We start from the raw sequence: 288,358 nt of genomic DNA on the forward strand, positions 1-288,358 counted from the left end.
AATTATTTTGATTTTGTTGTCAGTGTCCTGGGCTTGGGTCCCTGATTCCTTAGAGGGGAGCTTTCATTCTTGTTTACTGTTAGGAGTGTTTAGATGGAAAGTATGTCTCCTCTCATTTCTTATTTCGTAATTATTCACTCTACTTTTTAAAAATTAGGTCAGCTAGTGTTTTATATATTTTATGCATTTTGTTTATATATATTTTCAAGTCTTTTATCACAGCAGTGTTTCCTTGAATTATAGTTAAAAAAATTTTTTTTAATCCTCACCCCAGGTTATATTTATTGATTTGAGAGAGAGAGAGAGGGAGGGAGGGAGAGATGCAAGAGAGAAACATCGATTGGCTGCCTCCCATTTGTGCCCCAAATGGGGATCAAACTAGTAACCCAGGCATGTGCCCTGACTGGGGATTCAATCCACAGCCTTTTGGTGCATGAGATGATGTTCTAGCCAACTGAGCCACCTGGCAAAATCTCCTTGAATTATAGTTTTAAATATTTGTTCATTGCTTTGGTTTTCTTTTCTGGGGACTCCAATAAAATGTGTATATTTCCTTATCTGGCTTCTTTATCATTTTTTCTAGAATCCTTTTACTTCCTTTAATTTTCCTATGTCATTTTTCTTTTACCTCTTTTTACACTTTAATTCTTTTCTGTGATTTTATTGTGCTTATTTTCATTTGTGTTTGTGTTTGTTTTTGTATTTCTTATTTTGTCATTCTCTCTGAAACATCATTTTTATCTAGTACTTTTTAAAATTTCAGTAAGCATTCTTTCACATCTTTCTATTCCCACGCCCCATAACTCTTTGAGGTGTTAGATCACATCTTTCTTCTTTCCTCCTCCTTTTTTTTTAATTTGAGGTATAATTGACATAAAACATTATATTAGATTCAGATGTACAACATAATGATTTCACATCTTTTTTCTCTTGCATGTGTAGGTGGGATGGGTTTTTCTGGGCTGCCCTGGGGGGTTCCTATGGCACTTCCATATAGCACTATGGAAGGGTAATAGGTCAGGGTGTTTCACAACTTCTTATCTTGAGGATTCCCACTTCTATTGCTGCGTTGAAAGACTCAAAACATGGCTTTCTCTGTGGCCATATCACTGTCTCTCAGAGTTAAATTTGATTAAAAAGCTCGATCTGCCTCAGCCTGCACTCCTTGCCTCTAAGGTGCAGATCTTACACATTCTATGTGGCTTGGGGACTTTCGGGGACCTGTGTCCTGGGTCTGTACCCTTAGCATGCAGCCCCTCTGCCCTTTACCTCCCATGTTTTCTATCCTGTTCGACTTGGTTACTGTTCCCAGTAATCTTTCCTTAGGGTGAGATCTTGTCCCTCTGAAAGGCAGCATTTTATGTATGTGCATATTTTTTATTTTCTTAAGGGCTCAGCGCAGCAAAACCTTTTATTCCATGTTCATGAACAGAATACTTTGCACTCAGTTGAAGCCTCTGAGAATTTTTCCCAATTTCTCTACACTCTCAGATCCTTCCACAGGCCTCTGCTCAAAGAATGTTCTTCATTTGGGTTTTTTTTTGGTTGTGTCTCTGCCTCTTGTTGGTTATGTTGGTTGTGCCTTTTCGCTTTCTGCTGCTTCTGCCACTCCAGTCTCCGTTCTGTACAGTGCCTGCTGCTGCTGGGGCAGTTGGCAGCCTCAGTCACCCGGCGGTGCTCATGACTCCCCATCACCGGGCGGTGTGGATGGTATTGATAGAGTTAGAAAAAACTACCTTGCTAGTCCCATTAGGATTTTAGGAAGAGTTCTAGTGAGATCAAAAAAGAAATCTTATTTGTGACAATGGTACCAGAAATTCTAATCTAGAATTAGAATAATACAATCAGCATTGATTTCAAAAAGCATCATGTAAAGTTGTTTCTATGGAGATAACAAAACAAAGTCGGTTCTTTATTTCAATTAATTTCATGTGATTTATCTGTTCATAGTAAAATATAAATTCACTAACTGTTTAAATCTGCCTATCTACATAAGCATCTAATTTTAAATCTGGAATTTGTGTTTGGTAGGACATTTTTCTGGGTGTGCATGCATTATGAATAGTCACCAAAAATTCTACACCCTGAGTCTAGAGTTATATTATTCCCCATATTCCCCACCCCACTGCACTCAATGAGAAGTAGGATTCTGTGTTGTATACTTAGAGCAGCTGGTACCTTTCATTTCTGACACTTATCATAAATTTTAATTATATAGTAATTGGTATGCTATATTAGTTTCCTAAGGCTTCCATAACAAATTATCCCAATCTTGGTGGTCTAAAACAAGAGAAAATTTATTCTCACATAGTTCTGGAGGCCAGAGGCCAGAAAACAAGGCGGTGGCAGGCTGCTTTCTCTGGAGGCTTTGTGAGATATTCACTCTTTGCCCCTGTATTTCTGGTGGCTGCAGGCAATCTTTTGCATTCTTTGGCTTGTGGCTGTCTCATTGTGTTCTCTGCATGCCTCTGATCTCTCTCTGCTTCTCTCTTAAGGATATACCTGATTGCATTTAGGGTTGACCTGAAAATCCAGGATAAGTTCTTTCTCTCAAGATCTTTAACTTAATCACATTTTTGCCATATTAGATAATAATCACAGGCTTTAGGGATTAGGACATGGACATCTCCTTGGGGCCACCATTTAGCTCACTTCATAAACAGCTCTCCTACCAAATACCTGGCTCTTTTAGCTTCTAAGCTCCATGATCATGTCCCTTTCTCTTTTGGTGCATCCCTAGTTCCCAGTACTGTACTCGATTTGTAGTGATTAATAAATAAGTTGCTGTGGAATAAATCAATCGATCCATGAATTCTGTATGATTGCATCTTCATCTTTTGAGTTAGTCCGCGGCCTTAACCTCAAGCAATCTGTTCTACCTATAATTGAATGGGAAAGTATCTTATGAATTTGAAAGGACCAAACCAACATTTATATAAAGATATGGTATCATGCATGGAATAGCTCTTTTTGAATTGCTTTAAGTGCTTTCTAGAATTCTGAAATCATTTTTTTTTTCATTTTATCATACTTGAGAGCTCCATGAATTGCCCCATGTGCTTTCCTTCTTACCTGACATATAGCAACTACTTTAGTGTATTATTGTCATCCATTTTCTTATATGTTCAGCTTGCAAGAGTTGTATTAAAGACAATTGCTTCAGGGCTGACAGATTGACTATCTTAGCGGCCAACTCATTCTACCACTTGTTGTTCAGCATTTCTTTAAAAACTAATGTATACACTGTCTACTTCTAATAAAATTTTGAAATAACTTCCACAGTTAATTTGAACAAGCAAGACAATAAAAATATTTCTAAAAATACCAGAAATAAAATACAAAAAAAGAGAAGTATATATTTAGTTGCCACTCAGGATCAGATAATTATTGAAATCATATTCTAAGTCAAGCAGTGATATTACTGTTGGTTGGAAAAGAAAGAAACATTATGTAATTAAGAAGTTAAAGAAAAAGAAAAATATAAGTTCATTACAGATTGTAAAGATTTTTCTAACTCTGGGCTCTAGGAGGAAAAATTAAATATATACATTTCACCTTCAAACTGTCTTTTGTTATTAAAGTCAACTGCCCCTGGCCTACTCCCTCTGTTCTTTCTGAACCTACTTTCAGTTGCAAATTTCTGTGTGGCTTTTTGGATATATACAGGGCCCATGAGGAGGATGAATGGCAGGCAGTAGCGAGGTACATTAGGACATTTCTCTAAATACATTATATTTCTTAACAGCGTACATTTGAATAACCAAAGTCAGTTTTTTTTAAATAACCAAGATTGAGGAGTCCTTCAAGGTGTTTGGGATTTGATATACTCACTCCTCTATTGGTAGGAACAACTAACCTATAACACAATGCTACAGTAGCATGCATACGTAGTTTGCAGGTATCAATACTGAATGAGTAAATCACTGAAGAGAGGAGGACATTTAGAGCTAAAATGCAGCTCTGCTTTCCTTTTATATTTCATATAATTTCAGGGAATCAGGCAACAGGCATAATTCCCCAGTGCCTCCCTCTCTGCTCACAAGTGTATCTCTACCATTCACAGTCTTTCTTGTCTCCTTTGTGTGCTAATGGAAGTCCTTCTCCTCTTTCTCAAGACCAATTCTTTCACCTTGTTAGGGATCATGTCCTTTGGATCTCATATAAGGAACTGGTTCTACCCACCATGTGTTCTCTTTATAATTCCAACTGCTCTATTAGCTCTCTTCTTTCGCTATGTAAACATGTTCAAGTGTATTTCATTTTGACAAATACAAAGGTAAAAAATATCTCACAAATCTAAATCTCTTTCACAATTAAAATTTTAAGAAGTAATCTTATATTCCTTGTTTCACTCGTTCACTTCTTCATTTATTCATTCATTATTCACCAAACACTGATTGACTCTTAACTATTAGAATACAGCAATGATCAAGACACCCCATAAGAGTAATATACTCAAAGAGATAACCGTGTAATAACATAGGGGTTCAACTAAATGCTGCTTGTAATACAAAGTAACAAGTGCTTTTGATAGGTGTCAAATAATATGTTATAGGCTTTTTGTTATTTCTTCATCAACAGATAGAGTTTAGTTCCTCTCCCCTTGGATATAGGCTGGCTTTAGTGAGTTGCTTGACCAATAGAACACAGTGGAAATGATGTTCAGGGCTTTAGCCTAGATCTTAATAAACTGAAGGGGTACAGAACAAGTTTCCCCAAAAGATGGTGCTTGGGTATGAGGACTATTTACAGATAAAAGCAATCAAGACCCAGCAGATAAGAAAAGCTCTTTACTTCTTCCTTAACCGCCTATGAGAAATATGAATTTCCTCATTTGTGAGGGAATTCTGCAACAATATGGGAAATTTACATTGGAAGAGAGGCCTGTACCAGGAAGAGAACTATTACCATAGTTAACTTTTCACCTGGGAAGCTTATCTGCACGATAGGGTAACATTTGTTTTCTAAACATCTCCTTTCATGTGCCTATGAATGGCCCTCCTCCTCTTTGTAGCCCCAGGCCCTTACCCCTTTTCTTAGCTCAGGATGTTATATAAGCCTCAATGGCCTGCCTTCTTTTTGAGTCTCATATCCTTGTGGGGCTTCTTTACAGATGTAATTATATTTGTTTTTCTCCTGTTAATCTATTTTATATCGTTTGAATTGTTAGATGAGTCACAGAACCTAGGAGAGTAGAGGGAAAAATGTTCCTCCTCTACACAACCTCGCCGTTCTGGCTGGATTTCTTAGAATGTTGTCTCTGATGATGTTCGTCCTCAGATCACAGCCACCATGCTGTGAGAAACCCAACTCAGCTGGAAGAACTGATTGACAGCTTTAGTTGAGCTTTCAGCTGCTAGTGAGCAGCAACTTCCCCCTAAGTACATGCATCATTTTGGAGAGCCACCCAGTCCAGCCTTCAGATGACCCTAGCTCCAGCTGCTCTATGACTGTAACAGCATGACAAATCCCCAAAAACACTGCCCACTGAATCCAGAACACTCCAAGAACCATAAGAGATAATAAGAAATTGTTTTTTTGCCACTCTATTTTGTGATGGTTTGTTATAAAGCAATAACTAGACAGCTATCCACGTGGAGCAGTACCTACCCCAGGCTTGTTGGGGACAATTAGAGAAGGCTTCCCAAGGGGATGTGACCTGGTGCCACTTTATGCCCTTGAGAATTCAAGTGGACAAAAATGTGATCCATGTTTGCTATAAGCTTATACACTAACACCATTGTCAAAAGCTCAAGGGTTTGTAAAGAATGATGAAGGTGATAATAACCTACATCTGTGCACAAGTTGCAGCATTTCCCCAATTGATGTCCCTAGGATGATAAATAAATCATAAATTGGCATGCTTTAAAAAAATTGTTATGTATTCCCATGAAGTTAGGAAACACTATGTTAACCAAAATAAAACAAAATTAGTTTAGAGGAGGACTTCTTAGAACCTTTAACATGTTGAAATTCTTTGTAAATTTCTAAGTGGAAATTAACTAATAAATTTCTTTTTTCCTCATATATTAACTATTTCATGGTAGTCAGTGTGCAAAATGCTGTTTTGTTGTGTTTCTATATTTCAGTAAAACTTAAGGAGAAAATAAGAGACTGAGAGACAATGGCTTTTCTGTTGTTGTTGTTGTGTGTGTGTGTGTTTTTATTTTTTCCCTCAGAGAGCAATGTGGCATACCAGGATATATACTGGTTCTGGGAATTAGGCTAATCTTGCTTTTCCATTTTAACTACTTGTTTGACATTAAATTTCTTCCGTTTTCTAAACCATACATTTTTTAAAATCATAAAGGGAAGACTCTTGATCTGGGTTTTTGTTTTGTTTTGTTTTGTTTTTGAATTTAGATTCCATATAGTCCCTGATCCATGAACCCCTGAACATCATACACATCACAGTGGGTTTTCTTGGGGGCAGATCCATAGCTTCTGTTAGATTCTTAAAGGGATCTCTGACCCCAAATAGGACAAGAACTATCAGATTCGATTATTTCTAAGCCTAGACCAGATGCATAATATTCAGTACCACTTCAAAAAAGAAAAGTCTTTATTCAATCTTTATTTTGTTAGTTGATATAAAAACCATATACTTACACTAGCTTAAATTAATGGTTCAATGGAAAGAAATAATTTATTATTTTCTTTAAATGATTAGAAAAAGCTAAAATTCATTTTTTCCTTCATACTGAAATATTCTCAACAGATTTATAGAGTAACAAAAAGCCTAAAGCTCAAATAATTATCCAAATGAGTGCAGAATTGATCTTGAGTTCTCATATCAGAAATCAAGTTGTATTGAAAATGCTTTGAAAGTAGTTATACTTTTGAATTTTTAATTGATTTCACTTTAGGTCTTGTTTAAGAAGGAGAATGCTAAATTGAGAGTAAATAATTTTTCCAACTCAAAAAACATTCACAATGTAGCTGGAAAGTGAACAATTGAGCAATGGTATACTTGTATAAGAACTAGCTTAAACTATAAACATTTATCTTAATTATACACTAGGCAAGAATTATTTCTTCTTCAGTGGCTCAAACTATTTAGTTGGATTGTTTGTCTTGATTAAGTTAATTGGATGAATAGGTGTTTGTTCTCTACCTCACTCTTCCATGGCAATGACCCTAACATAGGTATTTTTTTTTTTTTTACAGATATTTTCTTTAAATATCTACAAAATACCCTGTGTTAGTTGGTGGAGAAATATTTCTCTATTAAAATTGGATTTTTGCATTAAAATTGATTTTTTTGCATCTCTAAGGCTGTGAACAGAAGTAATAGCTTCTGCCTATTACTTCTCTGGTATCAAATTGACTAGCTAGTGAACATAGTCTGGCTATCCATGTACTAGACAGGGTTATGGATTGGGGTGTATTCCTGGCACCACTGTTTGTCACTTCCTGCTTCAGGTCTTATACTCTTTTCTCGATCTCCACGTTCCATTAAACCAGTAGTGGTTGCGAATATCCCTTTTGGGTGAAGTTACAGGGTCTTGTTCTCATTGAGCCCCTGGAGAATAGCCTGCATTTACTCCTACAGAGGCCCAATGGAAGCTACTGGGATTACAATCCCCTGTTTCCATTCTCCTCTATGGTTTATATGATTGGGTGAGAAATTGACCCACATATCTTCCTGAAAGGAATACTTTCACACCCCAGGGTATTGTTTTAGGATCCAGAGAAACTCTAGTGGTTTTTAGAAAGGAAGTGGATAATCAGCACCCTGCTCGTTGTGCTGGTGCCAGTTTTGTGTGGCCAGAAGTACATAGTGCCATCCCAGGAGACTGAGAAGCAGGACTGGCCATCTAAAGAGCTTCCATTATCCTGACCAACCAAGAGTGGTGATTCCTCTGCAGTGCTGGGGGTTTTATTATGGGACAGCTTCTGCATGATAGGGGTTTTATCTTGCTGGAGGGAGAAAATCGTGTTTAGAAATGGAGGAGCAGACAGTGATGATCCGGACCATGCAGATGCTGAGATCTAGAAGGATTCTTGAACAGTCAGCCACTCAGCCCCATTAGTGGCAAAAGGAACTTTGATTCCCAAAAGAAGGCAGTTGAATTGTTTCTTCCAATACTACCTAAAGTTTACCTCAATAAAGCTTACTGTGAACATACTATTTAAAATCAGACACTCCTGATCTGTTCTTAATGACTCGACTCTACTTTTCCCAATCCCCTTACCTTTCTTATAGATTGTAACTTATTAATGACTTAGTTTTAATTTTTGTCACCATACATCTTTCCATTAGAATGTAAGCCCCACACAGGTAGAGATCTTTGTTCAGTTCATAAAAATTGGTTGAACAATATAAAACAAAATTTCTATTTTATTTAATACAATGCTATGTCCTGAGAGCATAGAACAGTGCCTGGTGCATAATAGGCCCGGGATGAGTGTTTACTGAATGAATGGTAGAGAAGCAGCTCTGATTTGACACATCAGTAGCACAGCAAGAGAGAATCGTGTGGGAAGTATGTTCATTTATGGTTGAAAGTTTCCCACACGCTCACACGCTCTAAGGTACTTCCAGAAAAAGAAGGGTTCAAATGTTCATCTGACAGCAAATACGTTTTGTATGCTCATGTGTATAAAATGCTATGGGAGGAATTGACATTAGCACCTACACCTTCTCCTCTTCTGAAGGTTAATTTCCAGCATCCCACTCTCATGGCCAGCTGGCCGCCTCCCTTACACTGACACTCTGAGTCCAGCAGAGAACAGGAGGAACAAGCTCCAGTGCGTCTACGGCTATTTCCTTATCCATTTACCCCTTTACATCCTCAAGTCCATCCTTGCTCTCCATGGCTCATCATTATGGTCAGTCTTTTGTAAATATCCTCGCTCCTTCACCCTCCTCGGCCTTCATCACACCTTCCTGGCAAACCCTCCACAGTTCCTCAGACCAGCTCTGCACTTTCATCTGAAAAATTAAATCAATGTCAATATTTTTTTCAGGTAAGAAAACCAGAGCTTAGTGTTAAGAGGTTTGTTCAAGACATACATACCTAGCAATTAGTAATTTTAATAATAATAACCAACATTCATTTAACAAATGATTTGTGTCAGGCATTGACACAAATGTGATCACATTTAACTTTCATAAAATCTTCTTTCAACGTAAATTAATATGTTAAGGTTCAGGGAGGTTGAGTAAGTTGCCCAAGGTCACCCTGCTGGTCAGTAGTCTGCATTCAATCATTCAACCACTCTTTATTGAGTCCATAATCTTTGCAAAGAACATACTGGGGATTGAGTCTACAGTGGTGAACAGGACAGACATAGTCTTTGTCCTAGTAATGGCATAGTAATGGCTGATTTCTATTAAGCTCTGGCTATCCCTAGGCATCATTTTATTTTACTCTCACTATAAGTCTGTGATGTAGATACTATTAATATAACAGACAATTTTCAGGTGAAAAATTGAGTCCTTTTTAATTGAATTTATTGGGGTGACATTGGTTAATAAAATTATATGGGTTTCAGGTGTACAATTCTATAATACATCATCTGTATATTGCATTACGTGTTTACCACCTCAATTCTCCTTCCTTTACTTTACCTCCTTCTACCTTTCCCCTCTCCTCCTTTTCTAGAAATTGAGTCTTAAAGAAGGACTTTCCAAGGTCCTATTGCTAGGTGATAAATTGATTAGGATGGGTATGTGAACCCATGAAATCTGACTTCAGAGTTCATTCTTCTTATCGTTGTGCTATGCTTCTTCCAGGAGCCTCAGGTCTAGTGGGCAAGAAGTACACTAACAGTAAAACATAGGTAAGCATGCAACATCTTCAGGTTGCCTTTTAGACCCACTGAAAAGATAAACTAGGGCCAGTAGACCTCTTATTACCCTTCAAATTACATCACCTTCTTCTAGCCTGATAGGTCCAAGGAACTTATGGAACTGTGTATGTGGATATCTGCCAGGTTGTTCACTTTTTTAATTTGCATGATATCAGGCAAACCTAGTTTTTATTTAATGATCTATCGAATGCAAAAAAAAAAAAAAAAAAAAAAAAGCCCATCAAGTAAAAGAGATAAAAAGTGCTTATAAACATTCCAAACATTTGTTTTGTGTTGGCTGGAGTTGGAGTCTAAATAAAAGCTGAAAGTGTGACTAATAATTATAATCTAAATTAGTGCACTGAATTGGAAAGCAGTAATTACTGCATAGGACTTTTTGGTGTAAATGATTTATGGTTGACCTACAGTAGATTATTAATTTGGAAAAGGGAGGAATTTTAATGCAAATTAATTAAGTTTGGAGTCCTTTCTGATTTGGTTGATAGAATAGTGGAAAATTCCAGGTCTTATGTTATTTGGCTGAATTTGGAGTTAGGATATAGGATCCACATTCTGTTGGTGTCTGCTGTCTGTAGAACTTGGGTGTAAAGACACAGGCCTCATACCAGGCTCAGAGCCCCTCTGATCTGATGAGGGCAGAGCCCTGCAAGAAAAATTGTCTCCTTCACCAAAAGCAAAATATATCCTCATAAAGTGCTTACATGCTCTAAGATTGTTGCACCCATTCCAATTTTTTGGTCTCTGGGGCCAACCAGAACCACCATCACCACCAACTACCGAGTGCTCACAGGGAGCTAGATGTTATGTCCAGGGATTTCCAATTTTCACAATTTTGTGTGACACCGTTTCGTGCATGTAGGATCTTGAGCAGCATCCCTTGTCTCTATTTACTAGATGCCAGTAGCATCCCCTATTTGTGACAACCGAAAGTACCTCCAGCCATTGTTGAATATCCCATAATGTGTGCAAAATGACCCCTGGTAAGAACCACTGTATTGGATGCTTTATGTGCATTAGGTATGTTAGGTCCTTTGCACAGATTAAAACTCTGCAGCTTAGTGCAGTTGGTACCTGCCCAAGTCGTAGCTAATATATGTTGAAGCCAAGATTCAAAGACAGATCTGCACTGACCCAAAGCCTCTGTTCTCAGATAAGTGAGGTTTTGAAATTGAGTCATCTCTCTTGCTTTTAATAAATAAGTAGAATTCAGGCAATTAAGGGAAAGTCAAAATCATATAAACAATTTGTAACAGAGGTTGGGCTACAAGTCAGACATCCATACAGCTGTTTGTCATGGGAACTGGAGAGTCAGCTAAATGAAAAGCACATTCACAGTGACCTTGGCTGTGTGGCTGGTCTTAAGTGTTTTCTTTTTTCTCTTTTGAATGCTATCTTTTTATTTGTACAGTTTGTTTGAGTATAAAGCCGTCTTTCAAATTTGTGTCCATGGACTATAAAACACATTCTAAGATTTTAAAATCTGTTTAACATTGGAAAGAAACAGACCCTGGGTCGTCGCTGCTTTACAATTGCATATAAAAACTTCTCAACCCATTCAAATGTTTTACCAGCCCACCCTTCCATCAGCAAATAGAAAGAAAGCCAAATAATCGAGTGAGGATTTTGTCCTGTTATTAGAATACTCTGGTCCTGTTGGTAGGCGAGAGGGTACGGGGGCAGGTAGCTGCCTGACTATAATTAAACAGCAACAGACAGCCTTGGACTGGAACTTTGCAGTTGCCACTGCAGCCAGCATTATTATTCAATTCTCCATGTAACACAGTGGGGCCTGATCTGAAATTTCTGCTCAGTGGGCGCCTAACCACCGAAATCAATGTTTTCTCTGTAGGAGATAGGCAAGTGCTTTCAGAATCTGTTAGGTTGAAAAAATCTAATAGAAAAATATGCATAATCAGATCTTTGACTAATCTTGCTTTTACCTTGGGGTAAGAGGCAATTTGTGGCAAAAACGGTTTCAAATATTTGAACTGAAGAACAAAAACTCAGGCTTTACAGATCTAGGGTGATAAGCTTGTTCTCTCTGGAAGGTCTTCAGGATTTTAGGATATAAGACTCTTCTGGTGGCAAATAGATTTCTTCAGGTTCTGAGGTGCTGGTGGGTTCCAATAACTGTATGCTCGCAGATTCCCTGAGACAAAGGATCCCAATCACAGATGTAATCAATGAGCAGGACTGAACCAAGGAGGGGAAGTCAGCAGGGCAGAGTGTGGTCTAGTATCAGCAGGCAAACAATGCCTACCTGGTGATGATGGAAGATGTGAAGGAAATCATTTCAAGATTTAAAACTGTAGTACAGTACCTTTTTTAGACTCTTTCAGGTTGACGCTGCTTGAAGAAACCACTGCAGGCAAAGAGTGTAGAGTTCAAAAGGCCGTTCATGGGTTATAGTCCTAGGTGTGCCATTTACTGGCTGTGTGACCTGGGATGAGCTGTTTATTTTCTCTTGGTTTTGTTGTCCTCATCATAGATTGGATTCATAATAAGAGCAACCTCATGGTATTGTTTATAAGGCTTACTTGAGATGATACCAATAAGGATTTAGATCCGGGCATCACACATACCACTTAGTGAATGCTGGCTGTTATTGTACAGACTAGCTCTCTTAGTGATGGGTAACCAAGGCTCAGAAAAGCAATGAAAGAACTGAAGTCAAAGGACTTTCATATGAAATCACTATAGCACCTCCTTCCAGTATCTTGGCAGTGCAGGGAAATCGCATGACAGGAGCCTAGGTATAGAGTGAGTTTGGCACAGGTGGGAGCTTCCGGAGCTCCTGAAAAACAGTGCAATCTCCTCCGCATCTCAAGAACCTCCCTCTTGACGACATCTGGGACATCTATGAGACATTGCTGTTGAATATGGGAAAATAAGCATTGATACATTTCTCATCTTCATCCATTAGGACACTATTGTGTACACACAAGCCTGTTTGAACTTTAAGATAAAGCAGAAAAGCCTAAATGTCTATAGGTATTGAGATTATCATACCTTGAGGCAAAGTAAATAAGATCCCTCACTGCGTATGTTTAGGTTTAGGTGTTGAATATGTTTTGATTAATAACCTGCCTCCTTGAGTACATAGAGTAAATACAGATTTTAATTGGTCAGCCTATCATGGCCATAAATGCTTTAGGTTTCACTAATAAACCTGGTTTTTCTAAGCAAAGAAAAAATAATCACGGGCTCTTTGAACAGCCATGGAATAATTAGGTCAGTAAGAAGTAACTCTCAGTTTCCCAGGAAGCATTAGTGGGGAGGGACAAAGGAAGTAGGTCAGCTCTGGAGGAAAGAGCCAGCTGGGCAGCGGCTGTGGACCCGACCACGAAAGGCCATGGGAGGGGCCTCGGAGGTCAGCCAAACCCACCCTTGGATGTCCTGGACCCAATCAATTCTTCCCATTTTCTTCCAAACAACTGTTTTGTCAGGCAGAGGTCAACGCAGCCTGATCACAGCTTAGGGGAGCCATCACCACGTCATCTTCATCTTTAAAAACAAAAGGCCTGCATCATCAGCATATCCTTTCTTGAGACCAAGATAAAAAGGTAGGAGAGATGGAGGCTTGGTGTTGCTGTTTTTTTTTTCTGTCCACTTTCCACTTTCAAAATGCTCAATTTGATCAGACTATGTTGATGTAAAGAGGATTAAAGTAGTTCAAGATCAATTCCTTATTAGCTCAGATGACATTTGCAACAAAGTTATTACACATCCTAGGTGCAGATAAACTCTTCCAGAGGTTGAGGGAAGAAACAGTCACATTCCCCTTAGTAGGCTCTAGGAATGGGGTTGGAGGTTAATAGAGGTCAGGGGTGCTTATGGATGAGATGACACTTTAATTCCAGGAGACTGGAATTTGGAGAAAAGAAAAGATGTCTTTTGGGTTTTTCTTTTGATAGCTGGGACAGCTCTCAAGTAGTTTGCACATCTCTGATGTGATTATTAGGTGCTTTGATAAAGGAAGGATGGTTAATTTATGCTTTTAACCTTTCTCATTTCCCATTTCATCCTTTCAACTTTGGTTTAATGACTCTCCTTTTCAGTATTATGGATGAATTAGGTGGTGTCGGAGGGAAAAACACACAATCTGCAAATTCATCATTTTTTGAGGCTCTGAATATCAACAAAATTACTGACTTTAATGGAAAGGCAGAAAAGAATATGATTTATGTTATATAAATCTTTGAAATGAGTATGTATATTTTTAAATGGCTCTTAACCTTAAGAGAGCAATAAGAGGGTTTTCCAGAACTTAAAGACAGCTTATACTATTAAAAATTTTTAATAGAATTTATTTCTTTTTAAAATATTTTGAGGCATTTCATCATAGATTATGTAGGAACTACAAAAGATCACGAACAGTCCTTTAAGTATAGAAACCCCGTAGGCCTTCATATTAGTAAAAGATGTAAAATGTTGATTTACTGCTTATTCAATTATAGTAAGCTTTCTTATCTCAAGGAAAAAAGGACTTATTTATAAGCACACCCAGTTTCATATACTAATAAAAATGAAACAATATAAAGATAACTAATATAGAATTTTTCATTAAAGAACACATCACTTTCCCTGTAATAAAACACATCCAGGTTCTGACATTTAGAAGCTATGAACACATCACTTTCCCTGTAATAAAAGACATTCAGTTCTGACATTTAAAAGCTATGTGACCTTGGGTGAGGGGCTTAATTTCTTCATGCTTTACTTTCCTCATCTGAAAAATATTGCTAGGAGGCTTAATTGAGATTGTGTGTGTGTGTGTGTGTGTGTGCGTGATGCTATCTTGTTCAATTTTAGGTGGTCATAAACCACCTTTAATCTTTTTGGAACAGGCAGGAGTAAATAATAATTTTATATGTTCATTGCGCAGTGGTCATGGAACTGGAGAATGACCCTTCAGTATGGAATTGCCTATTGTCTTCTTACCTCACAAAATCTACCTTCTCTACTGAAAAGGAAAGGGGACTGACGAAAGGATGGGTCAGAAGGAGTGTCCTGAACTGAGGACTTCTTAGACAGTAGGATGATCAGTTATCTGCTTTCCCAAGAACAGGTAGGGCTCATGCCTGCTATCTCGGCAAGATTACTTATAGCTCCCCTTACACAAAAGTGTTCCGATTGGACAATTCAAATTTGGGGGCCATGCTAATGATTACTCCACTGAAATGACCCTGGAAAGAGGACAAGTTGATACTGGCTGAGGCAGGGGCTTTGAGAAAAACCAGAAAATTGTTGCTGAGGTCTTGGCCAAAAAGTAAAACCATGTCAACTTACAGAAAAGACTTTTTTGGTGTGTCAGTCCTAATAAAGACTTAAGGAGTTTTTCCATGAAAAACAGAGCTCTCTAAGCACAGTCTGATTAGTTAGATCAGTTGAGTCTAAGTATCTATTTTCCTAATTTCAATGCATTACAGTCATGGACATGAACTAGGTGTCATTGGAGTGTGGGGTCTGGTCCTCAGCTGTACAGATTCACAAACTGGATTTTCTATTAGTCCTTTCAGAGCTCAAGAGCTAAGCAGAGCAGGGAGAGAAATTTTGGCTTCAAGGACAATGAAAATAATAGCTAGGAAAGTGTCAAGCACTGTTGTAGGCACTTTGAGTAAGTTATTTGATCTCTTTTGTTTAAAAAAGCATAGGGTTTTCATGTACATGACCAGTCTTAACCATGCTTAGGGTCATGGGTCTTGAGCTCAGCCTTGTTTAGTTTCTAAAAAGATTTATATACACTTCAGAGACAAAGAAAGAACTTAGAATTAAACATTTTCTAAAGTAAATGCTCTAGATAAAAAGAAGTTCTGGGGATAAGTCTCTTTTCTTATTTTCTACAGGGAGAATTAAGCCTATTAATTTTAATTAGTGTTTGTCTTTACACCATTTAGATATAGGTGGTTGATTTTGGAAATAAAAACAAAACAGAACAGAACACCTTGTTTTCCTAATGAGAAAGATGTGATTTGATGGTTTTGGAGAGATGGGCTTGCTGAAAATGCCCTCATGATCTCAGTTCAAATTTGTTGGAGTAAGGTGGATTTTTCTCTACCCACAGTGTCTGCGATAAGCCTGCTTTAAATCGTTGGCTCAAAGTTACTAAAAGCATAACCCAAAGGGTGAACCTCTTCTTCCCCTGGCTCTGAGGATTCATGCTCTGGGCTAATAGGCAAGCCCTTAGCAGTGTTACCATGTCCCATGGAGCTAGAATAAAAGAGTCCAGAAACGATGAAGACAACCTAGAATCATAGATTGCTGAAGCTCAAAGGTGCCAAAGAGAACATACAGTCCAATATTCACCGAAGAGCACACTGGCGCCCAGCCAAGGTAAGGGTATATCTGACGTCATTTAACTCAAGCTAATGCTTGCCTTCCCAGTTATTCCACTTCTTCACTTTGGAAATGTATCAACCCCTTCATAGTTGAGTGCTATTTATTCACCTCAGAGAGGTTCAGCGCCCCTGGTGCAATGATCTGGTGTTCACCATTGCAGTGTTTATTGGGAGAAACTGTTTTCCCTGTCATCCTTTGTATTTTGCATCTTGGGCTTATAAAATAAACCCAGTCTCAGATATTTAAGATGGTCATCTTCATTCCACTCTGATATTTTTACCTGAATTTTGGACCTTTTGATACAAAAAACATCTTTATTAAACAGGCAGATTGGAAAAACTGTAAGCAGACATTAAAAACAATTTAAAAAATTCCTTTTTAATTTCATGAAGCACCCTCACCTTCTTGCCAGTAGTCGTCATTACCCAGACTATTTTGGAGGTATATGCAAAAAGCAGACAAATGTCGGAAAAACTAAAGCAGTAACCTGTGTTCGAAGGTTAATGCTTAGGATACATTTTGAAAGCAAACAAGACTCCTAAAATTCAAGCTTGAATTCCACTGAGCTACTTTTGTAATTTACAGAAGCACCTTGATTTCCCCCAACTCAGCCTTAAAACCTCCTCCCCTCCCATCTGCTTATGCAGTGTGGACTACCTCTGAGGTTTCTGCTGAGTTACTTTTGTTATGGGCTCTGACCTGCTGCTAAGCTAGTCAACATCTCATCTCTTATTTGGGTTTTATGTCTTTCCTATCAGCCCTAACCCTTAGTGTTTTGCCAGCTTATCTGCCTTGTGATCCTCTGAAAGGACCAAGGAAAAGGAGAGAAGGAGACAAACAGGCCCCAGCTCATATCTATTCCCATATATTCTAGCAAGCCCTTCTTCCCTAAACATAAAATCCTTTACCACTAGTGTTTCCTAAATGAAATCTCAATGTTAATAGTTTTATTTAGAAAAAAAAGTTTTCTGGTCAAATAAATTTGGACTTGCTGAGTTAAAATTAAATGGTTCTTTATTACTGCAGAGCTTCTCCAAACTTTTCTTTTATTTTTTTTTTAAATCTTCACCAGAGGACATGTTTATTGATTTTTAGGGATAAGGGAAGGGAGGGAGAGAAGGAGATAAACATTGGTTTGTTGGCTGTCGTCCATGCCCTGACTGGGACCAAACCCACAAGATAGGCATGTACCCTGACTGGGAGTTGAACCTGCGACCTTTTGGTATATGGGATGACACTCCAACCAACTGAGCCACACTGGCCAGGGCCCTTCTCCAAACTTTTAATATGCTAGTATGCATTGTAAAGCTCTTAGAAGGTGATGTAGTATGCCTCATTTCCCTGACGTTTCCCAAACTCACTTTTTTGCAGTCTTTTATTATTTTTTTTAATGACAGCATATTTTGGGAGTAACGTTTTATGGAACATAACTTGAAAAAACTAATTTTAATTTTTCTTTAATTCAGTTTTTCCAGACTTCAGCCATACAATTATTACCTTCATAGTTTTGCCAACAATTTTCTTCAAACTAACCCACTCTTTTTTCTTAAACAAATTTATTTGAAAAGGATATGATTGCAAATGGAAAATAAAAATCACTTGCCATAAATGGAAATAATCAGGAATGTAAGTGGAATGAAGCAATGTTCCTAATAAAATAAATTTAAAAGTTAAACTAAAAATAAATAGTGGAATGCAGGCAATAATATATATGAAATTGACTCATAAAAATACTTGCTTAAGAATAAGTCCCTCTTGAGAGGAATGGAGCCAATAATATTCAGATCATAATAGAAGCGATCTGGTCACTGTTGTTGATTTTGGATGATTATGAGGCACCATCATTGAGTATATTCTGGTTTTTGGTTGGCAGAGAACCTTGGTTCCTCTCTGCGCATGGACCAATACGCCGGAAGTCATTCAAACACTTTCTGAGCTAGTGTTGGATACTAAGAACTGATTTCTTTTTAAAAATTTGCGCTTGGTTTCTTCTCTTTTTATTTTTTCTATTATGAAAAATTTCAAACACACAATGTAGAAAAAAAAATACCACAATAAAAATGCAAATAACCTTCTCCTACAGTAAACAAATATTTTTTCAATATTTACATTATTTCTTGGCTGAATTATTTCAATGTAATCTTTTTATTGTTGTGATATTCATTATTGCTGAACTATTTTAAAGTAAATTAATGATATCGTGATATTTTATTTCTAAATTTTTTCACAAGTGTCTCCTAAAATACTATTTTGCTGCATAATCACAGTACTATTATCTTTCATACCTAACAGACTATAGTAATTTTTCAACATCATCTAATATTCAGTTCCCATAAAAGACTTTTGTTTAAGAAAACTTTTGTTTTAAGAAGCCATGGAATGATTGCTAGATGATCTTTTGAGAATGTCAAGTTACTTGGTATTGTCCAGAAAATGCCATTTAATTAGGGAAATACTGATGAGATCTCTTTATAAATATTTTCAGTTTTATTTTATAACATTTAAGACATTCTCAATGAGTTTTTCAGGTGAGTTGTAAGTAAAACATTCCAGTTATATAAAGGTTTTCATGTTGATTGATGAAATGGAGAAAGAAGATTAGAGAATAGAGTCTTGGCAGTGTTGTATCTGATGGATAAAAATAATAAAATAAGGAACTATATGTTGAGTGCTTACCATGTGCCAGGCACTTGGCTTCACACTTTATATCTATTATCTTATTTCATTTTCAAAGCATTTTATAAAGTAAGTACTGTATTGTTTTCAGAGTAGCTGCATACAGTTGGGCAAGGGAGTAAATGAGCCTTGAAATCCAGATCTGCTCCCTAAACTCTGTCCACCAGGAAGTTCGAAGGTCTTTTCCTAATTCACAATAACCTCATGTGCGCTTGCTACCAACATGACAGGGTTTACATCTAAGAGCATTTGAGGTACAGGAGGAGACTCACATCCAGGTCTCTCTGTAACTAAAATCGTATTCTTAACCCTTTTCTCCTGCTGCATTCTAGAAACCTGAACTAGTATCAAAATTGCTTCTGGGGTGAATGGAAATAAAGATCCTGAAAAAACTTGGGGCAACCATAGAAAAGCCATACTTCCTAAATATAGCTATGGCAAAATGAACTTCTCTTCGGGGTGGGCAAAAGGCCTTTTCTGTGTTTTATAGCCAGAATATTACACAGTGAGAAGTGATCAGGTTTAGGAAGGAGGATCCATCTTTGTCTTTGCTCCTCACCAAAGAACATGAAGACTTAGAACAGCTGGGGTTGTCTGTGTGGATTTGGCGACAGGCTAATGAAGGAAGAAATGCCACCTTCTTCATTGGGAACAGCTGCAGAAAGAGAGGAAGAGGATCTAAGGGAGTGTCAGAGAGCTGTTTATACCAGGAGATAATGGCCTGCTGCCTGGAGTAGTCAAGAGACGTTTGCGCTGTCCTCTGACCTCCAGGAATCATGACCAGCTAAGTCAGGGTGCGTCCAATGAGAGGCAGAGGTACTGCACTTTCCTGGCTAGGGCATAACACATAAAAAACTAATTTATTTTGGTCAATACTCAAAACACTTAAAAGCGTTGCATTCTGTTGTGCTACAATAGAATGAAATGCTGTGTTTGTTTATTTTTAAGTTTCTGTTCTTGCTCTTTTAAAAAATGGCTTTAATTCTTTAAACATAGACCATGGGCCAGGCATTCTGTTGAGAGCTCTACTAGCGTTATCTAAGTTTACTTCATTTTTACAATAGTTACATGACAGAGATAGCATCATCTCATTTTACAGCTGAAGAAACTGAATTTCCCAAGATTATACAGTTAGAAAGTAATGAGAATTAGAGTTTAGTCTGAGATTGGCCTAGCTCAAAAGTCTATGTTCATGCCCATGGGATTATGCTGCCTTCCTTTGGGATATCTGAGAGAAGACTCTGTGATTTCATTCAAGGGAGCTCTGAAGCTATGGAAGGCTGTCAAATTACCTACAATTATTGTTTGTTGATTAATTGGCAGGTAGGAGGAAGAAAATCGGCAGTGACTGCCTCCTCAAGGGAAGAACAAAGGAGAAGGGTCACCGTGGCTGGTGAAGTCTCTGAATGAGATGTGAGCTCGTTTTGGAGCAGAAATCACACTTGCATTAATAGAGTTCAGTAGGGAAAAAACCCAAGCAAAGGCATCCTGACCATGTGTGGACAGATGTTCAGGAGGCAGGAGGTGTTGGGGCCAACATTTTAATTTTAACCTGGAAGGAAAATTAGATAAGGAAGGCCCTGCTTTCCCCCTTTAATTCTCCTTCTCCTCCTCCTCCTCCTCTCCTCTTCCTCCCCTGACCCCTCTCCTTTCCTTCCCCTCCCTCTTCCTCCTCCCCCTGTTGTTGTTCTTCTTCTAAATTTAGCTTTATTGAGGTAGAATATACACATAAAGTTGTAAGATATTTAAAGTGTACATCATGATGATTTGGTTTATGTATACATTGTAAAAGGATTCCTCCCATCCTGTTAAGTTATACACCCATCACCTCACATATTTACCTTCTTTTTGTGAGAACATTTAAGTTGTACTCTATTGGCAAATTTTAATTATACACTAAAGTACTATCAACAATAGTCACCATGATATACATTAAATCTTCTACCTCATTCGTCTTATAGCTGAAAATTTTTATCTCTGTACTCACTTTTCCCTATTTGTGCCCCACCGCATCCTGCCCTTGGAAATGACTTTTTTGTTGTTTCTATGAGTTTTCCTTTTTTTTTGCACTCCACATATGAGTAATACCATGTAGTATTTGTCTTTCCCTGTCTAATTTCTAATATAATGCCCTCAAAGTCCATCTGTGTTGTCACAAATGGCAGGAGTTCCTTGATTTTCATGGCTGAATAATATTCTTCCTCCCTCTACTTTCAACTGCGGTATGAAAAAAGCCCAAGGAGGAGTTAGAACCAACTTTTTCCAGTACCTTTGACACCATATTAAGTGTTAGAGACTTATAAGGGTTAAATTAAGAAGTTTTTTAAAAATAAAAACAAAGTTTTATCTAAAAAGAGAATAAGGAATAAGGAATGTTTTTTTGAATATTCCACAAAATTTCTAATAACATAAGTTGAAATTGTTTAATCAACATATTTTTATTGTAATACAAAACAGTGACACAGGAAACAAAACTAAAGATTTTTTTCTTTATGCCTAAATCTCAGGGCTCAGAAAGAATTCCAAACGAATCTCAGTTCCCCTTCTGATGACCTTAGACAACTTCTTAACTGAAAACCTGGTTTCATCGACTTTAAATGTGGTGATGATATCACTTAATTCTTGATGCTTTTATGAGAATTACATGAGATCCCATATGAAGAACCTAAGCATTTGGCAAATGTTGGCTCAAAGAGTTTTGTGGCTTCTATCCTGTAGCCATAAGCAAACCCTCTTCCCCACCACCAGGTGACAGCATATCAAAATTTCCAGGGTGGTACCTCTGAGATTAATTCAACAAACGCTTACCATACCTTTAGCATAGGTAAGACTATCTCCTACCCAATGCTGGAGTCACAAAGCTGAGTTAGATAGTCCCTGATTTTCAAGAGGTTATAGCAAGGATTGCAAACTCTGGCCAAATTGGACAGGAAGAAGTTATTTGTCTGGCATTTTTTAAAAAAAATGTTGATTTAAATGTCTTTAGGTGTGGTATACATTTTGTACTTCAACACACCATTCCTTTCTCTCTTATTTTACTCAGCCCAATTATACTACCTTTCTGGCCCTGAAAGACATTTGAGTTTAGACCCCTGGTCTACCAATGGGTTAAGTGAAGAATAATTGCAGAATAAATGCAGAATAGGAGAAACAATACCTTCAGAACCAAATCTGCACAAATATGCACTGATAGGAGAAGGTAAACAGGGGTGAAACTAATTTGGCCTATTTAATAGTTTTGCTGTGTTCCACACAGATTTATCTCTGCTATCTGCTATAAAAAATTGTTTCCTGTTCTATTCACTGAAATTCCAAATAAGTTACAAAATAAAGAACAAAATACAAACTGCTGATTGGTTCCTAAAATCTTTCAGGTGAAAAGGGCTGAAATGTGAAGCATATCTATACTCATCAAATGAAGCTTTAAATGGAGATCTAAAAGTAGGCATTGCAATAATGGGCTGGAAAATAATGGTGTAAGCCCAGTGCCATAACCCTGATTTCAACAGCTGCAAGCAAGACATTTCACAGTCAGAATCATAAAATCTCAGTATTAGAAGGGAAATAGATTTTATAGACGGGGAAACTGAGTGAATAGATAACTAAATGACTTGTCCCGGGTCCTACCGATTGTGGAAAACAGCAGTACAGAGACAAAACCCCTGGTGGCCAGACTCCTAGTTGCCCTTTTCACACTATATGATGGAAACAGATAATATTTTTGGCCTAAATAATTCATATCCTTCATCTCTATCACCTACATTTACCAATAAATCTCATTTCACCTCTTTCTGAGACAAGTTTTTGGACCATGGAATTAAGGGGATGTGTCTGTACATGCAGCAAAAATTTAGCTTCAACCAACACCTAGGTTGTACATCCACAGGAAAAGTAACATAAAAACTTTACTTTGTCATTTGAGCAAGTCAAGAAAAAATAAAAATAATCTGACACTGAAGGGGAAGAAAAGGGTGCTCAAAATTGATTGTTTTACATTGATTCAACCTGTTGGGTCTTTGCCCAGTTCCTCTTTTTTCTTTGTGTAATTGGAACCAAGAGTCATAAAGATAAATCAGAATCAACTAGTTCAAATGATATGACTTCATTCAGAGATTTCATCTCTCAGTAGAAAGCTTGAGAATAAACAAATCCATTCTCTAAACTTCTCTTGTAGTGGACTCTAATTCAATTTTACACTCTTCTGAAACCAGCTATCACATAGCATGAAGTGTGGAAGGACTGGATTATCTTTAGAGCATTCACCACTCTTTGAAGTTTGTTCCTGGGTTCATTCAGTCCTTAAACATATAATTGCTGGCGTCAAGGGGATGCTTACGGATAAAGATGAGTAGGACGAGAACACTGCTCTTAAGGAGCTTATGACATACTCAGAATGATGGGGGATCTGATAAGCATAGGAATTTCTATCATACCAAGTAGACCATAAAAACAAAAGAAATGAGTTATAAATAGTATTAGAGGAATCAGAGAAATCTTTGCAAGAAAGATTGCATTGGTGTTGGGTCTTGTAGGGTGATTAAGATTTCTTATAAACTCTGACTCACACAGGTATCTACTTAGAATGACCACCTTACAGCTTGGCTGATGAAAAGCAGTGAATGAATAACTATTTGAACAAGTACTATTTGAAAACCTACAATGTTCTGTGAAAAACGTATTCATCCTTTACAGCTCAGTTAATGCTACAATCTTATCTGAACTTTATATGAGAATCTCAGCAAAGATTTCTTCTTCCTTGTTTGCATTTCTGGTTGACTTAATTCATGCGGATTATTTTGCACAAACCACACACCTAGAAATGAACATTTTTGCATATGTTACATTAATCTACTTGATTTATAATCTCTTTGAAGACAAGTATGGTTATGTATATTATTTTTAATTCAGCCCAGCACATAGTACAGAGCAAGAGTTTAAGAAGAATTTATTAAATAAAACAAGCCAGGTAATTGTCAAATCTTCAGTCATTTTTTGTATGTAAGTGAAAATAGCCTCATGTTAGTCATTTCTGTCTCCTTAATGACAAATACCACCACCATAGTCAACCTGCCCCATGTTGTATTTCAGATAGTTGAAAAATAAAATGGTAATGTAGATAAACATTGAAGTTCTTTATTCTATATACTGTCTCCTGGGTATAGCCTAGTTTATCCTAATATCTAACTTTTGTGAAAATGGTTTTGAACTTTATGTAAAATTATTTTGTAAAGACAATAAAATTTAACCTTTGTAGAAAAGTAATATAAAGATATATATATATAATTTTGAGCTCATGAGGTTTTCTTTTATTGTTCAAACATATTTGTCTCCATTTTCCTGCCACCACTTTTCCCTGCGCCACCCACCCCCACTTCCCACTCTCAATCCTTCCCCACTTTCGCTTTGTCCTTGGGTTTTTTACACATGTTTCTTGATTTGACCCTTCCCCTTCTTTTCCCCATTACCCCCTCCCTTCTTCCCTCTCATTACTGTAGGTTTGTTTTTTCTTTCAATGTTGCTGGTTATATTTTTCTTGCTTTTTTGTTTTGTTAATTAGTGAGGTTTCAATGCTTTGGTACAGTGTATGTGTGTTAGCTCTAACATTTTTTAAAGCCAGAAAGCTTTGGTGATTAAAAATTGAACGAGTTTGTGCAGAAAACTGCTCAGGGGCTGAAGTAATAGGGCACCTCATCATTTTCTACACTTACCCATCAGTTCAAGCCTCTCCTTTGTCATATAAAAATTACTGAGGTTAATAGACTAGCTTCAGCTTTGTTCCCCAATTTGCTGGAGGGGTTTATAGTCAAAATCTGAAGGGTGCATATGACACACATTATCGAGTCTCTCCAAATTGTCTCTACATAAAAACACCATGAAAATAAGACAGCCTCAGAGGGCCAGCTTCATTGGTTCTGAATCCAGTGGGATACCATTAAGCATTTTGAATAACAAAAGCTAACAAAACTTCAAATGTATGCTGTCATGTTTCATGATTAAGAACCTTAAGAGGAAGGTACTTTTATTACCCAACAAATGAGAAAATTGAAGCTCAGGAAGTTTATGTAATTTGCCCCAAATCATTCAGTTTTTGAATGATAGAGTAATGATTTGAACCCAGGCAGTCTGACCCTATGCTCACAATATTAATCCCCAAGTTTTTCCTTTACCTTTGTTGAAATCCCCACTCCCTTCCCAATTTTACCTGACATTTTGGAACATGCTCATCCACCTCTGAGGAAGCAGACTGACCATAGGCATAGGTTCCATTACAGGTTCCAGATTTTACTAAAAGTTGGTTCTTAGAACTTCATGAAATAGAGTCTGGTATAATTAAATGTTGTATAAGTATTCCCTGAGTGAATGACTAGCATGTCTCTAGACAGATCTCTTCTTTAGTAAACTCTTCATTGAAATTTTCACTAACTCCTCAGTTGGGTTCAGAATTTAATAATCAGTGGAGTCTAAGACAATATTCCCCACTTCTACTCAGATACTGCCTAGAAAAGGAAAGCATTTGGGTATGAGTATTAGCATGGTATTTCTTATGCCTTCATTGCATTTGTGAAATTGCTATTAATTTTCTTCAATCCACTACCATTTTAAGAGCTGTGAGGCTGTGATTACATAGCAATTTACTTGCTATCTTTTGCTTTTCCATCAACAATGCCAATGCATAATTAAATCATGTGCTATTGGGGAAAGACACTTTTGAATACAGAGGTAAAGCAAGATACTGTCTCAAGAAAAGAGCGCAGAAATCAATTTAAGTGCCAAGTTAAAGTTGGTATATTAATGTCAGCATATAATTTGGCAAGGGATTCTAACGTGAATAATTTGTTTCTGCAGTGCTTTTTAATTTATTGATAGTGTGTTGTTATTGAAGCCTAAAGATATGGTGCTCAGCCATCGGATCTTAATATATTACATAAGATAATTAGAAAAAATTGACCATCACTTGATTATTTAGATGTAGTGGTTAAAGGTGACAAAATTTCTCATGAGGATTCAGAAAGGGAGTACATATATCAAAACATACATCAAATGCTTTAATATAATATTTAAGGTACGGGTCTTTTTTTGTTGTTGTTGTCATAGATAAGACACAGACATTCTCAATACGTGGCAGGGACAGGATGAGCAGATGCAAATTAATCTAAATCCCCAGGAAGTGATTTTGACACTAGTTTCTTTGGCATTTTCCCATTTCATAAATAAATGCATCCTATTACATTTACTTACATTTAGCTGCAGGCTAGTAGAGAAAACTCATTTAACAAATATCAGGCTAAATTCTGCCTGATAATTTGGCAGGTTACATCTCACAGGGCAAGGCAGCCATGAGTTATAAATACCAGGCACAGGGAAACTGAAACATCAACATATATACATACAAACATCACCTATGACTCTCTGTTGGCTCAGCTATAGTTGAGGGAAGAGTTCAGGAATTTCCCCACTTTTCTTCCTCCACTGTTTTTCACACTGAGAACTTAGGTCAATAATGCTTTCCTTCATCAGCTTCTAGAGCTTTGGAAATGAAGTGACTGTCTACCAGGAAAAGAAAGCACAAATATTCTGGTGTGTGGGATCTGCTGGGTTGGTGAACCCTTTAAGTTCCTCACAGTCTAATCCGATCCCAGAAGGCAGAGGGATGCTGCAGAGCTCTGGGCAGCATCTTCTAACCTTCTTTGGTCAAACCCAGGTACCAAGGCACAGCAAGAGAAAATGATACTTGAACAAAGGGAGGACACTTTTGTAGGAAACCCGCATAACTTAGAGCTCACTTCCCAGGCCTTGAAAATTCAGTTTCTCCTTAGAGTGAATTTGAGTGATTCAGAGTGAATTAGAGGGAAAGTGGGCACCACTAGGGAGCGATCCTGCTGTATCCTGGGTTCAAAGAAAGGCGGTTCTTCCAGGACAAGCCTGGGTCTTCTATCATGGTACCAGGCCTTAAATCACATGACGTTAGGAGCTAAACTTGCAACATCTGTGGTCCATTGAATAGCCTTTCAACTGAGAAGCGTTTCTTCCCTCAGTGGAGTAAAGTTTCAGAGTCCTGGTTTTTGGATTTATCTAATCATTTTAAGAAGTTTGTATTTTACTATTCAATGAAGAAATGCTTTTATAATTAAAGCATAAACAAAGCAAACATATCCTCTCACCCATGTGTCAATGGCTGTACCTAAGAGTAGAATAAATTCCTGATGCTTGACACAGCCTAAATCTCTACAACTTTGGACACTGTGACATGGGCCTATTAGCACCCACCAAAAGTCATCACAGCTGCACTAATTGCCCAAATGCGGTTAATCCCCCAGTGTTTGTCTTTGTTTATACTTGATATGTGATGTTTGACAGCAAATATCAGACTTACCCACGGGAGAATGATTGCTGGGGGAGTGATTATCTGTTACATTATGCAGACCACTTATCAAAGTTGTCATTAAAATGTGGAACTCTATTTTTAATGCATGGCAGAAGCCTGTTATTTCAAGAAACCCAGTGGTATCTCAGCACCACATATAGCAGATTTCCAAATTGGGATTCCAGCAATTTAGGCATTTGTAGTAAAATGGTGCTCCCCTAAAAGTCCATGAGAAGATATCCCAAACTTCAAGGCCTTGAGCATTTCCAGCTAATGGTAAATTTGAAGAGACAGGCCTGACTTGGGTTTCCTTATGTCCACTTCCCCGTATTAAAGTGGCCGGCCTTACCAGGTTCCAGTCTAAGCATGTGGCAACTCCATTTTGATATTTGAAATATATCAATGTTAAAAAATGCAGGACGGGGGAAGTAATTATCCATATTCAAAGGGCACCAGGTCATTCATTTGAAGCAACCAAAGGAGTCCGCTCTGAATTCTGCAGTTGGCTGTCAGTTTTATTTAATGAATTCATTCTATGTACAGCCATTGAGATCCTTTCTTTCTGTAGAGTATTGATGTGGGTGCTGGAGGGGAAATAAAGATACAGGAACATGATTTCTTTCAGTTTGTGTCCCTCTGGCTTCTGTTTTAGCGGTCATAGCCATTTGGAGTCCTGTAATTAATGTGATGAAAGATGCTTAAGAGGTTTAATTGACCTGATTGTCTCCTGTAGGATGTGGCTGGTTATTGCTCAACTCAAAGCCAGTAAATTACAAACTCCCAGCTATTCACCCTCCCCCAATTCTTCAACCAATTCTATCTCTCCCCACACCACAGCAATCCATACAGTAAAAAAGGAAAAGAGGTGGGATCAGATTCTATATGTCCAGAAATCTACTTATGTCCTGAGATTTTTCTATGATTTGTAAGACCACCAGCAGTTTAAGCATATTGGCCTGCCTGATTTTTATCCAGAGGGTGATATTAAAGTTAGTTTTTAAAGCAATTGTTTGGGGCAACAAGAACATCATATAAATGCCTGATCATTCCCAGCCATTTTGTCTTGTGGAGCCTTAGCAGAATTATCTGGTCTATTTGGCTTTCTTATAATTAATATTAGGCCTCTACAGGATTTTTAATGTTATTTCTTAATAATACTTTAATATTCACTTAAGAGATTTCTGTTTGGTGGGAGTGGTTACATTATCACTAGTCAGTTTCTCAGTTCTCCCCTTCTGTTTTCTTTTGAGAGGTATTTTCATTGCAAAGGGAGTATTATACATCCCTCAAAGGAGTGATTGAATACTATGCATAAGATGTAGGTCTGTTTCTTGTTCCCTTTCCTACCAAATCTGAATTTTCTTTGACCCAGAACTTTAGAGCTCATGGTGACATTTTTGGCATCACCAATAAAGAAAGATCAGTTTCATTGTCTTTCAGTATTTTTCAACTAATTCAACTTTGGGACCTCATTGAATAGATAAGCTCTTTTTAATTAATTTATTAACTCAACTGACCTTTAAAAAGAAAACAGACTGAGAGAATATGCCATATACTGGACAGTGGTTTTCACAGTTTAGGAATATTTTAATCTAATACTTCATACCCAAAGATTTCGATTCCGGCATTTTGCATATATTACCAAGGTATGAGGTGGGCTCTATTCTTCTCCCACATCTCTGAGAACCTTTGTGGTTGGCGGGGGATGGGGAGGCACTGCGGGCGGGAGAATGCTATGGAGAAATTTGTTTCCTTATTCCCTTCATTTTAAGCTTTTTTCTCATTTGATAATTATATTTTTTATGTATTATATTTTGTTTTTTTTGTGGATTCTCAAAGGATTAAAAAAGAAGATATTTACATATAAACATACTTAACATTTCTTCTATACTACATGCTTAGCATTTATATCCTTCCTCATCCCTAATAGCAGAACAAATGTATTATAAAGATATTAAATTAATGATAGAATTCAGCATTATCTGAGAAAAATTATAGTCAAACCATTATGCGTACCATTTAGCCTTGCAATGTTATCTGTCATTTTTCATATACTGAAGTTGATGAAATTTCATTATTTTACTTTTATTCTTGTTCCCTCTTCTTTCTTTAATTTTCCTTTTCATGTCTGTTTCTTCCTCTGAATTGTCTTACCCTAGTCTAGGCTTCTGCATTCTGCCCACCTGTGAGGACTTCCTCAAGATCAGCCCTACTTTGGAGAAGGGACACAGATTAACTATTCAAAAGCAAAGTGATGATTTTGGTAGCTGTGCTCAAATTTTACCTGGTTATAGATGTTATCGCTCTACGATCTTATCCCGCTCCTTTCTTCCTGTGCGCATTTGGCTTTTGTCTTTCAGTACTACGAACAATCCCCATATGTCCTTGTTTCCAAGGTTTACCTACGTTGTTCCTTCCTTTTCAGCTTTTTCCTCTGGCTCTTAAGAGAGGTCTTCACTAACAAAAATATGTTACCCTGTCATACTTTAGGATAAACTTGTTCCTTCTTCCCAGCTCTTTCTAGAATTTGTCATTTTGTTCTTCAATTCTTCTGCTTTTATCTGTCATACTAGAATATAAATTTTATGAGGCTGGGAATATGAGTTGTTTGGTATTGCATCTTTATAATTAAGCTCAGTGTCTGGCACGTAGTAAATGTTCAACAAAAACATATGGAATAATAGTTTTCATAGCAAGGTATCTCATTTAGTTATCTTGGTGTATGTCTTAAATATTATTATGGCTATCTGGGTACATTAGGAATTAGCTTGAACAACATGGTAAATTTTGGGGGTTTGTGCTTGGTAGAGTTGAAGTTTGGGAACTAAATTGTTCATTTGTCTCTCTGTTAATGTGAATTTGAATTATTTTATAAAAATATGAATTATTTTTTCTTAACTAAAATGGCAGTGCGTGTTTATTGAAGGGGATTTGGAAAACATAAGTATGATGAGGAAAGTATTAAATTACTGATCATCAGTCAGCCACCAGTAATCTAATGTGTTAAATTACTAATAGTAATTTAGTGTGAAATGTGTTACTTTCCAGCTTTTAGTGTAATATATATATTTATTAAGGAATGTCCATATATTAAGATCACAGTATGTATGTTTCAGAAATTTTTTTCTACTTAATCTTCATCATGAGCAACTTCCATAACATTAGGTATTACTCAGAAATATTACAAGTGGCCACAAGATAGTCAATCCTATGGATGACCCACAATTTATCAACCAGTCATCGTCCAGGCCCTAGTGATTGGTTCAGAGTTGGACACCTGACACAAGCCATGGTACTTCAACCTTCCTCTGGGACATTTATGAATATTGCTGGCAGGAAAGAACTTCATTCTCTGTGGAGGTGGAACAACTGATATAGAAGTTCAGGTTCTTGTTACTTGGAGAAGAAAGAAGCAAAAGAGAACACAGCCCACTCAGAAAGGAATGCAGGGATAAGACACAGAGATAAAGAGAGTATCTTGTTGGCATGCTGACTCTTGGATCCATTCGTACCTGTGGACAGCTCCACCTTTCCCATAGCTTTATTAAGTAAATTGGAATATCCCCTCTGAGCTTACATTGGTGGGACTTGGGTTTTAGTGCCTTGTAACCAAAAGAATCTGGAAAAATATAGACAGCAAAGGACTTTTGCTTATACCTTTAGATCATGTGAGACAAGGGGAAATCTTGACTATAATGTAGGAGAGCTGGAAAACTATGAAGTCCATATTCTATTCTAGATTATTTTTCATCTATACCTGAATTCAGTTATAGGAGCAGAGAGCCATAATCCTGGATATTTTGCATTGGCTCCTTTTATAATCTAAACTTTGGAGTGAATCAGCACATATATGTGGGCTCACTAAGAAAGAACCCACATAATACACTTTTACATACTTTGAAAAGTCTGCTATTGAGGGTAGCGTCTACTTCATTACCCACTGTCTTTATATGTCAGCCCTAGATGCAAATTCCTATCTCATTTTAGCACAGGACAACTTTAGTAGAGAACAGGGACAATCATATAGTCCATGTATCCTGTGCATCCTTTAATATACTCATAACTCAAGATTGGATGTGACAGCAGATAGTGGATATTTTATTTGCAACCTATGTGGGCACCGCTAGGAGGCAATAGCGTGGACGCAGTTTATAATTCAGTTGACACAACAGTTATGAAATTATGCATTTTTGTGAATTAAGTAAAACATCTTGGGAACCATATGATTTCAAATTTTGTGTAAAACTTTTATGGAAGTTTATTATTATTTTATCTTAAATTCTCATAAAATGAAATTATACTTGACTAAGAGTGGATGATCTTTTCTTGGAAAATTGTTCTGTTTGTGTGCTATGAACATCATGAACTGATCAGGTTTCCCTATTTTCTTTGCTAGTTAAAAACAGAAAGATAAACTTGTGCCTCATTTATGGAAAATGCATAGTTATAAAATTTAACTTCATTTTTTGTAATTAACCTCATACATGGATTTGGTTTATGTTCCTCTTTGCTTTTGTGGTTACCCACATATTTATAACCTATTTTGTTTTCCTTCGGCTCATGACTTTTATAAAACACTTCAAATTCTTATTAGAAAATAATAGAATATAAAATATAAAATTGTTGTTCTATCTCTTAATATTTTCCTTCTGTGAATACCCCTGCCAGCAGCTGGTTTTGTAAGGTAGCCCGCATGGCACTTTGTCTTATACTAGTTCTTCTGGTAAACATCCTCTAAAATTGTATGTATTGAGAAATACATCAATTTTTATTTTACAAGTACAATCTTTAATAACTCTGCATAATTCTCTTCTGAGCTTTTTAAAGGGATTCAAACTTTGTCTCTCAGTCATGTATCCATTTTTATTTATTTTATGACTTTGTTGGTTTTCAGCATAATTTGTCTTGAGACAAAGGCTCCGTTATGGCCTCATGAAGATGACATGGCAGAGACTCCCAATCCACAGGATGCCAGTCTCGCTGCTAGGATCACAATGAGAATGAGCTGATGTTAGAAAGTACTCAGTCTTCTCTTGTTTGGTAACTGTAGCTTCCATTTCACAAAGTAGAATCATTTTACAGTTGAGGATCCACAGCTAACTAGGCAACAGCAGCAAAACAAATAATTGTGTTTCTTTATTTTTATCATATGATATTACTTTACATGCTTACTTTTCCCCTGTATTTTAAGTACCAACCTTCTTTCTTCTGATCTTGTCTGTGCAATATTATTTATCTATGCTTTAAGATATTTTCTATATTTTTTACTTTCTTGTTTCGATGTTTTCATTTCTCCAAGGTAGCGGTGACCTTTAAGATGATGCTTAGCTCACAACAACTTTATTTCACTAAGAATCATCTGCACCTGTAATGGTGGGTCTTTGCAGACAAGTTTGTATTGTCTGACTCTACCCCATTTAGACGTCCAGTTATGTATTCTCTCTGTGAGTCAGCCTGTGTGGGTGCCTTGAAATGAGCTGATGTCTCCTCATAAAGGTATGAGGCAGCCACCTTCCACTACCTTCTCTGTTGGGAAAAGGAAATGAACACAGAGAGCAAGGATGGAGAGAAAGCATGGCTGGTTTTCTCAGAAACTATATATTTACTGTTTCCAGTGGTTCCTGCGGCCTGGCTATCCTTGAGCTCAGTGTGTTACTCAATATCCTAATTTAAAAAAGTTTCTCTTTCTTAAAATAGCTCCATTTGCATTCTGTTACCACAGAAGAACTGTGGCAAAGTCATGCTATTAACAAATGAAAAGCCTCCAGTATAGTCCTTTGGGAGCAGTAAATTCCCTTTTTTTGCATTCGATGTTGTGTTTCTCACAAAAATTACATCAGTATTGTTTTTGTCCCAGAGTCCCATAGGCAACACATTGTACCCCTTGAGTCCCTTTGTCACATGAGTCACATGCTCCTTACTTTGAACTGTGTTTGTCCCAAGTCCAGATGATTTTCCTTACTCTGTCAAGTATTCTCTGAGCTCCCCTTTTTCTGTCTCTTGCTGTGCTTCCTGCCCTCTCTTAGGTTCAGGGCCTCCATAACCTTTGACTCAAGTTCTACCTACAATTGGCTGGTTGTTCACAATGCTGTGGTCCGTCTCTACATTAACCCCTCTGCTGCTTTTGTCCCACTACTGTCCTCTGGGTCTTTGCTGCTCCTACCGAGGCAAATATTTTTGTCTTCTTTTTTCTGCAAAATGATGTTCTCCATACTGTTTTCCTTCTTTTAAAAAATATTTTAAAATTATGGTTAACATACAATACCGTATTAGTTTTAGGTTTACAACGTAGGGTAATGTTTTCTCATGGTGGCTCTTGTTCATCCCTGCATTCTACCTCTTTTCTTTTATGTATTTCCCTCATGGAGCATAAAATTTTTCTTTATATTCCTCAAACTGTTCCTGGGATCTTATCTTACTGTGTCCTTATTGGCCCCTGTGTCTTTTCTGCATTCATTCAGGATGAGAAAATGAAATCCTAGTTTATTCAGGTGTTCTGTTTGATTTACCTTTACTATAACCAGATCTTAAGAGATTTTTCTGAGTAGGTCCTTTGTACATACAGAGATTACAAAGGAGTAGGAAAAAATTTTATATATATATATATATATATATATATATATATATATATATATATATATATATAAAATAAGGAATTGGCTAATGTCATTAGGGAGGCTGAGAAGTCCACGGATCTGTAGTCAGTAAGCTGGAGACCCAACTGAGTCAATGATATAAACTTCGGTTTGAGTCCAAGTTCAAAAGTCGGGGGGATAGATGTTTCAGCTTGAAGACAGTAAAGCACAGAGAGTGAGTTTTCCCTTACTCAGCTTTTTAGTTATAGTCAGACCTTTAACAGATGGGCCCACAGTCAGTGACGCCTTCCCACATTGGGGAGGGCCATCTGCTTTACTCAGTCTGCCAATTAAAATGTTAATTGTGTCCAGAAACATTCTCACAGACACACCCAGAATAATATTAACCACGTATCTGGGCATTTAGTGGCCCAGTGAGGTTAACACATGAAGTTAATCATTGTAGAGGGTTAAATAGAATTTTTTCAACTGCTGATTCATATGTTGTAGGTATGTCTCCATGTCCTGGTGAATACTTCAGGGCTCACCTTCCTGGGCCTCTTTTGGATGTGAGTTCCTGTTCTCAGTGAGTTCTCTTCTTTTTTGACTGTAACAAAACTTCCCTTTTTTGGTCATTTTGTAATTTTTAATATTTTAATTTTTAAATCATGTTTATTCTATTACAGTTGTCTCAATTTTTCCCCCTTTGCCCTCCTCCATCCATCCCACCCCACCTCCTGCTCCCACAGTCAATTCCCACTCTGTTGTCCATGTCCATGGGTCATTCATACATGTTCTTTGTTTAGTCCCTTCCCCTTCTTTCCACCATTGTCTTCCTTCCCTATCCCCTCTGGTCATTTTCAGTCTGCTCCATATTTCCATGCCTGTGGTTTATTTTGTTCATTAGTTTATTTTGTTGAATAGATTCCACTTATAGGTGAGGTCATATGATATATTTTTTTCATTGATTGGTTTATTTCACTTAGCATAATATTCTCCAGTTCCATCCATGATGTTGCAAAAGGTAAGAGTTCCTTCTTTCTTTTTTAAATGCAGATTTCATTTATTTATTTATTGAAACATCAAAATCCGTTATAAAATATTAAAAAATTTAAATCCATTGTGAAGCCTTAGAAAATAAAACAACATGACACCAGTACAGAAATAACCAAGTAGATCAATGAAATAAAATGAGCAGTCTAGAAGTAAATGTATATATCTGTCTAACAATATAATATATGATTAAGTTGATACTTCAAATCAATGGGGAAAATAAAGTTTATTCAACAAATAAGGTGCATGGACCACTATTACTTGAAATAAAACAAATATAAAGCCCTTTTCACACATTATACAAAAAATATTCAGGTGAGTTAAAATTCAATATGTAAAATCTAAGGAGTTTCAGGAGAAAATACAAAATAATATGTTTCTTACCCTGAAGTAACATATTCAAACCCAGAAGCTATAAGGTAAAATATTGACAATATGACTATATTAAACATTTTAGACTATACAGTAATATACATGTTAAAAAGTTAAAGGACAAATAATAGAATAGGAAACTATTTGCAACACATCTAAAAAAGGGTTAATGGTTTTTTTTAGGGAAAAAACTCTACAAATATTTAATGAAAAAATGAATAAAGAGTACCAAAAAGTCATTTAAAGCTTTTTAAAAATAATAGAAATAGGCAAGAAATATACAAAAACAGGTTTAGTTTCAACAAGTAATAAAGGAACAATTAAAATAACACATCATTGTCACAATTGGATTAATAAGTATTAAAAATACTGGTAATGTCAAGTATTGGTGACTGTGAAAGGAACTGGGTATTCATAGACTCTTTTTCTTCACCTTCTTTAAGCAGTCAGTCCTTTTAGCATATTGTGGAATGCTGATTTGGTGGAGGTGTATTCTTTCAGCCTTCATTTGCCTGGGAAATTCCTTATTTCACCTTCTATTTTAATTGAGAGCCTTGCTGGGTAGAGCAGTCTTGGTTGCAGGACTTTGCTTTTAATTACTTGAAATATTTCTTGCCATTCTCTTCTGGCTTGTAGTGTTTCTGTTGAGAAGTCAGATTCTAGCCATATTAGGGCTCCTTTATATGTTACTACCTCTTCCTCCCTTGCTTCCTTTAAGATTCTCTGTTTGTCTTTGATATTTGCCATTTTAATGATGATATGTCTTGGAGTGGGCCTCATTGGGTTCCTCTTGAATGGGACCTTCTGTGCTTCCTGGACTTGTGCGACTTTTTCTTTCCTTAAATTAGGGAAGTTTTCCATCATTATTTTTTCCCTTCCTCCACTTCTTCTCCTTCTGGTATCCATATTATATGGATACTATTACATTTCAGGTTGTCCTGCATTTCCCTCAATGCCTCTTCCTTCTTCTTGAGTCTTTTTTCATTTTTTTGCTCTTTCTGGGAGTTTTTTTCTACCTTATCCTCCAGCTCACTGATTCATTCCTCTGCTTCATCTAGCCTGCTTTTGATTCCTTCTACTCTGTTTTTCAATTTACAAATTCTGTTCTTCATTTCCTCTTGTCTCTTATTGATCATTTCTATTTCCTTTTTCATGCTGATATAGTTTGTATTAAGTTCCTTATAGTTTCCCTATAGTTTTTTTGTAATTCTCTCTGAGCTCACTGAGCTCATTGAGCTTCCTTAGAACTGTTGTTTGGAACTCAATATCTGATAGTTTATTTGCCTCTATTTCATTTAGTTCTCTTTGTGGGAATTCCTCCTTTCCCTTTGAGTGTGTGTGTGGGCGTGTTTCTTTGTCTTCCCATTATTTGGAAGACTCTTCTTTTTAGCTTCTGCTTCTTAAGTTGATTTGTCTTGATTTCCTGACTTTGTGGTGTGAACTTCTATGGTAGGAGACCGCTTTCTTTTCTTTTTGAATCTGCCTCTGATGATGTCAGTTGTTGACCCTGTCTGACCTTAGGTAGTCTTTTGGAGTCTTCCAGGAATCTACTGTCTGTGGCTGTTTCCTTCAGCTGTTAATCTAGTCACTCTGTACTCAGCAGGCTGGCTTAGACGTCACAGGGCAAGACAGAGTCCCTCCTAGGGGCAGGGTTATTGGGTCGTCTCATGCTGACGCTTCTCAGGGGAGTGGACTGCCTGAGCCAGATGGCTGCTGCTGCATGGGGGAGGAGTCAGCACCAGGATCCCGTCAGCTACTCTCTACATTCTCTCCCCAGAGACTCCATCTCCAGTCTCTCCTCAAGTGTCTGTAGACTACTGTGCGTTCCCTTTAGCCAGGGATCTACTATCTGTGGCTGCCACTCTGTACTCAGCAGTCAGACTTTAACACTACGGGCCAGGGCTGAGTCCCTCCTGGGGGTGGGGCTATTGTGTCCTCTCATTCTGTTGCTGCTCAGGGGAGTGGTCTGCTTGAGCAAAATGGCAGCTGCTGTATGGTGGATGAGTCAGCACCGGGATCCCACCAGCCACTCTCTCAGTTCTCTCCTCAAAGGCTCCTTCTCAGTCTCTCCTCAGATGTCTCTAGCCCACTCTGCCCCCGCCTTTGCTAGAGACCTGGGTAAGTGGCTGCAAATAAAAATTTATGTGTTGGCCCTTGAAACGACTCTTTTGGTCTCCAGACACCTGTCTCAGGCAGAGAGAAACCCTGCCCCTTTTCACAACTGGCTCTTTTCTGTGTACTTTTTGGGCTCTGGTGCTGTAGGCTGGAGATCCCCACTTATGGTTTAGACCCTTCTATTCTCAGGGGGATCCGACTGGCTGTTTCAATATCCTTCTGGTGCTGCCACCTGTGAGCTCTCCACCCACCTCCTTGAATTTCTACGGCACTCCTTACCAGTTATGTTGTCCTAAAGCTGATTTCTGTATGTTTGAGGTTATAAGGCTCCTCTATCGCTATTGTTCAGGTGATTTCAGGTGTTTGTTCCAGGTGATTTCTCCATAATTTAGTTATAATTCCAGATTGGTCCTGGGAGGAGGTCAATGTGACTTCCACTCACTCCTCTGCAATCTTGAGTCTCCTCGGTGAGCTCTTTATCTGTTTACTTCTTTCATACATGTCTCTCATAAATACTCTCTCTCTTTACAACTTGATCTACAGAAGAAATGAATTTGCACCAAAACTACCCATATAAGGCCCTTGAAGATAGCTAGACCTATGGAAGGGTAGCGAAAGAGGGATTGTGCACTACATCAGTGTTATAAATCAAAATTATATGGTAGAGCCTTGGATGGGTGTTGGGGAACATCCCATCTGATTTCAGGAACTGTAGCCTCGCCAACAGGTGAGAGGGCCCCAAAAGTGGAGCTAAGCAAGGAAGCCTTGGGCAAATAAGCCACTGAGGAGACAAAACCTGTCCCCCTGGCAGGTGTGCAGCCCCTGCCTCCTTCATATCACCCTGTTTGGCCCAGTAGGATGGCTGGTTAGTTAGTCAATGATGGGTGAGACCCCTCAATGGCAGGGGCAACCTAAGAGAGGCACAGCTGCATGGGGATCAGGGAAGAACCTGGGGGATACAGAGAAAGGGCAAATGGACCCTCAACACTTGGCTTTGATATGGCCAGGGTCCTCATTCTATCTGAAATAAGTCTCCTTATCTCTTGGCGGCTCTGATCCCCCACCTGGCTCAGGTTTGAAACAATACTGGAAACAGCCCTAAACTGGATCGGGTGGTTCCCAGGGGAAATCAAGCCTAGACATAAATTCTTTGAAGCATGCTTTGTTTTCCCCTCAAAACCTATGATAACCAGCTCATGCTTGGAAGGAAATTTACATTATTCACAGACCTTGACCCTAAACCATTTGGCCCTTTCATATTTGCTCTCATGTTTACTCATCTCTCAGACCCATGTAAATTGGTGTGTTCCTGCCATTTGTTTTCTTCAAAACATCATCTATTCTCTGTACACATTAATGTACTGATGTAATGAGAGCACCTATACATTCCTACTACCTAGCCCCATTGATAACCCTTTCAATAGAAGCCATTGGACACAGGGGCTCAGGACCTTCTCCACTAGAGGGAAGTGTCACCCTTTCCCCTGGCAGACAGAGAAGTGTCTGGGATGGCTTATTTCATTTACTCATCTGTGATGACCCAGAATGGCTCTGCTGGACAGAGTCCAGCTCTCTGCCTCAGCTGGTGCCCAAACAGGGACCCTCAGATCCAGAGTCTCTGCTCCCTCCTCAGATGGGTAGCTCAGTTGGTTAGGGCATCATTCCTGTATGCCAAGGTTATGGATTCGATCCCTGGTCAGGGCACGTACAAGAATAAACCTATAAGCACATAAATAAGGGAACAACAAATCAATGTTTTTTTCTCTCTCTTTCTCTCTCCCTTCCTCTCTCTGTCTAAAATCAAGAAAAATAAAAAATATATGTGGTAGATTATTGTATTTAAAAAAAAAATCTGGTCATTTCACCTTTAAGATTTTCTCTCCCTGGACACCTTTCCCCCACTTAATACTGTCTGTTTCCTCCTGTCCCTCTTATTCTACTTCCTGTATATCCTGGAGCCCCAGGCTCCTGTTTGTTTCGTATGGTCCGTAGTTTAGCTGATTCTTTGTTGCAGTGATCTTTCCAAAGAGTAAATGCAAAATTTGCTTTTCCTACCCATAGACAGTTCCCTCCTGAAAAGCTATTAAAATGGCTGTTTATTCACTCTGCTTTGCTTATTCATGGAAGTAATCATGCCTTTATTAAACTTTAACAAGTACCTACTTAGCATATGTCAAACATGGGCATGCACAAGTCGTGTCAGAACAAATGTTTTAAGTGATGCTCTTAACATGTTATGCTATGCTTTAGTACTTACTGTATTAAGAAGGCTTAGAATAAGAAAGGCATGCATTGTGTCTTAGCTTTAGAATTACCAGCTAGTGTAAGAGCTGAAAAAGAAAACTAAAATACAAATGATGAAAGAAGTAAATCACACATTTGTTGAGGCTTCTGCTTTAAAATGAACCACAACAAACTTAGAGAATTTACAGACTAGTAAGGGAAATAAATAAGCAAAATGGAAGTTGAAGCTCAGTGTGATACAGTGAAGGTAAAAAAGGGATGGCATGGATTTAGCTTGGATGGGCAATAGTCATCATGGAATATTTTCTAGAAATGATGCCACATAAGCAGAGTCTCAGGGGATGAGTGGACTTAAGCAGGTAGTGAAGCATGTGTGTGTACTCATGTCCTGGCAGGTGCAGGTAGAATGTGATAGACAGAAACATTCAACATCTCATGGGGATATCACACTGATGCTTAGGACTCAACACATTGTAAATTAAACTCTAGTTATTCCTTCTAGTTTTGCTTTTCCTCTGACATTCTCTTCTCAGGGGATGACAACAACACACACTTAATTCAAGTTCAAGCCCAAACTTGGGCATCATTCTTACACATTCTCTCCCTCAACAACCACATAGAGCCCATCAATTACCAAATCTGGCCAGTCTGAACAACTTTCAGACCCCTTTTTATATCATGCCTCTTTTTACTGCTGAATGTGTGTAAGTAACATTTCCTCTGTTCGTAGTTCCTCTCCCATGCATCACCCATCTGTGTTTGGCTAACTCATACTCATTCCTAAAGTCTTAGTTTAGATATCACGTGTACCAGGAAGGCTTGTGTGGCAACTTATATCCAGATTAGATGCTCTTCCCCCAGCATACCCCAACAAAGCATTTATGACATTTTATTGTAAATGCCTGTTAGTTTCTCTGTCTCCTTCACTAACTTATAAGCTCCAAGAAAAGGGATTTTCTCTCTCTCTCTCTCTCTCTCTCTCTCTCTTTCTATTTTGGTTAAAATGACAAATTTTAAGTTATACATATTTTACCACCACCACCACCAAAAAAAATAATATGGAATATGGAATTTCATGCTACTTAACTACAGGTAGTATTACAGGTAATATGGAATACTGATCTCTAAATCATGGTTTCTCTGGAAGGTACAGAATTCTTCTTTGGATGTTGGCTCTTTTAACTGTAACTACTTTTATAGTGACTAGCACAGTGGTTGGCACAAGATAGGTATTCAATCAGAATTTGTAAAATGAGTAAGTGAATGAATTACTGAAACTTCACGGGTAGCAAGTTCCAATCACGACAAAAGCCATGGTGTGAGTCTGTTACAGAATAGGTGGAACTGAAAGTCACCAGCATTGAGAAGGCCAAGAGCTTATCTACCTTGTAGGTGTCCGGAGGGAATTGAAGCAGTTTGGGATGATAGTCAGTCATGAGGTAGATAGAAAGACTATGAGCCACAGCCAAGTTCCTCAATGAACATAAAGAGTAAGCCAGGTGGTAGCTGATCAGAGATGAGAAAGGATAAATGGTGACAGTATGATTATCAAAGAAGGAAGAAATTTTGTATAAACAGAGGAATACTTTTACATCAGAAACATTTTTTCGGTCCAAATCAGGCTTTCAGATTGTCTTCAAGCCCCATCTGTAGCATATATTTCCTGCCTTCAATAACAGCTTTAGTTTTGGACCTCTAAGTTGAAAGTGGCTGGTGAATATTTCTCATTGTTGTTTTTCAGTTTTTTATTCCCAAGTTCAGACTCCAAGTTTGCCACTCCTTTTTACGGAGACTGCCAGTCCATTATAATGCCTTTGAAAACAGTCACAATGCCTCCTGCAGCAATTGTTACCTCCCTGGAGAGAAAATCTATGTTTTTAACCTTAGCTTTCAAAATATGCTCTCGCATTGGCTCATGCATTTTCTTTTAATACTCTCTTCAAAATCCAATTTTTCTAATGCTGTGTGGCTCACACTGAATGACTTATTTCCAGGGATTTGAGTGACTGCAAACAAGTCTCTTGGATCTATCCCAGTGAAATCAATAATAGGCATACCCTGTAATGTCTTGCCAGGCAGTATTTTGTTTCCCTTTATAATTGTGGTGAATCCTTGTATAATAGTGCCCTTCTCTTACCCCTTTCTCCCAGAAGTGTCCTTTTCTTTCCCTCTTTCTCAGCTCTTGCAGCTCATGGATGAGGCACAGTGGAGAAATTAGCAATATTAGTTTTTTTCTTCTCATCTTTCTCACACTCATTTCTACTTTTCTTCTATTTTACTGCTCCCATTCCAATTTGTCAGCTGTATCTTTCTGGGCAGGTTTTTTTTTTTTTTTTTTTTTTTAAAAGGTTGACACAGACCTTCTGGAAACACCATCTCACTCTGAATGAGATATAAACTCACTTTGAAGGATTCAGAATGCAGCACTTTGACCTTTAACCCCTAGTTGGGACTTCTACCTGGACTTTTCCCACCAGGTTCTGCATGGCTTGAACAGACCCATACTCACTGTCATCAGTATCTGCTACTCTCTAATTTCTAGCTCTTGCCTCAATTGTATTGCCATATCCCCAGTAGTTACTCACTCTGTTGAAGGACATACATTTCTACCCCAGAAGATGGTAGCTTGACGTGGATCCTTGAATTTGATCAGAGATTGAGAGAAAGAAGGTCTTTGAAGATGAACTCTTATGAAGTCATTGTCACTGATTTGAAGCCTGCTAGCAGACAATAATGAATAAGATGGTGCCATTTAAATTAGTGATATCTGAGTATCATACAGTGTCGATAGAAAAGTGGTCTTTGTTATTTGAGAAGGTTATCTTTTTGATCAAAAAAGCAGCTTCAGTAGAAAGAATGAGACAAGGGAGGAAAACTAAATCAGCCCCAGCAATGAATGGGTGACAGATATCACAGGTACACCGTGCTATGACCCAGTAGAATTTCTTTTCACAAAATCAAACAGTGAGAGTGGTACTATAAATCTTGGCCTGCCTACTTTCTCCTCTGGGTATTTTAGAAAGGCACAAAAATCTGGGGTTTTACCTGTGTTGAGAATTTTAAGATACCCAGATATATCCTCCCTGACTTTCCAACTTCCAGCTTGCTGGTTGTCAGAAGAGAACACACAACCTTTCTCAATCATTGCCCTCCTAGAAAGTCTTTTATAAGAAACACCGATTTAGAACCCCAAGCCTCTACTTCCTGATGGCTACAATCCTTCTCTACAAAATGGAAACAGGCAGAGGGAAAGGTCAAAAGGACAACTTGTGCAGTTCAAGGTGAGCTCCAGTAGAGCCTACGGCAAACCTGTGCCTACCACTGACTCAGAGGTAAAGATATGATATCTAGAGGCTGCTTGTATTCCCCCAGTGGGATGAGAGAAAGGGGGGATATTTTTGTGTCTTTCCTTTTTTTGCTTTTTAAAATCCATTAGCTAAGTAGAGAAACCACTCTAAGACCATTTTAAAAAGGAAAAAATGGAAACAAAGCATGGTCATGCTTGCAAACACATCAGAGAAGCAACTGAGCCCAGGCCCTAGGTTGGCCTGACAACTAGCCTGGTCTCTTGTTGTTGGGATAAACTGCCTTCCCCAAGTCCTTCTTCTTGGTTAGAAGTCATATTATTCTGAATGAAGAGAAGAAGTTACAGCAAAAAAATTCTAAGCCTGTAGTTTGTTCTCCAGCCACTAAGCTGACGCATTTATCTAATCTGTATACACAAAACTCTGACTTCATTATGTTTTTGCTAGAATCACATTCCAGGACTTTGTAGTCGATATTATACAATGGCACTTTGCCGGACTGTGTCTCTGCCAATTTTTTTTGGAGCAAGCTTAATTATGCAAATGTATCTGATAATAGATTATTCATTTTAGTCATGCTCAATTATTTATTTTTTATGCATGGCCCTGATGACTTGGACAGAGCTTAGTAACAGCTCATTTCATATCTACCAAGGAGAGACAGGAAAGGACACAATTCAGATGCAGGTCAACTGCTCTGATGGGCATTAAGCTGCTTCAGAAAAAGTCACATTTGAGGTAATGCCAACTATTTCTAGGGAAAATGCCAGCTGTTATTGCTTATCTGTTGTTCCCAAACTGAGAGGCCATTTCATGAGACTGGAGGAGCAGTGGCAGGACAGGAGAGGCAGACACTTGAAATTATGGGTTTGAAGGTGAATGGAAAATAAACCTGCTTGGTTAGTTCCACTAATTCCTAAATGGCAACATTTCCCCATCTGTGTCTCTTCTGGCTTTAGTAACGATAAAAAGCGGCCAGGAGGGAAAGCAGAGGCAAGTGGAAATAGACATGCTAGAGTATTTTGCTCTTCTCAGAAGTAAGTGAAATGATGCTATTGAACAAAAATAGAATGGCTGGCGGTCTTTAACTCTTTCGTTTTTCTACCTATGCCATGATGTAATTGAGACAGGGCATTTGAATATTTTAACTGGGCTTCACTCTGCACCACTCCTCCCAGACTTGGCTAACCTTTACTCATCTAACAAGTGTCAGGTTGAAGATTGCTTCTTCCAAGAAGTCTTTCCTGAATGCTTCACCTCCTTCCTCACCCCCAGATTAGGGGTGAGGCAACCCTATAATGTCCTCTTATAGAATCAGGTACATTAATTATCATGCCACTTATATCATTTAATGGGATTACTTGTTTAGTAGCATGACTCCCCATTTATGAGGGTGAAGACTATCTCTGTGGTTTATTGATGAACAGCCAGCACCTAACTCAATGCCTGTGAGATGGTAGTCATTTAATAAATATTTGTGAAATAGAAGAATGAATAAATGATGAATGAATGAATGACAAGAAGATATGATGAAGGTTCAGGATTTGCTTTTTGTCCTTAATGTCTGAAACCCAGAAGCCTTTACTTAACTTTGTGTTAATGTCCTTTCTAACAGTGGAACACAACAATATCTTTTTTAGTGTATAGTTGTCAAATTGATCAATGAATTTTGTAAATACAGTTCATAATGGTGAATACTGTATTTGTCTATCCACCAAATTTTGCCTCCAACTTTCTTTCACTAACCTATTCTGTCTCTTCTCTCTTCTGCTTCCCCCATAACCACCAAAGGGGTGGGAATAGGACCCAGGCCTGGCCAAGCATGACTCTTCACTAGGACTGACATTGGAAGAAAGCATTTTGTTTTCTGATGAGGTTATTGCATCAAGGGATTTAGATCTGAGACCACTGTTAGCAGTCTGGTGTACCGTCTCAGAAGAAGTCTACAGATGAAGCCAGTTTGATCAATCAGAAAGTCAAAGTCCTAAGATCCTGATTCTTGCACCTTCTTCTTCGCTCCCATGGCCTTTCTCAGGATGCATTCAAGTTAGGAAGCAAATAAAATATCTCTCTTTTAGGGAAATGTAAGTTCAATTTTTATTTCTTGTAACTGAATGAGATCTGGCTTATACAGTGATTAGAATGTGTTTATTTTTAGGGAGATAGGAAGAGTCAACTGAAGTCAGAATAGTCTGACATGTCCTTAGTTTCCATATTTAAATAGACTTCTGACTTTCAAAACTCAGAGCCCTGATAAATATAGAAATTGTCACCTGAGGCCAGAAGTAAGTCATGTTTTGACAACATTCTGGTCTTGGTGACTAAGTAGGAAGGTACAAGAATCAAACAGATCACACTATTTGATGGAAATGTTCAGGTATCTAGTAAATGCTTCATATAAAGATATTAAAAAAAAGAATCAAACAGATCAACAAAAATTAAAATTGTGATTTTAAGAAAATTATTGACAAAGAAACCCAAGACTGGCAAAGAGTGCTCCATAATTACTCAACCTCTAAGGTTCTTATCATAGCTGTAATTGTACTTATGGAAAGTGCATAATCATCATAACACAAAGAGATAGTGTAAAGTCCTAATTCTATCTCAGACTTACCTGAGATGGCCAAAAGTTATGGTCAACTCTTCAGGTAAACATCCAGGCAGGTAGAGAAACTCATACAGGGACTTACTCTATGTCCAGAGAGATGATTCCTTGATTGTCTGGTTCAGTAATATGCTGTAAATGCTGTGGGCCAGAGATAGCTCATGTTGTTTCTCTTTTCTATGCTTTCCGAATGGGAGTTTTTATTACAGACATTATGTACTCCTCCATAATTTCATATTGGCTATGGTGGTGTGGTTAAAATTATCATTTGGGATGAGATATAGAGATGAGGCAATTTGGCCTGTCCCTTTGGATAAGGTGGATGTGTTTTCTGATGTATGTGGGATGCTGGCATTTTGATAGGTGGGCATTTTTTAAATTTAATGTCAGGGGAGAAGAGTACTTTGTATGTGCTAGGAAGTCACAGGGAAGAATGTAGTAAACTGTGACATCTGGTACGTTGTTCACAGAGCTTTTCCATTCTCTCCTCTGATAAAAATACTCCTGTTTTCCATTTCTCCATCACCTCCCACCACTATACCAGCTATAGGGATGACCCTGTAACTCACATCTGGCTGGAATTGTATCCCAGGGCTGAGAAATCTTCTCTGGGAGAAAGACACTCTCTTTTCTCCTGGGTGTGCCTAAACAGGCAGGTGTGAATTAGAGGCTGCAGGGGCCTGAGTAGAAAAAAAGTGTGTTCTCTGGATTTTATTTCCCATTTCTGAGAATGAAGACCCTGGGCCCTGCTGCTGCTCATTCAGTCCTGAGCTTATTCCAGTATTCTATGCACCTTCTTGGGTCAATAAAAATCTCTGTTCTGCTTAATGTAGTTTGATATGGGCTTTTATCAGTTGCAACCAACAGTTGTGAGTTCTGTGTTACCTCCTCTGGGAGTCCCTCTTTGACCACTCCAGCTAATTTAGTGCCCTTTAGGTCACAACTTATGGCCCTTTAGGTCACTTGTTATTTTTATCTCGTTGCCCTATTTTATGTTTGATAGCACTGATTGCTGTCTGAAATTATCTCTTCAAAAAATGCTTAGTTTTCTTTGTGTTTATTGCTTACTCCTTCCTCCTCCCTATCTGATACTAAAACATAAATTCTATGAGGCCTGATATTTCATTTCTTTTATGTATTAATTACTTTTTCCAGGGCCTAGAACAGAACCTGGCCAACAGTAGTTCTTCTTAGTAAATATTTAATAAATTAAATCACTCATTAACATAAGTATAAAGCTAAGATGCACCAAAGGAAAGGACTCTGAAGGCATCCATTTATTTGTCTATCCTGATTCTCCCAGTTTTCCTATTTCCCCACTAACTGATGTTAAATATTTTCCTGTTTTCTCTCCTTCCTTGTCCTTTTCCTAGAGTAACCTTACTATTCAATTTCCACACTATTCAATTTCTACTGCTTCCTGTCTCTCACCTATGCCCCTCTGCTGCTTTCCTGTCCAAGAACTTCAACCTCACTTTACATGCAGCTTCCATATACTGGATAATTTGATGTAAAAATCCTACATTTCTTTTGGTTCTCTATCCAGGGACCCTTCCTCCCACAACACTTGATCCCTTTATGACCTGACTGAATCATTTTCTAAAGCTCTCTATGACAGGAAGGTGATTAAGAGATCTATTGTCTTAAATATGTATTACACTTTATTTTTTAATTACATTTTATTGATCATGCTATTACAATTGTCCTGATTTTTACCTCTTTGCCCTTTTCTACCCAGCATTCCCAACTCCCTCAGTTTCCACACCTTGTTCATGTCCATGGGTCATGTGTATAAGTTCTTTGTCTACTCCATTTCCTATACTGTACATCCCCATGGTTATTCTGTAACTACCTATTTGTACTTCTTAATCCCCTCACCTCCTCACCCATTCCTCCTCACCCACCTCCCATCTGGAAACCATCAAAATGCTCTCTATATCCATGATCCTGTCTCTGTTCTTTTTGTTTGTTTAGTTTGTTTTTTAGATTCAATTGTTGATCGATATGTATTTATCCATTTTTTTGTTCATAGTTTTGATCTTATTCTTTTTCTTAAATAAGTCCTTTTAGCATTTCATATAAAAATGATTCGGTGATGATGAACTCCTTTAGTTTTTTCTTGTCTGGGAAGCTCTTTATCTGCCTTTCAATTCTAAATGATAACTTTGCTGGGTAGAGCAATCTTGGCTATAGGTCCCTGCTTTTCATGACTTCAAATATTTCTTGCCAATCCTTTCTAGCCTGCAAAGTTTCTTTTGAGAAATCAGCTGACTGTCTTATGGGAACTCCCTTGAAGGTAACTAACTTCTTTTCTCTTGATGCTTTTGAGATTCTCTTTTTATCTTTAACTTTTGGAATTTTAATTATGATGTGGTTTGGAGTGGACCTCTTTGCATCCATCTTGTTTCAAACTCTCTGTGCTTCCTGAACTTGCATATCTATTCCTTCACAAAATTAGGGAGGTTTTCTTTCATTATATTTTCAAATGGATTTCCCATTTCTTGCTCTTTCTCGTTTCCTTCTGGCACCCCTATGATGCAAATGTTGGCCTTCTTGAAGTTCTCCCAGAAGCTGTTCATTTCTATGCTTTCCTCATTTCTTTGGCTTCTTTTTTCTTGTTCTGATTGTTTTTTTCTTGTTTGTTTGTCTTTTGGTTTTGTTTTTTGTTTTGCTTCCTTACATTTCAAAACATTGATTTGATTCTCAGCTTCATCCACTCTATGGTTGTTTCTCTGTAAATAGTTCTTATTTCAATGAATGCATCCTTCATTTCCAACTGGATCTTTTTTATGCTGGTGAAGGCCTCACTAATTTCCTTGAGCATCCTTATGATCAGTGTTTTGAACTCTGCATCTGATACATTGCTTATCTCTCTTTTGTTTAGTTCTTTTTCTGGAGTTTGATTTGTTCTTTCACTGGGGCCATCTTTCTTTGTCTCTCTGTGTTTGTTTTTATGTATTAGGTAGAGCTGCTTTCACTCTGTGTCTTCACAGTGTGGCTTAATATAGTAGGTGTCCTGTAGGGTCAAGTGGCACAGCATCCCTTATCACCCAAGCTGGGCACTTGAGGTATGCCCTTCATGAGGGCTGAGTATACCTTCTTCTTGTAGTTGAGCCTTGGCTACTATTGGCAGATCAATGGGTGGGATTTACTCAGGCCAGTCAGTTGCAAGGAATGGCTGTGACCATTGATTACCAACCTCTGCCCTCCATGGAAGGTCAGCTGTGCGGGGACAGGGTGTTGGTGCTCCGACATGGTCTGTAGTTCTCCACTGGGTGCACTGGCCCTGAGGTTTCTGAGGCACTATGGCCAAGGTTAGCCCCCACCTGTGTTTTGCCTAGGGCCACCCTGCCTGAGTTATAAAGCAATCTGAGACAACTGCTACTTGTGCTTGGCTTGGAGATCCCCAGGAAAAACCAGGCTGTGAATCTAAGCTGGCTGCTTTTAGTGCTGGGTTGGGTGCTCACTGAGGCTAGCTGTTGTTTGTTTTAAAGGATTTAGGAAATTGTGCAATGTGAGCCAAGAGCAGCCATTCATATGGAAAGGCAGCTTGGGTGGGCCTGTAAGTTTTGTGGGACAGAGTCTCAGGGGATCTCCAGGGCAGATCAAACAGTGTTAGCCAGATTGATGGAGTCTCAGATATAATACCAGTTTGCTGGCTCTGTGGCTCAGTGGCTTTGTGGCTCTTTCGGGGGAGGGTTTAGAAAAGGGACAATGGACTCTGCTCGCCTTGATACCAGACACTTCAGTTTCTCCCAGGATGCCACTGGTGCCTTTCAAGTTGCTACCCTGGTGGTGGAGCTCAGAGGGAGCAAATGTGAGTCAGTAAGTCTGTGTGTGGGTTCTTTAAGAGGAACTGCTTGGGGCTCCAGAAGTTTCTTCCACCAATGCAATCCCTGTTGGTTTTTGCAGGTAGAAGTTTTGGGGATTTATCTTCCTGGCACTAGAATCCTGGGCTGGTGGGCCTGCTGTGAGACTGGGACTCCTTGCTCCTGAGATATCCCTCCCAAATTTTTATCCACTCCATGTGGGTAAGGGACCAGCCCATTCCATGTCTGCACCCCTCTTACCAGTCTGGATGGATGTGGTTTCTTTAATTTGGTAGTTGTCAGACTTCCATTCAACTCAATTTCTGATGGCTCTGAGTGATAGTTGTTCTATATTTGAGTTGTAATTTTGATGTGGTTGTGCAAAGAGGCGAGCCATGTCTACCTATGCTGCCATCTTGACTGGAAGTTCCCCCACTTTATTCTTTTTGAAGCATTTTCTAATAAGTTCATCTTAGCTGGCCTACATATCCCTTATGAAGTAAACCAGGATTAAAACCAGTGTGAAAAATCCCGAGGTAAGAAAACCAATGTATAGAAAAGCTGATGGCTCTTCTAAGGTTAACCCACATAGTGCATCTAAAACCTGGACTTGAATCTGTTCTTTTGCATTTTGTAACATATGGGACTCTAGAGAAGCCTGTCCATTGGGATGAGAAATAAATCATAGAGCATGGTAAACTAGTGGAGTCCAGACTACATATTCAGTTGTGGCCATATTTTATTAAATTTACAAAACAAATTACGATGTCAAGTCTGTATTACTAGTCAAAATTTGATGCAAAAATACTCCCACCCCCCACCATTTACAATTTTTTATTCTATTATTATATCCCGGCCACAAAAGGATAGAGAATTATCATTGGAATAATTTGCATTTTCCCTGTTTTAAGTGAAATCTAATACATCATACTCCCAATGACATTTTAAGAGTTTCAGGTCTGTAATGGCCATGACGACATGAATTATGCAAACGGAGACACAGTCCTGAGCAATGACTCAGAATAAACAGCTTAAAGAGAGAAAAACACATTTTTTCTTTATTGGGAGCCAGCATTCAAATGAAACAAACCCACCAAAGTCATGACTACCTTGCAGAAGGCTGGATGCTCCTACTGTGTCCGCAGCAGAAGCAATTTCTTGATGAAAGGTCATCATACAAAGAGCGAGGACTTCTGAGGGTCAGTCAGTCCCTTGTCAACCACTAATGAAAAGTGTGACCTCAGGTAGGTCTTTTCACTTTTCTGGCCTCAGTTTCTTCATTTGTAAAGTGAGAGAGTTAGGCTACCTAGACTTAGTGGTCCTTCTTCTAAAAATTGTTGGTTTTGGGTCATCTTACTTTATTACTAGATCTTTATTAGTTATAGGCATTTTCTTATTTATTGAAAGAAGCTATGACACTAGATAAGGCTACCTTAGAGCATGGCAGGTGGTCAGTTGTTCTTGACTCAACTACCATTGTGGCCAAGAGAGGTAGAAGACATGCAGCTATTTATCACAGAAGTGGCAAATACTTTAATTTGCACATGAATGTTTGTGTACCTTGCAGGGAGTCACTAGTTTCTTATTTACTTAGTATCTCACCAGAAAACATCCTTTGTCATGGCAAAGGAAAGTTCAATAACCAGCAGTTCCACTGCCCTTCTGTGTGCTGTGTTGCCATCATTCCTGGATCCTGACATTGTCCCTTACCCCCAAGATGAGAGGAGAATTGAGGAAGTCAGGGAGGATATAGCTGTTCCATCTGTTGCAGGGACATGATGGAGCAACAGCTGGTCTGAGGGATGGGGTTGGTCTCTAACTGCTGCAAGACTGGATGATAGCAGAGACTATTCCTCTAGATCCAGGCACTCTTCCTTGCACATGGTTGAAGGACTGTTTTGCTCAGGCCAATGTCGTTCCTTGATGGAGGCTCTTGTTTGCTGCTAGATTTTTCCTTGGGGTCAGATTTTTTTCTGGGAATGGGAGTTGGGAGCTATTTCAAATTCCATTTTTTTTCCAACCAATTAACATTCAAGTGCTTTAAAGATATAAACTTTTCCATCAGGTGCATTCTCATAACCTATGAGAGTCATTCTTTTGTAACCTGATTAAACCCATTGAATCTAAATAGTCACACAATTCTTGCCAATACACAATTTAAGCCATTAATTCCACATAAGTTGTTTACCACTGTGGAGTCCAGGCAGGCACTCAGCAGCCTTCTGAAACCATCTCCTGGGAAGCATCACAGAGTTTCCTGTCAGGGAAGTGCCTGTCCTCTCAGGGGATTTGCTAGGGGTACCCAGGATGGGCAGGTTAGGGGTTCAGTGTCCCTAGAATTGAATGTAGAAAATGCTAATAGAATCATGGTTTGTGTGTATGTGAGTCAGGGGTGGGCATGGTGGCTTCTAGTGAAGTACTTTTTTTAATGTGGTAAAATATATGTAATGTAAAATTTACCATTATAACCATTTTAAATGTACAATTCAGTGGCATTAAATACATTCACGAAATTATGTAGCTATCACCAATGTCCACGCCCAGAACCTTTCATCACCCCAAACAGACACTGTACCCATTAAGCAATAATTCTCTATTTCCTCCTTCCAGCCCTCTATTCTACTTTATGCCTATGGATTTGCCTCACATAAATGGAATCATGCAATATTTGTTCTTTGTGTCTGGTTTTTTTCACTGAGCATGTTTTCAGGGTTCATCCATGTTATAGTATGCATCATACTTTCATGTCTTTTTATGCCTGAACAATATTCTATTGTATGGATATGCTGCAATTTGTTTTCCCATGCATGTGTTGATGAGCAACTGTGTTGTTTTCCTTTGGCTGTTGTGAATAATGCTGCTATAAATATTGGTGTACAAGTATCTGTTCAAGTCCCTGCTTTCAGAAGTGGAATTGCTGAATCATATGGTAATTCTATATTTAACTTTTTGAGGGACCACAAAACTGTTTTCCACAGAGGTTGTACCATTTTACTTTTCTATCAGCAATGTAGAAAAATCCCACTTTCTCCAAATTCTTGGCAACACTTGTTATTTTTAAATAACAACTATTTTAATCATATCAAGTGATATGTCATTGTGATAGTGCTGTACTTTGGTAGAGCAAGGGAAGCATGGCATAGAAAGAATACCCTTGCTTGGAAATTTAACCATTGATTATATCCTAGAAGATGCAAGTTTTCCTCCCTCCCAGTTCTGAGGTCCATTTAGAGCTAGTTACTTAACCCCTGACTCATCATTTCCCCCAAGTATGTGTGATCATAAAGATCAAATTAAATAAATCACCCAGCAAAAACTGCCTGCACCAGACTAAGTTTTGAACACATGTTAAATGGAAGGCTATGTTTCTTGATGACTTATTCACTTTTAGCCAATTATAGATATGGCACAATTTGGTTGGACCCAGAGTGTAAGAAACTCCATGTTTTGAAATGATATACAACTCCTAACTAAAACCTGTTACGTAAAAGGCATTCCATTCAAAATATTGGCCAATTTATTCTTGAAACTACTGTATAAACCTTAATTTCTCAAGCTAATATTTTAGTTAAGAAGGAGGTAGCACTTAATTATTGCTATCCTAAAGAGATATATTTATTTCATACAGAAATCTATTAGAAATGATATAAAATTACATGTCAATTTTATTGACCTTCCATCAGCTTTTGATTTGTGAACACAAAGTTGGTTAAATCAATTAAAAATACCTTTCTCTCCCTCTTTCCCAATACTCAACTACCAATGCTTATACAGATTCTGAAACAACATTTTACAAGGTTCTCAGTAAGGGTGCCCTTTAATCGAATAGGCAAGCTTTTCCAGTGAGATAAAGCATTGCTATGTCCTGACTTCTCTTCATTTTAATTAGTTTCTTATCATGTGATAACACATTGGAATGAACATTCTTTCATATAAGCCTGCTGTTTTTTCAATTTCATGATCTAGGAGACATCTTAGTAGACAACTTGACACACCATCTAATTATATCATAAAAAAGGCTACTAATTGGGTATACTAAAATGAAAAACAGTTTTGCAGAGAGCAACTAATTTTTAATTAGTTCATATATAATAATTTCACATACCTAGTCACCTCATCAGTGCTCTTAGCATGTGTTTTTCATGAAAGAAATAGCAGTAAATAAGACACCTCAAAATCACACATTTCATGAATGATATTTTTAAATGCTGGAGCAATCATTTGGATTCAATTAGCTGTGAAGTACTCTGGATTAAAACAATTTTGACTATTCTACTTGATTCTTGTGGATTATGGTTTTTCTTTTAAGTCTGTGGGGTTAAGGTAGAGGGATGAGGGTATAAAAATTCATAAAATCTAAACTTTTTCCCTACATATTGTCTGAATCACTGTTCAGAATGAACGTGAGATGTATACCCATGTTAGACTTCTCAAATTTCATAAAAATATGTCAACAGTATGTTTTAACTGTCTCATCTGCCAGTTAAAACATACCATTTCAAGTTTAATAGCAAGAGGAAAGTACCCCAAACTGGGAAATTGTCAAGGATTACAAATTTAAATTCTCTTACTCTCTATTCAAACTCTTAGATGAGAGAGAAAAATATTTATAGAGAAGAGCTTGTAATACAGACAATCTGTCAAGTCCTCCAGGTATTTTCTAATTTCTCTTAACACGGAGGGTAATAAAATTAATATTTATTAAAACAAGGACATTGATATTTGACAACTGGTACAGCAGTGATATTGACCAGTCAAAATGGCTGGTGGCTGCAAACAACCATACCTATTGGTTCCATCTTTGAAGACGAGGTCCTTTCCAACATCCCAAAGACACGGGGACCCCTTCACCCACTGTCACTCCATGACAATAATTCTACTTTTAATATCTGTTGTCAAATAGAGAATGAGAAAATAAGCCTCTATAAATCCTGTATCAGATTTAAATTAAATGTATTTTATAACCACAATGACATCTATACAAATTTGGATATTTTTATACTTACTGATGAGTGAGACAATTATTTATGGAATACATTTATAAACAATACTTATAGAAGCTTCACAAAAACTTAAATCTTCCCCAGGAACTTGTGCACAAGTAAGGAGTCACAGAATTTAACCAAAGTAAATTATGCTGTGCAATCACCAGATGAAAATTAATAACATCTATTGGAGAGTGTGGAGGGCCTGGTTCATCATATTATATAGTGCCAGACCCTTTGGGTGAAACTTTTCACTTTATTAATGAAAAGCTATTATTTTTCTTTTTGGAGAATAGTTTGATTTTATCTCAGGGAAAAAGAATTACCATATTTTGCTGTGTATAATGTGCACCCATGGTTTTGTGCGCATTATACATAAGATTATTATACCCACAGTATGTAATCATTATACTCGGGTATAATGTCCATCTTTGTTTTTCCCTCAAAGACTTGGGCAAAAAAGTGTGCATATACATGGCATAATATGGTTATGATGGACTACAAAAAACATAGACTGTTGGAGAATTTGGAAGCAAATGTGCCACTTTTTATGGCCAGCAAATAGCACTTCATGCTAGGTGTTTTATATCAGCCTCATTTCCTCACTATTGTATCGCCTTGCTTCCTCTGTTATCATCTACCTTTAATTTGTTGTCTTAATGTATCTCGTATGTCTTTGAAAGGTAATGTAAGTGTTTGGGGGAATATAGCTGGATGTCAAAACATAAACAAAATTAAATGACTGATGTCAGTAAGGTGGCAAGTCAACGTAAGCAAAGGGACAGAGTTTTTTGTTGCTGTTGATGATTTCTCATATAAGGTCTATGGCCATTTGAATATTGTATTAAGATTTCTCTGCTAATCTTATAAGCTTCTGCTTCACTTAAAAAGTTGATAGGTGCCATGTAGTTTGAAAAATTATTGGAATGAGAAGAGATTCTGAGCTTTACTTCTCAGTTTTGGTGTCAACTAACTATATTGTCTTGATCAGGGCTGTTGGGCATTGGTTTTCTTATTTTAAACGCAAGTGTTGATCAGTGGAAAAACTAGAACTCCTACCCCAGGGCCTGAGGAGCTCTACAAGGAAGTGAGTGTGTGGAGCGCTGGGTGTAAGGCAAAGGCAGAAGTGGGTCCAGTGGGGAATGGAGAGCACCTGCCCCCCTGAGGCATGCCAACCTTTTAAATACTCAGTGTCAGCTGAGCAGAGTGGACAAAATTTTCCCAGACACTGCCAAGGGTGGCTTTTTATTTGTGTCTTTAAAAAAGATTTAAACTTAATTTATTGGGGTGACATTAGTTAATAAAATTATATAGACTTCAGGTGTACAATTCTATAACACATCATCTTGTATTGTGTGTTCGCCACCCCAAAGTCAGGTCTCCTTGTATCACTATTCATCTCCCCCTTGCCTTCTTCTAACTCCTCCCACCCCCTTTCCTTCTGGTAATCACCATACTATTGTCTGTGTATACGAGGTTTTTCTTTGCTAAATCCCTTCATCTTTTTCACCCAGCCCCCGAAACCCCATCCCTTTGGGCAGCTGACAGTCTGTTCTCTGTACCTGTCAGTCTGTTTCTTTTGTTAGTTTATTTTGTTCATTAGATTCCACATACAAGAGAAATCATATGGTATTTATCTTTCTCTAACTGGCCTCTTTCATTCAGCATAATACTCTCCAGGTCCATCCATGCTGTCTCAAAAAGATAAGATTTCCTTCCTCTTTTTTTATGGCCAAGTAGTATTCCATTGTGTAAATATTCCACAGCTTTTTTATCCACTCATCTACTGATGGTCAATTGGGCAGCTTCCAGATCTTGGCTATTGTAAAAAATGCTGCAATGAACATAGGTGTGTATATATTTTTTTAACTTAGAGTTTCAGGTTTCTTACGATTTATTCCCAGAAGTAGAATTGCTATATCATAAGGTAAGTTCCATTTTTAATTTTTTGAGGTAACTCCACACTGCTTTCCACAGTGGCTGCACCAATCTGCATTCCCACCAACAAAGCACAAGCGTTCCCCTTTCTCCGCATCCTCACCAGCACTTGTTGTGTGTTGATGTATTGATACATTCTGAAGGGTGTGAGGTAATATCTCATAGTGCTTTTACTTTGTGCTTCTCTGATCATTAGTGACATTGAGCATCTCTTCATATGTCTATGGGCATCTGTATATGCTCTTTGGAAAACTCCCTATTCAGGTCCTTTGTTCATTTTTTAAATTGGATTATTTGTTATTTTGGTGTTGAGTTATTTAAGTTCTTTATAAATTTTGGATATTAACCCCTTATCAGATGTGTCATTGACAAATATCTTCTCCCATTCAGTGGGTTGTCTCTCATTTTGTTGATGATTTTCCTTTGCTGTGCAAAAACTTTTTAGTTTGATATAGTCCCATTTCTTTATTTTTTCTTTTGTTTTCCTTGCCAGAGGAGATAGACCAGAAAAAATATTGCTATGAGAAATGTCTGAGATTTTACTGCCTATGTTTTCTTCTATGATTTTTATGGTTTTGAGCCTCACATTTAAGTCTTTAATCCATTTTGAGTTTATTCTTGTGTATGGTGAAGAAGGTGGGTGTTTCATTTTTTTTTGCACTTATTTGTTTCTTTTTGTAACCCCTGATCCATTCAATGATCCTGCACTGCACACTGCTCAGACAATCCATGCAGACACCTGTATTGTTTAGGGCAGTGCACCTCTTTCAGGACCGGGCAGGTGTGAAGAATGAAATGACAGCCAGAAAGAGGGGACTGCAAGCAGGGCGACAGCAGGAACCTCCTGAGGCTTTGGGACAGCCCCCGGCACTGGGGCGTGGCTGTAGCTGGCAGAGGCCTGGCAGCAGCTGACAGGCTGACCTGACAGGCTGCTGCGAGGGGCGGGCTGTCCTTTCTGAGTCTGACTTTGGACTCACCATGAATCTAAGAAGCAGAATCCCGAATAGTGACAGACGGTAATGAATAACTCTTTCTCAGCTTTCCTTTCTTCCCTCCCCGAGACCCTTAGGCATTCAGCCTCCTTTCTGCTCACTTTAATAGCCTTCTCATTATATTCCCCCATCACTCAAATGCAGTTCAAATGCCAGGTCCTCCCTGAAGCTCTCCATTGTCTCCTCAGTTGGACCTCTCCTCTGTGCTCTTCTGGTGTTTGGTTTCACTGAGTGCAGATTGCAATCTACCAGAAAGACTACATGCATCCCTGCCTTCTCCGACTGGAACAGAAGCTATCTTCTCTGCCTCTTTAGCTTCCTCTCAGTGCCTAGAACAGTGTCTTGCTCAATGTAGGTGTTCAATAAATAAGGTATGAAGATCTAATGTTTAGGCTTTATGGCTAGGAAAACGGTCTCAATCTTAGCTGCTGGATCGACTAGCTATGGGACTTTTAATGAATTATCACCCTAAGCTTCAGTGGTTATTATTAGTTAATTGTTTTTGGATTATATGATAAAATCATGCACAGCTCTCAGTGTAATGATACCTGGTGCCTAATAAGCACAAAATAAATGTTAAAAAACTATGTTGCTTTGTGTTGAATTATATGTCCTCTGTAGCCACATCTTTTCTCACTGTATGAAAAATGAGTTTAGGCCTGGCCAGGTGGCTCAGTTGGGTGGAGTGTTGTCCCATACAACAAAAAGTTATGAATTTTATTCCTGGTCAGGGCACATACCTAGGTTGCGGGTTTGATCTCCAGTCGTGGCGTGTTTGGGAGCCAAACAATTGATGTTTCTCTCTCTCTCTCCCCCCACACCCTTCCTGCTTCTCTTAAATCAACAAAACATATCCTTGGGTGAAGATTAAAAAAAAAAGAAAAGAAAAATGAGTTTATTCATGTTGATGAAAAATAAGGCTTTGAGGATGATGGCTTTATGATAGACCAGAAATGTATTGACAGAAATTGAAAAATGAGAATTCTCTTAGGTTTAGAGGGATATGGGAGAGAGGTGGCTGATAATTGGGAAGCAACAACTGCAAATTAATTATAAAGAGAAGGTCTGAGGTAAAAATAATAAATTTAATTAATAGGGGCAGTTGTACTGGGTATGCAGAATGACATATTTGGTTTTCTCAATGATCAGAAAGAAAACATGGGGTGGGAAGGGGTAGAGGAGAGGGTCTGTCTCAGGACGAGAGTGTGTAGGGAAATTCCTCTGTATGAGTACTTGAGGGGTGGGCAGCCCACTGAGGCCTGGGGCTGGCGTTGAGATAGGGACTCACACAGACATCCCCAAAGCTCAGAGGAGAGGGGTTCTATTATCTTTGGGAGCAAGAAAACCTCAAATTGAAAGTCCAACTCAACTGTTACACATGCCAAGTGCAAGTTGGTGACTCAGGTATGGACTTGTGATTCCCCTCTTTCCCTAGAGCCAGGAATTTCAAAATTCCTTATAATTTTTGCAATTGTGAAATGAGTGAACTAATGTTCAGAGAGGAGGGATTTGGGAGTGGGTGAAGCTTCATGTGAAACCAAATAATTAGAAGGTTACTTGCTGAGCATGGAATTAAACTCTAATAGTTCATTAATTCTAAAATACATATATTATCACATTTTAATATCTCCAAAATTATGACATAGATTAGAAAATGGTGTCTTATGGTTGTGTTCACTGGACAGCAGTTGAGGTGTGGTTAGTCAAACTCGGCATATGCATAAAATCAAAAGCACCAGCATCAAAACTGGCAAGGTGAGTCAGCACCTTGGAGGAAAATCTAGAGGCAAATGTGAGTAGCTCTTTTAAGAAATGTGAACTCACAACAACCTCGTTGGAGAAGATGAGTATTAATCAGTAAGTGTTAGGCAAAGGCGATTAGGAAGAATTAAATTTGTATTGTGAAAAAATTTTGAAAATAATGTTTACTTTACTTGTATTTTTCAGTTAATGTATATAAGATAAAAATGCCTGCATTGATTTCTATCAACAAGAAACTATTTGGTAGGGAAACAGGGACAGTAGGATAGTGTTCTGATGTGGTACTAGTAACAGCAATGACTTTGTCACTGTTGGTCCAAAAAGCAGGGGATGGAACTAGAAGCCAAAGGGACAGAGTATCAGGCAGGCTAGAGATAAAACCAGCCAGCGACTCTTTAGAGCGGTAGCTGGACAATATTCTCTCTCTCTCTCCCCCCGCCCACCCCTGCGCTCTCTCTCTCATTCTGTGATCTCTCTCAGGGGCTCCACATTGGTCAAACCCAGTTGGAAGCCAGACATAATAGGATCCATTTATGTAATCTACCATTCACGAAGTTTTGGGTCTCAGTACTCCATTACACTCTTGATCCATGGTATCTAAGAGCTTGCAGCTAAGCAGAAGAGACAAGTCAACTGTACAAGTTACAGAATTAAAACAGCTATAGCGTAGTGTAATTGCAGCTTGTTTTTTCTTCTTTAGTTGTATAAAAATTAAAGCACATCTTTGAAATGATTCTTTGAGTCTTAGATTGTATGATGTAAGATAAAGAAAAAAGTATAAAATGAATCAAATGTTGGAATGAACTGGTGCATCTCTTTCCTTGATAGGGTGAAACTGCCTATGGGACCAGGCAGGTTGGAATCTGTGGGACAAATTTCCTGCTCCTAGGTGGAACACCATGTACAGGGTGGGGCAGAAGTAGTTTTACAGCTATTTGTATGAAAAAATAATATAATAATTAATAAATGATAATACCAGAATAAATTCTGTGTTTGGCATACTCACAACTGTAAACCTACTTTTGCCCCACCCTGTGTATTTATCCTAGAAACATTTGGTGTCCTAACCTTCTGTTGCTAATGAATCTCCCTTCTGAGAGACACATTTTGTCTCTTACACTTATGAATGCACGAATGAATGGATGAATGAATAAATATTAATGGCCTAGAAGCCATCATGTCTGCTTCCAGGGCTTTGCCTATCCACTCTAATGGGATGAATTTATACTTTAATGTTCACAAGGCCATTTTATTTTATTACCAATTTCCATTCATCCTTGGAGAGGAAAGATCACCTTAGTCACCCCTGTACTCCTTGCCTTAATGAGGAAGTGGAACTGATCAATACACCCTGGTGTCTTCAGTCACTCTTCCCCACATGCCCAGCCAGGCTTCTCCAGTCATGGCTCATGGCAAAGGTGAACGTTATCGCAAACTCAAGTCACTTGAGTTTATATTTCCAAGGAAAATGGTAACCTAAGAGCTATTCTTCGAGGGGATTAGAGCTTCAGCTGATATTGGACTCTCTTATTTGTGTCTATAAATTTTTAACAGCCTAAAAAGGCATTAGAGTCTGTGGAGAGCACAATATAATGCCACTAATCCTGTTGATTTTACATTGCTTTACAGAGGTGAGAACAGCAATAAATCCTTTTATGTATAAATCAAGAGAGATGTTAGCCATTTCTCTGCAAGGACATATCTTATTACTAGAGTTGGCTGATATAAGTTAGAACTCAAGTATTAAATTTGAAATGTCTTTTTTCTTCCCTCTGCTAGTCCATGAATTCTCTCCCTTCTCCCATTCTTCCTTCCCAAAATAATTGTACCTTTCTCATCTATCTTATATCTTATTATATCTATCTTCCATATATTTATCTATCAGCTTGCAAAATCTCAGTGTTTGGCTCTCCTGCCATTTTAGGATAAATTCTTGCACAGTATTGTGACAAATATATTTTGAGGGAACATAATGAGATTTGATCCTGGGTTTCTAAGAGCTTGCAGTCTCATGGAAAGGGTAAGTCAAGTGCACAGGTAACAGAAACTCAAGGCTGAATTTAATAGACTGTTAGTTAAGGGCAAGGGCTTGGCACTTAGTTTGAATTCTGTGCTGTCTCTACCTGTACACTTCCAGGCAAATTCTTTGCCTCCTAATCCCTAATACAAATCAACTACATAGGGTTGTTGTGATGATTAAAGGAAGCATAATGAATTCAGCACCATGCTATATATTGTCATAGTTAATATTATAATTTGTGTTCAGAGAGATGTATAAACAATAATCAAACTTCCCCTAATTATTGTTAACAGTAAATTAGCCCCACCACCAAAAAAATGTATCAGGTTTGGTTTTCTTTTGAGTGTATATTAGGATCAGCTGCTTTCCGAAATAAAGCTAGCCTGGGTACTATATAATGCTGAGCAGTCACCAGCATTATACATATGGTAAAATTGTTTCTTTACATAGTGACAGGCTATGAGTGAGAAAAGATATTTCTAGAATTGTCTTTCCTGTGATAGAAACTATGTTGCAATAAATCACTGTTTCAACTAATCTCTGCTTTTATAAGCAATGATATCAAAATGTGGTAAGTTCTCAGGGCTGCAGTTTTGTCCTGAACAAAGATGTGAATGTTGATCAAGTCCAACATAGATCATTATATTTCTTGTGCTTCGTCCCATACAAACCAAGCCTGCTGTCTTAGCCACTTGCAGCTTTGGCCATTGCCTGTGCTTAGTTTCTTTCCATCTGCTATTATACTAAGGTGAGTTTCATCACCTTACACTCTTGCATCCCACCCTTACTCCTGCCATTCCAATACGACCATTGACGATTCATTTGGGTTGTGGGGAAAGAATGGGTCACAGTCTCCAGAACTTCAGGAGACCAAAGGAGATCAATTTACCTTGTGACTTTGGCAATTTTGAGTTCTCAGTTGTAGAGAGGGACAATGGAAGAAAATGTAAAAGGCCTAGAATCAGAACTTCAGAATGTCTTCTGGACCCGGTTCTGACTTACATGATCAACACTGAACAAATTACTGAGACTTTCAGGGTCTCAGTTTGCTCATCTGTACAGTAAGTGTATTGTGCTAAACAATTGCTCAAGTTATTTCATTCACCAATTCATCCATTTTACACTTACAAAGTACCCGCTCTGTCTGATATACTGTGCAGAATATGAGACACATTTCTGTAAGGACACACCTATCCACAACAGACAACACACAAACATAGACCATAACTCAGAATCTATTCAAAGCCAAAGTAAAGGTATAAAATGTGAGGGAGTTATGAATGTTTAAGCTACTTCTCATTTTCTGACCAGAAGGCCAGAGCTGTGGTTTGTCTTTTCAACTTCACTCACATATCATAAAGCATCACTTCTGTGTGACTTTCTTGTTTTTTCATCTGCTCTGGAAAATGAGACAAGTGAATACAAGGTCTGTCCAGAAAAAGCCCAGCCATTGTTAAAATAATGAGAATAGTTTGTACTACATTGATGTAATCTGGCAGCCAAAGAGAGTGGACTGAAATGTGCATGCGTGAACAATGATGACTTCACTGTACTTGTCAGTGGGGGTGGTAGATGCCATTGAGTGAGCACGTGTACTATGTGGCCCTCACATTCAAAATGACTGAGTAGAACAATGAATCTGCATTAAATTTTGCAAAGCTTGAACATTCCTTCGCAGGAACTATTTGGATGATTCAGAAGGCTTTCAGGGATGATGCAAGGGTGCAGTATAAATAAAAGTGTGGCACAAATGCTTCAAAGATTGTGGAGAATATGTTGAGAGTGATCCACATTTTGGAAGACCTGCAACAAGCAGAACACCTGAGAATGCTGAATGCGTATGGGCTACAATCAACAAAGATCAGTGACCAATGGTGTGAGAACTAGAAACTGATCTGGGGGTTCCAGAAACTACTGTGTCTGAGATTTTGAAGTAGGATCTTGGCATGAAACATGTGGCAAAAGTCATTCTATAGCTTCTGCTACCTGGGCAGAAGGAACATCATGTTGCAGTTGTTAATGGCTTGATTAAAACTGCTATCAATGAAGCAGATTTCCTCAAGAAGTCATAACCAGAGGTGAATCATGGGTCTAAGGCTATGATCTGGAAACAAAGGCCCAATTATCCCAACAGAGGTCACTTGGTTCTCCATGCCTGAAGAAGGTGTGGCAAAGTCACAGCAAGATCAAGACCATGTTAACTGTTTTTAATTGGGAAGGTGTTGTCCATTGCGAGTACATTCCTCCAGGACAAACAATCAATAAGGAGTGCTACCTCAATGATTTTCATTGGTTGAAAGATGTAATATGACAAAACTGGGCATAGCTATGGGCAACCAGTGATTGGCATCTTCATCATGACAATGCATCTGCTTGTGCATGTCTTGTGCAGAATTTTTTGGTGAAATATCAAGTCACCCATGTGACTCAACACTCCCTACAACCCAGATTTGGTGCCCTGAGACTTCTGACTTTTCCCAAGACTAAAATTGCCTTTGAAAGGAAAGTCATTTCAGACTGTTGATGAGATTCAGGAAAATATGATGAGACAGCTGATGGCAATTTCAACTAAGAATTTTGAGGAATGTTTTAAACAGTGGAAGAGATGTTGGGAGAACTGTGTGAGATCCCAAGGTGCCTACTTTGAAGGGAACTGAGGCATTATTGTCCTATGTACAATGTTTCTTGTATTTTGTATCTTCAACAAATGTCTCTATTTTTCATATTATGTGGCTGGATATCTTCTGGACAAAACTCTGTATGTTTTACTCACCAAACTGAGCTTTGGAGGCCATAACCATATAATTAATTTTCTTGATTTATAGTGCCAAATGCAATAATCATTTATTATTGGTTGAAGAAATGAACTGATAAATAAAAATGTGGGTGATGAGAGAGAATAAGAGTGTTCCCTAAACTGTGTCACACTTTTAGAGAAATGTGGAGGTGACCACTCAGAAATTGAGACATGGTGGCCATTTCAAATGATTCTTTTTGTAGCGGGAAAGTAGAAAAGATTAAAGGAGAAAATCTAAGGGGATATATAGTTTAGCTGTCACATATTTATTATCTTATTTGTCTCCAAACCTTATTGTGAGCTGGCCAGTGAAAGTCCTTGTCTCGCTTTGATATAGAAGGAGTTAAGGATCCTCAGGGCTGAAGTTACTGGTGGATAAATGCGGGTGAAGGTGCTCGCGATAGTCCTGTGAGTGTGATGCACAGAGAACTAATGGCTCTGTTCATTCTCCAGACTCAAAACTCGCTCTTCCCATTAATGTTCTTTTCTCCTGATCTACCTAGTGGAGGAGATAGTGTATGTGACATCAGTTTCTTGGGGAATAATTCCCATTTGAGGTTTGAGGGTTCGAGTTCTTAGGATAAGCTTAGCGAGACAATGTTTCCTGTGGTCAATAGGTGGCAGAGGAGGCAAATTTGTCTCAGAATGGAACTAAAATATAAAAGAAGTGAGCTTGGGCTGGGACCTCCTGTTTGGTCAACCTCCATTTATTTTGCAGCTACAGTGCAAGGCCTACTGCAAAGCACTAAAGATTTGAAGAAGACATGATCTTTAGATCTTTTGGAGTTTCCATTTAGAAGATACATAAAAAGACTTGTCCCTTTTGTAACAGAAACACTCTGCCAATGGTTGGTAGAGTAAAGGAAACACAGAGGAAAACATAAATCCATGAAAGAACTCAACATTTCTTATCCTCTCTCTTGATTTAATGCATTTCTTAGTTCTCTTTAGACAACTCTGACACTGAGGAAACCAGACTTTGCTAATAATAAACCTGAGACAAATAAACAAACCAAACAAGTCATACAAGAACAAAACGCAAAACCTTTGGTTCAAATTGAGGGTCCTAGCCTTTCCAGAAAGGAAGAAATGCCTTCTTCTTTTTTTAATCAATTGACACCGCCAGAAGAACTCCAATACTTCCTCTCTAGAACAAGTTGTCTTTGTTCCATTCCTTTGAATAACCAAAGGAAAGCCATTGAAAATAGTTTGTTTATTTATTTTTTCTGGACAACATAGTATTTTATTTTTTAAAATTGCATTTATTGGGTTGACATTGGTTTGCAAAACCATACAGGTTTCAAACATACAACTCAATAAAACATCATCTGCACACTGCATCATGTGCCCATTGACCCAAGCAAGGTCTTTCTCCATCCCCATTTCTCCACCCTCCTTCCCTCCCCTTTCCCTACTCCTACCCCCTTTTCCCTCTGGATATCACCACACTGGTATCTTTGTCTATGTGTGTGTGTATGTATATATATATATATACATACATATATACTTATTTATTTCTGCTTAACACCTTCACCTCCTTTCATCCAGTTCCCTAACCCCTTCCCTCTGACAGCTGTCTGTTCCATCCCTATGTTTCTATTTTGTTAGTTTGTTTATTTTGTTCACTAGATTCTGCATATAAGTGAGATACGGTATTTCTCTTCCTCTGACTGGCTCATTTCACTGAAAACTATTTATAATGTTAAACTTACATAAAGATGACACAACTTGTGAAAGATAGTTTTAACTTGTCTAATCACATGTTTAATTATTAAAAGGCAAGGGATGGAGGACAAAAATACTGGCGAACTCTTATTCATGCTCCAAAACCTAGAAAAATTGGTGTCTCCTCAGTGAAGATTTTGCTATCTTTTTAATTTAGTGCTTCTCTCCATGGAGCTTCCATAGTATCCTGCACCTTCTGCCATCACATACACTTTTAGGTTCTTTTAACTAATTTTTAAAAATCTGTACATTTTATTCACCAAACTGAGCGTTGGAGGCCACAACCATAAAATTAATCTTCTCGATTCCATAGTGCCAAATGCAGTAACCATTTATTATTGATTGAAGAAATGAATTTAGAAATAGAAAAATGGGTGAAGAGAAAGAACTAGGATGTTTCCTAAACTGTGTCACATTTTTAGAGAAATGGAGAGGTGACCAGAAATTGAGGCATGATAGAAAGCTCAGTGACATGGTTTGACACATAATCAGGTAGAACATGTTTTGGAGTCATATTTGAGTTCATATCTGACTCTGTCACATATTAGCAAATAATTTAACATGTTTGAGTTCATTTACTCACATAAAATGGGAAAAATAATGCTTCATAGCTTAAATAGCTAATAGCTAATAAACAGCTTTAAGTTATGCATTTTAACGCAATATACACACAAAGAATGATGACTACTACATCATCTCTGTACAAATGATTTGCTCTTTTAAATGATATTGGATACATTTACAGCCAGAAATATTAGCACACAAATCAAAAGCAGTTTATTCTTTTGTAGCTCATGGAAACAAAGGTAACAGTTTTTCTTGTATCACCTTGGTTTTACTACCAAGGAAGTAAAGGCTATTTTGTAGGTGGAAAATGGTTAGTTCATTGAAGAAACAATTTTTTTAATGCAGTGGTTATTTTACCACTAAATTGAAAGAAAATTATTTCTATAAAGATACTGCCTTGTGTTATTTCATGATAGCTTTTAGATGCTTTTTGGCAGGAAGATTTATAAATTAATCTTATAAATATAAAAATATATTTAATAGGCTATGATTAGAAGTATGATTTTAAGTTGAAAAGGGGTCTAAGAGATTTTGAAACTAGAGAAACCTTTTGGCAAATAGAAAATGTTTCAAATAGATTTGTGGTTTGGCCAGCTGCTTATAGAATGATTCAAGAACTGTGGCTGGAACATCAGAGGATTGGCAGTCTAAACTAACTTGGCCGTATTACCCATGGCTGTGCAGCTTCCTCTGTCCAGCTTAGTCCTGGACCATGGCAGCTGCATCCTTAGCTGTTGGGTTGGAATGTAGGTGGATGAACAAATGTCTCATCAAATGGCTAAGATGGTAGAGCTTATGGACTTTGGGGTCAGACACCAATTCTTACTATAATTAAAAGACCGTAAAACAGTATGAGGGAATGACACAATCTTCACCTGCTGAATTCACCTCAATTCCTTACAGCTAGTTTGAGGACATGCAGCCTGCAAAGCCCATACTTTAAAAATATACTGTGGCCCTGGCTGGGTTTCTCAGTGGGTTGAAGCATTGTCCTGTTCACCAAAAATGTTGCAGGTTTGATTCTAGTCAGGGCACATACCTAGGCTGCGGGTTTGATCCTGGTTGGGAAGCGTACAGGAGGCAACCCATCCATGTTTCTCTCTCACTTTGATGTTTCTCTCTCTTTCTCTACAATCAATAAACAGATCCTGAGATGAGGATTTAAGAAATTATTAAAAAATGCACTGTGATTATATTACCCTCAACCCTGTCTTAGGCTGCATCCAAGAGGATTTATCCTTATTTATGTTCATGGATTGAGATTTCTTTTCAAGTGCTTGGGAGCGTTCAGTGGTGTCCTTCAATGCTTCAAAATGAAGACTTCTCATTTTTAATCCTTTCTTTTTTTGAGACAGAATTGCTTCTGGTAATTTCTTCTATTTTACTTTTAAAAATTGAAAGGATAAAAAGCAGCAGACGGATGCTAGTTGGAGACGGCAGCCCAGGCGTCTGAGGGACAATTACTGCAGTTGGTTGTTACAAGTGGCACTGCTGTCTTGTTTCCCACAAACTGAAAATTGTCTTTTTCTCTCAACAACTTCCTCTGGGCTGGGTCCATTAACAAATTAAATGATTTTAACGAAATGGCCATTTAAACATGTTCAAGTACTGGCTTCAAAGGGGAACAAAAGTGTTTTGAACATGTCTCTCCTGAACCCAAGTTTTGCATAATCTAAACAGTGCAGTGTGTGAGTGCTGGTGTTTAAATACTAAATCATTCAGAATCTGTTCTTAGTATAAATTTTTCTCATCAAGAAATTTCACACATGACTAAGCATAAATTGTAGCCTATTGTGATGACAAGCCATAAGTGAAATACTCTAAAACAGAAGTGTTAAAACTTTAACACTTGTGGTAAAGTGTTGTTCACTGGGGAAAATCTGGAAAAGATTGCATCGTAGCCATCTGTAACTACTCAGGGAAAGAAAGATGTTTCTAAGGAAATAACCCTTATTCTCACTCTGTGAGCTATGAAACACCCAAGAATCCTTCAGGGGTTATTGGAATATTATGGCAATATGAGCGACACAATTTAGAATGATAATATAGTGTCCATGAATACAAATAACTGGACTGTGGACATGAGCAGTCTCACACTTAACTGATACCAATTTTCTACAGAAAAATTTGGCAATACTTGGAGAAAATTTCAGTGTTCCTGTCCCCTGGCCCCTCAATTCCATTTCTAAAAATACATCCTCATGGGATTTAGGATGTGCGCAAAGACTCACTTACAGAGATACTCATTGCATAATTATTTATGATAGAGAAAATTTGGAAGCAATCCAAATATCCAGCAATATGGTGCTGGTTAAATGAATCATAGGATAAATTCCTACAGTGCTATACCATTCAGCTTGAAATGCATTGTTAAGTAAATGGGAAAAGTTTGCAAAAATATGTAAGTATAATTGTTTTTATTTTTGCAATTAAAAGATATGAAAATATGTAGAAAATATACTTTAAAATGTTACTAATAATGGTTATTTTATAAATCCCGAGGTTTTAGGTGTTTCCTTTTTATCTTTTTGCTTCTTGATATTCTCTACTTTTCTACAATAAACATGTGTTGCTTGTATATAAAATTGCCCCTTGGCTCACATGCCTCCACTTTGGATGGCTCAGAGGCTTTCAATCTACCTCAAAGAGTAAGACACCATGGCTATGCTGGGTATAACCAGAATCTTTATTGTAGAATGTAGAATTGGAATATCCTTAGACTGAAAAGATTTTGTAGTTGTAACATCTTAACACAGAGTCATTTCATAATATGTTCTTGCTTTTTAAATATCCACTTCTTCAAAGTACTATAGGGTGCATGTTCATGTTTTAAATTTAAAAAATTTAAATTATTATTTCAGTATATCTTATGATAACTGTTTACATAATTGGGAACATCCATGGCTTGGAATCACTTCTTTGGAACAAAGGTTTATTTTAGCATATATGTAATGGATTTGATTCTCTTTAATATGGATACTGAAGAGTGATCCTTAGAATTCTTTGCAGTAAATTGGAACCGAAAACCAAAATACAATCAGAAAGGAAGATCAAGGGAACTCCAGTAAGGACAAAACTCCTCCATCTTCATTCCTATATTGGTGTCCCTTGTTCTTAAGTTTTGTGAATGGGACCAGCAGACTCTCTGTCTATCCCCATTAAGCAAGGAGCTCAATAGTCATACTCTGGGTCACAGAGCAAACAGCCATGTGTTTTGGACTATAACAGAGAAAACCATATTACCCATCCTTCAGGCATAATTATTCTCAAACAGCATTATTCTCACCATTGTTATGCCTGATGCCCCATGATGTACCTCAAGGTTTCCTATTCCATTCCAATCCTAACATTTATCAACCTAAACCCCGTCAATGCTTATACCTTTATTACTAAATTTACATTGCCTTTTTGACTAGGGCCATAGAGGGAGGTAAATCTGGAATTAAGGTGATTGGAGTCTAGAGAAACAATTTCTAGGAAATTATGTTCAAGTCCCTTGCTTTCCTATGAATTAAATTAAAAATTCCCTTTTTGGGGGGAGGGGGGTTTGGTTCTTTCCGACTGTGGGTATGGTTCATGTTAAATGACTAAACTCCAGATTTTCGCTTACTCAGAATTATATAGAGTTTACCTTCAACTACCAACTCTTTTATCAATGTATCATTCAAATAGAAAACTACTGAACTTAGGAGACCCAAAAGCAAAAGCGTTTTCAGAATTCTCAATGTATTGTAGTAAATTTCCCATGGTTTCACCTTATTAACATGCTCAACCCTCCCAAATTCCCATCCTCCCACAAGGGCAAAGTTAGAGGTTTTTTCCTCCATGATAATATGTTACCTTGTAGAGTCTTTATCATAGCACTCAGGATATTACATGGTAACTATTTGCTTTGTCTGCTTTCTCTTAGTAGACTTTGAAGTCCTTGAAGACCAGGACAATGACTTTACTCATCTTCCCATATCCACTCAAATCCTATGTCTGCCATAAAATAAGCAATCAATGCTTTAAATACACGTGGAATGAACGAGGGGGTAGCTTTAATAATTGAATACCCTCCTCGTGAAAAAACACATAGAATGGAATGTCCATTTGCTGTTAAGAATAATCTTATGTCTGGACTGGTAGTGATAAAAAGTAAGAAAGCAAGCAATGATATTTTAGTGCCTATTTGATGATACATAGGCTGGAAGAAAAAGGAGTTTTTTCTTTATTGTGTAAGTCAATTTGATAAAGTGGATACTTTATAGCTCTGACTTCTGGGGCACTTTTATGCATATTCAGTTACTGCTCAATCATGTCAGATAAATTTTTTTTCAATAAAATCACAGCTAACTTCTGCAAAAAGCTGATATCATCCTGCCACTCAGAAATCTTACACTGTATCATAGTCACTGCACCAAGTACCAGCCAGCGTACCCAAGGATGTCTGGAGCATTGAGCAGTCAGTACGGCAGCAGATTTCATTTCAAAACCACAGTGTAATTGAATAAGCTTTTACTTTCTTAAGCACTAGATAAGACACAGTTTGAATGTATCATTCCTAAAAAAAGTCTTTTTGTGTGTTTTTTTTCTTTCTAACCATATTGATTTATTTCTACAACCCAGAGAGCTCTAGTCATCCCACATACTCTAGGGGGAAAATATCTCATGATGAGAGTATCAAGGAACTCCTACAAGTAGCCTGGGGTTCACATGGTAAAACACATTGGGTGAAAATCTTAGCTTTAGTTCTAGGATTGGGGGGGTCCTGGGGTGTCCAACCTTTTGGTATCTCTGAGTTACACTGGAAGAAGGAGAGTTGTCTTGGGCCACATATTAAATACACAAATACTAATGAAAACTGGTGAGCCAAAAAAAAAAAAAGGTTTTAAGTAAATTCATGATGTTGCATTGGGCCACATTCATAGCCATCCTGGACCATATGTGGCCCATGGGCTGTGGGTTGGACACCACAATTCACCCTTCTTAGGCTCAGTTCAATAGCGAAAATCTGTTCAGTGTGAATTAAGTATCAGACAATGTGCTGGATTCCTGGGAGGTGCTGGAGATGGAAAGAGGAAGGAGTTGAAATGGCTTTTCTTCAGGGGCTCACAGCCTAGTAGGAAAAACTGAGAACCTGACAAAGTATGAAAATACCCATAGGAGCTTAGGAATCTTAGAGGAAGGACACATATTCTTGCACATTTTCTTTTGCAATCACATTTGTTTTGGGACTTTATTGTTTGTAACCAATGGCTCCTGGCTAATATAGTCTCAGTGCTATAATACTGGATTCCCTATTCTCTGGTTTTGAAACTGGTCATTTGTCTTCCCTGGTTACACACTCCTGGGCTCTTCAATCCATTTTTTTCCCCTCTATCCCTTCCTGGGTCCAAACCAGGCAATGCAGTCGCAGAATTCTGTCGGGAAGTTGCTAAGTGTAGGTGCCAGACAGGGACGTATGCCTGTTGTTTCAAAAGGTCAGAAGATTGACTGTGGTGTAATGAACCCAAGGAGAGACCTGGCCCTCTCTGGTCGCCACTTTAAGGGGCAATTAGAGAGCACATTAGTTCTGGAGGAATGAAAATTTAATTAAGCAACTATTTTATATTTATTTAAGGAGCATACTTAGCACCTTCTGGGTGTCAGGCACTGCACTAGGAACTGGAAATATATAAGTGCTCTCACGTAATTGATGGTCAAACAGGGGAGGCTGACATGCAATTAAATGGTTACACTGCACTGGAAGCTAAGTAGAGCTTTTATGTGGGCAGCGAAGGTACTCAGAGAACCGAAGAAACCTCCACAGAGGAGGTGGTACTTCAGCTGGATCTTAACAGATTGGCACTTCATCAAGGAATATGGAACAGCCTGTTCAAAGGCAGTGGCATAGGAAAGAATGCAGGGGGATTGGGGAATGATTTCTGTGTAGCTGTGGGAGGAGGAAAGAGGGTTCAAGGGATTCACATGTTCTGCCTGAGATGTCAACGATTTTTCTCCTCCTCCCTATGCATTTCCTGTTCGGTTTCTCCTCTTCTTAGTGGAGAGGAATTGCTACTTCTTCTCTTCCTTCCAGAGGCCAGCTTTGTACTAACTCACTACCTTCAAAATATTAAAAATGTTTTTGGGAAAAATATTACATTTTTGATCCTGACCATTGATGTTAAATTTTACTAGGTATCCAACTGATCTGAAATAGTTAATGCAGTTTTTAAAAAGTGAAATGTGCTCCCAACTGAGTAGTTAAAGCGCTTGGTGCATCTGGGTCATTGTTTACCTCCATGAAGTCGAGCCCCGCAGCCTGTACACGACCAACCACTCTAGTAATGGGCTTCACAGGCGTGCAAGAGTCTCAACAGATTATAATCACTGAGGAGAGGATTTGTGCTCTTAAACTGAAATCAATATATGATGAGTAAGAAGGTTCTTACTATAAGCATTTATACTTATAGTATAAGCATACTTAGAGGAAAATTCAAATTTTTAAGATTAAAGATGAGCAAATTGGAGAGAGATGTCTTAAACCAGTGATAAGCAAGCTAGATATACATCAGAGTGACACATGGAACTTATTAAAAATTAAGGGGGAAAGGACCTTGAAATCAAAATTAAAAAAAAAAAAAAGAAACTCCACAAATGCCTTTGGTGTACCATCATGTTTGTGAATTCCAGGATCTGATGACCTTGCAGGCATATGTCCAGTTATAAGAGGGTTAGGCAATTTTCTGGGTGAATAACTAAATGGTGTTAAAAAAATCCACTTATTCAAGATTGAAGTGGATATAAAAAGAATTTGTTGGAATACAGTGTCCAAGTGTTTTTGGAATTGGGACAGATTTTTTTTTTTTTTTTGAAAACCATACTTGGAACTTAAACCATTCTGCTAATCCAGTCTAGCAATATATATGCATTATGTATTGCATATATGTATTGTTCAATATAACAGAGCATGGATCCTGAGTTCACCTGTTGTTCCTGTTCTTCTCATTCTTATTAGTAATACCTCTGTCACTTTGTCCAATAATTTATAAATGTCATCCACCCTCAGGCAAACATAAGTAGAGATGTGCTATTAGGGGTGCAGAGCTATCATTTCTTGCTGAACGCAGGTATCTTCAAGCTGTCTGGCATCTATAAAAATTAGGGGGAAAAAAAGATGAACTTTTTGCTGTTGTGAATTCTCACATGGTCGGTTGGTTGGTTGTTTCAAAAAAAGTTCTGACTAAGACTTAAGGACTCAGAGGTAAATTACCTTAGAAGGAAACTCAATTTAAGCATGAGCTTTTGAATAACATAAAACATCTATTCTTTTCTTCATGATGTGTCACGTGTGTGTCTACTGAAGGGAAGGCCAAAGTGGGGACGTTTGGGTCAGTGCCCCAGCCCGTGGAGAATGAAGAGAAAAGGGAAAAGTGTCCTGGCAGCAATGCCAGCACCAGGAGGAATGAAGAGGGGCGATTCTTCCAAGGCAGAGGGGGTGTTGTTACTAGAAAATAAATATTAAAAAGGTGCCAGGCAGGGAAAACCAATATAGATCCACTTGAATTGTAAATCAGTTTTATTTAGTTTTATTTTCTGTAAAACTAAAATGTAAACAGGGGCACAAAAATAAGGCTGTTACACTTGACTTATGTTTGAGCCATTTTTGGAATGGATCGCAGAGGTGTGCACCTGTTACCCACTTCATAAAAGGCAGAAGAAAAGGAGAGACGGAAGTGGTGAGGCAGGCATTTTCTTGCATGAAAAAATTGGGTTGTTATGCTTCAAAGAGGAATATTGTTCCAAACGTGTGCTACATTAGATGCAAAAATAACTGTGAAACAGTGTGGTTTTGTCAGTTAAGTCCTGAGATTTGCATGTGATAGGAAAACGAGTTATTGTTTTGGTTGCTGTCCCAATGACACATGCTGCTCATTGGTGTCAAAGCTGTTTATTAAAGTAAGCAGATCAGGCATTGCATTTTCACTAAGTAACAAATGTGAAGTTACAAATTGTTATGTGCCACATGAATAAGCATTTTCTATTGGTGCTATTTCCCAAGGTCAGCGGTTTGTCTAAGAGTAACAATTTATAAACGTAATTGAGGACCAAACCACCACATAGATCCTCGCTCCATTTTATTCTTTTCTTCTGCTCTATTAACTCTCATTTTGATTCTTTGATTTTTCTTTCTTATGGCCTTTTCCCATTCTGCACAGTTGAATCCATTCAAAATTCCATTCCTCACTCTTTTATTTTCACGTTACCCATTTTCTCTAAAGATTTTATTTTTTTAGAATAATGGTTTGGTATTTTTCTTCTAAATTTTTTAAATTTTTCAATTGCAGCCAACATTAAATATTATATTGGTTTCAGGTGTAAAGTGTAGTGGTTAGACACATGTAACTTATGAAGTGATTCCCCCAGTAAGTCTAGTAATCACCTGATACCACATAGTTACTATGATATTTTTGACTATAAATTTCTTACACTGTGCAATATATCCCAATGGCTATTTTGTAACTACAAATTTGTATGTCGTAGTCTTTTTGCCTTTTGCACTCAGCCCCCCAAACTCCCTCCCCTCTGGCAACCATCAGCTTGTTCTTTGTACCTCTGAGTCTATTTCTCTTTTGTTTATTCATTTGTTTTGTTCTTTAGATTCTGCATATAAGTGAAATCATACGGTATTTGTTTTCCTTTGTCTGACTTACCTCACTTAGCATAATACCCTCTGGGTCCATTCACATCACAAGTTGTAGGATTTCATTCCTTTTTTATGGACAATAATATTTCATTGTATATATGTACCACAGTTGTTGTTTTTTTATTCACTCATCTACTGATGGACACTTGGGTTGCTTCCATATCCTAGCTATTGTAAATAACCCTGAAATGAACATAGGGGTGCATGTATCTTTTTGAAATAATGTTTTGGGTTCCTTCAGACATATACCCAGAAGTAGAATTGCTAGGTCATAAGGCAGTCCCATTTCTAATTTTTTGAGGAGTCTCCATATTGTCTTCCATAGTGGCTACACCAATTTGCATTCCCACAAACAGTGCAAGACTTTTTTCCACATCCTCGCTAACACTAGGTTGTTTTTTATTTTTTTAATTGATGGCAGCTGGTCTGACAGGCATGTGGTGATGTCTCATTGTGGTTTTTATTTGTATTTATCTGATGGTATGACATTGAGTATTTTTTCATATGTAAAAATCGTGATAATAATTACTTTTTCTCATTTCTTCTCTGTTTTTCTTTTTCTCCTTTCCCCTCTTCCCCTCCACTCTCTGCCCCACTTGCTTCCCTATTTCTTGTCAAGATGGATGTAGAATTGGAGAAGTGTACTGAAGAAAGGCTTAGGAAAATGAAAAAAATGAGAGAGAATATAAAAACAAAACAAAAAATAAAAAGGGGAATTCTTAAAGGTAGTAAGTTGCTTTGGCATAAAAAAAGAGACTAACCTGAACTTGCAGCTTGAGATACATTAAATGGAAAAGTTATGGTCAGTAGCTATCTGCATAGCTTTGACACTATACTTGTGGACTTTTAAGACAACTTTCTGAAGGTCGGCAAGAATGGAAAAGGGAATTCCTCCATGTGTCTAAAGGGATAGAAACCATCCTGCCTCCTCTCCATGACATGGAAAGCAACTTTAATACAAAAGTTTCCAGCGAGGGATGTAGGAGGAACAAGGATTCAGAAAATTGGCTTTTACACTAGAATAGAATTTAAAAATATGGAAAAATGAAAAGACACGACAAGCACTGAAAATAATATTATTGCTTTGATGTCACTTGTGGCTCTATGTGGACACTTTCACTAAAAAGATAAAAGAGGTCATGACTTTGATGAATCTTTGACAAAAGAGCGAAAGCTTAGGTAGCTATAGTTGGAGTTTATTCAGTAATTTTATGATATTTGCTTTTTAAAAAATTGAGATATAATTGACATACAACATTTGTAAGTTATACAATGAGTTACTTTAATACATTTATATATTGCAGTATGATTACTGCCACAGCTTTTGCTAATCCCTCCATCATGTCCCATAATTAGCATTTCATCTTTGTGGTAAAAACAGTTAAGATACACTCTCAGCAACTTTGAAGTATACGGTACAATAATGTTGACTATAATCACTACACATGCCTTAGATCTCCAGAATTAATTCATCTAGTTGCAAGTTTGTCCCCTTTAACAACTTCTCTCCCCTAGTCCCTGATAACCACCATTCTACCCTCTGTTTCTATGGGTTCAGTTCTTTTAGAGTCCACCTGTCATACAGTATTTGTCATTCTTTGTCTGACTTATTTCACTCAGCATAATGTCCTCAAAGTCTATCGACATTTTCACGAATGGCAGGATTTTCTTCTTTCTCATGACTGAATCATATTCCACTGTATGCACATACACCACCTCTTCTTATATACGTTCATCCACTGACAAACACTTAAGTTGTTTTCACATTGTGGCTATTGTGAGTAATGTTGCAGTACACTTTTATTTTTCATAATGGAAGCAAATATAAGTTGCCATCTAAATTTAGACTTGGTAACTGAGGACAATGGTTTTAGGGCATGAACACCATAAACTCACAGGGTTTTAGCAACTCTGACTCATCTGGAGGCCTTTATGGGAAGAAGAGAGCTTTAGTGAACCAGAGGAAATATGACTGAAGTTTTAAGTCCAGCCATAATCCACACTAATCCTGTGACTTGAACAAGTGGTAGATCCTGGCAGCATCCTCACGGCTGTGCTGTGGGGAGGACGGCGACCGTCCTTGCTTTAGGAGACGAAGAGCAGAAGGGAACGTGGTTATCTATGGGATGGGTTGCAGTACATAGCAAAGCTGTATAACGTGAGGGAGTCTTACATATCCAACATGTGCATCCATATAAGGTGGGCTTTTCCCCAAATCTCTTTCTTGTTGACTTCCATGTTGATTGTATTACTGTCAGAAAATATAACCTGCAAGACTTCTGATCTAGAGTGTATTGAGGTTTTCATTGTAGATCAACAAATGGTTCATTTTTTGAGAAGTTGCCATATGCATTTGAGAATAATGTTTATTTTCTGTTGAACAGTTTTCTCTATTCAGGTGATGATCATGTTAATTGAAGGCATTAGAGCATCTTTTTTTCCACTTTGATTTGTCTCTTTGTTAAGGTATGCCGCAATGATTATGGATTTATTAATTTTTGCTTGTATTCCTATCAGTTTTGGTTTATGTATTCTGAAGCTATTTCATTAGCTATATAAAGGTTCATAACTGTTAGCTTTTTGCTGGAACATACCCTATAATCAATAATAGATACCCTTCTCTTTCTGAAGGTTTTTCTTTTTTGCCTCAGTAAATTTTGTCAAAAACTAAAATTGCTATTCCTGCTTTCCTTTTGGTGGTGTTGATCATTTTTCCTTTATTTTCAAGCTTTCTGTGTCATTTTTCTGCCAAATTAGGAGTCTAGTCAACTCAAGGTGACCATTTGGTGAGATCTGAGAGAGAGAGAGAGAGAGGGAGAGAGAGAGAGACACATGTGAGCTCCAGTCAGTTCAGTTCCCAACTTTTGAGTCTTCTAGCCCAGGTGCCATGTGAATGAAGAAAGCTTCGAGATGAGCCCAGCATTAACCAACGTCTGCCTGCAACTGTATGAGAGAGCCCAACATGAACCACCTAACAGCCCAGCCAACCCTCAGAAAGTAGAGAAATAATTAATAATAATAATAATGATGATAATAAAAATCATTGTTGTTCTATGCCATTGTTTTTGTTATATGAGATAACTAGAGCAGAGCTTAACACCTAAGGTATTGTTCTAAGTATCTCTTATATAGGTAAGTCATTTAATTCTCACTGCTTGATTATTATTCATATTCTCTAAGTTGCACAGCTGGTGTACAGAGAAGTTAAATGCATCAGGTGGCTTTTTTTTCTGGGTAACAAATGACTCCCAAATCTAGTAATATAAAATAATGATTCTGCTGATTTGGGCCTCACTCAGATGGTCTTAGCTGGCTTTACTTCTGGATCTGCAATTAGCTATTGGCTTCCTGGGGGCTAGGGAGTCTACAGTGGCCTCATTCACATTTCTGGCCATGGACTCATTGTCATCTGAGGATACTGGGGTGACTGAGCCATGTGATCTCTCATTATCTAGCAGGTCAGGCTGGGCTGGTTCCCACTGTGGAGGCAGTGTTCTAGGAAAAGAGGGAAGCATTCAAGGGCTGCTGAGGCCTAACCTTGGGACTAGTGCAAGCCAGACCAGAGTCAAGGGGCAAGAAAAACAGGGTCTGCCTCTTGATGAAATATCATATCGTGAGAATGAGACTACAAGGAGGTGGATTCTTGGGACCATTCTGCCACAATCAGTTACACTACATAAGTTGCTCATTGTTATAAAGGTTGTGACAGGAGACAGATCTGCACACAGGCAGCAGGCTCCAGAGGGCATTCCCTTCATTACTAAACTACACTGTCTCTGACTACATGATAGCAAGTGGCAGCTCTTGGCAAAAACCACCTCAAAAGGCTGGCTGGTTACCGTTTCCAATCAGAAATCCAAGGCTTTCATAGAATACTAGAGCAGGCAGTTTGAATCTTTGCTTAACCTTTTACTTCTTACTTATTCTTGCGGAAACTACTAAAACTCCTCAAATCTCAATTTTCTCATAAGAAAAATGATGGTTTTTTAATAACAATTAAGATATAGTCTCTTCTGCTGTAACCCAACATATGCATTCCTAAAAATCACTGTGCTGTTCAAAGTTCTATGATAGAAACTACAGAGCTTATGGGAAAATAACGTTAATGGCATGACACCAAAATAGTGACACCAAAAAAAAGAACCCTAATGAAAACAATAGTGCAATTTTACATGGTAAATGGTTAAGAAATATATAAATACTATATAAAATTAGTGTTGTGTTCAAAAGTGCCCTAATATATCAATTATTTTGGAACAAGTGTGTGTTTTCTTTTTTAAATTATATTTTATTGATTATGCTATTACAGTTGTTCTGATTTTTCCCCCTTTGCTGCCTCCGCCCAGCACCCCCACTCTCTCAGCCAATCCCCCACCCTTGTTCATGCCCATGGGTCACGCATATAAGTTCTTTGGCTACTCCATTTCTTATACTGTACTTTACATCCCCATGGCTATTCTGTAACTACCTATTTGCACTTCTCAATCCCCTCCCCTCTTCACCCATTCCCCATGATCCCCTCCCATCTGGCAACCATCAAAATGCTTTCTATATTCACAACTCTGTCTCTGTTTTTCTTGTTTGCTTAGTTTGTTTTTTAGATTCAGTTGTTGATAGATTTGTATTTATTGCCATTACATTGTTCTTGGTTTTAATTTTCTTCTTTTCTTAGATGAGTCCCTTTAACATTTCATATAATAATAGTTTGGTGATGATGAACTCCTTTAGTTTTTTTTTGTTTTTGTTTTTGTTTTGGTCTGGGAAGCTCTTTATCTGCCCTTCAATTCTCAATGATAGTTTTGCTGGGTAGAGAAACCTTGGCTGTAGGTCCCTGTTTTTCATGACTTTCAATATTTCTTGCCAATCACTTCTAGCCTGCAAAGTTTCTTTTGAGAAATCAGCTCATAGTCTTTTGGGAAGTCCCTGTAGGTAACTAACTGCTTTTCCCTTGCCACTTTTAAAAGTCTAACTTTATCTTTAACCTTTCACATTTTAACTATGATGCCTCTTAGAGTGGGCCTCTTTGCACCCATTGGTTTGGCACTCTTTGTACTTCCTGGACATGCATATCTATTTCCTTCACCAAATTAGGGGAAGTTTTCTTTCATTATATTTTCAAATAGAGTCCAAATTCCTTGCTCTTTCTCTTCTCCCTTTGGCACCCCTATGATGCAAATGTTGGGCCTCTTGAAGTTGTCCCAGAACCTGCTTCTACTATCCTCATTGTTTGGGTTCTTTTTTCTTCTTGTTCTGATTGGTTGTTTTTTTGCTTCCTTATGTTCCAAATCATTGATTTGATTCTGAGCTTTATCCATTCTAGTGTTGTTTACCTGTAAATTTTTTCTTTTTTTTAATTTCAATTAGTGAATCCTTCATTTCTGACCGGATCTTTTTTATTCTGTTGTAGTCCTCACTAACTTCTTTGAACATCCTTATAACCAGTGTTTTGAACTCTGTGTCTTATAGATTGCTTATCTCCATTTTGTTTAGCTCTTTTTTTCTGGAGTTTTGATCTGTTCTTTCATTTGGGTCATGTTTCTTTGTCTTCTAATTTGGCAGCCTCCCTGTTTTTGTTTCTATGTATGAGATCAAGCTCCTTTGACTCTGTGTCTTGGTAGTGTGGCTTAACGTAGTAGGTGTCCTGCAGGGTCCAGTACCACAGCCTCCCCTGCCACCTAACTGGTTACTTGAGGTATACCCTTCCTGTGAGCTGAGTATGCCCTACTCGTGTAGTTGAGCCTTGGTTGCTATTGGCAGATCAATGGGAGGGATTTATCTAGGCCAGCCAGCTGCAAGGATTGGCTGTGACCAGTGACCACCAATCTCCACTCTGTGTAGGATCAACTGTGCAGGGACAGTGTGGTGGTGCTCCGTCATGGTCTGTAGCTGTCTACTGGGTGCACTGGTCCTGTGGTTCCCCAGGTGGTACAGGCCAAGGTCAGCCCACCCCCTGTATTTTGCCTGGGCTATTCTGCCTGAGCTCCAAAACAATCTGAGATGGCTGCTATTTGTGCTGGGCTTGGAGATTCCCAGGTGAAGCCAAGCTGTGAATCCAGGTTGGCTGCTGCCAGTACTGGGCCTGGGGCTCACTGAGGCCAGCTGTTGCTTCTTTGATAAGATTTAGGAATTGTGAAGCATGAGCCAAACCAGCAATTCATATGGAAGAGCAACTTGGAGGGGTGCGTAGTTGGGTAGGGTAGAGTCTCTGGGGATCTCCAAGGTGGGTCAAACAGTGTTAGCCAGGTTGATGAAGTCTCAGATATGGTACTAGCTTTCCAATTCAGTTTGGATGGATTGATTTCTTTAATTCCATAGTTGTCAGACTTCCATTCAACTCATCTGACAGTTCTGAGTGATGGTTGTTCTATATTTTAGTTGTAATTTTGATGTGGTTGTGTGAAGAGGCAAGCCATGTCTGCCTACACTGCCATCTTGACTGGAAGTCCCCAAGTTTCTGTTTTCAAAAAAAGCATTTAAACAGAATTGACTGTGGAGTTGTTAGCATAGCTCTTATTACTACTCAAGAAATGTTAGATCATCACTATTACTATGAAGTCTCACTGAATTAAAAAAAAGACATATTCTCTTCAATGGCATTAAAGTAGATTAAGAGAGAAGGAATGGGTGTCCAGAAGGAATCTAGAAAAAAGAAAGGTAGTGAACAAGAATTGTCAATGCTTTTCCAGCACTGGCCAGAGAATCCAAGTGCCCTCCCTTTTGGCAGGTACATTTCAGTTTGAATGTGGCTGTGTCAAGCCTAATGACACTAGTTATTAAGGTCACCTGACTTCCTCCTCCTGCTCCAAGCCCATGCTCACCTAACAAACTCCTGATTATGATTTACCTCTTTATGTTGTTGGGAGGCTGCATTCTCAGGCTGACGTAAACATTCAATACCCCTTGGCAGTTACATTTCTCAGTGTAAATTGCTAAATTGGCACTCTGCTCTGCACATCAGTCTCTTGTGAATTCCCAGGGATTAATCAACTACAACCACACTGACACATTCCATTTTCTGGATCTGCAAAGCTGAGGAGCAGATGTTGGAATGCCATGACCCTCAGAAGTGACTGCTCCCTGCCAGGACTGACAGCTGCTTCCCCAGATGACACATTTACCCATTCTCCAACTCCAGAGAGCTGGCACGTAGCTGTATTGGATCTGGACACATGTGCATGTGAGCAGATATAAAATAGGCTCTTTCTAAGGTTCCAATTCTTTTTTTAATGTGTCGTTCTTATGGAATTAGAACCAACTTCCTCATTCTATAGTAAGTAATTTCAAAAGCGGGTTTCTGAGCTGTAAGGCGCACCATCTTCACTTATAACACTTGAATTTTAGATAGCTGACTTTGAATAAATTTGCACCTGCAGATACTCATTTTTCTCTTTCTTCAGGAGGTAAATTACCTTAGAAAGTAAAGAGTATGACACTCAGCTGTCTACTTTATTCCCTATTCATCCAAACCTGAACTAACAAAAGAATACATGATTAGTATCATCAAAGACAGAACTTGGAGAGAAATAGACTCTTATTTTGCTTCATTCCAATACTCTCATACATCTAACTCCATGATTGGGCCTGAAATACATCACTATTGAAGATGTCAGGTTTGCCATCTTTTCTCTAACAACTGAGGGAATTTGTAGGCTTTACCTTTGAATGAGCACCTACTAATACAAACAAACTAGAGATTTTTGCAGACATTTGTTGTAGTTTGAAGGCAAAAATACTTGGCCAGTTAGGTAAGTTGGAACCCTGACCATTATCTGAAAATTTTCAAAACTTATAAAGTTCAATACTATTAATATCTGCCATCTCATAAGAATGCCTTAATATTTAAACTAAATTATAGTTTGCATATTTTTAAGATGAGAGAGAAATTCTCCGTGATTGCATGCATTTTCATTGTCTTTAAGTATTTACTCAATAAATCAATTATTTGCTCAACAAACATTTATTAAATGTGTTAATTGAATGTCAGACCCTGTCCTAGGTGCTAAGGCTTTAACAACTGCATTATTATTGAACTCTAAGAGCTTGAAGCCCAGCTGAGGCAAAATACAAATATATGCTTATTATATAATTCATTCATTCATTTATTCAACATGTCTTTTTTGAGCACCTAAGTGCCAGGAGTTATCCAAACATTGAAAATGCAACAATGCATCTGAGAGACAAGGGCCCTGCTTTGGTAAGCTTGCATTGTAGGAAACAGTCAGTAACTAAGTAGATAAATAAACAAGAACATTTCAGACAGCCAGGAGAGCTATGAAAAAAATAAAGCAGGGTCAATCAATCCAGAATGAGTCAAGAGGGTAGTACTTCAGCTGGGATCACGACATATGATTTCTCTGAGTAGGTGACATTTGTGCTGAGACCTGAATATTAGGAAGTGGCCAGCGGGGAGGATCTGTAGGAGTTTGCCACGCCAGGGAGCAGCAACTCCAAAAGCCTTTCGAGAACAGGTTTGGTGTGTTGGAGGCACTGCAAGGCGGTGTGGCTGAAGCAGGACTGCAGGACGCAGGGTCAGAGGTGTAGGCTGGGACCTAAAAACCACGGCAAATCCCTGGAGTTTTATCTTAAGTGTAATAGCTGCTGTTGTTGTTGGGGTGGGGGGTAGAGCTGTCGAACATTGAAATAGACTAACTTGTGGTTCTCAAAGGTTGCTTTGGCAGTTTGTGCAGGGGCTATAGATGCAAAGGGGTGGGCAAGGCGGCTTTTGCTATAATTCAGAGAGGAGATGGTGATGGGGAGCACAACCTCAGCCGTGATTAGGGCTCCAATGTGACTGGTGTTTTAAAAGTTGTCCCTAAAGAGAGCCACAAGAGCAGAGATGTGAATGGAATTAGTTCTGCTTTGAAAGGGTGGGAGTTCCTCAGGAGGAGTGTGCATACCCTGCATGAGACACTAGAACAGGGGTCGACAAACTTCTGTGAAGAACCACAGAGCAAAAACATTTCAGGTTTTGAGAGACATATGGTTACATGTCGCAGTCATTCAACTCTGTTGTTATAGCTCCAAAGCAGCCATAGACAATGTGTTCATGAATGGACGTGGCTGTGTTCCAAGAAGACTTTTTCTTCAAAAACATGCAGCCAGTGGATTTGATTGGACTGGCAGACCACTGTTTCGTGATGTTTGGTCTAGATGTTGTCATCTGTAGCACTGCTGAGTCTCTTCTGTTTTCTCCCTTGTATCTTATGCCATTTCTCCTCCTCCTCACTGCTTTGGTTTTCTTTATAGTATCTTTGAGAACCCAGATATCTTTATTATATTATTTAAATAATTTACAGTATCATCAACTATGATGTCCTTCAAAAAAAAATCTTCTTACAGGATTGGTCTGATATCCTGTGGTAGATATGGTCCCAAACTTGCCCACTTCTTGGTGAAAAGAGCAGTCTTCACCACTCTGCCTTCAGAGTTGGTTTTCTGTCACTGAAAATGATGGATCATAAAGATATTGGAGTCATAATTTATTAGTCATTGTTCTCACCTCCTGTACACAATAAAACAGTAAGTTTTATTGACTCTTTTCATAGAGTTTTCTATTCATCTATCACCTTCTACATAAGTCAGGATCCAATGAGAAAATAAAATACTGTAAGCATTTAAAATTTAAGAGAGTGAATTGGTATCACCAGTGATGGAGCTAAAAAGCTATATAGGGAGCAGTAATGTCACTCAGAAATTAGTGATGGCAAAAAGCTGCTACCAGTTTTAAGCAGGTACAGTAAAAACAAGGGAGTTGGGCTTTCTGTGGCCCCGGGGCTAGAGTCCATTGGCCAAGCGAAGCCAGCAGCCGGCTGACCCAAGAGCCTGTGGAACCAAGTGAGGCAGAATAGAGCAGAGGGAGGGCAAGGAGTGGGTCTGAGGCAACGGACCCAGGACCCACTCCTCCGCTCTTCCTCGTGCCAGCATCCTGATCAGGTACTTGTCCTACACCTGACTGACTGTGATAGCATCTCACCAAGTCCCCAATTACCTGAACTGATTCATTCTTCAAGTTGCGCTCTCCATGTGATTTAGTGTCATTCAAACCCATAGCCAATTTTTATGTAGAACTCAAGTCCCACTTCTTTCTTGAAATGTTATTGTTCACTCCAAAAACTCAAAGTAGACTCTGCTTCTTTTGAAACTCTGTATCAGGCAGGCATTGCTTCTAATAAGTCCTGGATACTTACTCATATATTTTCTTACACTGGTTCTAAACATTTCTCCCAAGTAGGCTATAGGTTTCTCAAGTGCAGGGACACACACGTTCTATTTCTTTGTACTGTCTATGGGACCCACAACATGGATGGGTATGAGTAGGTGCCAGATAAATACTCACTGAATGATTAGATGTCAAAGTGATAGAATCTTAAAGGCAAAAGGAGCCTTCACTTGACTAATTTACAATCTCTCATATAGTCACAAAGAGACTCTCAGAAAAGTCAGAAAGAAAAATTGATACAGAACAAATAGAGAAAGGTTTGTAGAGAGATATCATCAAAGTAAAGAGAGACTTGAAATCCTTCCTTAAAAGCAGATCTGAGTGGGACACATATACACACACACATGCGCGCGCACACACACACAGGGTGGGCAGCGGGAGAGCAGCAGGGCCTGGGGTTAAAGAGTGGTGCTCTGGTCATAGGTGTAGGGTGAAATGTGCTTATCACACACAGAACAACAAACCTGTGCAACAGCTGGTCTTACAAAAGTGATTTCACACGTGCTTAGGGGTACAGTTACTGGAGAAGTCTCCTGTGGCCCCTCTGTGGGACCCACTACCAAGATGAGCTGTTGGTCAGAAAGAGGCCTGCTTCAGAGTCAGCTTCTCCTGGCAGTCTGTGATGTGAGCTGTTTGGAGGAAGAGTTTGGAATATGTCCACCCAAGCATCAGGGACAGAATGCCTCAGAGCCTGAGGTAATCCAGAATGTCCTTGTCATCCACTGCTGACTGTATGGCCTCACTGAGCTCACCCTGGATGGTCTGGGATGTCCTCTCTTGGTGATTCAGCTTCCCCACAAATCAGCAGCTTCAGTGTTCACAGTTTGTAACTTTGTGTAATCATTTTTCTGACACATTTTAAATAAGTAACAGGGTGATGTAGTGTGCCACACAGGCATTTTCATTGCTGGGTGTCCATCAACAGCTCTTCTACAACCCACAGGGATGCGCCTTGTAGTTGTACCAGAAACAAGTTCTTGCCAGTGTCTTCCAGTGCCCAATGTCCTTCAGAACCAGTATCTCTCCCTCCAACTCCTGGGATGATGGCATCAAAAGTAAAACAATGTCAATAAGAACCCGATGGCTCTGCTGAGGGAACTCCCTTTGAAAGGGGTTCCTCCAGACACAAAGTCATGTTTCTCCTTCTCAGGCACAGAGAATAAGAGTGTAGTGATCTGGAGGAAAGCATCAGTGACTCCAGGCAACACTGGGAACATGACAAGAGCAGTTTCAGTAGTTTAGTTTATATGCTGAAACATCACTGCCTCCTTCAAACCTGCTGACTCGGGGAAACTTCTAAAGGCAAAGTGACCATATCAGAACCCACAACTTCTGGAGCATCAGAAATATTTGGATTGTATGTGTCAGTACTTTGGACAATTCTCAGAAATATTTGGAGGTGGTCATATGCCTTGGGTAAGAGTATTTCCAACTAAATAGCAATGGTGAGTCTTTTTTTTTTTACTTTTTTCATGATTTTCATGGGTTTAATGTGCCTGCAGTTGCCCTCTCAGTTGGAGATTGAAGCCCAGAACACCTGACGACATTCTCCTGCCAGTAAGAAAGAACTCCACACTGGATTGTCTCTGACGTAAGTAAGTTCTTACTGTAAGTAAGTAGTGGTTCAAACCTGGATGCACCTAGTAAGCAAGGATTATTGAAGGGACTTGGGTTTTGTTTTCCAAGTGAATCATATGACTCTTGAGGTCCCTTCTAATTTCTAAATTCAAAGGTAAGGATTTTGTAAGAGTCTTTTCATTGGGAAGCCCCCCTCCCAGTTTTCTTATCTGTCCCTTCATTCTTTATTGTGTTATGAGGCACCATATATACCATGTCATCCATAAGTTATTTTCCTCATCAAGAATGTGGGGAACAGAAGGCCAAAGTGGCAACAGAAAAGAAGCATAAGAAGCACTTTGGAAAAACAAATCTATAGGCTTCTAGATCTTATAGGAATTCAGTTGCACAGTTGCTTTCAGGATCCTGAACAGTTTCCTAAAATCTTTGTAGTAGGATGTGACGAATTTCAAATGCAAAGTTATGCTCTTTGTCCTTCCCATTGGCTCATATAACCACAGCAAGTTATACAACTGGTAAGATATTTTTATAGATTTTTCTCAGTGGAATAGCACATTGAGCATTTGGGGGTTGACTGAGGAAAACTGTTAAGCAACCGATCGACACTTCCACATTGGTAAGCAGATCCTATTACTAAGCTGGTTCAGATAACCTGACAGCACCAAGTGTCAACAGTTCACCATCTGATGGATCACTTTAGGCAGGGAAGAAATGAAATTACCCTTCCAATGAGTTGATAAGGTTGAAATATGTTAAGAGAAGCAGTTTGCTCCCTAGAAAAAGTCCACTATCATATTTTAATTGCAATATAGTAGACTCTTAGAGCAGGAAGATTAATGATAATCTATTAGAGTTAAATTATATTCCTCAGTAAAATGAAAGAATTAGGGCAGTTTTATGGATGTGGTTACTTGAAACTCTCCAGCTTTGCACAGTTTGTATGGGCATGGGATGGGACTGACATCCGACTTAAGTGCCTGGAAAAAACGACACTTTGCAAAAACAAACATACCAATTAAACCAGCAACCAGTACAAGGTTACTGTGCCATTTGTGAGCTTTATTTTACTTCATCTTGTCCTTGTAAGAGAATGGGTCCAGATAGAAGTCCATTGTTAGAGTGTCATTTTCTTTGTTTAAATTTCTTTGTTTTGAAGAACTTCAGCTACTGTTGTGTGTGTTTGTATGTGCAAAGACTTGTTTGTAATATTAAACTTTCTAGTGGATAATTTATGGTGTATAAAACATTTATTGATTTTGACATTAGTTTTTGTAAAAATATTGCTTTACGCTTTTTGTGTAAGTCTTAAAAGCTTCAAGTTGTGACTGCATGAAATCTACTCCTCTTCTGCAAAGAAATTGGAAAAGCCAGTTGATTTCAGTTAACATATTAAATATAAAACTTATTACCACCTTCATTTATCTAAACCTACTTTTGCCCTTTGCTTTCACCTAAATTTCTTTACCCCATTATTTTTTTTTAAAAATTTTATTTATTAATTTTTAGAGATGGGGGAAGGGAAGAAGAGAGGGAGAGAAACATGGATCAGTCGTCTCTCTTATGCTCCCTGACCAGGAACCAAACTTGCAGCTCAGGCATGTGCCTTGATTGGGACTCAAACTGGTGACCTTTTGCTTTGTAAGACAACACCCAACAAACTGAGCCACACCTGTCCGGGCAATAAACTTAATCTTGACAACACAATGTATCACAGTCTCTGCTAGGATTAAACAGTTCCCTTTTATTTAGTTCAATCTCCTTTGGATTCAAGGCTCATCTTTCTACCAGGCTGTGTTTGCCTTTCAAGTGTTCATCCCAAATCCTCTCCTTCTCCAAGGCAGAATCTGGAATAATGGCAAATCTACATGTCCTCTTCAGAATAGAAGCAGCTGCTGGGTATATGGGTCCTTGGGTTGTCCTTGTCCTTCAATGTCATGGGGTGACGAGCTCTTGTCCGATGTACATGGCTAGTGAAACTTGTATCCTGTTCTTTTGACACAGCAATGTTCCCTGGGAGTTCAGCTGTCTCCCCGCTGACCAGTTAGCAGGCCAGACCCACCTGTTCTAAAGCTCCTGCTCTGCCCTATCTTAGTGAATCCTCCCTGGGCATGTTTATTGCACCAGAACCATAAGCTACCAGACTGTCTCCTGTGAGGACCCAGGAGCTTCTGATGCCCTCTCTACAGCTCACTCTGTGTGGAATAACCCCCTATACATACACACACACACACACACACACACACACACACACACACCTCCTACACACACCCCTTCTCTGTAGTTACCTACTCTGAGGCCTTCTTCTCCCTGAAGGATGAGCCCAGCTCCCTCTGGCTGCATCTTCTCTCTCCTCACAGTGTATCTGGGCTTGCCATGTATTTTCCCCTCTCTCAAAGGGAGATAGAAAAGGGGAACATTTGCATAAAGCCTTCCAGGCTCTGGAACCAGAAGGCTTTTCACTTGTTTTCTGTCAAGTGGAACTTAGTTGACACTGCATCTACTTGTTTACACTGTGACTTCTAGCAGAGCTTTTCTTTCTTTGTGATATGTAAAGATGAATTCGGTGAACTTTGAAAAATCCCTTAGCCCTCTTGAAAAAAAATTTTGTTTCCAAGGTGAATGTTGACCCTTCCAAGTTTTACAGGTGAGTAAACTTCATTTGTGAAGCAGGAACTCATCACACTCTCTTGAGGCGGGAGGCTGCAGTACTCAGTTGCCTGCAGTTGGTGAGAAAGAAAAGGAGGCTTGGTGGGGTCCTTGGTCTCCAACTTGTCCTGATGTAACCTCCACTCTGGCAGTTGCCCACTCCCCATATGGACAACTCCCAGGGTTCAGTCTGCTCAACCCTCCAAGTCTTTCTCTGCATTGGTCTACTTTTAGACAAGGGGAACAGAGAACCACCTGCTTCTTTATCATTGAAAGCCCTTGGGATGGAGTAAGGAGCCCAGTGAGTATATTCCCATGTCTTCCTCAGTTATTCATCTGAATTAAGGTAATAAAGCATTGAACCTCCACTATGAACTCCAAGATCAAAGTTTCCTCTTTGACAGAAGAAGAGGGAGAGAGGAGAAAATCTCATATTTCTGTTATGTTGCAAAACTCCATTATTAAAGGGAGAGAAAAAAGAAGAGATCTTAAATCTTGGCAGTGTCTCTTTTTTTCTCCTTTTGAGTACATTTATAGATTAGAATAAAAATTCACATGCATTTTAAACGTGAAATTTTAAAGAAATGATATTTTCATCATTTTCTCCCCCCAACACGCAAGAGAGAGAGAGAGAGAGAGAGAGAGAGAGAGAGAGAGAGAATAATTATTTAAGTACTCCTCAAAACTTTCTACTTACAGCCTACAAACCAGAAAAGCACAAAGGTGGGGTTTAAACTCTAGCCTGTTTACATTTTGGAGACCACAGCCTTTCTACAAAATAATTTCATCCTCACTGCATCAGACAAACCATGGGGAAAGAGAAACAATCGCCAAATTTTACTCACCACTGACATCATCGTCTTTTCTTCATAATTTTCCTCAAAATGACAATAGCAATTGCTCTCCTGAAGGCCATAGATTCCTGGAGTGTTCCCTGAAAATTCAAAACCTTGGTTTCCTCCAAACCAGACCCTTCTTTCATTCACACTGACCATTCTGACTCTGGACAATACCACTAACTCCTTGTGTCATCACTCAGTTCTACTGCCTCTTTATGAGATGAGAAACTAGGGTAGTTAAGGGTAAGGTGATGCATTCTGGACAGGCAGATCTCAGGTCATGTGGGGCCACTTCTGGTTCTACTGGAAGACTAGGATATTTTCCTGGATAGTAGAGAAAAATGGTAATATCACATACCCCAATGACTGTGTGTCATGTGAAAGATTGAGGTAAGCCAAAAAAATAACAGCCAATTCTTAGATCCTTGTTTTCTAGCATTTGTTTTGGATCCCATCATGAAAGGCAAGGCCACCTAATGGTTATAATTTGGCCTTGTGATAATTTTTTAGAAATATAAAGTTTTTATCTTTTCAAAGGGGAACATTATTTCTTATTGCTTGCATCACAATTTAAATATAATTTTACACCAATAAACCTTTCTTTTTTGTGTTCTTTGTCAACAGAAGGTAAATAAAAATAACACTTGAATAATGTATGCTAATAAAATTCATAAAAGGACGAGTGTTTATAATGGAATTGAAAAATCAATGTCATCAAACCCCTATACAGTCTAAAAACCCATATTCAGAACAAATTATTATTTCAAGGACTGTGGTGTTTCAAAGCTGTTATGACGTCTTAAGCCAAATTATATGACCTGAGAATATTAAATACTTTAAAAAAAATTTTGTTCCTAGGTTTTCCAGGAATAAAGGTATAGACAATTATGCAAATTAGCCTAGACAAGTTGCTGAAGGATCACAAACTACTGAGTGTTGTTGAGATGCCCACATTTTGTGTTACATGCATCCCTTCAAGGAGTGGGATGTAGACCTCTAATTCTCTCCAAAGAAAGTTCATGGACTTATATTTCAGCTCTAAAGGCTCTACATTCAGAACACAAGCCAACTCCAGGAATAAAGGAGGGTGTTACTGCTATTTTCCAGAAAAAAGAGTCTCAGGGTATAAAGGATTGTATTGTTTAAATATTATTTTTAAGGGTACAGTCTATACAAATAATGAACTAGAGAAAATTAAAGAGAAGTTCAGTCCTTTAGCTTTTCTTGGTCCTGAATTTCCAAGGTGATTGCCCCAATTTTCATTGTTCTCCGAATAAGAAGACATGGCCATCAATTTGTTAAGACAAAAGCAACTTCAGGATTTCTTCCATTCATTTCTTCACTTTTATGATTCTGCATGAGCTGAGCGATGAGAACCTTTCATATAATCTATCAACTTACAAGGGTCAAAGCCACTGGTTTGACTATAGAATCTTGTCTTCCATTCAAGTCTGCTAAACACAATGAGAAAACGAGGGAACCAGAGCTGAGTGATGCAGGAAAAAGACATACAAATTCTGTGCAATAAATATGAATCTAGCAAACCAGCTGGCGCAGAGCAGGGGAAACTAAAAATACTGTCGATTTTAAAATCGTGGATGCCAAGGCATGCCAGTAAATATTCTCATTCAACTAACACTTATTGAATGCCTACTGCACACTAGGGCCTATGCTAAGTACTTCACATATATCATCTTCTTTCGTCTTTACAAGAGCCCTGAAAACTAATAAGAGGTATGGATTTTTTTTTAAAACACAGGAGAAACTGATGGGCCTGAGGGTTAAATAACAGGTTTCAAGGTCTCACAGCTGGCAAGTCTAACCAGGTTTCAAATCAGAGTCTCCTTACTCTGCCTGGGGTAGTTTCTTCAAGAAGCAGATCCTGAACCATAGATTTGAGTGCAGGTGATTAAGAGGAAGTGTTCCTAGAAATAGGGAAGCAAGGCAGGGATGGGCGAGAAACCAGGCAAGGGTGTGATTTTAGGTGAAGCCACAGGTTTAGAGTTTGCTTTGAGGTAAAGGAGCTAAGATTTTGCGCCCTGTCATCAGTTAGTCTGTGGCTGGCCCAAGCATTTCTGTACCTCCAGGGCAACTGTCTTGGATAGGAACATTTAGCAGCAAAGCAAGCAGAAAATGCAGGCACAGAACAGGCAGATGAAAGGGTGCCGTCAGAGTCCACTACAGGCTCCAAGACTTATGCTTCTTACTGTTTTTCTTAGTATAACTTTAGAGCATTTTTTCTCCAAATCATAGAAACAGCAATGTAACATCATAAAAGTACCCACTGCAAGACAAATACATAGAAGACAGATATCCCGGAAGACATCTTTGAAGACTGCACAGTTAGGCAATTTCTTTAGTTCCAACAGAAAGAGCCATCTGTGTAAGGCCTATAGATTCACAGTGTTTGTGACATGCAATATTTTCCCAGGACTGAAGAAAAAAGAACCTATTTTTGTTGTTTTTTTGCCTGTCTCCTAATTTCACATTTTTGAAAGCCAATACTTGGGTAAATAAACAACAGTTTGTTGGTGTAATAAGTCAAGCAGGACCAATTCTAGTATGTCTTAATAAAAACTGAATCAGTACTCACATGTTGCTAAAGTTTTATAAAATCTCCTCTCATTTTTCTTTTTTCTTTTTCCTTCAACCCCTCTCCACATCTTTATTTCCATTGGATGTATAATTTTTCTCTGGTCAAATCTTTGAAACAATGACATTTGTTTGAATGAGCTGTGTCAACACTTCTTCAGTGTTGACCATCACTTTATCAACTACTTATGGGAGTACATCTATTCCAAGATCCCTCTTGTAACCAGGATTCAGGTCATCTCTATGTCTTTTCTCTCTTCTTCCAGGTGCTATAATGGGCTATCAACTTGTGTGCTAACCTTGTGGCAGGAAACAGTCTGGCTATGGGAGCACTGTAATTGACCTTCAACCAGATCTTTAACTGCAGTCAGTTGTGGATCTTCTACTGGGAACAATATAAGGGTTTGCTGAGAATGACTAAACCTTTTATGTGGTATGAGCAATATGCTATGTTCCATGTAGCTAACCTAGCAAGTTACATATAATGCATAATGTGGTTTTAATGCAGACTTTCTGTCCCTCTTCCTCAAGGATTGGCAGAAATGTTTCTGACTGTGTCTCATTTGTATCCTCATCCTGCCATGACATCCATGGTTTTCCTCATTTATTAATCCAGTTCTCAGCTAATTCCATTTCCTATGCTTCTTTATGTCAAAATGGGAACTTGATTAATTAAGCTTTGTTTTTCAGCAAATTTTCTCTTTCTATAGTTGCTCACAGTGCATGTTTTCATAGAAAGTTTCAATTGGATTTCCCAAGTTCAACTCATACTGTTCTTTGGTATAAGAACAGGAGGAAGAGAATGAAACACATGCCCTATAACAAGCCAGCTGTACTCACCTATTGCACCAGAAGTAGCTTCTGTGTCTTGCATTGTATGTTCTGGGGTATGCTATTTGTGCATGAGTGTGTGTGTTGTTGGGGGGGATGTCTAGAGTTTCTGACTTTTGGTAAGGGATCGAACAAACTTTAGGTTTAGTAGCACCTAAAATATTGCCCTCCCAGTGTAGAGAGTGCTTATTCTCTGTCACAGTTGTGTGTCAGGAGGCACCTCTTGCTGGTGCCTTTATGACCACCCTATGTGAGCTCCATAGAGGTGCTCTGTATGTGGGTGGGCAGGGCTTGAGCTTCAGAGCTTGCTTCTACATATCTACTGACATTATTGTTCTACATAAAAATGTAGGCTAAGGATTGTAATCACACTTTGGTCTAATTCTTAGAATCTCTGTCCATATGAAGGAGAGAAATAAAGAGGCTAACTGGTTTCCCTTAATAATCAGTACAGTCAGTGAATTATGACCTGTCACTTAACACTAATCAAATATGAGAGTTTCAAAGTTTCTGTGACTCCAGAAAAGGCACTTATTCCTAATTTATAATCAGTTCCAGAAAAGTAAGTGCCATTCCATAGATCAAGTACAAAACAGTCAAACTAGGATGCATTAACATCACATTTAACTATGTTTTAAAAATCATTCAAGCAATAAATTGAGATGAATTAGTAACTAGAGAGAAGTTGAGAAATGTTAGGTACCTGTAAAGACATTTATTATCACAAATGCAACTTGCTATTAAATAATACTGATCATTTCCATTATAGAAGAAGCCAGAGACTGACAGAGGGGTGAAATATTCCATAGGCATTTTTAAAAGGATGTTAAAATTCTGTATACCCATTTCTACTTTCAACTGGATGAATAAATTTTTATTCTCATATTAAAGACTCTTCGTCAGTCTCCTCCTATAAAATATCACTTCTCATTTTTAAAAATGTGGGCCAATTCCATAGGCATATTCCCAGGTTATTTTGTTGCTACTGACTAAAATCCACCACAAAGCTCTCTAAAGATATGATGCTTTAAATAGACTACAGAGGCAGAGTTCCTTAGCACAGAATAGTTTGTAATTCAGAGGCAATTTCATAAAAAGGAAATATAGCAGTAAGTCATCATAATGCTGTGCTGTTTTGTAGCATCTAAAATGTCTTAACTTGGATTTTGGAAGCACCTATGCAAAAGGGAGATCCCAAACTGATTTTTCTCCCAGAAAATAATATTGAGTGAATGCCAATTGAAAGAAAGAGAAGTTGATTTTCATCCATCTTGAATGCAGACGTGGTGTGACATAAAATGGTGTCAGGCAAAGCCAGATCTTTCTGTGGTTGATTCAAATCTTCTGCACTTTTCCCCATTGCTGAAACTTTAGGTGAATATTTAGTTATTACCATACTTTTAATTTTTAGGGTTAATTAGGATTTCTGAACTTTACCATCTCTTTTCCTAATTGCAATTTCCATAAATTTATGACTAGTTTTACATTCTATAATGTCACATAAAACCAAAATGAAACAAGACTGCTGGCTGTCATAACTTACAAGGGCATGTATCTCAGACTTGGTGAAAGGAGTGACAATATGGTGAAGTTCCTACAAGATATGGAAATAAATGTCTTTGATTCTTTTTGGAAAAACAAGAATGAAAAATTATACTCAAAATGAAAGAACACTGAGTCTTGGTCAGGGGTAAGTCATATGTAGAGTCCTTTTTGGTTCACAGGTGTTTGAGATCTGACTTCATGAATGGAATTCATTCTAATAAACAGTTGTTGAGTTCCATCAGCAGTCCCCAAGTTAAATAAAAACTATCACCTACATCTATCTATTTATCTTTCTATCATCTATCTATCTTACCTATATTTTTTCCATTTTTCTGTAAGGAAAAAATTTAAGATTTTAGAATGGACAAAAGAGATTACTGGATATCTGGTCATTGGAATGCTGGAGTCTTGGGATTATGTGATTTTATAGAGATGTGGGACTTTGTCTTTTACTAGGCTATTTTACAACTCTGTAGAGAGAGACATCAATTTGTAGGAAATGAATGGTGATCAAATTATTTATGTTTATGGCAATGCAAATGAATTTTATCCAATAAAAAATATAAAATCACTGCAAATCAAATCCTCATTTAAACCAGTTCTGGAGAATCAAGATGGTGGAGGAATGAGTGGAAGTCACACTGACCTCCTCCCAGGACCAATCTGAAATTACAACTAAATTGTGAAGAAATCACCTGGGACAAACAACTGAACAATAGCAAGAGAGGAGCCTTGTAACATCGGAGACAGAAGAATTGGCTTTAGTGCAACCTAACTGGTAAGGAGTGCAGTAGAGACTTGAGAAGGTGGGCGGGGTGCCCACAGGTGGCAGCACCAGAAGGATATTGAAATGTCCAGTTGGATCCTCTGAGAAGAGCAGGGTATAAACCAAAAGCAGATATCTCTGGCCTACAGCTCCGGAGCCCAAAAAGTACACAGAGACAGACAGCTGCGAAAAGTGGCAGCATTGCTCTTTGCCAGAGACAGGTGGCTAGAGACACAAAGAACCATTTAAAGGGCCAACACATAAATTTTTATTTGCAGCCACTTACCCTGGTCTCCAGCAAAGGCAGGGGCAGAGTGGGCTAGAGACACCTGAGGAGAGACTGGGGAAGGAGGCTTTGGGGAGAGAACTGAGAGAGTAGCTGGTGGGATCTCGGTGCTAATTCATCCCCCATGTGGCAGCAGCCATCTTGCTCAGGCAGAGACCACTCCCCCTGAGAGGCATGAGTTCAGAGGACCCAATTGCCCCGCACCAAGGTAGGATTCCACCCCGCCCTGTGCTGTCTAAGCTGCCTGCTGAGTGTAGAGTGGCGGCCACAGATAGTAGATCCCTGGCTAAAGGGGGCACAGAGACATCGGGAGACACTTGAGGAGAGACTGAGGAGAGAGGCTATGGGGAGAGAAGGGAGACAGTAGGTGGCGGGATTCCAGTGCGGACTCCTCCCCGATACAGCAGCAGCGTGAGAGGACCCAATAACCCTGTCCCCAGGAGGGATTCCGCCCTGCTGTGAGCTGTCTAAGGCACCCTGCTGAGTGCAGAATGACTAGATTAACAACTGGAGGAGACAACCACAGACAATAGATTCCTGGAAGTCTAGAACAGACTGCCTAAGGTCAGACAGGGTCAACATCTGACATCATCAGAGGCAGATCCAGAAAGTAAAAACAGTGGTCTCCAACCATAGAAATTCACTCCACAAAGTCAGGAAATCAGGACAGATCAACTTAAGAAGCAGAAGCTAAAAGAAGAGTCTCACAAATAATGGGAAGACAAAGAAATACCCCCCACTCGAAGGGAAAGGAGGAATTCCCACAAAGAGAACTAAAGGAAATAGAGGCAAGTAAACTATCAGATATTGAGTTCCAAACAACAGTTCTAAGGAAGCTCAATGAGCTCAGTGAGCTCAGAGAGAATTACCAAAAACTACAGGGAAACTATGAGGAACTTACTGCAAACTCTATCAGCATGAAAAAGAACATAAAAACAATCAATAAAAGACAAGAGGAAGTGAAGAATACAATTTCTGAATTGAAGAACACAGTAGAAGGAATCAAAAGCAGGCTAGATGAAGCAGAGGATTGAATCAGCAAGCTGCAGGACAAGGTAGTAAAAAGCTCCCAGAAAGAGCAAGAATATGAAAAAAGACTAAAACAGAATGAAGAAGCATTTAGGGAAATGCAGGACAATCTGAAATGTAATATCTGTATAATAGGGACACCAGAAGGAGAAGGGGATGAGGAAGGAATAGAGAACCTGTTTGAAAAAGTAATGATGGAAAACTTGCCTACTTTGAGGAGAGAAAAAGTCCCCCAAGTCCAGGAAGCAAAGAGGGTCCCATGCAACAGGAACCCAATGAGGCCCACTCCAAGACACATCATCATTAAAATGGCAAATATCAAAGACAATCAGAGAATCCTAAAGGCAGCAAGGGAGAAAGAGGTAGTAACATACAAGGGAGCCCCAATACGGCTAACAGCTCACTTCTCAACAGAAACACTACAAGCCAGAAAGGAATGGCAAGAAATATTCCAGGTCATGAAAAGTTAAAGGCCTGCAACAAAGACTGCTCTACCCTGCAAGGCTCTGTTAAAATGGAAGGTGAAATAAGGGGTTTCCCAGACAAAAGAAGCTTCAAAGAATATACCTCCACCAAACCACCATTCCAAAATGTGCTAAAGGGGCTGCTTTAAGATGAAGAAAAAGAGACTATGAATACCCAGTTTCTTTCACAGAGGCAATATTTGATATTACCAATATTTTTCAATACATATTAATCTGATTGTGACAATGATGTGTTATTGTAATTGTTACTTTATTATTTGTTGAAACTAAACCTGTTTTTGTATATTTCTTGCCTATTTCTATTATTTTTAAAAAGCTTTAAATGACTTTTTGGTATTCTTTATCTATTTTTGAATTAAATGTTTGTAAAAGTTTTTCCCTGAAAAACAAACAAACAAACCATTAACCCTTTTTATATGTATTGCAAATACTTTCCAATTCTATTACTTGTCCTTTAACTTTTTTATATTTATATTACTTTACAGTCTTAAATGTTTAACATAGTCATATTGTCAATATTTTACTTTATAGCTTCTGGGTTTGAGTATGTTACTTCAGGTTAAGAAAAATGTTATTTTGTATTTTCTCTTAAAACTCCTTAGATTCTACATGTTGATTTTTAATGCACCAGAATATTTCTTGTATAATGTGTGAAATAGGGTTCTATATTTGTTTTATTTCAAGTAATAGTTATCCATGTACCTTATCTGTTGAATAAGCCTTATTTTACCCATTGATATGAAATATCAACTTAGACTGATATATACATTTGTCTCTAGAATGCTCATTATATTTCATTGATCTACTTGATTATTTCTGTGCTGGTGTCATGTTGGTTTAATTGCTGAGACTTTATAACGGTTTTAAATTTTTTAATATTTTATAATCAACTTTGACATTAAAAATCAATCTGCACTTGAAAGAGAGAAAGAAGAAAGAGAGAGAGAGAGAGAGGGGGAGAGAGAGAGAGAGAGAGAGATGGATCTCCTACCTTTTGCAACAACATGGATGGAACTGGAGAATATTAAGGTAAATGAAATAAGTCAGTCGGTGAAAGACAAATACCATATGATTTCACCTATGGTGGACTCTATTCAACAAAATAAACTAACAAACAAAATAAACCAAAGGCATGGAAACATGGAGCAGACTGAAAGTGACCAGAGGACAGTGGTGGAACGAAAGGGAAGGGACTAGACAAAGAACATGTATGAATGACCCATGGACAGAGACAATAGAGTGGGAATTGTCTGTGGGAGCGGGAAGGGGTGGGATGGGTGGAGGGGGGGTAAAGTGGGAAAGTGGGAAAAATTGAGACAACTGTAATAGAATAAACATGATTTATAAATTAAAAAAACAAATTAAAAAAAGTTTAAAAAAATGACAAACTAAGCAAACTAGCAGAACGGAACCAGAATCACAGATATGGAGATCACTCGAAGGGTTATCAGTTAGGAGGTGGAAGGGGGAGAATGGAGGAAAAGGTGCAGGTATTACAAAGTACAAATTAGCAGATACAAAATAGACAGGACATGTTAGGAATAGTATAGGAAATGGTTAGCCAAAGAATTTATATGCATGGCCCATGGACATGAACTAAGGAGGGAAATGCTAGAGGGAATGGGGTATATGGGGAGGGGGGTGAACAAAGGGGGAAAATCAGGACAATTGTAATAGGATAATCATAAAATATATTTTTAAAAATAAAATTGAATAAACCAGTTCTAATACCTTATTTGTTTTCTGATTAATGTGTCAAAATTTTGTGGGGAATGTGTTAATTTTATATCTAGATGAGAGTTATAAATGTATATCTGTTAAAAAACCATCCACTAACAATTCTCAATAAGGGACTTACTTCCTTTTTAGAGTTAAAATGATTCTGGAGAAGGGGGCCAATGATGCCAATAGGAGAAGAAGCATTTGATGTGATCAAGAATACTCCCTGCAAAATACCAGAAGTAAATGGACATCATTACATATGGTGCAGCGCTGAAAACATCATGATATTAGGGGCAAAGAACCAGTTTTGCATTACATACATATGCATGCACATGTACACATACATGCACACATGTTTATAAGAGGAGACTACATAAATATAATTATAGGGGTAGAGAGAAGGGAAAAGGGAAGAGAGTCATTTCTTTTCTTAAAAGCTTCCCCTTACTCTTTCTTTCTTGACTCAATATTTTTTGCGCATGTGGTTATTTGTTTTGCTTTTTTCCCTAGATGAAATTTCACAGACTGTCTGCAATTTATACAGCAGATATATTTATTTTGTCATGCTGTCAGTTTCATTACTTTCAAGAGAAAATAATTTCAAAATACTTTGTCAGTTAAAATTTAAAAAATTTGTCTTTCTAGAATATGTATTAATCATTTTTGTGTGCTTGTTCAGAGGCACTTCAGAGAGCTATCTACCATTTTTTTTACTTATCCAAGCCCTGTAATTAACTAAAAACATCACCTGATTTAAAAATTTCTTACTAAATGACATGGTGCTTTTTCATAAGCTGCCAGGGGCAAATCCTGGGCAGACCTGTGAGTATACCTGAAGATACAGCCTACGATTAGAGATTGAAAGCAGAGCAGGTCAACTGTAAATTGTAGGAGTAAGTGCTGGAGGCCAGTCAATGATTCCTGCATGGGACACAGAGTGTGTAGTTACAGACACAGAGAGAAGATGGGCTCACAGCAAACAGTACATGTTGAGTATGCCTACTTAACTCAGCCTGGTGCTGAAACATCATTTGTCATCTATGTCCTTTCTGGCACTCGCCATCCACTGATGCTGTGTCCATACAGATGGCCATGAACCTGGCCAAGTAAGACCTTGGCAGGAGGAACTCAAACATATTTCCTTCTCTACACATAAGAGCTCTAAGTCTTTATAGCCATCTTGAGATTTATTGCTGTAGAAATGAAATGTTCATGAAAGAGGAGTAGTGATAACATCAAGGAGGAGGCATTTTCCCAGTGAAAGTTTATTTACACTTCTTTTTTCCTCCCTTAGGCAGAAGGACAATTCCCCTGCATGTTATGAGTGCCTGAAATTGCACTCAGCTCATGTTGGAAAATGCAAAGCCTGGATTATCAAGGGAAATCAGAAAGCAGTGTCCCCTTCTTAGAAGTGAGCTACCTGGCTTGGGCTCAGAACATCTGCTTGGTTTTTCCTATCTTTAATAACTTAGTATCCAGATCATCATATGACTCTGCTTCTAAGCTTGGTGGTTCTCTTGTTGCTTGAGCTATAACATCTGACATCTTCCTTGATCTACTCTATGAAAATCAAAAGGAAGCCAGTTTGTTTCAGTCACATTCAATATGGGCATTTGAGAATGAAAGAAATGGCAATTTTGAGAGCATAAATAAAGATAGCTTAAGAAATGAATAAGAAAACATCTATCTTTAACCTAAAATCTCTCAGTCTTGACTAGGTTTTTAAAAAAGTTTTTTATTAAAAACATTTAAACTCACGGAAAACTTTGTCCATGTAATTTATGCTGAATTGTTTCAGAGCACATTGTAGTGTTGTAGATGTCATGACCCTTCATCCCTAAGAATAAGGACATTCTCTTACACAATCATAAAACAAAATCCAACCTAGAAGTTCAACATAGATATGATGTTCTTCTCCAATATTTAGTCCGTATCCAAGTTTCACTACTTGTTCCAATACTAGCCTCTATAGCAAGATACAGTTTTTGATACAAGACTCAATACAGTATTAATGTTTCTTCAGTCTCCTTACATATAGATCAATTTTCAGCCTTTCTTTGAATCAAATTAGGAATTTTTGAAGAGTTCAGGATAGTTGTTTTGTAGAAAGTCCTTCAGTTTGTGTTTATCTGATGGTGTCCTTGTGATTAGATCCAGGCAATGATTTTTGGGCAGAAATCCTACATCAGTAATGCTGTGTCCTTCTCAGCACATTGAATCTGGAATTTTGTGATGTCATTTTGTCCCATTATTGGTAATGTTAGCTTTAATCATATGGCCAAAAATAAAAGCACTGCAGAATTGAAAATAAGGAAAGAATGAAGAATAGTATAGAAACTTTATTACACATTAATGTTTCTTAGTGTATCTAATAGAAATGTGTGATACTTTCACACTATGGAAATATCTTGTTCTTTAACAAACATTTTGGTCAATTGTTTTAATATCCATAATGATTTTTGTTTAGATTAATTAATATGATAGTAATTGAAAATGATGATTTTTCCATTTCATTTCTTTTACATGTAATAGTAAGAATTCTGCTTTCTCCCTCCTCCTTCTCCCCTTGTTTCATTTTCTCTCCTTCTTTCCTGTGATCTGGTAGTGGATTCTTACTATTGGTATGCACTCATGGGTTCAAAGAATTCAATGTATTTTATTTCATTATGATTATTAATCACTTTAAAGCTCAAATTTTTCTGATTTGTTTAGTAGAAGCAGCTTAGAGCTGATTTCTGGGTTCCTTTAACTTGATCCCATTTTTTGGCACTTATTTTTTGGTCATAACATAATATTCTAGGCTTAATTTTTACTTTCTCTGTCTTTCCCCCAAAGCAGACATTTCTTCAAGGATCCCTGGTTCCCTTTAGTTGGAAATAATATTTAGAAGCCAAATACTGGGTGCTAGGTGTGTCATTAGTCTTAGGGTGTCATTGCTTCTAGTCTTAGTAGACAAAACTTTGACATATGTATTTGTTATTTTTAAAATAATGAATGCATACTAATAACTAATTTTTATCTATCAAACCTAAAGAATAAAATTAACATATACAAGGTCTATCCAGAAGGTATCCGGCCATGATAATATGAAAAATGGAGACTTTTTTTAAGAAGATACAAGATACAAGAAACATTGTGCATAGGACAAGGACGCCTCTGTCCCTTTCAAAGTAGGCGGCTTGGGGCTTCATACTTCTCCCAATCACCACCAGGTGCCCTGTGGTATTTTCCTGAATCTCATTGACAGTCTGAAATTACTTCCTTTTCTAAGGTGATTTTAGTTTTGGGAAAAGCAAAAGTGGCAGGGTGCCAAATCTGGGCCATAAAGGGGCTGAGTCACTTAGGTGATTTGACATTCCACAAAAAAACTCTGCACAAGTCATGATGCATGAGTAAGTGGGTTGATGAAGCTGCCAATCATCAGTTGCCCATAGTTGTGGCCTTCTGAATCATCCCAATAGTTTCCATGGAAGAATGTTTAAGCTTAATGCAAAATTTGATGCAGCTTCATTGCTCTACTCACTCAGCCATTTTGAATGTGAGGGCCGCACAGTACACCTGCTCACTCAATGGCATCTACTGCCCCTGCTGACTAGTACAGCAAAGTCATCATTGTTCACTCATGCACATTCCAGTCCACTCTCCTTGGCTGCCAGGTTATATTGATGTCACATGAATCATTCCTGTTACATTAACAGTGGCTGGACTTTTTCTGGACAGACCCTGTGTGTGTGTGTGTGTGTGTGTGTGTGTGTGTGTGTGTGTGTGTGTGTGTGTTTGTTTAAGTACTGGTATGTTCTCTCTCTCAAAGAAGATCTCTTCACTTTCTTGCTCTGACCACAAAGTATACATACAAAAATATTGGCTAACTGGGCCTTATTAATATGGGGAAATACCTGATTCCTCCAATGCAAATCTCTGGTTAAAATGGATTAGAGAACATCATTTAGACTCAGGGCCAACCTTGAAACTTCTACCACTTACCTCAAATCTTGACCATCACTACCCACACAGTGAAGGAAAAGTTCCTGTGAAATAATTAATGCCACTTATTCCCACTATCTAATGGAAAAAAAGCTCAGAGCTCATGAAGAAATGGATCATTTAATGTCCTCTCTGGAGAATTTAATGTCCTATCAGGGAGATCTACTATCAGGGGAATAAGGAGCATGACTGGGCCAAGGACCATAAGTAGAAGAATACCGCTGTAGAGTAAGTCTTCCTTACAAGGTGGAGCTTCTCTTCCTAGCGTAACATTTATATGAGTAGAATGCTGGGTCATAAGGCAGTTCCATTTTTAATTTTTTGAGGTAACTCCACACTGCTTTCCACAGTGGCTGCACCAATCTGCATTTTCACCAACAGTGCACGAGTGTTCCTTTTTTCCACATCCTTGCCAACACTTGTTTTTGTTGATTTATCGATGGTAGCCATTCCGGCAGGTGATATCTCATTGTGGTTTTAATTTGCATTTAATTGATGATTAGTGACATTGAGCATCTTTTCATGTGTCTACTGACCATTTATAAGTCCTTTTTGGAGAAGGGTCTATTGAGGTTCTTTGCTCATGTTTTGGTTGGATTGTTTGTTTTGTTTGGTGTTGAGTTGTATAAGTTCTTTATAAATTTTAGATATTAACACCTTATCAGAGGTATCATTGATGAATATGTTCCCTCATTCAATGGGCTGTCTTTTTATTTTGTTAATCATTCTTTTTGCTGTGAAAAAACATTTTAGTTTGATGTAGCCTCACTTTGTTTATTTTTTCTTTTGTTTCCCTTGCCAGAGGAGATAGATCAGAATAAAATATTGCTGGGAAAAATGTCTGAGATTTTACTGCCTATGTTTTCTTCCAGGATTTTTATGGTTTTGAGTCTAATATTTAAGTCTTTAATCTATTCTGAGTTTATTCTTGTGAATGGTGTAAGAAAGTGGTCTAATGAATTTTTTTGGTAAGAAGGTGCATTTTCTGCACATATCTGTCTAATTTCCCCAACACAATTTATTAAATAGACTATCTTACCTCATTGTGTGCTTTGCTTCCTGTATCAAATATTAATGGACTGTAAAAGAATGGGTTTATTTCTGGATTTTCTATTCTGTTCCATTAATCTATGTCTTTGTTTTCATGCCAGCACCATGCTGTTTTAACTACTATGGCCTTGTTGTATAGTTTGATATCAGGTAGCATGGCTCCTTCCACTTTGTTCTTATTTCTCAAGATTGTTGTGGTTATTCAGGGTCTTTTGTGGTTCCATATAGATTTTTAGAATATTTTTTCTAATGCTGTGTAATATACCTTTGGTATCTTGACAGGAATTGCATTAAGTTTATTCAGTGATTCCACTTCTGGAAATATAGCTGAAGAAACCCAAATCACTAATTCGAAAGAATATATGCACCCCTCTGTTCGTTTCAGTGTTATTGACAGTAGCCAAGATTTGCAAGTAGCCCAAGTGTCTATCAGTAGGTGAGTGGATAAAAAGCTGTGGTACATTCACATAATGAAATATTACTCAGCTGTGAAAAAGAAGGAAATCTTACATTTTGTGACAGCATGGATGGGCTTGGAGAGTATTATACTAAGTGAAATAAAGCAGTCAGAGGAAGACAAATACCATATGATTTCACTTATATGCAGAATGTAATGAACAAACTAAGTTAACAAACAACATAAAAACAGATTAATAGATACAGAGGACAGACCAACAGCTGTCAGAGGGAAGTAGGTAAGGAGGCAGGGTAAAAAAAGGTGAAAGGATAAAGCAAAAAAACCCCCACAAAACCTCACTGACAACAACAGTATGGTGATTACCAGAGGTAAAGAGGACTGGGGGGAGAGAGGAAAAGGTAAAGAGGGGATTAATGGTAATAGAAAGAAACTTGGCTTGGGGTGGTGAACACATAATACAATATACATAGGGATGAGGTATTACAGAATTGTATCCCTAAAACCTACACATTTTTATTAACAAATTGTCACCTCAATAAATTCAATAAAAATTAATTAATTATAAAAACATTTATATGCAAATGTAGTATGGTTAGAATGACTATCTGCATCAGTGGTAGCCTGACAGTCAAGATCAAGAAAGAACTGTTGAAGTCTGAGTGTGGTAGAGAAGTTGATCACAAAATTATTTATTTTGAAGGATAACAAATCAAAGCACTTATCCTGCTTTCTGATATGTAGGGTTTCTAGAAAAAAAGGTAAAAAAATAGGAGTGGCTAATGATCCAACTAATGATCCAACATTAGTTGAGTTGAATTGTGTCCCTGTAAAGATATGTTGAAGTCTTAATCCCCCCATACCACAGAATATAACCTTATTTGGAAATAGGGACATTACAGAAGTAATTAGTGAAGATGAAGTCATGTAGGAAGAGTGTGGACCCTTAATTCAATAACACTGATGACCTCCTAAGAGTAGAGAATACCATGTGAAGATAGTCACACAGAGGGAGAGAGAAAGAAAAGCTTTTTGGTGTGTATTCTTATGAGGACATTAATACCTATGACCTCATTTAAACCTAATTTCATCCCAAAGGCCTTATATCCACATAACTACTTCACATTAGGCTTTAGAGCTTCACTGTACGAATGTTGGGGGGTGAAGGAGACACAATTCAGTCCATGACACTGTCCTATAAATTGATCTCATACATACTATTTGGACCACAAACCTGTCTGTGGTCCATATTTTGCCCAAAATCTTGGAACTCTAGTCTCCAGAGAAGGGTCTGCTAAGCTATATGTCTCATCTCCTATTTTCCTAACCCTGTGCATACATTAATACCTCATCATGATGTGGAGATAAATAGGGTTGAAAATTTATAAGAGCAAACATTTCCTAAATTAAAAAAATCAACTATGGCCTTCCAAATCCAAATGAAATATTTGTCATATAAAAACAAGTTTCTAGCTATTTATAGAGTTGCAGCTGCATTAAATCATTGTCTCCTGGTACTCACAGCAGCTAGGCATTTTTGCTCACAGAGGCCATGTGCACATGGGACTCCTGGATTATTCATTACCACTCTGTTTCCTGGTCATTTTAATTGACTGATTAAATTGTATATTTTGACTAATCAGGTTGACTGATTTTTTTTTTTCCTCAAATAATTCATTCTTTAAGTGAATTGACCAAGCAAGAGCTTGTGTTCTGGAGATAATGCAAGGTTAATGCAGAGCTAAGAGCTAATCTAGATGAGACCATTTGTTTTGGATGAATTTTAATGTGGGCTTAAGAAAAACAGTCATCAGAAACTTTCCATTGGCTGATAAACTAATAATTTTGAAAACTAGAAGGTGGTTATTATTCAGACTTCCCTTCTTTTTAAGCTATTTCTTAATAATTTGAAGCTCCTTGGGGATGTTGAGAATAAATATTCCCATTAGGTTAAGAAAATATTTCGTTTTCTCTGAACTAATAAGATATTTTTATTATCAGAACTTTAACAGATAAATTCATCCAATTACCTAAAGAAGGTTGACAAGAAGAACTACCTGGGTATAATCACTCAAACCTGAAATCAACATTTTTGCCAGATACACTTGAGAATGTCACTGAGTTATATTACCATAATGATAATTATGGGCCATTTAGTATATTTCATAAATCCAATTACCTTGGAGTATTTACTGGAAAACTATATTTCTCCAAACAAGGTGGTTTCATGTGTTCACCATTAAGCTTTTTTCTTTGGTGAAGCTAATGGTGGTTGGTGAATTCCATACTAAAACTCCCTGGGCTATAATTATCAGTGTGATCATGCTCTGGTTTAGAATTGGAGACCTGGCAAAGTTGTTTATTCTCTATTGGTGCTAATTTAAAACTCTTTGCTGTGTTATACAATGTTCCTGTCAGAATAACTCTCACCAAACTATGAAAGTAGAGAAGTAATCTGATATATGGCCAAAACTACTGTCTGAAACTTTTTATTCATCCTTAAGCAGACTTTAAAGAATAACTACACATAAATAACACTCAAGGAGCAAAAAATTATTTCCTTCTTTTGCCAAAGACATAAATCATCAGTATACTTTTATAATCCCAAACAATAAAATATCTTACTGTATAATGCACACTAGAATCATTATTTCTTTTAAAAATATTTTTTTAAGATTAAAAATATAGCTGCAATTTGAATTTGAAAATCAGGCATCTTAAAATAACTAGCGAATTGTGGACTCACAGAGTCAGCCGTCTTTTCATCCTCTCCTTGGTGAATTGAGCAGAAATGATCAAGATCAATTCAAGGATGCATGAATTTTATCTTCTTCAGTTTCTGCACATTGTATGAGACCTGTAATTCTGTCTGCAAGATGACGCTGTTCGGAAGTGAACAAAGAAAGCAATTGATATTTTATTCTTATCTTTGCAGTGAATTTTGCTTATTACCTTCTTCTAAGTACAATTGAGTGAATAATCATTACTCTTGCAGAGGCATCAATGCGTACATGTGGAAGAAACTAAAACCGAGTGGCATAAAAATAGCTTTGAACTTCCAAAATCATTTTCTCTGTCTGCTAAATGAGGCCAGATTTGTGTAGTCGATGTCAGGCTTGTAACAGAGCAGACTCTTCCAGCTTTGTTGTAACTTAGGATCCAGTAATGTAAGGTGAACAGAACCAAAAGTTGGTGATATCAATTTTTCTACTTACTGGATATGACTAAGGAATAGTATCTAGTAACATGCCCTCGAGGTCCTTGCAGTTACTCAAAGTATGCACATTAAAGTTTGAAAAGCACTAATTTAGGCTAGTTGTTTTTGGCAAAGCTTCAGGAGTATATGACGCTATCAAGACATTAACCATGTTTATTTCAATGCCATGTTTACTGAGCACTTTGTGTATTTTAGGTATATATTTGTGAAATTAGTCCATGGATTTTATTCCATTAATGACTGGGAATAAATGTTTAGTTGGTTTAATCAAAAATTTTTTTCTTTTCTTCCCTTCCCCATTATAAATTTTTCTCATTAATCAATGTTATTAGAATGTAACAAGTTTTTTTTCCGAGCTAAATTATTTGCAAGTGATTGCTCACAACAATTTTACTTCATGAATCTCCATTACTTGCATATATTACTATTCAACTCACATATACAGTGAACTCTTATTTAGTCACAATAGTTAAGGTATGGACGTTAACAGTGTCCATGGTATAATTAACTGATAATTATACATTTCCAGAAATGAAGCAAAATCACATGCACTGTATAAAACATAACTTGTTATCTTTTATAGACACAGGGAATTTTGGAATCTTTATGTGGTTCCAGACCTCATCTATTAACTTGTAGTTTCATCCAGCACCAAGGCCTGTCTAAATTTGTCTCTGGAAAACATGTGGAACCCAAGCGCTTCTCTCCGCCTTGATGTCATCACTGTAGTTTAGGTCACTGTTGTCTCTTGACCAGATAAACACCTCATCCTTTAGCTGCTCAACAAGACTGCCCCTCTCTAATGTGTTCTTCCTTCTGAAATCTGAGGGATTATTGAAAGACGAGTTCATAGTTTTACTCCTATGCCTCAAACACACCAGTGGCTTTCTATAACGTTTCTTTCAGGATAAAGTTCAAACTTTTTAGTACAATCTGGACCACACTTACTTTACAGTGTCTTATATCCCCAGTCCCCTCTGTGTCTGCATCCCACTCTCCTGCCATACAGCCCCCCTACTCTTCAGTCTCTCCTCCAACTAGAAAAATGACTTTCAGGTCCCAGAAGCTTCTGCCTGCTTCCTGTCCTCCAGGCCTTTGCACCTGCTGCCCCTTTGACTGGACCACTATCTTTCTGTTTCTATCCTATTGTGTGATTAATTCATAATCATCCTTCAGATACCAGCTTCGCCACGGGCTAATCCAGGAGTCCTGCCTGCCTCTCTCACACCTCTCTGAGCCTCAGGCTAGTTGAACACAACCCCTTAGTGACCCCACAGCAGACTACACATCGTTCATCCTAGCACTTACATGTTAGACTCAAATTCTCTTTTTATTTCTCTACATAGTGAAGTTGATAAGGGCCTTCATGGGGGTAATAAGTCTTTCTCACCATTATAAACCCAATGCCTAGCGCCATGACAGACATAGAAGTCACTCTATACATTTTAATTAAATAAGTGAATGTACCACTTTCTTTGATATCAAAAAGCATATGATATAATCAGTTTAAATATCAGTTTTCCATATGTACTATTAAAAAGATAACATATAAGCTATTTACATTGAATTGTTAGTTATCTAGGTATATGCCCTAGAGGATGCTTTCTAAAATTAATATCCAATATTAACATATTTGCTTGTTTCTTAACTTCTTTTCATAAAAATAAAGTGCAGATTGGGCAAATACAGAGCTGGTTAGGGCCAAAATCACCTGACTCCCTTTATTAAAATGTGTATGAGATTCAACTTATTTGAGGATTATAAGTGGAAGATATATCATGGAATATATCCTCACAAAAAATGATTTATAATGTAATAATAGCAGAATTATGAACAAGGAATAGTGGATGAGAAATTGCAAACTAAATATAGTAGCCCATGAGAAAACTGAGAATTTAATCAAGTGATTACATACAGGAAAAGTATTTACTTAAAAGGTAATCAACAGAATTTCAGGTTTGTTAAGGAATAATGAAAGTCAGAGGATGTTATCATCATTCAAGAAAGCATCCGCACAAAGAACTGTCACTCCGCATCCTCCACGGTGTGGCCATGGCTCAAATGCTGGTGGAGACACCAAGGGAGAGCTACCTGCTCTGACAAAAAGAGACCTGGGCAGGAAGTCTGTCTTTGTAGTAATCAGTTCTGAACCATAAAGGCTTCTTTCTTATGCACATTTCCTGAGAGCTGTGAGTCAGCCACACCTCTCTGAGCCTCTCTGAGCCTCTGAAGCTTTGCTTTAACATAGCTTTACTCCAAATCCAGGCTGAGGAGAATCCCCTATTTGGGACACAACATTCTCACAGGAAAGGAAATACAAGAGACAGTGTTTAAATACAACCAATTTTATGATTCTTCTTAGATGCATCATGTCACAATTTTTTACATTCCATCCGTGGGTCAAAGAAAATCACATAACTAAGCCTGATATTAGATTGAAGAAGTTTCTGCAGCCAACACTGAAACCCTGTGAGTCATGTAAAGGTTGGAGTGGTATTATATATTCTTATTTAGAAGGGGGTAAATATTTGGGAACAATAATAAAATAGACCACAGTCTTTGACCTGGGAATTAGAGTAGACAGAGTCAAAATGAAAGACTTGTTAGGGATCTGTTTGTTTGAAAATGAAAGGCCTCGTGGGATAACATTTTTAAAACCTGCATCTAGACTGTATTCTATAGAGGCTATGTAGCTGACAGTTAAGGACCCAGGCACACAGATCCCTGATGGTTCTTAATGGGAATCTGGGCTCTACTGTTTATTAGCTTTGTGACCTGGTGAGTCATTTCATTTCTCTAAGTTTCAGTTTCTGGGCCATAATCTTTTTTTTGTTATCAAATATCAAAGAAAAATCTGTGTGCTTCTCCATATTTACCCATCCCATCTGTGGTTGGAATGAGGCCATGAGAGAGATTCTGGCCTGTGAAATGTGAATATTTCCAGGCATGAGCTCTATGGAGCCCTGAGGATGTTCAGCTCATTTTCTTCTCTTTTGCAGAGCTGGAGTTGCCGATGAGAGAAGCATGGATCCCTGAATCACTCTGTGGAGAAGAGCAACAGAGAAGAGCCCCTTGACCCTCCTCAGAATGTGCAGGGGGTGGCAACTCTGGGTTGTGGTAAGGAATTGAAATCTGGGGATTTATTTGTTGCTGTAGAATAACCCAACATTCATTTATAGATGAGGATAAAGAATATCTTCAGGGCTTTTTCAAACATTAATTGAGGAAACTTATGCAAAGTACAGAGGAGCAATGCCTGGCACAATTGCTACTCAATAGGTGGCAACTGTTATAATTTATTTTATGGCAATTTTCAAATAGAGATCAAAAATAAGATTTTTAGAATCAATTGATTTAGTTCACATCCTAGCTTTGCTGCTAAGTAACTATGCATATTAAGAACATTATTTACATTCTCTATGTCTTAATTTTTTAATTTATAAAATGGCAATAAAAATAGCATTCAACTCAAACGTTGTAAATTTACAGTAAGATAACCATGTAGTGGTGGTTATGGTGGTAGTTATAATGGGCGATAATCTGCTTTCTCTACCATCATAGGAGCAGAGGTGGATGTCAGGGAAAAGAACTGAGGTGAAAAGCTATGTAGAGACTGAACTATGATTTTGATGTGACCAACTGAACTGGCCAGTCACAGAATAGCTGCTGATAAAGCTGTCTTCATTCACAAAGACAGAGCCCAGATTAAGGCAGACTGTCTCTGTATCAGTAGGTGGTTTTTCTCCTGAAGACATGAAAAATTTAGGAGCTAGAAATACAGATATATCATTTTGACTTTATGCAGTGTTTATATTTTGTTTTCAGTAATTTTATAGCAGTAAGCTATAGTATGTAGTGCTCAGCTTTAAAAATTTATTTTATTTTCTCCAATTAATATAATAATGTAGTTTATTGTAGAAATTAGAAGTAAAGATATCTGGACAGAAAGAAAAACATACATCTTTCTAATCCAACAAATAAATAGTAAGTTTTCTGCAATAACATTCAACCATTTTTCTATGTGTAAGTTTTGTTCATTTAACTTAGTTGGATTTTCTAATGTTCTATTAAAATCACTTCATAAATACTGTTTTCAAGAATTTAATTAAGTGAATATATAACAGTTTACTGAACTATTTATCTTGGATCATTAATTTATGTTTAGTTATTATAAAAATGCCCTTATTAATTTCTCTGTTACATATTTTTCCATGTTTTGATTTAATCAGGAAAAATACACAGAATTGGAGTCACTAGGCCAGAAAAAAAGAAATATTTAGAAGAATTAGTATGATCTATTGCCAAATTGATATCTCTGGCAGTATTTGAAAATGATGATTTACACGGCCTATTGTGGGATTAATTATTTTTTAAAAATATTTGTTAATTATTTAAAAATATTCACTAACATAAGATATTTATATCAATAGATATAAATGTATGTTATTTTACTTTGCATTTCTTAAATACTTGAGTTTGAATAATCATTTAGGTTTACTTATAATGCATGATTTTGAACCATCTTTTTGTCAGTTGCCAATTTTTTAAATACTTTTATTACTGATTTGCATGAGTGTTTTTAACATTAAAGGTATTAATGTAGAGTCTTAATACATTTTATCCTTTATATCAAGAGAATTAGCAGCTGGCTCTCCGTCTGTTAGCTCCCTTTCAGCTGACTATATGACTCTTTCCCCTCTCTTACCTATACTCTTACAACTAAATTTTCCATTGACTGTAATTAACATCTCCCTTTTGTGTAGACTTTCAGGCTTAATAATTGTCACCTCTCCATGAAGATAGATCTAGGACAGACTTTTCAACTTTTAGCAAATATATTTAATATCTGTTGTTTTTCAAAAACAGCATAATTTCAGAATTCTATTTAATTTTTAAGTTCTCTGTATGCAAACTGTTCCTTTCACTGTAACTTTGGGACTGTCAGAGGGGTACAGCACAGTGCCTGAGTTTCTGCATAAACTGAAAGGTGAGAAGTAATTGCCATCTTCATAGAAATTTCCATTTAGGACCACAACTCAATGTGCTCTTTGTATTTCAGATATTTCATTATGTAATACTTCTTCACAGAAAACAGTTTTAAGAATTGTGAAGCTTTTCTCATAATTCCTTCTTTGGGGGAATGGAGGTCTGTGATTGCCTGTCTTGGTATAAAGCAGTGGAGAAGGTGGATGACTGTGGTCCCAGCTATCAACAATGCATGGCTGAGTCTACTTCTCTGCCCACCGCTGATGCAGCGAAGTTTCCAAACGCCAGAGTGATAAGCAGAAATCCTCAGGGTCGCGCGTGGCTTTTGTGCATTGTGGATTGATTGGACCATTGTCTTTCTTCAACCATTGCCTACTCTCATGTTTAAGACAGCACAGCTCAAAGATTTTGGTTTCCAGGATTTCAAATGCACCAGGACACACACTGCATAACATGCTACTTTATCCCAACTAATGCCTTCTAACATTAAAAGACATCATTTATTCATTCAACAAATATGTATTAGCTGCCTGGGGGAGCCAGTCTGCCTGCATTTGAATTTCAGTTCATCTCTTTGGCAGCTGTGTGAATTTAAGTAAATCATGTTGATCTTCTCAATTTTTCTCATCTGAATTGTATTATTTCAACTCTGATGAAGATAAGCCAGGCACTGTGCTAGGTGCAATGTATACTTCAGTGAATAAAGTAAGCACGGTCCTTTCATGAAGTTTAAACTCAAGGAGGGGAATAATAGAGGCTGCCTAAACTTGAATCTATCTACCTAGCTTCCTAAAATGTACACAGGATAACAAGAAGAGAAAATTAAATCTCCCTTAGCTCACAGCTACAGTTTTAGTAGGTGAAAGAATACTCCAAATGTTAATTTTCATGTAGATGGAAGAACATGTTTGAAAACCGTGGCGTCTGCTCAGGATCCAAGAGTCTAGACTCAGATGGGAATTTTGTGGAATCAAAGAAAAAGAAGTGGAGTCTCAATGTCAGAGTGGCACAGATCACATCAATTGAAGTTCATCCCCAAAAGGACTGGGTCCCACTCTGAGTGAAGAAATGTGAAGTGCAGATTCAGAAACCTGAGAGTTAAAATCCATGGTTACGGAGGATTCTAAGGAAAGGAGCTTAGAAAGTGTGTGTTGTGGGACAGGGACACAGTGGAGCCTGGGAGTGTCTCTTGGTGGCTTGGAGCTAAAGAGAAAGGAGGGGCCAGCTGAAGGTAAAAACCACAATATAATATGATAAAACTAAAGACTAAGAAGAAACGGACCCCACCCCAAAAACCATTTATTAAAGTAACTGCATTTCACTGTGTAAATAGAAGAAGGCATTCTTGAATCAAGAAATCAGGGGAACCAACCAACCCCTTATATTACTGCTGCTTTAGGAAAACTCAATGCAAACACATATATATGCCAATAACAAAGAGACTCAACATTCTTATTAAGTTATTATATGTAATACAAGCAATGGTTTAAGGAAAACTCATGGCTTAAAACACTTACTCTTTATGTTAACAGAGATGAAAAATGCCAGTAAATTAAATATTCAAATCAGAAAAAAATTTAAACAAAAGAAAGAAATATTGAAGGAAAATGTAAAAATAATGATTTAGAAAACAAAAACATGAGAACTAATAAATAAATAATCTTCAGTTATAATAATGGTATTGTGGTCACATGTTTAAAAAGTCTTCTGGAACTCTTACATTACTGATGGAAAGCAAGCACAGTCCAGCCATTTTGGAAAAAAAGTGAGATAATTTCTGAGAAAGTTAAACATAGACTTTTCATAGGACCCAACGGTTCTACTCTTTGACATTTACCCAAGTGAAACAAAAACTATGTTCACACTAAAACCTAAATACACATGTTTATAGTGACTTTATTCATAATTATCAAAAACTGGAAATAACCCAGTCCTTCAACTGGAGAATAAAAAAAACTGTGATAATATCCATAACACACAACACTACTCAGCAGTGAAGAGGAGAAAACTATTATTGGGAAAATTACCTAACTCATACTCAATTGCCCTGTCTATAAAATGGAATATTACCTTTATTCCCTCTAATTTTATCATGACACCTAAGCATAATATGTATAAAATATATAGAGTAAAAATGTGGCTGATCACAACGATTAATGCTATTTTCTTTTCTTTTCTTTTTTTTTTGCTTTGAATTTTTTTGTATTCTCAAAGCTATGAAAGAACGTGCCAGCAGCGTCTGGACTATGAACACTTTCCAATCAGGATTGCATTTCTTTTCAGTCTTACTTGGGGAGCTTGTGGCCTGTTGTTTAATCAAAATCTTTATCTCTCTTTTCTTTTCTGAGTTTTTATTGTATGGAAGAAATTTTGTAAGCGCAAGCCCTGCAATTTTTAAAGCTACTTCCTGCAGAACTATTTATCACTTATTCAAAAGGGAGACAGATATATATTTTTTTCTCTTGAACATTTAAAACATATTAAATAGGCTTGAGTAGTTTTTTAGCACGACTAATAGTAATTTGCTCAGAGCACTGAATTATTCCCCTCACGGGCAGTTGTCCTAAAATTTTCATTATTTGAAGCACTCATGGGTCAGGGGAAAAAATTAGGGGCATTTTCCCCCCAGGAAATCCTGGATGAAACATTCACCTAAAACCTTAGTTCTACAATCCCCTCTTTCTGAAGCCTCAGAGGGGATCTGTTCATCAATTAATTGGCTGACCCCTGGGGCTAAGATATAGGCCAGGAGGTCTGCAATGGTGGTGGGAACATGAAAATTGAAAGTGCTGGGTGCGTGTGGGGCTGCCCTGGGTTCTGAGAGTAGGACCATGGACTCTCGGGAGAGAAGGCTGAGTAGCTACAGGGGACCCCATTTAAGGGGAAACACTAAAGGCATGCCTTCTCTACTTACTGACCTAGTTTTGTTTTGAAAAAAGGGTTTGAAGAAATTTGTAAAAAAAAATTTCAAACACTAAAAAAGACTATGCAGTGAAAATATATCCATCTGCTGTCCCTTAATCCAGTTCTCCATTCTCTTCCCCAGAGGTAAACATTGATACCAGCTTCTTGATTATTCTTACAGAGCCCTTCTTGCACATTAGCAGGAATCTGTATATGAAGATAGGACTCCGTCTTAGTGTTTTACTAATGTTAATGAAATTATCCTTGCAGGTGACTATGAGGTGGATTCTATTATTACCATCCCCATTTTAGAGATGAAAATGAAGAATAGAGAGATTTAGAAAGTTGTCCAAGGATACTCAGCTCATAAATGGTGGAGCCAGGGGAGGTTTTAGATATGTAATGTATATTACATGTTATAATATGTAATATTACATATTATACATTCATAAATATATGCATGCACATATATGTACCCTGTAATGTATTTTATTAATGATCTATCACTTAAAGGCTGTTTAGATTTTTTTGTAGTCCTTCCCTATTTCAGACACTGTTGTAATGCATTTCCTTGAACACAATGTCACCCGTGTAGGTTGTATACTGCTCAATGCAAGGAGGTGCTATTCACCCAGATTATCTTGTGGTATAATTCACATAGATTATGTTGGCATCCTTGGAATGGCTCAACATGTCAGCAAGGCTTGTTCATATTGACCTAATTTTAAATTGAATGTCTCATCCTCTGGTTAGCTAGTATTTCCATTGGATTATTTGTAATGTGGAAAGGGAAAATGTGCCCTATATACAACGGTGTTGGAATGTTTAAACTTAAGACTCGAGAAATTGCCTTGGTTTTTAAGATAAGATAAAACATGATTGAATATTTTCTTTTCCTGTTTCTTCCACCTCAATTAATTTTTCATGAAGGACTGCACTGTTTAAACAATGAGTTTTTACATCCCTAAAAGATAAGGATGACTGTGAGCTGGATCTGAAAGGATTAATTGGTGAAAGGTGTAATTGCAGAGACTGTTTCTGACTCTTAGACGTTCACAAGAGGTCATGCTGCTTAAATCTGTGTGCAGAGCACTAGCGGTGTTCTAGAATGAAGAGGAATGGCATTCCTGTCCTTCCATGCTCTGGAAAGGGTCTTGGGCACACACGATGACCTGAAGCCAATGACACCTGGATGCCACCAGATGGCTTTTTCTAGAATGCTATAGTTTTGCCTCTCAACAAACTAGACATCATATTTTCACTCAGAACACTCTCAGAATACAAATCACCCAGATGGCTGAAATGTTTTCTTGATGACATGATAGATCACTGGGCATTAGGTCTTTGAAGAGATGTTATTTTTCAGGAGTTGCCTTTAAAACATCACTCACCCTGTCACAGCGGATCCAAGTTTTATAGCCCCGCAGCTACTATTCTAAATTGCTCAAGTCAACACTAAGTAAGATATCCACTGTAAATGACTAAAACAGACTTTCTTTTATAAAATGTGTTTGAAACTATTTATTTTTATAAATTGTATTAAACTAATTTGTATTTATCATACAAGTGTCTACGAATAGTACTGTCTTCCCTGTGCCTGGAATTTTTCTTTCTATTCTTTAAGAAATAACTTGTTTTGTCTTAGCCACATAAGTCCTGGGCCCATTTATCCCTTCGCATTTGTATGTGAAGGTGTTTGTATTGTTCCTCCTGGAACTGAGAGAATCATAGAAAAGAGATGGTCTTTATCTTTGTGCATAACTTTATTTCTGTTCTTTCCTCTGTCCATTTCTATGGTTGTCAATTTGTTTTCTTCAGCCACCACAATGGTCAATTACTAAATAAGGATTGATCACCAGGTGGTCTGATGCTATTACCTTAGCAACCCTGCACACAGTATAGTTATTTTAATCATGTAAATGACTAGATCAGATTACTCATTTGCCATTTGATCAGTAACACAGGGACCAACATAAGACTGACTAATCTTATTGTGCACTTAGGCAAAGTCTGAGGGGGAAGATGATTGTTTAATTAAAATACAAAAATATTTCTCTGGGTAAAACAAAATGTTTGCAGATCTAGTATCTAATATTGTAGCTATTTTATTTTTCTTGTGAAATGAGAAAAACGCTTGCCTTAATGCCCCTAAAAGAAGTACCACATTATAGATAATTCATTTATTCAACAATAATTATTAAGACCCAAGTAAGTTGTATTGGATGTTGGGGACGTAGTAATCAGTAATTTGTAGTCCTGGCAAGCAAGTAAATCATAGACTCCTAACAGTGATATACTGGCAAGGAAGTGATTCAGGAGAGCACGGTAAGTGCAAACAGAATACGATGAATGGGAAAAAAGTGTTATTTTTTCTGTCTGGAAAAGTCTGAGAATATACATTCAGAGGAGTTGAAGCTTGAATAGGTTCTTGAAAGTTCAATAGGCATTCACAAGATAGACCAAGAAGAGTACTATAGTAGGGAGAAACCTAGGAAGTCGCAAAAATCAGAAAAACTAATTCGAGAAGAAAAGGGGATTTTTATTGGAGATTGTAGTAGGCAAAAATATGACTGCCCAAAGATGTCTACAACTGAATTTCAGAAAACTGAGAATATATTGTGTTATGTGGCAAAGGGGAATTAAGGTTGCTAATAAACTAAACTTAATTAAGATAAGGAGATTATACTGGACCATCTAGGAAGGTCCAATGTAATCACAGGGTCTTTACATGGAAAACGGAGAGGTAGGAACATAAGAAACAGAGAGAGAAAGACTTACCCAGACATTGCTGATTTTGAAGATGGAAAGGGACCACGAGACAAGGACTATGAGTTGTCTTTAGAAACTGGGAAATACAAGACAACAACTTCTCCCCTAGAGCTGCCAGAAAAAAAATGCAACCCTGATGACAGCTTGATTTTAACCCAGAAACACTCATTTTGGACTTCTGACCTCTAGAAATGTAAGATAATAAATTTGTGTTAAACCACTTAGTTTGTGGTAATTTGTAATAGTAGCAATAGGAAATTAATGCACATTTACTTCAAATTCAGTTAACTTGAAATTTAATTGAATAAAGAGATGGGCAATCAAGCCTCAGACTGAAACCAGAATCTCTAATCTCTACCATCTTGATCATCATCATCATCATGATCTTCTCTCTCTCTCTTTCTTTCTCACTCTTGCTCTTGTTCTCTGTCTGTCTCTTGATCTATTGGCTTCATTCTGTGAGCACAGCTTTTCCCTTGGCCACTAGTTGCTCTTGGCTCATATAATTATGGAATTTCAAACATAGGAAAAATATTTTTCTATCTTGGTTCCAACTTGAAAAAATATGCCATGGAAAAAATCGTATTAGCCTATTTTGAGTCAAATGTCCAACCTTTGATCTAAGCTCTTGGTGTGAATGATATTACATCCCAGCCTGGTTCATGTGCCTATCGATTTGGTAAATAGGGAGAGATTTATTAACAAAAGAGAAGGTACAAGAATATAGGACAACATGAAATAGTAGCTGTCTACTATAGCATGTGGAATGAACTAAAAGGAGTTTACTATAGTGGGGATTTAAAATTAATGACAAGTTCAAATCCAAATTCATACGAATAACTAGATCCCATAATTAAGCTCTAATTGTGGACTTTGAATTATTCCCAGAACTCCAGCATTCCCAAATGTTTGTTTATGAGTTTCCAGTCAAAAGATGGAGTCCATGACAAATGAGTTCAACTTACCCACCATCTTGTTTCAGTATAGGAAATTTGGGAATTGGTTAGCAGTGAGGAAGGTCAGTTTAGGAGAGGCCAAGGCCTGGAAATAGTATAGATTCCTACCAAGAAGTGCTAGTGTTTATGTCAGACCTAGCTGTAGGCAACTGAAGAGTTTATTCAGGAATCTTCAGCCTATTGGAAAGTGCCTTGGATTTTGGTCAGAAAGACTGGATACAAGCCTAAACCATGCTCTTTCTTAATTTTATTTCTTAATTTATTAGGCTGGTTTACTCGGCATTATATATCTCATTTTCATCATCTGCAATCTATATATTGATCATAAAAATCTGCTCCCTTTAAAAGCTGTCATTTATTGAGAGCTTGTATGAACCAGGCAGTTTTATGAGGTTCCAGGAAACTTCAACCTAGAAGGAGAAGTTACTGGCCTCAGTACAAAGCAAAGGCATAAACTAAGGGCAGAAGCAGGAGCTCTGATGTAGTAATAAAGATATACAAGCACATAAACCCTCAGTGAGGTTAACTAGATTCAGAGGCATTTAAATTGGTGTTCTTGATGCAGATGTGATGGGTTGCTGACCCTGGGGGAGCTGGGAGTAAGATTACACAGTCTTCAGTGGAGAAGGTCAATTCTGTGGTGGAGGGCAGAGAGAGAGACAGAGACAGAAACAGAGAGGAGTATGGAGGTTCCGCCTTTACTGTTTTCCTCCAGGTTTTCTAAGTCTGAAAGCCAATGTTAAACCTGGCATTCATTAGGCGATTCCTTAAAGAACATGAATCAAATGAACCTAAGAAAGGAAACCCCAACCAAGACTATCTTTATAATAGACCTGAATGGCAACTGTTCCCCAAGTCTTAGAATTAGATCATTGCTGATTCTGACCCTGTAGGCCAGCTAGACCCACAGACTTAGCAGAGTCTCATCTAATAGAGCACCACATTACTGTTGAGAATTATTCTGGCCCATCTATGCTACTTTCCTATGGCTGCTGCAACAAGTTACCACACATTGGATGGTTTAAAGCAACAGAAATGAATTATATCACAGCTCTGGAGGCGAGAAGTCCCAAATCAAGGTGTCATCTGAAACTTGTAGAAGAACCCTTCCTTGTCTCTTCCTGGTTTCTAGTGGTTTGGTGGCAATCTGTGGAGTTCCTTGGCTTACAGTTGCATGACTCCAATATCTGCATTTATGACCACAAGGTTTCTTCCTGCATGTCTCTGTCTTCACAAGTCTGTCTTCATATAAGGCCATTAGTCTTATTGGATTAGGGGGCTCACCCTACTCCAGGAGGACCTCATTTTAACCATTTTAACCCCACTAATTACACCTGCACGATGTAATTAGTGTGAAATTCTGAAGTCCAGGACTTCAACATATGTTTTGGGGGTGATATTTTTGAACAATTCTTGTTCAGATTCTATATCCATGTGATACTGTTCCTTGACTTCTAACTTTCTCTCCTATATATGATGCAGGTCTTAGACTTTGGGTTAAATGTTGATACAAACATTGATGTGATACAGACACAAGAAAGAGAAAAGCAGCCCGACATGTGGGAGCTGGCTGGGTATTGCTATCTAAGCTACATCTTCTCTTGTTGAATATAAACAATTCCACAGAACATCAACATCAGACATAGCTTCTATGAACATGACAAATCAAGACAAACACAAGACCACTTTATAACTATGTTTGAACACAAAGCAGAATGCAAACATTGTCCAAACCACAAGATGACCAAACAAACACCCCTCTATCTTGGTTAATATGAGTACCTGCTACTTTTCACCAATCACAATTTTGCATTGGTCTAGTCCTTCTTCCTTCTAGATAAGATTAATTAAAATAAGTAATCAAAATTACCCCCAACTTCCTGAAAGCATCTAGTTTGGAACAAAGCCCCATTTCCTTAAACCTACCCCAAATCTTATATTAAATCTTTCTGACGCCCTCTTCCTGAGTCTCCCACTGATTCAGTGATGCACATTCTCCCTCACTGCAGCAAGCAATAAACTTGACTTGTTCAACTATAAATGCGTTCCCCATGATATTTGCCCAGAGAGTACTGGCAGACATTTTAATAATGCATATTAGCTGAAATGTGATCACTGAATTAGGAAACATGTTTTGCATGTGGAATGTATCAATCTTTCAAGTGATTACTGTGGGGATTATTATATATCAAATAGAAAGATACAGGTATAAAAAGTGGTTGTACTTACAAAAGTATTCATTGCTATACAAATCTGATGTTCCAATACATTCATATTGCTTTCATTTTACAAATCAAATTAAACTCAAACTTTGATGCCTCATTTTGGCATCAGATCTAGTCTCTCTCTCTCTCTCTCTCTCTCTCCCTCTCTGTCACCTTTTTTTGAATTGCCAAAAAACTGGAAAATGTTTTTTGAAGTGAGATCTACTCAACTTCCACACCCAGCTGTGGGGTGGGAGGGGGAAGTTCTGAGATCTCATCCCCTGGCCCTGCCATTGCTTTGGCTGCCCATGGAGTCATGGCTGGAAATTCACCTTATCTGTCAGGTCAGGTGGTCATCGATCTTCGATGGCCCAAATCCCTCATTGCTTGGCAACACCAAGAGTGTCCCTTCTTTAGGTTTTCCGGGTCACAGCTGCTTGTTTTTTCTTCATTCATTCTCAGTGACAGCCGTTCTGCTGAGGTGCTGGCCCACCCAGGAGTGCTGTGGAAATGGGTTGGGAGCCTACCACTCTTGGACTGAAGCCACTTTTCCTTTTTCCTCAAGGGAACCCCCTCTCCAGGACATGTAGCTCAGCTTCTTGAGACCCTCAGACACATAGGTCTCTTTATTGTCATAGCCACTACAACAGGAGGACTTTTCACCTCCAGAGACTCCTTAAATTCCCCCTCCCTTATGGGAGGCCAGGGATCTCTGTGTCTCAAAGAGAGGAATGGTTCCCAAGGAGGATGACAGGCTTTCTAAGCTATCTCTCAATAGAGATAGAAATCTCTCAACAGAGCAGAGAAGAAAGAAAACATTTCTGAGACATATGTTAAATGCCTGAAGGGCACACACTGCTAAGTGCATGTGACAGCAACATAATGCTGCTTTGTCTTTGAGCGCCGCTCACTTGGAATTGTTTAATTTACATTGGACACTGGGTTCTGTGATGCAGTTTATTTTGATAATTTAGAAAATCATTACATTTTGCCAATCTTATATACTATCCCAGACTTTTTAAAATGTTAATTAGATTTTGTCTAGTCAAATTTCATCAACACATTATTATCTCTAGCTTGAAATAAGAATATGTCCTTATATTCTTAAAAACATCATTTAAAAAATTCCTCTAGGAAAGATCATATTATCAGAGAAAGTTAAAATTTCCTTATCTCCTAGCCCCATGTCCCACATGAGACAATTATTTTTATAATGTAATTTTTAATAACATGATGCTATACAGATGATATTTATCAATAACTATTATGTTGTGGCAGAATAGACAATATTAATGCTCATTTTAAATCCTGGTCAAGGCTTACTCTGACTACCTCCTTCCCCTCCCTTCCTTCTTACTAACCTGGTAGGGTACCTAGTTCTCAGATACAGATTTTAGTATTAAATCACTGACTCCTGTACAAGTCCTTTGAGGGGGATATTTTGAGTAGGTGATCCATTTACAAGTCATCACTTACACGATCACTTTCATCACTTTTATTAGTTACAAAATTACTGAGGTCTATTCTTTAAGTTGTGCCAGTACTCTAAAGGAAAGATTGATTTTGCCATTATCAACTGTGGCATTTTGCTTAAAAGTGCTTCTTTTGTTGAGCAGAGAGTGAATCTGAGAAGATGGGACTCAGACTAGGTCAGTTTTTGCTGGAAGCAGAAAAAAAATGGGAATGTAATGCAATCAATCCCCTGACGCATCAGCTTCCAAGGTGGTCGAGGTAGAAAGCAGAGCTCCCATGATGGGGATACGGTTAACGTGTAAGAAGCCAAAATGTAACTCATGTCCTAGTGTTGATTTGGTCTCTCCCCAAACCTTGAGTTTGTCTATAATAACACTCAATATCCTTTCTAACAATGAATTAAATGAATTATAATAAGAAAGTAAATTGTGTCAGGTTTGCATTTTTTCCCATGAACTTAGGTTGAATAACACTCTTTCCATCCAACTCATGCTACATTCTGCTGATTACTCCAGAACACCTTGAGTTAATTTAGATTTATAGTGCCTTTCTGCAGCCAAGAAAGCTGGAGACATGTCTCTGTCATCACTGATACCATCATCCTGGAGTGTGATTTCAGTCCTGGTGAAATATAATTACAATGATTGAAAAACACATTTCTCTGATGCTTTCAGCTCACTTTGTTTCTGGGCAGTATTTATTTGTTTCTGTTCTCTTCAATCAGACAGAGTACAGAGAAAAGCTTATAGAATAAACACAATACTCCATTTCTGCTCTACAGTGATCCCAGTGAAAATCAAACTCCTGCTTCTCTGACAAATATTTGATGGAAATATTGACCGTGAATCTCATGTAATATATGCTTAAACTAAAGAGCTTGCATTTGTACCTTAAAAAGTAGCAGAACCTTTAACTGCTTCCCTCTACCTGTTACATCATGTTCTGATAAATAAAAATATATTACTCGGAAATAAGAATTAAAATCTCTTAAAGCACCATCTATAATGGATTTTCATCTCAAGCCAAGATTTTCAGTGAACAACAAAATAATAGAAATATTCTGTTTATCTTTGACATTCTGCTATTTTTAGTTTATGATTTCATTTTCCTTTAGTGTTGACAAGTAAAACATTCTAACATATCTTTAGATAAGAATGCATTCACTGACATAGGTACCTAAAGGAGTGGAGGTGTAGTTGAAAGAGCCACTGAGTTAGTTGTCAGAAGAAGTTATTTCAAATTTTGTTCTTGCTGTTTATAAACTATGTGATTATTAGAAAGTTACCTGAACTCTCTGTTCCCAGTTTTTCTTTTCTACAAATTGGAGATAATAATTATGCTCTGCAAGGTCATCGTGAGGATGAGAGATCACATATACAAAGTGAGTACAGAGCTTGGCACGTATGAGATGTTGACTAAAAGGCAGTGTTTTTAGGAAATTTCACTCAGGGGCCCGTACTAGGTGCCACCTCAGAGATGAGCCCTGGGATCCTCACCTCCTGGGGCAGGCTCGCACCCTTAGATAATCCTATCTCTGTGAGTGTGGCTGGACTTACTGCCTCATTTCTAATGAGTAGACTAGGACAGGAGCGATGAGATAGTACTTCTGAGATTAGGTCATAAAATGACTGCCTTTCATCTTGAGTGTGCTCTCCCACAGAGCCTTCTGGGTGGCTTGCTCGAGGGGAAGGAACTGCCATGTTGGGAGGCAGCCCAGTGGAGTGGTCCATGTGGAGTGGGCCAGGGCCTGCTGACCACCTTGCGAGTGAGTTTGGAAATGGACCAGGGAGAGACCTGAGTTGGGGTCCCCTCCTCCGAGCTTTTTCCTCGGTTCTTGTCTCTCCCGCAAAAGACAAATTCAAGCAAGAGACAAACTCGTACAGTAGAAATGAGAATGCAAATTTATTTATGAAACACACATGAGCACGAAACTACAGGCAGGCACCCAGCTAGTCTAAATGCCCCACGTATAGAGCAAATAAAATTGTTAGTAAGTTTGCTCTATACACTTGAGCCAAGGCTACAAGTGGGCACTCAGCTAATCTGAGTGTGGTGACTTTTGGCATGCAGGGGTTATATACCATAGTCAGCTTCTAGGTTCCCCCTCCTTCTCCCCTTTCTAAACCTTGGGAATAATGTACAGCTACAAAAGCTTTCTCTCTCAGCTACTAAAGGCTTTTTGTCTTAATTAGTGAAATCCTACAGAGGCTCCCTTTCCCAGTACAGAGTCTCAAGGACTCCCTTCCTCCTGCGTTATCCCTGCTTGTGATGGTCAGAACACCTGGCAATCTTATCGGACCAGGTTTAGGACTGTTGAGTCAATGGGTGAGGCATGTCTCCCTCCTCCTCCCTGCCTCCTCACTACCTATCTTACCTAACAGAAACAGATAGCTCCCTAGATGAGCATTCAGATAAGTCTGTAGCTCTAATTGTCAGCTTGTCGGTACCTCATAAGAGACCTTAAGTCAGAAACACCCAGGGAAGCTCTGCCCAGATTCCTGACCTCTCAGAAACTGTGAGATAATTAATGTTTATTCTTTTAAGCTGCTAAACTTTGAAGTAATTTGTTATATTTGATAATAAATAACAGATACATGTCATAACAGGCATAATTAGCCAGATTTTAGGACAAATATTTTCTTCCTTTTTATGAAAATTATTTGGTATATTTATGTAATAATTTTATATATAATTCACCTTAAACTATATTTGATGTGTATTGGGGTAAGAGGTGATAGAAGAGAGAGTGTGTAGCAACTGTAAGAAGTGGACTTTAGGTCCTATTTATCTGACTACACCCTTGGACCTCAAAATGTGTCCAAGGAACTCTAGGCAGGTTTTTGAAGTGCTCCAACAAATGTGAACGTCGTGTCTCTAAGTCTAGGAAAAACAATACCTTCTTTCCATCCTGGAGAGTCACAATGAACATAGTATGTTACAGGTTCTAGAAATCTGAGCAATGCCAAGGTTTCTAGTAGGTTAATGGTTTTAAAAGGTTAAACATCCCACAGTACACACTTAGGGAAATCATGGTTATATTGACCAATAAAGTGCTAAAATCCTGGCTGTTCCTCACAGCAGCCTGAACTGCACTTATGAACAAGCTACTTTCAAGTCCCCTTAACCTCGCCTCAGTCCCTACCCATAAGGGTTCAGCGTTTCTCCAGAGCAAGTGTTTTGTTATAAAATTATAAGAACTTAATGTTATGATCACCAGATGGTAATAGCTGAGCAAGTACTAATCTGACAACACGGAAGAAATTGTTCCCAGTCTCATTCTGTCACTTCATTTTCCTCCTAATTGTTGAGCCTCCTAATTGCTTGATCCCGATAACTCTTTCATTTTGCAGAAAAGCTTGTTAACAAAGTCTTTACCCCCTCCCCCAAGTATATACATGAAAATCCTTCCCATTTAAAATTCCTGCCTAAGAACAGTTTTAGTTCTCTATGGAGGACTCCTCTCCACTATAACTTGCAGCATTTCTGCTAAATATTGTGTAATGTTTTTGCAACATATTGAAAAATTCTTTGCGAATATTTGCATATCTCTCCGGTACCATTTGCAGCAGTGTGTGGCAGTTGCTATGACAACTACCTTAAAAATTAAAAAGAGAAATTAAAAGTTTTGCATAATTGAAAGGACTTTCTGACACTAAATTTAATCCTAACATAACCTAGGATTTTATGTTAAAATCCTAACATAAGCTATATATTAGTGTGTAGGCCTGTTCCTATTAGGACAAAATTTTAGAAATCATTATAGAAGATTTATTTGACCAAATCATCTTTCCATGTCAGCTGCGCTAATATCATTTGTCAGACAATATTTACAAAAGGGTGTCCAGGTTATAAATTTTATAGACTGTGCTTGGTTAGCAAATTCCCTTCTCTGAGTACTAGCAACAGCCACCAACAAAAACCACAACAGTACTGGCCATCACTGAGTGGCTGTGTGCTAAGCACTACATCAGGCTTTTGATATATGTATATTATGTGCATTTAGAATTTTGTAGGGTTGTTGTGAGAAGGAAATATAATTGTGTACTTTTATACACATAATTATACACACAATTAAATCTCTTATTTTAGCAAATAGTTATTCTAACCTCCACTTCATCCATAAAGAGACTGAGGCTCAGGGAGACTAGATAACTTAAGGTTATAAAGCTAGAGTGGTGAGCCAGCACTCAAATTCGGGTTTGTTTATTCCAAAAGTTGTCATTACTTTACTTTATCAACATTTTTATATATCTTTTTTTTTTAAATTATGTATTTATTTTTTAGAGAAAGGGGAAGGGAGGGAGGAAGAGAGCGAGAGAAACATGGATGTGTGAGAGATACATTGATAGGTTGCATCTCACATGCCCGCAGCTGGAGACCTGGCCCGCAACCCAAGCATGTGTCCTGACTGGGAGTCGAACTGTGACCTTTAAGTTCTCAGGCCAGTGCTCAATCCACTGAGCCACACCAGCCAGGACTATATATCTTATTTTTTAACTTACCCTTTCTTGCAACTTATACATAAGGGATTCTTCATGCGACAGTAGGCCAGGAGTGATCAAGGGAGATGCTCTCAGGCAATGCAAAGATTTTTCACTTTTCTGTTGGCTTGACACAGGCCACCAGGAAAATGCAAATCAAAACCACAATAAAATGTCAATTTACACCAGGATCTTTATGATACAAAGAACGGAATATGATAAGTATTGGTGAAGATATGGAAGAATTGGAACCTTTGTGCAATACTGGTGGGAATGTAAATGGTGTAGATTCTGTGGAAAACAGTTTGGTGGTTCTTCAAAAGCTCGACATAGAATTACCATATGACTGAGCAGTTCCACACCTAGGTATATACTCAAAAGAATTGAAATCAGGAACTCAACAGATATTTGCACACAAATTTTTATTGCAACATTAATGCAATACCCAAAAGGTGGAAACAACTGAAATATCAAACACTATATAAATGGATGAACAAAATGTGGAATACACATGCAAAGGAATATCACTTAGCTGTCAAAAGGAATGAAGTCTTGACACATGCTTCAACATGCGAAAAACCTAGAAAATATTATGCTAAGTAAAGAAAGCCTGGTGCAAAATTTAAAAAATATTGTATGATTTTACTTATATGAAGTATCTATAAGAGGCAAATTCATAGACAGAAAGCAGATTAACAGTTACCTGGGGCTGGGGATAAGGAAATGGGAGTTATTACTTATTGGTTACAGAGTTTCTGTTTAGGGTAACTTAAAAAGTTTGGAGATAGGTAAGTGGTAATAGTTGAACAGCCTAGTGAGTGCAATTAATGCTGTAATCAATTGCGCACTAAAAAATGGTTAAAATGGCAAATTGTATTATGTGTGTGTGTGTATGTAAAACCATAATAAAAAGTGTTCCAATTATGTTTCTGTAACTCCTAACTAACTTTCCCTTAACTAACCTGCTTCAGGCTCCTGCCACTCAATCCTAGCTTTAGCTTTCTGTCTGTCAGTATTCTTTTATCCATAGAGTCTAACCAGAAGAGTTTCCCAGAGTGCCAGAATTTTGTATGTGGATCTCAGAATTTTAGCATTGGGAAGATTTTTGACGATTTTTTACTACTCCATTCATGTTTTTTAACAGTTTAGATTTTCACACACAAAAATTAATCCATTTAAACAGCTGCTACCACAATGCCTGTAGCACTCCACAAATGTCAAGAACAAATAAAGTGAAAGAAAGGAAGGAAGCAAAATGAAACTCAGAGAAGTACATTTGAGTTTATTTTATTCCTTAATCTATCCATTTATTCAAACAAAATGTGTTGTTGCTTGCTTAGTGTAATGCAGACAAGGTGCTAATATGATAGCCCTTGTACCTGAGGAGCACAGAGTCTAGGGTGGATGACAGATATAGAGGAATATTTTCAGGACAAAGGAGTATTTGGCAGTATGTACAGTTAGGGTAACATAGCTGGCTAGAGGGAGGGCCAGTGAGGGTCTCCTGATTCCTATGCCAGCTTTATTTCTCTATCACTTGGTAGAACAATAAGTTCTATTGTTCTAATAACCTCTGTCCATTAATGACTAGAAATAGGTCAGAATAGGGCCACTGTATTCACTAACTTCATAGAGATTTTTGAAATTGCATAACTTAAAACTACTTTATAACTTAAGTGTTTGATCCTGCTCCTAGCTATGGTAGGACATAGAAAGCCATTGGGAGCTTGTATCAGGGCAGGACTCAGGATGCTCAGCATGTGTTATGGACTTACTGTTTGTGTTTCCCCAAATGTATCATTGAACCCCTAACCCCCAATGTGATGATATTTGGAGGTGGGACTTTCAGAAAGTTTAGATGAGATTGTGAGAATGGGGCCCCCAGGATGATATTAGAGACTTTATAGAAACAGGAGAAGAGACCAGAATTCCCTTTCTGTCTGCCATATGAGGACACAACAGGAAGCAAGCTTGGAAGAGGGACCTCACTAGGACCTGAATCAGCCAGCACCTTGACCTTGGACTTTCCAGCCCCCAGAATTGTAAGAAATGCCTGTTGATTAAGTCACACATTCTATGGTGTTGGTCTAGAAGACTGAGCTAAGAGCATATACATTCAATAGCAGGCAGAAATAGGTTTCTGGATAGGAGGTGGAACTGGCTGTCTGTTCTCGGTTGATGTGGAGTTGAGGAAAGGCACCAGAGTGCCTCCATCTGGCATGTCAGTGCATGAGGTCAGAAGGCCAGCTTCATGGCCTATGGGCCAGAGTAATATGTGGAATGTTGATATTCAAGATAGCAGTTGACAAGGCACAAAGTCAGGTTTAAGTTCCAGAGTAAGAAAAAAAAAAAAAGGTGAGAGAAAAAAAGGAAAGATGAACACGAGGTATAGGCAGCAAAACAGAAGTAGGTGACAAATTTTAGAGGCCCAACTTAGGCCGACACCTCTATAGGCTGAACACACTGTCACATAGCCATCTTCTCACCTTGATTTTTACTCGGCTTTGCCACCAGAAATGAGCCCAATTTCCTTTGCCACGACCTTGGCTTTATGAGTTTTTCAGACTACCACAGAGGTCACAAGTCTGCTTCCACGGGCAGCTGGGGGAAGGTTGTGAACATCACAGAGAGGCTCAGCTATCACCCAGATTCTGAAGAAGGAAGAAACCAAAGATACGTATATGAGTCACCCTTACTATCTGCTAGTCAAATATTATTTGAATTACTTTGTTCTTTTTCCCTCAATGGTCCACCTAGCTTTGCATAGGCCAAACACTTCAGAAACATACACAAAGTTCCTCTAATTCATCCAACTGTATAATTGAAAACATTTGTATCATCCTGAAAACCTGTAGCCAGATCAAAGCTGCTTATCATTTATTCATGAGCACTGACAGTCCTTTGAATGTCATTGAAATTGCTGTGTTTTAAAATTGACAAATGCTTGGAAGTTAAAATTGCAACAATACACACTGCTTGCAATTTTATGTTCTTTGCAAATTGTCATCATGCATATTATTGGAAATCTGAGGGATCCCAATTTAGAAGCTCATGTTTCTTTCTATCATCCTCCTTAATATTCCAACCTTGTTCCAAACCAGGCTCTGTCTTCTAAAGAAAAGCTGCAAAGAGATCACTATGATTCATTTTTTTTTCCTTTTGGCTAATTCAGAGTATCAGAACTGTTTATATTGCATTGCATTTTAAGTAAGATATTGGTCTTTCTAGATTCTTTAGTTTTTGTTGCTTAAAAAAACCCAGTTGAGTTGAAAAAAAAAGAAACTATTTCTTTTTGATGACATCAGCTTCGGGTGTATTACTTAACTTTCTGAATTTCAGTTCTTATTGGAAAAATAGAAAAATAATTCTTGCTCTACCCACATTGCTATGTTGTTAAGATGATTAAATGAGGATATCGAATGTGAATAACAAAGCACAACTCTGAGTGATTAATACAAAAAAAATCAAAATCACGAAAGAGTCCTGGAACTTTAGTTATTTGATTAACTATTTCAAACAAAGAGTAAATTGGAGTCTTTCTGGGGCAGCTTTCATCCTAATCCCCACACTGAGCAGCAGTATGAGCTCTATAACAATGTGAACAAACTGCGTGCTTCAAGGGGGGCATCCCTGTGAATTGTAGAGCAGAGGAAGAAGCATAAAAAAGCTAGAAGTAACTCCTAATTCCCAGACAAATAAGGACAGATTATACAAAGGAAGAGCAGTCATGTTTAAGAGAAAGGTACTCCAGAATTCTGTATACTAGAGAGCAAAGTTCTTCTTACTGAGAAAACTGAAGGGGCCTAAAATTTGACTCTCTGCTCTCCATTTGCTATCCCTTGAGTGAAATCAAAATTTCTGCCAATTTCTACAAAACCTGTGCCATGAAGGAGAAAGATAACTTGGCAAAACAGACTTATTCAAACAGAAAATCTGCACAGTCTACTTTTAATTAACTAGGTGTTAATTTGTCTAAATTAGAAAAAACATCAGCTATCTGAAAGGGAGAAAACAGATAAAAGGAAAAGGTTTTGATCAACTAACAGAACTGATATCAGAAGAACTGGAGATAATTTAGCAAATAGAAAAGAACTTAACAATAATTTTATTTTTCAGAGAAACTTTGTAGTGATAATATAAAACTATTGCAATGCAAAGTAAACTATTAAAAATCAATACAGCATTCTTGAAAATTAGAAACATAATTTCCCAAAATGTAAAAGGTCTAGAGTTATGGGAGAAGACAAAGTTTTTGATCTGGAATATAAAGGAAAGTTAATGTCCCAGAAGACAACTCCAAAAGACAAAATAATAAAAAAAATGTATAAAAACTTAAGAGATGTAGAAAAGTATTTCAGAGGTTCAATATCTATCTAAAGCAGTTCCAAAAGATTGACATCAGAAAGTGAAGATAGGAGGAATAATTTTAAAAGATTACTATTTTCTAGCTGAGGAAAGTCACACATGGAAAGGTCTCACCAAGTGGCAAAATGAGACAAGTAAACAGATTGACAGAGAAATGATTAGATAGATAGGTAGATGAATGATAGATAGATAGATATACATCCTGATAAAAATTTCAACCACTCAAACATAAAAAGAATATCCTTAAAGATTTTAGAAGGAAGAAAAGTAGCTTATTTACAAAAGAAGGAGAACCAAATAAATACTAAATTCCTTACAGATCTAGACACTAGAAGATAGTGGGTAAGTATCTTCAGAGTTCTGAGAAAAAAGGAGTTCAAATTTAGAGTTTTATACCCAGTCACATTAGCATTTAAATATGAGGATAAAGATATAAATTTACAAGTTTGGCTATCTATAGAACTTTGTTAAAGAATTGTTTAAGAATATATTGCAGCAAAATAAAACAAATAAATGTAAGAACAAGGAAAGTAGGAAATAGTAGTCAACAAAGAAACCAGTAAAAGGCGTGGTTAATCCAAAACAAGAATTAATACCTTATGTTAAAACAAGCACCTGAGAATAAAATACCAGTTGCTCCTAGTGTGATAGGTGGAGAGGAGAAAGGATGGCTGGGTGGGAGGGTGAGGTAGTAGTACAGGGTAAGATGAAAAAGAAATGATAGCATGAGAAGTGTGTAGAGACACTCAATTAATTATAAACATGGATAGAAATTTTAACTTTATATACATTTTTTGTTAAGAGTGTAAGGGTAACTATTAGGAGAAAAAAGAATTGAAAATTTCCAAACCACTAGGTAGAAAAACAGAACAAAGGCAATGCAATCAATCTAACAAAAATAAACAAGAAACGCAAATGGTAAGAAAGCAAATAAAAATTATAATAAAAATGACGAGTGTAATATTAATTGTTTTATTAATCCCAGGACTATTCATGTATTAAATTGTACTGTTACAGGTGGAAAAACTCAGATTACATTAAAAAATCCCATCCTATTCTTTTTTTGAGAAATATAACTAAACATAACAAGAAATATACTTAAAAATACCAGAAAGGTAGAACATTCAGGAGGTGAAAGATATAATAAGCATATGAAAATCACAAAAACTAGGAGTGGCAATATTAATATCAAACATAAAGTTTAAGTCCCAAAATAATAGAATGGGACAACGATATAATCCACGTAGAAGATAAAACATAAACATTTATTCATTTTACAACATAGTTTCAAAGTGTATGAAGCACAAACTACTAGACAAAAATGTTGTAATAAAAATTGACAAAGATGCACATGATTAGTGAGAGATTTTACTGGCTACTCTCACAAATGAACAGATCGATTAGAAAATAAGTGTAAGAGTACAGCGTGCTAGCCAATGCAGCAGCCACTGAGCACTTGGTACATGGTTACTTCAAACTGAGATAGTAAAGAAAAAAGAGAACATAAAATATTTAATTATTAATTTTTATATTGATTAAATATTAAAAGAATTGAATATTGGATGCAATAAAATATATTGGGAAAATCAATTTTGCCTGTTTACTTTTTAAAAGGATTTTATTTATTTATTTTTTTAGAGAGTGGGGAATGAGGGAGAAAGAGAGAGAAACATCAATCAGTTGCCTCTCATGTGCCCCTAACCGGGGACCCGGCCCGCAAGCCAGGCATGTGCCCTGACTGGGAATTGAACTGGTGAATTTTCAGTCTGCAGGCTGGGGGCTCAATCCACTGAGCCACATCAGCCAGGGCTGCCTGTTTACTTTTTTGGTGTGGCTACTAGAAATTTAAAATTACATATGTGACTCACTACATTTCTTTCTTTAAAAAAAATTTATTGTTTTTTTTCCATTACCATTTAGTCCTCTTATAACCCCCTTCTCCTGCAGTCTCCCTACTGTTGTCCATATCCATGAATCTTTTTTCCTTTTTCATTGGATAGTCCTGGTACAGAGGATTTGGGTAACAAATTAGAGCTTGATCTAAAAGACCTATCTAGTTGTATGTTAACTTTATACTTCCCAAATAGTTATATAATTCTATTCTAATACCTGTAAAATGTTTACAAAAATATTAAATATACAAAGTATTAGGTATTAGTATTAGGTTTGAAATATATCAATGTATTCCTCCAAAAGACAAATTCAAAATCAAAACCAAAGACAGAACAAATTAAACAAGAAAAAATTAAATATGTTCCCCAAACATTATTGCTATGGTTATGATCAATCTAAATAATCCTTGTACTAATAAAATGCATTTAAAATGTATGGACAAATAATGACCTTGAAACATTCACTCATCCACAGTCTAGTATCGATTCTTTATAAGCAAACTCAATACCTTCTAGCGTTAAGAGAGTTTGATGATAGTGACAGAAAAGTGTAAGCTGCAGAGAGAGCGAGTGTGCAGGTCGCTGCATGGGACTGAATCCACTTCTCTCCAAACAAACCTGGAAGGACAGTGTAGCACTTTTCTGTCATCATAAATGCCACATTCTACCCATATGCTATTCAGAGCCCAGTTTATTGAGCATGAGCTCAGAGCAAGATGCTGAGCTACACAAAACTGAGCAAAGTCAGCCTGGTACAGAGTTTAACTGCATGGACTTTGGCATCAGACAAACTTGGGTTTTAAAATAGCTCTGCAAGTTTTAGAGCTTGGATATTTTCTTTCATCTCTGTGAACTTCAGTGTACTCATTGTGAAATGAGCCTGACAATAGCAAGTCAGATATAATCCATGTAGAACTGGCAGCACAGGCCTGGTATATAGCAACAATTAAAAAGAAAAAGTTTGTGATTAATGTAACTGTTATTTTAGGAATTAGCTAAAGTAAAGGGTCAAGGGAATTCTAGTTAGAAGGAATAGAATGAGAAAAGATGTGATGCAAGAAACAAAATAATGTTTCAGGAGATATATAAGCAATTTCTTCTATCAAAAAGCAAAGAGTAGTAGGGAAGAACTTGCTGAGATAGGGAATGAATCCGTCATGAAGAACCTTTTGATGTCATGTCAAGAGGCTCAAACTTTATGAAGTGATTGGTAGCTTTTGAAATGTTGTCTTAAAAAGAAGAACCATCTAAACCTGTAATGACAAGAACAGATTTGTATTTTAGATAGATGACTCTTTTCATGGGGTGATAAAGGGATGGGAGGGGGTCAATGCCTCAGCAAAATGTAAACATTAAACCACGGTAGTGATCCCCATCTTGACAATCAGTGGTGGCAGGAGTGAAGTGCAGAAAAGGAAGTTGGGTGTGTATATATATATATATATACTTACATATATATATATGTATATACACACACACACACATAGCCCAACACATGTATATACATATATGCACCCACACATACATATATGATAAAAATAAATGAGAGTTTGTGAGAATTATGAGTAGGGAGGAAAATAAAGTAGGTCAAAGGGATCAAGATACCACTAAAGTTTCTGCCTTGGATTACCGGGAGAATGGTTGTATCTATAAAGGAGATAAAGGGCATAGAAAATGATAATGGAGAGCTAAACTGTGAGGGAAGATGAAGAGCTCAGGTTTGTACATGTTTGTGTTTCATGTGTCAATGGGACATCTAACTGCAGAAGCAAGCAAAAATTTGGTAAGATTCAAAATCAAAGAAGGGCTGGAAGTTGGTCTGTGAGTCAAATGTGCATTTAAGAACAAAAACATTAATGGGGCAGTCAGGGGAAGAAATGGCTTTTAAGGAGGCTGAGAAAGTATATTAATATAAGAACTAGAGAGTCTAATATAACAAAAGCACAGGAAAAGAATGTCCAAAAAGCAGAGTTGTGTGTAAAACGGAAGGCTAAGAAAAAAAAGTCCACTAAGATAATGACTTAAGTATCCTCTCCCTTAAGATTTTTTAACCACTAGATTGTAATAGTTTGAAGAAAGAATGAGAACATAAATGAAATCAGAGTATGCATTAAAAAGTGAGTGTATTAAAAGTAGTAGCTAGAATGGAACTTGAAAAGATGTAAAAAAAAAAAAAAAAAAAGATTAAACTACTGCCTGCCTCACATATCAAGTTAGAAGTTCAGCAAAATCAACATGTTCAACCAGAACTCATCTTCATTCAATATTTCTTAATGGGATGTCAATATGTTACAGAGTGAGAAAAAGGAGATAGGAAAGGTGATAATATTGGAGATAATAGAGGAAAGAATGGGGAGAACTAACAGAGAACCATCCCAGCAGAGTGGAGAGGCTGTACCAAGGCCACCCTGACGAGGGTTTGTCCTACAGCAAGTGGAGAGGATCCTCATCCTCTGAAGCTGGAGGCAGGAAGGTGATGTTGGAAATGGGTGAAGTCTTGTAGCAGGGCAAGGCATGTAAGAACATTTTCAGCAGTCATACTCTCATCTTTTGAAAGTAAGGAGTATTTGGTTGGACAAGAGGTTTGAGGAAATATATCACTAAAAAACTGAAAATTTACAGTGGTTTTTGATGGGGTCAGGACAAGGAAAAGAGTAAGAAAAAAAAATGAAAGAAATATGAAGTAGGGTCTGTCAGTAGCACTCAGCAGCCTGAGTGGAAAAGATTAACATACATTATAAAACTGATTCCAAATGACTGAGTGTCACACAAAATGTGTGCTATAGCAGGAGGTACTGTGTATTTGCAGATGCTGGTGAGAGAGGTGTTGAGTGGAATAACCATAAGGCTCTGGCAGAGTAAAGCAGTGAAGCAAGAAGGGGCCTAGAGAAGTGGATAAAAAGAAAGGATAAAGATATTTGGAAGTCTCTGGGATATAAAAGAATAGAGCATCATGGGAAGGGGGATATAAATGAACTTGATGGGTTTTGGTCAATATGATGGTTATTTTTTTTAATCATGTTTATTCTATTACAGTTGTCTCAATTTTTTCCCTTTTTGCCCTCCTCCACCCACCCCACCCCACCCCCTCTCCCACGGACAATTCCCACTCTGTTGTCCATGTCCATGGGTCATTCATACATGTTCGTTGTCTAGTCGCTTCTCCTTCTTTCCACCTCTGTCTTCCTTCCCCATCCCCTCTGGCCATTTTCACTCTGCTCCATGTTTCCATGCCTGTGGTTTAATTTTATTCGTTAGTTGATTTTGTTGAATAGATTCCACATATAGGTGAGATCATATAGTATTTGTCTTTTTACCAACTGGTTTATTTCACTTAGCATAATATTATTCTCCAGTTCCATCCATATTGTCACAAAAGGTGGGAGTTCCTTCTTTCTTTTTTTTAAAAATGCAATTGATTTTATTTATTTATTTGATAAATGTCAAAATCCATTATAAAATATTATAAAATTTAAATTTTATAGTCTCCATTATGAAGTCTCAGCAATTAAAACAATATGACACCAGCACAGAAATAATCAAGTAGATAAATGAAATAAAATGAGCATTCTAGAAAAAAAATGTATATATCTGTCTAACAATGTAATATATGATTAAATTGATATTTCAAATCAAGGTGGAAAATAAGGCTTATTCAACAAATAAAGTGCATGGACCACTATTACTTGCAATAAAACAAATAGGGAGCCCTATTTCACACATTGTACAAAAAATATTCAGGTGAGTTAAAAATCAATATGTAAAATCTAAGGAGTTTTAGGAGAAAATACAAAATAATATTTTTCTTATCCTGCCTTATGTAAAATTTTCAAAAAAGTTAAAGGACAAGAAATAGAATAGGAAAGTAGTTGTAGTACATCTAAAAAAGGGTTAATAGTTTTTTTTTTAGGGACAAAGTTCTACAAACATTTAGTCAAAAAATGGATAAAGAATACCAAAAAGTGATTTAAAGCTTTTTAAAAATAATAGAAATAGGCAAGAAATATACCAAAAAACAGGTTTAGTGTCAACAAATAATAAAGTAACAATTACAATAACACATCATTGTCACAATCAGATTAATAAGTAGTAAAAATATTGGTAATATCAAGTATTGGTGACTGTGAAAGGAACTGGGTATTCATAGACTCTTTTTCTTCATCTTTTAAAGCAGTCCCTTCAGCATATTTTGCAGTGCTGGTTTGGTGGAGGTGTACTCTTTTAGCCTTCTTTTGTCTGGGAAATTCTTTATTTCGTCTTCCATTTTAATTGAGAGCCTTGCTGAGTAGAGCAGTCTTGGTTGCAGGCCTTTGTTTCTCATTACTTGGAATATTTCTTGCCATTCGCTACATTGGCTTGTAGTGTTTCTGTTGAGAAGTCAACTGTTAGCCATATCAGGGCTCCCTTGTATGTTACTACCTCTTTCTCCCTTGCTTGCTTTAGGATTCTCTGATTGTCTTTGATATTTGCCATTTTAATGACGGTGTGTCTTGGAGTGGGCCTCATTGGGTTCCTCTTGAATGGGACCCTCTGTGCTTCCTGAACTTGTGTGACTTTTTCTCTCCTCAAAGTAGGCAAGTTTTCTATCATGACTTTTTCAAACAGGTTTCTATCTCTTGCTCCTCCTCTTCTCCTTCTGATATCCCTATTATATGGATACTATTACATTTCAGGTTGTCCTGCATTTCCCTCAATGCTTCTTCATTCTTCTTGAGTATTTTTTCATGTTTTTGCTCTTTCTGGGAGCTTTTTTCTATCTTATCCTCCACCTCGCTGATTCGTTCCTCTGCTTCATCTAGCCTGCTTTTGATTCCTTCTACTGTGTTCTTCAATTCACAAATTCTATTCCTCATTTCCTCTCATCTCTTATTGATAGTTTCTATGTTCTTTTCCATGCTGATACAGTTTGCAGTAAGTTCCTTGTAGTTTCTCTGTAGTTTATTGTAATTCTCTCTGAGCTCACTGAGCTCATTGAGCTTCCTTAGAACTGTTGTTTGGAACTCAATATCTGATAGTTTACTTGCCTCTATTTCATTTAGTTCTCTTTGTGTGGATTCCTCCTTTCCCTTCGAGTGGGGGGTATTTCTTTGTCTTCCCATTATTTGTGAGACTCTTCTTTTTTGTTTCTGCTTCTTAAATTGATCTGTTTTGATTTCCTGACTTTGTGGTGTGAACTTCTATGGTTGGAGACTGCTGTTTTTACTTTCTGGATCTGCCTCTGATGACGTCAGATGTTGACCCTGTCTGAACTTATGCAGTCTATTAGAGACTGCCAGAAATCTACTCAATATGTTGGTTATTAAGAGTCAATTGATTTCGAGCAGTTTTGGGAGGTTATGACAAAGCCTGTGGTGTGACCAACAAAGTAGCTAATTCAAATGGAGTAGAAGCAAACATCTAAGGGTTTGAGGATGCTGATGAAAGAAGAGACCCTGGTGTTGGATTATTAACCTGCCAGTTCAATTACCCAGGGTAATGGTACAATAGGACAAAGACCTAAAATTTCAGTCAAATGCCAGGAACTTCAAGAAATGTGACAGTGTAATCAGGAAAGCACCAGGTAAAAGAAACAAGGTTCTGATATCTCATGATCTTGGAATATGATGTCACAGGTTGAATAATGTCCCCCCAAAGAGGTCATGTCTTAAGCTTTGTGAATATGTTATCTTATATGAGAAAAAGGAACTTGGCTGATGTGAATAAGTTAAAGATCTTGAGACAGAGAGATGTCCTGGATTATCCAGGAGGGCCAGTGTAATGACAAGAGTCCTTATATGAGGGAGGCAGGAGGATCAGTCAGAAACCAAGCAATGATGACAGAACCGAGGTCAAAGTGATGCTGGTCCATGAGTCAAGAAATATGGGTGGCCTCTAGAAGGTGGAAAAGTCAAGGAAAAGATTCTCCCCTAGGTCCTCCAAAGTGAACACAGCCCCACTGACACCTTGACTTTATAACTTCTAACCTCCAGAAGTGTAAGAAGATAAATTTGTATTGTTTTAATTTGTTAGAGCAGCCATAGAAAACTAACACGATGGGTTTTGTTCACACTCACTTGGGAGTGATAAAAGCCTAAGCAGAGTCTGTTGTTGCATCTACAGGAAGTCACATGCCAAGATGTTGACAGAAACATCTCAGGGATGAAGAGAGGCCTTTGGGAAGGATAATGAGCATTGCTGTCTGCCCAGATGCAATGGACCAGGCTTCGTTCCGTGAAGTGTGTCATCTACAGCTGATGAACCAGCTCTGACTTCTGCCTTGAAACTCAGATGATTCCTCTCCTGTGGTTTCTTGGAAGACAGATCTTCTTTTCAATTTTTAAGGCCTCTTTAGGTTGGGCTTTTCTCTTGGCACCCTCCCACCCCCAACCTCACGTTTTCTCCCCTGTAAGATGGTGAAATAAGGGAAATGTTTACTGCTCTGTAACTGAAATGCTCTCTCAGAATCACTTGGATAAATTTGGGTTTTTAGAAACCAAAGCCTGGAAGACATCTTTTTCTTTCTGTTTCCTGATTAGTTTTATCTGTCACCAGATGCATTGATTATGAGGCCTACCATCTGCTTGAATGGGAAGGGGCAGGCACAGAAAGAAAAAGGGAGGAGGCTTGGAAATAAAAGGTTCAGGAAATTGAGAAAGGATTCAGGCCAAAAAGGTGTCAGAAGCTCAAGATAGAGTAAGTGTCTAGATATTTACATCAAGGTCCAAACAACCAGTATAGGGGGTCAAAGTCAGAAGATAAATTGCCATTTACTTCATTTTGAGTCACCTGTTTAGTGCTTCTAGCCCAGGGCAAGAACCGATCCCAGATTATGAGGTCTGAGTTCAAAGACTAGGCCAAATGGGTCATTATGGCTGTGTAGGAGAGAAAAGAAACATGGGACAAAGGAGTTCTGGACAGTTTGTGATATTTCTCTACATTTCAGCTGGCTGAGTATTAGAGTCATGAAATATTAAAGCTTTAAAAGTCCTTAGAATCAAGAAATACTAGTAAGGATTGAGCAGGGTGTGTTAAGTGCTTTATATCCACATAATCTTAAAAATCAATTCATGAAGTTGGCATTATTTTGCCCACCTGACAGATAAATCTGAAACTCAGGAAAATTTACCTGTGCTTCCCAAAGGCATTCAGCTCGAAGGTATTCAGTATCTGAATAGTAGCCCTGTCCGATGTGGCTCAGTTGATTGGAGTGCCATCCTGTAAATGAAAAGGTCACAGGTTCAGTTCCCGGTCAGGGCATGTGCCTGGGATGTGGGTTTGGTCCCTGGATGGGGCACATGTGAGAGGCAGCCAATCGAAGTTTCTCTCTCGCATTGATGTTTCTCCCCGCCCTTCCCCTTTTTCTAAACTCAATGAGCATGTTCTCAGGTGAGCATGCATTAATAAATAAATAATACAAACCCAAATGCATCCTCTCTTGATTTCTACCATATTTCTCCCTTATAGTTTCAGCATGAAATTTCTGTTAGTATCTAAAACCCACAACTGCAAAAACACTCTATCGCACTCATCCTGCTAAGGTTATGTGAGATGTCACACACAGTCGTCACACAGTGTTCATTTAACATTCAACACATTTCTTGGTGATATGAATTGATATTTCCTCTTAGAACTATGGACAAATCTTTCAGCACCTAGTAAAATGTGTCTGTAATCTCCTTGAATTCTGCTTATTCCTGGCCAGCAAGGCACAGCCCAAATCACACTGCTTCGCTTTCTAATTTAATGGAACATTAAGCATCCATTTCTGGTACCTAAATTATACAGTCCCTGTTATTTATAGGGCTTACATGCAAACTGTTTAACTGAAAAATGGAAATAAAAATAGGAAATGGATGGGGGCCTCCTATCGAGTCTCATAAGTGATCCCATAATATTATTAAGTCCAGTAGGTAATGAGTGTTAAACAACTTACATTTTCAAAATTTTAAAATAAAGACTTAATTACTTCCTTCCGCTAATGAGCTTCCAGTTTTTCTTTTGTATTCCAAACATGAGCTTCTGGAAATAGTCAGATCAGCTGTACTCTATATAATATCATTTAGACATCTCTTGTTCTCGGTGGTGTAATAGGAACTCTGGTTCCCCCTCCCTCACTCTCTCTTTTCCTCACTCCTTCCCTCCTTCTCTGCCTTCTTTCCTTCCAATAAATTAATGCTGCAGTTTGAAAACCAGAAATGGACTCTAATAGTGCACACGCTCAGCAGGGCAGAATTTTGTTAATTCTGTCAAATGCAGTTTCAAAATTCCACTAATGAAAATAAATACACATAATCCGAATGCCGCCTTTTGCTAAGGACATTCAAAAGGAATATTTAGCTTATTTTTATTGATTTATAAGCAGATGGAAAATCTTCCTGACAAGATTCAGAAATGCAAGCAGATACTTGGTAAGGATTTGAGTACCTGTGGCACGGACCTCCATGTAGACAAAACAGCCTGACATCTGATTCCACGAATGGTTTATTCAGAAACAGTTGGGTACCACAGACCCTCTCTCTCCCCTTCCTTCCCTCCTGTAGGCCAGGCGATTTCCCATAAGGTTCCAGTCCCCTCTTTTCTTGCCCCTGCAGCCCTACATCCCATGTATCCCGTGCAGGGTTGTTCTTTTCTGTATCAGGTCATCCCACAGGTTACCATTCACTTTCTTTCAATTCTCAGGTTACCACAGGGCTTTTCCTGAAGTTTTAGGGCATCAGTTGATTTACATCAAAGAATACCAATGATTGGAAGAATATTAAACACCTAGAGTCCCTTTACTGTCCCTCTCACTAAAGACCTTGTCCCGGCTGCCACTCCAAGGAAACCTTGGCTCATTGCCATGTTCCTGTCTTCTTCTCCCTCCCCCTGCCCTTCTCTCTCCCTGTTATCTCCTCAAACACTCAGCCTTTCCAGAGAAGCTTAACATTCTCATGACTTTGTTATGCAGAGCAATCTAATTCTCTGCCTCACTCTGTACTCCCCCTGACCAGGCCATGAGGGCTTTTGTATTTAGAGCCAAAGATTGTTATGCTAAACAAAAAGAGTTTTTGAATTCAGGAATTCTGCAGCTAGAATTATCTGTGTATTATATTAGTCATCTTCCTCCTGCTAGTCTCACATTTCTGACAGCACTTTAATGCCATCATGCCACTATAAGTTAGGCAAGCCTCATAGGTTCTCCCCGTTGTATGGACAAAAGGTCTGAGTCTTAGAATTTCAGTGACTTTAAGTTGGTAAATTAAAGTTTTAGAACTAGAACGCACACCCTTTGATGCTGAGTCTTCTGCTTATATCTTACACATGGTGTTCTACAGATGGTCATAGTTTTAGCAACGTTAGGCAAGGGGTGTGACCAGTTGGATGTTGTAAACAGTTGGGGGGTTAATTTTATGTGTCAACATGACCAGGATAAGGGATCATCAGATGGCTGGTAAAATATTATTTCGGAGGGGTATCTGCGATGGGGTCTCCAGATGAGATTGATATTTGAATCAGTAGACTGAGTAAAGAAGATCACCCTCACTAATGTGGGTGGGCGTCAGCCAATCCATTGAGGGCCTTAATAGAATAAAAAGGCAAAGGAAGGACAAATGCTGTCTCTTTGCTTGAGCTGAGACATCCATCTCTTTCTTGCCTTTAGTCATCAGTGCTATTGATTCTCAGGACTTTGGATTTGAACTGAATGACACCATCAGCTTTTCTGGTTCTTCAGTTTTCGGATGGCAAATTGTGAGACTTCTAAGTCTCCATAACCATGTAAGCCAGTTTCTATAAAATAATCCATCTATCTATCTATCTATCTATCTATCTATCTATCTATCTATCTATCATCTATCTTCCTATCAGCCCTGTGAACCCTGTGAACCCTAACACAGGTGCTATTGGATCAAAGCATTGTGGTGAGCATAACATAATCATTGATGGGCTCATGTCTAAGAAATGCAATAGATTGTCTCAGAAACGGTGGCATTAAACTCTTCTCATAATTGGACAAAATGTGTCCTGTCTTTATCTGGAGGAGGAAGAGGAAGAAAGAAGGAGAAAGAAAATCTTGCCTCATTAATAAACCCTTAGATTTGAAATCAGTCTGAATATCAGCTTAGATCTGCCACTAACCAATTAGCATCCAGAACTTGAACTAGTCTATCAGTCATGTCCTAGCAGGAGACAGATGATCAAAGTGATTGAAAAGAGTTTCAAAAAGAGATTATTTACAAAGTTGTAGGAGGGTTCAGAGAACTCAACAAGGAATATAAAAACCCTGAAATTAGCAATCTAGGGAAATTGCTACTACCTCTAGAACGGTGGGCGAGGGCCATTTATAAGAACTCCATGACACCAGCCAAAAAAGTATGAGAAGAATACTTCAAACCTCTCTTTCTTCCCTCCCTCTGTTCTGCCAGTGCCTCTGTCTGGCTGAAGCCAGATGAAGGTTCAAGGGCATGGGAGGCCCACTGAGAGAGTCCATAGACATCAGCCTCCCCAGGCACAGAGCAGGATGGAGAAGGGTGGACAGTAGATCTGAGGAGGCAAATAGAAAAAAAATTCTATATAACCATTATTAATAACAGTCTGTTTGTATGAAATAGAGAACAAAAGTGCCTATCTTAGAGGGTTTTTTTTTTCTGTTTTGTTTTGCTTTTGATAATTGAATGAGATAATGATTGCAAAGGGCCTAGGGAACCTCTCAATACACATTATGTGCAAAGTAGCGCTCTGCCAAAGAAGGAAACTGGCACTAATATGAAAATGACTTGTATCCATCTGGTACTACTACTTCTAAAGTGACTATAAGTCAGTTTACCATTTATTGCACAGTCTCGGTGGGCAAGGTTGGGGACAGGGGGCCAGGATACCTGAAAGCCCTGTAATGTAGCAGGGCAAAGTCATCCTTTATTACACTGATAGTTCTTAGCTCCTAGAAAGCAATGAAATACTGCTTTGGGAGCAATTAACTATGGCTTATGGAAGCATTTGTAAGGTTTCACTTCTTTATCAGAGCTTGTAACATGGAAAAGTAGCTTTTAAATCACATCCCAGAAAAAATGAGGCACCTGAACCATAGTTTAGTGTCTGGGAAGGCATATCCTTGTCCCCATCCTTACCAGGCCATGAGGAACAATAGCAAAGGGATCAATCAATATTTTGACAGCTGGAAGCCCTGACTGCTTTTGGTTTCACTCATATGGGAACATATTTTCAGCTTAAAGAAAGGAAGTCTGAGTTTTTAAATTTCTTTCTCTTGGATTTGTAAAGAGAAAGGATTTGTGACATAATGTTTTAACTGTAGGTCTGAGGAACATTCAAAATACCTCTCACGTAACTCCATCAGTTACATATTAAAGCCCCAGATTACAAGATTGCCACAATCACTGTCTGCATTTAATAATAAAGGGGAAATTGAACAAACAGAGGAGAAAAGAGAGAGTGTTAGGGAGTGCAGACGTAAGACATTAATAATTTAAATAAAAATTTAGGATGGATGCTTCCAAACTTGAAAGTTCATGTTGTAAGGAAGAGCATAGCGACTGGGGTCTGTCCAAGAAGCCATCCAGCAAAATAATCACTATTCACCCACTCACTCATTTGCTCAACAGATGTTTTTTGAGCAACTACTATGTGTCAGGAACTGTTCTAGGTGTTGGGGACACAGAAAAAGACAGACAAAATAAATTCTCTCATGGAATATAGTGAGCAAGTAATATTTGACATTGGAAAAAGTAGGCAGAAGCCAGGCCGCAGAGGCCTTTTAGATTTGGTTAACAAGTTTGTATTTTACTCTATGTGCAGTATTGTAACATCAAGAATGCATTCACCTACTAATGACAGAGTGCCCTCAGTTAGCTGACATTGAAATGGGGGGGAGATTTATTATCTCACATAAATTCCAGAAGTAGGTTAGCCTAGAAATGGTTTACTTAGCACTTCGATAATGCCCTCAGGTCTTTTTTTTTTTTTTTCCATTCTTAGTGTGCTGCTTTTGTCCTCATGGTTGCAAGAGGCTATGTACTCTATATTTTGCAATTTGCAGACATGATAAATTCTATCGAAATGAGAGTTTATTTGTTAGGAGTAGAGTTAATGGCAATAACTGAAATAACTCAAATAATAATGGCCTGGAAAGATAGAAATTCATTTTTTTTTTTTTTAATGTGTAAAGAAATCTGGAGCTGGGATGGTATGCTGGGTCCATGAAATTCTCGGACTCGGGTTTCTTGCAGCTCTCTACTGCCGTCATCCCCAGGGTGAGACCCCGTCCTCAGAGATGAGACTGACTGCTGGAGCTCCAGCCATTTTACCCACATTCGAAGCAGGAAAATGCAATGAGGAAGGAAGAAAATAGGTATACCCCTTGTGTTTAAGGGGAGTTTCCAGAAGTGCACTCAAAATTTCTACTCACATCTCATTGGGTGCAACTTAATCACGATGCCACACTTAACAGCAAAGAAATCTGTGAAAGATGGTCTTATAGCATGACAGCAGCACTTAAAAACATTTATTAATAAAGAATAGAGGAAAACTAATATCGGGAGAAACAGAAAGTCTATAGCATGTAGAAGTATGTTTTCTCCTTATGCTTCAATTATGGAGTAAGGAAAGCATCTTTACAGATAGCTTAGTTATATGGCTTTTGAAGCTAAGAAAGCATTTTGGAATCAGAAATTTGGTTTTCTATTCCAACTCTGCTATGTATAAGCTTTGTAAATTTATGCAAGAAACTTTAGTTCTCTGAGGTTCCATTTGCTAATATATAAAATAGACATTCTAAGTTCCTAAGATTGTTGGGAGTATTATGTAAAATCATGTATTGCAACAAATGGTGATAATAATGATAAGTACAAATGATTTCAAGGTAGAACTGCATTTTACTATGAGCATTATCCTAGGGACTAACAGAGTCCAGCAGTTGATTTGATCTTCTATTTGAAGAATCAATGCTCCTGGATGGCCTTTGTTACCAGATAGCGCTGCGGGGCCTTGCTCTTACCAGCTCCTCTGCAGGCCCTGGGCCCAGCCTCGGAACCTGGCCTTTGGTGCCATAGAACACAGGGCCCTTTGTTCTGTAGCAACTCTGTTTAATCAGTTGCTACTTCCCATCAAGGAGGACACCAGGACATTTTAAACTTAAGTAGGGATTCAGCTGCAAAATACAAATTTTCATAACATATGGTTTGGAGTACAACTAATGGTAAAGTTCCAAAAAGAAGATTAAAATCTTAAAGGACTAAAAATACTTTCTTTAGACAACCTTTTTCAGTACAGCTGCTTCTTTGTTAAACCAGCTGTTACTAACCCCCAAAGACACTTCTCATAAGGAGGAAGGGGGGTAATTTTTTTTTATGGTTTAATTCTTATAGCTCAGGCTGCATTGTGTTTGTAATGGTTTTACATTTTTACCACTGAAAGACAAAGAAAGAAAGAAGGGCAATGCAAGAAATAAAAGGCTGGAGGAAGATTTATAAAGAGGTATATATAGCCAATTCAAAATATTGTGGTAGGGCAGGGGAGCTAGCAAGATAACAAAGAAAATTAGGACGTGAAAAATAGATATGTTCCTGATGGAGAATAGCTTCATATCTGGCAAATTGGAACATGCCTTAATCTTCAGAATATTAAATAGTTCCTACACCCCATCGGCCAAAATGCAGGAAACTAATTGAGTATAGTATTTAAGACAGTGATCTCAGAAGTACAGTGAACAAGAACCTTGACCCCCCTACTTATGAGCAGTGGGATCTTAGCCTCAGAAAAATTACTTAATGTCTTTGACTCTAGAGACCTTCATTTCTAAAACAGAAATAACAGTAGCAATGCCTACCACATGGGATGGTTGTCAGGGTTAACTGAGGCAATGTGTATAAAGCATTTGGGACACACTGCCAGGCACATACAAGGGCCCATGATAAATTTAATGATTATTTAAACAATTTACAGTTTCAGAAAAAGTTCATACTTGTCAAGAAATAAAGCAATAGGTAATAAATAGATAAAATAGAAAATAAAAATGTTCTCTTTTAGACAAACTCTGTTAGAAAGAAAAAAAAGTCTTGTAGTTATACTTCTATCCCCAAATGGGTCAACATTTCTCTTTGATAATCAGAACATATTGCCCAATATTATTCAGATTTTAAAAAGAAGGAAATTCTGTCATTTACTACAACATGAATGAACCTTCAGGACATTATATTAAGTGAAATAATCCAATCACAAAAAGACAAATACCGAATGGTCCCACTTATATGATGTATCTGAAGTAATTACACTCATGGAAACAAAAGATAGAAGATGGTTTCCAAGGGCTGGGGGGTGAGGAGAGAAAAATGGAGAGGTGTTCAATGAGTATAGAATTTCAGACAGGCAAGATGAAAAAGTTATAGAGATCTAGTCTATAATAGTGTGCAAATAATTAAGAATATTATAATGTGCACTTAAAATTGCTAAGAAGATAAAATTATGCTATGTGGTTTTGGGGGGTTTTGTTTTGTTTTTGAAGATTTTGTTTATTTTTTGAGTGAAGGGAAGGGAGGGAGAAAGAGAGGGAGAATAACATCGATGTGCAAAAGAAACATCAATCAGTTGCTTCTTGTAGATGCTCTAATTAGGGACAGGGCACGGAGGCCACAAGCCAGGCATGTACCTTGACTGGGAATGGAACGGGTGAGTTTTCACTTTGCTGGGTAATGCCCAGCTGAGTCACACTGATAAAGGCTATGCTATGTGTTTTTTCCTACTGCATTTTTTTTAAAAAGAAGGAAATCTTGACACATACTATAACATGGATGAGACTTCATGAAGTGAGTGCTGCAAAGGGGCACATATTGTATTCTTCCATTTAGATAAGGATGTAGAGTAGTCAAATTCATAACGACAGAAAGAACGGTAGTTGCCAGTAGGTGGAGGTTGAAAGGAATGGAGAGTGATTTTTTAATGAGTAGAGTTTCAGTTTGGGAAGATGAAAAAGTTCTGGAGATAATGGTGGTGATGGTTGTACAATGTGAATAGACTGTATAATTTAAAATGGTTAGGGTGATAAATTTATTGTTATGTATTCTTTACCACAATGAGAAAAAAAACCCACATGCACAGATGCCTTTTCTATGATGGAATTTATAATCGTGCCTTCACATTTGAATTGACTTGGTAGCATCAGACAGCTGCTGTATTCAAGGACTCACAAGAAAATGGGGCCTCACTTGCCGGGCAATGTGTGGCACCCTGTGCTGTCAGAAAAATGGGTTTTGCTTGAAGAATGCCTTCTAAGAAGGGATCCTTGCCTGACATGCCTTCTGTAAGGGCAAGGATCGAAGCCATTTTTCCTTCTAGAAAAATGCCTAATGTGGATTCTTAAACTCAGGACTTCAAGAAGATGGCAAATAAATTTGTTGAGGATTTCAGGCTATTTTCTTAGTTCATAACAAATTTTTCAAAAATATATTTAGAGATGGCATGGTTTTTAAAAACGTATTTATTTATAATTCTTCCCAAATTAAAAACTGGTATCAATCCTTCAAGAGAGAGACAAAGGAGATCTTATCCAGACTCTCTTCTTTTTGTCATACTCTGTGCCATGAAATCTGTATCATGGTGCCAATTATTGCTTTGGGGCAATTATTTATGGATTTTTAAACTGATGTAGGCACTTGATTTAGAGTCATTTTGTTTTGAGCCTTTATGAATTAATTTCTAGAGTAGGCTTTGCTTCCTCCAAAATAATTAGTACTGTGTTGGCTATCAAAATTATTTGCACTCCTACCTCCTCTTTTGTGATCATCAACTTCTTCACTCTGTAAATGGGAGGTGAATTTTGAACCGATTTTATTGGAAATGGTCACTTCTTGCTCAGATCAGAAGCTAGAAATAAACACAGCATTGTGGAGACACTTCCTATGTAAAACTGTCATGTATACCCTACCCCCCACAAGCAATAGTAATAATTCATAGCATTATAGTTTAACCTCACTGTGTAAAACATTTTGGTATTAAAGGGTGGAGATCTTTTGAAATGGAAGTTCATGAAAGGTCAAGAAGCTTTTTATTTAAAAGTTTGTTTATAAGAAAAAATTTTAAAAACTTAAATAGCTACAAAGTGCTCAGAATGATAAGTATGAAGAAAATTTTTTTAAATCATAAGTGAGCTCACAAGAAAGTAAGGAAAATCTCTCAGGAGCCACAAAGTAAGAGGAAGATGAGTGTTAGCACTTGCAACCTCCATAGCAAGTGTCTGGGGTTTCAGTAACTACACAAATATTTGAAATAAGGTATTGGGCTTGTGTAAAGGAGAGGAATTACTATTGAGTCTCTTGAGTAAAGCTGAGACCCTTGAAGGAGTAAGCCCTTAGGGAAAGGAGAATTAGAAAAGAAAATCACCCTGTGCATTGCAAAGGGAGATAACATAAAACTCTTCTATGTCATCATTGGCTTTGATAGAAATTTTTTCCTTACAACCATAGCTTGTCCTTATATGGTATTGCATTCAAATTTTGCTCCCTCTGTGGCCAAGAATACTTTAACTTAAAAAATTAACTTAAAATGTCCATAGCTAATAGTAACCCAAGGGCCTTGGTGAAGAAAATGCAAATTGTGTTTGGGGCTCATATCCTCAATACAAGCCACACATCATAACTGAAAAAAAGTCTGATGAAATGAAAAAGGTATAATTCAAAATCACAAATTACAAAGTACAGTATACACATGACTGAGGGACAACAAACAGCACGATTAAACTTCCAAGTGCTTTAGATAGATGATGTTCTGCTGAAAATACAAATAATAAATATAAAATATTTCATGTCCAAAAATGGCACAGTAGTAATGATCAGATAAGTCTTCCAAAAGATAGTAACTATAAAGTGGACAAATATATATACCAACCATTTGAATACACTAAAGGGTGACAAGAAACAGGCATGAGTTGGAAGAGAATCAATACTTGGAAGATGGGAAATAGCTGTCTAAAATCTGGAGTTTCTCATGTTTTATGGCTTTTTGTCAAAGGGCAGGTCCCCTTTGAATCCAGGTAGGATAAACGGAACATGGATAAAAACTTGCAGGATTGTTGACCTGAAGGGCCAGGGGGGTAGAGTTTGGAGGTGACCATACCAGATGAAAAGTGAGGAAGGGAATCCAGAGGGAGAAAGCCAACAGTAGAAGAGTTCCAAAATTAACATATAAAGAATGTAAATACCTGGCTGCCTCCTGAACACTCATGTATGCAGCAGAAGCCAACAAAAAGCTAAGACTGGAGCAAGATTTTAGCTGTTGCTCAGTACATAGGAGACAGAGTTTAAAGGTGATGTCTAGTCAAGTACATGACACTGATCAAACAAAACAAAAGGAAACATCAATACTCAGAAGAGTATAACAGAATCTAGAATCTCTATAATGTATACATCCAAATCTCAGGAAAACAATCCAAAATTAATAGACATATAAATAAAAAGGTAGCAGAACCCACATGCAGGTCAAAAGGTAATCAATAAGATTAACCATAAGGTGAGACAAGGACTCTTTTTAATGTATTTTTTCAGTACCATTTAGTCCCCTTGTACTCCCTTCCTCCCACAATCACCACACTGTTGTCCATGTATATGAGTCCTTTTTCCATTTTGCTCCACCCCTCCACCCCCAAACTGCCCTCCTCCCAGCTGTCATGCTGTTCTCTATGAGTCTGCCCTATTTTGTTTGTTAGTTCTGCTTGTTCATTAGATTCCACCTGAGTGAAATCATATGGGATTTGTCTTTTCTCTAACTGGCTTATTTCACTTAACATGATATTTTCCAGGTCTATCCATATTGTTGCAAAGTATAAAATCTTCTTTTTTATGGCCAGGTAGTATTCCATTGTGTAACTGTCCCATAGTTGTTTTGTCCACTCATCTACTGATGGACACCTGGGCTGCTTCCATATCTTGGAAATGGTAAATAACACTGCAATGAACCTAGGGGTGCTTATGTTCTTTCGCATTAGTGTTTCATGTTCCTTCAGATATATTCCCAAAAGTGGGATCACTGGGTCAAAAGGCAGATCCATTTTTAATTTTTGAGTTATATCCATACTGCTTTCCACAGTGGCTGCACCAATCTGCATTCACACCAACAATGCAGAAGAGTTCCCCTTTCTCCACATCCTCACCAGCACTTGTTTGTTGATTTATTAATGATAGCTATTTTGACAGCTGTGAGACAATATCCCATTGTGGTTTTTATTTGCATTTTTTTGATGATTAGTGACATTGAGTATCTTTTCAGATGTTTATTGGCAATCTGGATGTTCTCTTTGGAGAAGTGTCTATTCAGGTTCTTTGTCCATTCTTTATTTTTATGTTTATATTTTTATTTATTTATTTGTTTGTTTGTTTGTTTCTCCAACCACACTGGCCTTTATTTCTTGAATATATCAGGGCTTTTAAATTTTTTTTAAACTTTTAAGTATACTTTATTGATTATGCTATTACAGTTGTCCCAGTGTTTCCTCCTTTCCACCCTTCTGCCCAGTATCCCACTTTCCTCCAGCAATCCCCCCCTTAGCTCATGTCCCTGGGTCATACATGTAAGTTCTTTGACTCCTCCATTTCCTATACTATTCTTAACATACCTCTATCTATTTTATACCTACAACTTACACGTTTTAATCCCTGCACCTTTTTCTCCATTCTTCCTCTTGCCCTTCCCAGCTGATAACCCTCTAAATGATATCCATATCTATGATTCTGTTCCTGTTCTATTTGTTTGCTTAGTTTGTTTTTGTTGTTGTTTAGATGTAGTTGTTGATAGTTGTGTGTTTGCTGTTATTTCAATGTTCATAGTTTTGAACTTCTTTTTCTTTCTTTTTTTAAAAGATTTTGTTTAGTTTTAGAGAGAGGGGAAGGGAGGGAGAAGGACAGGGAGAGAAACATCAATGTGTGGTTGCCTCTCACGTGCCTCCTACTGGGGACCTGGCCCACAACCCAAGCATGTGCTCTGACTGGAAATCGAACCAGCGACCTTTCAGTCCACAGACCAGTGCTTAATCTACTGAGCCATGCCAGCCAGGGTGGTCTTTTTCTTAAATAAGTCCCTTTAACATTTCATGTAATAATGGTGATGATGAATTCCTTTAGCTTTACCTTGTCTGGGAAGCACTTTATCTGCCCTTCCATTCTCAATGATAGCTTTACTGGATAGAGCAATCTTGGTCGTAGGTCCTTGCTTTTCATCACCTTGAATACTTCTTGTCAGTCCCTTCTTGCCCGCAAAGTTTCTTTTGAGAAATCAGCTGATAGCCTTATGGGAACTCCTTTGTAGGTAACTCTCTGCTTTTCTCTTGCTGCTTTTAAGATTCTCTCTTTATCTCTTCCTCTTTAATCTTTGGCATTTTAATTATGATGTGTCTTGGGATGGGCCTCCTTGCATCAATCTTCTATGGGACTCTGCTTCCTGGACTTGTATGTCTATTTCCTTCACCAAATTAGGGAAGCTTCCTTTCATTATTTTTTCAAATAAATTTTCAATTTCTTGCACTTCTTCTTCTCCTTTTGTCATCCCTGTGATTCGGATGTTGGCCCTTGTGGGGGTGTCCCAGAATCTTCTTATACTCTCCTCATTTTTTAAAAGTCTTGTTTCTTCATTCTGTTCTGTTTCTTCATTCTATTTATTTCTTCCTTATGCTCTAAAGTGTTGATTTGAATCCTGGCTTCCTCCCTTTCACTGTTGGTTTGCTGTGGATTTTTCTCTATTTCATTAGTGTAGCCTTCATTTCTTCCTTTATGTTTTTGTTATATTCAATGAGTTCTCTGAGCATCCTGATCACCAGTGTATTGAACTCTGCATCTGATAGCTTGGCTAGCTCCATTTTATTTAGCTCTTTTTCTGGGGTTTTGTTTTATTTCATTTGGGCTATATTTCTTTGTCTCCTCAATTTGGCAGCCTCCCTGTGTTTGTTTCTGTGTATTAGGTAGAGCTGCTTTGACTCCCTGTCTTAGTGCACCTGTTAAGATGTCTGTGGCACAGCCTTAGGTATTTGCCAGGGTGGGGCAACCTGTTTCACCATTTTATGGTGCTATGTGGGAAAGAGGGGTCGGAAAGGAGAAAATGCTGCTGCCTGGCTTCTGGAGGCCTGCCTGGCTCTTGTCCCATTTCTAGTCACTTTATTCACTCCCTATATGTGACTGGTACCCTTCTAGCTATTGCCCTAGTGGTGATTCCCAGACTGGGCAGGTCTGTGTATGTTCTAGGTCCATGCAGACCCTTTATATGGACTCTCTTGAGCAACTGGAATTTTCTTCCACTGCCCTAATCCTACTAGTTTTTACAGGCAGAAGTTAAGAGTCTTCATCATCCCAGCGCTGGAATCTGAGGATGCATGGTATGGCTTGGGGCTCGGATTACTTGCTCCTAAGTTTTCCCTCCTGATTTTTATCTATCACATGTGACTGTGAGACCACCTATTCTGCCATCACCACTGTCACATCTCCATGCCACACTGAGTCTTCTCTGCCCCAATTCCCGGTCTCTGCCCCTCCCACTTGTCTGGATGAATATGGCTCCTTTAAATCCTTGATTGTCAGACTTCCATACAGTTTGATTTTCTGACAGTTCTGGGTGTTTTTTGTTTTGGAGTTAGTTGTGATTCTTCTTGTGGTTGTGTGAGGAGGCAAAACATGTCTACCTAAGCCTCCATCTTTACTGGAAGTCTAGTTTTTGTCCATTTTAAAAAGTGGGGGTTTTTTTTGTTTTTTTTTTTTGGTGTTGAGTCTTGTAAGTTCTTTATAAATTTTGAATATTAACCTCTTATCAGATGTATCTACAAATATATCCTCCCATTCTGTGCGTTGACTTTCTATTTTGTTGATGTTTACCTTTGCTACACAAAAAATCTTAGTTTGATGTAGTCCTATTTGTTTATTTCTTCTTTTGTTTCCCTGGCCTGGGGAGATTAAACCTAACCAAGGATGTAAAAGATCAGTACTCAGAAAATTATAAGACAATAAAGAAAGAAATTAAAGGAGATACAAATAAGTGGAAGTATATACCATGTTCATGGATAGGAAGAATTAACATCATTAAAATATCCATACTATCCAAAGCAATCTATAGATTTAACACAATTCCTATCAAGATTCCAATGACGTATTTCATGGAACTAGAACAAATATTTCAAAAATTTATATGAAACCACAAAAAGCCCCACATAGCAACAGCAATCCTGAGAATAAAGAACAAAGTTGGAAGACTCATGCTACATAATAGGAAACTATACTATAAGGTCATAGAAATCAGAACAGCATGGTGCTAGCGTAAAAACAGACACATAGATCAATGGAACAGAATGGAGAGACCAGAAATAAACCCACTCCTTTATAGTCAATTAGTGTATGACAGAGGAAGCACATACAATGGGCTAAAGATAGTTTACTTAATGCATGGTCTTGGGAAAATTGGACAGAGACTATTGGTAGAAAAATGAAACTAGATCACTTTCTTATGCCATACATGAGAATAAATTCAAAATCCATTAAAGACTTAAATGTTAGACCTGAAATCGTAAGACTCGTCGAGGAATACATAAGCAGCAAAATCTCAGACATTGCCCGTAGCAGTATTTTATTGAGGTAAGGATTTTAAATCAGAGGTTACAACTATGCACAAATCAATAAAGAAAATAATGCTCAAAATGAGTGAACAAATAGGATGTATTAGGAAAAAAAACAAAAGGTAATTTTTAAACAGAAAAACACAATATAATTATTTTTATTTTAAAGTGACTGGATGACTTTATGACCAAAGGAAAAAATATAAATCAATGAATTTAAGATAAATCTAAAAATTTGATCTGAAGAACTGGGAGAAAAATAATTTAAAAACACATGACCAGAGAGCTTCAATCATCTGTGAGGCAGTATGATAAATAAATTGACTTATGTGGTTATAAGGTTTCTATATTTTATGCAAAGCAGTATAATACTAACTCAAGGTGGACTGTGAAAAGTTAGAAGTATCGTAATAATTAATTGACCACTAAAAAATGCAAGGACTTACTGCTGACAAGTCAATAGATAAAGTAAATGAATGCTTTAAAATATAAATCAACTAAAAAGAAGTAGGAAGGGAGAAACAAGAAAACAGACGGTACAAAAAGTTAACAAGTAGTAAAATTATAGACCTAATCATTTTCAATTCAAACATATCAGTAATTACATTATATCTAATGGGCAAGACACCTTAATGGTCAAAGACTGTCTATATGGATTTAAAAAGATATGTCAGACTATATGCTTTCTATGAGAGATGTGCTTTAAATATAAAGACAGATAAATTGATAGTATAGAGATGAAAAACTATATACCATGAAAATAATAAGCTTAAATAATAGTAACCTTAAGCTTAAGATTATCAAAAGAAGAAATTTTATAATAAAGGCCTTATAAAGAGTTTTGCCAGAGACAAAAAGTATTACCAGGGACAAATAGTGATATATGGATATTTCATAAGGAAAATGGTGAATTGATAAGGAAAATATAACAATCATCAATATTAATGAATCTAACAACAAAGCTTCAAAATATGTGAAGCAATAATGGCAGAAGAAAGAAATAGATAAATCTATTAACATAGTTGGAGATTTTTAACAATCCTATTTCAGAAATTGAAAGAACTAAGCAGATAAAGAGTAAAAATGGAATATCTGAAAAATACTATCAGAAGGATCTAACTGACATTATAGTATGTTGCATACAACAAATGCTAAATAGACATATTCTTTTCCAGTGCACGTGTTAATTTCAACAAGATTGAATGGGCCAAAAAAAAAATCTCAATATTTTTATTAAAAGAAATTTTACACAGCATATTCTCTTATCATAAGAGAATTAAATTAAATACCAATCATAATAAGATATCGAGAAACTTCAATAATTTTCTTGGCTTACTCCTGGCTACTAATTTAAATCACATGGACTTATACTAGTTATCTGTTGCTGTATAACAAATTACTCTGAGGAGACTCAAGATGGCAGAGGAGTGAGTAGAAGTCACACTGACCTTCTCCCAGGACAAACCTGGAATTATAACTAAATTGTGGAGAAATCACCTGGAACAAATAACTGAACAATAGCAAGAGAGGAGCCTTTTAACCTTGGACAAACAGAAGAATCAGCTTTGGTACGGCCTAGCTGGTAAGGAGTGCAACGGAGACTCAAGAAGGTGGGCAGGGCTCCAACAGTCAACAGCACCAGAAGGATATTAAAATGGCTAGTTGATTCCCCCTGAAAAGAGCAGGGTCTAAATCATAACTGGGGATCTCCAACCTACAGCACCAGAGCTCAAAAAGTACACAGATAACAGCCAGCTGCGAAAAGGGGCAGGGTTGCTCTCAGAGGTGGGCAGATGGAGACGCAAAGAGCCATTCAAAGGACCAACATATAAATTTTTGTTTGCAGCCACTTACCCTGGTCTCTGGCAAAGGTGGGGACAGACTGCGCTGCAGACACCTGAGGAGAGACTTGGGAAGGAGGTTTCTGGGGAGAGACCTGAGAGGGTAACTAATAGGATCCCAGTGCTGACTCATCCCCCATGTGGCTACAGCCATCTTGCTCAGGCAGAGACCACTCCCCTGACCGGCAGCAGCATGAGAGGACCCAATAACGCTGCCCCCAGGGGACTCTGCCAAGGCCCAGTAGTGCTAAAATCTGACAGCTGAGTGGAAAGTGGCAGCCACAGACTGCAGACCCCTTGCTAAAGAGGGCACAGAGTGGTCTAGAGACACTTGAGGAAACACTGGAGACAGAGGCTTTGGGGAGAGACTGGAGAGAGTAGCTGGTGGGATTGTGGTGCTGACTGCTCCCCCAGACAGCAGGAACCATCTTGCTCAGGCAGATCACTCCCCTAGAGGCAGCAGTGTGAGAGGACCCAATAACTCCGGCCCCCGGAGGGACTCTGCCCTGCCTTGTGGTGTCTCTAAGCTGGCCTGCTGAGTGCAGAGTGACTAGATTAACAGCTAAAGGAGACAGCCACAGACAGTAGATTCCTGGAAGGCTCCAACAGACTACCTAAGGTCAGACAGGGTCAATAAGTGACATCATCAGAGGCAGATCCAAAAAGAAAAAAAAAAGCGGTCTCCGACCAAAGAAATTCACACCACAAAGTTAGGAAATCAAGACAGATCAACTTAAGAAGCAGAAGCTAAAAAGAAGAGTCTCACAAATAATGGGAAAACAAAGAAACACCCCCCACTCGAAGGATAAGGAGGAATTCCCACAAAGAGAACTAAGTGAAATAGAGGCAAGTAAACTATCAGATATTGAGTTCCAAACAATGGTACTAAGGAAGCTCAATGAGCTCAGTGAGCTCAGAGAGAATTACAAAAAAAACTATAGGGAAACTACAAGGAACTTAATACAAACTATATCAGCATGAAAAAGGACATAGAAACGATCAATAAGAGACAAGAGGAAATGAAGAACAGAATTTTTGAATTGAAGAACACAGTAGAAGGAATCAAAAGCAGGCTAGATGAAGCAGAGGAATGAATCAGCGAGCTGAAGGATAAGGTAGAAGATAAGCTCCCAGAAAAAGCAAAAAAATGAAAAAAGAATCAAGAAGAATGAAGAGGCATTGAGGGAAATGCAGGACAACCTGAAATGTAATAGTATCCATATAATAGGGATACCAGAAGGAGAAGAAGTGGAGGAAGGGAAAAAATAATGATGGAAAACTTCCCTAATTAAAGGAGGGAAAATGTCACACAAGTCCAAGAAGCACAGAGGATCCCATTCAAGAGGAACCCAATGAGGCCCACTCCAAGACACATCTTCATTAAAATGGCAAATATCAAAGACAAACAGAGAATCCTAAAGGCAGCAAGGGAGAAAGAGGTAGTGACATATAAGCGAGCCCCAATACGGCTAGCAGCTGACTTCTCAACATAAACACAACAAGCCAGAAGAGAATGGCAAGAAATATTCCAAGTATTGAAAAGCAAAGGCTTGCAACTCAGATCTCAATTAAAATGGAAAGCATAAAAAGGAGCTTCTCAGACAAAAGAAGGCTAAGAGAATACACCTCCACCAAACCAGCATTCCACAATATGCTAAAGGGACTGCTTTAAGAAGATGAAGAAAAAGAGGTCTATGAATACCCAGTTCCTGTCACAGTCACCAATATTTGATATTACGGATATTTTTAACTTATTAATCTGACTATGATAATGATATGTTATGTTCTGTTACTTTATTATTTGTTGAAACTAAACCTGTTTTTTGTATATTCCTTGCCTATTTCTATTATTTTTAAAAGAAAGCTTTAAATGACTTTTTGGTATTCTTTATCCATTTTTTGATTAAATGTTTGTAGAATTTTCACCTTAAAAAAAAGAAACCTGCTATTAACCCTTTTATAGATGTGTTGCAAATACTTCCCTATTCTATTACTTGTCCTTTTACTTTTATTACTTTTATTTTATTTTACTTTTATTTTATAATTTACTTTTATTACTTTAACTTTTACTACATGAATATTACTGTATAGTCTGAAATGTTTAATATAGTCATAGTGTCAATATTTTACTTTATAGCTTCTGGGTTTGAACATTTTACTTCACGGTGTCATGATTGCTGAGACTTTATAGTGGACTTAATTTTTTTGGTATTTTATGATGGATTTTGACATTTAAAAAATAGGTGGATAAAATTAATCTGCATTTAAAAAAAAGAAAGAAAGAACTCCTACCTTTTGAGACAACATGGATGGAACTGGAGAATATTATACAAAGTGAAATAAGCCAGTTGGTGAAAGACAAATACCATATGATCTCACCTACCAGTGGAATCTATTCAACAAAATAAACTAACGAACAAAATAAACCACGGGCAAGGAAACAGGGAGCAGACTGAAAGTGACCAGAGGGGATGGGGAAGGAGGACAATGTTGGAAAGAAGGAGAAGGGACTAGACAACGAACATGTATGAATGACCCATGGACATGGACAACAGAGTGGGAATTGTCTGTGGGAGGGGGCTGGGGTGGGTTGGGTGGAGGAGGGCAAAAAGGGAAAAAATTGAGACAACTGTAATAGAATAAACATGATTTTAAAATAAAATTAAAAAAATTACTCTGAAACTTAGCACCTTTAAACAACAAGCATTGTTTTCTTATACAATCCCTGGGAGGCTGTGAACAGTTTGGCTGGGTGACCCTGGCTCAGGGTCTCTCATGATGTAGAGCAGGAATGCAGTTCAAAAGACTGGCCTGAGGAACCAGCTTGCAAACTCATGTGCATGGCTGTTGGCAAAAGACTTCCGTTCCTTGCCACATGGGCCTTTCCATTTTGCTGCTGATGACATGGCAGTTGTTTTCATCAAAACAAAAGATCTGAGAGAACAGTTAGGATGGAAACAACAGTGTCTTTGTAATGTAATCATATCATCACTTCTGCACTATTATTTTGGTCACATAGAACAGCCCTTCACATAATGTAAGAGTTGGGAGTGCCATACAAGGATGCAAGTACCAGTATGTGGGGTTCATTGGGGGTCATCTTGGAGGCTGGCTACTGTGGGGAGCTTAAAAAAATACTCAAGTCCTGGTTCAGCCTCAAACCAGTTAACTCAGAATCTCTTGGGATTAGGCACCAGATTTTTTTGTTTGTTTATATTTGTTTATTCAAATGCTATCTAAAAGCTCCTCAAATGATCCTCAATGTTCAGTACTGAGAAATATTATTGTAGGGGAAATCCATTATAAATCATCAAGAAGTATCTGTGTGTCAAGATCTGGGTAAACTAAATGAAAGTTCAATAACAAAAAAGCAGAAAAGGAGTCACAAAAAGGGACATAGACTTACAAATCATTAATCAAACAGATTCAATCAATAGGTCAAGATTTTCAAAAACATATTCATGAAAATTTCCATAATAATACTGAGTATCTGCAGACTTTGTGGGCAGCTAGTATTTTTAAAGATCCCAGATCATTCCAGTGAGCAGCCAAGGTTAAGAATCAAATCTTTACATGATACTTGCCACTGAGCCCCACTTTTTTGTACATAATTCTTATTGAGGAAGTTCTCAGGCTCACTCAGTCTTTCTGAAAAGATAGTTTCATTCAACTGGCCATCTTGAAAAATGTTAGAGCTGGAGCTGGAAGAAGCTTACTTCAGCACTAGTGAGAAGCGGCTGTAATTTGCATGTTCCAGGGCAGCTTTTCAAAGCTGCACACAAGGTTTTCATAACTTTAAAACTCAAGGTAGATAAGGGGAGGCCTGTACTATTTCCTTTCAGTTTCATGCTTGTCTTTGAAAATATTTCCCTTAGATCCAGATCTCAGAAGCACCGAGCAGATTTAAGTCGTTTGGTTGGAGAGTATTTTCAATTACAAGACCTTCATTATATTTAAAAGCTCAACCAGACCCCGTTTTAAGCATCCCTGTATTTGAAAGGTACATAGATTGCAAACATCATTTTCAAGAATGAATTCTCAAGTTTATGAACTGGAAGATGTTTTAAGACATATCCTTTTGTTTTATTTCAGATGAACCTAGGAAACACAATCAAATTAAAAAAACACAAGTTAGTGTTTGTTACCTTTCCCCCCTAATATTTGTGACTTACATATGTATGCATAGAAATAGATATAGATTACAAAGATTTAAGTGCTGAAGAGGGGATAGAATTTTATATTAGGAAAGACACACCTATTAGCATCAGAAAACCTAGGTTTGACTGTGGCTTTTTGACAATTCCCGGCATAAAAAAAAAAAAGGACACTTTATGTTAATCTATCTGGAGCTCCGTTTCCAATTTCAAACAATTAGGAGTTGAACTTCCTCATTTCTAAAGGCTCTTTTATCTCTAATATTTATAGGCTGTAATTGAAATCTGCTGCTCCTTGCAGGCTATGGGTAATTTTACAGCATGAGGTTCAGTTTAAGGAGAGAAACCTTCACGGATGATAATGGAAAAACCTGGAGCCGTAGGAAGCTCTTTTTTGGATATAGCTTGTGACCTGGTGCTCCTTTTTGGGGTGCAGATGGTGAAGTGGGCTGTTTGAGTTTTGAAAAGCACAGAGTTTTTAGTAAGATTTACTGGAACATAACCGCCTCCTGGAAGCTGGCTAAAATATGACTGATAAGAAATTCAAGTATCCTCTAAACAAATACAGCATATAAAAATTTGAATTTAGTTTTAAAGGATAAAGAAAAGAACAGAAGTGATTATTTTATCACAAAAGAATTGGTTGTTCTTGTGAAATAATTGTTTTTAGGAATGTTAATAACAGTCATTTGCCTCTTATAAATCTTATATATAGTTTTGTACAATTCTCAAATTATGACTATCTCTTATGAGAAATGAGGTGTGTCTGTATCTCTAAGGCATTTAAGTGTGCAGCTGTGCATCTGCCCTTTCAGAGTACCAGGAAAGCTAATATATAATGCTCGGTTGTGAGTATCCCTGCTCAGAAGACTCGATTCGTCAAAGATTTACTGAATGTCTAAAGAACACTGCAATTCCAGCCTGCAGTCCAGATGAACCTTAGTATGTTAGTGTGGCTGACCCTTTAAAAATGCAGGGGTTAGGGTGCAACCCCTTATGTAGTCAAATATCTGCAAAATAACCTTTGACTCTCCCAAAACCTAACTACTAATAGTTTACTGTTGACCAGAAACCTTACCAAGAACAAAAACAATTGATTAACATATATTTTGTATGTCCTATGTATAAGGTATGCTCACCATAAAGTAAGCTAGAGAAACTAAAATGCAATTTAAAAAATCATGAAGAAGAGAAAATACATTGACAGTACTATCCATATTTAGTGAAAAAAGTCCATGTATGAGTGGACTCTCATGGTTCAAACCCATGTTGTTCAGGGGTCAATTGTATTTACAAAGATTAACACTTGGATTCTCCAAACTGAGATGTCAAAGGTCAGTTATAGAAAGAAGTAATTTCGAGACCCAGGCTGTTGGAGGTAAATTTCTACTGATTTATAGGAGGCTAATAATAGCAGATTTTATTTTTCCAGGCCCATGAATTTGAAAGAGATGGTTTGGTTGACTGCCTGAATCACTTTGAAATATCCAGACACTGACTGAAGCCTCAGTCTACACCCTCACTTATTCCTTCAACGATGGAAGTTGCTGCTTTCCTAAAGCTGCAATTTTGTGATTTACACCCTAAGCCCTGACTGAGTGTGGACTATAGACAAGTGATATGGGATTTAAGGTGACAAGAGATAATAAACCCCTTCTCCAAAATAAAAAGCCCGTGTAAGGCCATCGAAAAAATTGTCCCTTATGTTGGAAGATGAGCGGGACTAAGAGGAAGAATGTTCCAGATTACCTGAAACTAGCACCTTAAAGTAATAATTTCCCTTCTAAAATTTAGCTCTTCTTCATGAGTTTCTTATAATTGCACATTTTCTGCCCTTTAAAGAAGAGCACAACTTAGTTTAGCCTTTCTTGAAACCCCTATGGCATTGATTCAGACGAAAATGAATTTTCTCTTCAGTGATCACATTGTTTCTCACTTTTTCCCTTTCTTTTCATCCTCTTTAATTTCATGTTGACATTTATTCTTCTACCAATTTGTCCATCTTTACTTTTGTTCTCCACTATTTTCCTTTCAGTTTACCCTTTCTAGTATGATACTGAAAAACAAACGAACTCAGAAAATACAATTTTATAGGGAAAAGATTAGCACTGCACTTTTATGAAAAATAAACCACCAATTTGTATGTTTACTTAGGGAAAGAAATACATCTAAATGTTAGTAGTAGTCTTCTCTGGATAGTTAGAGTGATTTTAATTTTATTTTCTTCTTCTTGGTATTTTTCTCTAATTTCTGCAACGACCATGTGTTTATAATTTTATAATTAAAAAACCAAATATTTTGATTTATATATACCTTTTTGGTTTTGAATTGAAGGCCAATATACTCTTTTGGTTTTGAATCTAAGCTCTGCTAGTACAAGATAGATATCATCTTGGTGAACTAAATCACCACTAAATGACCTGGGTTAAAATGCCTCTCTGAGTATCAATTCCTTCATTTGTCAAATGTCTGCTTTATAAAATGGAAAAATTAAATTAAATCAACTAAGTAGAGTGTCTGGCACACAGAGAGTGACTGAAAAAATAGCAGTCTTATTTTTTAAAATTTTATGGTAATTGAGGGAAAAGACTTAAGAGACCAAAATACCCAGTTTTAAAATAAATACTTTGTGAAAATTATGATTCTTTTGGTACTTGGAGTTGATTTCTCCCAATGTTGGTGTTGTATACTGCGCTCCAGAAAGCTCAATTTATGAATAAGTGGGTATACTGCACCCCACTGGGTTGTAACATTTTGGAGTTAGGAGAGGAGTTCAGAAACCCACTGAGCCTAAACTTTTTGTTTTATAGTTGAAAATACTAGGTAAAAGATTTATTAAAGTTTTACTGTAATTTTGTCTTCAGAGTGTTCTCCAGAAGGGGAATCATCTCTTTCTTAGATTTCAGCAGTGGATTTGGGATTATTTGCATTCACCCTAATAGGATTTCCGGACCCCTGGGCCTCAGGCTAGTGCCTGGAATGGAGAGGAGACAGTTGAGGAGAGAAAAGCCAGAAGAAAGGAAAAAGTGCTCTGGAAAGAATATATTAAGTCATCAACCCAGCAGCAAGTCCTCAGTGATAATGTTTATCTTTATCTTTGGCTAAAAAATATACTTGCAGAAGGAAAAGCTCTTCCATGCAATTTTATAAACTGGGGGACTAAGAAAAGCAGTTATTTCCCCACTGGCATGCTGGGGGCTCCTCATTTGGAAAGACCTTGCATGCTTTGTGTCCAGTGGGTGAAGGATGCAAGTCAGCAGTTCAGAACTCCGCCAGCTGCATTTGGAAAAGGGGCAGGGCTGTGAGAAGAGGGTGGTTTAATAGCAACCTTTGCAAGGTATTAACAAAGGTTGATGCTAAAAGCAGAGAGAGGTGTGCTATTTAGAAGAATTTCTGTGCAGTCTTTTGTGCTTTAACAGAAAAATTTCTCTTGCTCTTAATTTGAGTAATAAAGCTCAGGAAATATTTGTATTTCTTAAGCTAATATCAGACACTCTCCCTCTTGGCTAAATATTCTCACAAATAAGCTAATTTGGTGGTGGGGGTGGGGAAGTGAGAGAGTTCCTTTCAGTTTATGAAGGAGTGTTAATTATTCCTTCGACAAGACTCTAAGTCTTGGGAAACAGCTCTCCCTTTGATGGAACTGTTTCTGTTTGCTGCTGTTATCTGAAAGCAGCCACTTGGTTTCAAGTCAGAGGAGGGGAAAGAGTGTAATTAAATTTTCCTAATATTGATTTAACTTTGAAAAACTTGAAAAATACAAACACAAGAGTCGTGTGTACGATCTACCTGCCTCACCCTCCGCATCCCATACCACCCTCCCTTCCAGATATTTTTTGCTAGGTTTTCACTTTCTGGATTTTAGCTTGACATTTTTCTCCACCTAAAGTTGTATTGTAACAGGTGAATAAAAATTCCAAATGAAGATACAGTTCTAAATGCCTTGATACAAAAGGTTCAATGCATACACATAAACCAGTGTGGAGAAAACAGTAACATTAAATAGTCAATTAATTTAAAGACACACTGAATAGAAATGGTGGTTCAAACATTCACTAGGATATTTACTTACGTATTCATCTAATATCTGCTACGGTCAAGCATCATACTAACAAGTATTGATAGAATGAGAAGATGCATTTGGCCCTTGCCTTGCAAGAGGTTTTTGTCAAACATAAGGAATATTAGAGGGCATTTTAATTTTTGTCAGGAGTCCAAGGCATTAGCAATAACTGTTTCCCTCCATAGTTATGTGTCCTTGGACTCGTCTCTCTGTCTCCCTGGGCCACAATTTCCTCATCTGTAAACCCAGGGGACTAGGTATTGTAGTAGGCAGTTACACAGGCATGAGCAGAGCAAGGAGAGTGGGCCAGGTACGGAAGGGGGACAGGTATGGAAGGTCACCAGGTTGGAAAGCCCCAGGTGCCTAGCAACAGACAACTGTAGGGTAAGACCTCACCCCCATACGTATTGCCTCCCTTTAACATATTGCTGGTCATGCAGTTTAGGCACCCTGACCTTTCTTCACCTCTCATGTCACCACCATGCAGGTAGACTCCCTTAAAGGAGAAAGCAGGGGGCCAGAGAATAACCTCACACAACACCCATATAAGCTCTTGCACAACCACTTCCTTAAGCATTAAGCTCTAGAGATAACATCTAAGCCTCCTTTGTGTTTCAGCTCCAGACCCAGAAAAGCAACAAGGCCAGGTTGGCAACGCCAGCAGCAGTGATGCCTCAGCTAACATGAGGACCAACTGCACTGACTAATGACCCTTTCACTGACCAATCAGTGGAGACCACGATCCTGAAAAGACACACCAGGAGAACTGATATTCTTTTGAGATGCTACCCTGGGACCTCTCCTAAAATACAAGCCCTTAAAAGCCCTTAGGAAGAGGACCCTGCATGTTTCTCTTTCTGCAAGGCATGCACCTTTGCTATCTCTTTCTCTTAAGTTCCAAGGGCCGTTCTTTTGCTTCTAAACTTATTTTCTGAGTCCATGTAGCTCAGCTGACTCTCTTCTTTTCCCTCTGTGACTTTCTAAATAAACTTTTGTGTGTAATTGAGCCTTGGCTCTGAATTCTTTCTTAGCCAGAACTCAAGTACTGAAGTTGCTGAACAGAGGTCCAATCACCAGTAATATTTTGGTGCTGTTACACAGCTAATGGTCATGACCTAATAGCAGTCTTACTCAATGCGTACATAGTTCAGTGCTCATGTGCAGACATTTTCGATTCTGATCCTGACAAGTTTAGTATAGAAATTGAAAATACAGAAACATTCACCACAGTTTGACAGTCATTTTGTATCTCTAGGAATCTCATAAATATCAAGGGTTTGATTTGATGTCTTTGTTTTATTATTTTATTTTTTACAAAAGTATTAGTTCGTGATTGATTTGAAAATATAAACTTGTCTTTTGACATAGATAAGTGGTCATAGGAATATTTTTATAAAGAAAGAGTTCCATGGGCAAGACTCTTCTTCTTGGAGAATCAAAATATAAATTAGTGTATTAAGTGCTCTGAACAGTCCTGCAGAAAACAAACTGTAAAATCTAGCACTTCCTGAACATATTGTGCCATGGAACTTTGTCTTTTCCCCCAAACATTTATCAGCACTGACCCCTGTGCATACCTCCTCACTTCTCTTGGCTTCTGACTCCTCTGCCAGGCTGGTCCCCTGCAGGGATGGTCTCCTTACCCTTTTCAGGGTCTGATTCCGAAGACCAGGCCATCATCACCCAGAGGGACACCCTCCTCATCCCTTTACTCATATACTCTGCTCTGGGTTATTGAGACCCCCAACAGCTCACCACAGACCTTACAATGGCTTTAGGAAGGGATGGAGTTAAGGAAAGGGGCAGAGGAAAACACATTTTTTTGCTAGAGATTTCCTATTACAGCAACGTCCTTTCCTCCACAGGCAATAGACAGTTTTTCTCTGATCGTTAATGTCCTAGATAAAGGATGTCAATATAGTTTATATTTATTGAATGTCTACTTCACGTTTGTCATTATGTGTTCCTTATTTCTAATTCTCACCACAATCCTGTTAAATGGGTATTATTATTCTTGTTACAGATATGAAGAGAAACACCCAGAGTTTAAGTAAGGTTTTAAAAGCTAGGGAAGAGGAGCACAGAATTTGGATGCCTGCTGGGCCCTCTTCACCATGTCATGCCCCCTCTACACCTTCAAACACTGAAATGTCTAAGTCAGTGTGGATTCCTGATCAAGAACCAATTTAAGGATCAATAAAACTCTTCAGACACACACTATCTACCCCAGACAGCACAGTGCCCAAAATTTTGGGTTTTAACACTTTAGAAATTTGATGGATGATAGCCCAAGAGACCATCTGTAAACATACCTTAAAAAAAATACAGGCAAAGTACAAGTCCACGAAGCAATGTGCAAACATAGGCTATTCTAAAAATAAGGAGGACATTTTTCTTGATGTTTTCTTGCAGCAATTTCTCACAATTGTTTCTCAAAGATTATGAAAATCCACTCACATCTTGTCCTGCTGATTTTTGTGGGGTTATTTGAGGGTAAGTTAGGGCCGATTTCTCTGTTGCAGTTTGTGCAGCTCCTACAATGACTAGCCGTTAAAAAAGGCTTTTTAGGAAATAAAGGCAATTTCTGACACAGGAAAGAAAGAAGTGTCTACAGATCGGGTACTTGACACTTTTATCTTCCACCTGCCCAGGTAATGCTAACAATCAGCCAGAAAGCACTGGGTTTCCTAGCAAAGGAAAAACTGAAGGAAAAAATAAATAAATAGAAGTTTTTCCTATATTTATTGAAGTTTGATATTTTTAACTTTTCATTCCCTTCCCCTTCCAAATATTATGGACTTTTGGCCATTCTTATTTAATTTTTATTACAGAAGAGAAGCAGAAAATCAAGTCAGAACATTGCTAATCCTGAAACTCTTTGTTATGGTTCTATTGCAGGAGTAAAAACATGGATGACTTTACTCTTTTTCCTTATACATTTCTGTACTTTTCAAATTTTGTACAATGTACATTTGCTATTAATTTAATCAGAAAACAATGTTTCCACAAGTGTCAAAATAGATGTAAAAAAGAATCCCAGATTCTATAGGTATGTAAAGGCGAGGGGTGTGCCCACTTAAGGGTTCAAGGGTACAGGGTATGGATATTGAAACCATCTGTAAAATTGGACCTGAAGTGTGAATTCCTTTTCTAAATTTCTCCTTTAAAATGTGAGTGGTTGTTGCCTTTCTAGTAACATGACCCTGCTGACATAGCATTTTTTCATTAGCCTTAAATTATGACATTTTACTTAAGGTTAAACATGGAACATTTCGGTGTCTGAGGAAGGTCCCTCTCCTTGTGTCCCCTGATCCCTCTCTGCTGTGGGAGGTTCCTTTTCTTGCTTTGAGATTTGTCTCCAACAGGGATTGAGCACAAAAGGAAGTGGAGAGGGGCCAATGTTTAGTGACTCTGATCAATGTGGAAAGAAAGCCAGAACATATGATTCAGGGCCAAACATCCACTCTAGGGCCAGAATTGGTCAATTCATTAGGCCTCTCCAACCAGAACCTAGATCAGGGCTGCCCAGAGTAACAGAACACTTCTGAGAAAAGACCACGTGGTATCTTTCAGCACAGTCCTGGAGGACTGGCATTCAGTTAACTGCCCTTCAGGGGGAGTTAAGTGACGATTGCTTTCGAAGGCTAGTATTTATCAGTTTATTGTGACCACAAGCCAGCAGTATCTGCTCTTCTACTCAAATGGGCCCTCAACTGTGGGGAGTCCTATCCCATCCTTCCCCTTGCCTCTGTGTGATGCTAAATTGGGAAATAAAATCAGATTCTGCTTTTGCTGCTAGATGTCAAGAATTGTATCTGGGAAATACAGGAGTTGCAACTAATCATATCTTGACATTTTCCTCTCATTTGTACAAAGTAGCATAAACAGAAAAAAAAAAGTATTTTAATGTTACCTGATAATGGCAAAAGGACTTTGAGGGATTTTAACAGAAGCACTGACTTCATCCATATATGAACCATTCCAAGAAAATGTATTTGAAGCAGGCAGCAGCACACGTGCCCTGAAAGGGCTGCTTTATTTAGACACCACATGCCATTTTTGAAGATGGAAAGGCACACATCTCTAGAAAGCCTTCTTGGGTAAATACAAAACTAAATGTGTCTTGAGTCTTTCTCTCTCTCAAATGAATATGCACTTATTTATTACGCTCTTGTTAACAAATTATTGTATTTGTTTGCATTTCATCTCCATTAGATTATCAGTTAATTGAGGACTGAAGGTCTAATCATCTTTGATTAAGAAGATTGTCCAGAAGGAAATAGTTGCTTAAATATGTGTGTTCAATAGTAAAGGAATATAAGGCAACATTTATTAAGATCTTATGATGCCAATTAGTATGTCACATGGAGAATCTCTTCTGGTTGCTACAAGGTAGGTGTTACTGCTGCATGAATTGTCCTGATGGAGAGAGACAGGGGTTACTGCCGGGTCACACGCTGGTGTCCACCAGGGCAGGTAGCCCCCACACAGGTGGGCTGATAGGGGGACTTGCTCTTCTTACTGCTCAATGATTTCTTATACTTACATGAAAGACAAAGAAAACACTTTGTCCACAACCTACATTTATTTTTAGAATAACTTATTACAATATTAAAGATTTCAGCCCTCAGAAATCCTTGGGGAGAGGCGAAAAGAGCAGGGAGTCAAGTAATCCTAGGGCTATCTCTAGCTCAGTCATTTGTAAGCTGTAAAATCTAGCTTCTCTGAACCTCAGTTTATTTTTAAAGAGGATAATAATAAATATTTTGCAAGATTACGAAGAAGATTGGCATCAACGTATGACATTTTTAGCACCAAATAGGCCTTCAACAAGCATAACTATCTTACTTTTTCTTTTTTTAGAAAGAGTGGGTCTGTAATGACAACACTTTCATGTTTTAATTATTCTAGAAGTGCAAACATTTCTAAAATTAATTCAATACATTTTTATTTTTTTAAATAAGAGATGGTCTAGACAATTTATTTTTTCTTGATGGACTCAGAATCAGTATTTCCAGCAGTTTCAATGCAATGATGCCTTTAGGCCCTAATTAAGTGTTTGAACCTTTGTCCCTAAACTAAATAACCTGAAATTGCTCTCTTTTGTTTGCTTTTTCCTAATACTTTTTATGTAACTCTTATTCTCAGCTTGTCAGCTCACCCTATTTGTAACATATATGCTAAAGTCCATGTACCCTATTCAAATGTGTCATGTGCTTTTACAGAGGATAACAACGATTTTTAGAATTGCATATAGTACTGAAATGACAGATTTAAAGCTCTTCTAAAAACTAAATAAATGTTTTAATATGTGAAATCTTAAAGTATCCATTTGGACTCTTATGAGGCTGCTCTTCCCCCACCCCCCACCTCCCACTCTTTCCTGAGTTCTTGCATTCTCAATACTTGCCTTTGTCAGGTAGCTGACAGTCTGTCTCCTTCTCAAAGTGCATACGCAGTTCGTCAGCCATTTGGATGCCCTGTGTATTCCTTCCACTTTGAATATTCCACATTTCCAGACTATTACCTCCCCTATTTCTCTATTTCAAAATCTAAGTTTGGGAGCCCTGATTATCATTCAACCAAACATTTTCTTACTACTTTCTTATCAGCTGTCAAAACAGCTGAATGCTATGCAATTGGTCAGTTGCCAAAAACAGCATTAGGAATGGAGTAGGAGAGGTGATAAGACCAGCTCTGTGAGTTATTCACTCTGAGAAATCATCTTAGAACGAGAAAATGATTTCATTCAAAGTAGTGCTTATAAAGACAATCTGTTGATCTTAATTTCTATATTTCTCCCGTATGAGTCACGGGGGAGTTAACACTCCATTGCATTTATCAGGGAGATAAGAAGCCATATTTATCATATGTTGACACAGGAAAAATGCCAATAGTTCTTTCAGGTGTGGTTAAGGAACAGGCCAAAATTTCATAACCTAAGTGCAGATGGTGGCCATTAGAGGCTTTGCCACGAAAGCAGGCACCAAGCAGTAGGTCACAGAATCAACGTTTATTCACAGCCATGTCTCAAGTCTCTGCTCTGACCCTGAGGTGGGTGAATAATTTATGTTCCTTTCCCCTTTTCTAGCTTGGAGATAGTAGCTGAATCCAGCAACAGACTAGCTTCACCTGCCCTCTTTTCAATGTCCAGGAGCCTGCAGAATCCAGAGTCATAATCTCTTAACATTGCACATACATGCAGTTAGGTAAAAATGCAAGAGGGCCTTTTTTTAAAATTCCTTTTTAATTTAATAAACTTTATTTTTTAGAGAAGTTTTAGGATCACAGCAAACTTGAGCAGAAGATAGAAATATTTCCCTTTTACTCCTTACCCCCTCATATGCCTAGCCTCCTCCCTTATTAACATCCCCCACCAAACTGGCGCCTTGTAATAACTGATGAGCCTAGGTGGGTGGACACATCATTATTCCCCGAAGTCTATAGTTCACTGTTGTGAATAGGCCTCGGTCACGTGGTTGCCGGGTGTGGGGTGAGGGGAAGCACTCTGCAGTCCTAGGACTAAGGTGAGTCTTCCAAGTGAGCCTTTGCCTCTGAACTCCGAACGCAGTTCTCAGCAGTCCCAGCCCCTGAGGTGGGAAAACTGGCTAAGGAGGGCTGGAATTGGGCATTTCCCTTCCCCCAGGCTAGAGAGGCTATGAAAAAATCTCAGCCAATTAAGCTCTGGTTAAATACCTTCTCCTAAAGATAAACTGTGTAAAGAAGGACTGAGAGCTCTGGTGTACTTCAGAATGGTTTCCTTCCCTCCCTCTGAAATGTGAAGGGCTTTTTCTCAGATGTCCGCGGTGGGGACCAGGTGGAGATTGAGGATTGAATCTCCGGGAAGTGAGAACCTGTGTTTCCTCCACGATCGGGACACGCTGGATTTCTTAACTCTGAGTTGTAGGCTCCGAGCCTCCCGAAATTGATTAATTACAGTTCAGGTTTTCCTCTGCTGGCATTGGCTCCTGTGGAGGCTTCTGAACCAGTAAATTGTGTTTTTTTTTCTGAATTTGCCTGCCAGTCTCTCCAATTTTGGAGGCATTGGTTTGCTCTGTGACCCCTCTTCTCAGACAGATCTGAGAAGAATAGTTGATTTTCAGTTTATTCATCTTTTCTTTTTCATTCTTCTCGTTAGGGTGGACCATTGACTTCCAAGCTTTTTACATGCTGGACTGGAAACTGACAGTCCTCCTTTTTTATTCTTTATCCTTTGAGTTTTGAAAATTAGACATATCTGTTATAAACATAATTATACATCTCTGCATATGTACTACACCATATCCCACACCTGCGCCCTCAGCTCTTCTCGTATAGGCAACTTCTGTTAGAAATTTCTTGTGGCTCCTTCCAGAAATGTCCTCTACCTACACAAGCACATATATTTTTCAATAATTAATTTCACAAATAGTACAGTAATTCTCTGGGGGTGCTGGTGTCATAAAATGAATTAGAAAGTGTTATCTAGTCTCCTATGTTCTGGAAGAATTTGGGCAATTTCTTTTGTAAATATTTTTGGTAGAATCCACCCATGATGTCATCTGGTCTGAGGGTTTCCTTTGTTAGATTTTCACAACTTCTCTCACAAATTCCTTAAATTTTCTTCAAAGAATTGAAGCAATTCAATTCTTTTACTAGACATGACTATTCAAATGCTCTAATTCATCCTGTTTCCATTTTATACACATTTTCAAATGTGGAATTGTGAGTTGTCTCAGTGTCCTGATACTATCACTATCAGTCCTGCATTGCTATTTATGTCTTCTCTCTGCTCTTTGTCAGCCTTTCTGTCAGTTTTTGTTTCATAGATATTGAGGCTGTGTCATTAAATGCAAAGAAATTTTAACTGTTGTATCTTCCTGTTATACTGACCATTCACTATGAAATAAGCATTTTTATTTCTAATATTATTTATTGCTTTAAAGTATATTTGTTCTATCACTATGTCCACAGTTACTTTTGTTAATTTTTCTGAGTTTTTCTATTATGCTGAATCTTTGCGTTATCTTATATTTACATTATAACTCTTATAAGAAGCATATATTTGTTTTATTTAAGTTGACAATAGTTATTTTTAAATGGAGTATTTATTTCATATTGTTGTGTCTGAGTTTAAATTTTTCATCTTAATATTTCTTTTCCACTTACGTCTCCTGTCTTATGATTTCTTTTTTTTCCCTATGGCTTTATTCTTATTTTTTGGTGTGTGTGTGTGTTTCTGTTATGTTTTCCTTCTTAGTTTACTAGTTTTACATTCTGTTACTATATGTTTAGTAGTTACCATGGAGATTATGACTTACAACCTTGATTTATTAAAATTTTATAAAAATGGCAATTTATCATCTTCCAGAAAATACAAAGACCAAGGAACAAGTTAATTCCTTTCACCTAGCTATCTGCCAGATTTTGTGCTATTGTTGCATGCAACTTAATTTATGTATTAAATCCCTCAACATATGCTATTATTATTGCCCTACATAGTCAATATTCATTTTGTTTTTAACACACATTTACCCCTTTCTTTGTTCTTGCCGACTGTTGTTCTCAGGGGAGATAATTTGTCTTTGTTTGAAGAATACATCTTAATATTGTCTTTGATATGAGTTTGATTATAAAAACTATTATTTTCTCCTTGTCTGAAACTCTATTTTTTCTTCACTTTTATAGGTTATATTTGCTTATATAGAATGCTAGTTTGGTAGGCATCATCAGTCTCTATTTTGAAGGTACTTTTCCATTGCCTTCTGGCTTCAATTATTTCTGTTGAGAAATCACTGTTAATCTTATTGTTCCTTTTCTTCAGGTAGTATTTTCTTGTTTCTTGGCTGCTTTAAAAATATTTTATGGGTTTAATATTCAACACTTTTTCCATGATGTACCTATGTATGTATTTTCTGGGTATCTCCCTACTTAGAAAACTACTTGGGGTTGATAGCACTTATTGGATCTATAGATTGATATTTTTTTGCCAATATTGATAAGTGATTAGTTAATATCTCTTGAAATATTTATTCTGCCTTACTCTTTATTATCTTTTCAGAGCACAACTTCACTCATTGTGGCAACTTTCTTCTATGTATCATCTATGTATCTTCTATGTATCTTCTTTGTCTTTCAATAATTCAGGCTTGATTTTTGTCAGCCCTATCTTTTCATCTATTAATTCTGTTTTTCTGAGTCCAATATGCTATTAAACTCATCCTGTGATTTCTTAATTTCAGTTTCTGTATTTTTCTTACTTATATGCTCTTAATTTATTCTTTTAATTTTGTTTTATTTTGCAATTTTCCATGTGTAATTTAATTCCTTTAACATATTAAGAATAGTTCTGTTTTAATAAGACTATGCCTTTTAATTTCAGTATCTGTATTTTTTGGTTTTAGTTCTAATATTTATTGTCCCTTAGCTTTTGATCATTTTTGTGTACTCTAAGTCTCATTATTTTTGATTAAGTGCTCAACATTGCATGTCAAAAAAGCGTAGACATAATTTGAAGTTCAGTATTATGTTTTTTTCCTCCAGAAATAATTTATGTGGCTTCTTGTAGGAAGCTAGGCTAGAGGCAATCTACCTGAACTAAACCTGGTTTGAAATTATTTAAAGATGGGCTTCAGTCCTCCTGAAAGCTATTCTATTTGCTGTTCATTGTAAATTGCACTGTGTATCCCATCAGAGTCTCATGTAGAAATATGAAATATTAACCAATGATCTTTCTTCTTCTTGATTCCAGAATTTTTATTTATTTTTTCTTCTAGCTCCATAGACTAATGAAAACTTTGCTCCACCTTTCACAGTTTTCATTGCTTTTTTTTTTCAATCAGAAGTCACTTAGGAGGTAAGTAATATTCCAAGTGCTTAAATACTTCCCTTAGTTTTTCTGTTTTTACAGATTATGGCCTGAAAAATCTTGCTTCTCGATAGCACTAAAATAACTCTTTGTATCGTTAAAGATTTTATAAATTACAGTTGACATACAATATTATATTAGTTTCAGGTATATAACAAAGATATTTGAAATTTATATAATTTACGAAATGATCACTCCAATAAGTCTAGTCTACCCATCTGACATCATAGTTATGATATTATTGACTATATTCTCAATGCTATATTTTGCATTCCTGTGACTATTTTTATAACTGCAAAATTGTACTTCTTAATCCCTTCACCATTTTTATTATATTTTATTTATTATGCTATTACAGTTCTGATTTTTCTCCCTTCATTCCCCTTCCATCCAACATCTCCCAGTCCTTCAGGCAATCCCCACACCATTGTTCATGTCCATAGGTCATGTGTATAAGTTTTCTGGCTACTCCATTTCCTATACTGTATTTTACATCCCCATGGCTATTCTATAACTATCTATTTGTATTTCTTAATCCACTCCCTTTTCACCCATTCCCCCACACACCCCTCCCATTTGGTAACAATCAAAATGCTTCCTGTATCCACGATTCTGTCTCTATTCTTCTTGTTTGCTTAGTTTGTTGTTTTTGGATTCAATTGTTGATAGATTTGTATTTATTGCCATTTTATCGTTCATAGTTTTGACCTTTTCCTTAAATAAGTCCCTTTCGCATTGCATATAATAATGGTTTGGTGATGATGAGCTCCTTTAGTTTTTTCTTGCCTGGGGAGCTCTTTATCTGCCCTTTGATTCTAAATGATAGCTTTGCTAGGTAGAGCAATTTTGGCTATAAGTCCCTGCTTTTCATGACTGAATATTTCTTGCCAATCCCTTCTAGCCTGCAAAGTTTCTTTTGAGAACCAGTTCACAGTCTTTTGGGAACTCCTCTGCAGGTAACCAGCTTCTTTTCTCTGCTGCATTTAAGATTCTCTCTTTATCTTTAATCTTTGGCATTTTAATTAGGATGTGTCTTGGAGTGGGCCTCTTTGCATTCATCTTATTTGGGATTTTCTGTGCTTCATGGACTTGCATGTCTATTTCCTTCATCAAATTAGGGAAGTTTTCTTTCATTGTTTTTTCAAATATATTTCCAATATTTTGCTCTTCTTCTTCCCCTTCTGGCACCCTTATGATGTGAATGTGGGACGTCTTGAAGTTGTCCCAGAGGCTGCTTACACTGTCCTCATTGTTTTGGTTTCTTTTTTCTTCTTGTTCTTCTGATTGGTTGTTTTCTACTTCCTTATGTTCCAAATCATTGATTTGATTCTTGGTTCATCCACACTATTTTTTCCCTGTAAATTACTTTTTATTTCAGTTAGTGAATCCTTTGTTTCTGATTGGATATTTTTTATGCTGCTGAGGTCCTCACTAATTTCCTTGAGCATCCTTATAACCAGTGTTTTTAACTCTGTATCTGATAGATTGGTTATCCCTATTTGGTTTAGCTCTTTTTCTAGAGTTTTGATCTGTTCTTTCATTTGGGCCATTTTTCTTTGTCTTCTCATTTTGGCAGACTCCCTGTGTTTGTTTTTATGTATTAGGTCAAGGTGCTTTGCATCTGTGTCTTGGTAGTGTTGTCTAACGTAGTAGGTATCTTGCAGGGTCCAGTGGCACAGAATTCCCTATCACCCAAACTAGGTACTCGAGGTGTGCCCTTTGTGTGGGCTGGGTACATGCTTCTCTGATAGTTGAGCTTTGGTTGCTGTTGGCAGATCAATGGGAGGGATTTAGCCAGGCCACTCAGCTGCAAGGATTGGCTGTGATAACTGAACAACTTCCACCTTCTGTGGAGGATCAACTGTGCAGGGGCAGTGTGGTGGTGCTCGGACTTGGTCTATAGCTGTCCACTGGGTGCACTTGCCCTGGGCTTTCCAATGTCAGCCCCCACCTGTTTTTTTGCTCAGGGCCTCCCAGTCTGACCTATGAAGCAAACTGAGATGGCTGCTACTATTGCAGGGCTTAGAGATTCTCAGGTAAAGCCAAGCTGTGAATCTAGGCTGGCTGCTGCTAGTGCTGGGGCTGGGGCTCCCTGGGGTCAGCTGTTGCTTGTTTGAGAGGATTTAGGAAGTTATGAAGCATGAGCCAAGACCAGCCATTCATATGGAAGAGCTGCTTGGGTGGGCCCCTAAGTTGAGTGAGGAAGAGCCTCTGGGGGTCTTCAAGGTGGGTCAAACAGTGTTAGCCAGATTGATGGAGGCTCAGATATGGCACCAGCTTGCTGGCTCTGTGTCTTTGTGGGGCAAGGCTCAGAAAAGGGACAATGGCCTGTGCTTGCCTTGATTCCAGACACTTCAGTTTTTCCCTATATGCCACTGGTCCCTTTCAAGCTGCTACCCCAGTGCTGGAGCTCAGAGGGAGTTCTTCTGAGTCGGCAAGTCTCTGTGTGGATTCTTTAAGAAGGACTGCTCAGGGATACAGCAGTTTCTTCAACTCATTCATTCCCACTGTTTTTTGCAGGCAAAAGTTGTGGGGACTTATCTTTCTGGCATCGTAACCCTGGACGGGGGTACTTGTGTGGGGCTGGTACCTCTTGTTCCCAAGCTATCCCTCCCAAATTTCTATCTACCACACATCTTTAAGAAACCGGTCTACTCCATGTCTCTGGTCCTTTTTACCCATCAGGATGGATGTTGTTTCTTTAATTCCATAGTTGTTAGACTGTTCAACTTGATTTCTGACAGTTCTGAGTGATAGTTGTTCTCTACTTTAGTTGTAATTTTGTTGTGGTTGTGCCAAGAGGTGAGCCACGTTTGCCTATGTTGCCATCTTAACTGGCAGTCCAACCCCTTCACCTTTTTAACCCAGCCCCATAAAAAGGTCTCTCATCTGGCAACCATGAACTTATTTTATGTATTTATGAGTTTGTTTCTGTGTTTTGTCATTTATTTTGTGTTTTAGGTTCCACATATAAGTGAAATCATATGTTTTTTGTCTTCCTCTGACTTATTTCAGTTAGTAAAATACTCTCTAGGTCCATCCATGTCAAAATGGAGGATTTTATTCTTTTTTATGGCTAAGTAATATTCCATTGGATATATGTACCATGTTATTTATCCACTCATCTATCAGTGGACACTTAGGTTCCTTCCATATCTTGGCTATTATAAATAATGTTGCAGTTAACATAAAGGTGTATATATCTTTTTGAATTAGCATTGTTGCTCTATAATAACCTAGGATGTTTTGTACATTTTGGACAGATTCTATAGTTTCTCTTAACAAAAGAATTGGTCCTAATCAACCCAATCACTAACTGCTGGAAACAAAATTTAACATTTATAAAATTTGAAATAAAATAATAAGATGAAAAATTATGACTTCACTCCCTTACTTAGAATGTTAGATATAATTAAACTACCTGTCTAATATTGCCTTGCCAATCTGCCAGAAGTAACCATGATCCTGAATTCCCTTGTTTAAAGATGATTTTACTCTATGTATTTATATCTCTAAGCAGTATATTGGTTGGTTTTGCTTATTTTAAACTTTATGAAAATATATACTTTCTATAATCTTCTGAGACTTGTCTTTCTCCCCTGAATATTGTGGTTCTAATATTTATCCATGTTATTATGAGCAGCTATAATTCTTTATTGTTTCAAATATATATATACAACAATATATATTTATATTCTATTATTTTACTTTCAGCAAACATTTGTTGTATTTTTATGTCTGCTTTTTAAAAAATTACTAAAAAATTGTTCTGGATATTCTTGTACATGTCTCATATTTTCAATTGTTAAGAGATTTTCTAAGGTATACAGCTAGAAGTAGAATATTTGTGTAACAGCATATGTACATTTTCAACTTAGATAATAGCAGGTTGTTTTCCATAACTTGTATATGAATTTATACACTAATAAACAATTGTTTATGACTCTCTTAGATTAATATATTCACAAATATTTAGTATTATCACACTTCTAAATTTTTGTTAATGCATTGCATGTGAAATTGTAATTATTGCAGTCTTAATTTACAATAAGCTGGTTACTAATAAGATTCAAGAGCCATTGATGGTTAACCATTCATGTTTCCTCCTCTGTAAAATGCCCATTATTAATTTACCTTTTTTCCCATTTTACTTAAAAAATTGATTTGTAGGAGATATATATATATATACACACACACACACGAATCCTTTATAGTTACATGTGTTGTAAATATCTTCTTCCAGACTGTGACTTTTTCACTTAGTTTTGGTATATTTTAATAAAAGTGTTAGTATTTGGAATCAATTACCTCACCCTCCAAAAAATATCTAATTGGGCAAAATGTATTTCAATAACTGTCGCAATAGGAAACACAATACATTCTTTATTATAGTGTATTTAAAATAATATTTATAATGAAGGTTAATTTTAAAATTCATATTTACCATCAAAACCATAAAACTATATGTTTTAATATAAATAAATGTTACAGGTTACTTTGGTTTTATTTCCATATTTTGAAATCACCCGCAAAAATGTGTGTACAATTTAAAAAACCTTTGCTGACTATAAATACTTACTCCCAAAATTTTGACATTAAACTAGGTTGTAGCGAATTGAAACAGAATAATATCAATATATGGAATGAAATTCTATAGGTATCTTAAATAAATCTTTACATTATAGTCAAGAGTTTAGTTATTAGCCCTGGCTGGTAGCTCAGTTGGTTGGAGTGTCCTCTGGTTCACTAAGGATTGTACAAGGATTGTGGGTTTGATTTGTTCAAAGCACATACCTAGGTTAAGGGTTTGTCCCTGGGAGAAGCAACTAATCAATTTTCTCTCTCACATCAATGTCTCTCTTACTCTCTCTCTCCCTTCCCCTCTCTCTGGAATCAATGAAACATATCCTTGGGTGAGGAAGGAAAGAAAGAAGAAGGAAAGGAAGGAAAGAAGGAAGGGAGGAAGGGAGGAAGGGAAGAAAGAAGGAAGAGAGAAAGAGAGAGAGAAAGAAAGAGAGAAAGAAGGAAGGAAGGAAGGAAGGAAGGAAGGAAGGAAGGAAGGAAGGAAGGAAGGAAGGAAGGAAGGGAAAGGAAGGAAAAAAGTTAGTTTAGCAATTAGAACCTGATTCTTCTTGAGGCTTAAATACTTTATACTTTTGAACATATTTTTTCTGTTAGTTTATTAGTCCAAAAGTCTTTTGGTAATTTCATTTCAACATAAAATTTTATCCAGTCACAAAAAAGAAACATGAAAAGACCTGTGTATGTTACTCTGCAAAATAATAAAATATTAGTAAATTGTATAGTACTGCTAATAACATAAAATAAATTTTGAAAATGTAAAACTTAAATTACTATTAATATTAATTGAAATTCACACTTTTGTTGTGAAAGACTAATAAAGATTTTAAAATAAATCACATTTATTTTTTACATTTCTATTGATGCAAAATTGTTCACAAGAATGTTTTTTAAAAACCATTTGTAAATTGGAATTTACTAGCCATCCTCTGGGTTAGAAAAATTTTAGCATTCTCAGCACCAGAACTTTTCCTTCTACCTAGAAGTCATAGTAGATGCTGTCTGTCCAGAAGGTATCCATCCATGTAATAGGAAAAATGAACGCATTTATTAAAGAAGATACAAGATACAAGAGACATTGTACATAAGACAATGAGGCTTCAGTCTCCTTCAAAGTAGGTATCTTGGGACCTCATGCAATTCTCCCAATTGCCATCAGCTGCTCTGTTGTATTTTCCTGAATCTCACTGATGGTCTGAAATCTATTCCGTTTCAAAGGTTAAGTTTTGGGAAAAGCCAGAAGTTGCAGGGCACTAAATCTGGGCTGTAAAGGGGCTGAGTCACTGGGGTGATTTGATATTTTGCCAAAAACCTTTGCACTAGATGTGATGCATGAGCAGGCACGTTGTCATGATGAAGCTGCCAATCACCAGTAGCCCATAGCTGTGGCCTTTTGAATCATCCAAATAGTTTCCGAAGAGGAATGTTCAAGCTTAACACAAAATTTGATGCAGATTTGTTGCTTTACTCACTCAGTCATTTTGAATGCCATGGCCACACAGTATACATGCTCACTCTACACAGCGTCTACCACACCCACTGACAAGTACAGTGAAGTCTTCATTGATCACATATTCCAGTTCATTCTCTTTGGCTGCCAGGTTACATTGATGTTACACAAACTGTTCTTGTTATATTAACAATGGCTGGACTTTTCCAGGACAGACCTCATATATGTGTATCTCTAAGGTCTTCTTCTCTGGTGAGATTTAGCTTTAAATTGGGTGAGCCCTTCATGCATTCAGTTACTAACTCAAAAAATAGTTACTGAGTTCGTAGTGACTGGCTTATTTTAGTCACTGAAGATTCAATGGTAGACAAGATATACAAGATTCCTGTTATCAATAGAACTTACTTAAATTCCAGAGAAGAGAGTAAGAAAAAAAACTAAAAAAAATGTATTAAAGTCATAAGAAAATAATCAGGTAATTCTACAGCAAGAACAAAAACATAGTGGGTGATTTGATGGAAAATATGGGGTGGGCCATAGAAAATATTGGGTGGGCAAAGATCAGGAATAGCAGCATTACTGACAGAGGGAACAGACAGTGCAAATTCCCTGAATGACAGGTAGATGAGAAACAGAAAAGCATTAACACTGAAAGGGGAGATCTGTACGAGGTGAAGTCAGAAAAGTGGCCATGGCTGGCTATGTAAGCCTTTCTAGGATAAAGAATTTGGGAACTATTCGAATTGTAATGGGCAGACATTGAAGAGCATTTAAATGACAGATGCATGTGATATAATTTGAGTTTTCCAAAGATTACATTGATGGCAAGCAGTGAATATATTGTAAGAGTAAAATTGTAGTGGGGTGATTTGAAGACTATTTCATGGATTCATCAAACATAGGCAAATTCAATAATGATAATAAAAACAAAACAGAACAACAATTAAAAAAATTTCTTATTGTTGTAATTTTCCAAAGCACTGGCTCATTATTCTGAAAATGAGTAAACAAAGAGCAAAGCTTTAACATTCATCATGTCTTTCCTATATAAGGTGGCTTTCAGGATAACAAAGTAGTCATGGAGGGAAAGTTATTTAAAGAGGAGTTTCCACCAACATATGCAGGTAAAAAACCCAGAATTTTAAAAAAATCATCTTTTATGCATCATAGTTACATAGCCATAACAATTCAAAAATTAAATTGAGGAAGTAAATGTGTGTCATCATCTATAACAGAAAATAAATATGTAAAAAATAAAACATCAAAATTTTTTTTCCTGTATACTTAATCTCACTGAGTTTGTTGCAAACTTTTAGAATGGAAATATAAGGATCAACTTTAGGTATTCTCCTCAAAAGATGGTATCTACAGAATGCTTAATATCTTATCTGAAATATTATAAACCATTCAAGTTCAGGGCAAAGAATCTTTCAGTATATAATATCTAATGAGTCATAGAAACTTCCTTAGACAATATTATTTGGCAGCATACATTAGAAATATACATTTAGTGGCAACAGGAACTCACTTTCCTTGGGCTCATAGTTTCTGTCAAATGGTCTAAATGATGAAGGAAAACAATCACATTTAATGTAGAAAACTTCTCTTGCTTGGACTTTGTTTAATTGAAATATGGCTTGCAAATGGCACATTATATGTTAACTGTAAGTTTTGTTTCTTGCAAGAAGGATAGGCGACCTAGAACAGGTGGTAACATTGATTTCCTCTATAATCCAACTCAAGTCAAAAAATTCATTTTTCTTCTTGTTTTAACAAAATTAAATGTGTTCTTTGTTCTGAAATGCTGAAGTATAAATGAGAGAAAAAATATAGGGCATGAAAATTCATCTAGAAACTAACAAAACAAAAGAGTAAAAGATTCTTTGAGGACTAGATTACAGTCACAAGTTTTGGGTTGCAGGGAAGAGAAGTTGTCATATTTCTAATCAGAACTCTTACCCCCAAAGAACTGAATTTTAGAAAGCACAAAACAGGTGGAGGTGAAGACTGGAGTTCAAGACCAAAGAGTCTGAAGATATTAGGATCCTTTTGTATCCAGGGACTGCCCTTTTTCTCAATTTCCTGATCACATGCCCTATTTCCATTAGACCCACCTCTCAAATGTGTGGAAGGTGAGGTTCAAAATAGGTATTTGCTGGTCCTTAAAACTGGTGGTTTAGCTCTTGTGTTAAGCTGGTTTAGACTGAGTCGCTGCTCATCTTATTTTATAGGCACAGCCTGTTATGTGACTTGCAGAGCTTAATCTTGGGGACACCTAGACCTGCTTCTCAGAACATAAGTGTAGTGGTAATGTTATGTCATGAATTATGACCAGAAGCTTACCAGAAATGCCTGCCTCTTATAAAAGTTCTCATTACAAACACTAATAAAATAGTCCCCTACACATTTTTCCTTTTAGTGGAAAAAAAAAGTAATAATATGTTCTACTAGAAAAAAATAGCTTTCAAGACCTTTATTAGAGTGGTAGAAAATATAAATCTGTGTCCTGAGTGATACAAGCTAAACATTCCTTTAAAGAAGTCAATATTTGGGAAATGTGTGACGCAAATGTCTTAAAACTTCTGCTCAAACAGTTAAAATAAAAACTTTAAAAGATATACAATGACTTTTCTAGTGATTATAGTTCTTCCAAAGTGTGCCACTAGAGACCATTTATTGGAAAAAACAGATCACATATCATTCTTGAAATGTTCTAAAACCTATTAAGTCTAGCTTTGTTCATTTTCCCTAAAATGGAATAATCAGCAACCTGCATCGGTTCCCATAAGCCTAGATTATAATTGGAACATAAGCTCTCCCAGTGTGATTTTTCTACAAATAAAAAGAGAATCTTTTATTGGACTAAGGAGAGGGTAAAAAAAAAGAAGAAGAAGGAAAGAAAACACTTCAAATAGAATGTCACTTAAAACATTTTGTGCTACTCATATGGTAGATTAAAAAAGGACTCTTTGCAGTGGTCCTCATGAAGAACTGGGGCTCTTTCCCCACCCTAGCTTCTGGCTGGGCTCTGTTACTTGCTTTTGTCAGTAGAATGTGATGGAAGTGAAAAAGGGACATCATGTGTATTCTGAGTCTTGGCTACAGGCAGCTTAGAAGCTTCCGTTCTTGCCTGCTTGGAAAGTTGTTGCAGTGAGTCTAAACTAGACTAATGAAGAGGTCATATGGAGGAGAATTGACGTGTCCTGTCAAAAGCCTCCACACCGCAACCTTCCAGCTAAACCCATCCCAATTGCTGACCCACAGAATCATGAGAAAATAAATGATTATTGATTTATGCCACTATATTTTCGAGTGCTTTATTGCTCCATGAAGGTTAACCAATGCAGTCGTTCTAATGTTGCCCTGTGCTGTCAATCTCTGACAGATGCCATCATCAGCCAATAGGAAGAAAATATCTAAGACCTTTCATGTAAGTGCAAGAATTTTTTAAATTTTTAACCACCATCATGCATTGGTGGCAGGCAGGCCTCAATCTATAATTAATCCATTACTGTTGTCCCTATATCATCAAACTCGCTTCCTTTAAACACATACACATGCATACATGCATGCATTTTTACTCTCATCTGAATTGCAGCATACGAACCATTGTTATTAACCTTGATATGCTGAGGAATTCTGTGAGGCCGGAGTAAAACCATACTTGGGAATCAGATGGCCAGACAAAATTGAGTTTAATTTCTCCTATTCATACCTAAATCCCTGTCAAATCCTGATTTTTCTCTTTTTCTCATTGATAAATTTTTCAAAATTTTCACTGCAAATATCTGGAGGTATGTGAAAGGTTAGTAATTCAAATCTCTCTATGATTTTTTAAAAATCAGCTGCTTACCTTTAAACCCCTGTCTGAGCCAGCTATAACAAAACATGAGGGTTTTAAGTGGAAGTAGGAGGTAGGAAATTAGAAATATATGGACATTTGAGAAGTACAGCTGGCCAGGTTGGGAAATCATAGTGCCATACTCTCTTAGGGCATTATGGTGACATGGGCTTCCTAAAGACCTCAGGTGTAGGGCTATAGAAGGTAGAAAGGACATATAAGAGAAAGGCAGGGGAATATTTAGGGTGGATTCTTTATTAAAATATATCTTAAGGCCTGCCCTTTCTCTAGGATTGGGATTAACTCATCATTTCATTCTTTTCTCTTTCTATCATATGATACTCAGTTTTCAGGATCCTATTAATAGGTAAGTTTATACCACTTGTGCCATATTTTTTAGCTATGTTAAGGTAAAATAGGTTTTTGTGGATGAAGATGGTGAATTTGATTGGTTGCCTTGAAACTCTAGCTGCTATAGGCTCATCAGAAAGATATGCAAGAGGGTGATTCCAGGTGATGGTGTATTCTTTATAATTAACATAGGCCTTCATCCCCTGACTCATGTTTGCAACCCCTAAACCTAGGTGGCTTTGGTATTTATCTATAAAAAATAAAAGCCATTGACTTAGTGATTTAATTTCTCCTTTCTGTCAAAGCCTAGGCCATGGGCTTGCCTTGAGGCCACTTCTCTTTGTCTGCTCTTAGTTTCCTCCCTAATCTTGGCTCTAGAGGTCTAACTATGATTATTTAAGAAGGTATGGGCCTTTTCCTTCTGAATGTTAGACCTAGTATCTTTTAACGTTGCCTTATGAATCATGTTCCTGACATGTCGACTCACTGGTGGAATGAGAGGAAATAATTAAAAAAAAAGACCAAAAATAAAAGACCATAGTTTATAGAGAAGAACCCAAGAGGACCTCCCCAAACAGGATGCTTCACAAAAGGAGGCACATTTAACTACACATAGGGCAGTCTACCTGGATTAGGGCTGACATATTGGCATCTCAACTGAATCACCATTGATCCTGGGAATTTCCTTCTTTTTTCTTTAATTTGACTCTGCTTACAAACTTTAATGACCTTGGCACACTACCTTCATTATAATTCATTATATTTGTACATCTCTTTCTAAGTAGGATACTCTCTTCATCTCACAGATGAGGAAAACAAGGCTCAGAGAGGTGAGATAAGTTGACTAAATGTCATCTGCCCTTTTGCATTATACCATGGTGCTGCTACATACGCTACCTAATCACCATTTCTTCTCTTCCTGTGGTGTTGATCAGATGTGTTTTCATTTTTTTATAAGCATTCCCTAATGTTTTATCAAAAACAAAGGAAAAACAAAAACAAACATGTGAAGCAGTTTCTCCCTTGCTACTCTCCTTAGACTTAGTAAACCCATGTTAAAGATAAAAGTCATTTGTGTTTAAGTTTTAAGAGCTTCTGGAAAAATTCAAATTGTGATTTAACTAGATTTTTTTTGTCTATTTGTTTGATGAAAATTATTTAATATTTTCTATCCCCTTACCTTTGGACACTAGTGTTTTGTTCTGTGGGGTTATGAATTCATAGTCCATGGAGGTCAGGTTCTAAAGTCAAAATGTAAGGTGAACATCACAGATAGCCAAATTACCCTTTGAAATTACTTAGAAGATACTGTTTTGGAGATTGATGATCTCTCAAGTGGATAAATAAATAAAACACAGGAGTCCGGCAGAGCTGGTTTATTATTTAACATTGAAAAAAGTAGTTGTTGCTTTTGTTGAGCAAGCTGTGAAGTAGTTGGCTTAGGCTTACAGAGCATATCTCATTAAAAATATGTGCTAAACAGATCATGCCAATGTTCCTGTGATATTCATACTACGTACTTTAAGAGAAAGGAGGGGACTGGGAACAAAGGGTAGAGAAGCAGATTCAGGTTTCTCATTTCACGTTTCCACCAGGACATAATGGCTCATTTAGTGCAACAAGGGATAGAATCATTCACATGAGGCTGTGGGCTGCAATGCTGATGGCAACCACCCTCATGACATAGATGGCATCAACAGTGGTGCAGTGGAATGTCCAGCTAGTTAAGAACTACAAAGGAAAATATTTCAGTTGAAGATCATTTGACAACCCCCCTGCAAAAAGAAATAAAAAATAGGATGAAAAGGCAACCTATGGAATGTGAGAAAATATTTTCAAACTATATATTGGATGAGGGGTAAATATCTCAAAAAAAAGTAAAGTACTCATGCAACTCAATAATAAAAAACAAATAATTAATTAAAAATGAACAGGAGGCCTATCTGGATAGCTCAGTTGGTTAGAGCATCATTTCGATATGCCAAAGTTGTGGGTTTGATCCCTGGTCAGAGCACATACAAGAATCAAGCAATAAATGCATAAATAAGTGGAACAACAAATTGATGTCTCTCTCTCTCCCTCTCCCTACTTCTCTCCTCTCTCTCTGTAAAATCAATAAATAAAATAGAAAACAAATGAACAAAAGAACTGAACATTTTTCCAAAGAAGACATGCAAATAATTGTCCAACAGATGCATGAAAAGATGCTCAACATCACTAGTAATCAGGGAAATGCAAATCAGAACTACAATGAAATGTCATCTCACACCTGTTAGACTGGTTATCATCAAGAAGATAACAAATGATGGTGAGGATGTGGAGAAAAGGGAAGCTTTGTGCACTGTTTAGAATGTAAATGTAAATTGATCCAGTAATCCCACTTCTCAGTATATATCCCAAACAAACAGTATATCGAAGAGATATCTGCACCTCGATGTGCATTGCAGCATTATTCACAATAACCAAGACATGGAAACAACCTGTTTCCATCAATTGATGAATGGAATAAAGAAAATATGGCATGTACATAATATATACATAATTATTATTTTTAGCCAAAAAAGAAGGAAATCTTGCCATTTGTGACAATATGGGTGAACATAGAAGACATTAACTAAGTGATGTAAGCCAGACAGGGAAACAAATACTGTATGATCTCACTTGTATATGGAATCTACAAAACAGCAAACTCATAGAAACAGAGATTAGAATAATGGTTATCAAGGTTCGGAGGTTGGGAGGCTTGGGAAGATGGTCCTCAAAGGGTACAAAGATGCAGTTACAAGATGAATGATTCTGCAGATCTAATGCACAGCATAGTTGATTATAGCCAAGACTTTATTATATACCACAAAGTGGTGAGGAGACTAGATTTTAAATAGTCTCACCACAAAAAAGAAATGATAATTATGTGACATGATAGAGGTTAGTTAACACTGTGGTGGTAATCATATTGCAATATATAAATGTATCAAATCAACACATTGTACACCTTAAACTCACACAATATTATATTCAATTATATCTCAATAAATAATAATAAAAAATTTTTAAAAGATGCTAAATTTTGTATTTGTAACAGTATTTCAGAGATTTTATCAATATATTTCATTTATTTTTTTCAACACAGACAACTACATGAAACAAATTTAAAATATTCTGTAGAAACATATGCATGCTAATATTCATAAACAAGAAATATCTTTGTAGCAGAATTTCTGCTTTCTAAAAAGAGAGTGATGGAAAACATCTGGCCACACATTAGGGGCATAACTCAACCTCCAGTGAGACCAAACCTGTGATAAAAACATATGTTTTACTACTCATGCTTTTAAACCAACATACACTCTTATGATCAGCATCTTTCAGAATTTCCACTTAGTAGAATGGTTACCATGGTAACATTGTGAACATGCTGATTTGTATGTGCTTTTTCATCTAAGGCTGAATGACCAAAGTAGGCCACTTGGCAGCTGTTTTCAGTTATAACAACATATGTTCCCCACAGAGTTCATAAAATTGTTTCAAAGTCCATCTGAATCAGATGATGTCAAAATGTCTCATCAACCTTTTTGAGGATCCAGATACTTTAGGCATCTTATAGACCAGAGTGGACCGATTTTATGTTATGGTTTTCAAAGTGGCAGCCCATCAGGTATGCCCATGGTCCTTACATGGTAATTGGCAGTAAGATAGATACTTTCATGTAGATAGAGAAAATCATGTAGATGCTTAATCAGTCATCCAGGTAGAAACTGAAAACATTTAAAACATGTGGGTGATGAATTAATATTTTTATATTTTTATTCAGATATTTCATCTTCTCTAGACACACAATTTTTTTATCTGTAGCAATTTTGAAATAGAATGATGACTGTTGCTTTTCCTCTCTTCACCCAACCTTGTTGTAAAATTTGATCTCAGGAAGAGAGTAGAGACTTCATGAGTGAACTGGCATACGGAAGCTGATCAATAATTACTAGATCAATGAATGAATGATAAACTGATGCTGCTCATTTTTTTAAGGGAGCCCCTGATTAGAAATTTGATAAATAATATTAATTAAAATATCTTTATCATTTTACAATTTGTAACATAATTATAAGAATTCAAATTTTAATCTAGTGAGAAAGTTTATAATTATCCCAGTTTTATAGTTTATATATGAATAACTATCAGATTAATAGAGATAATGAAACTTAGTAAAAAACATATAGCAGGTAAGTGGTAGGTTAGAATTAAGTCTAAGGTTTTCTAATGCTAGGTATCATGTCTTTTAAAATTCAATACAACGCCCAGTAGATGAGTTCTAAGTAGTGCTAAAAAAACAATGTGGTGAGGTATCATCCATTTTCTTGATTGCTGATCCTGCAGAATTTAAAAGAGTTTGCTGGATGAAAAAATGTTTAAAGTCAAAAACCAAAATTTTACAATTTAAGAAGAAAATGTAGGAAACCATCTTTTGCACACAAATAGAAAAGAAGCCTCAAAGTAAACCACATAAAAAAGGACAAACCATAGGGAAAAGATCGGTAACTTTATTGCATTAAAATTAAAATTTTATTAATTACAAAGAACCCATAAATGAACTTAAAAGACAAGTCAAGTGATGAAAGAAGTTATTTGCAATGCATACAGCAAAAAAGAATTTGTGATTCTGAATTTTTAGGGAAACTCTACAATTGAATAACCCAATAGAAAACTGGAACAAAGGAACAAAAATATGAAACTATGGTCAACTTTGCTGAGAATACAAATTAAATAACACTAGAAAATTCAGATTTAACCAATAAAATGCAATTTCAGATAAGCTATTTTGGTACGGTCAACATCTTGAGGGGAGCATTGGCTGAAGGCAGCCAGCTCACACAAACTTAGAGAGCTGAGGGAAATAAATGTGCTCGCCTCATTCCAATCTCCGGCATGGCTCCCTATTGTCTGAACTTAAGCAGAAACCAGAGGAATATGAATCTGTTGACATAGTACATATGGCCAGACTGCCAGCACAGATAGCAGGTGAAGAGGGTAGAGATGAATTAAAGATATTTGGCACAGAGGTTCTGATGCTCAGTGGCCATAAAAATGATAAATATCTACAGTTATTGTCTTCATTTAAAAAGGTACCATGTGCATACATGGGAAAACACACTATTTAAATTTGTTAAAATGGGGAATGGAAAACTTCTTTTACACCTTCAGAAAAAGTCTAATTTAAACACTATATAATCCTTCTTTTGATTCAAGTGTATAAGTCATCTTTCTATTGGGAACATACTTTACAAAATAACATATTCTCAAAACTAGATTACAAAAATAGAACATTTTAGCAATACCAATTTTAAATAGGTTTTTTTTGGCTGCTTAAAAAAGGAGTCCTTAGGGGTTCAATATTTTAAAAACAATTTCATAGTAAGTATAAAGCATAGAAGTATATTTATTCTCACTATTCTGTAAGATTTTTATGTTCTATAATTTGTTTTTATTTTAATGTTTGCCCTTGGCCTTTGCAAGTAATAATCTAAAATGTAAGAGCTTATTTTATTCACTTGACTACTTTTTTAATTATACACTTAAGATACTGAGGCAGCATCTACACAGCCTAGTTCTCTTTGAATTTAGATGGAAGTACATAAATTGAAGTCTAGTAAAAGTATTTCCAACAGCTTTCAAATGAGTTTGGAAATGGTCTTCTTTACTATATGAGGCAGGTGGTACCTATATTAGTTAAGGTAACCCAAACTACTTTAACAAATAAACTATTAGTTCTTAATGTTTTAATAAAATTCAGCAATACATCCAACAAATATTTTGAATGCCTTTTAAGTGTTTTAGATATTTAGGCTACATCACTAAATCATAGAGAAAGATTCTTGTGCTCTTGAAGCTCACATTCTAACAGCGGAGACAAGCAAAAAAGAATAAGCATAATAAAGACATAAATTACATTCTACATTAGAAATGGATATATGCTGCAGGTAAAAGAAAAAGTCGAGCAGGATATGAGGGACTGGGATGTGGGGCATGAGGCAGAGTTAAGGTTAGCTCCACTGAGATGGTACAATATTATACGAGGGAGGACCCCCAAAACATGAAATTTTCTTCTGGAGGACAGGCTCCTTGTAGTACAGGCTTCCCCCACTGATGAGTGTTCTAGGAACCCGTCTGTATCAGTGGACCAGCTGGCATTGTTGTGAGAGGCTGCATTTGGCTTCAGTAAAATTTTTTAGAAGACTCAACTGCATTTGCCCATTTTATAATGGGTGATTTGTGAGCACACCTGCCTATACTATGCTGAGTGTTCAGCTGGCTTTCACCCCAAATGGCATGATTCTCATGCTCCACCCTCCATATTCACCCAATTTGGCTCTGAGTGACTTTTTTTTTTTTTTTTTTGGTTTCCCCAGATGAAAAAAGTCCTCAAAGGGAAACATTTTGTTGATGTAGAAGAGGTGGAAAAAAAAATGGCAGGAGAACTAAAAGGCATTAAAATTGACAAGTCCAAAAACTGTTTTGAGCAGTTGAAAAAAGTCTTGCTAGGTGTATTGCATCGAATAGAGAGTACTTTCAAGGTGACTGAAGTTTAAACATGTAAGAATAAATACACAATTTTTTAAAAATAATTCCATTTTTGGGTCCCTCCTTGTATATGCCAAAATTTGAAATAAGTGTGGGAAGTATCCAAGCACGTAGCTGGAGGAAGAACCTTCCCAAGAGAAAAATCTGTCTCGCTCTCTAGAGAATATTGAATTTAAAATAGAAACAAGTATGAACTTAATAGTTGTATCATCTCTTTTACTTAACCTTTTCTATATTACATTTAAAACCCCATACTTCCTCACCAAGAATTCTGGTCCTCAAGTACAGTAGAGATGATAGGATAAAAATATTCTCGCAATTACTCATTTGCTTTATCTTATATTACACATGTAATCCCAATATTATTACTACCAATTATGAGTGCTACAAACATTTAAAAAACATTTTTATTCTTTCCATTTTCTCTAATTTTTGTGGTTATATCATATTTGCATTGTAAGAACATATAGTCAATACATATTATATTCTTTCTCATCTATTTATATTTACTATTAATTCTATAAGTGTATATTTGATGCTTACCACAAGTCCTATATTGATGTATCTCTATACATATTGACTATATGACATTTGTTATTTAAATCTTTGGAGGGAGAATATGGCAACAATATTTCCTGAATTCTTGTTATACTGGTCTCCATACTAAAATGTGTTGTTCTGTTGACTGTTCAAAGTTGATATTCATAGGATATGAATTTACAGTATGTTCCTAAGGTTACAGTTAGGTGCTTTATTTTTAATTCAGATAAACTTTCTTGAGTTATGGTTTTCCATATCTTCTCCTTGGATTTGGAGTTTACCTCAGGAATTCAAATTATTTGTGTGTTAGGTTTTCTTTGTCTAGCTTCAGTATAGTTTACTTTCTCTCAAATTATTTTTATTTATTTATTTTCTTATAAATATTCTTATTTATTTTTAATGTCTAAAGGTTCCAACATCTGGATAATAGGGGTACCAGAAGGAGAAGAGAAAGAGCAAGAAATTTAAAATGTATTTGAAAAAATAATGAAGGAGAACTTCCCCAATCTGGCAAAGAAAATGGACTTCCTGAAGATCCAGAAAGCTTGCAGAGTCCCAAAGAAGTTGGACCCAGGGAAGCACACACCGAGGCACATCATAATTATATTACCCAAGACTAAAGATAAAGAGAGAATCTTAAAAGCAGCAAGAGAAAAGGAGACAGTTACCTACAAAGGAGTTCCCATAAAGTTATCAGCTGATTTCTCAAAAGAAAACTTAAAGGCAAGTAGGGGCAGGAAAGAAGTATTCAGAGTCATGAAAAACAAGGACCTACATCAAAGATTACTCTATCCAGCAAAGCTCTCATTTAGAATGGAAGGGCATATAAAATGCTTCCCAGATAAGATAAAGTTAAAGGAGTTCATCATCATCAAGCCCTTTTTATATGAAATATTAAAGGGACTTATCTAAGAAAAAGAAGATCAAAACTATGAACAGTAAAATGAAAACAAACTCACAACTAACAACGACTGAACCTAAAAAACAATAAAAACAAAAACAAACTAATCAAACAACTAGAACAGGAACAGAATCACAGAAATGGAGATCAGAGGGGAAGGGGAGGGAGTGAATGGGGGAAAAGGTACAGGGGATAAGAAGCATAAGTGGTAGGTACGAAGGGGACGGGGGGAGGCTAAGAATAGTATAGCAAATCAAGATGCCAAAGAACTTATATGTATGACCCATGGACATGAACTAAGGCAGGGGGAATGCTGGTGGGGGAGGTGCAGGGTGGAGGGGAATAAAGGGGAGAAAAAAATGGGACAACTCTGATAGCATAATCAATAAAATATACTTTAAAAAGATATTATTTTCTGTGTCTATTTTTATTCACTGTATTTTTAGTCTAGTCTTAATTTCTAAATTTAATTTTCCCTTTTTCCTAATTCTTAATTGAGTTATATCACCTCAATTTTCTATTCTGATTTATGTTGTTATTCAAGTCATATCACTTCTATTTCTGATTTATGCTGTTCTGTAAGTCATATCATTTTCTCAATATATTTTAGTTTGTTTTGAAATACAGGCATGCTTTGTTTTCTTCTGCTTCATTTTATTGTGCTTCACAGATATTGTGTTTGTTACAAATTGAAGATAAGACCCTCCATCAGCCAAAACAATTACAGCTTGCTTTATTGCGAAACTCGATTTATTGCAAAGGTCTGAAACTGAACCTGTAATATCTCTAGGGAAGACACCTATACTAAGTTACAGTTTTAATCTATCTATGGTTATGCCTATTTTGTATGCTGTATTGTCTATGGGAATTTTATTTTTCCCATATTTCTCCATATTCTCGCTTTCTTCTTTCTTAGTGTAATTTTGTGTAGAAATTGGTTCCAATACATTCTATTGGTCAATTTTACTTGCAATTAGTTTTCTTGGACTTTTAGAAGGTGTAATTCAGGATAGCTTTTCTAATTTAACAGAACCCCCATTTTTGTCATGTTCACATGGTGTGCAAGGTTATGGTCGTTTGCTTTCTGAAGTTTCCTCCTAGCTCTGTTTTCCTTTCAGCTTTTTTCTTGATCTCCTCTTTCTTTTGTCTCCACTGTCCACATCCTCCTCAATTTTTATTCTACTACTGGTAAGTTGTCTTTAATGTTGAGCCCTATTTCAGATGGATGCTTGTTCAGTGTGAAGAATTCACAGGGGCTGAATTGCTCCAATTTCTTTGTACTTTTCCATGGGTCCATCATGTTGGTCTACTCCTAGGTTGGTCAAAACCTTTGTTCATGTTAGATGTTTTCAAGTTGGCACCCAATGCTTTTCAGTGAATACCGGGGTTATTTGGGATTCTATATTCATATGTCACTTCGTTTTCAGTGATTCCATTTATCTCTTTGATTCTTCCTTCAGAAATGCTGGTAATGGGAAGTTCTATAAGTTGTTGGTGGGTATTGTCCAAAACTTGTACTTTGGGGTTAGAGGGAATACTGTTTTTATCATCCATAGGCTTCTAGTTTTATCTAGTTGGTCTGCCTGTTGGAATTGGAAAATTACTTAAACTATACTTCCTCCACTGTCCTCATATTCCTAGGATCTCCCTTATTTTGCCTTTTAAGGTCAAAATACATCTGTTTAAATTTTTATGTCATGGAAAATTTGAAACCATTATCTTATTATTTCCATGGACTCTTAGAGTCTATAAACTGCTGTAGAAATCTCATGCCAATTATCTGAAAACAACCTATAATAAGATGATGAGCAGTCTTGTTTAGCAGATCACTTTCAGTAATTTTTTTGGTTGAATTCTTGTTAAGATTCAGACTTTCTGCAAACTGGAACCTGAGAGATAAATGCCAAGTATTCCTCTGGTACACAGTAACTTTTCCATTATATACCCAGAGTAATTATCTTTCTTAAATCTTCTGTCTTTCAGTAGAAAAACACAGTCATTATCTTTTTGAATGATCCTTCCTTCGGTAGTTATCACTGATCCCATCCGGACCTAAATAAGCTAAGGATATTTTAGAGACTGCCGCTCTTCCGTGTCTTCTAATGGGCCATATAGCAGGGGTTTTATTCTCAAGTTCCTCACAGTCAGTCATATGAGAGATGAGAAGATTTTGATATTATTAATGTAGTTTCTTAAAGATAGTCAATGAATCATCATATTCAGTTAATTATTCATTTTTATATTACCCCTACAGTTTTTACTCATGATTCCATTGTTTGGGTCTAATCAGTCTCAATGAGTGACAATCTATTAATGAGTTATTGCTGAACACCCTGCATGATTCAAGAATATCTTGAAACAACAGATATCTAAATTTCTAATTCCAGGAAGATGAAGGGACATTCTTTAAATAGATACAGTTCATATTCCAGCACCTAATTAAACAGACTTCTATTAGGGGGTGAAAATGTCACTGAATTGGCTGTGGTGCTGCTGTGATTAGTCATTGAAGTAAACTGTAAAAGCCAATTGTCCACACAGTCATAAGCTTTCTCCTAATGCATCTACTCTAGATATTCTATCAAACTTCTGGCTAGTTAGGATTTGTCAGAGATTACCAGAAATTGTTCCTTTAGGCATGAAGTGATTCAAATTTGCAATGCCTTTTCAAATGAGGGAAAACATGCCACTCACACATGTTGTTAGTGTGGTATAAGTTATTACTAGGGTTCTGGTGCGTAATTTGGAATTAAGTAGTAAAAAGTCAAAGAAAGCAAATTCTTTTTTTAATTCGGCAATCTCACTTTCAGGAATATGTATATTCTAAAGAAATAATAAGAAGTGTATACAAATTTTTCTGTAGCAAGAATACTCATCGCTGCACTTTTATAATAAGGTGAATAGAAACAACCACGTTGCATTAAGAGAATGTCAATCATTAGAAGTGGTTATAAAGTATGCAACAGCACATGGATGGTGAAAAATAGTACAGCCATAAAATATCATGTTTGGGATTACCTGGAACTAGCAAATGATTATTATATTTAATTTTTATAAAGCAAGTTTAAAAACTGGCATATAAATTATGACTTTAAATTTGTTTTATGTACATTGATACTATATGTGTGACTGTGTGTATGTGTGTGTATGGAGAGAGAAGACAGAGATAGACAAAGAGAGAGAGAGAGGCAGAGAAACAGAGAGACAGAAAATTTTAGATACCAACATCAGGCTGTAAGACATGATATATTTCTATATTTCTCTAATTGTAATTTAATGTTCTGCAAGCCCCCACTCACTAGACTTCTGCTACCTCAAAGGTACTTAAAAATAATACAGGATTTAAGTAGTGCCAGAAAATAGAGGTAGGAACCAAGTCATTTATCCATAGTTAGTATCTTTCATTGCTCCTAACCTACAGGTTATTCCTATCAAGTATGATCCCTGCCATTTGTCTTTCAGACACTATTGCCTCTGGAAACTTCAGGGATATTTCTCACAGAGATCCTTCTCTTTGGCACACACTTGGAACCCTAAAACTACTTCTCAATCTGGAGATCTCATTCCTCATTGCTCCCCAGTCTAGAGGGAAACACTAAATTTCCTTTGGCTTTTTGCTTCTGACTCTCTCAAACTCCTTCCTTCAGAGACACACTGGATCTTCAGAAAAAGAATTAATCTCAAAGTTGTTGTTTTTCACAGTGGTTAGAGGAGGTAATAGGGAAACCAATCCTCTTTCCTATTGATGGAAGTGGAGAAATGTTAGTACACATTTATTTCTTAATTACTCACCCTATTACATAAACAAAGTAGAAAAATTACCACAAAACTGTTTATCATTAGGTGCAAACATAGTGAGGTTTATCTTTGTTGTTTTTTGTTTATTTGTTTTTTACTTCTTGCTATTTTCTTGATTTTCTATAATGAACATGTAAAATTATAGCCAGAAAAAAATAAACATTTCCTGTTTAATGGAAAAGAAGCCATCGTAAAATAGATTGATATTTTCCCTACGGAGAATCATCAAGTACAATAGTATTAAAATGTGCTAAATGTTCGTATTATTTAAGAGTTGTTGACAAACAATGTAAACAAGTCTAACTGGGCCAGTGAACATAGAATCTCAGATATTGTACATTGTATAGAATGCAAGTATGTGGAAGCAGGGAATACATGAAGCTGAGATTGAGATAAAAAAAATGTAGGTGTGAGGATGAGGAGACCAGGTGCTTGGATGTAAATAAACCAGTCTCTGGTCTTTTGTGAAGGGCCTACCTGTGAACCTATAATAATAGATGGGCAGCAAGAAAGGAAAACAAATTATTTATCATTTGGAAATAGAGTAGCATCTGTTGGCTTTTGTTCAGCATTATGACCTGGAAAGGAAAAAATAAAAATAAAAAGACAAATAATTACTGAACAAAAATTCTGTGTTACCATAGTTTTCCTTAATATATTTAGTCAAAAACATACCAATCTTTCTAAGATTTTCCTTCAAAGCAACTCCTAGTGAATCACCTTAATTAAGGTCTTTAGTCTTTATTACGACCTTTCCTGGCCATTCAGTCATTCATACAGCAACGATCTTGAGGGCATAGGATTTGCATTGCACAGTTCTAAAGAAACAGTAACAGGAAAAGAGAATAGATAGGAAAACTAATTTTAGATATGGTGGACAGTACAGGTGTTTCAGAAGACCTAGAAATGCAGAATAAGACAGTTCTTTTTGTTAGTCTTACCAACAAGTGTCCACAATAGGTTTGAGCAAAGGAGTAGCAAGGTCAAAATGTGGTTTCCAGTAACAAGAATTTAGCAGCAGGAAAAAAAAAATGGCTGAAAAACCTAGTGAGGCAACAATAAAACATGAGAAAACAAAAAATTAAGTGGATATAATAGTGTTGGTTTTCATGCAAAAGTAAAGACAGTGCTTTTTTATTTCTTGTTTATGCTGCTGCACTTGTCCTCACCTTTGCTCCCTTTGCCCACATCCACACAGCCCCCCCCCACCCCCCCACAGTCAATCTCCATATTGTTGTTTGTGTCCATGGGTCACGCATAAATTTTTTTTGGCTAATCCTTTCACCATGGACAGGGGCTTTCATTCAAAACCAACTATGCTTATTCTCATTTTGGTGACTTTAGCACTCCATCCAACACCCTGGGTTTTCAGTTTGTGGTTTCCTTACTTTTAATTATTCCTTTCTTCACCATTGTTCTACCACTCACTCACATGGTCATATCCTAGATTTTGTTATTACAAAAAGTGGCATTGTCCTCTAAGGGCCACCTGTCACCTTATTGTTAAGCAGGATTGATTCTGTTTCTCTGGCTGGAGAGATGGGTGTCCTTCCATCCTTCCCCACTCCAAGTATGTCTACCCTGAATGTATAGGGACAACTCTCCTTGGCGAAGGAAGGCTATTATCCCAACAAGAATGGTTGATCAGGATGGTGCCGTAGTAGCAAAAACCATGTCAGATCAAGAATTCAATTTCTCTCACTACTGTTTTGTTTTGTTTTGTTTTGTTTTATTCCTTCTTAAATGAGCTCATAATAAGAAAATGCAGACTTCTGACTCTCACTTTCTATGACTCAACTTTTCCTTGGGGTGTATAACCAACTTTCTTGGTTTGGGACTATAAATTCAAAGAAAAGGGTCTCAAGAGTACAATAGGCTCTTTGATCATCAGTTTTTACAATCAGTTCCCCAGAGATGTGGACTGCATCTTTGTCAGTGATAAGTAGATCAAAGTCTCTTATTTTAATCATGGTAGATCAAAAGAAGTACTTTTTCTTTCTGAAGTTGTACTGATTGAGTTCTGGTCACTCAGAATAAGGCTTAGTGACGTAAGTATTCCCATCTAGGTTTAATAGTCTATATTTCTTTATTCTTAATATGTTTCTTTTCTTCTATCAATTAAATTTTAAGACATATTTGTTACATGTCAAGAGAGACTATGAGTCAAATTGAAATTCCTCTTTAGACTAACACTATGAATCAATAACATCTGTTGATAAGGAACTGTAGGGAATATGAAATATTTAAAAAATCCTTAGTTATAAATGTCAATTGCAATCTTCTTTGAGAATTATTTATTATTCAATCTATTAATGTATAAAATTAAAATAAGTATATTTTAAGTTAGAGTGAATTTTCCATAGGACATTATCACTGTTCATGGGGAATGGCAGAATCATCTTCACAATGTGGAAGAATCATCTTCACAATGTGGAAGAATCATCTTCACAATGTGAAGACCATAAAAAGGTTGGATGGCAAATTTTAGGATAAGAAAAGCAATGTGCAATTTCAGGGCAAATTTAGGAGGCCACTCCAATTTATCTTTTTTGTTTGCATTTACCTTAGTAGGACAAGCCATCTAACTTTTCTTAACCTCTGTAGAACTTTTCAATGTCTGATCTATACAACCCATAAATCACCTTATTGTTTTATTTTGTTAAGTATTTTTAATGTGTATGTTTCATTGAGCACAAACACTATTTTTCTTGGTTTTCACATTTTTATTTAGCACTTAGCACTAGCCCTGGAACATGGTAGGTGCTAAATAAATATAATAGCTAACCTTTTAAATACAGTTTTTAGTGTATTAGGTTATTCCCACATCTCTATATAGTAGAATCCTTGGGTAACTTAAAGCAAGATCAGGTCTTCTGATCTCTAAGTAACAGAGCTAAGGAATTAGTAGACACTGAGATAGCCTATCCACTTCATTGAGCACTGTCCAGTACTCTATTCGTTATTTGATGTAAAAGGCCTTTAATACTCTCAACAACCCTATACACTAGGTGTTAACAACTATATTATACAAGTAATAATAATACTTAATAGTAAAAATAATAGCAGCTAGCTTTTGCTATATGCTTACTGTACATCAAAGTTCTAAGTACCTTTCACACAGTAACTGATAAAAGAACTGATAAAAGGAGTTAAGTGACTTCCTGAGATCTGGAAGTTACCGCATGAGAGAGACTGGATTTGAACTCAGTTTTTCAGGGGCAAAACTTTTTTCATGGTATCATGATGTCATCCAGAAAAAAAAAAGATGCTGACTTACCAGCAAAATGTAATATTGTCATATTAGTTAAACGAATTCTAATTGAATTCTTTCTTTCCTGTCTAAGGCTTTTGTCTTCTTGGATTTTTATTCAGGAAATGCTGGTCTGCCCAAAGCCTCATCAGCCAACCTTCGGTAACTTCAAGGCTAGTATACACACAGGAGCAATCTCAGAACACTCTAGTTACCATAGCCATTCAGACCAATTGCCTGGATTGCTGGTCTACACAGGCCAGATGATGACAGGATGTGAGTAGTCTCTCACTGAGACAAATAAATATTGAAAAAGAATTAAGTCACAGAATAATAATGATAGCAATGTTATCTTCCATTATAGAAGCCACTGTCCCTGTTCTTACTAATTGCCTTATTCTCTGTGTTTACCAGAAGAAATCTTTGAGAAAATTCAGTACTTCATCATCTTTCCTATTTTTACATCAGTCCTATTTCAGTTGTGCTGTGTAAGCAAATTTAGTCTCTTATATCTGATGAAACTTTCATTTTACACTTTAAAACCATTTACTGGGATTGCAACGACTATCCAACCTTCTCTGCCTGCTCCTCAGATCCCCTGCCATAAATTGAAATCCAGGGGTCCTCACTAAAGAGGGATTCATTTACACACTAAAAAAAATAATAAAGTATTTAAGTTCCATGGCCCAAATTAACACTTAGCTTGGTACTTTCCAGAATACCAATATACACTGAAATGTCCAGATAAAAGGTGTAATGAAAAAGACTTAGAATTTTGGAGTGGAAAGCTTTAGGGCTGTGGAACTCCTTCTGACTTTCACCGATCCATATAGGAAACCTCACCATGCTGAGACTATTTTCTCATTTGCAAAATAAGAATGAATAAAGGCATGTACATAATAAGGTTTTTGTAAAGATTAATGAGATCATACACACACACACACACACACACACACATGCATATATATATATACGCTTTCCTTTCCCCCACAACAGGGACTAGCCCGCTGGTCTCAAAGGTACCTCTGTTCTTTTCTTTGGTAGGGAAGTGGGGGCAAACTCTGAAGGTGCACTTAACCTTGTACCCACACTAACCTATCAAATCACGTCCACTGACACATGCTCCTCAGGATCCCTATCAAGTCAATGCAGAGTTGTAAGGCTTCAGACACAAACTAGACACCCCATAAAAACAACACAATGCAATGGTGGAGAAAAAGAGAAAATAAATGCGAGATTTATGTAATAAATGTGTGTGGGCGAGGCAGGCATCATCTTAAAAGGAATATTCTTAAGGATATAATTTTTGTGTCTCACTATATCCTTCACTGATTGTCTAAACATCAACCTTAATTTTAAAAATAAATGAGAATGTGTTTCAGGGTTCTTCAGACATATTTCCAGAAGTGGAATCTATGAACACAATAAGCAAACAAACAAAATAGAAACAGACTCTTAGATACAGAGAAGAGACCGACAGCTGCAGTGGGGAGTGGCGTTGGGGGGCTGGGTGAAAAAGGTGAAGGGATTAAAAAGCAAACAAAAAAACAAAAGAGAGAATAAAATAAAAGTAAATAAGAATGAGGAAACCCTAACTTGTCCATGCAAAGTGTCTCTAGTATTCTATTTCCACTTAAAGATTAGTGTACAGGGACAAAGAAATACAGATACCTCCAGATCTTAGAATACCAAACATAGTAGCCCTCCTTTACCCCTAGTTTCACTTGCCATAGTTTCAGTTATCCACAGTTAATCACAGTCCAAAAATGTTAAATGGAAGTTCCAGAAATAAACAATTCATGTTTTCAGTTGCATGCTATTCAGAGTAGTATGGTAAAATCTTGCGCCTCCCACCGTGTCCTGCCTGGGATATGAATCATCCCTCTCTCCAGGGCATTCACCTCACCTCATCTCAGCGCATAGGCAGGGTGTCATCTCTACATCATCACAAGAAGAAGATGGGGGAGTACAGTATTTTGAGAGAGAGAGAGAGAGAGAGAGAGAGGCCCTATTCACATAACTTTTATTATAATTGCTCTATTTTATTATTGTTGTTAATCTCTTAATGTGCTTAATTTACAAATGAAACTTTATCATAGGTATGTATGTATAGGAAAAAACATACTATATATAAGATTCAGTACAATCTGCTGTTTCAGGCATCCACTGTGGGTCTCAGAATATATCCCTCATGGATAAGGGACAACTATTATACTTAGTGTTCCAGCAGAATAGAATTTTATAAAACTTTTCACATGTCTATTTCTCACTTGATCCTTTCAACAACTCTTTAAGATAAACAAGAAAGACATTATTGTCCCCACTGTATAAATGGGAAAACTGTGACACTTGTCCAAAGCTTCTAGGGCACCTGTATAATGAACCATAAATTTCAGTGGGTTACAATAACAAGTGTTCATTTCTCACTCATGCACAGGGCAATTGTGAATTACCTTTGGCTCTGTCCCACACCTCCTTCATTCCAGGACCCAATTTGGAGAAGCAGCCCTGTCTCATTTGTATGGCTAAAGTAAAAGGGCAATGGTAGAACCATGTATAGCTTTTTTAAAAATTGTTGTTCAATTACAGTTGTCCCTATTTTCCCCCCATTACTCTCCCTCTGCCCTACCCAACCCCACCTCCCACATTCAATCCTCTCCCACCCCGCTGTATTTCTCTATGGGTCCTTTATCCATGTTCCTTGATGACCCCTTCCCTTCCTTCGCCCGTCATCCCCATCCCTCTTCCCCTTGAGCTGCTGTCAGTTTGTTCTCTATTTCAATGTCTCTGGTATTTTGCTTGCTTGTTTGGTTGGTTAATTAGGTTCTACTAATAGGTGAGATCATATGGTATTTGTCTTTCACCTCCTGGCTTATTTCACTTAGCATAATGCTCTCCAGTTCCATTCATGCTGTTGCGAAGGGTAGGATTTCCTTCTTTCTTTCTGCTGCATAGGATTCCATTGTGTAAATGTACCACAACTTTTTGATTCACTCATTTATTGGTGGGCACTTAGCTCTTAAAGCTTTCCTGGGACTTAGCCTATGACATGGCTAATATTTCATTGGCTGAAACAAGTGGCACACTCAAGCCTGATTTTAGAAGTAAGGGGCCTATAATCCTTTTATAGAGAACAGAGAGAAGAACTGGGACCAACAACATGCACAGAGAGAAAGTATTAGAATGGGAATTAAAACTGAGTTTTTCTGATACTTAAATGAACACAGTCAACACTGAAAACTAATGAACAAGTGAGTGAATGAAAGAAGAAAAGGGAGGAATGAATGTTATCCATTCATTTTCTTCTCTCTTGAGGATCCTCTTGGACAACTATTGAGAGTTAGAATTGTTAAATATCAACCATGTGGTATCTAAATTATCAACACATATTTTATAACTTTGTAGTATTGAACCAAGGAGACTTGGACCATCACCAGAAATATACTAACACAATCTAAAAGAAATGCCATAATAGGAGAATTTGGCTACGTGATAATAAGCACTGCTCTCTTTTAAGAAAAGTCTTCAACTAAAGGCTAAAGATGAACAACTCTTACCAGTAGAACATTCAGAATGAGGACATGAGATTCATCATAGCTGAAGATCCTTGTTCTGATTCCTTCACAAATATGTTCATATGAATGAGGTGAAAGACTTTAGTTTGTAAAGTGGACCACCAAACAGGTGCACCTCTGCAAACTGGAATACATAGCTCATTATTTTAATTCACCATTTCCCTTAAGCAGACTGCCAACCTCCTTGTTAGTAATTCAACAGTATTTATTGTGTGCCCATTATATGCCAAGAACTACTTAAGGTGCAAGGGATATAAATTTTAAGGGGATAAAACTTCCTGTTACCATGAACCTTCTTTTTCAGTGCAATAAAAATGATTATTTTTCTGTCGGCATATATAAGGAAAAATATATGGAGAGTCAGATGGTAATGAATTCTATAGAACAAAAATAAAGGAAATGAGAAACCCAAGAGAAGAGTGTGGTAGTGGGAACAGCAATTGAATGGAATGGTCATGGAAGAATATATTGGGAAGAAGACCCTTGAACAAAGACCATGTAGCAGTAAGGAAGCAAAGCATGCAGCTCTGGGTGAGTGTTCAAGGCAGAGGAAACAGTAAGCGCAGAGCCTTGAAGTGGGAGAGTACCCAGCAAATCTGAGAAAAAGTGAACAGCCGGCATGGCTGGTGCTGAGTTAACAAAGGTAAAAAAAATTAGGTCAGAAAGGTAAGGGGAAGGAGGGCAAACCATGCAACACGTTGTAAGTGCTTTGACTTTTACTTTAGGATGGGAAGTCATTGGAGGTTTTTGGCAGAGGAGTGACATCATTTAACTTAAAATTTAGACGATCACTCTGGTTTTGTTTACAAGGAGGGGAAGAGGGAGATCAGTTAGGAGGATATTGTGGTAATCTATTGAGAGATAATAATAGCTTGCACAAGGGTGGAAGTGATGAAGATGGTGAAAAGTGGAGCTTTCTCGGTGTATTTTGAAGGTGGAGATGAAATACTGTGCTGAAGGATTGGACATTGGGTAGGAGAGAAGAGAGGCATCAAGGAAGGCTCAAGCTTTGACCAGAGCAACCAGAGAGATGGTGGTGTAGTTACAAAGACAAGAAAGACTATATGAGGGGAAGATGTGAGAGAAAAATAAGGAGTTTAGTTTTAGGAAACTTAATATTAAAATGACTATCAGAAATTCAAATGATAATTTCAACTAGGAAACAAGATATACTTTTTGAGTTCAGAGAAAAGGTCTGGCTAAAAATAAAATTTGAATTATTAGAGCATAAATGCTTTATAGCTGCAAGACTAAATACAATTATCAGATGAGCAACAACAGAGGCAAAGACCAATGTTTACAGGTCAGGGAGATGAGAAGGAAGCAGAAAAGGAGACTGGTAAAGACTGGTCACCAGGGTAGATGGAAAACCAAGAGTATGGAAAGCCAAGGAGAAAAAATATTGCAAGGAAGAGGGAGAAACCAACTAATTAAATTAGATTAGAAATTAGATTTAGCAATATGAGATCATTGTTGATCTAAAGCCTAGACAAAAGCAGTTTTGGTGGAATGGCAGGATTATAATATTGATTGGAATGAGTTCAAGAGGAAATGGGGTGGGATCCATTTCCAAATGAACAATTAGCCTTAGACAGGAGTGTGGGTAGTTTGGTTACAAAAGGGAATGTAGGGTTACAAGGGACAACACAGATGCAGTCAGGAAGGAAGATATGATGGTGGAATCTTGTGCAAGTTTCCCGCTAGATTCTCTTATTTTTTAAACAAAATGGGAACCAATGCCATCAGCAAGAGTGAAGTTGAATAGAAGCGAACATACTGTTAAATACAAGACAACAGATCCAAAATGGAGTTGCTTAATACTAAGACTCATGTCTCCAAACTAAAACATAACTTAGTTATAGTTTCAGCTCTCCTAGATACGGAATCTTATTCCAGGCCATCAGGAGTTGACTGGTGAGCACCAGTTAGGTCATCTGCCTGACAGACCCCTGCTGTCCCTTAAATGAAAGGGACCTTGCAATAACCAACTTGCTTTTTTGCCTAGTATAACTTCCTTATTCATGTTCCCTTCTGCCTATAAAAGTCTTTCATTTTGTACAGCTCCTCAGAGCTCCTGCCAGATTGGATGCTGCCCTATTTAAATCAATTTTTGCTCAAACTCTTAAATTTTTAAACATGCCTCAGTTTATATTTTAACAGTTCAAAATAGTTGCCTGGAATAGGCAGGGAGAATAAATGAGCTTCTCTATGTGCTGTCGCTGGGTACATATTGCTGGGTTGTGCTAAGGTACAAACATGAGTTTGTTTTTTATGAAATTAAAGTGAAACAAGTCAGCAAGGATATGTATTTTTTTTTTCTCCCAGTCCATTCTAACGTGTGAGAGCAGAGAAGAATAGGTAGAAAGTTGGATTTAACTAGATTTAGGAGTTTGCCAGATGCAGGTGATAAAAGACAGCGGCAAGGGAGTTAGGGGGAAATGCAGGGGAAAAGTGTGACACACTACAAAATTGAAGCTGTGTGAGAAGGGAAATGAGAATGCAGAGGCACTGGATAGTGAAAGAGGGGACATTTCAGTAGATTATAAGCCCCGGAGATGTTGTGGTCAGAAAATGGGATGTTTGAACTTGATATTATTTGGATGCATTGCAATTTATAGTAATAAAGAAATCAAAAATGTGACTTTGGGATTAAACAGGTAAACCAGAGTTGAGAAATAGATCATGGAAACAAAAAGTGCCAAAGAAATAAGAGACTAAGTTATTGAAGGGATCATCTACACGGATATTAAAATCACCAAAAATGGTGGCAAGCATAGAATTAAAAAGAGTTCACTGTCACTGAGCCAGAAGCTAGCAGTGTAAGGCAGCAAGAAGTGATCTAAGGTCTGTAGATGACCACAGCAGGGAGACAGGATGTTACAGTGTGATGACCAGTGGTATAAAGCTATGTGTGTGTGGCAGAGAAGGGACAGTAGGGAAGAGGAAAGGAGAATGGCCTGAAGTGTCATTGAGGAGCAATGATACACCAACCTTCCCCAGAAACCAATAACAGAGGGCTTGGGAGAAAAAATACCCCCCACTTAAAGGTTCTGCAGAGGAATCAGTTCATCAAGGGTGACCCACTTTTCAGTTAGAGCAAGAGAGCAAAGGGTACATCCAGAGATGATTCTGAAGATACCCTGAATTTTGCTCATGACTGACCTTGAGTCCCGGCCTAATGAAAGAGTTTTGGAAACTGAGGGAGGGTGAGTGATGGGTTAGGAGGGGTCTGTACGGAGTGATATGAGGATGAGAATCTGAAGGGTACAGAATGATGTGGGTGTCACAGGCTGCTTTGGATGGCTGGATACAGAAATAAATGGTACAATGAGCTCAGTCCTGATGATGCTGATGCTAATGATAAGTCTGTGAGTATCAGTGACTGGAAAAGGGTCAGTGACTGGATGTGTTGATGTGAAGGCAAAGGAGAGGTGAGGTCTTACTTGGACAGGCCAGGGCTCCCAGGTTTCTTCCTCATTCCTGTGAAAGTCACTGGGTATCATATTTACATTTTATCCCCAGTGCCCTCCATTGCCCAGAGATGGCATTCGGCAAGGGTATGTTGACTGAAATCAATTCCTGTATGATAAACTATCAATAACCTTTAGTTGGATGTGAATGCTGGAGTTAATACAGATGAAGCAATTTTGAATACCTGGACCTGCCTGTGCAGTTTTTCAGTATTAGGATTCTGTCCTATGATACCAGATACTGTTAAGCTTCACATGGTAGAATGATCTGAGAGTGAATCATCACTGACTCATGGATCCAGCGTGTTTCATCTGCAGTGCTCAATTTAAGTCACAATGACCTTTTCTGACTACTTGTAATGGCAGCACAGTGGGGACCGCAGTTCCTGGATAGTGTACCACTAATAGAGTGGTTAGCTAGTGCTGTTTCTTGTCCCTTGGAGTGAAAGGGAAAGTGAAGCCAAAAAACAGGGATTAATGCCCTCTTTTTCCTCACTCAATTGAGAAATATATCTGAAAAACACTCTAAAACTTCCTATATTTAAAAGATAGTCTTTGCAAGATGATTTTTTTTTCAGGACTTTTTAAGGACATTAAAGAATTTATTACTTTTACTTGTAAAGAATAAAAGGTAACAGAAAAAAAAAAACAACCCATAGGAATCAAGAAATCCCAAGGACCTTCTTCAAAACATTCAGGGAAGTAGTTTTCATTTTTAAGAAGGAGATTAGACTGGGTGATTATACATCCTTTTTAGCACAAAGTTTGTATCAATCTATAAAATTTGAAAGATTCAAACACTTTATTTTGACTGAAATTGGAAGCTGACCAAATACCTTTACAATATTCCCAACTGCCATAAACTGAATTGTTTCCCCACAAATTCATATAATGATGCTCTAATGCCCATTGTGACTATATCTGAAAGTAGGGTCTCTAGGAAGTAATTAGGTTAAATGATGTCATAATGGCAAAGCTGTAATTACATAGGACTGCAACCTTAAAAGAAGAGAGAGAGAGATCCATCTCTTTCTCCTCCCTAGCCACTGGGCCCCACCCCCTGACCATACCATGTGAGGACACCATCAGAAGGAACCAACTGCAAGCCAGGAAACAAATCTTTACAGAGAACAACTCTGCTGGCATCTTAATCTTGGACATCCAGTCTCCAGAACTGTGAGAAAATAAATTTCTACTGTTTAATCCGCCCAGACTATGGTGTTTGTTATGGCAGTCTGAGCAGTTTAAGATACCAACCTGCCTACCTTTCTAGACATGATGTTTGTTCCTAAAGAAACAATAGATTCATATCTCATTCTTGGGCATAATATAACTTCTGAAAATTTATACAACAGTAAAATATTTTCTGTGGAAATGGTTACTTATTTTTAAAAACTATTAAAAGACTTTAAGATGTTCCCTCAGACTGGTAGTGTCTCATTGGTATGGATGGTACTTACTGGCGAACACCAGCCTGAAGAGTGAATGAACAAATGCATGCAAAGAATCTGCTGAATGGTAAGAGACTATGAAAAAAATACTGAATACTATGAAAAAAATACTGAATAATATGTTGTCTTTCAGAAAGGACATGAAACAAAAGCCTTAATGGTCTTTAGCACCCACCTTTATGTTCATATGCATAGGACTATCAAAAAGTAGAGAACTCTTCTGTGCTTTTTATTTTTCTAATTTAAAATTACTGGCTTGACACTGGCCAAGTCAGTATTGAGTCTCTCTGTCCGAATCAATAAAAGCAATCACATTTTAATGCCACAGTAGACTTATGTCCCTGAGATTTAGCATTGCCCTCATACAGATGTCAGCATATAAAAAAGGAAAAAAAGTTTATTGCACACAAGAAAATATAAGTACATAAAAAAGCACCACTTCTTACCTGTAGGTATTTTTCAAGACATTCCCATGTTACTTCTACATTCTTATTAATACAGGTCAGATTACCCAAGCTTTCATTTTTCCTCTCAGTCAGTTGATCTTGTAAGAAAAGTCAGAAAATTCTATAACTCTTACTAAGAGTGAAAGAGTTAAAAATCATTAAAAATAACTTAGGCCTGTTCTCCAAGCTGTCGGTGAGACACCTGGCATAGAGGATGCAAAGGTTGGCTCTGGGCAAGAGCTCATTGCCTGGGGTTCATCGTCTGGGCAGCCAAGAAAGTGTGTTTTTTCCTTTCTGTAACTCCAGATGGCACGATTTGCACTGCATTAATCTAGAAAAGGAGATCTGGACTAACCGGGTCCCTCAAATGTGTGAATTCTGTATTTAAAAATATTAGCATTGAAAACATCAATTTGAGTTTCCTGGGCCATTCAGTTAGAAATAATCTGTGACATTTGTATGAGGAGTGGATGACATCTGCCAAGTTTTCTGTCAAGCTCTCTTCTCTATTCCTTCCTTCTCTGACTCCTCACTTGATGCTCTTCAATCTATCACCTACTCAATACTATTTCCTCATTCTCTGGGAGGCAAAAGTAGAAAAATAGCCAACTACTATTTATTGAGTTTTACAGTCAGAACTAGTTTAAGCCCTACATAACCTTGGACAAGTTATTTTATCTATTTATGGCTCAATCTTTCATTTCTAACAAGGGAGCAATAATAGTACCTAATCATAGAGTTGCTAGACTAATTAAGTAAAATAATATAGGTTATATTTATTGCCTACAGTAAGTGGTCAAAATTCCAGCCATTGTTATTTCATTATTGTGTTTTGAGAGCTTTGTAAAGTGAGCTTATTAATTTATTACTTTTATTTGTCATTTATATTTTTCCTTTCTACTTCTAAGAACATCAGAGTTAAGAAAAACTGGCCTGCTTCCCTTGGAGAAAATTTTATAACGCAGACAACTGTCATCTTGAAAGAACCCCTTAGCTATCTATATCCTTATTCTTTGCTCCTGGTTTCTCAATTCTATCTTATTTTGCCATTTGCCATCATTTCTCCCCCAAAGCCAAATGGCTTTTCGTCTCTGTTTCTATGGAAAGCCTGAACCCCCTCTATTCTGTCTAATTTCCATCTGAACATCTCTATATTCACCTGGGCAGATGTTCTTAGTGTGGGTTGTTCTCTTTCCCTGTCTTCCTAGACCATGCAGGTGGGCTGATTGTGTGCCCTTTGCTTTATTATAAGGATTCTGGGAAATTTCCATAACGTTTTCCCTTTTTTCCCCATTATGTTACAAAGTTTATATTTATTGAATTTCTAGAGGTCACCACTATGTTCTCACTCCTTCACATGTCCACATTCTTTTCTGCCTACCTTTTCCAGCTTTATTTGACATTATTCACCTGCCTGCTCATTCCCCTCCAACTCTGCTTCCAGTGATCATCTTTCAGTTTCCCTTAAACACCAATCTGTTTCTGGGCTCTGAGTCTCCCTGCATGCTCATCCTTTGGGCTGGAATTTTCTCCTCCTTCCTGTTTGCTTGATCAATTTATATTCCTCTTTTACATCTCAATTTAGATGTCAGGAAATGTACTGTGATTTCTCAGTTTCTCACTTTATGTATTCAGTGTATACTGTGCTTTTTTGAGACACATTTATTCAAATTAAATTACTTACGTACATAATTGTCAAGTAGCTGCCTCGTGCACCAGACCATGAGTTGGTGTTTTGTTCACTGATTTAACTCTAGCACCTGACACTTAGTAAATGTTAGTTGTATGAATGAATGAATGAAGTACATGTGATTTGCACACCCCTTTCCCATTACTTCTCAGGGTATAATATAGCCTCTCTCTGACTACCAAAGCTAACCATCCTATACTGTAACAAAATTTGCCAGACAAAGGTTTCATTTTTTTCTGCATTCCAGAATATTCATATGTCTCAGTTCAAACTCAAATAAGCATAATTGCTGAACTGCCAGAGAGTCAAAGCATCTCTTTAATTAGTTTCTAATACATAGCTATTGATGCCTTCATCCTTAGTTTGCTCAGCGGAATCACGTGGTCTTTGTCCACAAGAGTCTCCCCAGTCATCTCTGTGCCTGAAGAGCTGCTCTCAGTGCCTGAGAAGCCGATGCTCATGGCCAGCCTCCACTTGACAATGTTCTCTAAATAGCTTCTTCTTACTCTCACAGAGCTTTTTTCTTTTTCTTTCTTGTACTTCCTGTTGTTATGACCCTTGCTGGAAATGGGAGAGTCACACGCAGGTCCCTTTCAGAACTGCTCCTGCTGCCTTTGTCCTGTCTCTTGTTAGCAGAAAATTTGAGATTTAAGCCCAGTATAAGGATGTGAGAGGTAGAGAGCAGCTAGGACTGACAAGACTAACTTATGGCCAGATATCAATAGAGAGGGGAAAATTGCCACAGCTAAGCATTCAGAGCAAAGAACCCCAACAGTGATTCTCCATCAGAGCTGTAAAATGAAGAGAAGAGTATCCAAAAGCCAAATTCAACCCCCAGCCCCCAATGTTGGAGCAAATAGCAGGAGCAGATTAGAGTCCAGATTCACTAAGCAATTTCATACTTTATGGCAACCCAAAGGGATTCCTGGAGTTCTCTCTGTAAGCGAAACTATTCAGGGCCTAGGGATGGAAGGACTTCACATCAGTACGTTCAGAATGAGTGAGAATATTGGAACTTTGCTTAGCGATGGCCAAGAGGATTCAGGCAGCCAAGATGTTACAGAAAATCGAGCCTCTTGAAGTCAGACCTTCCCTCCTTATGTAAGGCCTAGGTTAAGTGCAGTAAGAAAGCTGCTTTATCCCAGTTTGGGAGAGACTCCTGGAAGCTTCCCGGAGCTAAGGTTGGAGGCTGAATTCCATGATTTGCTTCCATTATGGTTGTGTTGCTATAATCATTCTCTTGTGTCTCCTCTTGCACTGTGTGAAACAGGGTAAATAACCAGGCGTAGGCTGTCTGCAATTTTAATGTTTGGAGAAAGCTCTGCCTTCAGTTAGAACAGTGATAAACAACTCATAGCCTTCTGCTCATGACAGGTAGAGAAATTAGGAAATACATCATATTCCTCACCTTTTCTGGGTCACAGACTTTTAAGAGGAGAAAATTGAAATCTTCAACCACTATTTTACCTGCAGGAAATGCTCCATGCCCTAAATACAAAGATTGTAAGAAGGGACCTAATGGAACATAAGAAGTTTTTTTCATGGGTTTCTGTACGTTTACCCCTAGGAGCAGTGGTGGAAGTTCAGGGAAGACAGTCTGGCTGTGTTCCCCTTGCCCTCCTACCATGGTAACCCTTATCCCTCCAATGGGAGCAGAAATCATGAAGGCCTGGCAGGGATCAGAACATAAAATAGAAAAGTACTTGTGGGAAATTGGGGAGAGGAAAGCCACATGGGTGGGAAATGTGGAAGATTATATCGGGGATTGGACAAATTAGAGATCATAGGCATTGAGTTAGGAAACATATAGGGATTTGATAACATTGCTTCAGGTTATGATTGGATCCATTAATGCTCTTTGAAAATCACAGTGAGGATATTTAAAATTAGTTCCTGGTTTATGCCTTGAATGCAACTCTGTTCAGGGCTCCCAGGTCTACATTTGATCTTAGCCCAATGTTGAGTGGTAATGCCACAAAGTTTAAAATCTTATGCTTTATTTGTCATCTTTCTCCATTTGGACTGCAACAGTAGAATACCATAGACTGGTGGTTTATAAATTGTATAAATTTATTTCTCACAGCCCTAAAGGCTAGGAAGTCCAAGATTAAGGAGCCAGCAGATTCAGTGTCTAGTGAAGACCTACTTCCTGTTTTCTCAAAATTACCTTGCCATGACAATGTACAATAAATGATATATGAGCATTAAGGCTGAATGGATAAATAAGACATAGTTGCTGCTTTAGCATTAATCATCCAAGGAAGACAGACATAAATAGAGTTAATACAGTACAATAGGTACCAGAGTAAATGCAGGCTAAGTGTTCTGTGGAATCACAGAGGAGATGTCCTGATGTGGCCTGGGTGAGAAGACCATGGGATCTTCATGGAAAAGTTGAAGCCTGAGATGGGATTTAAAGGCTGAGTAAGAATTTGTTACAAAAAGGATACTTTGGGCAGAAACATGGATTGAACAGTTTGGGGTTCCCAAAAATTAAAGAGATTTGGCAAGAGATTTGATTTAAGCCATATTTTAAAATATGTGGATATATGCGATCTATAATAATTTATTGGTGAAAATTTATAGTAATAGGGAGAAAGAAGGTCATTACATGTTTGCTAATTGTACCTCAGTGCATATGAAGATTATTTTTAACAAATACCACCTCTTCCTGACTTATTTGCATTCTGTATTGTCAAATGCACTGATCCTATCTAATTGCATATATCTCACTGCAAGAAAAAGGTACAACACTGTTATAAATCCAGAATGCCATGGCTTTTCAGAACCTAGATATACTGAAACACCACAGTCTTTCTTGCCTTTGATGTTCCTGAATACCACTTATTTAATGCTGGTTGCATCATTACTTATAATTCTGTATCATCTTTCATGTCACCTGTGGAAACAACTGTCTTCCAATGACTCTCTTAAAAGTTACTATGTTTCCTTGATAATGACCAGAAATGTAATTCTTACACAGAAAAATGTAAAAGATAATTTTATGACCATAATAAATTTATCATTCAGAATGTTGTGGTAGAACAACACATCTTCTCCCATGTTCAAGTATAAGTCCTACAGGGGGAAATGTGAAAAATAATTTTATGGCCATAATAAATTTATCTTTCAAAATGTTATGGTAGAACAACACATCTTTTCCCATGTCTTTTCTTGAACTCCAGGCCATAACCATGACATTCCTGAAAATTCCTAAAGTGTAATTTCTTTTCATATGGACTGCACCCTTCTCTCCCATACACTGATGCAAATGGGAAATGTAGGCAAGGGACCAGGCGGGGTCATGTAAGTAATGCCTGTTCCTCATCTAGTTTAAGACTGATGGAAGTGAACAGTCTTGTCACTGCATGGCACAGGAAGGGGTAGGGGACTAAGAGAACATTAATCAGGAGGGGTCATTGGTACTGTCATCATAAAACCCCCCAGATGATATACAATCATCCACCTGCAGAGACTACAGAGGACATGTGGCATGAAGTCTATCAAGAAAGGGGGATGGCAAACCAGCAGTGGGGAACACAAGAGATAAAGGACAATTGCTACCCTCCCACCAGCTTTGGGTGCTATAGACTAGAGGTGGCACCACACTCAGGACACAAATGGGTGAGAGTTACACATGCAGTTCAAGCCGAAAGGTTAGCACAGCCCTGAACTCATCCTATGTCTAACATGAGGACATTAATTCAAAATTAACATGTCAGCATCTTTATAGTGGCTCATTTTATGTAATCATGTCAAAGAAGTAGTGTGCTAGCCATCAAGAATGATCCTGGAATCAGGGCCAGCCACAAGTCCCAGGAAAAATACCATGGGCCTGAATCTTCAGTTTTGTGGTATCTGGTCAACCTCATAGGTTGGAGAGCACCTTGAAATGAAGAAATGAGGGCCCACAAGCATCCTCATCTGATCCCCAAATGCCTCATCCAGGTGGTACTTGCAGAACGAGTGGTCCCAGGATTTCCAGGAAGGGGATTTAGAAAATTTCATGTAATTTCAAACCATAGTAGGCTTTATGAAGCCAAAGCATAGCTCAAGGCTGAAACTTTCCCAAGTCTAAGGGTAGTACTGAAGGTAAGCTAGGGCCAGCTTATGGAATATCTTATAATACTATGATCAGAAGCTTAAATTTTATCTGTAAATTGGTGCTTCCAACATGACTTACTTTTTTTAAATGCATGTTATTGGGTAAACTGAAAAATATGGTCAAATAAATGAGAAACACTGGACTCCTGATAGCCTTTAATATATTAATATGAATTTTGAGTTTTCTATGAAGAGGAATGCTATGGACCCTCTTGTAATTTTATTTTAAAAATAACCCATGAAATCTTTAATCTTTATAAAGTATATTCCTTAATTATTATTCTATAGAACACACCTTGGAAAAATCTACAATAGACATGGAAGTTATTTAGAGGATTTCATGAAGAACAAATTTCAGTTTTAGAAAAGTCACTCATGGTAACAGGAATGTGGATGGTTAGAGGAGAGAGAGGAGTAAGGGAAAGAACAAGAGTAGAGGTTAGGTAGTTATTTTAAGAATTACTTACGTTATGAGGAGGTCTTAACTAAGCCAGTATTAGTAATACCTGCAGACACAAAATAAGCACATGTTTCTTAGATATATTAAATTATATGCACCTGGCTAAAAATAACTAAATGAGGAAAAGAGCCATTTAGTTATTTCAGACTATTGAGCCTGACACTGCACTCAATGATAGCAAACTTCAGACTGTGCATAAGACTGTTTCCTTGCAGTTATAATTATTGACTACATTTTATTCATGACCAAATACCAGAGGCGTCCAACCTGCGGCCTGTGGGTTATGAATGCAGCCCAACACAAAATTGTAAATTTACTTAAAACATTATGAGATTTTTTTTGTGATTATGTGTCACAATGTATTTAACATGTGACCTAAGACAACCCTTCTTCCAGTGTGGCCCAGAGATGCCAAAAGGCTGGACACTCGTGACTGAGTATGATTCTCATGTTTAACGGTTTGTATTTTCCATAATGCATTTCCTTTAAACAAAGGTCAATCACTTTATCTGGGACTCAATCTGTTCTTTGCTGTAGGGAAAACTAACTGTGTTGGACTTAACTGAGAGACATTATGTCAGGCTCTGATGTGAATCCAAGGTATTCTCAAGCATAATTTTGATCATATGTGATTATTCTACTTTGAAAATGATTTCAGTAACAAATCCCAGTAGAGGTTGCAACTGTATTCACAGGTAGCACCAAAGAGCACACGTCAACCCTTTCTCTCTAAATCCAGTAATGTGATCCTACAGTCCCAACTACACATATGTAAATTTGCATCCTTTAAAGGGGTGAGAGTTTGAATAATCCCTAGACAAAAATAGAAGCACTAAGTGTATTGAAAACTGAAGGGGCTGAAATTTGTAAGTTTTCTGGAAAAAAATTAAACTGCTTGATTTTTAGACAATGAAACTGAAGGTTAGAGAGAGAAATTGACCAAGCCTGACCCAATATGGCAGACCTGAGATATATACCCAAATGTTCTTTTTTAGAAGTTTTGATCCCTAGTGGCTATAAATCTATCTTAGAATACTCCATTAAAAGTTGTATGAAAGAGCATACAAATATTTGTTATTTTTTATTAATTACGAAGTACAGGCAAACTTTAGCTCTGTGGAATCTTGTGGTACAAAGGTGTATCACATTTCTATGTATTCCCTATATTTCTAAATACCTAATTTCTGTTTTCTATACAATAGAATAATTCAATACAAACAGGAAACATCTGCATTTTAAGAAGTTTGTTAATAATTTTATTTTCCTAGAAATTTATCAGAAGTATCAATTCTACCCCTAAATGCAAATAAGGGTGCTTGCGACTCCATAAACATATACACATCCCACTTCACCACACGAGAGCAGGAGCCTAATCCTCAGCACTGCAGTGTCTTTTTAGCCAACATCCTACCTAGACATTTAATTGTAGGCAAAGTTATTTAGTCTTTGTTTGACTGGTTAGAATCCTGAGCTTTTTTGAGTATTGGATAATGAAATTGCAGAGTAGGCCTTAGTCTTCTACAGCTCTTGGTTAAGCCTAAGAAGAAATACAGCAAAACATAGTAGGTTATTGACTGGAGGATAAGACCAGCCAGACCCCTCACTGACAGTGGCTTGGCCAGACAGTTGAACAGGTAGGGTTCTAAACCCCTCTTGAAGACGGGTGTCCATCAAAAGCAGAAGGTATTATGGGAGACTGAGGAAGAGCAGAGCAGCAGGTTCTATGGTTAGTTTGGAAAAGACATAGTGTCATTCAGAGAATGCTGTGATGTTGGGTGTGACAGAGGATAGGATCAAGCGTATCACAGCAAAGGAGCCAAAAGGGGCAGGAAGCCAAATTGCTGCTCTTCAAAAGCTGGTGATGACATTGTGATAGCACCAGTAAAGCCAAGCATGTCACCTGCCGCAATGTAAAGGACCCTGAAGGTGATCTGCAGAGGAACAAAATTCCAAAGCCACAGTGTGGTAGGAACATGAAAAGAGCAAAGTGAAGTAACCAAACTTCCTTATTCCTAGAAGCTTCAAAATGCAGTGAAAACATACTGGAAATGAAAGAAGTTATGGAACAACACAACATAAACCCATCTGTGCTTTTAAAAAATGTGTGCATGTGTTTATGTGTTTGCAGGTATATGTATAAGAGAACGCATGTATGTGCACAGAATAGATATGTCTGTAAGGCATAGAGAAATGTCCGCAAGCATAGAAAATTGACCAAATTGTTTCCGATACTTATTTCTGGTTGTCAAATAAGACAGGTGGGGGAGGGCACTCTGTTTTCTTAATTATGCATATTAAGGTTTGAAATTTTTTTCAGTGCTGGCAGACTTCACTTTCTTTTAGTGTTTGTCCATATTCCTTAAATATACATATTTTTTTAAGTAAAACTTTATATCTTGCAGCTCCATTTAGTTGTGGGAATTTGGAAAAATCTCTTCACATTTGTTTTCTTTATTTTCTAACTCTGGAAATTGGGCATGCCCTTCTGACCAGGCAGAGACATGGCGCTCAAATGAACTGAGGCTTCCAAGAGTGCTTTGTAAGTGAGAAAGCAATACAGAAGAAATATGAGATTGACCTTTGCCTGTTATTTCTGTTGAGAAATAAGAGTGTGCTTGACATACCCTTGTAGAAGTAGAGGAAAGCTTTAATTTTGCATATTTTTCATAAATCCACGCTTTGAGGGTCCTGTACCAGTGACTATCTGTGTGGATTTGGACAGGCAAAAGAGCACTACTGTAATGTTTTCACCATAGGATGCCCATTCTTCCCTCCCCACTCTGAAGTGAGGAGAGCTTATTAACATGGTTAGCTGAGAGGTGGCCAAAATAGCTTTATCTATCCCTTGACTTGTTTTCTCTGTTCTTCTGCTTCAGATTCCAGCCCAGACAAGCAAGGGAAATGATAATAATATTCTAATTAAAAAGATAAAACTGGGCTTTTACTTTCTCACTTATAAGCCTCCTCCTCATATAACACTAAGTATGCAATAGCAAAAATACTTATCTTCTAGGAGTCACATATCAATCATTAAAATAAACACGAAAGCTTTATAAATGAAGCTTTATTAAGTTTTGTTTCCACCACTCACATCAATTTTTCCTAACTGGAACCCTTAAGCTCCAGGCCCTAGCAATAACCCACATAAAGTGCATTAGCTCTCAAATTTAGTATGCATAGGGATAATTTGGTTTGCTTCTTTAAAAATGCATATTTCTGAGCCTCATCCATGATTCATAGGATGTAGTTTAGGTCTGGGTTTCATCCCAGGAATCCGCACTTTAGCCTGTGCTCCAGATGATTCTAATGCAGGTAATCTAAACACTGAGGTTGCACTTCAGTAGCTTACAAGGATCAAGAATGGGATATATATCCCAATTCTCATTTTAAAAAGATAATAGCCTTAGATAAGTCTAACATTCACTAATTCATTCATTTAAACAAATATACATGGAGTACCTACATGTTTCAAGCACTAAGCACTAGGTAATAAGGATACTAACACAATGCAGATTCTGTCCTCAAGAAGTTTGTGATATATTTTTCAGGAGCTAAGTTAAGTTTTTTTTTAACGTTTTATTACATTTTTATTTTATTCCATACATCTGAGATGATTTTTTTGCTGCCCTTCTGCCATGTACTCTGTGACCATTCAATATTACTATTAGTATCATCTGGGAGCATAAGGCAAAAGGCTCAAACATTTTCATATTTTGGGCATAAACATGTCTCCATGACAGTGGAGAAGCCACAAAGTCTGGAGATACTTTATGGTGAAAGATCTTTTTATTTGACGGGAAATACGAGGTTGGTAAGTGGTGTCTCTATACAACAGCAAAGCACCCTTTCTATTTGGCAGAATATGTAAGACTTCAATGTGTCATTCTTGCTGGACGGCTAAACCGTTTGGATGGTTATGTCTAGCACTAGGAATCTGAAGAATTGGTGCAAAGGTATAGAGCCCATAATGAGACTACTTATTACCTAGCCTGCAGAGAACGTCGAGCAGCACAGCTGAGGATTAAGACACGACAGCCGTAATGGACGGCGTTGGCTGTGCCTTTGGCAACATCATAATCAGACTCTTTCTGGGTATTCCTTCAGCTCCAGTCCACTCTTCAAGACTGGTTCTCCAACCTCCTGATTAATTCTTTTCCCATAATTTTTTTTTTCTGCTTTAGTTGTCCTGGTCAGTTTCTGTTGCCTAAAACCCAGTAGCTTGACAAATACCAAGGCTAGTAGCAGCCATTATGTAACAGAAAACACAGCCTCAGAGAAATGGCAGAAGAAAAAACTGAGATTGGTTATAGGGACTATGTGGGCATGGAGTCAGGGAGAATCCCATTTGCATGGGAGTGAGAAAGTCCCCAGAATGTAATGATAAATTATTGCTGTTAACCAGCAATGCCGTAATGCCCAATAAGGACAAGTGTTTCTGGGATCAAGTTACCACCTCCATAGAAAAATTAAAGGAATGAAGAAATCAAGGACTATAGAGTGAGACATTGGTCAATAACTTTCCTGGAAAGCTCAGGAAACAGTTCTCCAAATTCTCAAATAAAGATACTGAGTGAGACCCAGGGACTGTTTATGACCAAGATAAAAGAATCTTTTATCTGTTTTTGTAAGGTGGTTCAGAAAATTCTATCTGTTGAATTCACTGCCATTGTTCTGGGGCTGGTGGTACTCCTGGGGATACACAGGAAGTTTGGGAAACCTTGGGATACTCTGATCCCTCACCTCCCATGGAGCATCCTCTACCAGCCTCCTCCCTGTCAGTGAGGCCATCTCCCCTTCTTTGAAGACAGTCTTCCCTCACCTAATGGAGTTGCCTCCCCAAAAGAACCAATTTTCCTCATAATTCACTTTCTTTCCTTCTTCTTCTCCCAGGTCAAGTCAGGGAAGAAAGGAAAGAGAAGGCTTAAATATAAATATCTCTAGTACTTCCCTAATTTATACTTATTAGAATCTTGAGGATATGTATGGAAATGGATTTTACGTGGGGTTGGCCTAGGATAGAGCAACCTAAATAGACTGATATAGGTACTAGAGATTCTATATTAAGCATGCTAATCAAACAGGTGAGATTGGTTCTAATATATGGTGTTTATATAATGTTAATGTGAAATGCCAGGAATTCTGTGAAGGCAGAAAAAGGAACCCAAAGATTGAAATAGGAGTTCTCAAGTAGCTTTGTCTTGTGCAATCTGATCATTTTAATTTCCTAATTAAGCACCCAATAAGGCCTAGAGACCAACTGTTTCATCAATGCTCTGATCAGCACAAAGGCAAGGGGACTATCAGCATATTTGAAGATGAAAGAAATGCTGATATGAAGCACTAAAGAAGAAATGAGCCCCTTGACTTCAGTGTGGGTGAGGGAATTTTAAGGTGGCAAAAAAAAAGCCCCCACCAAGTAAAATCAGATAAAAATAAATGGCATGGCTACATATGTGTCAAAGGGCATGTACCTGCCATCATAATCAGAATGGTCTGACCTACACGGATCTTTAATAATTTTTATTTCGTCATTGGATACCAAGGTCTAAAATGGATGCAGAGTCCACCAAGGTCCTACTACTTGATTTGTATTGACAAGAGCAGAAAACCAACAAACTTCAAAGCCAGTACACAGAGATCGGACTGGAAGCCCCGTGAGTCACAGTCCATTTTCCACTTCTCTGACCTGAGTCAGTTCATAGAAGCAGAGCTCTTTGAAGTGTAGGTGATATTGAGCAAAGATCTTGGGGAACAAGAAGACACAGATGGAAAAACTAACCTACTTTGGAACCTTGGGGGATACAGGGGCTGAAGGAGCAATGTAAGTCTTTGGGGTTATATTTTTATATTTATCATTTCCCCAGATAATATTTTAGTTGTTCCTTTGCATATTGTTAAACAAATGTTTTGACATTAACATGTTAAACTGTTTTCTAATTTTTAAAAAAGCATTTCAAAGGGATGCTTTCAAATTTTCAAATCTTGAAGACAAGTAGTTAATATGTTAGAAAGCTGTAAAATGCCCATTCTATTTTTTATATCCACTTCATTATTTACTGGAAATGACCTTGTCTATAACTTTGCAATTTAGAGTTTTTCCTTGAATGTTGTGGTTACTTAATTCATCTTTCCAGAGATTATTTTTTGAATGCCAGATGAGTCTGCATTACAATCTGATTCTTACCTGTCTGCTCAGATGGAATGTTTTTCTTTGCATTTGGAGAAAATGTTAATTAACACATTAGGAATGTATTTGGTACATTTAGTTGCAAATGCAAACAGTCTAATCTTCTATTCATTAGAGCCTTTTGTCTGAATCATTCAAGTGAGTAACAGGCTGCACTGAGACATCACCAAAATGATTCAGTTATCCTAAAAGTATATCTTTTGTTTTTCTGGGAAGAGTTATGTATTATGAATTACTCAAATTGCATTTTCATTTCATCACCAGGGTAACTACCATAGCAACACTTGAAAGGGTGGCCATGCTAATTACTTCACTGAACAAGAGATTCTGGCCAAATTCTCTGTACTGAACTCAGCTGAGAATGTCACCAGCATCCATAGAACTAAACATCAGAGATTTTGTACTTCGGGGCATTATACTGGTGTTGGAGGAATACTAGTGAAGAAATGAGGTACACTGAGATGGCTGGGCTCAGTTTTCCCCTTTGGTTTTATTTCTTTTCTCCCCCTCATTCATGTTTATTCTTTCCTAGGATGGGGCATAATTGGAGGGCAGAAAGGGAAAGTCATTTATCAAGTACCTACTATATGCTAAGTGCTAACGCTCTATGATCATTTTAATCTTCCCAACAGGTCTATGGGTCAGATAATATTATTTTTTCTTTTGACAGATGAGAAAACTGAGACTCAGAGAAATGAGTTCATTTAGTTATTAACTTAATAAAGTTATAAACTGTTTTCTTTCAGCCACATGGACCAAACCAATAGAATTAGTATAGCTGAGATTTTAAACAAAATCTGAATCCAGAGCTCATGCTTTTTATACTTTATGATTTTGCCCTAGGCAGCATTAGGTTGTTGCTGTGTAGCTTTCCTTCTGGTAGAGAGAGTTAGTCATGGCTTGAGAGGGGGCGGATTTTTTCATATCCACAATCAAAAAGGGGTGTAGAACCTACTGTGCAAGGGAGTAGTATACATGCTGTAATACTGTCCACTATGGCACAACGTCTCTTCCGATATCGTTTTCTCCACCATTCATGAAAGGCAAAGCCTTCTTAAATGCAATCCAACCTAACGGTTAAACTACAAACAAGATTACAACTTCTCTTTCTTTTTCTTTTCTGCTTGCACTGTATTCTCTGGTCATCCTAAACTTCTTTCCCTTCCTGGAAAACATCTTATTTTCTCTTTCTTCCATCCTATTCATCTACCTGGAACACTCTTCCTCCTTCCTTCTCCTTATTCCCTCTACACCTTCTACTAAGGCTCTGGGCCTCAGCTTTCTGACATCCCTCTCTCTGTGTAAACCTGAGGCCCAAAAAACAGATTAGAAGTCACTTAGCATCTATCATACTGGATCATAGTCGCTAGTTTTCACTTGTCTGGATCCCTTATTGATGGTCACTTGTCTGAGGGCAGGGCCCACATCCTTTCTTATTTACCATTGTAGCCCCAGCTCTTGAGTAGTGCCAGGCCCATTGTAATTGCTCGTTAAATATTTGTTGGAAGACAAGAAGAAAGGGAGGAATTGATAAAGGGATGAAGAGAGGAAGAAAGAAAGGGAGAGAAGAAGGAAAAAAATCCTTAGGGATGGCTCATTTTTCTTTCCTTACTGAATGACTTTGAAAAGCTATGAGGGACTTGGCTCTTCTACCTAGAGCAATGCAGTACAATTAAAGTTCTGCAGCAAGAGACATTTTCTATATGTGCACTATCCAATGGAGTTGTCACAAGTCAAGTAGGCTATTGAGCATTTAAAATTTAGGCCCAGTGTGACTAAATAATTGAATTTTTGGTACGGTTTTATTTTATTTTATTTTATTTTTTATCTGTATGATTTTATTTTTATTTTTTATTTTTTTAAATTTTATTTTATTTTTTCAAACACATTTGTCTCTGCCTACCCCCCCCACCACTTTCCCTTGCCCCCTCCTTCCTTCCCTCCCTCAGCTCTTCCCCTTTGGTTTTGTCCATGAGTCCTTGCTATATGTTCCTTGACTTTCCCCTTCCCTTCCTTTTCCCCACCCCCTCCTCCCTCCTTCCCTCTTGTCTCTGTTGGTTTTATTTTAAATTTAAATAGACCACATGGTTCGTGGCCACTGTGTTGGACAGTGCAGGCCTCCAGGAGCCCCTGGCAGAGCCAGCCCTGGTGCCCAACCCCGCAACTCTTCCCTCACCAGTTCTGCTGCCCTGTTGCTCAATACTCTCTTATTCATTGTAATTTTCCTATCATTTTTAGGAATTTCTCTAAAATTCTCCATTATCATGCCAGTAGCAGAAGTAAAATACACGCAACATATAGCATGCCATTTACTCTTCATTTCCAACAGCCTTAAGGAGAGTGATTTTGATCTCACTGGTGAATGGCTTCTATCCATATCATCCAGAGCTGTAATTTCCCAAACACTCTCTATAATGTTGAAATGGTAAAATAAGCAAGTAGCTTCTAAAACAATTATGCCAAATGCTGCAAAATCAGCTAAAATCTGTAACAAAGGTTTAATTTGACCATTGCTCTTAATTCCTTTGGTGTACAGAGAAAACAAGAGGCTGCAGACTAGCAGAAGGCAGGTAGGGAGAGAGGCGAGGGAAAAGCAGGAGAGAAAATAGGTGTCTAATCCTCGACTCCTCACACAAAGTTGAGCGATGATTGTCCCACAGTTATCGTTGTTAGAGGATGAGCAGGCAGAAGGGAAGAGCAACGCACTGGGAGTCGGAAGTCCTCTTCTGCTCTGATTGGGCAAGTTGCAAAATCGCTTAGGACCTCAGTACTTTTCTTTTCTTTATGGTGGGAAATATACCCACTTTCCTTACCTGGTTATATTTTTGCAAATTTCATAGGAAACAATATATGTTAAAAGATAGGCAGTTTAAGATATTCTTACTGTTACACGAAAGGAGGCAGTTTTAAAAATCTTGCCACTCTCTGACTTCTACTAAAAATTCAGGACAGAAAAGACTCAAGAATATATTTTTTATATTTCTTGACAGCCATACTAGCCTCCTCACTTATCTTCAGCCATTAAAATTTACCTGGAAAGATTTTATATGTATTTTTATATATATAAAATCAGTATACATATAATCAGTATACATATTTATATATAATCAGTATACAGATTTATTTATATATATATAAAATCAGTGTTGTTGGTGGGCAGTATCTATTTCAGAGCTGTCCTGGAAACTGGCAGTGCCATATAAATTGATACCCAGGACCAGATTAGGTCTTTGATGGACTGGTGTGAAAAGAGAGGGAGTTAGCTGCACAGCACTGAAATTCAAAATAGGGTGATGGCTGTAAACAGACTACATCTTTGGATCTCTCCTATTTCCCCTGTAAGTATCTCCTTCAACCTCCATATTATGCTAATTTTCCTCTCTGAGTAGGTGCCTACTTACTCTGAAATGTTATGGTCCAGTGCTTGCAGCAAGAGTTCTCTTTCGCTTTGAGAGCTCCATCCACTCAAGAAACTCAATTAAGCATCCAATACACATCTAGAAAAAGTCCCAAGAAGTTTACAATGGAGATGGAGCTCATATGTATGTAGGTGACACAACAAGATAGTATAGTCTAACATACAGGGAAAAATAGCTCTGTCCATGCACAATTTTAAGCTCCCAGACTTCCTAACAGCCTCCAGATTGTTGTAATTAGAGCACCCATTTCCAATGGCATTCCTACTTTGACTAGAAAGAATATTGACATTCTGTGTATGAAAATTCATATTTACAAATTTTATTTTCAGTACAAACCACCAGAAAATGACAGCCTACACACAGCCCACACACTAATTAGACATGGAAGATTCTATTAGGTGAGATCAAACTCAATGACTGTTATAGTCAACATGTATTCCTGAATTGACTTTAATAACATATATTTATTCATAGTATGGTATGTACCATGTGGGAAGATTCCAACTATTTTCTGATATATTTCTATTAAAAGAACACTACTCAGCTATAAGAAAAGATGAAATACTGCCATATGTGGCAAATGGATGGATTTTGAGAACATCATGTTAAACAAATTAAGTCAGATGGAAAAAGTCAAGAACCATATGATTTTACTCATATGTGGGATATAAAACTGAAAACAACAAATGAACAAGCAAGACAAACAAAAACTCAAAGACACAGACAACAGTGTGGTGGTTACCAGAGGAGAAGGAGGGTGGGAGGAGGTAGTAAAGAGTAAAGGGAGACAAATATATGGTGACAGAAAAAGATTTGACTTCAGGTGGTGGGCACACAATGCAATCTATAGATAATGTATTATCAAATCACACATTTGAAACATATATAAATTTATTAACCAATGTTACCCCAATAAATTTAATTTAAATTTTTAAAAAAGAATACAGTTTCATTAAATAGATCTAGTATTATTAAAATCCCTACACACAAACTATGACCCAAACGAAATGAAATATTACCAGTTTCCTTATGTTTGTATTAGTAATCATATATTGTTTGCATTATGACCACATTATATCTGTTGATTGTGTTTCAATTTGAAATTCAAATATAGAGTATTAAAATAAAAGGGTGTCTCTGAAGTTCAGTTTTCTTCTTAAAATTGCTGTATCTTATCTTCTGGTATTATGACATAAAATGTCCATTTTAATGAATTATATATTCAAAGTATAAAGAGAAATTGGCCTTAAAAGTATGTTTTATTTTGCTGTCATTTTAAATTTAAAAAGCAGAATGCAAGCAGTGAGGTTTGGGGGGGATTTTCATCTGTTTTTCTACTCTCTCTAAGAGATAAAGTACAAAATAGAGCAAAACTGAAGGAAATACTAGCCGGACAGATAGGTGTCCTGGTTAACCTTAGGATGTTTAAACTCCCCACTTTTTTGTACTTATTTGAACTTGATGTCTTCAGCCAGAAGCCTCTCAAGTTGTGGAATGGCTGAGAAACTGTACGCTAGCATACCCCTGTGTAGTCTCTTTAGTTAACTACTTGACTTTGGTAGTATAAGGTGCCATCTTCATTCTCTCATTGAACTCTAGGCCCCCTTCTCCATGGGAATGTTGCACTTTTTCACCATCAGGACAAAAATCCTCAAGTTTGCTCTAGGTATATCAAATTAGATCTTAGAAGCCCTCTTCCAGAACGTAACTGGGAGGGTCAGGATGTCAATCCAGGCAAGTCAGTAAGGCTGGGGGTAAACGTAGGTGGGATCTTGGGCCAGCAGCAGCTGGGGAAAGAGCAAGCAGCTTCTACCCAGGGAAAGAGGCCATAAGTCTTTATCCTTGACTTCGGAGGCATTCTGTTGTATAGGAATACAGAGGCACAGGGTTTTCTGAACCCAACCTCTGTTGCTGACATTCCCTTGGCTTACAAAAAGATTCTGGTTGGATAAAATACAGGCTTAGATTTAAAGGCTCAGTGGACCAAAATCAGGGAAAAGCATCTTTCAGAACTACAGCATCTGTCCTTCCAGCAAAGTACTGACTGTATCAAATGACAGAAATTAATCTCTAAAATTCCAATGCTGGCATTGCTTGAGAACCTGATAAAAAAAGACTCTAGCAACATGGTGCTTTTTATTTGTTTGACAATCTCTTTTCAGTGATGTAAATATCCTGATAGCACTGGTAAGAGTTTACATGGTAGCCTCATGTGAACTCTTCCCAAATGATGCACAACTCAATATCTTCCCCTTAGCGATCCCTTGACACATGCCCATTGGCCATGCATAAATGAATGAAAGGATGAACAACAAAGGAACATCCTTCTCCTAGCAAATTTCAGCATTTTACTCTGAAAAGCAAGTGATGAAGCTTTCCAAGAGAACATTTTTACAACATGTTTTTCCTAAAGGCTTTTGATACAAAGATTCTAAACAGTTCAACATTGTAACATATTTTAAAAATAAAACAGACCAATTTAACAGCAATAAAACAATTTTCTTTCCATGCCATATTACCCTCTAAAATCAGAGGCACAACTGTTACTGTGCCCACTGTGTAACCACAGAGCTGACCCAAAGGGCTTCAGGAAAAAAATTCTGAAAATCCCACCCCACCTGCCCATATAAACAAGGCTAAGGCTAGGGCATGACCCCAAGCTGAGATCATGAAGCAGTCACTTTGGGGGCTAAACTCAGCCTACTTATTATGCATGTGCTGAGTTGTATCCCCACTCAAATTCCTATGTTGAAATCTCAACTCTCACTACATCAGAATGTGACTGCATTTGGAAATGGGGCCTATAAAGAGGTAATTAAGTTAAAATTATGTCATTAGGGTGGGCCATAACCTAACACCACTGATATCCTTATAAGAAGATATTAGGACACAGACAGATAGAGGGGGAAGATGATATGAGGACACAGGAAATAGGTGGTTATCTCTGTAAGCAGGAAGAGATGCCTCAGAAGAAACCAACCCTGACAACACCTTGGTCTTGGACTTCTAACTTTCAAGACTATGAGAAAATCAATTTCTGCTTTAAGCCACCCAGCTGGAGACACCTTGTTATGGCAGCCCTGGCAGGCAATGTCTTCATCTTTCTCTCCCCAAAGGAGAAGGGAGTACATTGGACTTGGCACCCGTGGTTTCCCTAACTAGATAGGGTCGCTGGTAACTAGCTTTATGGTTGCTGTCACTGAACCTGCAGGGTACCTTATTATTTGATGTTGTCAGAGTCCAAAAGGGGGCAGGAGGCAGTGTGAAGCTGAAAGGAAACCACCTACCATTTGGGGTGGAGGGAGCATTGGAGTCTCCTGCAGGCTGAATGAATGCTGCACAAAGTAGCTGGTTTTCTGGAGAAGGTCTCCCACTGAAGCAAGGGGACCCCAGCATCAAGATGTTCTTGGAAAGTCTTACCTTTAGAGGAATAAGTCAGCAAGAAGCCAGCTTGGCTGATACCCATGTCAGAGAATGGTTGGGAAAATGCCCCTGAAGAAGGCCCTGAATAAACCACAGCTGAACTATCCTCAACAATCCAGCATTCAGGACATGGGTGGCACAATGAGAACAAATAGTCAGTTGGAACAGACATAAAAGCTTCAGCAATCTACTTAAATGGGATGGAGGACTTGCCACCATGCTGGTGAATGAAAAAAGTTCATTTCCTCTTCTATCATCAGGGAAAAGGACAGATTATATTCAACAAATAATTCTGGTAACAATTCCTATATTTGGAGGATTTTCCCTACAACCAAGAAATTCTCTTGGACACCAACTGGGTGTCCTGAAATTCAACTCAATTCTGATACTATCTACCCAGAGATGGCACCAGATCCCACAAGTTAAGGTCTCAGTTCTTCAAGACCGCCTTACCACGCTCTTTTTTAGATGCCAATTGCAAGTCCAGGTTTTCACCTGTGTTTCTGATCAACCAGCTATAGATTGGAGGTTCCCATGACCCCCCATACTCAGTTTTGATTAATTTGCTAGAATGGCTTGCAGAATTCAAAGAAGCATTTTACTTAATAGTCAGATGGAAGAGATGCATAAGTTAAGGTATGGAGAAAGGATGTGGAACTTTCATGCCCTCTGGGTGCACCATTCTTTCCAAGTCTCTACATGTTCACTGACTTTCAAGTTCTCCAAAGCCCATCCTTTTGGGTGTTTATGGAGATTTCACACATGGTTGATTAAATCCATAACCATTGCTGATTACACTTAACCTCCAGGCCCACTCTCTCCCAGGACTTGTGAACCTTCTAATCACATCGTTGGCCTCCTGTCAACTAGCCATCCTTTGATTACACAAGAGCAGTCCAAAAGTCAGCACATTTACACACCAAAAGACACCTTTAGAGCTCTCATCAAATTCCAAGGGTCATTGTTGTCATTACAGGAGTCAGGGAATGCATACCTGAATGGGTCCTTCCTTCAGTTCCTAACTCATCTCTTCAGCCTGATTTTAATGATGAAAGAGGAGAAAAGGGCTTTGCTGGTTTGTTTTCAATGTAGGAACCAATTTTCACTGAGTCAATTGCCCACTGTTAAGCAGAGAAGTATTTTAGCATTCAAATTAGTTCAGTATTGAAGCATTTCTTGAAGTTGTTTCAGAGCCCACTGCTAGCATATTATTTTGCTTAAAAATGGTCTATCAAGCATCCTCTGCAGTACTTGCAGTTCAAAATCATCTCCCAGCAGCTTTAGGATTTGTTCTCCAGCTCCAAAGACCTGTGAGTAAAATTCTGCGAGACACAGGCAGCAGACTCTGACCCACAAATTTTCCATATCAGACTTGGGCACTTTCGTAGTAATTGTACTCTCCCTCCTCCAACCCAAGTAGCAGTATTAAAAGCTCTACATTTTTTAGAATAAATGAGAAACAGTTGCTTTAATGATGCAATATCATCTATAAAGGACATACATTAAAATAATCACAGGTGTTAACATAGAGATTTTAAGATTCTCGTTTTGTTCATTTCCCATTCTTTGAATAGTCCAGCATCTTACACTATCATCCCCTCAGCCTTGCTAAACCTGCACAGCTGGAGAATAGAGACAAAACATTAAACCCTCTGGAGAAAGATCCTATATCTGTGGTCACGGGACAAAAAGAGAAGAAGTAAATGAGGCAGGTGTCTGGAGGCTGGCAGCTGGGAAGTTCTGTTTCTTCTTGGCACCTTCTACCAATTAAGGAAAAAGATTGTTCACATTTCCCTTCCCTGCAGAGAAGTGTAGGAGAAAAGAAATCGAGCACACTTCCAATCCTCCATTGAATTGCTGGCAAACTCTGATTAATTATCCTGGGGAATTCCTGTTGAAATTTAATATAAATATGCTACTTCAGCAAGTATAATTAGAAAAAATAATCAATTTAATATATCCATAACAGTGCTTGTTAGGGGTGCTGCATCCTACAATAAACACTAACTATACTTCTTCTTTGAAACCTCTAAATTATATTTGCTATCCTGTAAATATTGGAGGATGTTCTCTCTTCTGTCCCTGGAAATACTCAGTGCTACCTACTGCCAAGCTTGGGTTTCCTAAGGGACGGATCATAGGGGACTCTCAAACACATTACCTTTACCCTTAATATGCCTTTCCCCCCCAAGTTCTGATCTTTTTCTACCTTAATGACCTGGAAAGCTCCATGTTGAGGAGTGATGACCTTTACATGGCTCATATACAGCCATTTCTCATTGCTGAACCCATGGCAAATTTTTAAAAATTTGAAACATCATATATGTAGACCAATACATATGTAAATATATAAAATATACATTTACATGATAATATAAAATAATCATCTGTTTGTGCTCCACCCAGGTTGAGAACTAGAACATCAGTAATACCTTAGCAGGTCCTTCCTGACGGCTGCCATGTTTCACTGCTCTCAGAGAAAACCACTGTGCTGGGTTTTTTGTTTTTTTAACTCTTTTTCATTTTTGAATAACTTTTTATTGTTATTTTTAAGCATTTTATCTTATACCAGGTGAATCAAAGAATTCAAATGTTTTCTCCTCCTCTCCTGCCCATACTCAACCTCCCTCTCCACTTTTCCTCCCTGTGAATTCCTTTCAGGGCATTTTGGGGCTTACCAAATGCTAATTCTTGAAGCCATTGTTATGAGTGTGTTCTTGCAAACAGCTCTGAAACCACATCCCATTTCCAGAATTCTATTACCATTTGTTAGGTATCCAATGTTTTCAGGCTGACTATGCCCTTGACATCACTTCTTAATTCTCTGTTCTTTAGATTGCTGAAGTACACGAGAAAATGCTGTATTCACGAGGCACTTCAACTAAAGCTTCCCCGACAGAATTACGATCTTGCAAACACCACTCCCAAGGGTGACTTGGGCTGCCCACTTGTGTCCTGGTGGTGATTGTGTGCTGGCTGTTGTGATCATCATTTTCTTCCTTCTCCTTGTAGTTTTATACCTACATGCACATCTCTAAACAACATAGTTCATATTGCCTATTTTTGACACGCAAATAAAAATACTTTGCAGACTTGTTTCACTTGCTCAATATAATTTTTGTGAATTTCTTTTACAGCTAATGCCTGAAGCTATGATTTATTTAGGGCCACGTTATTCTACTATATTAACCACAGTTTATGTATCTGCTCTTGATGGACATTTAGTTAATTTTATGTGTGGGCTATTACAAACAATCCCGCTATAACTGTTCTTATATAAATCTTTTGGTGCCCATTGCAAGGGTTTTGCTAGAATGTATAGCTAAGGATAGGCTTGCCAGGCCAGAAGTTAGACATGCTTACTTTGTGAGGTAATGTCAAAGTGTTTTCCAAAGTGGTTGGACCAAATATACTCCCACCAGCAGTACAGAAAAGTTCTCTTTGCTTCTATCCTTGCCAACATTCTCCAAAGACAAGCCCAGTCCTTCTTAATACAGAGTTTAAGGTCTTTATTACAAATTATATAAAGCTGGCATATAAGCTAAAATCTGTTTGTCGTTACCATTATAGAAGTTTCCCTTCATTTCCCATTCTTAAATCTTAGAGTCTGGAGAAAGCATTTCTAAGATGCCTCTTAATCTCTGCCCCACTCAAAATACTACCAATGAGATAGTGGGAAAAAGAGGATACTAAGAACAAGGGAAAAACTACATAAAAATTCAAGAATTTTGTTTTCAGCACCAAAGCAGCTACAATTTTTCAGCCTTGTATGTCAGAGAAGCTACTGAAGGTTTTCCTGCTTCGCAAGGAAAAGGAGCTCTGAGGAGCAAATAAGATGTGGATCAGGCTGAATTTTCTTAACATATGCCAGGAAGGAGAGCCTTTAAGTCTCTCAAATCCAGAACAATCTAATGACCAAAGCCAAGGAAGCAGCAGCTTGCTCCTCTTTTCTAGCAGAGTAGAGAGGCTGTCCCCAGAAGGGAACAGTCTCTGTAGTCCATAATGTAGACTTCTTGCATCTTTAAGACAAATACGTGAATTGCCTAAACTGAGCCTAGTTCACTTAGTTATTGTTTGGAAGGGCCTAGTTATACTCTTCTTTGAACTTGATGTGTGACTTGGGAAACTCACAAAACCACAATTGCCTCACAAGTTAATGGGGTCACAGGGTCAGATGATTTCTGAGGTTCCACTGTCCTTTCACATTGTTTGATTACTCCTTTTCATAGCTCAAGCTTGAGTGCCAAAGGTCAAACTGTCTCCATAATCTAACATGTGCATTTATGTAGGTGATCTATATTGTTCTTGAAAGAATGTGCTGTTATTTAGCTATGCAATTGCCAACTTGATCTAAGAAGCTAATGATAACCAAGGAGATAGTTGAATAAAGCTGAAAGAGGGAAGTAGAATTCAGTGACATTATTGAGCAGCTGAACTACCCCTGCAACCAGCAACTTTCATGCGATTTTTAATGTAAGATTAATAAACCTCTGTCATTTAAGATGCGTTTATATAAGTATTCCTCTGCATACAACCTAAGACACATTTCCTCCTACTAGGGTCTAAGATGTCAAAATGACATTGCTCTGAGGACATGAATACCTCCAGCCCTAGCTCTGTAGTTGATGGGATGACTAATTCCCTGAGATGTAGATGATTTGGTCATCTGCCTCCTCCTAGCACTGGTTATAGGCAAATTGCTAAAATAGATGACTTTTACCATTTCTAATATTCCTTAGTGCCTTCTCCTCAGCTGAGTTAGCCAGTAGGGAAACTGGGAACATATTTAGAGTACAAGTAAAGAAAATGCATAAAACATGAAAAGAGCCCTGGCCAGGTAGCTCAGTTGGTTAGAGCATTGTCCTGATATGCCAAGGTTGTGGGTTCAATTTCCAGTCAGAGCATAGACAAGAAGCAACCAATGAGTGCATAAAGAAATGGAACAACATTGATGTTTCTCTCTCCCTTCCTCTCTCTCTTTCTGTAAAAATCAATATATTTAAAAAAAAAACATGAAAAGAAGTGTAGCTTTGATAAATGCTCTGGAATTTTACAATCAGAAAATCTGAAAATAAGTTATTATAATATCATGTATATATAAGTTTTGTGACTGACATTAAAATATTGCTTTGAATTTGAGTAGCTGTGGTAGAGATTTCTAGTGCATGTTCTCATTTGGTTCTGCTCTCCTTTCTGAGACTTTTGGAAGGTGGTATTTTTAAGGCCATTGCAGGTTGTCAGGGCCAATAAAATGTGAGTATAAAGAATAAAAAATTCAGAATTGCTACAAACTAGTGATTACTGTGAATTTTCCACTCTTCTTCTTTCTAAATTGGAATGGTTATTGTACTCTCTTATCTCTGTCCATTAATTTACATTGGGAGGGTGAGAGGCAAGGTAAGAAACTTGACTCCTTAGTTCATGGATACCAGCTTGGGCCAGTAGACCAAGACATGCCACTTTGGATACAATGGAGAAGACTTTCCCTATCTCCTAGAGATCTTCCACTAGGAAGGATGTAGTTCCTGTATGGGACTTTAACTTGTGTTCCTAAGCAAGTGATTGAATGCGGTTTTTCATGTAGACAGAAGAATAAACCATTTGGTGATCAAAGAGGCAGACTACAATAGAAATTATTTGTGCTTATCCATATCCTTTTCTCCTCTCCCTGGGAAGATTAAAGTTCTTAGTCACCTTGCAGTTAGGGAGGGTCATACATACCAGCTCTAGCCAGTGAAAGAAGAGAAAGTGATATGAATCTTTTCTGGACCAAAGTATTTTAATGCTAGTGTGTCACCTTTATGGCCTTCTTATCTCCTATGTCAGTAAGCAAGGAGGTCACATGTAAGATGCTATAGTGTAAGACAACATACGGGAAACCTTACAAGGAAGTAGATGACTGCCCCTTATCTTGCGTTAGACTTTACAAGAGTTTGTGGTTCTAAACCACTGCGCCTTTGGAAGTTTATTTGTTATTAAAGGATAACTTACTATATTCTGACTAATATAATAGCATAACTAGAAAGGAGAAGCCAATGCATTTTCAGTACTTAGGGCACCAATACCACCTTCCAAGGCACAGTGTCTCTTGAATGTCTAAGGATAATTCCTCTGCAACACATCTGAGCCACTTCCTCTGACAATTTGACCATACCCAGAATCTATTTCTTTTCACTGACCATCAAACCTTCTTCCTCCCATCTTTGGTAGCTATAGTCTTGCAAAGCATATGCTAACAACTCACATTTAAGTATTAGCTGACAATAGCAATCTCAGACAGAATTTTTCAAGGAAGGTGGTGCTTTTTAAATTTTGTTCACTTGAACCCCTGTCATTATCTATATACAATTTAGTGCCTACAGAGATGTTTTTGCTTGGACCCTCATAAAAGTGACAATAAAATTTATTGAGAATAACCAACATTTTGTAATAAAAGCTATTTATAGTTTTGAAAATTTATGTATTTTTAGAAAACTGTAGGGAGTACATAAATGTATCTGATCTCAGTCTTAATTTTTTATCTTTAAGAAATTGGTGATCATGCCTAACCGGAGTAGATAAGCAAATGCTCCAGGCTCTTTAATCTCTACTCTGCCTGTGTATCCTTCAACATTCCTCCTCATGCTGTTCTCTGTGGGACACTCTAATCTTGTTTCAGGCTCCATATTACTTCACATGTACACTGTTCAATCAACTTTTTATGATATAGGCCCATAAAATAAAATCTCATTTTAAATTCTCTTTAAAATTAAGGACATTTATTATCTTATTAAGTACAGAGGAAGTGAGAATCCCAGGAATGTTTTGTTCAGTAGCTCAACAATTTTATCAAGAACCCAGGTTCTTTTGCTTTCTTTGCTTTCCCACCTTCTGCACTGAATTCAATTTATATTTAGTTCTCTTGTGGTAACAAGATGGCTCTAGGATTTCCAGAAGTCACATTCAGATATGACAATATCCAGCCCAAGGTGGAAAGAGGATGTGCACTTCCCTACCTCTTTTTTTTTTTTTTTAAATACTTTCTCAGCAGTGCTACAAAAGACTTCTTCCTTTTAGGTCTCACTGACCAGCACCATATCACACATCCACTCCCAAACCAAAACTAGCGATTGTAATAATAACTTAGAACAGCAGTTCTTAGTGTGTGGTGAATAGATGTCTGAGGGAGCCCCAAGCCGTTTCAGGGGATCCATGAGGTCAAAATCTTTGCAATAATGCTAAGATGTTTTCTGCCGTTTTCACTGTGTTTTCATTCACACCAATGGTGTGAAAACAATAGTGGATAAAATGACTACATCTTAGCGCCAATCAAAGCACAGGTACTTTACCATATTAGTAGTCATTATATTGTTTATTGCCATGAACATGCAGTAAAAAGAATACCATTTCACTCAAGAATGTCCTTGACAAAGCAGTAAAGATGCTTTTACTCACACATTTAGATTTAGAAAATGATAACTGTCTATCTCAAACAATAAGCCTCCAAGGAGTGACCTGAGGGTAGGGCAGTTGATGGAGATTTTAGATTTGGGAGGTTAACCGGGGACTCACCCTATTCCTAACACACACTAGCACCACCTCTGTCTTGAAGCACGTAAGGAGGAAAAGCAAGGGACTGAGGAAGAAGGTGCAAAATCGATTCCTGATTCAGGGATGATAAAGAAACAATAGTACTCAGAGTGGCATTGGGTGGGTGAACAATTCCTGCTCCTTTTGGTGCCTGAGCAACAGATAAAGTGTGGCAAGTGGTGGGGGAAGAAGAACGACCTCTTGCTGGAGACCTAGCTAAAAGGAAATTTCTGCCCGATTCCAAAGTTCAACACATTTAATAGAGTCCTAGCAAATGCTGAGATGCTGACCACAGACGTAATAGCAGCCCCAGGACCCTGCGTGCTTGCTTGAGGAAAGGACTGAGCAACAGGATTGAGGGTAAAGGGAGGACATCAGAAAGCCTGAGTTTGCTTAGGAGTTACCAGTATCCGTATAAAAACCTCTTCCACTTAATATCTGATATAGTTATAACATAATGTCATTAATTAACTTATCTAATGTAACATTGCACAGAGAACTCTTCTCTTAGGCTTCAGATATTCCCAAGAGTTCCCCGGGAAGCCACTGGAGAGTGACATGTCATTCAGCAATATCCCGTGAAATTGATTTCATGAGGAAACTTATTATAAATCTTACGGATGGATGAACTACCACTTACTAATATAACAACAATATTATTTCAGGTTCGTGCAGTCTTTAACTCTTACCAAAGCAACCTTATTCTCTGTCATCCTCCTAGCATCTAGCCTGGTATTACCTCACATTATCCTAAAAACAACATGCAAGCTATGCTTTATTTCCTTTTGATGTATAGGAAAATTGAAGCTTATACAGTTTTAAACCGTTTTTCTCAAATTCATGAGCAAGAAATGTAATTGGAACCCAGGTATTCTAAATTCTAGCTTCGCATTCTTCCATGATATCACAGCTGCCTGCTGTTCACAAGTTTGCTCTGCTACTGCCAGAAAAATGAACATAGCTTCTGAAGTCATGTGACATGCTCACTTCATGACACTCTTGTTTTGATATGAAGATGCTCCCTCCCCACCATCTCCCTCTAGCACTTTGTTGTGTCTGTCAGGCAGCACTTATCACTCAGTGTTGTGAAGCCGGTGCTGAGGAACATGCTTTACCGCCCCTGTGAACCCCCTGGGAGTTGGTGGTGACTAGACTCATTTAACTTTCCCACAGAACCCAGCTCAGTGCCCCGCCCATGGCAGGAGCTTAGCAAATACTTGTCCTTGGTTAATCAAATGCAAAAATTACTGCTCTGAGTGTCAAGGGGTTCCATAAGAAACTTCCCCTCATGACAAATCAATTATCCCGTGGAATTGCCTCCTTTAACTAACTGGGGATTTGATTCTACAGAGGAAGCCTGAATCAAGCCAGGCCAGCCAGCATTCCCGGCGCACTGGGATGCTCGGGGCCATCCTGGGAAAGCGGTGAGATGCACCGCCCTGCTCAACAAAGGACCTGCTGTCCCAGGGGCTGGAAGTGTCTTCAGACCATCCTCAGCTCCAGCCCCTGGGGGGGGCGGGTCTGGGCTGCCCTCCCTCCAGGGACATCCATGACTAATTACGTGGGGGTGGGGTTATTAAGGCCTGGCCGTCTCAGCTTAATTCAGGACAGTGCTGAAGGGCCATTCTAGCTCCAGAGCTCCCTCCGGGGCCAGCCAAGGCCCCAGCTCAAGCTTCCTTTCCATCCAACCTCACCTCCTTCTCCCTTCCCCGGGTGTGGATCACAGGCACTTTCCCCACGAATCACCCTGCACATAACCTCCATCTCAGAGCCTGCCTCTTGAGTTCCCAATCTGTGACACATCCCAAGATTTCCCAGGATTTGAAACAAATTCAAAAAGGCTTCCAACATTCTTGCTTACTTCTGGAATCACCTTGTGGAATTACAGTCAGCCCTGGCATTGTTCCCCCTCATGTATTTTACAGTGAAAATAGCTTTTCTCTGATTATATAAATATTAAGGCTCAATATAAAGTATTCTAACAAAATATAAAAATAAACAGAAAAGTTACGTGAGTGTTGTGATAATGCCTTTACGCATCCTTTCGTTCATCTCTTTATGTATACATTCATAGTTTTTACAAAAATTTGGAATGAGATATAGCTGCAGTTTCTTTGTAATCATAGATCCCACAGATGTTAGGCACAGAGCAGCAATATATGTTACGCAGCATTTTGGGTTTGTCTAATTTTCCGTTCCCATTTCTCCCTCCTTTTCTCTGAAACCCCCAGACACACCCCAGTTCAGTAATGATAGCTAATCTGTTGGTCTCCTCATATGGACTCCTCAATGCTCATTTAATGATTCCCATACACTTATGTGCATAGCAACTAGAGGCTTTTCTGCCACTGTTCTTCAAATATGGAATCATTTATTTTTCCGTATCTTGCTATTTTCACCTTACATATTATGGAAATCTCATCAGGTAAAGTGGTCTAGATTCATTTTGTTACATTATATTCCACCAGATAAATGTTTAAGCGAATCAAGTGCCTGGACCATTTTTTTTAAATGGATGTTTATGTTGTTCTAGGTTTTTACCACTCCAGTGTGGATATATCTTTTGCCACACTATTCTCATGTCTTGTTTCTGGGAATTTATCTCTTAGGAATAGAAGCACTAGGACAAGGGCGTTAATTACAACACTGGAGTGGTAAAACCTAGAAATAACATAAACACCCATTAAATATATATATATATATATGAGATTTCTTTCCAAAAATGATGTAAAAATCCACATTTTCTCAATTAACATTTTAGGGTGCCCTTTTCTTACAATTGCATTGAGTAGGTATTATCACTTTTTAGAATTTTTGCCAATCTGATGATTATAAATTGATATTTTACACTAATTTACATTTCCCTGGCCACTAGGAAAAGAGATAAATTTTTCATGTATTTATTGGCTGTTAGATTTGCAGGTTTTAATCTTTTCTACATTTTCTATTTTTTGACCTAGATCTCTACTTAGAAAAGTTTCATAACTAGCTTTTTCAGTATTTTAAAATTTAAGCCAGAGGATATTCATGAATTGAACATGAATAGTATTAAGAAGGCAGGAGTTGGAAATGTTTTTCTAAGGGGGGCTAGTTAGGAGGGCTGATCAGTGACAAATAGCAGAGAAAGAAAATATCATTATTGAGCAACTGCTTTACCCTAGGTGCTTTGCCTGCATTAACTTCTCATTTTATTTTTTCAACATCTCTGAGAAGTTGGTACTAGCCCCCATTTTACATATGAGGGAACTGAAACATGGAGGTTCTCAGGAGCCATTCAAAGTCCCTTAGCTCCTGATTCACAGCTGAATTTATGCCTGGTCTCCCACCATCCGTGCTGCAACCCAGCACACTGGCGATGTTACAAGCAAGTGTTCGCCCCTCTCCACATAAGGCACCACGTCCTGTGTGAGCCTCCCCTGCTCCATTTTCAGGGTCCTGGGGATATAAGGATGACACACTGGATGAAAGAGATAGTTCAACCTTTCACAAGGTTGGAAGGGTATGGGAAAGAATTAATCTGCTAAAAATATCCGTTGCCTGACACTGCTACAATTTTAGAAACCCCATCATTGAATGGGACTTTTTCAGGGAACTTTTGCATTGCCAAAACTCTTCTTTATAGAGCAATAACAGACGTTGGTGTTTTCAGAATTGATTTTTCCTGATTTTGTTGTCTGTGTTCTCTGGCAGCTTACTGAGCTTCTTTAAGACCATTACTTTTAATTCTTTGTCAGGCAATTTGTAAATCTTTATTTCATTAGAGCCAGTTACTGGAGCTTTATTAACTGGTCCTTTGGTAGTGTCAAGTTTGCCTGATTCTTTGTGATTTGTGTAGCTTTGCATTGGTGTCTTTGTATTTAAAGGAGCAAAAGCTTCCTCCTGTCTTTACAGATTGGTTTCAGCAGGTAAAGACCTACATTTGCCTGGTACCCTAATTGATGGGATTGTCTCAGGTATCTCAGTCAAGTGAGGCTGGATCCTGGTCATGTGGCTACTACTGCCTGTTCTCAGATGGCTTCTGGACTGGCGGGCCTCTTACCAGGAATAGGGATGGGTGTGGCTCCAAAACAGTCCTGGGGCAGGCAGACAGGAGAGCAGGGCGGGAGCTGAGTGGCAGAGCTGCTTCCAGATCTGCAGTGGCCAGCAATGCTCGGTGGTGGCGGGAGCAGATTGTCTCCTGCAGGGTCCCTGTGAGGGCAGGACTGACTCCCGGCTGGCAGTAGAAAGTGGCTGGAGTTGGCTCACAGGGCCACTTCCAGGTCTGCAGTTGGATCTTTCGCGGGTAGGGCTACCCGCGTGCAAATGAATGAAATTGGACCCTTACCTCATACAGGACACAAAGGTCAACTCAAAATGGATTAAAGACTGAAAGGTTAAGTCCTGAAAACAGTCAACTCCTAGAATAAAACAGGAAAAAAGCTCTTTAACATTGTTCTTGGCAATGATTTTTTTTGGATAGAACACCAAAAGCACAGGCAACAAAAGCAAAAATAAAGTGGAACTACATCAAACCAAAAAGATTCTGCACAGCAAAGGACACAATTAACAAAATGAAAAAGCAACCTACTGAATAGGAGAGAATATTTGCAAATCATATCTAATAATGAGTTAATATTCAAAACATAAGAAACACATCCAACTCAATAGCAAAAATAAAAATAAAAAAATAACCAACATTCAATAAAAAATAGATATCAGACCTGAATAGGCACTTTTCCAAAGAAGACATACAAATGGTCGATGTGTATATGAAAAGATGCTCACCATCACTAAGTATCAGGGAAATGCAAATCAAAACTACAATGAGATATCACATCACATTTGTTAGAATGGCTATTACCAAAAAGTCGAAGATAGTAAGTGTTGGCGAGGATGTGAAGAAAGGGGAAGCCTTACAGCATACTGTTGGTGGGAATGTAAATTGGTGCAACTACTATAGGAAATAATATGGAGGTTCCTCTAAAACTCAAAACACAACTACCACATGATTCAGCGATTCCATTTCAGGATATATATACAAAGGAAACAAAATCAGTATCTTGAAGAGCAACTCACACTCACACATTTAGTGCAGCATTATTCACAATAGCCAAGATATGGAAATAATCTACATGCCCATTGACAGATGAATAAAAATGTGATTTCATATATATAAATATATAGATATATTATTCATTCATATAAAAGGATGAAATCCTGCCATTTGTGACAACATGGATGAAACTGCAGGGCATTATGCAAAATGAAGTAATTCAGACAGAGAAAGACAAATACTGTATGATCTCATTAGTATATAAAATCTAAAAAATAGAACTTATAGAAACAGAGAGTAGAGGAGTGGTTACTGGGGCCTAAGGGGTAGAAGAAACAGAAGATGTTGGTCAAAGAATCAAAACATTCAGTTATAAGATATAAATTTTGAAGACCTACTGTACAGTATGGTGACTACAGTTAATAATATATTGCACTTATGAAATTTGCTAAGAGTTTATTGTAAGTATTTTAACCACAGGAAAAGGTAACTGTGTGAGGTGATGGATATGTTTATTAACTTGATTGTGGTAATCATTTTACAACATATACTTATATCAAAACATTATCTTGTATACTTTAAAAATATACATTTTTAGATGTCAATCATACTTAATACTTAAATAAAGATAAAAAAGTAATTGATTTTTATGGGTTCAGCCTCTTTTAATTTTGGATGTGTTATCCTTCATCTTTCTTGTACTCATTGTAATCTCTTATTCAACAAACCTGACAATAGTCATAATGACTATTAAAACGACAACAATTATTATAATTATAATAGCAATACTAACTCTAACTCTCTTTATATCTGATTTTACTAGTACCAATTGTTATAGCAGTGCTGCTGTGGGCCAGCCACTTTCTCATGTGCTTTTACAAGCTTTGCCTAACTTAAACGTAAATGCAGACAAAGCCCCATGCATTGCTCATACTAAACCCAAGGTAAATGAGGACATACACTGTGCACTTACATTATCCTCTGTGCTGTCCTCAGAGGCTTTAACCCCTCAATCTTTCTGTCTCACCCTGTGGTTAACTGCTGGATGGCCTTACTAATGACTGGCTCCAATTGCCAAGGAGAGAGAGATGGCAACACTTGAGAAAAGCCTGCTGTAAATAGGTTGCTTGCATATGTTATCTTGGAAAACCTCATGTTCTGTTTATTAATCTCTGCACCATGGGAAGGGTAAGAAATGAAATGTGCTTGGCTCCAGTTCCCAGCACTTGTATTAGGAAATTACTGTCTGGTTGCTTGGAAGCCCACCTGCTCCTGTGGGGTGTTGCACACTTGGAGGTCTAAGCCCAGTAAGTCAAATCCAGTCATTGCCAAGGACCCAGATTCGCTGTGGCAGAGGTGATTAGGTTTCTACATGGGAAATAGTCTGCAGGAATAGATGACTTTCTGGAGCTCTGGTTTTCTCATGCAGATTGCCCGTGGCATATTGAAAAGTGAAGATGCACAATTTACAAAGAACTATTTTTTTTTACAGCTTACGTAGTTCTACATTACAGTGCAGTTGTAGGTCTTTACACTCTATTCTCTGCATTAAAAAGGGAATTAGGGCATTTAGTGGGATGGTTAATGGTATAAGTCATTCATTAATACGTCTTCCTGAATTGGGAAAGACACAGGGCAGCAGACTGGAGCTTCTCTGTTAAGCTGAGCAGAGTGGTGCCTATGATTTTGCCAAAGGATGAACTACTCACCCTGGGAGACAGAGTAGAAATCAGGGAAGAACTCTGGGCTTAGGATTTCTCCTCTGGCTTCTCCAGTGATTTTGTGTCTGCTGTTCACATAGTAGCTTAGTTTTTCTGGAAGCTGAAAGTCATAAATACACTGAAACTTGCTGTTCACATTCCAAATCAACTGCTTAGATTTTCCCTCAGTGTGGCAGTTCCATTTTGCTTGTCTTTACCCAATGTCTTTACTGGTGGCTGAAGATGTTCCTTCCCCATACCGATACTTTTTATATAGCAACATTCTCACTTTTCCTCGGCTAGGAATTCACACTGCACGCCATTTCTTTGCTAGAGTGTGGGTACTCAAGCTCTGCCCCCAGCACATGATAGCAGCACAACAGAACAAAACTCTCACTGCCTTAGGCTCATGAGTATCGAGTGTTTTAGTATTACATATAATATGGACAGCAAATTAGCACAGGGTCTTACCAAAGTACAGAACCAATCATTATCTAGATGCCGAGTGGCAGTCTTTCTAGGCAAGCCGTTGCTGGAAAAGTGGTGCTGAGGCTGGTACTCTGATCTGGACATTGAATATCATTGTGTCAATGCCTACTTCAGCTGCCATTTCCTTATTCGTGTAGGGAAGGGGAGCTACCAGACTCTGAATAAGTCCCAAACTCGCCCATGATGCTCTGGGTGTCAAGCTAACTCACAGTCACAACATTTCCCCCACACTCTGCTTCTCCTTCAGAGTTTCTACCCTTGTGTCTTGAGGATGGGACCCAGAATTCAAAAGGGAATATTCTGTCTGCTATCCAGGATCTCTCACCTTCCAGGCAACTTCAAAATACAAAGGAGGCTGAGTGTAAACCTTTCCTCATGTTAAGGTGGATAACTAGTTCTCCTAGCTATCCAAATCACTAAGTTGTACTTTCACTTTGGGCAAACCACTTGTATGTACCTTTTGATTGTTGGGAGGTAAGACCTCCCCAGGTTGTGGTGAGGATTAAATGAGAAGATGTTAGAACTGAGGATGACAAAAATGAATTATAAATGCTTTATAAATTGTAAAATTGTGGTGCCAATATTAAGTGTCATTGTCATTATTCTCAGTAATAATTATTTAGTTTATGCATAAGTGCAAGTTTTGATGAGTTTCAAGATATAATTAATTTTTAGAGCTGTGGTTGAGTGATTCTCAGCATTTCTGGGAATATCTGACATATGAGACAAGAGTTCTCAGCCAACTTACATTGAAAAGTTATATAGAGACTATTGTGTGTGTGCATCTCAAACATTATGTGGGTAGACGGCATATAGCTATTAAATTCCCGGCCAGTCTAAGTCCGAAATACTAAAAACAAAAATATTTCCCTCATACCAAATCCTTGTTAAAGTAATGTTTTCCTCAACTTCCCATGGGCCTTTGCTTCCATTTTCTGTGTATGAACATTTTCTAGAACTCTATCATAGAGGCTGAGTCACAAAGGCAGACAGGAATTAATTCCCTTTGAGCTAGGTCTCCAGAAACAGGTATTTGTCCTCCTGAGCCCACTTCTGTCCCTCCTTTGCACCTGTGCCACTGTTTAGTTGCCAGTCTCTTTACTCCCCTCATTCTATGGAAATATTGTCAGCAGTTATTGCTCATCCAAATTACCCTCTTCCCAAGACCTTTCCTAAATTTACCAGGGAGAGAGAAATCATTCCTTATTTGAATCTTTGCAATTATTTTTTTTTTTTTGCATATCATATATTCTGCCTTGATAGAGTCACTTTTCCCCAACTGGTTTTCAATGTTCCTCATGGACCACTGAATTCCCACAGCCCTCTGTTGTAATCATATTGCAGAATGAACAGTATGAGTATGCCACGTTGGACCCAGAGCTGGAAGAAGTTACTACAGCTTCCCCCAATACATGAGTTAGCCCCCAAAAGTTATGTATTTGAAGAATCTGACTCATGAACGATGTGGTCTATATAAGTGGAAACATTCCCTAAGAGAAATTACCACACCACAGTTTTATTTTTCCCTGAGACACAAAGCATGAGAAATAATGTAATTTAATACAATAGAATGCAAAGAATAGACCATTACTCACAAGAAACAGCACATTACTTAGCAGCTGACAAGAATTACTTGGAAACTTCCAGCAGTAGCAATCTACATGAGCAATAACTAAAGAATATAGCTCTTTCTCTTACCAGATGGCCAATATACACTATTTCAGTTACATGGGAGAATTCATAATCACAGAAGATCATTTAATACAAGCCCTCATCAGTGTTTCTCAGACTTCATAAGCATCACTGAAAGAGACTGTTAAAATTCAGATCCCCTCACCCCAGTCTCAGAGATGCTGAGCAGGTGGAGATTCATGTAGAGACAATGAAAATCAATGTTTTATGTACAACCCAGGGAATTCTGATGCAAGTGAGCTATAGGTCACACTTTAAGCAACATTATATTGCAGGTGAAAAAATTGAAATTCAGAAATATAGTGTGTCCCAAGGTCAAAGACCCACTTACCAGTAGAGCCAGGACAAGGATTAACAATAACAACGATAATACTAATAAGGTATTAAATGTTTTATGAAAGATGAGATAAATCTCCTGCCTTCCATGCAAGAGACAGTCTCATCATTTACCTCTTATGTCCTTACATACCTTTCCTCATCCTATAAGCATTTTAAAAATATTTATTGAGCATCCGTAGGTAAGATACCAAGAGTTAAATGTTTAAAGACAGAGACTTGGAGGAACTTACAGTATGTCAGGTAGGTATCCACAAAATAAAGAAGAATGTAGAATAAAAAAACAGTAAAAGAAATGATTTGGTTAAAGAAAGAGGTTCTTGTGGATCCACTCAATATTTAGGAAGCATGGTAACAAAAGTGAGGAAAGGCATTTCAAATAATCACTTATCCACTTATTCTTTTATTTCACAAATATCTATTGAGTGTTTATTATATGCCAAACACTATGCCAGGCATCAGAGACACAGCAGGAAATAAGAAAGACAAGGTCTCTGATTTTGTGAAGCGTAATTTCTAGCGGGCTGGGAAACAGATAATAAACAAATAATTGTCTAACATATAACAATATAATTACATAATAATAAAAGCAATATAATTACATAATAAGAAAAATGCTCCAAAGGGAATAAATAGGGCAATGCAGCAGATAAGAAGGGGTAGAGGGTAGTTTCAATATGATGGGCTGAAAAAGCCACTTTGGGGAAATGATGTTTTGTCTGATACCTAAAATCCAATGTGGAACCAGCTGCAAATTGCTGGTAAAAGAGCACCCCAGGTAAAGGGAATAGCAAGTGCAAAGGCTCAGAGATGGGTATTAGCTTGTATAGTAAAGGAAGACCAAACTGATTTTTTACTGGAGTGTGGACACTGAGGAGGAAAATGGAATGACGTGAAGTTCATGATGCAGTCAGGAACCAGAGCTTTTGGGATCCTGCAGACCGCAGCAAGGAATTTGAATTTCATACCAAGTTGAGTGGCCAGTCATTAAAAGCAGAGAGATTTTTCAATGCGCATTTTTTCAGTGTGCATTTTTCCACTCACTGAATAAGCTGTAAAGACTGAATTGAAAAGGAGAACAAACATAAGAAAAAAAACTGTTGTTCAAGGATGTTTTATGTTTTAAAGAGTGAGGAAGGCCATTTACCAGAAACAAGGAAGAGATATGGTTGTGCATCAGGGACACTGTTATTTTCAGTAGGTTAGGCTAAGTGCACAAATCCTCTTGGCCCACATAATTAGGCACAGGCTGTTCAGGCTGGCATCCAAGACCATCCACCCATGGCCAGCCTGTGCCATTGAATTTATCGGCCCTATCTGGGCATCAATCAGATTGAACTGCTTGCTCTTCTCCAGTCATGCCTTCCACGTCCAGGATCATGCTTCTCCTCATTTTATTCCCTTCCAGCTCAGTTTGTTCTTGCCAAAGCTTTCTTTTTCTAAATTTGAAGACTTACTAATGTTTCCTCCTTCAGAACACCTTTACTCGCAGTCAGGTATAACCCCTTTCTCCTTGGAAAACACATTTTAATTCACACTGTTATGCCCAGCATTATTTCTATTTCTTTTTATATCTGTCTTTTCCTATGAGACTCTGAGCTGCTTAAGGAAGAAATAAATTTTTACTCACTTTTTATTACCCATGATGCTTTGTACAGGGCCTCAGTATGGAGCGTGAAGTTTTATAACCAGAACTTGGTTAACGTCGGAGCCTCATTTCTCACTTTTACCCACTCCCTGAACCCGGTCCCCTTGCAGGTCTATGGAAAAGGCTATGCTGTGCTGTGGCCCAAGCCTTTAATCTTACTCTACCATATGCATGGTTTGCTATTCAGCCTCTTGACTGGTCAATATCTTCATCTCTCAAGGCTTAACCAAGAGCCAATCTCTTTATGAAGTGTTTTCATGGCATTTCACCCTTTCTTCAAGTAAAACTGCCAGCTCCCTGTCAGATTTTCTTGCCCATCCTGTACAGACTTGAAATATAACACCCTGTATATATTATTCAATATAAATTATATATCTTGTCGAGCATTGTTAATATATGAAAATAAGTAAGTGTAAATGCTAAACTGACAATAACAAAAAACAGAAGAGAGGAGACCAACATAGACAAGAAATGCCAATTATTCAGCAGGTGAAAATCTCTAAGTTAACAGAGCACAGAAAGCTGAGTCCCCAGATGCCTGGATCCTGCAGCTGATGATTCTATAGTGAAGCCCACCATTTGCAAAGCTCTGCACATACAAAACAAACATCACACCAGGCTTCGTTTGTGTATCTCACTCTTAAATATACACACGTGCACATATTAAATATTAGTGAATGCCCCTAAACAAGAGAAAGGGAATTCAGGAGATATAGCAAACGGGAAGAGGCAATTTCTCCTAAACTATAATTAATTTCTCCAGAGGGAAAAAAAATGCTGTAAAAAATAACAACTACAGAATTTCAAAAACATCTCTCAGAAATGAAAAACATGTGAGAGCAGGAATAAACAACATAAAGTGCATGCACTCATTGCAAGATACAATTGAGAAAATCTCAAGGATCTCTCTCAGTAAGTAGAAACAAATGGCAAAGAGATGTAATGTAATATTTTTTAAAAAGAAAAGAAAATTAGAGAATAAACTCTAACTGGGTTCAAATACCATGGAAATAATGTAAGAAAAATAGAGGATAGAACAATATTGAAGAAGTAATACACAAAATTTCTCAGAACTTACACTTCTAGAATGAAAATATTCATTAAAGACTCAGGTCAATGATTGAAAAACACTCACTAAGGCACAGAATCATCAAATTTGAGAATCTTGGATTTAAAGATAAGATCTGAAAAGGTCCTAGAGAATATAGATCATTTACAAATAATCAGAAATAAGAATAATCAGATTTCTTACCAGGAATACCGGAACCTAGAGAACAATCAAATTACGTATTTAAACTTCTACAGAAAATGATTTTCATCCTGGAATTCCATGCTCGGTGAAACCTTGCTTCATGTTTAAGGATGGAATCAGTATCTACTCAGGCACACCAAGCCAGGAGCTATAGTGGTGTGGTATAGCTTCCACAACAAGGGGTATTGTGTCTGAAAACAAGGTACCTAACCCAAGAAAGAAAAAAAAAAAAAGTAAAAAGGAGAGTTGAAAGATATTCCTAGAATGATAGTAGATGGAAAGCCTGGGATGAAAACTGTGCATTGGGACTGGAAATCAAATATTTCAGATTGGGCAGGAAAATAGATTGCTTTTAAATGGGGAGAGCATGTATGATCAAGATTACCTAGTGCGTTTGAGCACAGTGAGAAGAGGTTTTCAACTCTGTCAGAGAATAGGTGGTTGCAGTGATAAACACATGGGAAAAATACAATTATTAACTCTAGAAAGTAGGCAAGAAAGGAAATGTGATCATAATATATTAGGTGACTCAGCTGGAAATAGTATATTCATACTCCTGATGATGTGAACACTGAATTTTGATTTAACCAGAAGTTTTGATATAATTATATTGAGTGAATGAGGGAAAAGGGAGTACATTGAAAGTGGTTGTAAAATGAGGATTAAATATTCGATTTCTCTACATTGAGAAATAATCTAGAGAAAATTTTAAACCATTAAGTATCAGTATAAACATAAAAACAGCAGATACATGGAACAGAGTGACAGCTATCGGCTGGGGGGGAAGAGGACTGGATGAAAGAAGGTTAAGGGATTAACCAAAGAGCATATATGCATGACTCAGGGACACAGACAACAGTGTGTTGACGGCCAGAGTAGGGGAGGCATGGCCTGGACGGAGGTGGGCAAAGGGGATGGGGGGAAATGAGGACATCTGCAATAGTGTCAATAATACAAATAAAGTTAGAAAATTACTTGAAAAAAAAGGAAAGAGATTGTCTCTGAGGAGCGGGAAAGGAGTGAAGAACAAAAGAAATAACAAGCATGTTTTATCACTCTTGCCAAAAAAACATTTAAACAGACTCTTGATGTATAAACTATAAAGATCATTCTTCTCCTACTCTCCCCTAGATAAAAGAGCAATAACATACAGAACAATGTGTTTCACTATCTGGAGACTAGGACACTTTGCAAAATGATTTCATGCAATAAAGGACACAGAAATATAATGATTATGAAGGTGTTTAGGCAGTTTTTATATAGTGTAAAGCCAGAAGCCCTTTTTGGGTATGTATCCTCTTTTTTTTTTCCATTCAAGAACTCAAAAAATTCATGTTATTTACCTAGACCACAATCTATCATTACCAAAATATTTTAATTTGTTCAATCATTCTTTTACTGAATGGTCACTAAGTATCAAGAACACCACACTGATTCTAAGAACAATGAGAAACTTAATCAGAGTGGTGATTTGATGAGATTTGCATTTTAGAAGATCCTGGGCTGTTGAATGGACTGAATGAGACTACAGTTAATAATATGGTATGGAATGTTAAAAATTTGTTGAAAGGGTAGATTTCAGGTGTTATATCGCTCATGCATGCACAACATGCACACAAAAGTAACGATGGGAGGAGAAAATGTGTTAATTAGCTTGACCGTAGGAATCATTTTACTAGGTATGTGTATATAAAACCAATGTGTATACCTTAAATATCTACAACTATTATTAAAAATAAATAAATAATTTTCAAAAGAATAGATACCTTAAAAAAAAAGAGAAGATACCTATTTGTGGAAGGCACCAAATAATTAAGAGCTGATGATAGTGCCTGGCTGGGTAGCTCAATTTGTTGGAGGGTTGTCCTGTGCACCAACCAAAAGGCTGTGGATTCAATCTCCAGTCAGGGCACATATCTAGGTTGCAGGTTCGATCCCTGGTCAGGGTGTATTGGAAGACAACGAATTGATGTTTCTCTTTCACATGGATGTTCCTCTGTCTCTCTCGAATCAATAAACATATCCTTGGGTGAGAATTTAAAAAAAAAGGAGGTGATGATAGACAAAACTAGGGTGATGACCATGGAAATGAAAAGTATATTCATTTGTGTTATATTTTGGGGGTGATATCACTTTTTGGTGGTTAATTGATTTTGTGGTTAACAAAGGAAGGTACTGAGAGTAATTTTCAGTTTGAGGTGACCGAGCAATCAGGTGCATGGTGGTGCTGTTAATTGGGATGGACATCAGTGGTATTATTATCCCAATACAATAGTCTTATTAATGCCTTTTCCTCAGTACAGCTGGGTTTTCAATCAGCTGAACCTATAACTGAAGCACTTAGGAACTTCAAGGGGCACCAAGCCTCACTGCTTGACATTTAGATTTTGAATCCAATGAAAGGACAAGCCAATGTGCCAATGCCAAACTAGAAACCCAAATTCAGACTCAAGATAGCCTCGCTCTCTCTACTATAAGGATTAAATAGTCATTTACCAACTAGGTCTCTTTTGCCTTTTCCATTGTATTTGCCTGGACAAAGCTAAGGAGATCATTAATATTTTTCTTCTCAACTTCATGTAAATAAGGTTTTTGTCTCAGTTTGTGTGTGTGTGTTTTTGTATCTGTGTGTCCCAATGGGTTTGTATGGCAAGGAGCCTTTCAGGAAATTCCAAAGGAGTCAAGGGAAAATGAAATAGAAAATTACTTACCTTATGTGCAAAGCCTTCTGAGGTTGAATAAATGAGTGTATTTTTATTAGAGAAAAATAAAGGATTTTTTTAATGTTCCAGCCATGGGGAAAAATCTCATGTGGAGGTCCTTCAAAAAATTTATATTTATATTCTGTATAGTTTAATAAATAAGAAAGCAGAATACAAACACCACTGATATCTCCAATTTCTCACACATTTTCTTATCATTTTCTGAGTTTCTTTAAATATGTGAATATACAAGCTCCTATTACAGTTGGTTCTTTGGGAACCAAGAATAAGTCAATAAAGAGCAAGTATAATCACTCCGGGTTAAATAAACATATGCACATTTATTTTTATCTATATAATATTCATGAAAATACTCTAAGTATCTTTTTAAAGTAATTTAAACTCTAGTATAGTCTTCAAATTAGCCATTAAAAATAGGTTAAGCATACTTCAGTTACATAAACATTTTCTTTGCATTGTTCATGCTTTATCTAAGCATATCCTCAGAAGTTCTCAGCCATGTCCCACAGAAAGCTCATTTTTATTTTAATTCCTAAGGAATTACAGACAACTTCTTTTTAGACCTTCAAAAATATGGCATTTTGTTGTGCAAAGTATACTCCCACCCATAAAAAGATACATGTCTGAACTTTGATTTGTCTATGAAATGGGTCTTACAAATCAAGAAGTTTCCTTCAATATAATTTTCTTAAAATTCACCTCTCCTTTGGATCACAGGCCAATATTCATTAGAGACTTATTGAGACACACCTGGGGTAAGGGAACATGTTCTCATTTCAGCAGTGTTCCAGGACCCGTGTTGACCAGCACTGGATTTGTAGGTCTTCTGGGAATACTTTGGGGTTGATATTTAGAAAGCAGCACTTCCTCAAAGCCAGTCATCCCTCCAACTCACTTTTAAGAGCTGTACTGATATATTTTCTAGGCCACTTTGTTTGCACTCATGAGTTCTTTAGCCTCCCAGAAGCTGGGACTGACATCAGACAGAATGAGCAGTATGGGACAGTTGTCTTCGTTCTCTCTCCATTCTTTTTCAGGGTCTCTCTCTGTTCTGGGGCTTACTCCAGGAAACATCAGCATCTCTGGGCTGATTTGGGCAGCACAGAATCTTGCCTCAGACCCCCCTCCCTTCACCCCCCAAGATCATAACCAGTATACCTCAGGAGACAGACCCAAGTCAGGATCCACACAGGCCAATCTGGCCAATTAATATGTCATGATATTAACTATTGACAGCAGCCTAATAGCTCATATTAACATCAGGGTGTTGCCCAGAAACCCCAAGTGAATTCATTCTACTGGCTACCCTTCTGTTCATCATAATCAAGGCCAACTAGAGCATGAATGTAAAAGAACATGTACATCACCATTCCTCCTATCCTGTGTCATGGCAGAAAATTATAATTGATGGACTACATTTTCCTAAGGAGTAGACAGAGCCTCAAAATCCTTTGTAGCACCCTACTCCAAGTAGCCAATACTAATTTGTAATAATTATCTATTGCTGTTTTCAAATTACCCTAAAGTTTAGTAACCTAAATCAACAAATATTTATTATCTCATAATTTATGTGGGTGAAGAGTACAAGCATGGCTTAGCTGGGTGCCTCTGGTTTCAGATCAAAGTTCAGGTGGGTAGAATCTGCTTCCAAGAAAACTCAAATAGCTGTTAACGGATCATTTTGTCTCTCTGTTGGCTGTTGCTTGGAGACATGAGGTCCTTATCATGTGGTTCTCTCTATAGGAGAGCTCACAACATGGTTTTTAACTTCCCTTAGAGCTAGTAAATAAGAGAGAGAGGAAAAGCAAGAGGGAGAAAGAGGAAACCACAGCCTCCCTGCAACCTAATCTCAGAATTGACATTGTATCACTATTGCTGTAGTTTATTTGTTAGCAGTGAGTCACTAGGTCCAATCCTCATTCAAGAGTAAAAGATTACTGTAGGATATAAGAACCAGGAGGCAGCATCATTGGGATCTCTTTTAGAGATAGTCTACCACACTCTCTGTCTCTCGACTAGATCAAACATGCAATTACAGACCTTGATTCACAAATTACTATTAAATAATTTCAACTAAAAACATGAAAACCTTGAATTTAGTAAATAACTAAAAATCTAAAATAGTAGTCTTTCTTAGAGCTGCTTTCTTAGACTATTATTTTAAATGGATGCATTGCTTTAGTTTCCCTTTAAAATAAACTACCTAACTCTGGAAAAGTGCAATTTCCTTCAGAGTTCAAAAAAGCAATACCAGATCTTTGATAAGCTATCCTCTTGTACATAATATTTGTACTTTTTTATTTAAAAATGTAATAAATTGCCATTTATTAAGTTAGTAAAATCTAAGAGGGTACAAGAAAAATACATTAAATTATGATTTTACCATTCATAAATAATTTTAACACGTTAGCTTTTTTTTTCAAAATTAGTTTATACATATATTTATATTCTTCATTTTAAAATTTCACATTTGATTGTGAACATTTTAGCAATTATCCAAGGGGGGATAAACTTGGGACATGTTACTTTGGGAAGTGAATATCAAGATGGTTTACTCACGTGCAGGCATAGAGACACATACTTGAAGGGGATCCTTGTAAAAGCCACCTGGGTCACAGCATAGTGCGAGTCTGTGGTCACTTGTTTATGTCTTATGAAATCTCTGCAACTGCTACAGTAACTTCTTAACAATAAATGAAACCCTAAGAGAGGAAGGCATAGTAAATTTTCTCTGCTAACTGTGTTGAATGGTTATGACAGTAGTTACGAGTCTTTTTTAAGGAAAAAGATAAAACAAATCAATAATTTTTCCCTTGAGTTCAGCTTCCCATTACCTTTGTTGAGTATATTCTTTTTTTCTTTTTTCTATTCTGTTTACTGTGTTTCACTAAGATCATTATTCCAGAGACATTGAAATAAAGAACAAACTGACAGTAACCAGAGGGGAGGGGGGAAGGGAATAATGGGGGAAAGACTGGCAAGGGTTGTCAAGGAACATGCATGAAGAATCCATGGGCAAACCTGAAACAGGATAGGATTGTGGCTGGGGCGGGGAAAGTGGTGGTGGGAAAATAGAGACAACTGAATATGAAAAACAATAAAAAAAAGTGACCATTATTCCCAATGTTCATTCCTACCTGAGAAAATCTTCTTGCCCCTTTCAGTGTTTTATATTTGGGTTTATAGGCAGAGTCTAAGGAGACCATTTTGTTTCTATAAGATATCGTTAAAGCATATTTTAATAATGATGTTAAAGTTAAAATGTGTATCTCATTAGGTCATTGGGAGGATGGAATGGAATAATGTTAATAAAAAGCTGACATAGCAAGCACTCAGTAATGATAACAATTTGGAAGGGGAAACCTGGGCCATTTAGCTTCTCTTAGCAGGACTTTCCTTAGAAATTAATGTCTGTAATGATGCAGAAGAGTTGACTCTGCAAAAGCTTTAACTTCCAGGGAACTATGTAAGAAGGAGTGGAAAGAAGAAGATACATACTTCAGCCAACATGAATGGAAGCAGGGTAAGAATCTTTTCTGAATTCTCATGTTTGGTCCATATTTACCCCTTTAATTGTACAAAAACAATTCTTAAAGATTTCAGAAATGGAATAAACCTTACTGCAATCATCTGAACTCTGACCTAGGAAGTTCCTTCAGATTCCCTTTGTTTCTACTTGTACATCTTCTCCATCTTGGTTCCCTTTTGGACTCAACCTTACTCAAATCTATCATGTGACAAAGATGGCTGTCAATAAAAAATTCACGCTTGCCTTCTGCCTGTAGAGCTGTTGCTAAGAAGAGGTTGTGTAGCTAGTGATTAGGCCCCCTGAATGTCGGTAGAAGCCTATAACGAGTTCTTTCCAATGGGACATGAGGGGAAGTTGTGTGTATCACTCACAGGGTGGAATAGGTTTCTTTCCCCAGGTACTGGCTAAAAGAAAAGGGAAAGACATGACAGGACAGAGCTAATCTCGATTTTTGAGTGATTATCTGTAAGGCCACCTGCCAAACACAGATAATGGGCTATTATATGAATGAGAAATAAACTTGATATTGCATTAAGCTACTGTAATTTGGGAGCTTATTATAGCAGCTATCATTATGCTAAGTAATACTTACTCAGCTTAAGACTGACTATTTTGGTACTGACCAAGGAACTCCATAGAACTCTATTCCAACCAGTTATATTCAACTGCACATATACAACCTGTGGGTGCTTGGAACTATACCCAATTACCTAGCTAAAGTACCTACCTACCTAACAAACCCACCTACTCTAGATCTCACACACCCAGGAAAAGGAAAGAGCTAATGTGTTTTCGTATAGCCAGACACAGTCTCCGTGTCTCCTTGAAATTTCATTGTCTTGCCCCCAAATCCAATCAAAGAAACATTGTCATAAAATAACAGCTCACTAATGGATTTTGAAAAGTGTGGCACAAGTTAACACGTACAAGATATAGCAAAGGTGGGTCTCAAGTACCGCCTAGACAGAATGAATTCTTCTTTATCCATGCAATCTGATTGACTCTCTATAGTTTAACTATCCAGCAGCTCACCCACCAAAGCTGCTCAGACAGTCTATTTGAAGAACATATTCACAGCTGTATTATAGTATATGATAGGGTAGAGGTCACCAAAATTGGCCCCCGCCATTCTCTAGTCACACAAGACTTCTGGTGATCCACATACAACTAAATAAGATTTTTCTACCAAAAACAATCTAAAAAGGAGTGTATGTACCAAAAATGGGGCAAAAGACATTTAATTCAGGACACATAGAAGACATGAAGATAAATTACAAAGTAAATTAGGTAAATAATTTTAGGAAAGTTTCATATCTATCTTTTAATTTTAGTTCTTAATTTATATTGTCAAAGATTAAAGCCTATTAAGCTTTTGGTTGCATATCAGTTTAGAGAAATAATGGTGCATCTTTTTACTGTCATTTCTTATAGTAAATGTAACTCAGGAACATAAAGCCATATTTATCTAACCTACATGAGCACTAGCTCTTATTGTACCTCTTAAACTATTTTACTACTTCTATTCTAAGACCTAGGTCACCAATGCATAGCTAAATTGTTGAGTTGCTGGTGAGTCACCGTGGAAGCACAAATCCTGCATTAGAACAGCAATAAGGAAAGGTTGCTTTCAGAGTTAAACCAGTACCAGTGGAGACTGTTTTGATTTCTTCCTGTCTCTCTCCCACTCTCTCTGCCTCCCTCCCTCCCCCTCTCTCTCTCTTCCTCCCTCTTTCTTTGTTGCTCTCTCTCCCCTATCAGGAATAGCTTATAATGAATGGAACTTTTACAGAAGATGAAAGTGGTATTCTGGTGCAGATAATAAAGTCATAAAGCCCATGTTGTTCCTGAGTAAGTCACAAATAGTAAGCTCAAATTGTATCAGACTACCAATTATCCAATCAAATAAGCCATGAGAACTATGTGTGCCCCAATGAATATAGAAAATAACTTAATTATTCTGGGACATCTATAGTAAAAAAAAAATCACCTGAAATATTGAAGCAATAAGCTACATATTTGGTCCCTTTCACATGTGAAATATACCCTTAAATGACGCTTTCACAGAACCATGGTATTGGCTAACCTGTACTTCACGACTAGACCCATCTGAGCTATGACTTGAGTGAAAATTCTAAGCTTGTCAACATTAACAAAGAGAGCCTTAAGAGTGGTCAATCTATTTTACCCTAAGTTAGATAAATCCACTCTTTTTACCAAAAACTATTTCACATAATATTTTCTATCTTCAAGTAGTGATGAATTTCTGTATTTTAAAGTGTTAATAAGTTAATTTAACAGGCCTGGTAGATAGGAAGGAGGGAAAGTAAAGAAGAAAAAAGGTAATTTAACGGTAATTAAAATGTGAACATCTCTGTGCCAAATATGGGAGAGGAGCTTTACAAGCAGGATTGCCTTTGATCCTTCCAGTGCCACCATGAGGTAGGACCTATAATCTTGGTTTTATAGGTGAAGGAATGAAAGCTTCAAAAGGTGAAATAACTTGCCCCAAAATACACAACTGATGAGTGCCAATGCTGGAATTGTAATTACCATATTTTGCCATGTATAATGCGTACTTTTGCCCAAATTTTTGAGGGGAAAGTAGGATTGTGCATTATTGATGGGTAGTGCCAGAAATACCTTGTATCTGTTCTTGTGTTTTGCAATTATTTCTCATTTAAAATTTCTTGTACCATACTATGTTCAAAAATAAATGCTAAAATTCCTTTATAATGCAAAAAACAAGTATTGAAAGATGAATAAATAAATAATTGAATTAAAAAATTAAAATGAAAGATTTTTCTCCAAAAGTTTGGGCCAAAAACATGGGTGCACATTATACATGGGAACGTACTTGATTTTAAAGCCCTTGTCCACACCACTCTATCTTCCTCCCTCTCACTTCTTCCGTGTCACTCACTCTCCTTGTGGGTTCAGTTGGAGACTTAAGCTTGTTAGTATCAAGGGAAATAAATTTGTCTATGTTTCTACAACCCATCATGAAATGTAGGCAGAACGGCTGGTGCAGGTTATTTCAATTCACAACAGATTAACAACAAAAAATATCATATATGAACTCATCATCATGATGTCAACTATTCCATTTAGACCATCTGTTAAACTGAATATAGAGCCCAGAAAATAGAGATGACAACAACACTTGGAAACAAATTCTCCAAATATTGAATGGTTGACTAGAAATCAAAGAAATAAGACATAACAAAAAAAATAACTTTCAGATGTTTTTGGTTCTAAGTGCTTCTAAATGCTGCTAAGATGTAAGGTGAGTGCTTCCGCTGGTGAAGAGTCGAATAGATCACCTAACCAAGCAGTTGGCAAAGTAAGGAGGACAAATAACAGAATCAAATTTGTACAAAACTATAGCTTTCAATTCCAAGTAATCAGTAGGCTAGACAGCCTTCAAGATAGTTTAGGCCAGGGGTTGGCAAACTTTTCCTGTAAAGGGCCACATAGAAAATATTTTCAGCTTTGCAAGCCATATGGTCTCTATTGCCACTACTCAGCTCCGCCATTGTAGCATGACAGCAGACATAGACAACACACAAACAAATGAGGGTGGCTATGTTTCATTAAGACTTTATTTACAAACTACAAATGGTGGGCCACATTTGGCCTACAGGTTGTACTTTGCCAACTTCTGGCTTAAGCTATATTTTTTTCATAAGGTGGGAGTGAAAGAGGTTTATTTAAATTAATGTCAGTCACAAGACAATAAGTTCTTGGTGAAGAGAAAGCAAAAGGTAGAAGGCAGATCATAACATTGTAGTGATGCTAAAGCCAATAGGAAGGTTCATCTCTTCAGAGAAGCTGAGAGAACTATATAAATTTTGTGTAGACTAGACAGAAATGAGGTGACTCCATTTATTTCAGGAATTCTTTCTCCTCATCAGCAAGGGAAGGCTGAAATAAAGCAAAAATATTGAAAAATATTGAAAAAAGCTTTCTTCAAGTGAATTCTTATGAAGCCCTAATATGTAAAACAATTTAATACACTGACATTCTGGTTAAAGCTGAAATGAGGGGTCTCACTTCACAAGATTGACCCTGCGTCAACTAAAATGCCCACGCCTCTTCCCAAGAAATCAAAACTTCAAGTATAAGTTAAAAACCTCTATGGTAAACAAATATAAAGGTTCTTCCAACTCTGACATTCTATGATTGTGTGATTTAATTTTTCTTTGTTTATGCTCTTAAGGTGTATCTATATGATACCACAAATATTTCCATTTTAAGATGTCAGTATCTTTGAGGGCATCTTCAATGTTAATATATGTCAAGTGCTAGATTCTGAAATAATAACACAATTGGTTTGATTTAACACGTTGTTTTCCTCTGTACAACAAATTTATTGTTTGTATTGTTCAATTGTTTAATAATTTACCTTAAAATTTTAAATGACACAGTCCAAACTCTGGCTTAGCAAAAAATATAGCTTAAGGTCTGGTATTAGTGTCCATGTGAACTAAATTTCAGATTTGACCCAGTTTGGATCTTGTCTTTATCTGCTCAGGCTGCCATAACAAAAATAGCATAGACCGGGTGGCTTAAACAAAAGAAAGTTGATTTCTCACAGGTCTGGAGGCTAGAAATCCAAGATCAAGGTACAAGCATGGTCAGTTTCTGAAAAAGATTCTCTTCCTGGTTTGCAGAAGCCGGGCTTCTCCCTATGTCCTTGTATGGCAACAGGGCAGAGGAGAGAGAAAGAACAACCTCTTTTGTGATTTTTCTTATAAGGGCACTAATTCTATAAGGAGGGCTTCACCCTCAGGACTGCATCTAAATGTAATCACCTTCCAAAGGCCCCATCTTCTAATAGCATCACGTTCAATTTTAGGGCTTCAATATATGGATTTGGAAGGACACAATTTAGTCCACAGCAGATATCATAGGTTATAGAGGAAAGGACTGCAGTAAAAACAAAACAGCATTTCTAACAATTGGTGTTTAAGAGAATAAGGTTTGCTTTCCTTTCAAGATATCTTTAGAAACCAGCAAACAAAAGTTACCTTTTGCTTATTTCTAAATGGTTTGTCTCCTATTGAAAATAACAAAGATGTCAACGTCAATTTAACGTCTTTATCAAACTCCATCTTTCTAGTCAGACTTTTTATAATGAGCTCTTTTCAGGTAACATTGTTTGAAGGGCAAAAATAAAAATTAGATGGTTATGTTGCTGCTGTGATTGGAAAGTATTATCTTTAATTTTCTCTTTTGATTGGTTAAATGTAGAAAGAACTAGTGAAGCATTTTTCCTCCAAACACTACAGATATGAGTTCTGGCTCTAATGTTCTGCTTAAAGCAAAATATCTCGATTATTAAGATGTTCACAGAAGTTGCCCTTCTACAGTCACTGGAAATTGAGTTACCTCTGTCAGATTGGCAAACAGACTGACTGCCTGGGTAGTAATTGAGCTTAGGTTTTCATCAGAGGTGGAAATTGTCCTGCTGATGAGTTTTCGTCTTTGGCGAATGCCTTGCTGCAGTTTCTAGCTCAAAGCTGAGTACCGAAAAAGCATTCAGTGTGGGTGTTCTAGTTGTTTTATTGCCAGGAAGCACCCGTCAATCTGAGATTTAGGACCACTTGGGAAGATAATACACATAAATATTGAAGGGGGTTGTTACAGCAATTATCTTCTGGGAATAAAATAAGTTTGCTTCTCCAAGGATAGTTCGAGCTGTTTTTCAGAAAGAAATGTCAGGCCATTTCCAACCACGTTTTGTCATAGAGAGCTGGGATACTTTATGCAGCAGTTCCTTTTATTTTTCACTCCTTTCACACCAACAATAAAGTGTGCTTTTTTCCCTTTTATAACCTCACAAAACATAATGCATAGCCACTGCAATTATTCCAAGAAGCAGCATGGTCTTGCATTTATCCCATTTTATCACCCACTGGAGGATTCCATGTTTCCTATTAGTGGTAGTGAACTTGATGCCATTACGTGTAATCTCTTCCAGATGAGCGGTAGCACTTAACTTCCTACTTCCAAATACTGAGTTATGCTTAAAGCAAGCCCAGCTTTTACAGAGTGATTTCCTAGAGCAGAGAATTCAAGTCTAATTAAACACATCGCTTCCCCATCAAGATGTTCTTTGTGACCAAATTGTTCTTTAAGAGGTAGGCAGGTATCAAATCAACCCTGGCGATAACTTTTAAGTTTTGGGTGGACATTAATAAAGACAGTGGCTTACTGAAGCATAGTAACAGGCATGAATGAACTAAAAATAATTTATAGAACAAGGATATTTTTTAAGCTGCAATTCAGTCTTTTGTCTCGTTCTGCTTCACAGCACTCTCATAACCTTTTTTGGGGGGGAGTGTTTTCCTCCTAATGTTGAACACAGAAATATAAATTTAAAAGAGACATTTTGGAATTAAGTACCACAATTTACCAAGTGCCTACTGTGTGTCAATGTCTTAAACAAGTTATACAGTTTATTTCGAATCCTCATAACCCTAAGAGAAAAAGTAGTACAGATACGCAATCCCTTATCTAAAATCTTTATAGCCATGTGTGTTCCAGAATTCAAAATTGCTTGGATTTTAAGAGATAATAAGGTTCATATATCACATATTCTGTAACCAAGTGAGGTCTGGCACAGCATTTTAGAGGCAAATAAAATAATATTTGCATGAAACATATAAGTAACCATATTAAGTAGGATTAAAAAATCACACACTAAAATTGTGTGTGATTTCTGATTTCATCAGAAATCATCAATCAACTTGTCATCTATTTCAAACTATATTTTTCAGAGATTTTTGGATTTTGTACTTGTGAATTAGCTATTACAGATGTTTAGACAAGCTATTTAAAGACAGGTTAAATAATTTGCTCCAAGTTATACAGTTAGATTGGTGTTTGAACACAAGAATGTGCCTCTAATGTCTATGTTCTAATAGATGAAGAGAATTAGGCAAATAAAAAATGATCTTGGGTATTATGTTGGGGAAGGGAGATCAGAACAAAATAGAGGCCAGGCAGGAAGAAGAACATGATCGAATTTTTTAAAAAGAATAGTAAATTCAGTAAAGAAAGAGACACCTAAAGGTAGGCAGAGAGACAAAACAGTCATCCGAAAGGGAAAGGTGAAGTGCCAAACGGGAAGAGGAAACTACTGTGCCAGGGGTCAAGGTGTTCATGCAGAAAAGAGGAGTCAAGGGAGGTTCTATACAGACAGCAGAATGAAGCTATGGGATGACATTAACCTGCTTATTGTGCCAAAGTTGTCTCTAATTGCCATAGCCCCCGGCGATCTATTAACATACATTTTAACAATGCCTACTATGTGCCAAACACTAGAGATAAATCTATAGAAAAGATGGGTATGTCTCTCCACTGCTGGACCCAATACTTAATAGCTGTGTGAACTTAGCAAAGTTACTTAATTATTGTAGGCTACAATCAGTTCATTTGTCAAATAAGAATAATTCATATAATCTACCTCATAGATTGTAAGTGGTGAGAGTAAAATGATACATGTACATGTACAGAAGATAGTACAATGCCCAGCATAAATCAAATGATATAATTAGCCAGTATCATTATAGAAATTCTATCCTTTGAGACACTTGGTTGCTTTAACCAAAGGAAAACTGTCCATATTCTGAAAGTGTTTGAAGATAGCAAACCAGAGTACAAAGCGCCAACTCTGGTCAAATATAATTGCTGTTCAATCAGCAATCCTGGGGAGTTTGCTCTATTTTCAGTTCCAACCCCACCTGTTGTGCTATCCTGGGTGAGTCATTTATCAGCATCTGCTTCCCCCTCTGTGAATTCGCTTCTGCTCTTTAACTCAAGGGTATTGGAGGAAGCTTTGGGGGAAAATGAAGGAGAAATTATTGCTCCAGCAAATATGCTGCTCCAAAACATTGGATTTTAGAGAACTCTCTTAACTTTGTTCTTTGGAAGACTAGGGAAAATATATCTTGAAAGAAAGAAAGCTCCTCTCCTATGTTTAGACCCGAATTACTGGAATCCGTATGGGTGACCACAGTGCAGGCAGAGAAAGTCTGAACAAACGCTGCTTTTCTCAGTCCTGCACTAATATTTCCATTCAAAAGTATGGTGCTCATTTTAATACACCTGCTATTTTCTCCCAACTTAGAAAGCTGAGAATTTCCAAGAGAACTGACCTACTTCAGCTGTGTTTACAGTACAGATTGATAATTCAAAGGATGGTCATTTGTTTTGGGCAACTGTCAGCTGCTTGGGGAATTACTTTCATTTAAAGCCACCTATAGCCATGGCTTGTGTAGCTTGGTGGATTGAGCACTGGCCTGTGAAGAAACAGATCACTGGTTTGATTCCCAGTCAGGGCACATGCCAGGGTTGAAAACCAGGTCCCTAGTAGGGGGCGCTCAAGAGGCAAACACGCATTTATGTTTCTCTCCCTCTTTCCCCCTCTCTTCCTCTCTCTGAAAATAAATAAACTCTAAAAAATTTTAAAAAATAAATAAAACCATCTATGATGCTCGGTCTACCTACAAGATGGGATCATCCAAAGGAAGAGAGTCAAGGCCTAGAGTATATCTAATACAACTGAGAAAGCATATTCTGGAAGATAATTAACTGATAGTACCATGTTTTATTACATTTGCTGTAAATAAAATGTGGAGAATAGATATATAATCCTTCAGTAGAAAGCTATCATCTTGACTACAAGAAATGCATATGGAAAAGCTTGGATCGCATGACTCTGGTAAACTATTATCTATGAGACATGGTTCCTGAAATTTTAAGGCAGTAGCCAAATGGCATACACCATTCTCTTTCATCTGGATGGAAAACTAAGGTCATGAGACAGCAGCTTAGTAAATAGAACTAATACCCCTCTCCCAAACACAGCAGTCAGCTTGAGTTTCCTCATTCTCCAATCACTCTTCAGTCACACTTAATGACATCCCCAACCCTGCTAGGAATTCTCTTTCAATCTTCGTACATCTTGTTCTCTTTGCCTAGAATTCTTTACCATGTTCTCTTCTCCTAATGTCCTGGTTAACTCGTACTTTATGTTCCATATTGTCATTCTGTCTGCGAAATCTTCCCTAACCTCCTACATCTTGGTTAAATGCCCCTCCTTTGTGCTCATATAGCTCCTTTCCCTCTGAATGGTAAAAAGTTTCCTTGTCTGTCTCTTCCACTTGACAAGCAAATTGAAGGGAGAGGTTTTGTCATATTCACAACTGAATTCTCCAAGCCTAGCACTGGGTTAGTCACATAGCAGATGCTTAGAAAATACATGTGGAATGGCAAGTGAGCGAATGAATGAGTCCACCTGCATGAAGCTAGTCAAAGGATTACTTATATCCTAGTTCATTGTACCATTGCCTATAGAAACACCACAAAAAAACTTAAAAATAAATTCCTTGGAGGCATTAATAGCCATCAGGACCTATATCTGTAAAGGCTGGCCACGCTAGAGCATCATGAGCTTCTATTTCTAGTTCAGAGTATAAGCGAAATTATGGTTACAACGTCGGTGACAGAAAAACTCATGTCTTGGCAACCCATTAGTTGTTTTGTTGATGAGAACGAATAGAATGAGAGATGGAAATCTCATTAAACTACAAAATATTTTAGTTGGAGAACATTAGCATTGGACTATCAAAAAATCAAATGGAAGGGAATTATGACAAACAGTAAATATATTAGTGAAAATGGTCAAGTGGGATTATGATTCAAAGAATTGCCTAGTATTTCTACCAAAGCATAGTCTGGTTGCCCAGCAACCATTCATATGGGAGCTGCTCAGCATGGTGACATACTGAAGCCCAATCTCAGAAGTGAACCGACAAGCCAAAACCGTTAAGTCCTGCATTCTGATTTGCATCAGTTTATCACCTTACTAAACTGCAAATGAGTCTCATCTTTGCCTATGCTAAAGTTGAGGTCTGTCAAAGGGCACACAAATACCTTGGGTTCTCTGAGATACCACAGATGTCTTTAGGATAGCTGAATTCATTATATATACAGATTGGATTATCTGTGCTGCCCCAGGCTCTTTCCATTGCACTAGTTAGAATAGTGATGATAAAAGCTCATGTATAGGCTGGCCTTGGAAGAGACAGAAAAAAAGAAGACACATATCTTCTGTGTCATTTTGCATCTCATTTTCCTTCAGGTTTCTCACGTTTACCACCCACTTCCAAAAAAAGGAAAACAGCAAAATATAAAGCTAATGTTTTCATTAACATTTTAAAATTAATTAATAGTAGAAGAGAACACTGTAATAGGAAATAGACAAAAGGACATCAATGAGTCCATATACAAAATAAATAAACAAATGAATAAATGAATAAAATCAAGTTGATGTCCATTAAGGAGTCTATACCATTCTTACATATTATATGTGCCAAATATTCTTATATGTACTTGGGTTAACAACACTGTTTATAAGACAATTTTATGAGGGTATTAATATCACCCTAATTTTTTAGATGAGGAAACTAAAGTACAGAAAGTTTAAATAACAGGTCAAATAACAGATTGACTGACTCTGAGGATCATACTCTCAACCAGTAAACAATACTGTCTCTCAAGAAGAAATGAAAGAGCCAATAAGTATTTAAAAAACACTAGTATCTCTAGTAATCAAAGGATTATAAACCAAATCAAACAAATAGCAAACTGATATTCACCAATTCAGCTGTTATTTAACAATGATAATATTCAATGTAGACAGTTTTTGTATAGCATTTAATGTATGGAATTACTACTTTACTCCCAGATTTCTGTTTTAGTTGTTACCACTATGGAATGACAAAAAGTTGACAGAGTAATAGGGTTGGCCCATGTTAATCAACTACATGCATGTTTTCAGTGAATAATTCCATAATTATTTCCTTATAGCCTATGTTGTTTGTTCTGATTACATTTATTGAAATGTAATTTTATGTCCATTTAATCTACTAAAAAATTGGGCAAATAAAAAAATACAGTGTAGATGAGGATAACGTGAAACTGATACTTCCAGAAATTGCTGGTGAAAATATTAATTAATATAAACTTTCTAGAGTAAAACTAGGCATTATGCATTAGGGGCCTTTAAATAGCTTATAACATTTGACCAACTCCAACAAATCTATCCTAAAGAAATAAGCAGAATTGTAGACAATTACAAACATTAAAAGTATTTGCTAAGACATCCTTTAGAGCTGTAAAAAATTGGAAGCAACTTAATGTCCAAAATTAGGGAACTTTTATGTAGCTATTAAAGAGTATGTAAAGAATTAACCACAGCATAGAAAAATTCAATGCAACAAAATGAAATTAGCAGAATATAAAGCTATGTGTATTGAATGACCCCAACATTACATACTTACACAAACACACATATGCACAACTACTTTCCAGAGAGAGAAGGGGCGGGGGGAAGAAAGGAAAACAATAAGGCTTCTCTGAAACATAAAAATAATTAGCATACTTATTTTTGGATGATGATAATTCATTTTTTATTTAAAAAATTTTTACGAGCCTTTATCTTGTTAACACAAAAGTATTAAAATAATAACTAAAACCTGTGTTGTACCCTAATAATTCTCTTTGAGCTTAAATTAGATGACCAGAAGGTTAATCTAGTAATGAATTATGCTCAATTGTTAATGTCAAAGCCAAGACCTAGAACCAAGTTCCTTTGATTTTAAATCTGGTGCACTTTCCATTAAACTATCAGTATAATCATGTGTTCATTCAGTGAGGGACAGAGCAGGGAGAGGGAGAATTCTCTTTTTCTCTGAGTTCCTGCTTTGAGGCAGATGTAGCAAAGCAGCATGGAGCACATAGACTTCTGAGGAGAATAAACCTGGATTTAAATCCATAGCTGTGTGTTTGCTAGATGATCATTGCAAATAATTTTTCTAAGCCTTAGTCTTCTCATTTGTAAAACAAAAATAGTAATGCCCACATCTGTAAGGCTGCTATAAAGATTAAATAAGACAAGCTGTGTAATGTCTGCTTGATGCCACATGACCTTAGGCACAACAGCTATTGTTTACTACTGCTACCTCAATACCCACCTCAATCCCCAACCCCACTGACACAAAGGCCTAAGCCTTTGCTTAAGTCTCCATCAGCTTCCTTTTGAAAACACTGAGGTAAGCACCATTCTGCAAATAATAAAAATAATAACAACAACAATATGGAACACAATGGGTTTAAATCTTTAAAATGTCCACCTTCCTAGATATTTTCTTGTAACTGTACATTTGCTAAAAGTTCAAGCTAGTATAGATCAGAAAATCTCTTTTGATGCTAAAAATAAGAAGCTACTTAGATAATGTACATGAAATCACTTGTTCACTTTAGAGCATGTTAACTAAGTAAAAGGTAATTTTTGACTGCATGTGACCAGGACCTTCATTTCTACTCTTTTCTTTTTAAACATAGAAAATCTGGATTGAAGCTATGCAATGGGAAAATGCACATACATCTTATCTTGCCACTCAGAAGGCTTTACATTAAGCCCAAAAGTGTTTGGCTAAAGTGCAAAAGCACTAGAGACTCAATTTGAATAGCAAAAGAAATTGAAAGGATTTCAACTCATCTGTAGTTCCCATGGCTGGCAGGCGGTGCCTTTTATAAATTGATTTTTCAAATGCATACAATTCATCAAGCTTGCAGATTTTAACCTTTCCAATAGAGTACTAACAAACCTTCTTGAAGAATGAGACTTCTGAAAAATCTTAAGTTATTTAGACTTTCACTTTAGAAATGGGAATCTGGAGACACTGGTAGTAATTCTAACAGAATGGTTCTAATGGTTTCCAAATAAATTTTAGATAGACCAATTCTTCACTGCTCATATGAACATAGAGGACAAGCCAAGGGAATGCCTCATTTGAACAGCCCCCTGCCACAAAGTTCTGGCCAGCAAGTTTCAAAACGGGGCAATTTTGGTATCTCTTCTTTGCTCACATCTGCTAGCCTTGTAGTGGGAATGTTTGAGTAAAATGTCTAATAACTACAAGGAGAGGCCAGGAGTAATCCATGCCTCAAAGAAACCAATGCTCAAGTGTCAGACAGGCAGAAAATCAGTGTACCTGGAAGTAGCATGGCTGGGTGACTGAAGCCCTTTGGTATCCCCACCATTGGTTATACAGAGTAAAAAGATTCTAAATTGTAACATTAAATGTGATAAAATCCAACAAAGCTCTCATTTTATCCTTCATGATTTTTTCCCTTCATCTGAGATATCTAATAGTAAATTATGAAAAGATACCTTTTTCTCGCTCATTTTGAGGTTGACTTTGCTTTGCTGGTTTCTCAAGCGCAAGTTTTGTCTATAGTTAGTTAAGTAAGATACCAAATATGACAATCATTTCTCCAAAAACCCAGTGGTACTAAACTATTTGTGTTTTAGAGAAATAATTTTTTATAATTTATAAACAGTTAGTTACTTTTTGCTTTTCTATAATTTTTGTTTACATCTCAATTAGAGCACTTAATAATATTGCTATGAAATTACATTAAATACTTTATATAAAATATAGAATATCACATAAATTCTGGGTTTTATAGTGTATTATAATTCCATGTATATGTCTATATTCCCTGAATGCAAAGAAACGGTTTCTTTCTTCTAGCTTCTGCACCTAAAACAGTGCCTGATACACAGCAGGCACTAATCAATATCTGATAAGTGACATGACAGAATCAAGGAAATCTGCATTGACTTTTTTCCCTGTGCTGTTATTGATTGTGTCTCTCGCACAATGAGAAGGGAAGTTTCAAGACATTTCTTAATTGTCCAAAATCAGTCAGTGGCAGAGTCAGAAGCAGATCTTAGAAGATCTTTCTGATGCCCTGAGGCAGTGACCTTTCCACCACACCATCCCACCTGCCTTAACTTCCTGCGGGCTGAATTAAACAAATATCTGCAGTGATAACAAACAATAGAACAACTCTCTGAGAGATACTCATGTCAGAGCTAGGTATAGAAGAGAGGCTTCCTATAAACTTATAGTTACCCAAATGAGTTGTACTCACTTATAAATATAGATGTAAACATTTTGTTGTCAAACCAAATAGTGCTAATTCCCCTAGACAAAAGAATTGTTTTTTGGTCCAGGAGAAAACTCTCCTTCCCACTTCCCATGGGCTCTAGTAACGGAAATGGGAAAAAAAAAATACAATAAAAATAAGCTATCAATAAAAAAATTTTAGCAAACATTTTCTTAATAGGGATGTATGTCAGGTGCTTTGGAAAAAATAAAGAACGAGCAAGCATGGTTTTTATAACCAAGTTTGGGAGACTATAAATAAGAATAACTAAATAATGCGACATCACAGTGCAATAGGTGTTTAAGGAATGAGTGGTGTCACATGGGTTGGAGATTTGGAGGTCATAAGACCTGAGTTTGAGATCCAGAACTGCCACTTCCTTGCTTAGTCAAGATCTCTTAATTTCTCTGGGTCTCAGCTTCTCTGTCAAAAAATTAGACACTGGAATATTAAGAGCTTCTTCACAGGACTCAAAGAAATTTAATATTTGTACAATATTACATTCATGCATGTATAGCCATGATTAATGACTTTCAAAACACCCATTTACATTATTATAACCTATGTGATAGGCTGTCTTGTCTACTTACATGTTAGACCAACTCTGTTCAATTTTCCCTTCCTTCGGAAGAGTAGCTGCATTAAAACCAGCTAGGAACAAGGCACATGAGTGACAGAAGCTGCCACACATCTAGACACAATGTCAGATACTATCCCTGGCCTGTGGGCCCTGGGAGATACTAGTCACTTCTCTAAGTGGTAAAAAATATCAGACTAAATGTTTTAGTGGAATGATATGAATAAGGCAAGCACGATGTGAACTGTATTTTTAACTATTCCCTTTAACCCATGGTTTCTCAGTACCAGGAAGTTTTCAGAAGTCACAGAGAAGGTCGAGCAATGCAACCCTTATTTTATTTCTGTTCCAATCTAAATGAACAATTTTCACACAAAAGAAAGATTTGAAATTATTTTCAAGGCGGGTCCTCTCTTGTATTTCCCCACTTAATTGAACTTTGGCTTTCAAAAGACTCTAAAATCCCAAATGCATTAAATAATAGGAGACTTGATTCCTTTAAAAAGGACAAATCTGTCAAATAGTGGATGATAGAGCCACTGTTCTCCCCCTTCCAGCTTTATTAAAGGGAGCATTGAAAAGAAAAGTTGCATATACTTAATACACATGTGTAATTATTTACTATATATACACATTATGAACTGATTAAGACAATCAAGCTAATTAACACCATCACATCACATAGTTACCATTTGTGTGTATGTGTGCATGTACGCATGCATGCATGTGTGTAGTGGTGGTAACATGTAAGACCTAGTTAGCAAATTTCAGATATGCAATACGGTATTGTGAACTATAATCACCATGCTGGACATTAGATTCCCAGAACTTATTCATCTTATAACTGAAAGTTTATGCCCTTGACGTGAGAGATAAGAATAGGGGCACTGCCAGATGGCGATAATACTTTAAGAGACTGACAATTATATTTTAATTTTAAAGAGAAAAAAAGGCAAAATTCTGCAAATTACAGATTTTGTGAGCTTATAATTAAAACCACAGCAGACTCATGAAAATGCTATGTATTAAGTATTTATGAGCCTTTGGAACATAATCTTTTGATCATTGGCTCACTAAAAAAATCACATTGTGAATGTGGAAGAGCTTGTAGGCTTAATTTATGCGAGTCTGTTAGAATGAGCAGCAATGCTCTTTATGTATTTAACAATTGCTGATTTTTAAGTCACATTCCCAGTATTTTTCTTTTTTGAAATCCCATGACAGCCCCATAGGCTAGAAATGGTTTTTTGTAATTTCCCACAGAAGGGAACTGACAAAAAATGATGAAGGGCTGCAAAGAAGCAAAGTTATTGAATGGAAAATTCAGAATGTTAACCTGAACTTGTGATTGCTGATCCAGCGTCCCAGCCACTACAATCACAATTTTCTCTGGTGGCCAAGTTTACAGATATGAACATATTAGGAGAAACATTTATTTTGTAATATTTTGAACTGCTTAACAATGGAATGATTTGTTTTACAAACTAGTACAGTCCCTTTCAGTTCAACAAACTATAGCTATAGGGTAATCAGGAAGTAGGACAGATAATTTTTACATTGGTAACCATTCACATCTCTGCATCTCAAATTCTAAATTAGAAATTTCTAAAATGCTTCAATCAATCAGAAAGATCACATTTTCCATGGACATTCTACAATTTGCTTAATTTTTGAACCATTGTTAAATGAATTGGCATTCAAATGACTTCAACTTAAGTAATTATCGACAATTTCTATATAAGTATTCAATTTTGGTTTTCTGGGTTAATTGCTTCTTCTCTGGTTTTTATTATGTTGGAGGTCATAATTTCAAAGATTGGCCATTATATTTCTGCCCATTTTTATGCAACTAATCATGATGCAAAGATAGGCTGTGAACCACTTGTAATATCTTTGTATATTTGACCATTATGTCACCTCATAATTAAACAAATCCTTGACTTAAAATTGTCATTTTTTAATAATTGATATGACCTTCCTTTCTAGATGCAGATAATTGGTAGGCACTTAAAAATCTCTAATTGTTAAAGAATCCTGCTGGATAAACTGGCTGAAATAAAAGTCCTTCTTTATAATTGTTTCACCCAGTCTCGTATGCCTCTACCACCGTTGCACTCTACCCTGACACACACATGCACACAAATGTGCCTAGATGTTACACATACATGCACACATACATGCACACAGTTACCCAGTTACCTTTGAAGAAATTTGAAGATTCCTCCAGGAACACATTTAAGGCCATATAGGATTTAGGTCTGGGCATTTAAATCAGACTAAATCACAAACAACAGTCAGTAAAAATAAGTATATATTAGTCCTCTTAGCTCCAGTCCTGTGAATTTTCTTGGCTTTTCCCCTTCATTTTTTTTCTTCTTCCCCAATTCCAATGTAAAACTGGCTCTGAGTGTTCATGGCACTGTTCCCCATGTGATAAAAAGTCCACTTGTCTGTTTCTGAATATCAGTGTTTCCCTGGACCTTGTTGCTTATCCTCCAGTCTTTCCAAAAGCCACTCTGTCACCGCCCAAATCTGCCTTCCCAAATCCACCACATCAGAGCCTTTCTTGACTTGTCCCTCTGAAGGAAGGAGGGAAGAGGATAAAAAGAGAAGACAACAGTGCCACGAAACAGAGCACAATAGTTTGTCAAATTTTTTTAAATCGAATTTATTGGGGTGACATTGGTTAATAAGATTATATAGGTTTCAAGTGTACATTTATATGATATATGATCTGTATATTGCATTGTGTGCCCACCACCCAAAGTCACATCATCTTCTGTCACCATATATTTGACCGCCTTTATTCTTTACCACTCTTCCCACCCCCTTCCCTCTGGTAACCACCATACCGTTGTCTGTGCCTAGGAGTTTTTTTATGTTTGTTTTTCTTGTTGTTCATCTGTTGGTTTTAATTTTATATCCCACATATGAGTGAAATTATATGGTTCTTAACTTTTTCTGACTAACTTACTTCATTTAGCCTGATATTCTCAAGGTCCATCCATGTGTCACAAATGGCAGCATTTCATCTTTTCTTATCGCTGTCATTTTCCACTGCATATATGTACCTTATCTTCTTTATCTAATCATCTCTCAAAGGACACTTCAGTTTTTTTCATGTCTTGGATACTGTGAATAATGCTGCAATGAACATATAGGTGCATATATCTTTGCAAATAACTGATTTCAAATTTTTTGGGTCAATACCCAGAAGAGGGGTTGCTGAGTTATATGGTAACTCCATTCTTAACATTTTGAGGCTGACATGATTTTTTACATAAAAAACCCTAAAAATCCATAGAAAAACTATGAAAAACAATAAACAAATACAGTAAAGTTACAGGATACAAAATCAATATACAAAAATCAACTGCATTTCTATATATTAACAATGAAATTTCAGGAAAATAAATTTTAAAATACCAGTTTCTTTTGCAATCACAACAAAAAGAGTAAAATATCTAGCAATAAACTTGACAAAGGATGCAAAGGACCCATGCACTGGCAACTACACAGCATTATTAAAAGAGATTGCAGCCCTAGCTGGTGTGGCTCAGTGGAACCAAAATTTCACCAGTTCAATTCCCAGTGTAGGGCACATCACTAGGTTGCAGGCCAGGTCCCCAGTCAGGGGTACATTAGATGCAACCACACTTTGATGTTTTTCTTCCCTTCTCTAAAAATAAATAAATTTTTAAAATCCTTTAAAAAAAAGAGATTGCAAAAGACATAATTAAATGGAAAGATATTTCGTGTTCATGGATTGGAAGAATCAGCATAGTTAAAATGTCCCTATTTCCCAAAGCAACATACAGATTTAATGTAATCACCAACAAAATCTCAATGACAGTTTTTAAAGAAATAGAACAAAAAATCATCAGATTTTTATGGAACCACAAAAAAACCCAAATAGCCAAATTAATCCTGATAAAAAAGAATGAAGCCAGACGTATCACACTCCCTGTTAAATCTTTTACTTCCAGGCCCCAGAAGAACAGATGAGGTAATTCTTTGGAAGCCTTTAAACTATGCCATATTCATGGGTTCCTGTGGAAAATTCAAGTGGGACAAGGTTTTCTATAGGCATTGTACCGGTATTTCAATAGTTTTTCAGGGCCCAATTTTCCCTGAGAAAGCAAATAAGGAAGAAAAGTTGCTAATGTTCAACTAATACGTCTAATAGGCAGTGCAATGCAGTAATGTCATTTTCTGTGATTCAAAAATATTCATTAAAATTGCTGACATAACCATTCTGTAGCAATATTAGAGCATTTGGCCAACAAAAATTAAATATGTGACAAATGATATTATGGTACTACCAGGGAAAAGCTCCCAGTTCAAGGACATATCCAAAGGGCATAGATTTAATACTAAAACTAAGACTCTGACTTATTACAATGCTACTTTACCTACAAATATGGAATAAAATGAAGAAATGACTTAAGTTATCAAAAAAGCTATCTCTGACTATAAGACCTACCTTGACAGGACTGTCATGGGGCCACTAATTGAAGCATTTCAAGACTAATGTACTTGGCCTTAGAAATCTGTCTCTGTTAAAATGAGAATAGACCTGGATGTATAACAATATTAAGTCAGATTTAGTTATTAATATCTTGGATTGAAGTAATTTATCAGGTCTTTTCTTAAATACAGAAGCCCTTCGCATGACTGAAGTCTATTTTAATTCTGTTAGGAAAAGTAAGAATAAAGACAGGTACAGAGAACTTCCCAGAAGGGCCACGCATGGTAGAGGCTTTAGAAGGGAACGGGGAAAACAAGACAAAATTGAACAACAAGGATGAAGACTTCTGCTTCCTGAAGATAGAGGAGATATACTTTTTCTAGTCCTCCAATTAAATATAGTTGAAAATTGTTGGCCTTACATACAAAACAAATATAAGAAGACTCTGAACATTGGGGTAAAAAGGCAAACTGGCTAGTTACCTGAGAAATGATAAATGTCATATAGAGATAGGTAGGTAGATAGATTGAAAATGATATATATTTCAATAGAAGTATATATACATTATCTATCTATATAGAGATACATCATGATGTGTGTGTGTGTGTGTGTGTGTATGCTGGATACTGAAGAAGCCAGCAAAATGCTAGTAGAAACAGACAAAAGAAGCCTAAGGGAAATAGAGCTTTGGTCCTCTCTAGTTAAAGTACCAGAAAAGAAAACATAAAACTTTTATCCAATAGAGCTTTTATCCAATAAGAGTTTTAGTCCAGCCAACACTACCAATAAAAACTGTGGACGTACCCCCAATGCCACCAGCAAAGGTTGAGCGGAGAGGCTAGACTTCCACTCTTGCCAGGCCGTAGCAAGGTGCCCTAATCTCCCCCTGTGTTTGGTCAGAAAAGGCTGAGCAGGAAACCAAAACCTTCATCTCTGTGAGCTGTAAGGAAGACCTCTCTTCATCAGTGTAAATGGAGTCCATATGGGAAACCTGGACTTCTATCCCCACCCAGTGGCATGAGGCACCTTTGTTGCTCTTATCGCTAATGAAATTCCTAGGGGTTTTGGATTTCTGTACCAGAAACGCTGATGAAGACCAATATATATTTCTTATTATAAATTACAGTATCACAGATGCATAGAAAGAAGTGGAAGCTTTTATGCTTGGGGGACTTTGGGAAGCTGGGAAATAAAAAGGGCTGTGGCCCAGGGATATGGAAAACCTAGATTCTTGTTCCATCCCAACAACCAAACCACTACAGGACTTGTAGAAAATCATTTAACAGTCCTGAGTCTCAATTTATTCATGCATAAAATAGAGATAATAATGATGCTTGTCTTACCTGTTTTGTAAGTTTGTTGTGATGATAAAGTAAAGTAACAAATACAAACAATTTAGGAACTATTGTTACTGTCCAAAGTTCATGTATCTGATACTTCAAAAGGCCAAAACTCAAAACTTCAGTTTAGAGAAAAGGAAGTTTTATCGATAGAGAAGGTGCCAACCAAGAAGATGGGAGATGTAGTGGTACCTCAAATCCATCTTAAGAAAGCACAGGCTTCTTTTATGTCAAAGGAAGGGAAAATTGGAGGGGCAAGAGGTGGTTGATGACCACAGACATCTGGGCACCAGCAGGGGTCTGAGGAAGATTGTGCTTATTAGTCTGTTAACCCTAGTTGATGGGAGTGTGGTCATGCGGTTCTTGCAAATCTTTGACAAAAAATACATACTTCCCTTTCTCCTCAGGAGAGGCACTTTCTGGCAAGAAGTTGTTTTTATAAAACCCAACCTTAAAGCCGAATTCCACTAATGATTGGCATGGGTATATGCAAGAGTAAGCAGAAGCTATTAACCTAAAGGCCATGGGAACACAGCAGGCTTGAACAAGATTGAGTAAGAGAGGCCGAGCATTTCACTCTATTACACTATGAGGCAGGGTTTGGCAAACTTTTTCTACAAAGGGCCAGAATAGGAGTTTTAGACTTTGTGGGCCTTAAGGTCTCTTTTGTAACCACTCAACTTTGTGGATGAAGCACAAAAGAAGTCCTAGACAACACGTAAAAAGAGTGGCTGTGTTGTGATCCAACTTTACATACAAAAGCAGAGGCAGACAAAAATTTGGCCTATGGGCTATAGTTTGCTGACCCCTGCTATGAAACCCTACATAAGCCTTATTTTTGCATTGAGATCCTTTATCTCTTAGAGCTAGCAGAGCAGAACAAACATTGGACTTAGGAGAGCTTGCTTCCATTTCTGTCTCTGTCACTAATGCCTGTGTTGTTTTTAGCAATTTCCTTACCTCACTGGCCTGCCTGAATTGTAATAAGGAAATGGTAAACATTCAATCCCTTCCAGGTCTGAAATGCTTAAATCTACTATTGCTTGCTTAGAAAATTCTCATTAAACATCTTTTCTCATGTTGTGAAACCTGAAAACAATTTTATCGTTGTGAACTATTAATTGTTACACTTAACACACAGATCATCATTATGGATCATTGGCCAATGAATATGAATGTGTCTACTTTACTAGAAAAAATTATGCTGAAAGGAAAAACTAGTTGAAAGAATTTTAATGGTACACTAAATGTATTTTGGGCATTTTATATTTTATCAACCTCCCACGTCAGGTTATTCTAGTTAACATAAAATAGTATTTGGGAAAAGGGACTAAAATACATCATTAATGAAAATTAACATAAATTGTTAGAAAAGCAAATGAGCTGTCATTAACTATGAATTGCTTTAGAGATGATAGTGGTTGCTATAATGCTTAAGGATAGAAGTGCTAATAAAATATATTGATGCAAATTTATTTGAATGTTTAACATACATTTAATAAAATGTATCAAAATTAAACTTTTGGAAGTTTTTCCTAAAGGCATTAGAAAAATATAAAATAGTGACCTTCCTATAGCACCGGTAATATTCAAGAAATACCTGAAGAATAATAAATATACTATTCAGAAATTTTGAACAGCAACAAATCTCAATGCCCAACCATTCAGGGGGTCTGCAAGGAAAGTGGCAGTCAGGAATCTGGGCTGGAGCCCATTGAGACAGCACCACCCCACACCCTGGGCAGAAATCTTGGAAAATGAATACAAGTCATGAAGATACTGGGTATGATTTTGAAGATGACCCCAAAGAGAAGAAGACACTTAAACTCCACCCACACATCAATGACAGATGGGCTCAGATGATGGTCCTTTCCTTTTTCTTTGCACACATCCTCATCATGGGCTCCCAGGTGGCCCTGAAGGACCTCAGTGGGGAATGGCTTGAAGAATTCTATCAGAGCCACAGCCTGACTGCATGGGTCAGCTCCCTCAGCATGGACATCACCTTCATTGTGGGTATGTTCACTTGTAACCTGTTATAAAACTGAATAATTTTAAAATGATATTGCCCTACTCAACACTGGAGGTGAGACCATCATCTCCATTTGACAGGAAAAACATGCAACACTCAGAGACACTAAGTAACTTATCTAAGGTTAAACAGCCAGTAACTGTGGGCCAGGCCTTAAACCTGGTCTATTGGACTCCAAAATGGTGTCCACTATACCACACTACCTGCCACTACATCAAATGGGAGCTGCAAATATGTTTGAAATAAACAAATATAAACTGTTTTTATTTTCAAATCATTGTGAACAAAAAAAATGAAAAGAAAGTGTGTACAAACTAAACCCAAAGTAAGCAGAAGAAAGAAAATAACAAACATTAGACAGTGAATGAAAATTAGGAAGAAAATTAATGAAATTGAGGTTTTTTTAAAAAAGATAAACAATATTGATAAATCATTGGCTGAACTAACTAAAAAAAGAGAATATACTCTAATAAAATCAAAAAGGAAAGAAGAGACATTACAAATGATACCACAGAAATAAAAAGATCATAAGTGACTATTCTGAGCAGCTATATGCCAGCAAATTGGATAATTGACAAGAAATGGATAAATTCCTAGAAACATACAACTAACCAAGACTGAACCATGATGAATTAAAAAAAACCTAAACAGACCAGTAACAAACAAGATTGAATCAGTAATGAAAAATACCCACCCTCTGCCAAGAAAAAAAAAAAAAACCCAGGGCCAGATAGTTTCAATGGCGAGTTCTACTAAACATTTAAAAAAAGAATGAATGCCGATTCTTAAACTTTTTAAAAAAAATTAAAGAGGGAATTAATTCACTTTCAAACTCACCTGATAACAAAACTAGACAAAGACACTACAAGAAAGCTGCAGGCCAATAGCTCTGAGGAATATAGGTGCAAAAATTCTCACCAACATACTAGCAAACTAAATTCAACAGTACATTAAAAGAATCATATGAAAATATGTGCATTGCATGAGAGTTTAGTATCACCAATTGCTGAATATAATTTACAGTTTTATAAGTTTACAAAGCCAAGCAAACTGTAAAATTCTACTTCTTGAATATATTAATTTAAGCATTTATAAGTTGTTCTTTGTAGGCAGAGTACAACAGAGCATACTCAACAAATGTTGGGACATTAGCGAGTAAAATAAAAAGATACAGATCTTTTAATAGAATGAAAAGGCATTTTAAAAGATTTTCATAGATGAGAGCTAGCAGGCCTAGAGCCCTGACTCACCTATATCATATAGCTGGTTATTGCTAGAACTGAAACTAGAGCCTGTGGTTCTTAGTTCTTACTCTAGGTTTCCTTCCCCTCTATCACCTTGAGTCTACATAGAAAGAGGTAGCACATTAACAATAAAAAGGAGAACATAGAGACATGCACAGAACTAGTCAAAATGTGCTGCCTGAAAAAGGTGAATAGAAAGGAAGGGCAGATGGCAGATAAAAATCACCCTTGGCTAATTCTTCAAAATAACAACAAAAAATTAACTGTGGAAGAGGAAAAGGCAGTTTTATATATACTCTTAACTTGGGAACAAAAGAAAAATGTAAGAAAGATCTAGTTCATTCATTTATTTATTCATTCGATAAACATTTCTTAGCACCTACTATGTAGCATTTACAGTGTTGAGTCCTAGAAATATGCTGATTAGAAGAGAGGCAATAGCCCTGGATCTACAAAAGTATACATTCCAAGGAGACATATCTTTAGCCTAGAAATAGCAAAATTGCAAGAACTATTTTAGAGAAACTAGAGGTATAGGGAGAAATAGTTAAGGAGTGGTAAAGAAAAGATTTACTGAAGAGAGTGGTTGTTCATCTTCATCAAGAAGATGAGTTAGAATTATCCATGAAAATAAGGAGAAGAATTTCAGATAAGGAAATCCTTCCCTGTTACCCTCTCTCTTGACTTCTTTGCACACTCAACAAAATTGGCACATCCTCTTGTTTGGATTACATGACATCACCAGCAATACTTTTTCTTTTTTTTCTTTTTTTGTCCTAATCCTCACCCAAGGATATTTTTATTGATTTTTAGAGAAAGAGGAAAGGGGAGGAGAGAGAGAAAAACACTGACATGTTGCATCCTAGATGGGCCCTACTGGGGATCAAATCCACTACCTAGGTATGTGCCCTGACTAGGAGTCAAACATGCAACTTTTTGGTGTGTGGAATAATGCCTCGACTAACTGAGCCACCCAGCCAGAGACAGCCACTCTTTTTCAGCTTTCTATGTGGGCTTGGTGTCTATTTAACATCTCAGGGCTGGACAACCCCACAGTCCCCTCTTCTATCTACATTCTCATGGTTGGTGATTTTATATGTATCTGTAGCCTGATCGCCAGACCTGATTTCACTACTAAGCTTTGAACCGTTGTGTCCAACCACATATTTCAAATCTCTTCTATTGTTTATTAGAAATTTCAAACAAAATGTGGCTTGCCTGGAGTAGCACTCTGCCTTTCTTCCATCTTTTCTGTTGAGTATACAAGCTTTCTTGGAAAACACCATTGTTAGTAAGAGGAGCCAAGATCAGTAAGGAAAGAAAAGAAGTATTTAAACTAAAACAAAAAAATAAGTGGTATTTAGCTCTGTATAAAGAATAATCTTCCAAGCCAATGATAATCTTATTTATTTTTACTTTACTCATTAAACAATAATTATCCCTGTAAGGCATAAGTGATTTTTATTTTTTTAGATTGCATTGGTTTTTAAAATTTTTTAATTATATTTTATTGATTATGCTGTCCCAATTTTTCCTCCTTCATTCTCTTCCACCCAGCAATCCCCACTCCCTCAAGCAATCCCCACACCATCGTTCATGTCCATGGGTCATGCATATAAGTCCTTTAGCTACTCCATCTCCAATGCTGTACTTTACTTCCCCATGGCTGTAACTTCCTATTTGTGCATCTTAATCCCCTTACTTCTTCACCCATTCCCCCACTCCCCCTTCTGATCTTGCACCTATCAAAATGCTCTCTATATCCATGATTTTGTCTCCGTTCTTGTTTGATTAGGTTTTTTCTAGATTAAATTGTTGATAAATATGTATTTTTGCTATTTTATTGTTCATTGCTATTTTATTAGTTATCATTATTTATTGTTCTTTTTCTTAAATAAGTCCCTTTAACATTTCATATCATAATGGTTTGGTGATAATGAACTCCTTTATTTTTTTCTGCTCTGGGAAGCTCTTTATCTGTCCTTTGATTCTAAATTATTGCTTTGTTGGGTAGAGCAATCTCGGCTTTAGGTCCCTGCTTTTCATGGCTTTGAATATTTCTTGCCAATCCCTTCTAGCCTGCAAAGTTTTTTTTGAGAAATCAGTTGACAGTCTTATGAGAATGCCACTGTAGGTAACTAACTGTTTTTCTCTTGCTGCTTTTAAGATTCTTTCTTTATCTTTAACCTTTGGCATTTTAATTATGTGTCTTGGAGTGGGCCTCCTTGCACCTATCTTGGTTGGTACTCTCTGTGCTTCCTGGATTTCTATATCTATTTCTTTCACCAAATTAGGGAATTTTTCTGTCATTATTTTTTCAAATAGATTTCCAACTTCTTACTCTTCCTCTTCTCCTTCTGGCACTGGTGTGGTGTGAATGTTGGAATGCTTGAAGTTGTCTCAGAGGTTGTTTACACTATCCATGTTTTTATTCTTTTTTCTTCTTGTTGTTATGATGGTTTGGTTTTTACTTCCTTATGTTCCGAATCATTGATTTGATTCTTGGCTTTATCCACTCTACTATTGCTTTCCTGTAAATTGTTTTTTATTTCAATTAGTAAATCCTTTGTTTCAGACTGGATCCTTTTTATGCTGTGGAGGTCCTCACTACGTTCCTTGAGCATCCTTATAACCAGTGTTGTGAAGTCTGCATCTGATAGATTGCTTATCTCCCTTTTGTTTAGTTCATTTTCTGACATTTGATCTGTTCCTTCATTTGGGCCATGTTTCTTTGTCTACTCATTTTGGCAGCCTCCCTGTGTTTGTTTCTATGTATTAAAAAGAGCAGCTATGACTCCCAGTTGTGATAGCATGGCCTAAAGTAGTAGCTGTCCTTAAGGTCCAGTGGCACAGCCGCCACTATGACCCAAGTTGGGTACTTGAGGTGTACCCTTCATGTGGGTTGAGTACATCTTCCGCTTGTAGTTGAAGTTTGGTTGCTGTTGGCAGGTTGATGGGAGGTATTTAACCAGTCAGCAGCAAGGACTGGGTGTGACCACTGACCACCAACCTCTGCCCTCATAGAGGATCAGCTGTGCAGGGGCACAATGGTGGTGCTCCGACAAGGTCTGTAGCTGCCCACTGGTTGCAGAGGCACTGGGGTTTCCTGAGTTGTGAAGGCCAAGGTCAGCCACCACCTGTGTTTTGTCTGGGGCCAGCCTGCCTGGGCTACATGGTTCACCTCTTCGCACAACCACATCAAAATTACAGCTAAATTATAAAACAGCCATCACTCAGAAGTGGCAGAAACTGTGTTGAATGGAAGTCTGACAACTATGGAATTAAAGAAACCACATCCATCCATACTGGTAGGAGGGGCGGAGATACATCCTAACGTGATAGATAAAAATTCAGGAGGGATATCTTGGGAACAAAAAGTCCGAGCTCCATACTAAGCCCCCAACCCTGGTACCAGTGCCAGGAAGATAAGTCCCCACAACTTCTGGTACAAAAACCAGTGGGAGAGTCAGTGGAGGAAACTTCTGGAGTCCCAGGCCATTTCATTTGGAGAACCCACACACAGACTTACTCAGACTCACTCCCTCCAATCTCCAGCACTGGAGAAGCAGCTTGAAATGCACTAGTGGCACACAAGGAGGAGCTGAAGTGTCTGGCATCAAGGTGAGAGATGGGGGACAGCTTTATCCCAGAAAGAAAGGTGGGCAGATGCCTTTGTCCCTTTTATGAACCCTTCCCCTACAGAGCCACAAAGCCAGCAGGCAGGTGCCATATCTGAGACACCATTAACCTGGCTAACAATATTTGCCCTGCCCTGAGATTTCCTGAGACTCCATCCCACCCAACTTATGGGCCCATCTAAGATGTTAACAGACACTTTCTATATGAATGGCTGGCCTTGGCTCATGCTTCACAACTTCCTAAATCCTCTCAAGGAAGCGACAGTCAGCCTCAGTGAATCCCCAGCCTCTGTACCTCTTGCTAAGTGGCTCAAGGCCCAGCACTAGCAGCAGCCAACCTAGATTCACAGCTTGGCTTCACCTGGGAATCTCCAAGCCCAGCACAAGTGGCATAGATGATTTTTATTTTATTTTTTATTATTTTATGAGTAATCCCAATTTTTACAAAAACAAAAACCAAAAAACTATATCCATACTCTATTAGATAATCTTTAAAAAGATACCCATATATACCTGGATCATTGGGAGAAGAGTCAGTGATACCAGTGAGGTCTCTAGGAATAGGCATTAGTTTTTAGAGACTGGGCTTGGTTTTGTGTGGTTTTTTCCACTCCATCTATGTGGACATGTATAGCCAATGAAATCGTGCAGCAATTTGAGTGAATCATTTTATAAAAGCAGGGGACAACAACATGGTTTGCTAACATTTTTAAAATTCCTAGATATATGGCCTTGCCTTCAGGAAAAGAATCTGTTTTTTTAACCTAACCATAACCCTCACTGACAGCTTTTTGTTGCAAATACAAAAATACAACAATGAAATGAGTGAATAGTTCAACTCTCAGACTGATTTATAATGATAGTTTTCTGATACAGGGGAAATGAATTGAATAGATTCTATGAAATGAAAATTCCCAATTATAGTGTTCCTTTGTATTAATTAAATAGGTGCTAGGTAGTTTTCAGAGTAGTACCTCTGAGACCTCTGTTATTCAGAATTACTTGCAGTTGTTAAGTATTATGTTCTTCCCAATGAAAGCACTAATACAAATCCTGACTGAGCATCTATGAGGTACAAAGTACAACTCTGCTTGACCTCCCTTGAGGAGTCATTGGCTAATCTGGAGGAATCTCTTCTACTTCACCAAATTTTTGTTTGTAAAGAAAAATAGTCTGTTTTGCAGGACTTACAAAATTTATCAAATACACTACTGATAAAATTATTTTAAAATCTTGCCCATTTTACCACTACCACCCTATTTCATCACTACCCACGCCCCGCCAAAAAAATACTTTCATTGAGTCCCATGTGCATAAAAGAAATAGTCCATATTTTTAGCTTAGTATTTAAGGTCTACCAGAAACTGGACAAGCTCATCCATTCCAATGGCTAAAACTAATCTATGTGACTTCAAAACCTGCGGCTTTTGACAAATTTCACTTCTGAGCTCCAGAATCTAGGAAAATAATCGATTTATTTTCTCAGTTATCTTGCAGATGCCTTAAAATATACATGTCTAAAATAGAACTTGTCATCTTCAATAAAACATTCTTCTACTTACACTCTCTGCTTCTTTGAATGAGCATTCAGTATTTCAAACCAGATCCCAAAAGATTATCCTAGAGTCTTTCTTTTTCCTTGCCCTTCATAGGGTGTACCAACAAGTTCTTTAAGTTTTTCTACCTAAATATGTCTAGAATCCTGCCTGCCTCTCCATTACCAACTCTGCTGTCCTAGTTCAGGCTCTCCTCATATCTCACCTGAATAATTTTTAGTATCTGCACTAACAGTTGCTCTTCTTTTAGCCCATGTCCTCTTTTCCCCATTAGACAGTCATACTGTTATGAGAGCCTATGTGCTATACTGTCATGAGATTTATCTTTCTAATTTATAAATCTTATCAGGTCATTATTATTTTCAAAGTTCTTTAATGGCTCGTCATCACTATAGAACATAACCTAAGCTCTTTTGCATGGTTTCTAAAACCCCTTTAATCGGGCTTCCTACCTCTTCCCACCAGTCTTAACCTCTTTTCTATGTGTCTCTAAACATTTTATTTTCCAGTTCTCAGAAATGCCTACACTCACTCATATCTCCAGGCCAGAGCACATCTGGGTTATTTTTTGCATAGAATCCTGACGCCTTCTTGTTCCATCCATCAAGCTTGCACTTAAAATTCAAGTCTAAACTCAAATAAGATCTGCTGTATAAACTTTCCTTGATTTATAAGTTCTTAGAATCTCTTTTCCTCTATACATTGAATTTTTAAAAAGATTTTATTTATTTATTTTTGGAGAGGGGAAGGGATGGAGAGAAACATCAATGTGTGGTGGCCTCTCGCACACTTCACACTGGGGACCTGGCCCGCAACCCAGGCATGTGCCCTAGGCTGGGAATGGAACCTACGACCCTTTGATTCGCAGGCCAGCACTCAATCCACTGGGCCACACCAGCCAGAGAGAATATTTTAAAATATAATAATTGTCCTTTGATAATGAAATTTTGTGTACGTTTATCTCCTCCTAGGCCATGTATTCTTTGAAGTTAAGATCTTTGTTTATAAAAATTTGCATGTTCATCACTTAGGATAGTGTCTGACACATAGCAGGATGCAGTATTTTTAAGAAATTAAGTGAGTAAAGTACATATAAAAATATAAATAAGGTTCACTTGAATAAGTAAAGAGTTGTTTTTATTTCAACACCTTTCCTACACTATCACATGTTATCCCAATAGCCTCAGTTGCCTTAGAAATTTGATGTCTGAATCCTGCCTCTTGGTTAAGTTCCTTAAAGGCAATTTTATGAGATTTCCTGTACAAAGGGGCAGGGGTAAAGTGGAAGAACAGATGGATGCAAAGATGGGTGTTGCCTTGATTACCTCCAAAGTCCCTTTTACTTCTGTCGGTTGTGTGTGCCTTTGCCAAGGCCCAGGGCAAATGTGTGTTATTATTGATGAGTTATTTCAGGTCATTTATCAGGCACACCAGTTGGCTGGATTTCATAAACACTAAAAGGCAAGTAAGAACTGAGCAAGGAAAATGACATTAAGCAAATCTGCATCCTCCTGTGAAGGTAAGAACCAACCCAGGGTTTGCAGTGCATCAGTTTACAAAATGGAATTGCTTCTTTTTTTTATGTCATTATACTGGAGACTTGCCCACTGCAGGGCCTAGTTCAGCACTGGAAAACAAGACAGTGCTAAAGGCGCAGGAACAGGGGATCTGTCAAGCATACTAAGGCTTCCAAACTCACATGAATAAGACCAAACGTGGAAATATGACATGAAATACAATCAAAGAGAAAGTCACCCATATGCTTTGTTTCACCAGGCCCTGAGGCCCCTACAACACACTTCATCTGTTTGTTAATTTATTTATTTAACTTCCTAAAATTTTTTGTAAAATCTCATGTGTAGAGTTAGACAAGATCTTAGACACCATGTGGTTGTGCGCTTCTCACATCATGTGCCCTGGTGCCCACAGATTCTGATGTGACACCTCAGGGACCACACTTGAAAGAGCAAAACCCAGCTTCCTGCCTTGCTTCAACTCAGGCAGCAGTGCCTTTATTTCTTTCATCTGTTTAATCATGAAGTTCCATTCATGATTTTATATGGTGGGGATAAAATAATTCTGTTTAAAAGCTTAAAATACCCTGATCTACTCCAATTTCTGTGATTTATAGATGAGGGATCTCAGGCTCAGAAAGGATATGATTCATCATGCAGATGACCAGGAGCTTCCCAGGTCTTCTAACGTCCATTTAAATGGAGGCAGTATCCCTGGGCGTGAGTTTTAGAGCCCAACTACCTGAATTCAAACCCTGCCACTGTTACTTGACTTTGGGTAATTTATATTTTATGGGCAACACACTTTATCTGAAAATGGGGATCATCTTCATACATGTCTTATAGAATTGTTGAGAAGTAAATGAGTTAATATAAAGTGTCTGGTACATAACACTGAAATATATAATCTATTGCTACTTTAACATTACTATAATTCTTTCTCAGTTTTATCAAACTCAGAACTTCAGGGTTAGGCAATGTGTTAATTTTCTATTGTTTTTATAAGAGATTACCACAGGTTCAGTGGCTTAAAACAACACGAATCTATTATCTTCAGTATCTCAGGCTCAGAAGTCCAAAATGGGAATCACTGGTTTAAAATCAATGTGTCAGTAGGACTGATGTCCTTCAAGAGGCTTTAGGGGAGACTCTTTCCCTTGACTTGTCCAGCTTGTAGAGGCCACCTGCATTCCTTGGCATGGGGGCCCTTCCTCTATCTGCAAAGCCAGCCATGTAGCATTATCCAATGATGCTACAGAAAGTCAGATCTCTCTGATTCTGACTGCCTAGCTTCCCCCTTTTACCTCTTTCACTTATGAGGACCCTTGTGAATACATTGGGCTCACTTGGGTAATTCAGGATAATCTTTCAATGGCAAGATCCTTAAGTTAATCACACCTACAAAGGTCCCTTTGCCATTAAGGGGATTTGAACATGGAACTCTTTGTATCATGAGCAAGAAATAAAAACATGCAAAACAGCTTCAATAAGAGAAGAAGGAATGGTGTGCATTGCATATGCCTTTCCTAAAAGCAATCATACTTTTTAAAAGAAAATACTAGTCTAGCCCAAATAATACATCCCTACACGTGACTGTTCATGAGGCCTCTGGTTTGGGATCTCTGCTCTATGACACACTATTGTTTGCTTAGACCAGGTCTACATGATATAAAGCAAAGAGGAAGGGAGAGATTGCTTGAGTCTGTGCTATGTAGAAATCTTTAATAATTCAAGATATTTTTCTCATAATGAAACAAAGTGATAAATGTCTATCCAAATTTATGCAATCTGCTTCCTACATGCTTTAAATACATGGCTGTGGGAATGACCCAGTTTTAAACTCCCTCTGTTGATTATTTCAAGTCAAACTCTTTAGCAGCCAATAACAACAGAAGTCATACTAACAGGTGCTTCATCCTACACTCCTATTTTACATCTATTTTTTAGCCATCACACCTGGAGATCCTGCAGGGATGGCATCTGTTATCACTGACTCCCTTGAAATCAAAGCCCACAGTTGCTGATCTGCAAATGTTGATGAAAACCCAAACTGTATTTGTCTCTGTTCCCTCATGGCTTTGCCACCATATATCAAACTACATTTTACAGTTTGAAGCTAAAAGAAACAAATAAATAGTTCACGCAAAGAAGACATTGTCCTTGGCACCAGTAGGGAAGTAAAATATAAAACCTGTCCACCAATCTCCTTTATTTACACTTATAATTGTCATTGCTAACATGGAAAGTGATTTTTTTAAAATTACCATTAAGTATCCTTCTCTTGAGCCCACACCTCAGTTGCTGAAATGTAATTTGTCTTCATAAGCAGGAATGAGTTTGAAGCATGCAACGCAATGGTGTCCTTGAGGCACTGACATTGAAGGAATGATGAACATTAAATAATAAGTAGGGAGAAGAGAGGTAGAAACCACAAGATGAAGTTATCATCTATCCACATGTATGATGGAGTAGATACATGAGGAACCTACTAGGGAGCAATTGTCAAAAGTCTTAGAACAAGGAAAGAAAAGGTTTGTCTTAGCCTATTTCCAGCTGCTAACTAGGTGAAAGAGTCCTAAAGTTAAAAGAACCTAAAGCCTGTGGAGTCATTATTTTATGAACTTTATGAGTCATGATTTATCCAATAGATGGAAAAAAACAATGATTGCCATACACTGTCGCTGTAGAAAGGAAGTAGATTCATAAGCATTGAATCTCACCCCACTGAATCATTTCTTTTGCCACTAAACCTACATCAAAATAGCCACTAAAACAAAGAAGAGGAGATCCTGGTATAAATGAGGGTTATATAGTTGGTTTTTTAACTCATAGATAGTACATACATCTCCTATTGATGTTGAAACAAATTACAACAAATCCAGTGGCATAAAACAACACAAATTGTCATGTAGTTCTGAAGGCCAGCTGTATGAAATGAGTCTTCTGAGGCTCAATTCAAAGCATTGATAGGGCTGTATTCCTTCTGGAGACTCGAGGGGAAAGTCTGCTTCCTTTGCCAGTTTCTAGGAATCACCTGCATTCCTTGACTTGTGGCCCCTTCTCTG

Source organism: Pteronotus mesoamericanus, unplaced genomic scaffold, assembly GCF_021234165.1.
Source record: "Pteronotus mesoamericanus isolate MK-2021 breed Mesoamerican mustached bat unplaced genomic scaffold, CSHL_Meso_final contig_24, whole genome shotgun sequence".
Lineage (NCBI taxonomy): Eukaryota > Metazoa > Chordata > Mammalia > Chiroptera > Mormoopidae > Pteronotus > Pteronotus mesoamericanus.